This window comes from Xiphophorus couchianus, chromosome 7 (genome assembly GCF_001444195.1).
Source record: "Xiphophorus couchianus chromosome 7, X_couchianus-1.0, whole genome shotgun sequence".
In the NCBI taxonomy this organism is placed as follows: Eukaryota; Metazoa; Chordata; class Actinopteri; order Cyprinodontiformes; family Poeciliidae; genus Xiphophorus; species Xiphophorus couchianus.
The window spans coordinates 23,308,446-23,596,803 of NC_040234.1; the positions used below are offsets into that span (position 1 = coordinate 23,308,446).

General features: G+C 38.3%; 1 protein-coding gene and 1 long non-coding RNA gene across 4 annotated transcripts; both read left to right on the plus strand.

The window, feature by feature from the left end:
* The first annotated feature begins 5,863 nt into the window (after nt 1-5,863).
* Nucleotides 5,864-14,023, plus strand: LOC114148626 (uncharacterized). Its single transcript, XR_003596312.1, has 4 exons — nt 5,864-5,989; nt 12,767-12,881; nt 13,574-13,731; nt 13,818-14,023. It is a non-coding gene; the product is annotated as an uncharacterized LOC114148626 (long non-coding RNA).
* Nucleotides 14,024-61,336: 47,313 nt separating this feature from the next.
* cntn6 (contactin 6) lies at nt 61,337-208,710 on the plus strand. Of its 3 annotated transcripts, XM_028024161.1 has the most exons (25): nt 61,337-61,455; nt 111,181-111,315; nt 122,312-122,380; nt 133,704-133,839; nt 141,768-141,891; nt 146,663-146,838; nt 150,105-150,200; nt 155,291-155,494; nt 155,987-156,089; nt 156,279-156,463; nt 162,466-162,608; nt 162,713-162,842; nt 163,094-163,244; nt 169,783-169,910; nt 170,475-170,647; nt 178,406-178,523; nt 183,004-183,162; nt 184,610-184,759; nt 185,968-186,038; nt 186,977-187,211; nt 187,328-187,443; nt 192,087-192,264; nt 199,455-199,567; nt 202,146-202,314; nt 203,941-208,710. In XM_028024161.1, exons 4-25 carry the CDS (start codon nt 133,779-133,781, stop codon nt 204,042-204,044), a joined length of 3,087 nt encoding a protein of 1,028 aa, XP_027879962.1. In that variant the 5' UTR covers nt 61,337-61,455; nt 111,181-111,315; nt 122,312-122,380; nt 133,704-133,778; the 3' UTR covers nt 204,045-208,710. The 3 variants fall into 3 exon arrangements, with proteins under 3 accessions (XP_027879962.1, XP_027879964.1, XP_027879963.1); XM_028024163.1 differs by lacking the exon at nt 111,181-111,315; XM_028024162.1 differs by lacking the exon at nt 61,337-61,455 and having other exon boundaries at nt 110,937-111,315.
* The last annotated feature ends 79,648 nt before the right edge of the window (nt 208,711-288,358 follow it).

Here is a 288,358-nt window from a genome sequence, read left to right on the forward strand (position 1 = left end):
CCGGGGGTGAAGCCTCAGTTTGAGTCGAGCGTCACGTTTGATCACTTTGGCTGCAGGAGAGAAAATCAAAGCAGCAGGCAAGAGGCAGAGGCTGGATGAAGGAGCAAGAGCTGTACTCATGTCTGAAGGTTGATATTAGGGAGCGGAGAGTGTCAATGTAATGGTTCTGACCACATGGGCCACACCTGCTTCAAATACTGCCAGCCTCTCCTCATTCAACCCTGAGGTGTCGGCAGGGCAACCGTGTTCTTTCTTATATGTATTCAGTAACATTAGGCAGTGCCATGCCTCTGTTACTGATCATATAAACATGCAAACAGCTGTTCAATACAACAAACACCAACAAGAAATACATTTTACACAATTTTTTGGGGGGTATTCCACTTTATCTCAGTGCCCCATACTAGATGTGACGGCCCTGCTGTGTGGCAATGTGGCCGGTAAATCATTTGTCAATTCAGGTCCTTGATTGTGGGAGGTGCCTCTGATTACGTGGCCACCTGGATTGTATTTAAGGAGTGCCGTTCCACTCATGAGAAGAAGCAGGCGCAGACGGCAAGAACCAGGCCCAGAGAAGATCCAGGGCCCAGCCGAGTCCCAGGCCCAGTCGGATCCTGAGGCGGCGCCAGCAGATCGCTTGACACGTTGTGGGAGTTGGGAGCAGAGACCTGTGGGGGCCAACTGGGTCCATGACTGGGGGAGGACCAGGCTGAGGGAGCACGTGCTGGAAGCACATCTTGGGCTGCCGCTCATTATTCCCTAGACAGTAACTTTGAATAAATGCCTCTGAAGGGCTAAAACTGTTTCTGGTTGCCATGTCCTCCCTATTTTTTGTTGCGGCCATCTGAGCCGGGCTATAACATAGATAATAGCTGTATACAGATTAAACATATATTTTTTGTCATTATTTTGGCACTCCCTTTATAGTTGGTCCCATATGCGGCGCACTAGGTTTCTATATTTAAAAACGGTTTATGAAAACAGTTGTTAAATACAGAAACTGTCCACCAGAAACCGTTTTTCTGCCTTCGCCCCTCCAGCACTCCACCAGGCAACATGCTGGATTTCTGTAAGACATTTTTCTGCCTTTGATTTGGTGCACAGATTTCTGTATTTAGTGGCTATATTTCAATGATAATTAAGTACAGAAAATGCTAGTGCGGCGCCCCTGTGCACTGGGGTTCTGTAATGATCAGCTGTATAATACAAAAGATGCCGACTGGAAATAATTTTTCCACAATCATTTAGGCACCCCCTCTAGAGTGGCACCCATTTGCATCACATACAGTGCATCACCAGTTTTTGTGCCACTAGGTGTCACTAATGGACCCTCTGGAAGACATTCTGAATTACTGGTGGTGTTTCTATACATACAGTCAGAGCTGGCATTGCCACTTCCTGCACCTAATTGTTCAACTCAACAGTTTGCAGCTTTCTAGAATAAAATTGAATCTCCTCACACAGGGGAAAATGTGAGGAAACTGCAACATGCCGACAGTTTTACTCATTTCCTGTGCAGCGCTGAAGAGATTCTTCTGATTTGGAAAGCATCATTGTTCAGATATCACTTAGCCAGATCTGCTAAATCTCTGATCACATTTAACAAACAATACTCCATCTGGAAGACCAACAGGACAAAAGAGTGTTCTTTGTATTCAGCATTGGGCCTCCATGGGCCAGATGTTAGAAAGTAGCAATAAGTCTATGGTAATCTCTGCTGCAGAGGACGCTGAGGCTGCTTTGGATTCATATCAGTTACTGGCTGGCAGAATGCTGCAGTGATACTTAGAGAGGAAAGGCCAAAATTACCTCAGGAAGTTCTAAACCTGCAACTTTTTTTTTCAAATTACCTTATTCACTGTTTACAGTTGAACCCATAAGTTTACATACACCAACTGGACTTATACTTTTCAGTGTGCTGTGTTTAGTAAAAGTAACAAAAAAGGCAGTAAAGTAAAAAAGTTTTAGATAAGTCACGTATGCATTTGGTTCCAGATTCACAAACAGAAAGTTTTTTTTTACCAACCTGACCTAAAAATCCAATATGGCTGCCTTGCATAACGAAAATCCTCTCTAAGCACTTTTACCTCCATAAATCCTTCACACACATTATGACAGAACGGCTTATTTACGTGGGATTTTGATTTCATTTCTTATGTAAAGAAAACATCACAATTGCAAAATGATGTTTTTTCAACATTAGTAGAATATCTATAAAGATTTGTAATGGGGAAGCAGCTTGTGATGCTTGTCTTGTCCACTTGTCAAAAGAAACGGGCAAATATTGGGATCAGACATCCTCAACTCACTGAACCAGCGCAGCCTTGATTCAACATGCTGTTGAATCAAGGCGGCGCACTGAGGGCTCTAACACTCCACCACGTCTCTGGATTTGTATTTAGCGCAGAGAAAAGCCTGAGTGTGACAGGGGTGAGCCACCAGGTCCCTATTTTGGTACTTGCAGCAAATCACAGGGTCACTCAGTTAAATAAAAGATGTTATTCGGACGACACCTCTGGTTGCGTTAGAGGTGAAAGGCATAAAAGTACAGCAGCATAGACTTAAGCAGTCCTATATTCTTCAAAGCTTCCATATCATGTCACGACCCCCTCAGTCCATTACAATAGCAATTTCAACAACTCTGGAAAAGAAAAAAAAAAAAGCTCCATTGTGTGTGTCTGTACTGCTAATGGAATTCTCAGCAGGGAATAGAAGGCTAGCCTCTTTCTTTGGGTATCACCATTTGTTGAGTGATGAATAGAGCAGAGAGAGGGTCAATGACTTCAAGCACAAGGTGGACTTCCAAGAGCCTCTCTGACGTGAGAGAGCCTTTTCCCCCAGACAAAGCACTCCAGCAGCGTTTCATCAAAATCAGAGGTATAAATAATACAACACTCAAATGAACGTCAGAATTGCCTTGAAGGTCCTGTACTAGACCCGGGTTAAAAAAAATACCTGCATTCAGTAAAAAAAAAAAGGAGTCTTTTCTTCTGCTATATAAATTTCTTCTAATGTTCCACCCAGCAGAGCTGCAAGGGAAGCAAAGAAAACAGATCAAGTGTTCGCTCAGAGTAGGGATGATGCAACCGCCGTGCCGCTGAGTTTACCCCGGTTAGAACCACGGGTTTTTCCTACATTCAAGCAGGACCATGAATAAATCATTTCTAAATGTTTTCCACATAATGGGACACTTCAGTCCGTATGGTTCAGTTGGAAAATACATAAATCTGTTGGAAAGAAATAAAAGAGTTGGATGTAAGAGTCCATATTCTGCCTTCTCTGGAGCAAACGGCACGTTTTCTACTCCAGTCTTGGACTAACTGACTCATTTCAAAACATTCATGTTCCTCGTGTGAAGACATCTTCATGGATTTGGATTTACGCCTAAAACTGCAATTTCTAACCATTAATAATTTCCTCCACGTCTACAACAAATTAAGTTCCTTCTAAAACAAAGTGATGCCAGATCGAATTAAGAATAAAAACACTTTTAAACTTCACATCATGTTAAATTTCCTCATAAAAACATATCTGGAGTGTTGCCTTGATTCTTTCATGCATGTTTGATAAATCCTTTAATCACCATGGCAATCATTCAGCTATGGAAAAATGCCTTGATGGACCTAGCTCCGCCTTTAAGGACAAAGCTCCTCCTCCTGCTCACAGAGCAGCTCTCCTCTGTGGCTCCCACACCAAACTATTGATGGAATAGTTGCACTAAATATCCAAACATGACTCCAGAACAAGCAGTAGTCTTTTAGGAGTTTTTCTTTAGTGCGTCATCAGGTTGGAAGCCATGTACCTTTTCAGAATCAGTTTTATAGGTTAAGATTTTGTGGCCCAAACAAGAACTTTGACTTTGATCTGAAGCGCTCACAGCGTACTGATATTAGATATAAACTAGAGAACATTTTCCACAAATATCGGCATCACTGAAGATATTGTCTCCAGCCACTTCACTGCAAAGACTATTGCATCTTTTTGTTGTTTTAAAACCTAAAAATAGAAATAAAATATTGATTGTTCAAACACAAACAAATTTTCTATAGTAGAAAAATTTTGACATTTTTGAAATCCAGAGTTTGTAGGTTTAAATGTCCCTATATTCAACATTTTGTTTTTGATTTCAATGTGACATAATTGGAAAGCTTAAAATCTACACTTTTACAATCTGTAAATAACTCAAACCCCAACAAGTCGGTTTCTTCTTATTTTGACCAGTCACGTTTATCACAAATTATAAGCATTTTTTTTTTCTTTTTCAAAAGATCATGTAAAATTAGCGACTGAGTTATCTTCTATATTTCTGGATTATCAGATTCACCAGATGATAAAAATGAATTTTTAAACAACTGGTTAGGATTGTTGCAGCTTTTTGTTTGCCCCAATTCTTTCCTGAAAAATGCGTTTCTGTGGCTGAATTTTTATGAAATGATTCATCTTTGACCAACCCTGCAGTTGGAAGAACTGTATTGCTTTAGAACCTGTTGGTTATAAAGCAAAACAACAAGCTACTTATTAACCCACTCTGTTTATCAGAAAGCTTTTCATCTGAGAGCGAAGCAGCAGATGTCTGATTCATGCTGACAGGTAATGAGGAAATCCTGCAGAAGTTACTGCTGAGCGTTTTGCTCCGGGAAGCGCAGATCCACTCAGATTTGAGGCTGAGCTCCCAGTGCCAGCTCAGCTCTGCAACTCTTTCTTCAAAATGCACAGGCGTCAGGGACCGATCCAAACATATCACACTAGCGCTGCAAATGAATTGGTTCCCCCCCAGAGCCCCCAGCTCCCAGAAGCTGTCAGCAACTCACATTGTATGAGAGCTTCATTCATCAACACGTTTTTCCTTCAAGCAGTGACTGTCTGGAGGTAAGAAGGCAAAAGAGGGGGGTGGGGGGGTAAAGAAGCAAACCCAAACAAAAAATCTGTTAGGATGTGTTAAAGGGACAGTATCATGTGTTTGCAGGCACATAGTGCCATTTTCAAATAACTGTTACCTTCAGCTGTTATAGAAAAAAAACTATATCAAGAGAGTGAGTTAAATGAAATGTAACTTAATAATTAGATTAAATTGGGTTCTGTCTCTTTAAGAACTTCTGCTCTTTCTGAAACGCCGCCTTCAGGGAGTCATCACAACATAGCTCCTCTATGAACCCTTTAACAACGTTTTTACCAGCGTTGCTCTGAGACGCAGCTCCTATAATGAGCTCAGCAGATGCTCAGTTCCGGGTGTTTGCTAATTATCAGAGGCAGAAGGTCTGCGACTTAGAGGAGGAGCTTCGTCCTTGAAGGCGGAGCCAGGTCCACCAGGCATATTTCACAGCTGATTGGTTGCCATGGAGATTCAATGGCTTCTCAAACATGCATGAAGGAATCAAAGTAACACACGTTTTTGATGAGGGAACAATATAACATAATCTAAAGATAAGATCATTGTTTTGTAAGAACGGTGTGGCCAGGACTCCTGCAGCCATGTCTGAATGACATACACTTTGTTGTGCATAAATTTACAATATAATGTACATTTATCAGTACTACAATATCACAACGAACAGTTTGGTCTTCAACAATTATTTGCTCATTATTAAATAACATGCAGTCAGGCTCTCTGTTACTAATCCGATGACTCCCCCAAAATGAATTCCATATATCGCTCTGAGTCAGAAAACCAAACCTACAGGGCAGATTATCTGCAGCCCATTGGCTGATTTGGGTGATTGACACATCCAAAAACCAATAGAATCAAGGGGATTACAAAATCCTATAGCAACATCATTCACCAATCACAACGAGCAAAAATGTATTTGCGTAAATGAGGGGGAGCCCCAGCGGCGAGCAAGAGCCCTTGGAGTTTATTGGCGGTATCCAGGGAGACAGAAAAGTTGAAAAATAGTGAGGAATCACATCAGAGTGACACAAGGACAATGGATTACAGGATCTGAGAGGAAATATTTACTCTAACATGGATTATAACCGTGACACAGCAAAGGTAGAACTGAATTGATGTTTTTAACTTGGTGAAATTAGCTGTGTGTTGTTTTTGTCTTCTTTGGCTGCTGGTTCAGTGAGTTTTGCACGTGGCATGTTGATTCTGGTATTGTTGGAAACAGCAGAGTTTGGGTTTTAATATGACTGATAGTTTGTGTGTGTTGGACCGCTGTGTGTCTACTAGGTGTAAATCATTAGCGTCTAATTATGTTTTTTTCATAAAGCTGATTAGTGTTGGAGCTGGATGTTGTTGAGGTAGAAAATATTGGTATTATTTAGATAAGCCTTTGCCCATACATACATATGCAATATGCCTATATTGGTTATTGTATAGCATGTGCTTAGATTGATCTTGTTAGCAGAAGTGCTGCAGGAGCTAAATTTGGAGCTGCTAGCTTCCCTGTGGACACTGGGGAACAGATCTAGCAAGACCAAAGGTGGAGGTGTATGTTTCTACATCAGCAATGGCTGGTGCAACGATGTGACTGATCTAATAACATTGTTCTCCTGCTCTGGAATATCTCTGGAAGTTTCTGTGTGGAGAGAACTTTTCTGGACTCCTTAGTCATAACATCTTGTAGCATTGGTTCCTCTCAGGGCAGTGTACTTTCACCTCAGCTGTTCTCCATGTAAACCAGCTGCTGCACACAGCCACTTCATCCACCTGCTACTCTGCACATGCATAAATATTTTTCTTTTTCATATTCATATTTTATTTTATTATTTCTTTATTTGATTTTGCATCATTACCTCATAACCATGTCCTAGCCTGTGAGCGTGTTTACTGACAGAAGCAATAAAGTGACTCTGATTCTGATGGATGTCTTTAAAGCAGGCATGTCCAAAGTCCGGCCCGAGGGCCAATCACGGCCCGAGGTCAGATTTCATACGGCCCGCAGCTTCGGTCTTATAATGTATTATTTATGGCCCGCCTGCACTGTCAAACAGAATAAATAAATCATAAAACTTGAAACTGTAATTCCTCCTTTCACCAAATGGTGGCAGCACCACTTTAATACTATCAACCCTTCTCCGCTCATTTCTGCCACTGCAAAGAAAACAAGTTTACAGTGAGGGCCGCCGCTTTCAAGAGAGATGGGAATTACAATACTTCTTTTCTGAAAATCAAGCCAATTGTGCTTGTCTAATTTGTGAGATTGTTGCCTTGTTTAAGGATTTCAACGTAAAGAGACACTACCTAACATGCTACGTACAACAAGCTAACAGGAAGTGACCGTGCTGAAAAAGTGAAGCAGCTCCAAGCTGCACTGGCATCACAACAGCGATTCTTCACGCGGGCCTGTGAGTCAAAAGAAAATACCACCAAAGCAAGCTACGAAGTTAATGTTAATAGCTAAACATGGCAAACCTTTTACTGAAGATACATTTATCAAAGACTGTGTTATGAAAATGGTGGAGAACATTTTGCCCTGAGAAGAAGCAAGAATTTGCGAATGTTTGCCTGGCAGTAACAGTGTGGCACTGAGAGTTGAGGACATAAAACTGAGTGTTTTGAACGGTAACGTCTGTCACTATCAGCAGTGAAGAGCGAAACGAACATTTATGCACCTGGATTTATGGCACTTATTTTTATTAAACTTTTGAGTAAGATTTGGTTATGAACCTGTAGATGTGACAAACTATTACTTTCTGAAAGATATAGTAAATGACGAGCAAAATTCACTTGTTTTAAGATTTAATAATAACAGACAACTTTGCATTACTTATAACTCCTGTTTAAAATGTTCTTGAGGCAAAGATATTTTTAAACTCATGTAAATTTAAGGTATTTCATACAGTTTGTTCAATGTTATCTGACTCTCCAGATATGAAAGAAAGGCAGAATTTGGGTTTTTAGAGTTGTTCTCATTTGCCTGAGTGGCTTATATTTGGTTATTTTGTCATTTGAAAAATAAAGATAATTGTGACAATGAAAATTGTTTTATAACAGTGTGTATTTGCATGAAACGTTTGTAGTTAAAAAATGTCCGAACAAACTATTGGCCCCCGGGCATCTTCACTTGATCAAATCTGGCCCGCTTTGCAAAAAGTTTGGACACCCCTGCTTTAAAGAAATTTCTGATAACAAGTCAGCTTTTCAAAAAGACAAGAAGGTTAGGATTTGTTACATTAAAGACATATTCCACAGAACATATTCCATAATCTGTTCCATACAATTAGAACACTTCTTCAGGACATATTGTCTGAGAAAGCAGCTTTTCAGATCTCATCTCACTGTTGTTGTATATAAGCTTTTTTTTCGTCATTTCATTAACTTTGCATATTTAGAGAGTAGCACATAAAGTCCACCTCCTCAGATTCCCAGCATTTAATGTGAGGCTCTTGAACCCAGACTAACCTGCATCTCTGCTTGAGAAGCAGAAGTGAGGATAATGATGATTGCTCAGCAGTGTCAGCCGTCTGAACCTGGCACTCTGTGATTAGCAATCCAAACGTTAGCGTAGCGCTTTCTTTCCGGGTGAGGTGGTGATTTAGCGGAGGCGTGTGGGAAAGCCTGCAAGGATTCAGTGGCGGCACTACAACTGAGGGGCCAGGGGCCGGACTGACGTATCTAGCACAGACACACTGACTGAGAGCCTGGCTGGCTGCTTTGTGGTAATGTAGGCTACAGCGGGGTAGAGGGGAAGCATGGCAGGGAGCAAAGGTATCAGCAGACAGATGGGCCTTTGTTTCTCTCTGGACCCATCCCAGCAGCACCGGGTCAGATGAAGCATGGGCCTCGTTCTAACCAGGTGCGCTCTACCTTTCCTCCCTCTCTGCTCTGCCGTCTCTTCTTCTGCTCTGCTTAAATCACCCATTAGGAGGAAAACCTTTCCTTCCTTTAAAGGGCCAGTATCATGTAAAATCTAATTTTTTGAGTTCTGTACTGTGTTATGATGATTCTCCTCAGAGCTGAGGATGCTGTTTCTAAGCATCCACCTCACAGAGCAGCTTTTCCCACCACTCCCCCACTCAGCTCCTTCAGACTAGCCAGCAGCAATTAGCAAACACCCGGTGGAGCTGCTGAGCTCATTGTAGGAGCTACTACTCAATGCAATGCTGGTAAAAATGTTGCTAAAGGGTTAATAGAGGAGCCATGTTGTGATGACTTTTTAAAATAATCATAGAATCTTCTATTCAGCAATCCATGTCTCTATTTGCCTGTATTATAAATATTATTACATAGTATTTTGATGTTATAAAAAATCACAGTTTTTTTGGCCACTAGGCTCGATGAGGGCCAGTACTGCCTCCTAGCACAGAGAGCAGGATGCTAGTAGGTATTAAAAACATCTCCAAAGCTCACGGTAAGAACTTCCTCAAGGAGAGACATCTTGGGGTCATTTAGTCTTAGAGAGTAGCGGATAAAGTCCACCTCCTCAGATGTTATGTGGAAGCAATGCACAAAACTAAAAACAAACCAAAAACTTTCTGTCTGTCCTGTCAGAAAAACCACTAAGACTTTAATTTTTTCAGCAACAAACACTCCAGGTGCCTTTGTTGCGAATCCATCATAAAGTTGTCAAAATTCAAAGAGATTTTAAACAGAAGCTGCTCTGCCAGAAAAGTGCAAACTAGTTAGACTGTTCAGCAGAATAACAATCCGAATCAACGTAACAGTTGTCCTGTTGTTAAAAGACAGCAGGGTTGTCAATTATTCAATTAAAAAATTTTTATTTATCCGAAAAGGACATAAAATCTTGTTGGAACCCACCGTCCCAGTGTTGTGGCTGCCTGGTGACGCTGTGGGCAGGAAGGATCTCCAGTATTGCAACACGTCTGAATTCTGTGACTAAACGGTAAAAAAAAATCACCTCAACCAGTAAACTCCTCAAAGAACAAAATCCCAGCTAACTCAACAGAGCTACTGTCAATATGTTGCCACTATGAGCAGGGCAATATTAGCTGTATTATAACTAAATTATTATAAGTGCCAGTGGTGATTTTGAGCCAAACAATTACTAAAAACAAGGGTGGAATTTTTAATGACTTAAGATGAATTTATTTATTTTTTTAGTGCATATCTTTATTTATGGGGAAAAGGTTGCAAGGCTAGATTAATTAATATTGACAAACGCAAAAAATCTCAGTCAGGATATTCCTGAGTTTAACGCCTCACAGCAGGAAGTGGTAAACTTGTGTGTTCATGCAGTTTCTGTGTTTCTTGTATCACTGAAAGGCTTTGAAAGTGATTTTTTTTTTTTCCTGTTAGGGCTTAGGGTAGTTTGGGTCGGGACTCACATTTTAATACACAGACTCACTGGTGAAAATCTTTTCGGGGCATTAGCCGTTTAATCTACAGGCCATCTGGGGAAGTGTAACATCAGACTTTGTGCGGTTTTGATGGATACTCGGGCAGCTCTCCCTCCCTCCACAAATGACGTTTTTATTGCGGCGCCGCGACGGATATGGGGAGGAGATGCACGGCCTAATGATCATCACCTGCTTCGATTTTCAGAACGGGGGCAAAAGCAGGAGGATGGAAACGCGGCGCGATGCATCAAACCAGAAGGCAAAGCGGGATGGGAAGTGATGTTCGGCTGAATGGAGCTAATTGTGTGCAACACTCCGGTGCTGAAACAAGTTATTAATCCAGCTTCCTCAGCCATGTGTGTGGTAGTGGGACCAACAGCTGATTCTGTCCACACTGGAGGAACACAGCATATACACGCAGTCAGACTAGTCTGCTAAATATTCAGTTCTTCTACAAGAAATGATTATTTATAGCAATAAGTACCAAGGATTAACAAAAGATAACTGTATTATAACTGAGAAAAAAGTGAGGACACGCCTCTGCTTCTGGAGTTCTTTCTTGCTTGTTTCAAGTCACACTGCATCTGAGTTGCTGCGTTTCTGTTACAAATGTACAGAAAACTTTGTCAATATTCTGAAATAAAACACAATTTTGCCTTTGTGCTGTTTCCATTAAATAAGAAATGAAATTAAAGTCACAAATGAATAAGTTTCATGTGTTTCTTCTTCTTCATAGTTTCTGCTAGTAGTAACATCCTGTTGTTGATCATGTGACTCATGATGTAAAAAGTGTTTCCATTGCAGTTTTGTAAAACTCACTAATTTTGATACGGCTGAGAAACCACCTCATCCTAGCGCAAAAACTTATCATCAAAAAGTTTTTTTGAAATTGACATGTTTCCATTAACCAAATGTACTTTAAAAATTCCAGTTTGTGCCATTATATTATTTTGCTAATGGAAGTACAGACAGAGATCAAGATATGGACTTTGTCTTTCCCAAGAACTTTCCATTTCTTAAATCTTAGCCGGTATATAAACATTTAGTTTATATATTTCACTCTAAAGGATATGTTCTTTCAGGAATTAGAACAAGCTTAGAATCCAGAGGATTTGATCAACATTATCAGAACAAGAATCCAGAGAAACCCCGACTAGTTTATAAATTACGGACTACTTATTCTTAAACATGGGGAACTTATATGTAGTTTTATGCTTTTCTTCTTTTGCTCTTTCCTTTGGTTTATTTTGTCTGTATTTCCTTCTAATTCATGTAAAGCACTTTGAACTGCTGTGTTGCTGAAAATGTGCTATATAAATAAAATGATCTTCACTTACCTAAAGGTAATGCCATGAATTTACTTTGGTAAAAGTTAGTCTTCCTTAAAAATTATTACTTGAGTAAAAATCTTAATGTATCCAATATTTATTGTACTAAAAGGTCAAAAGTAAATTTCCCATATAAAATCTACCTAAAGTAAAAGTATTAAATACAAGAAAACAGAATTTCTAAGATAACATTTATTTTGTGCGATATCAATGACAAAAACTTGAGTTGCATAAATTCAGTCGGGCTCTTCTTGGACTGATGATAAATGTTGCGGTGGCTCTCTACCTGCTGAGGCTGGAGAGGAGAGAGAGTTCAGCTTCAAAAGAAGCCTGAACACCACCAGGAAGGATTTCACTAAGTCCATGTTATCAGCTGAACAGACCGAGTATCCATCTCATCCTTCAGACGACTGCAGAGCAGAGAAGAAGTGACATCATCATCATCATCATCATCAGATGAACTGGATTGGTTGGATGCTCACTGTAGAACAGACTCTTCCATGTGTGTCTGTTGTAGTCAATTCCTGAAATATTGAGGAAAATACATGTTAAATAAACAAATGATAGTCTTTAGTGCAGTTCATCAGAATGGAGTTTGTCATTTAAAAGTGTTTAGTCCAGTGTTGCATCTACAAACCAGTGTGATGCAAAAACAGTGGTTCCATTTCAGTTTTGCGAAACACAAATTTCTATAGGTTTGAAAAACCACCACATCCTAACGCAAAAAAACCCTGAGCTTTTTTGTGCATTAAGCAAATGTATTTTTGCAACTCCAATTGTTATGGTCAATGGAGACGCAGCTACAGACGTCACATTACAGTAGAATGTAATCTCTGATTTTAGTCTTTACTGCGCTCCGTTCTCTGGGCTCACAGCTGCTTCTCAACTCCTAAACCAGCCAGGATTTATATCAGCTGCAGGTTTTCCTGCGCAGACTGCAGGGAGGAGACATCAGATGTTTGTGTGTCAGGGATTTGGCTCACACTTTAGCAGCAATTACAGCAGGATGAGCTTTGAATGCACTTCTGCTTTGAGGCAATCAGAGTCTATGAGGTATAGTAGTCACAGCAGGCAGAGCCCCCGTTCCTTTGAGCTTTAGAAGTAAAACCAAGAGTGGAGAGCATTAATAGATGTAATGAGTAAGTGTCCATATTTCAGTTATGTTTACCACAATGTGTCTATGCGATTGGCCATAGGCTCCTGACTGGTGATATCTGGTTGCCTGAACTTCCTTTGTCTGGGCTGTGGCACCGTTCCACCTGATACAACATGCTCCACTGGCAGACACATCAAAACCCAAATGCTCTCTTGGTGAGTAAAGGATCCACTGCTTCCAAGTCTTTCTCTGTTTCTGCCAGGCAAGCCGGCATATGGGTCAGGACCACAGCTTGGAGAACATTGTTCAAAACCACAAATATTCAATGGTAATTTGTAATATTGTATTAAGATTATATTATATGCTGATATTTTCTAAAAAATCAAAGCAGAAAGCAATTTAGCTTTTTTCTTTTATTAAATAGAAAACATAAGTTTGTCATACGTTGCTTTCTTATCCAAACCCTTGGCTTTCAGACTGAGTTACAAGAAATGTACAGAAGCTATTTACAAAGTAAACATGAAGTCAATAAACTGTCATAAAGTGAACTGTGATGTACAGAGACAGTCATGACCAGTGGGGGGCACACTTCCATTAACAGTGGAGCTAATTGTTGGTTTAGCGCATTTGCTAAAACAATTAGCTTCCCCTAGTTTAAATTTCCAGATCAGGTCCATTTTCGTGTAGTGCACCAAATTGGATAATGCTTATCCATTTTTTAATTTTGGTTTAATAAACGAAAAATGGAAAAGCTAGTGTTTTTTCTTTATGTACACAGACCCTACATATAGGAACAATCAAACCAGGCTATCTGAGCCAGATTTGGACTTTACATTGACATGTATTTTTCCATAATTTATTCCACTTTTTTTGGACTTTGGAGTTTGCTACTATGTTATTTTTGCAGAGAATGAACAAGAATCAGTTTGAAGTTGAAGATCAACGTCTAAAAACATTACACTGTTTTAAGAGGAGTCACAGTGTTCCAGGGGAGAGATTTCCAGGAATGATGGCCTCGTTGAGATTGATCTCCTCTACATGAGAGGAGATGAAAGAAGCTAACAGGTGATGCTTATCTGATGTTGCAGCGGATTATCTGATTTCATTGTCTAACTGACCGGAATCCGGCTGCATCTGTTTTGCTTCTGCAGAGCTCACATATCTTCACTTGATCTCTGTCTCTAAATCAATTTGAAGCTATGTGTTTATTCCTGTGTCTTGAGGATGTTGATGGAACGGTACACTCCAGCCTGAGCTCAGACAGAGTAGCTGTCACTGAAAGCACTATATGTGAAATATTGTAAATTCTTTGATAAAATCTATTTTTTTGTTCTAATAACAATTGGTGATTTGTTTTAGTGAAATAAAACCATCTAAAAAGGACAAAGTTCCATCTCATTGGTAAGGTAATGATGTGTGCATGGGTCAGGCCACAAATGGAGATAATGATGGTAGTCATTTACCATATTTACTGGATTACCATCTGCGATTTTATGGCTGATTTAAAGCCACTTTATCCACTCTGTTGTAACACGGTTTTCATAATCAAATGTACATCAGGCGTTCTTTGATCATTATTGCTGAAGCAGCAAGGAGCAGTTTGGTTCAGTTCAGAAAAAGTATTTAATCACATCACAATCCAGATGATTCATATTTACATTCAGCATCTTCCTGTTCTCAGCTCAGATTCTAAGTGAGTTATTGGCCTGAGAGATAATGGATTAAAAGTTGAGCACATCCTTCCATCCTAACTGAATTACACAGAAATTGCTATAGGTGTTAGTGAACTTCTACTGTTACTGTATGCACTGCAAAATATTTTTGATCTGTTTTTAATTTAATAAATGTAATTTCAATACATTTGATTGTTGATAATTATTAAATATAGTGTCATTCCATTTCCACATACTGATCTGATATATTTAATTAGACAAAAGAATTAAATTCAATAAAATTATTTCAATTTGGTGCACAATGCCCTGTTTATTAAAATTGTTGCTTTTATATTAAGGGCTATCTACTATGTGTCTATCTAGCTATCTAGTAACTGGATAGATGAACACAGCTGTATGACTACAACATAACTTATATTAAGCTGGCAAGCTTATGTGTAAACTGCAACATACGTCTCACCCATACCTCTTATTCTCAGCCTCTCTCTGCCCAGACAAATTAGTTTTATTAAAGAAAGCTGGTTAATGATACAGAAACATTGTTTTCCAAAGGACGGTCTGTGATCGGTTTTTCCAAACAGTGGGAGTTTAACCATCTGTTGTTTTTTTTTGTTTTGTTTTGGAAGACGGGCTGCGCTAACTTTGATGCTAGCCTTGCGAAATACTGAGATTTACTGGGTAAACATGTATTATAGTAAAACTGCATCCCATGTCCAGGGAAAAATCTCATTCCAGGCTCTTATTTGGAGTGAGTGGCAGCCTGACGTTAGTACTGTTAGCAGCCAGTCACAGTTTTGCTTGCAGGTGGAAATGCCATGTCTCTGTTATTTAGCTCAGCCAAAAATAACATTAGCTGTTGGGTTTCCTCAGCTCACCACTGACCAGTCTTCGCTGTCATGTTTGTTGTTTCTTTGTTCAGCTTACTAAGTTTATTTCTCTAAATAAACTTAGAACTTAACAAGAAAAAGAAACACAAAACTTTTACAAACAATTGAGTTTTTAAAAAACAGTCATCACTGGTAGTGATGACTGTGACATCATGGCATGAGCAGAAAAAAACAGTTATTCTGCGGTGGCACAGTTGAACAACAGTTCATGAAGAGGAACCTCTTTTTTTCTGCATAATCAGGCACCTATGGTTCAACAACAAATCCAAATCGTGTTGGTGGAAAAGGCTTTTGTGGGGATTGTCTTTGACAGGCTCTGCTGGAGCGAGGCACAGAGCGTCCCGATCTGTGATCGTCAGCCCCTCACCAGCTTCTTGTCGCTGGGCTGTAGGACTGAGCGCTGCAGGAGGTCCATTTACCTCACAGCCATCAGAAAACACAACTCCAACTGTCAGTAACTAATGACCTCTTTGATTAGACTGTACTATCTCTGGTACGTTGCACAGTTTGGCTAACTGCATAATGAAATACATTACACTTTGCTTTCTTGTTTTATTCTATATTTTTTTTACTGCATTTTATGTGATTTTGATTTACAGAATCACACTTCAAAAAAATTTTTATAGCTTATTTCACACTTAGCCTCTGTAACATATAAAGGTGTTTGAAACATGTGAACAGATGGCATACTAACCCCAAATCTATTCCTACTGCGCATTTTATTGAGCTGTATATGGCAGATAGAGGTATTCTTGAGTTTTCATGTTTAAAAGTTGCTTTTTCCTGTCAGGAGAAGGAAAGCATTTAATTTCTCAGAGCAGATATTTTCCTTGACTTTAAAGTGTTCGATACATGAAGTATTAAGTATATTTAAAGTTTTCTGCTATGATTTGTTTGTAACCTTCACTTTCCTGTGTGTTCTATTGGAGTTTCTCTGCCCCTGAAGGGCTTAGTTAGCCCACTTTGACCCACCTCCTTCTGTTGACTTGTGAAATGTGTCTCACTCCCTTCTGAGGAAATGGCTCCCGATATGTCCAGTGCACAAACAGGCTGCAGTGTATATGAACCATCTGTCAAGCAGCAACAGATTTCTGATTTCTCAGAGGATGAGGAGCTCAAAAAGAAAAATGCAAACTGAGAATCCCTCAAATGGAACCACTTGAACTGCAGGAGGCAGTGTGTGTGGAACTGAGAATTTATTCTGATGGTTGTAAACTAGAGATTTATGTAGGATTATTTCATTTTTGGTCTGTATATCTCAATTTTTAGTCACTGTTGAAAACATGGACTCTTTATATGCTCCTTTGGCAGAACAATCCTGTCCATTTTCTACATTTCAGTTTCACTATTCTTTAGAAGTGAAAACTAGTTTGAAGAAAAAGAATGAAGACTTTTCTTCAGCTTGCTACCTGACATTAACGTCCTTTCTCTTGCTGCCATGGTAACCTGCTGTAAGCAATCCCACAACAAGGCTACTTGCCAGTTCTCGGTAACACCACGGCATGTGGCCAACTTTACACCTTCCTGTTGTCAAATTTTGAGCAGTGTGTACTGCAGCTGCCTTTTTAAAAATTAAAACATTAATAAGAGGAAACAGATGGTCGTAAAAACTGATTACCCAGGAGGCATAAAAAAAAAAAAGCAAAAGTCAGAGTCAGCTGCAACTGTTTACTACAAGATAAAGAATTTCTTCTAAAAGATAGGATTCTATTTCCCATCCTCAGAGGTACAGGAGCTTAGTGGGACAATTCTGAAATCTAACAGTGATGTAAGGTTAAGTTAAAGGTCATGCAAACCTTTTAGGAACATTTAAAATATTCAGTTTTTCCCAAATTGATCAAATAAAGAACTGCTTTCGATTGGAGTCCTGGTAGATGGAGGACATAACCTACCATGGCAAATGTATTTTACACCTACCAAAAATCAGATTGGAAACTCTGAAAGGAGTTAACACGAACGCTAATTTGTGTTAAATTGCTAATTTTGCTAATTGGCTAATGATAGAATGTCCATTGTGCATTTATATCAGAAAATAGTTCAAATGCAAAATTATGTTTTTTCTACATTAGTGAAATATTGACAAAGTTTTGTGTACATTTGTCATGGAAACGCAGCTACTCGGATGCAGTGAGGTGACTTGAAACAGGAAAGAAAGAAAGAACTCCAGTAGTGATCATGTTGTTGATCAAGATGTTACTACTGGCAGAAAACACAAAGACGAAAACAGGAGGTGGTAGGACCACCATGAGCACGGGATGTTTTTTAATGACTCATCTCATGAACGAGCTTGATCATTCAAGTGAGTGAACGGTCAAGCTTTCTTATTGTTCACGTGTGATTTTATTTGCGCTTTGTTTCATGGAAACACCACAATTGCAAAATTGTTTTTTATTGACATTAGTGGAATAGCGACAAATTTTTGTGCATAGTTGTAATTTATTTTGCAGCAGCTTTTTCTCTTTCTACAGCTTTAACTTTTTAAAAGACATTTTATTTGAGTCCATAAGTTGAAAAAGAAACACACAAGGAGATAATTAACTGTTTCACAACTCACCGAATGCTGAATCTAAATAAGTAATACCAAGCTTTTACCCACAGTGCATAAACATTTCTTTCCCAGAATGTATATAGGCAACATTTTAACTCCAACCAGCACATATTCATCTCATCTTTAATATATATTTTGTGCCTCCGTATTACTTGCCTGCATATGGAAAGCTGGCTCAGCTATGTGGGGCATTTCACATTCCTCATTTAAAAGATAAAAGACACTCAGAGTGGGATAACACAACAGCTTTATTCAGTTCTGCCAATTTGAGTCAAAAGTCTTTCATCAGCTCTCTGCTTGATGAATGAGAGAGCCGGCTGGGCTGTGAGCCGTACTGTACGCCGATGCACCAATACTGTGACAAATGACTGTGGGTCTGGTGACTACAAACACAGTAAACAGAGCCGCAGCCTCCACCGCTTTACACGGCCCATCTTTCCACGCTCCAACTCGTTCATCTCCTTCACAGCTTGATAGTGCTGTGTAGAATGGGGATAGCATCATAGTTAATGCTGCTCACATGAAGGCACAACTCTTTTCTGCTTTTTCCCCCTTTTTCTCAGAAATGTGGGAAGGAATTGTGTGGATACAACCATCTCTGGAAAAAAATACACATGAATCTGGAGGTTATGGGTTGGAGGAATACTGAAGGTAGAACTCCCTCTAACCTGAAGTAATGAGAGCATGAGGTCAACTAGTAGCATCAGCTAGTGGTAGCATGTGAGGCAGATTATGGGTTTGGAGAAACAGCCAAGAGAATATAAAATTTGGATTTATGTGATGTATTGTTGTATGTCTTTTCATGATGGCTATGTTGTAAAAAATGTAGATTGTAGATAAATCCACAAATCATTTGGAACTCCTTCAGCTATATTTTTCCAATCTCTCTCGGGCTTCGAAATGGAGAAAAGGCCTGACTACATTCAAAACTCTCCTCACAGCTCTGTCTGGGCTTTCTCCTATTGACTTGAATTCAACCAGTAAAATTTCAACTGGCCAATAAGCAAACAGAAGCTGTGAATGCTGATGATGATTTTCAAGGCTCAATGCAGGAAAAAAGAGGGAGGGTCAGACAGCAGGAAAATGAAGAATAGGCGCAAATTCAAACTGAAAGACTCTCTAGCCTCACATGCATCATCCAATCGGCGCGTCCCGCTCATCACCGCCAACCTATCAACGCTGGACCAAGCCACGTCACGGCCAATCACAGACCAAGCCCCAGTGGATAAGGACCTCTATTCATGGCATCTTCCGCTTTCCAGCTGCACTCAACCCTCCTCCACCCCTTCTCCACCTCCACTCTCCTGGCTCACCAGGCACAAATCACCCACCGACCTCCACCACCTGTGTCGGGTCCTGGGGGATGACATTCCTAACCTACATCGGGAATGCTCATCCGAGCTTATTGTAATTCACAGCTCGATGTCCTCAGCCAGGGCCCGAGCGCCAAAGAACTTTAATATATGTATGTCAATAAACCCTTTTAATCGCTGTCTTTCTCCGTCTGAGTCTCTCCAGATTGAAAGCAGCGCACAACTACCAACACTCACCCTGAAGAGCATGATGGTCAGAAAGCTAAAAAATAATTTAAGTCAACAAGCTAGCGGTGTAAGACGCTGGTTCTGCTCTCACTGTTGGATCGCCGCTACTGGTAGTAATATTTCACAGACGTAGCGCCGCTCAACTTCCACCAGACAGTGAACTCTCACACCGAACAGCTGCTTAGAGTTGCAGCTTATAACTTAAAGAAGGAAAAAAAAGATTTTACATATGTATTAAAACTTTCACTGTTCTAACATAAGACAGACAATCTCTGAATAAAAATCTTTCTCTTCTGCCTCCTCCCTGTGTTTTGCAGAATTATTCAGTTCAGTCAGAAACAGCCAATCAGCTAACCATGCTCTGAGGAAGTTTTGATTCAGAAACTTAGGATTGTTCACTTTAATGCAACCTGCATTGGACTTTGAATGAATGTTTCCTGTTTTACTTTAAGTTATTTGATATAGGCAATGTTGTGAGATTTTTTTGGCTCATGTATAAGTTATGGTACAGAGATCCTTACTGTTAAATATTGTTTTACTGATTGCAGGTTTTTCAGTTGTCCTTTTGACTGAATAGCTGCTGTATTGTGCCTGCAAATATTTTTGCATGCTTATGTCTAAATTAGATGAATTTATTTATTTATTTATTTATTTTATTTTATTTTATTTTATTTTATTTTATTTATTTAATTTTGCCAGATCACATAGTAGCATTTATACCTAAAGCGAAAAATTAACAGCCAATCCAGGTGATCAGCAGTGATCGGTGATTGGAATTGGCAGCAAAAACCTGATCGGAGCATCCCAAGTAAATATGCTTACGTTCCCATAGTGATGATGGTGTGATTATTGTTGATGTGTTCAGGAGTAAAACGACTTCCAGAGGCAATTAGGAAAATTTAAAACGGCAAGAAAGTCAATTTCAAAATGACTCAACATAAAGGGCATTGAACATTTACTTTATAGTCTTCTGGTTCTTTGGTTCTCTGCTATGATTTTTTTTCTTGTACTTTTCTTAAGAACAGAAAGAATAACTTTACAAATAAATTGACTGCATGTTGCTAAGCAACAAGTTTTCGTTGTCTGTTTTAGTCTGAAGCAAAGCATTTAATTCAAAGCACACAGAGAAATGTGGGGAAGTGTTTTGTTTCCACCAGCACAGTCGCTCCAAATCAAACTCCTGCCAGGAGCCTTAAGTCAACTCAGCTGGGCGCAGCGCAGAGCGCAGAGCGCACCAAACCCATTTCACAAGCTAGCACCAAGATGGTGAGCCGTGATTCCAGTTCAGGCTCCCGCTCGATGGGTGAGCCAGGCCGAGTTTCCATCCGTCTCAGTGCGCTGAACCCGTGTGTTAGGAACAAAGGTCTTATATTATTCATCATTCTGCTTTTATTTCACTCCCACCAGGCTTTAAAGCAGGACACGGCCTCCGTTGTGAGCGCCATTCAAAACACATTTCATGAAACCTAATGACATTAAAAGTAGCTACAGGAATAACATAATAATGAGCATAATTTCATCATCGCCTCATGATAAAGTGTGAAAAGGTAATACTAGTATAAAATGCTTTTAAAGGGATGTACTTATCTAATAATCACTGCTGGCTGGTTCGGTAGAATAAGGTTAATTATATGGTCACTTGGGGTTCTGGATACAGAAAAATAAGCCAATTTAAAGAGCTTGATGGACAAGTTTGAGGTACTGGAAACTTATGTGACTTTTAACAAGCTTGGATGTTGAACATTTTGATTCTAGTGATTGTTTTGGGGGGCTACTTCAGAAATCCTGATGTGTGTTTTTTGGTTTTATACACTCCAAAAACACAAATCTTATTTGGAAATATGAAACATTATAGTTGCAATGGTTTCTCACATTCTGACCACAAGTACACTTGACTTTTCTGTCATATCCCAACTTATCATAATACAAATTGAGAACTGAAAGGTTTGTCAGATTTCTTACAAATAAAAATCAAAAAAGGGATTTTGTGCATTTGTATTTAAACCCCTAAGGCAACATTTTATGGTACAGTCTTGGTGCCAAAATTAAGACCATTAAGGCTGAAGTTGGCTTCTGATTGCAGTTTCTGATTTGGCAAATGGCTACAGGGCAATTCCACCCAGTTTTTCACTACCTGGGGCCTGTTTCATTTGCTCTTATTTAAAAACTTTAATACTTGTGGTTCAAATATGGACTAGATTATTCTACACTTAAAGCAGATTTTTTAAACATAGTTTGTGAAACTTTTATTTGATTTGTAAAAGTTCAATACAAGGCCATGTTTGTGCATTCACAACTCCTAGGATTTACAAATGTGTGAATAAAGGTAGCGGCAAAGCCCTGGGAGAAAGAACAATGGTTACAAATATCAATTTAACACCAAGTTTTCTCCAATTATCCTCTTCAGAGATATTTCTGAGGGAAAGACTCACCTTTGTAGCCATTGCATATTAATTCTTCCCATTTTGATGGGGTCCGGCTGAGTACAAACAATTCTAAGTCTCTCTCTAGCAGCTAGAGGCAGTGCCTGATCTGAACTTTTTCTTCTTTCCTTGTCACAACTGTTTACTTATCAGCAAAGTTCATTTGTGAGTGTTTATGTTTGATTAGTCTGTCTAAAGCCTGAGAATTTATTAATAGTGTAGAAGAGCCATCACTTCAGGATAATTACAATGTGAATCAGTAAGAAAAAGTAGATAAATAAAACCCACTGAGCCAATATAGTAAAATACTTTAGCAGCTCCTTGTGGTAAGATTGGCTTTGTGAGGTGAAATATATGAATAAAATGATGGACAAGTATATTTATAGACTCCTTTCTTTGTACTGGGATATAATTTCAACTTTCCACACTGACACATTTCTTGGCATCTTACTAGAATATCTGTAGCATTTCTTGGTTAAAATACACTGAGGCTTCTACAAAAGTTAAAAGTCAAACTTCTGCATTTCCATTAACCATATAAATGCACAACTTGACATTTCGAAAATAAATTTGCTTAATGGAAACACGGCCATTTTGTAAAAGCTCTTGCATTTCAATAAGTTTTGGCGCTCAATTGCAGTGGTTATTTCGGCCGGATCAAAATTGGTTTATTTTACAAAACTGCCATGGAAACACATTTTTCAAATCACGAGTCACATGATCAACAACTGGATGTTACTACAGGTGCAAAGCATAAATATTAAAGGAAGTAGCTGCAGGATGTGTGAACAAACTGATTTTAACTGTTTATTTAATGGAAACTCCACAATTGCAAAATCTTGTTTTTTACATAAGCGTAATATTGTGGACATTTGTAATGGAAATGCAGATAGTGACTTTATGTTTTTCACCCAACAGACTGACCATGCAAGGTTGTATTTCCAGAGGAATATAGCTATAAAACAGATCTAAACTACAAAGCAAATTTAATCTAAAGCAATAATTAATCCAAATATGAATCTATTATAATGGTAAATATTCTGAACCTGCATTGTTGAGGTATAAACTGTGCAAAGTCAGATTTTTTACTTTACACCAGAAAATATAACAAACGAATTCATACATTTTAAAGTTTCTCTGAGGTCACTCTTGTGTTTTTTCTGTTAGTGAAGAGTAAGGTTCCTTTTCAAACTTTGACATTTTCACTGTTGTGCTCTTATTTTTCTTTAAGAAAATCACACAAAGATTTAAGATAAAATTTGTAGCAACAGACATAGAGTTATTATTTCAGATGCATTAATGCCATATGTTTAAATCAAAGAGGAAACTGAAAGTGGCAGGATGTCTTCACTCAGCGCAGCTGCTGCTCTTCTGTTACTCAGTTGTGTCTTCAAAACAAAGTATGTATTTACTACAGATGAAACTGCCAAAAAATATTTTCATATGCCAATGAATAGTCACAATATGTAGTAAAATACTACTTTTATTTAGTTTTTGATACATGATTTTATTTTTTTATTTGGAAATAATTTTTCTTTTGTTATCAACATAAAATAGTTTTTGTTGTTTTTCTGCAAAACTGTGAAACATTCCTGATGAAGCTTGTATGTCAGATTAGAAGCACCTTTTGAAATTAACTTTGAGCAGTTAGTAAATGTGATTTTCATTAAACTCACATTCCAACATTAAAATTCTTTTTTATAAGTCTGATGTAATATTCTAATTTTAAATGTCATGTTTTCAGTTCCATGTAAATGGAAAATCCTTATCAGGAATAAAGGCTTTCATACATTAATCTCTGTGTAGTTAATCTGTATGTGTTTCATGTCAGGTCCCTGTATGACCGGTGTCAGAGTCTGGTCCACATTGCCGGCAGTAAGTCTGGCTTGTTTCCGGTGAGCGATTCCCAGCAGAGTGTGAAGCGGCCGGGATGAGGATCAATGTCTCCAAATCCGAGGCCAGGGTCTTGAGCCAGAAAAGGGTAGATTGCCTTCTCCAGGTTGTGGAGGATGTCCTTTCCCAAGTGTATTCCCAAGTGTTTAAGTATCTCAGGATTTTGTTCACGAATGAGGGGAAAAATGGAGTGGGAGATCAACAGATGGAATGACGCAGCATCTGCAGTGAAGCAGGTCTGTCGTGGTGAAGAGAGAGCTGAGTCAAAAAGCGAAGTTCACAATTTACCGGTCGATCTACTTTCCTGCCCTCATCTACGATCATGAGCTTTGGGTCATGACCAAAAGAACGAGGTCATGCATACAAGCGGCCGAAATGACTTTTCTCCGTAGAGATAAGGTGAGAAGCTCAGTCAACCAGGAGGGACTCAGAGTAGAGCCGCTGCTCCTTCACGTCGAGAGGAGCCAGTTGAGGAGGCTGGGGCATCTGGTCAGGATGCCTCCTGGACGCCTCCTTGAAGATGTGTTCAGGGCACTTCCCCTGGGAGGAGGCCCCGGAGTAGACCCAGGAGGGCCTGTTTCTCAGCTGGCCTGGGAACACTTTGGGGTTCTCCAGGGTGACCTGGCCGACATGGGGGATCTTGCATTAGTGACATCACGCTGCAAGAGGTCCATAAGGTATAATAATTATATCCCTGACTCTTGAATGGTTTTGCATTCTAAGTGGTTATAAGCTTCTCATTCACAGAAATTTTATTGGCAGCTTGTGGCCCAACATTTGACCTCACAAAAGATGATTAGCTAAACTGGTTGTTACTTTTATCCAACACAATTCAAGGCCTTTTTATGATGAAATATACATCCACAATGTCTTCATGCCTTTCAAAGCACCAAGGACGCCATTGTGCCAGCGGAAATTCTAGTCAATCAATGCTTTAGAGTGAGCATGTTGACTTTTTCTACAGCAAGATGGCTCAGCTTACCCAGTGTCATTTTTCATTTTTCTTATCTTCTGCACCTTGAAGGTTGCCTCAGAGGAAAAGTCTCTGGTGTTGCACTCCAAGAATGCTTCAGTGGTCTCCAGAGGGGGGGAAAATGCCTTCGTTTAGTACTGAACAGTCCAGTAACCATGTCTTTGAGCTGTGTCTGAGACCATTGCCTCCTCTCTGAAATTTCCAATTGCGGGTTTCAGCAGTGTGGAAATGTTCCCCGTATCTCTGTGGATATCAATGCTATTCCAAGACACTGTCTAGGCTTTGAATTGCTTGCCCACAATTGTGAAAAAAAAAGTAGAATTTCCCCAGCTTATGTTGACAGTTGCTTTGAGGCAATAGGGGAAAAAATTAGGAAGAATGAGATTTTCCACGGCTGTTCGGCATTTTTTTATGCAGCTCACTCTGGAGGAATGGGAGATGCCTTATTTGCTTTGGGGTGGGATTTAGCTTTTGCAGACAATTTTCACACTTTTGAGTTCTGTGCATCTAAGTAAGCCTTAACCACTTGATAAAAGCAAAGAAAGCAATTCCTACTGTCATCCTTAAAATAGGATTTGAGATATCAGTGCAGCTATTTTTCATCCACTGTTTCCTAACGTGCAAAATATCTAACACACCATGTTTTACAGCAGCATGTTTTCATAAACCCATGAGGCTTCAGTCATATAAAAGCTGTTAGTTTTGTCATACCACTCTGACAGATCCAGTAAAGAGTGGATGTATAGTGTCTCATTATTTTGAGATACTATCTCATTATATTGAGATAATTTATTTTTATTTTTTTAACAGAGTGGCAGAAACGGGCTTCCATAATTTTGTTTTTATTCATCAATTGAAAATTGAGATGACAAATATAGATTCTTATCACGATACCAAATTTTTCATGCTAAATGATAAACAATATGATAAATGCTGGAGCCTACAGTAAACCTGACCCTGCATCTCATTTTGTCAAGCGTGTAAATGGACAGTAGCAATTTGAGCCAATGCGGACGGAAGGCAAGACATTGACTGGTAATTATGAACAAAAAAAAATAAAAAATGACTGTGACGGGGTTCTATTATGATTTAGTCAAAAAAAAAAGACTGTTCCAAGTCAGAGATCGTTTAAGAGGATTTATTCAGCTCTCACAAAGATGGCAGGTGCAGATCACACAAAAAGGACATCCAGAGCAGGTTAAATAATCATTAGTACCTTCACTTGCAATAGTCCATCACCTCCAGCGTGACTTCCTCAGGAGTCTAACCACAGACTGCCTCCTGTGGAGCAGAGCCCTGCTTTTAAAGCCACAGGCTCCGCCCACAGACAATCCAAACTAGCAAAAATACTAATTATTTCCAACTCAAATCAGAAGTTTGATTCTGATTTGAGTCAAACTTCAAATCAGTTTGAAGTTTGTAAAGTATACGAAATAATAATAATAGAAAAAATAAATAAATAAACTTGTAAACAAAATACAATACTCAATTTAATAGACAACACCCAGTGCGCTCTGATGACATCACCTCCTCATGTGACTCCCTCCCGGCACGCCACAATCCGGAAACACCCTACTTGAAAACAAAACCGGGAAAACGTATTAATGCTAAAAATAGGTTAGAATGAATGTTTAACTGAAGCAGGAACACCGCGTGTGCACCCACGATGAACCACCCCAGTCCAAGCTGCAACAAAAGTAAGTTAGTGATTATGTATGCGTTTGTCGGCGTGTGTGCGCGGTTGTGCGGGCATGCTAACACGGACTCTAAGTGACGGCTCCTTCTTCTTCTTCTTCTTGTTTTTTTTTTATGGCGGTTGGCAAACAACTTTTAGGTGCATTACCGCCACCTTCTAGACTGGAGTATGGATCAGATGTAAAATCACTATAATCTTCCCATAATACCTGTTCTCCTTGAAAATTAAAAATACTATTAAAAACTACGTCCCCCGATGATCTTTGAAGCAAACTTCTAATATCTAATTTATTTTTATTCCTATTTAAATTTCTAATTAACCCCTCCCTTTCTCGATCATACTTACTACATTCTAAAAAAAAATGTTGTATTGTTTCTAATTTCCCACAATAACTACAGAAACCTGTATCATGTTTATTAATTATTTTAAGAGTACTGTTTAAACCTGTATGTCCAAACCTTACTCTAGATATAATATCTTCTTCTTTTTTATTCCTGCTACATTTCCTAAATTCTCCAACTTTTCTTTGGATGCTATAATAAAATCTGGCATTGCTTCCTTTATCCCACTGTTCCTGCCATTTATCCTTAATATACATTTTACTAATATTTTTAACCTCATTTTTACTCATTTTAATATTTAAATCAACAATACACTTTTTTGCTGCATTCTTAGCAAAACTATCTGCCAGCTCATTCCCTATTACTCCAATGTGAGCAGGAACCCAAACTAATTTGACCAGAGATCCATAACTTTTAATCCTAAACATTAAATGATTAATATCAACTATCATATCTTGCCTTGATTCTGAATTTTGTTCTACAATACTTACTAATGCACTACTTGAATCTGAACAGATTACAACCGCTCTCTCTCTTGTTTCCTCAACCCATTCTAGAGCCATTAAAATAGCCATTAGTTCACCTGTGTATACTGTCAATTTGTCTCATAATATCTAATTCCGGAATTATAAAAGCTATTCCTATATTATTATTTGACATTTTAGAAGCATCTGTATATATTTGTATATATTCTGCATATTCATTTCCAATATAATTTTCCACCTCTTTCTTTTCTAATTGTTTTCCTTTTTCCAGTAAGCTTAAATCAACTTCCGCTATCTCAATTATCCATGGTGGGATAACAGGAATAACAATCACAGGACTAATTAAACTATGATTTATTCCTATATCTCTTATTTCATTTTTTATAAACCATCCAAAACTATTTATTTGCTTTTTTTCTTTTTCTTGACAAGGTTGTAACATAATATATGGAGGATAACTTTCTTTATGTCCTTTAATATTTGCCCAGTAAGTTATTGCTAATTGTTTCCTTCTGAGCTCCAACGGCATCTCACCCATCTCAACTTGTAGAGCTGAAATTGGGGTACTTTTCATCGCTCCACAACAAAGTCTTAATGCTTGATATTGTATTCTATCTATGGTTTTTAGTAAACCATTTGAAGCTGAATGATATAAAATACATCCATAATCAAAAACTGACCTGATTAGACCAGTGTAAATTGTTTTTAAAGCTTTCCTATCAGCTCCCCATTCTTTTCCTCTTAAACACCTCATTATATTTAAGATTTTTTTACTTTTTCCAATTTTTTTATTAACATGAGTCTTCCATGTAAGTTTTTTATCAAACCAGAATCCTAAATATTTTATTTGATCTATCCTTTCAATAACATTCTCATATAATTTCAGATTTGTAATAATATTTAACTTTCTATTTGTAAAAACAACAACTTTAGATTTAGATATTGAGATTCTAAATCCCCATTCTAAAGCCCAAGCTTCTACACTATGTAATGCCTCTTGTAGTTTCCTATTTACAAATTCAATATTTCTTCCCCTCTTCCAGATAAGGCCATCATCTGCAAATAATGAAACACCAAAAGATTTATCTATATTAATAAAAATATCATTAATCATTATAATAAATAGCATAGGACTTATTATACTACCTTGGGGAGTGCCATTTTCAATTTGATGCCTTGAACTTAAATCGCCACCTACCTTTACTTTTATATTTCTTTCCGTTAAAAAATTTTTAATCCATCTATATATTCTAAGTGACGGCTCCTCCGTCACAATGACCAAGAGAATGTTGTAGAAAAACACGCAAGACCGTAATGGATTGTTTCTCTGTCTTGTGCTTAAACCGTGTGTTTCAGCTAAACGTGACCAATTATAATCACTGCAAAACAAAAGACGTATATGTGCTTGTAAGATTTGGCTGTTTCTTTCTACAATAAAGTTTTGTGAATATATATATATATATATATACAGTACAGACCAAACGTTTGGACACACCTTTCTAATTCAATGGGTTTTCTTTATTTTCATGACTATTTATGTCAAGTTTGACACCTATTAAAGACAAATTGAACAAACACAGAAAAGACAAGAGAGTTAGATTCTTTTTGATCTCGCGAGGAGAACGGACAGAGATGTGTTTACAGTTACAAATCTCCAACCGCTCTGAAACACATTTGCCCACTCCTCTCTTTTTATTACTTTCGGAGTCCCTATCACAGAGAACACTGCAACTCTAAGGGGGTGGGGACAAAACACTTCATTACTTAGTTGCAGTGCTAATGACAATCACTAACTGAACACATGTTATCTTGCATTAAGACACAGAGTAAAAACAGAATAAGTCATACATCTTCAAGGCGACGGTTCTACAGCTATCTAATAGTTCAAAGGAAGAAGAAGTTCCTGCTGAGTAATAAACCCTGTGAGCACGGTTGTCACTGCTTCTCTTCAGGGAGGCCCTCTTGTAAAAAGGAAATAAAGTAAATCAAACAATACAGAAACATTCTTTATGCTGAAGGAAAAGAAAACAATAAAGGCATATAAGACGGAACATCATATAAGTTATATATATTGTTATAAATGAAACAACAAATATTTGATAATATATATACATTTCACCTAACAATTTATAAGGCAAGAAATCCCACTTATTAACCTGACAGGGCAGGTTGACCTATGAAGTGAAAACCATTTCAGGTGACGACCTGTTGAAGCTCATCAAGAAAATGCAGAGTGTGTGCAAAGCAGTAATCACAGGAAAAGGTTGAAACTTTGAAGAAACTAGAATATAAGGGGTATTTTCAGTTGTTTTACACTTTTTTGTTTAGTGCATATTTCCACATGTGTTATTCATAGTTTTGATGCCTTCAGTGTGAATCTACAATGTCAATAGTCATGAAAATAAAGGAAACTCATTGAATTAAAAGGTGTGTCCAAACTTTTGGTCTGTTCTGTATATATATATATATATATATGTATGCCTCCTGGACGCCTCCTTGATGATGTGTTCAGGGCACTGAACACATCATCAGTGTGTGTTCAGTGCCCTGAACGCCCCAATATATATCCCCAATATACTGGGGATATATATATATATATATATGTATGTATAAAGCCTCCCAGGAGGCTGGAGAATGTGAACTGGCTTTGCTGTTGCCTAGCAACATTGCATAGTTAGATTATTCGACTGATGGAATCTGATGATGTCACAGTGTTATCATGTCATAAGGGACATCATATCCTTGAATATCCTGCATCTGAATCAAACTTGCAGATCTCAAGCAGCAGAACGGACGTTGGTTTTTCCCTATTGGATTTAACTTTGCATTTTTTCGTAGCTTTTCTGATCGATCAGTTGGACAGTCAAAATGTCGTCATCTGATACTGATTCATTAACAGAGCACCAAATTAAACGAATGACCAGAGATGAATTGGTCATCGTGCTTGTGGATTGGTTGCAAAGATTAAAAGAGAGATCTGCGATACTTATTAAGGAGAACACACTGCAGGAGGACTTGGAAAAAGCTAATGAACAAATTGAGCTTCTAAATGAGAACATTGATTCACTCAACAAAGAGCTAAACACATCTATCAAGAAAAACAATGACCTGGAAAATCAGGTGATCCCAAAGTTAAAACAAGAGATAGAGAACCAGAGATCCCACAGGAATCAATTGTGGTCTGAGGTAATAAGCTACCAAGGTAAAGTCAAAGATCTTCAAACCTCTTTGAAAAACCTTGAGAGGGAATCAAAACTGCAAGTTGAGAAGACATTGGATGAAAAAAAACAAGTGATGTTGCAAATTACAGCATTCACAGTCAAGGGTGAAAAGCATGAAAGTGAAGTGGAGAAACTTCAGCACGAATTGTCCAGAAAGAAAAACGACATTGGTATGAAGAACATTGAAATTATGAAAGAGAAGGAAAAGTCCAAAGTTCTTGAGGCCACAATAAAAGCTCTGGAAAAGAAGCTAATGGAGGCAGAGAAGGAAAATAAAAATCTTGTAAAAAATCTTTTAAAAACTCCAAGGGAGGAAGCTATAGAGAAAACTAAGATAGCGTTTGAAGTACTGATGGATAACCAGGCATTAGTCAAGGAAAAGCAGAAGAGCAGGGCATTACAAGAATGTTTGACAAGAAAAGATCGCCAGCTGCATAAACTCCTGGAGGAACAAGGTAAGTGCCCCCCCAGGTTCCCACATCCAAAGAGAGAGGCTGAGGTGGTAAAAAAAAGTGTTGAACCCAAAGCATCTGATTTTAGAGAGCAGAAGAGACCACATACATCTTTCAATTTTCAGACAGAGGCACGAACCAAAAACAGGCCCAAGGATCAAGATCACATTAAAGAAGAAACCGACCAAGAGGCCAGAAAAGTGTCCACCAGTGAGAGAAGAGAATACGAGGATTTGAAGGAATCCACAATTAGCGAAATGGCTAGGGCAAAAAATAATATTGCTGTGGTACGACCTAAAATTGAAAGCAAAACTAACGACATAACTAAACGACGAATTGAATATCTACCATTTATTAATTCATCAACCCACCAGCCACCCAAAACAAAATCGGTTCAAAATCAAAGAACTTTGCGCCTGAGTGAAGGCAAGTTATTGCCAGATTTTAAAGACCTCCTGACAACACCAGGAAAGATAAAGCTGCTAAAGCCAACACCCCCTCAACAAAGGAAGCCTGAAATGCCACAATTTACACCAGCAGGCAGGAACCTCAGGGAAAACAGAGGTGAGAAAAAATAGCAAAAATGGTCGCCTAAAGAAGTGATTAGTTTAATTGGTCTTTTTCAAATTTACCTTTGTCTCTCACTGTTGGAGAAACTCTTTAAATGGACACCGTCTTTAAACTCAATACATAGGTTTTCTCCGGGTGCTCCGGTTTTTCTTATCTTAGGGGAAAAAAGTGATTAGGCTAATTGGTGTCTTTTTAATTTACCTTGGTTTCTCGCTCACTGACTGTTAGAGATACAAAGAATATGAACTTATTAACTTATGCGATCTGAAGCGGAAGGAGATGGATGGATGGACAGTTCGTAAACGCCTCTTGTATTAACTAATAATGTTTGCTTCGACTTATTTATTCTTGCAGTTTGGTCATAACCATAATTTTCTTTTAATCTAATCAACTTTAGATTAACTCATTAATTAATAACTTGCATCCCTACCTGTACTGAACATTGTGTTTCTTTCTACCATACACTCTTTAAATGGGATGCATAGGTTTTCTCCGGGTACTCCGGTTTTCCTACCATTCTGGAGGAAAAACTCGAATGGTAGCCTAAAGAAGTGATCAGTTTAATTGGTGTCTTTTAAATTTACCTTTGTCTCTCACTCACTGACTGTTGGAGACATACTTTATGGACACACTCCTTAAACTCAATACATAGGTTTTCTCCGGGTACTCCGGTTTTTCCTATCTTTGGGGAAAAAAGTGATTAGGTTAATTTTTCTCTTAATTTTACCTCTGTGTCTCACTCACTGACTGTTAGAGATACAAAGAATATGAACTTATCTAGTTCAGATTCTTAATGGTGACAATCTAAAGGTAGAAGCGAAGCTGAAAACGGAAGCAGCAAAACAGCAGTTTTGCCCACCTGTCAGGCATGGCGAATACTTTTCGACTTGACGCTTTAAAGCTGAAGCTGAATGTAGAAACAAAACTGAAGCTACAGGATTTCTTCAACTCCTTTAATCAGTTTATTTTCAAACTACTTGTTGGATATTTTTCTGTTCCAGACGACTCAGAAAGTCTTGGATGTTTTATTTTTTTTTTTTAGCTTGAAGAACTACAAAAAATGAATTTATTATTATTATTTGCAATCAGTTCCCTTTAATATTATTTTTAATTTTGCAAAACAGTCAATTTCTACAAAAACTGTCTAAAGTTATATAATGAGAAAACAAATAATTTGTTGCAGCTTTAAAGAGATACCAGCTGACTTGGTGTCTGTAAACTAGAGGTGGGCGACATGAAATTTTATTGTGATATTTTGTACTATCATGATAGCACTGAAAATTAGGATTCAAAAACTATTTGTTTGGTAACTGTTTGACTGTGACTGCATGGCACAGCATTCATAGTGCCACAAATATTGTTGGTGAAAAACATTAGCATTTGAAACAGGCTTCCTTCAGGACACCACTTAGTTAAAGAAAAGTGATTTATTTCACTAACCACGTTTAATAATTTTTTGAATTTACTGATATTTAAAGAAACAGAACATGGTAAAAAAAAATCATAAAATACTGTCAGTTTTGTATGGAAGCCCGTTTCTGCCACTCTGTTAAAAAAATAAAAATAAATTATCTCATTACAATGAGATACTATCTCAAAATAATGAGATACTATCTTAAAAATAATGAGATAGTATCTCAATATTTTGAGATAGTATTTCATTATTTTCCATAATTTATTTATTTTTCTCCCATTTCACCAGAAAGGATCCATAAAATACACTTATCTTGATCCAGCTGAAAGATCAGCTCATCTTAGTGCAAATACGTTTTATAAAACAAACATGATTTTTTTTTTATTTTTAGAAATTGGCATGTTTCTATAAAGCAAACTTATTTTTGTCATTTCAATTTGCACAATGTTATGGTCAATGGAAATGCAGCTAATGCTGCTGACAGGCTCTAACTGACAGCTTCCTGGAGACACAGGAACTAAGGAAATTGAAAGATGCCAACAAAATTAAAAGCCCACTGAAAGGAAACCGTAGTGTTTCTGTGTAGTGAACATCTCTTGATGTTGACAGGAGGAATACCGACTATTGGTAGAGAAGAACAAGGAGGGCTGACACAAAGACCCAAGTTTCAGGTTAATTTGTTGCTTTTATTTAACAGCAGTATGAGTGAGATGAAGAAATGGACTCTGATGAACTAATTCATCCTGTCAGATAGCGTTCTGACAGAGGAAGCCTTCTTCTGTCGGAGGAAGACCATTATCAGTGGTCAGTGTATTTTCATTGACCATGTAATTGCACAAATTGACATTTCAAAACTAAATTTCAGTAATGGAAAAACACCGCTTTTGAAAACAAAGCAATAATTTTTTGCTAAAATGTTTTGGCATGGAGAAGAGTTGTTTTTTTTTTCCTGTATTGGAATTGGTTTATTTTACAAAAACACAATAGTTAGCACTTTTAACTCACCATGAGTCATGTGATTAATAACCGAATGTTGGCACAAACCATGAAGAAGACGACAGGAAGCAGCTGTAGGATCATCTTATTTAATGACTTATTGCTCAAACAAACTTTAGACGTGATTTTAATTGCACTTTTTATTTAATGGAAACAACACAATTTTTGTTGTTTTTCAAACACAACGTTAGACCATATTGGGACAGATCCATTTAATCTCTTATATAATACAGTCACAAATTCTTCCAAAGACACTAACCATCTAATGTTGGCTTATGCATAGTTTTCACAGCAGTTGCAGTGATGTCAATTTATTAAGTCTTGTGTTCAAATTAACATTCTTTACTCAATGTGGAAACAGCTCAGCTGCCAAATTACAAATTATAGTTTTTAGAAAGCTAAACAAATTCAGGCAATAAGGAGTGAATGCAAAGGAGATGGTCAATGTGTTTTATCTGCTATGGTTAGGTACAATAAAAGTAGTAGTTCAAGAAACTGCTGTCTAAGTTTAAGGCTACTAAATGGTATTGAAGAAGACAACTTAAAATCCAGATTACTGAACAAGTAATGATTGAGTTCATTTTCAATATTTAGAAAATTGTGTATGATTTGGTGGTGCACTGTTCAAGATTTTGCTGACTATATGTTGACTATATGACCAAATCTTGGGTCAAAAAGTGAATGCTGAATATCATCAGCATTGGCTTGCGTGAGGTACTTGGCAGGTAAAATGCTAATGTCTTAAGGAAGTGTGAAATAAAGTCAGTAACTCACCCATTAAATTTAACATTATTAGAAAGCAGAATCTTAAATAATTTTACGTTAAAAGGGAGATAGAAAAAAAATCAAAACTACTATGGTCTCCTGGCAAATGTGAAAAACAGACATTCACATCTTGAGGCAGAGTATGATGAAACAAAACCATACTTGACATGAGGTGAACACAGAAAAACAACCCCTGACAAGGGGGCCATCGTAGGAGAAAATGGACTGCACTGAACTCTGATAACAAGAAGCCATGAAGCAGAACCAGAAGCCTCACTTCTTTGTCCAAGTGCAGCTGTTAAGATAAACAGGCTCTTATCTGAACACCTCCATCCTCTAATCCAACTGTAAACAAATGGTCTATTTAAATATTTTTTATTGGTTCATACCCCAATAATATCCTGATTTGAGTTGAAATACTTTATTTCATTGTATATACAGTATACAGTATGTGTGTGTGTGTGTGTATATTTTCTTCTAAACAGTATGAAAATACAATTCAAAAAGATTTGGTTTTCTAATAAAGTTCCCCTTCCACAAACATCCACAAATTGCATGTACATATGGAACATAATATAGTTTAAAACATCAGCACACTAGAATTTACATAACATTTCATTTGTTGCCATTAAAACGCAACGGTGAACACTGAAAATGTCACCTAATACTACAGTACTGTTGAGTACCTAATTTACATCACCTGTTTCTATGTCTGTGATTAGGTTGGAGACATGTAGTTGGATTCAAGGTCAAGCTGCTCAAAAAAATATATATTATATGGCATTAGCCCTGCAACTTAGAGATGCTGGATTCACACACTCCAACTCAAAATTCTTGCAGATTTTTTTTTTTTTTTTTTTTTTAGAATTAATCTACATAATATCACCTGTTGTGGAAAAAAAATATTTTACCAAGCCCTGTCAGGTGAAATCAGTCAATCAGGTTTATTCATATATTGTGCACAATACAGAGAGCTTGTCGGACAATCAATAATGAAGCAGGTCTGGGTGAAAAGCTCTGCCAGGCAGAGACAACACATGAGTTTTATACCATGGATAAGGAATTCAAAACAAGGGGAGAGACAGGCTGGTTCTGATGAGGCTGTAGAAAACAACTCCCAACCTTGTACATGTAACTTGAATAGTTCTTTTGGTGAGAGTTCACAAGCATTTAATGTAACATGATCAGCAGATGTTAACTTGTAGTAATTTTCCACCACACACCTTATATGTCATAACCATTTCACCATGGTAGTCCAGCTGAATGCAAATGTCTGACAGTCACTTTACAACTTTCAATTCAAGGGTGTTTTCACACCTGATAGTCTGGTTGGTAGACTCAGTCTGATTGGGGCTTGCAACATCTGTTACATTTTCAGCTGGTGTGGTTCTTGTTCACACTGCTGTGTCAATCGAACCAAACCTTTTGAAAAACCTGTTTACCTTCTTGCCTGTTGTAGCGCTGCACCAAGAACCACTGAAGGAAACAAGATGAAAACCTCAGAAGACATGATAACAACTTACTCCTTCACAAAATGTGAACAAAAATGGAGTAGTCAAATTTTAGCGGTTGGAGGATTTCTCTACCTGGATTGGAGTTTTGCAGGATATTATATTTATTCCTTCCTCTAGATGGCACTTTCAAATTACATCTGATGTTAAAGCCTTCAAACATTATCAATGTTATTTAGAAGAATAAAGCATCTCTCTCTTCATGCCTTTTGAGTCACACCAGGCAGACACAGCGGCAGCCACAATGATTAACACTTTCAGTTAGTCATGCAGCCGTGGGGAAAAAAGTGTAAACTAAGCCATAAGTAGCAAGCATTTCTGTAAACACTTAAAGGATCGTTAGCTCCTTCATTACACATCTCATAATATAGTCAAAGCATAGTTGCTTCTAGCTTAATTAGCATGATTGAGCTTGTTATGCGTGTGGACATTGTTGTGCTGCAAGTCTTCGCAAGAAAACCCAATAAACTTTGCAGTCATTTCAACCAATAACTTCTCATTTTAAAAGTGTGAGCCTGCGGCTGTAGAATAACCCTTATTATGGACAAACGAGGCCACAATCACCGTCCCGCTGCCGTTCATCCATCAAGCAGCATGGGAGTTTACATTTAGAGCGCAACAAGAAACCTAGCCAAGATAAGTCGTCTCCGTTGGAGACGGCATGATCACTTCTGTGATTTGTGGCCACCATCTTTCCTGCTCTTCTCCCCTCCGCTTTGTCCAGGGCCCTGGAGTTTAGTGGAGGAAGTTAAAGGTGCTGACAGCAAGAGCAGGAAGCCAATTTTCCATGGTGGGAATTAATGAGAAATGCATTAGTAATAGGATCACAACGAGGCCTTGGAGAAAGTCCCAAACTGATAAGACAATTATTCTAAGCACCACAAGTCAAATATTCCTCCAACTTCTTATTTATAGTGCTCACAGAAAGTTACCCTACAATTTAACATTCCAACACTGTCATGAGACGCTTCAAACGTGTTAATTTGTAGATGTGGTTGAAAAGTTGTCTTTAAACTTAAAATTTCCATTTGGTTTTAAATTGGCTTAAATTTTAAACTTTTAAATCTGTCAGACCCTTTCTTACTTCTATATTGTATTTTTTCTTCATGTGCTTGACATATCAAGTTAACTTTATGTTTTTTGTACCAACCTACTGAGTGTTGTGGTGAAAAAGTCATAATTGTGACTTTTTTTAAATAAGAAAAATCAGAATTCTGACTTTAATCTTAAAATTCTAATTCTGTGTTAATTTATTCAAAATAAATAACCAATAATAACAAAAACAGGAATCAGCTTCTCATTTTTCTTCCAGATTATGCTTCACTTTGTGTCGATATAACACCTAAAATCCTTCTTAGGTTTATGTCAGCCATGTTGTTTATTCAAATCACACAACAGCTACTTCCTTGTAGGACTTGCAAACCTGTGTCCACAGTTCTTCCTGCTCTGTTTCTTGGATTTTATTGCAAGAAAACCCAATAAATGTTGCAATCATTTCAAACATCATCTTCTCATTTTAAAAGTGTGATCCAAACTGAAAGCCTGTCTCAAATTTATTCTTAAACGGACGGAGTGTGTATGAGGCCTGATGCCTCATACACACTCTGTGATTCTCTGTTCACTAGAGGTGGTCAGATCAATCCAAAAATACTGATAATATTGATACCAAATCACCAACAGATTGATACTAACATGATAAGATCAATACTTTAGCTTTTTTGAAATTTTATTTTATTTTATTTTTGTATTGTGATTTCTAAATTCTATCTCAAAGATTTTGTTTTAAATTGCACTTATATGGTCATTTCTTATGCAGTTTATTTAGGAAAACTAAATTTCTACTGTTACTGTTTATCATTTTAAAGAAGTATTGTGTAGATGCATATAAACTTTGTCCAAATTCTGTCCAAGGTTTTAGCAAATTATTTCAAAGAAAAAAACCCACAAAAAACAAAAGACAAACGTTTGATTATATATCAAACTTAAATATTGGCAATATCAGCCCTGAATTTACTTGGTATTTGATTGATACCAAAAAGTACAATATTTCACACCTCTACTGAACAACAATGCATCGAACTGACTCACCTTGAAAGTTGAAGAGCAGAAAATATTACAAGAAATCCTCCCACAGATAATATCAATGTGAAAACAGCTCCTCTCCACCCAGATTATGTATCATCATACATGAGGACACACCATGTGATGAATGAATGTGTGTAGAGATGGTGGCCATGACCTTTACATATTGCATCATCAATGCATTAATAATGCACCGTGCAGCTCTCTGCTCAGCACCACTACCATGTTTCATACTGAGAGTCGCACAACAGCAGCCGTTCATTCTCCCACATTGGCTCACCAGCTTTGTCTGTCAACCAGCCCTTAAGGGCCTGTTTAAAAATTAATGAGCGCTGCTTAGACTGTAAATAACTGCTGGTAATGCACCGTGGGTTATTTGAAATGTAAAACCTACATTCATGCTTTGATTATCTATGTATCTGCCCTGAGCGAGGAGACGGTGTTCTTGCAGCCTCGTTGGCGACTCCTTCACCAGCCTGCTGAACGCTTCCCAACGAAGTTGGGCAAAGTGGGGGGCATGCAGGGAAGGGGGGCAGTGCACCAGCATTTTTAGGGTGCTTTAAATGATATGCAACAATGCTGAAGAAGGTAATTACATTTTGAGACCCTGAGGAAAATGTCTTGTTGTAATTTCTTCAAATGAATTAGTGTTTTTTATTATTACTTTTATTATTATTATTATTATTATTTCACAGCAAAACACCACAGACTGCTAATACTTTTTTTGATTCCTTCATATTTTGTTTTATGTTAAAAAAAACCTTATCCTGCTTTCTCAGTAAGCAACTTCCAGCTGCCGGCAGACAAACAGCCCTGGAACTCGGCCATCAGTCAACATGTCAGCCCTCATTAGTTTTCTCCTGGATGTACCCTTAAACAAGCCCAACCTTGTGTCTTTATAATTGTGTGCCCATAGTTACAGATAGCAGGCTTCAGCACAGTGAATAATTAATTGGGGTAAATTGCACAACTGTAATTTGGGTTCCTCCCTAAGCAGTCACAGTCATCTGTATTCTACGTAAGACTGGAAGTCTATTTTCTGCCCCATATCAATTTTTCATATGCAGTCATTTGTCCTCGGGGGACGAATAGTGTCTCAGCTCTGGGTACTGAGTTCTCACCCGTCCCCGCGGCATTCCGCTGACATTTCCTGGACTCCTGAACGGCGTTGTATTTATTCTCATTTAAAATTTCTGTCCTAATTTTATAGTACACATATCCCTGTTGCTCTGAACATCAGGGATATACTGTATATGCTGCGAGTTCACAAAACTACTACCCAAAGTTTTCTTGGAACAGCATGACAATTATTTTTTTTTCTTCCACCCAAGTCGATTACATCCAGTCGCTACGTTTAACCGGCGGCCATAATGACCCCATCCCAGACTACAAGAGAATGAATTTCAGTGGCACCTGATTATCAGCTTGCTTAATGAGTCCGGCCTCTGCCTTCCACCCCTTCACTGTTCAGGAAGAGAAAAACAAAAAACAAAAAAAATCGGAGAGCCTCACTCCAGATGGTCATGCCCTTTAGAAGTCTCTCTCTTCTCTGTAATGGAGCAGGTTGGCTCCAGCTCCCTGGGCTGAGTGCTGGGATGAGTCCAGGCTGCTGCTCTTAATGAGCCTCGGCGTTCCCTCCTCTGTCATGCTGGGGTTTTACGATCGTCACAGGCGCTACTTCTGTTTTATCTGCTCCTGTGTGCCCGCCTGTAATCAGATGGGGGAGTTAAGAAGCAGGTCAGGCACCTGACACCCACCTGCCTGCATGTTACATGGTTGACATGCTAACCTAGTTGTGATCATGGCAGTTATTAAAGGGGCCGTATTATGTGTTTTCCAGGCACATGGTGCCATTTTACAGCATAATCAAGTAACTGTTACCTTCAGTTATAAAAATCAAACAGTCAGGTTTATTTGTATGGACCATCTCAGCAACAAAGTCCCAACACTAACTAAGCACGTTGTCTCCTGACACTCAGTTAGGATGTATGTTGTATGTTCATGATTGATATGATTATTTTTCTACTTAATGTTCAGCAGTGATAGCATTCAGAGTCTTTCTTTACAAAAGCTTTATGTTCAGTAGTTTGGAGCACAGCTGCTGTCAACAGTATCACTATATTTCACACTGACCACTTAAAATGAAGACAAGGACAGCAGTTTTGGTGGAGAAGCTGATGTTAAAATTCTTTTGAGCACAATCTTTCTTTCATTTTTCTCAAGTATCCATCCATCCATTTGCTATGCTTGCTTCGTTCTTAGCTTGGCTCTCTCTCAGGGTCATGGCAGGGCTGGAGCTTATTGTAAACGGTCGAAGGGCAATTGGTGCATTACACCCTCAGCAGGCTGCCAGGCAATCACAGGACCCACACAGAGACAAACAACCATGCTCCATGCACTTACAACAAACTAAGGCTAGTTTGTTACCCTAACAGGACCATTATTACACAGGGTGAAAAAAACAGAGTACCGTGAACAGGCAAACGTCACAGAAGACGGCTCCATTAAAGGGGCAATGTTGCCTAAGATTGACTTTTGTTTAGCTTTACATCATGTTATTTTGTTAGTCCCTCATCAAAAACATATCTGGAGTGTTGCTTTGATTTTTTCATGCATGTTTGAGAAATCCTTTTATTCTGGGTGCAGAAAGCGAGTGGTGTAACCAAGTGCTTACTTGATTGTGCTATAGAATGGCACTATATCACTGGAACATGCATAATGCTGCACCTTTAAGACAACATTAATTTGGGCTGGTTGCTGGAAACATTATATTTCAACATTTTTCCAGTTTATGGTCCTAAGATTGTCAGAATCTGTGTTTGTTTCTCTGCAAGTCTGAGTCTCTCCTGATTGGTTCCCTGCTGGGAGTAGCCTGGAGCAGAGCTGCACACCTGCAGCTCGTTGGGCCATGCTCTCCATTGAATGATTACTCACACAGGGAAGTCTCCAGCATCCTTGTACCGCTCTTTAGAAAGGCTGGACTTTTTTGTGAGATACCTACATTTTGAGCTGTACAGCTTGTTGCTCTGTTCCACTCATTCACTCCTTTCCTCAGGTTCTTTAGTGACCTCACTTGTTTATAAGTCAGAAGCAGAATCGTAAGATCACCTGCAGCTCCATGCCTCACCTGCCTACCCACTCACTCCAGCTCTCAGTTCAGCCTCCAGACCAGAGACTTGACTCAGACTCATTAGATGTTTTGGCCTGGAACCTATTTGCCCCATCCTCCGTCTGAGAAGCCTCCCAGGAACCATAAGCCCATTTAACCTGCCTCATCAAACTAACAACCATCCGCACCTTGCTCTGTAACCTCTGTAAACAAATTTTTAACTTTGTTTCCCATGTCTGAGTCTACATGTGGGTCAGAAGTCTCCGTCCGAACATGACAATGGAGTTCATCAACATTTGTTTTATGCAAATATCACGGATGAATGCAGATCCAAAACAAGACCTCTGCTTGGATCATAAACAAACCCATTTTGTCACATGATGATCACAGGAAGCTGTCATGGCAATGCAGTGTTGCATTGAGGTTACAGATTGGGTTGCACTGTGCCAGCCATGGAGAGAACATCAGTGTTTATAACCGAGGGACAAACTTTTACAAACTATCACTATTGCAGAGTTTGGACTACATTTTGGTTGGGAGTATTTGCTGGACACCTCATCCACACAGTCACTCCAGGTAGAGAGTGAGGCCAGACTCAGGAGGACAGCTACCTTAACTTTAATAAAGGTCAAAGCATTTAGTTTGTCTCAGTCTGTGGCTGCACATTAATATGGACAGCCTGATCTTTATTTCTCTGTTTTCTGTTTGATTCTTTCTGTTTCTTCATAACAAACTCAGACAGGTATTAATGTAACAGAAGGATAACTGCAGCCAACTGCTCAATGTATATCTTCCTAAAGACCACTTCAACTGCTTAACAAGATGCCTGACATAAAAACACCAAGAGCAGCATTGAACAAAACAAACAAGGAAATTTACAACAGTCATCACAGAGATGAGGGACCTGCTAAACAATTGGCGATGAAGTTGTTCCTTCTAATCTTAAGGATTTTGCTGGTCTGTTGTTTAATGTTGGATGCAGAGAATCTGCTTCAGTTCTTCAGAGGTAACAGCAAAAAAAAGAAAATGTTTCTCCTTCTGCCCAGAGACGCCCTACGTATCCTCCAGGGCTCATCGAGTCGGTCAAAATGGCAGAAATACGGGCACAAGGCTCACGTTTCATAAAAGAGAGAACAAAGCGATATTCATCACCTGTGAGTCTGAAGCAGCAGTCTGTACACTTCCTCTGAGACTGGAGGTTTATATTGTGCACCAAATAACCAGTGCTTTGTCTAACACACAAATCAAATTTCACAGAATGCTCAGAATATAAAATAGGGGAATTGAAAGAAAATAATTTGTCCATATTTTAGTGTTCATGGCAGATAGCACAATAATATACCATAAATACAGGTATGTTATACAGAGCATTGCCAAACAAATAAGAAATAACTCTTTTCGTGAGAAAGAAAAAAACATCAAGAGTATTTAAAGAGAAACAACATAAAACATCAGTCTCAACACTGACCCTCAAATTTCTTCAGAACTTTTTAGACAATGTTCTGGTGCCTCTGCAAGTCTTCAAACTCTTTGACCTTTTTCCATTATGTCACACTATAACCACCAACTTGCTTGTGATTTATTGAGTTTTTAGACAGACACAAAGTTGTGCATAATTGTGAGTTGGAAGCCAAAAGAAACTTTAAATTTATTTTTTTTATAGATAAAATTTGAAAAGTGTAGAGTGGTTATTAGTATTCTCTGTATACCTACTTTTTGCTCTGCAAGTCTGTTTTGGTATTCACCCTCCATGTTTGTAAATTTAAAAACTGCAGATATCTTAGGATATGTTCACAAAGCAGGTCTTCATACTAAATTCTGAAATGTTTAACTTCTTTTTGTTCATTCTTCTGAAGGATGTGACTGCAGTCAGACTTCTGTGAACAGTTTAAAACCTGCATGTGCAGAAGAAGTTTGTAAATGTCACACAGCAGCGTTCTGTTTTTGGGAGTAATAATGGATGTTTCCATCAGTCTACCACCAATGACCAATGGAACGGCCTTCTATAGAGAAGCCTGTTTGGATACACAGAGTGATGGGATTACTGACACAGATTTCTTTCATAATTTTTTAACTATTATTTTCAGTCACTGTTTACATCCTTACTAGCCACGTCTGGCTTGTGCTGTTGCTGAATTATGTTGCATGTTTCATCTCATTGACATAAAGCCCTGATTAAATGAGACATGACCATTAAGACTCCAGTTTTGGAAAAAAAAAAATGGATGTTTCCAATTTAGCACCACCTACGGAGTGGCAGCCTGGCCAAAGTCTTCTTATGCAATTCTGCTTTATTCTCATCTCGACTCAGTGCTGTCTGAGATTCCTCCCATTAACCTCACTTTCTCCAATATAATTTCAGCGAACAAAAAGATAAGTTGTATATGATGACATTGATTATCGGTGCTGTTCTGGAATTGTAGTTTTAGGATTGTTTAGTTATAGTTGAATGGCAGTGGAAAAAGTGAATGAAGTCGTTCAGGCTTCCAAATATTGAATTAAAATTAATAATGTTGTTCGACACTATTTCTGAATTCACTGTAGGGACGGTTGTTTACAGCACAGGGCAATTTCCAGTAAGTTTCATAGCATGGAACTATTGTATCACATACGTTACAGTTAAATGTTAGTGATTGGGTAAAGTTTTAAAAAGCAGAGTCTGTGCTTCCACACTCTGTACGAAGCAAAGCATAGAACAAAAGGCTGGTTTTTACCAGGTGAGGGACGTTCAGACTGCCATGAATAAGTCATGTATGAGTGGCATTTGGGTAAAAAAAATGAAAATATATTTGGGTCTTAATTGCCTGCTGTGTGAATGTAGCCTTAAATCTTCTTTGGTTTAATCTAGCACACATTTCTGTTTGTACATTTATATTTCTAGTACAGGTGTACTAGAATAGACAAACAAGTTTCTCTATTTCTGAAATCTGAATAAACTTGACACAATTGAGAAATTTATTCCAAATCGTTCAGCTGCTCCTGAGCAGGATTTGGTTTTGTCATCCCCGTGCCCAGAGGCAGATTCTTCTGTTAGTCACCAGGTCAGACATATGTGAGCCAAAATCGCATGGCTGCTCCTCTCCTGCACACACAAAGATCTCCCCAAGGAGACAATTAGAGAGGGAGACCTGTGCTGCCAAATAAAATCTGAGACGTTATGAGACAGAAGTGTGACTTAAGGCTACAGCAGCAGCGACCACCAACACGCTATGGAGCGACTCTCTGATTAAAGCTCAAACAACAGGGATAATATGACAGAAGTCAGCGGGGTTTCACATTAACAGAAACATGTTTTCGTTTATTGTCGCAGGGTTGCTAAGGTAGTTGTGAAATTGTGTTTAATTGTGGTGCTCTGCAGCTGAGGTTGGGAACATCTTGAATCCGTGTGAAGAATTTGATGCATATCTCCACAGATTCTGTCTATGAGACAAAGAGAACCTTTTTTTCCTCTGGTTCCTTGTGAAGCAATTTGTCAAAGTGCTGGATAGATTACACAGCTTGGCTGTCACTTATTACAGACAGGTCAGATCTTGATTAAAAGGTCTGGATATAAAAAGAAGCTCTGATTTGTCTCTTCCCTCTGAAATGTTACTCACATCCAGTGTGGGAGGCAGGGCTGTGACTCATTACAGAACCAGTGGCAAGAAAACATGCAATCACTACTTTAATGAAGAAGTTCATTAAAATGTTTTACTCTGATTAAAAGTACTATAAAGCCTGAACATTTTTACATTAAACTACATATTCAAACGTTCAATAAAATTTCTCTAATTAATGCAGCTGCTGCATATAGAATCATCTAACTGCAGGAAAGATAAAAAAAGTTTCTCCCCATGTCCCATAGGGAGAAACATCCAATAAGTAAAGTAGTAGTCTTGAGCTGTAGGAGGACCTGGTCAGACCTCACTGAACCGCTGAAGGATGACATACCAAACTTTAAGAAGGTAAAGTTATGCTGTAAAATAATGTTAAACAGTTGTTTGTTTTATTGGTTAAATTTTGTACAAGGGGATGATTTTTTTCTCTTGAAATGACATTAGCCTTTCACCTGCTACATAGTTTGCATAAGCTAGTGTTAGCTACTTTAAGCATTCAGACATTGACCACAGTTCAAACAGTGGTGCATTTTAAGGGATATTTTTTGGTTTTCCTATTCAACTGTCTGTAAAAAAAAAACAACATATGTGAGAAATGATTACTGGATCAAACCTGTAATCATACAGCTAGCTAGCGACATACTAGCTAGACTATATGTCTAGCTCGACATACAGTAGACCACCATATATTAAATGTTAAAAAACATTTAATATATGAACTGATTTTCCATAATTTAGCTTATGTATATAATGTACAGCGTTTTTGGTCACCAACTGCATGTGTAACGTGCTTTGTGTGCTGAGGAGTGATCAAAAACGGCAGAGAACAGATTTGAGGTGAGGTAGGCAGTTCTCTTGCCTCATGGCAGGGGGCGCTCATGATCCCAGACATTGTGACTCCACTACTGCAGAGTAAGAGACAGTAACAATGAGCTAGCCATACAGTAAAGTCAAGTACAGCGATATATTTATAGTCTTCTCCTCTTACCACAGCAATCACTTATTAATAATTGAAAAATTAACATTAAGCCTAAAACCATACTACTGCAACAGACTGAATGTTCTGCTCTTTGTGTGGGGAATATTTCAGTCTTTTTTTAGGGGCGTTGTTGTCAGTTGCGATGGCAATGAGTCTGTGTGTAGCCTGGCCAATGCAGAGAATGAGAATGACGTGGTTTTGAGTTTGTTATGGAGCACAGCATGAAATTAATAATACTAAAATTTCCAATTTTCATTGAGTTAATGGAGTTATTCTATCGCAGCAGCGCGGCTATGGATGACATGTAAAATAATAGTCTTTTTGCCCTCCAGCGCAAAATTTCCTTATGTAAACAATAACATGCAGGTGGTCAACATTTGTATATCTGATTATGATAAAGTCAGTGCCTCAGCAGCTTTGCACCTCACCGCACGTCACTGATATTAAGGTATATTTTTTGTTTGAACTTTTAATATAGACAGACATAAGTGTTTATGGCGACTCTCAAGTATTCGCAGATTTCAGCTCTTTGTAGGTGGTTCTGGTCCCTAATCTCTGTGAATATCAGAGGCCCACTACTTCTATAATTCTAGACTTTTCCAAGATTGGGGGGGTTTGAAACCCCCGATCCCTCCTGGATTTACGCCTATGATGGAAATATAGATGTATGAAATGGAGAATATGAAACATCTGCGACGTGAAAATGCCAGTACAATATTACTGAATTTCTAAAATAACACCAGGATAATCATTCATTTTAAAAATCCTCTAAGGTTTATTTCTTTTTAGTTTGATTTACTAACACAATATCTCACTGTTAAGAAAAATTATCTGAACTTTTCCATTTCACTGCCACCATGTTAAAAATTTCAGAACATTTGTGTTATTTTTAAATCAAAAAATATTTTTCCCTGACATGAACCACCCTATTGGGTTGAATGTGACCTCTATGAAGGTGGCAAATCACTTTCTGGGTTAAAAAAGCCATTAAGACCAGTGGCAGCTATGTCTGTAACAATTACCCTTGTGTTGTTTTCCAATGTCACATATTTTCCTGCTGTTAATAAATTGCTTCATCCAAAACCTGCTCTTGAAAGTTCGGAAATGTTTAAAATGTTTCTAACTTTTGAAGGGCATCAACTCTCTTTTGTTCACAGGACAAAATGAATTGATGGACATTTTAACAGTTCTCAAATCAGATGAAAATGGGACCAATCAAGGATTAAAACGGCGTAAACCGTAATTATACACTGACTGGAGCGTATGCAGCGAGGTTGGAGGTGAGTCTGCTCTTCACAGATTTTGTTTTCATCACACATAATTGAATAAATTATATGTTACTTTGTTGTGTGGCTCTTTGTGATGGGCCAGTAACAAACGCCATGATGTGCTCTTGCATTCTGACTCAGACATGTGAAAATGGCTGAAGGCATGAGGTTCTGCCTCTCATGTTCTACATTGAACCCTTTTTTGATTGAGAATGATTATGCAAATGGTAAGTGAGTGCCAAACGGCTGCTGTCTCATTTTCTCTGCACAGTCGGACCAGATGTGTTCGGAATCAGGGACAAAAACGTCGACTGTATCAGGACAGCAGTCAGCCCAATACGTTACAGTACGTTTCTGTCAGTTCTGACAGAGACACTGTTCACACAAGACTCAAGCAGGTCATATATTTTGCCAAGGACAAACGAGAAATCCCACAACCGCTGAAATTTTTGTTACACTTCGTGAGGAAGGACATTTTGCTCAGTGTCTTCTTCTGAGGTTTTTGTGTTGTTCCTTCAGTTGTTCTAGGTGCAGTGCCACCACAGGCGAGGAGGTGAACAGGTTTTTAAAGGTGTTTGGATAGTTTGACATGGTGGCAGCTGAAAATGTTGCAAATTTTGACTCCAATCAAACAGAGTTTACTGGACTATCAGGTGGGAAAACGCCCATAGTGTATCATGTTAAATCCTCATAAAACACATCGTAATTAATTGATGGTTGTAACATTAGAAAATGTGAAAACACTTTCACATGAAGGCAAGTGATAGTTTGTACATTATGTATGATGATTGTTGTTTTGAACCATGGAATAAATCTGGAGTGTCTGGAGAAAAGCCTCTCATGTTCAGGGAAACCAGAAGCGGGTTCTGCCTTTTTCCTCCTTCCTTTGCTGTCCTTCAAAGCAAACTGAATTTGATTACCTCCACGCTTTACACTCATAGATTCTGAGGAAGTCCACAAAATTGTTTAATTGCATTAAAAAATATTCTACAGTGAAACATAAGCCAGCAAGTGAATCCCTTCCAAGAAAGCTAACCAGAAACCCTCCAGGTCAAGTAAACCCCAGCTTCACTATAAATAGCATTCTCTGAATGCCTTTTAACAAAGCTCATTTAGTTCTAGGAGACACGAGAGAGATTCTGGGAATACTGTCTCATTACGTTATATATGGCCGGGCATTAGACTGCCTTCCTGTTGTCAGCGCCCATGTATAAATGTGACATTTCACCTCGGTTTCATGTTGAAAATCTGTTTTCATGTGGAAGCTGGCATTGCTAAACTGCTAGCTTGTTGTTGGGTGTGCTTCATATAGCTGGAGCAATCTGCTGGCCAGGTGCCCTTCACTGCAACCTGGATCCATTATCACCAGTGGTCTCCTTACAGCACATTCATTGTGAACTAAATTCAAACCTCTTATGGTCTTTCCTTTCTCACCTAATGTGTGTTTACCTACCAGGTAATATAGAAATATACCTCATTAACACTTTTTCCTTGGTCTTGGAGGAAGTCTTTGCTCCTTGAAACAAGGTGGCCTTTTGCCACTGGATTTTCCATGAGGATGAAGGTTGAGGCAGAGCAAGATGGAAGCAGCAACGGTTTATTCTTCATACACCGCATCAAGAACAAAACCACAGGTGCAATTGCAGCCTTAAATAGTCCCAGTTGTGAAGGACCAAACCACCTTAAATTCAGAGGGGATGTAAATTTACCAATTTCTACCTATGTAAATAAAATACCTTTTACCAAATACATGCTAGCAGCGTTGCTGATTCATGGTCATTCTGCTGCAAAACTTACTGCATGTGTTCCTGCAGCTGCTCCTGATTAAATTCATAATTGCGCAGATCTCTGATAGCAGACAGCATGTCTGCTGTCCACAGCTAAACTATGATGTCTTTTGGAGTTTGCTGTGAGGTAATCATGAGCCAATCAACAAATGCAGTCAGCTGTCCATCAAATGGTTTCAGTACCGTACCTGGGTCAGTGTGGCTAGTACTGCACCTGTAGTAGGTATGAAAATCTGAGCCAGCCAGGCAGAGCCCACTGGATCTGCTGATGGAAAATGAATCTGTCTGGGACCGAAGTGGATAGTGGAAAAGAACCTCAAGTGACAAAATGAACTAGATCCAACTAGCTCATATTATCCAGGACTTTTTTGAATTATGACTTTTTGACAGATGAGTTTAAAACAAAACTCCAGGAAAATGATCTTTATTCCAACTGTGAAGCATGGAGGTTATTGTGTTCAGTTTAATCCAATTCAAATTAAAAAGCTAGATCTTGAACAATTTTATAGTTTATTCAGCAATGGAAGCTGACAATATTGTCACAAGACCATAACCCAAAGGAAGCTTAAAAAAAAAAAAAGCATTATAACTAATAGCAGTGACCTTTGGTGGAGCATTGACTATAACTTCTGGAGAGCAGTCTGGATGTGTAGTCAGAGCTCAGAGTGGTGGGATGTGATGTGTTTCACTGACACAGGCTTCATTCAGAAATTCAGAATTCAGCCATTCAATCCTTTGGATCCTAAATGGTTGGCCCAACCTGAAACAAAACAATTGTATGCTTCCAGGCTTTAAAACGCTTTCATCTGACTCGTCGTATAAGGTGGGGTCTACAGTGCCAGATAGTTAGTTGTGTCGATCGCCTCAACGATGGTATCTACCCATCGTTGAGGCCTCAACATTCTATGGCAAGTCTTTTTTACTGAGACAATATGGATCTTGTCCTAAATATACACATATTTTTTCAGGATATCTCATCTGTGCCAGTCCATTTAGGGCATTAGCTACTCGTGATCCATTTGCTCTGTTAGAACCAGAGAAATCCACTTCCTGAGCTCCATCTGAATTTTGCGCATCACCCGGGTGACGTGTCTGAAACTCAGCAGTATAGCCTAGCATAGAGTATTTCAGCAAATAGTGAATAAGAGTAACTATTACATGATAGAATGTCCTAATCTTTGAACAAAAAAAAACTTTAGATATCTTAAAATGTACAGATTATTTAATGAAGTGTATAATTCATATTTTTAAAAGTTATTTATTATTAAGTTGCAAAATAAATACATTTTACCATGGTGCACAAACATTTTATATTCACTGTAATGATAATAATTATAGCATAATTAAATATTTCAAATTAGATTATAAACCAGAACTAAATACACTAAATCTTGAAAAACAAAGATAAAGAGGAATCAAGTTAAACAATAAGACTGTATACAACACAGCCAGAATCAGAACTTGTGTTTTTTTCTAATAAATTCTGCCTCATAAGTATCTTCTAATGAGAATCTCTCTGCTGGTAACCCTCAGCTCTCCTTCAGAGCCACCAGGAAAGAGGGCAGAAATAGTGCCAGTTGGAGGCCAGATTTTTAATTAGCTGCTCAGCTGAAGGAAATCAAACAGCATGTTAGCATGTGTGACTCTTGAGCCCTGCTAGATTTGAGTGTGTCCTTACGGTCAACGCCACCAACTGCAGTGGACAGGTTTCCGAGCGGCGGGCTCCATAGCAGAGCTGTGTCTATCACACACAGACACAGCTCAGCTGGCTGTTCACTGGACCTATTCCACCTTTTCCTCATATGACAATAACTTTTGTTTTAACAGTTAGAAAACATTAAGATTATTCTAGAATACAGCTTAAACCATGCTTTGTCAAGGTAAACCATACACAACTGTTCTACTTTTTCCGCATTTTTAGATGTTCCAATAGTAAATTTTAAAGGGATCCATGATTAGTTGTAACAATACACTTTATGTGAGAAATATCGCATATAGATATAGAAACAATACAGTATTAATACTGTAGGCTGTTTAGTTTTTATACATTTTAGTAAAATGTCACACAAAAGTCACCATATTCATGCTGCAGTGCATTCTGGGTAAATGAAATCTACTACTCTAGCTCAGTCCAGCCAAAACAGTGATAAGTAACGTCTTTAAGCCTTGAACCTGAGCACGCTGAAATCGATGGGAATGTAGAAATCACAAGAGGTGATGAAGATGAGGAGGATCAAACAGAGGAAGAGTTGGCCGTAGGAGCTGGTGTTTTGCTGCTAATGTTGCTGCTGCGTTCAGCTTCATAAATTACACAATGAATGACACGTATCTCTGCTTGAACTGTATGATCTGGTGTTTATAGCAGCTGTTTAGGGTCCAGTCTTGGTCAGGTGTTGGTCATGGTTTCATATTCAGTACTGGTGTTCTAGCTCTGTTAGCATTTAAAAGAACTCCCAGCGCTGCTTGTCTGATATTTCTCCCAGCGTCTGTAGCTCTGTGTCGGTAACAGCTGTTTAGGGCCCGGTCTTCGTTCACCTGCTAGAGCCTTCGTCAGTTTTGTTCATATAAATGACACAATGTCCTCTGGAGAGAAATGTTGAGGACCCAAATGTAGGTCCTTTGAAAGTTGTGTTTGGCTCTCTCCCAGTGCGCTCTTCTTTTTTTCATGTGGGTAGCAATTCAGATTCACCTCACTTTTTGTTTTAGTACAGCCAACAGCAACACAGTGTGGCACGCAATATGATAAACAACAACTCTGGTAAAGTTATCTTTCCTGTATTTACTCTGTAGATTCCACTACAGAATCGAACATACAGTGTCATCAACCTATCAGTTGAAAAAATGGCAACCTCCATGGGTGAAAAATATAACAAAAGATATAAATTTTTGAAGTGACTGTGAGTTTTGGAGTGTTTGTTCCAACTGTGTTGGAACAAACACAGTTGGAGAGTTTTGGAGTTTTGTGAGTTTCTTAGTTAGTAGAAAAATGACAACATATTTAGGCCAACATGTTCAACTAATCTTGAATCCCTTTAGTGTATTTTACTGCCATTGTATGTGATAGATTAACACAGTGAAGTGAATATTCACTTCCATGCTGCCTTTTCATCACTGTTCAATGTGATTACAACTGATTGTGGGGTATGTCTCTAACAGCTTGACATGTAAGCATTGCTGTTTTTTACCAATTTGTCTTTTCGAAATAGCTCACAGTGGATACAGATCATCTGGGACCAGCAATTTTAGTAGTTATGTTTTCATCTGATTGTATTGTGAATTTTAAGCAAACTTTTCAAATGTCAGAAAAAAAGAAAATGCGAATTAGGTGTGTTTACGTCTACTGGTGCAAATCAACCAGGCTACACAAAGCGTAATTTCGTCAATTGTTGACATTACATATGGCTGTAAGAAACAGGAAGCGGAGGTTCCCCACTAACATGAACCACACACAAAAATGGAGAGAGGTTTTCAGGAGTGTGTTGCTATCAGGCAAGTTGTAATAATTCTGTCATATCATCTAGTTCTGATAATGTTAAATGCTGTCCAGAGACCTGCAGAAAGAAATGCAATTCTAATGATTCTAACAGTGGAAACATGTCAGATAAATGTTCTTCCATCAGAACTGTTAAACACAACTCGAACGTAAAATGTTTTCTGTGAAATTGAGTAAGTTATTTTGAAATTTGCCATTTCCATTTCTAATGCAATACTTCAAAATATGGATGGAAATAGTCTACAATCTAATTTCTGCTTGGTGTTCTGAAGAAAAAAACAGGTACTGTACTGCCTGTACCTCACAGGTTGTGGTGAGAAACAGATGTTAAAACTGGAAGTGCATGTTTTCATCAACAGTCTCTGTCAGAGCTTGAAAGTCGACTGAATCCGTGTTGTGTTACACAGCTCTTCCAACATATGCCTAGGTTGTTCAATATCAGGAAGTTCATAATGTAACACTTGGCGTCCCCCCGGATTACCCCACAATTACATGAAATGAATACTTTAATTATGCAGACGCTTCTGATAACAACACATTTGCCCTTGGTGTAGTTTGTGTTCCTGGATCGAAAGCACATTCTCCACAGATCATGAAACTGTGATCTCCCCTCGCCTCTTCCTTTCTGTTCCAGGGGGATGGAGCTTCACTAGGGAGTTGACTGTATTGATAATGATGTGCACACTGCAGGCGTAGCTTCCTGTGGGATTTGTACTCACCTGAATGGCCCCTGGAGTTATTAACTTTAACGATAATGACTCCTCTGTCTTTCGTTGCTGACCTGGGTCTCCAGAAGGAGGTCAGAGAGAAGAATCCCTCCTTCTCGTGTCCTCTTTACCAGTCCAAGCAAAGAACTTATAAAAATGTATTACTTTTTTTTATTGTTATCTTGTCTTGTTTGAACAAGCACATTCTTTTTACTAGAAAATTAAAGTTGGAAGGAAAACAGACCAACTACATTTTAGAAACCAGCTTCAACTTGCTTGTTATTCAAAAGCAGCTTATTTTCTGGTAAAGTCTTAGCAGCTGTTTACCACCAAGGACAGATGTTTTTCATGTTTATCATTCCTTTATTTAACCAGGTAAACCCCGTTGAGATCTAGATCTCATTTTCAAGAGGGACCTGGGTTTATGGAAAGTAAAGCTTAAAATATTTGTCAGAGCTAATGCAGTGGATGGGTGTCGCCATGTTGAAATTCAGACTTCTTAATGACTAGAATGCAAATATTTCTTAACAAAATAAAGATCTTGTTTTTCTAAACTTTTCAGTTTTGAGATTATGCCACAAGAATAAAAGATGGGTTTATTTTGGGTCTTTTTGAACCTCTTTTTATCAGGATGCTCAGAAATTAATCCTCATCTGTCACTGCTTAGTTTCCCCACACACCGACACTGTTTCTCCTCTAGAGAAGTCCTCAGAACTGGTAAATTCTAAGAAAGATGATTCTTACAATGTAATCAGAGAAGAGTACTTCATTAAAAGTGGATAAAACATCCCATCAGGGCTCTGGCTTTGAAAACATCTCCTTATAGACACGACATGATCTGGTTTTGCAGAATTCCAGTGATTGGAGAATCTTCCAATGTCGTAATTACCTTGTGCTTTTCTGCTAATTTTCATTATGAAAACCTCCGGGATGCTTTCTAATAGCAGGCCATCAATTTTCCCTTGACGATCAAAACTCCTCTTGACATCTGGAATCAGTGTTCAGAGAAACCAATCCTAGTCGTCATGTTGCTGCACATGCAAACTCCAATCCCCCTCTGCCCAATGTCTACTTGGATAATTCATCCAAAATCAACAACGTGGTACAAAATATCAAAATAAACTTATATAAATAATTTAAATAGCCATACTAAAGCTGAAATCCTGGTCAAAATTTTAAAAAATAGCCACAGAGATTTGCTCACATTGGTATATACAATTAAGGACAAATTTGAGACTTCATAATTAGGCAATTTCCCAGAGCCTAACTAAGAATCCCCTGTTAGCAGTGTGTCTGAGGGCCATATTTTTCTCTTTTTTTTATCTCAGTCTAACTTGTTTATTTTCACTTGCTTTTTCTCTGTGCTTCACATGCCCAAATTTTGCCAGAATGTTCTCCTTTCTCACACTGTGAGAGTCGTGTTTTTTTATTTCTCCAGTGCATTTAAACATAATTCAGCCTGATTTGCTATGTCAGAAACTCCACAAGACACAGGAGGTCTCAGCAATCGCAGGATTAATGATCACCTGACCAACAGAGAAATCCAAACCATTTCTGGCACAACTTTGACTTCCATTGTGCAAGAGCAAAAAAATCTGCTAACGTGATGACTCCAGTGTCACTTGAAGTTCTAGGAAACAACTGTTTTGTAGGCTACAAGCTGAAATGTGTTGGTCTCGGAATAAAGTTGTTTCTTAGCACTTCAGGTGTTGCTGGAGTCGTCACCTTATCTGACAAACAGACCACAGTTTGCGAGACTGAAGGGCTGTGTGTCTAATCGGATGGTTAGCAAGAAAGGAGCACCACAGGGCACTGTACTCTCACCATTCCGTTTCACTCTCTACACTTCAGACTTCCAGCCCAAATCTGACTTCTGTCATCTCCAGAAATGCTCAGATGACTCTGTAGTTGTCGATGTATCAGAGATGGACAAGAGCCTGAGTACAGAGAGCTGGTGGAGCGCTTTGTGTCATGGTGTGGGAACAATCATCTCATTTTAAATGTGAACCAAACAAAGTAGATGGTTGTTGATTTCAGGAGAAACAGGATTAGATTAAACACTATTGTGTTCATGGGAGAAGAAGTGGAGGTGGTGCAAGAATATAAATATCTCCAGGCTGGACGAGAGACTGTTAACAGTGAAGCCCAGGGCACCATACCTGCAAGAACCACAACTATGTCCACATCTAATGCCTACAAAGTTAGGCATAGTGAAAGTAATTCAGCATGTCTTCTACCTCTTTTCTTAGATGTTTAACAAAAAGTTGTGCAAAGTATTATTTTTTTCATTGGTTTGAGATTTAGGAAAAAAAACACTTGGGTCTCTTTTCCACTAAACTGCCTCTATCCACTTCGGTCCCAGACAGATTCATTTTCCATCAGCAGATCCTGGCTGGCTCAGATTTTCATATCTACTACAGTACTAGCCACACTGAGCCAGGTCTGGTACTGAAACCATTTGATTGACAACTGACCACATTTGTTGATTGGCTCGTGATTACCTCACAGCAAACTCCAACAACATCATAGTTTAGTTGTGGACGGCAGACATGCTGTCTGCTATCAGAGATCTGCCCAGTTATGAATTTAATCAGGAGCAGCTGCAGGAACACATGAAGCAGAATGGCCGCGAATTAGCAACGCTGCCAGCGATGGACTGGTGACCTGTCCAGGCCTGATCCCTGCCTCTCGCCCATTGACCGCTGGAGATAGTCACAAGCCTCCCTCGTGATCTCACTATGGATGAGCGTGCAATGGATGGATGGATAGCAGCACTGCTAGCAGCTCATTTCTCTTAAGAATGGGCAGCAATGAAGAGAGAAACAGTGAAGCTGCGATTGGTCATCTTTCTGTCAGAGTTCTAGTTCTGATCTGACAGTGTGAAACACCAGAACTACATAATATTAACTTGTGATGTGAATTTTATTTTTCCTTTGGATTAAAAAAAAAATAAAGGCAATGCATAGCTATTGGATTACAATATTGGATCTCATCGCTGGATCTTTTGAAATGATCAACTATGCAAACCATCTTCCATCTCCCAAAGCCTCAACCTAGATTCCTTCAGTGTCAATGTTAGGGAGAGAAAGATTATATAAAAATGATTTATTTCTTTTATTTGATTATGTCTGCTACTGAATTAAGCCATTACTGACTCTTGCAAATTACTAATTATAGAAGCATATAATTTTTTTTTTTAGTCATTTTAGACATTCAATTATTGTGTCACTATAATCTCAAGTGTTTCAATAGTTTTTCAATAGTAGTAAAATAGTCTTTGCTAATTTACAGTAAGCCTTTATAGATTACCTTAGCTCAAGTTAAACAACATCCCTGGTACTTCTGATAAAGTTGCCTAGTAACTGAGCCAACTTTATCAGAAGCTTCATTTGGCTGGCTTTATAACTATTAACTAGAAATAAGCTTGATGTGTACCTTCCATACCTACTGAGAGCATTTTACATTTCTTTACACTTCCTAATAATGGATGCCCTTTTGTTTAACGCCATTACTCTTAGGATTTCACAAGCAGCTTTTTTATGGGTGAAATCAGTTCAACTCCTAAGTTGGAAAAATACTTGTTGCAAGGCTTTGAACAAATTGAAAATGTAATAATAAAAGAAAAACATCGTGGAGAAAAAAAACAATTTCCTTGCTGCAGCTGCACAAAGGTCCTCCTGCAGAGCTCCTTCCACAAAGAACATTATTCATCAGTCATTGAAGTAAACAAGAACAGCTTTTTTTGTTTCCAGCGCTGAAGCCACCCGCACAGAGTTATGACTCTGTTTGGTCATGCTTTTCTTACAATTCTGTGCAATGACTTCATGACCTTCTTTAAAAATGTAAAAAGACACCATTGTAAAAACAGGATCCTCACAGCAGCCTCACTGCTCTGCCTTCTGTAAAGACTTGTACAGCAGCTGGGACCTTGTTCTTTGTGCTTTCATATCCTTGTGTTTATCTCTCTAAGTGGACTTTAGACTAGGCTCATTTTAACCATCAACTCGTTCAGTCCTTATCAAACTGGAACTGGATGCTTCTGAGAAATGAAGGATCAATGTATCTGCATTTACAGGTATTATGTGTATACTTCTAAAACGGCTCTATATTAAAAAAACTCCACCAGGATTTAAAAGGTGTCATTGAACTCATTTTTACTTCTAAAATGATATGATGGTTTTCCCTGGTTCTGTGACTTTCATGCCTCGTTCTAAGGGTTTCGTTATCCTGATCTAAACTGCATTATTTGCTGCTATTTCAACTGTTAACGTATTGTTATTTTTGTCTCCATTGAAGCTACATCTGGTCTAGCATTCTGTTTAGCTGTGGCACCTTCCTACAGGAAGGCATTGGAGCTAAACGTTCTCCCTCTCCTGCTATTTTACTTTTCATGAACATAGAAATGACTCCTACATCAGTTCTTCTGTTTCTTTTGTGTGTATCTGCTCTGTCTTCTCAAACCACCAATCTTTCAATCAATGTCCCAGCTGTTATTAATGAAAGGCAACTCTAAACAGATGGGATATTTCTAAATTTAAAGGCACTCAATGTTTTGACTGTTTTGCAGTTTGCTGGAAGTTTCTTCTGCATTTGTGGAACATAGAAGCTGAATGCTGCTTCTCCATGTTTGGATGCAGAGCAGACCAGAACCAAAAGACCTGGGAGGTCTGGAAGGTTGATACAACAACAGCAGATCTTTAATGTATTCTTCCTGGTTTTAGTGGGAACATGAGCAGCAGTATTGTGGATCAGCTGCCACTGTCTGACCTGTGAAGACACTGTTGCAGTAATCTATACAACTAAAGTAGTGAGTTTCTCTACATCTTGTTAATTCTGGAAATGTTCTTCAGGTGATAAAAGGCTGACTTTGTTACTGTCTTTATGTGACTCTGAAGTCTTACGTCTGCATTCAGATTCCAGGCCTAATCTCTAGTTTCCATCTGTAATAACTGAAGATGTGTGCTGATGGTAGATCGTTCCTCTTTAGGTCCAAAGATAACACCATCAGTTTTGTTTCTGGAGAAAGTTATAGCACCTCCCCACATTCCACACCTCCATTCCATTATAGTTCTTTGATGGGTTCAGAGTCACCTGGTGATATCATAATGTAGAGCTGTGTATCATCTGCATAGTTATGGTTACTCTACAGATCCCTTGATATAATCTAAGGTAATGGGAGCTTGTAGATATTGAACAGAGGGGGCCCCAGGATTGAACCCTGGGGTACCCCACACGTGACTTCTGTCTGCTTCGATGAGAAGTCCAGTCCAGCTCTCTATTAGCTTTGGTAATATATCACAGTCAACAGTGTTCAATACTAAGCAGATGTCCAACAAAATCAACACTCTGGTTCTTCCACAGTGTTTCTGTATGTACCCTGCATTGAACACTTTGGGGTTTGTTCGAAGCTGTGAACCAACAATGATCTTCCTGCATGAAACATGTACTGTTAACTGAGCTTGCAATTCCCTTCAGAGTACCTGTCCAATAGGAAGTAAGAAAATAATAGTACTAGTAATAGTGCTTTTGCTTTTTACAACCCTTTATTTTGTAAAGAGAACATTTTCTAAATATAAACCTGTTCTCAATATTCATTTACATATGGACGTAAATGCCTCCTAAATCTATTTCTTGTAAATAGTCTTCTTTTTTGTTATGTTCCCTAAGGCCAAAGGCATAAAGGTTTAAGAAGTAATTATTAGCGTTCACAAAAAAACATTCTAAAGTTTATTAGAATGAAGTTGTCTGAAAGTTGAAAAGATCTGCTTTGGTCTCGGTCCCTCTTAAGCTAGCTCTTAGCTTTAGCCTGTGAGACACACTCATTTGGATTGGTACTAAATGAAGATGTAAATAAAATATTACTGCTTACCTTTCAACTGAAACTTAAATACTGAACTGTTCTTTTATCCCACAACAAATTCCATGTCACGATGATTCCGACTGGTGCTAAAAACAAGGCTACACTTGGTCTCCCTCTAGTTTGCCCCATTATATTCCTGGATGTAGCTGGATGACCCAGTCTGTCTCTGCAAACCTCACCAGGTCCTTCAAAATATGAAGATAATAGACTTCTTTGGGAACTGGGAAGAACAATAGAATCTAAAAGCTCCTCCCTATAAACCAAACCCTTTTAACCAAGCTCTATTAACCTCACCATAGCATATTACCCAAACAGAGCACTATGCTCTGAGAACGCAGCCTTACTTGCACTTCCTGGAGTTTCTAAAAGTAGAAGCTTACTCTCCTGTGAAAACCACTTCCAGTTCGGGTTCAGGAGGCTGACGGCCTCTCTGCTTTTAAGATTAAGTCTGAAGCCTTCACTTTGAGCTTCTGGTGTGGGCTCTGGGGACCCTGAAGCATGTATTAGACCCTCACTGCAGGTGGGAGACCTGGTATATGATGCACCAAACTCATCCTCTCTTCTCTCTGTGAGTTTGTGTCATTATAACATCTCATTAACTTTGTGTCTCCTGTTGTTCTATGTGCTTTTTGTCTCCATATACCATGATGGTGTCATCTCCTGCTTCAGTCTGAGAGGTTTCAAATGCTCTGGTAGTTGTTTCGTCAAAATAAGAAATTATAAAATGGCATCTTTGTTTCTGTTTTTTTTGATATTGCTTAACGTTTTTATTTAATTTTCAATTCAATTCAAAAACATTTTATGCTTTGGATTTGGGGTTTGATTCATCTCAAGGTCATTTTAATCCAATCAAACATGCCTTCCAATTAAACCCAGTTATCAAATATTACAGTAAAGTTCTGTTTATTATTCAAATTGGTTCAAAATGTTTTCTATTTAGGGAAAGGTCAGGTAGGCTGCACAGTGGCACAGTTGGTAGCACTGTTGCCTTGCAGTATGAAGGTCTTGGGTTCGATTCTCGGCCCGGGGTCTTTCTGGATGGAATTTGCATGTTCTCCCTGTGCATGTGTGAGTTGTTTGTTCTGTCTGTTTCTGTGTTGCCCTGTGACAGACTGGTGACCTGTCCAGAGTGACCCCGCCTCTCGCCTGGAATGTTAGCTGGAGATAGACACCAGCACCCCACTGGGGCCTTGGGTGTACAGAAAATGGATGGATGGAAAGGTCAGGTATTATTTAAGGTTTAAAATGTTAATCAGCTGCAATGACATTCTCCCTACATTTGCAAGTTTCTTTGTAAAGATACTTTATTTTTGCAAAGTGGTAGTTTACCTGTACAAACAATATTTTTAATAAAGTGAGAAAGTCCTATTTTGATGGGGAAAGAGAGCTGCAAATCATCTCAAATCTGAAATATAATAGTCATTATTTAATAGGAAATTAAGCAAAAAAGCCCCTTTAAATCATGTTTTAGAACAAAATATTTTTTCTGTTATCTTTGTATGGATTTTTGTGTGTGTCTATTCTCAACAACGAGAACAAAATAAAAAAATGTAAAAACCTGCTTTATGTTTACTGCCAAAGTCTGCAAAAGTCACTAGACGTTTGTGGTCTGATTTACTATAAATTTAGATCAAAAGTAGCAAGACATGGTTAACTAAACAATGAATACTTTGTACTGTACCTTTGATTCCCTCCCCACCTCCGTTTGTGTTGTCAGTATTTCTTCTGAAAGTGAAACTTTAACCAACTGCATTTCCTTTACAAATGTGTTCAAAACTTTGTTGATATTCCGCTGAAGTAATAAAAAAACCCCACACAATTTCGCAATTGCCGTGTTTCCATTTAACAAGAAATGCAATTAAAATCAAAGTTGCAATATCATAAAAAAAGGCTGCGCATTTATCCTCTTATCATTTCCTGTCGCCTTCGTCATTTCCGCCAGTGGTAACAAAGTTGTTGATCATACACTCGGATGTTGCGAAGTAAACTGATGTTGATACAGCAGAAAACTCGCCTCACCCTAGCGCCAAAACTTAATATTGAAAAACGTCAGTCTTCTTTTTTTCCCCCCAATTGAACTGTTTCCATTAAGCAAATTTATTTTTGAAATGTTACTTTAACTTGTGTGGATTGGACTGTTTGGGTTGATTTGGCACTGGAAAGTGAAACTCCACCCTAATCTAATTTTTTAAAATCATAATAACCTTATATCACGCAGGAACTGAGCTCATGTTTGCTCTCTTTTATGAATTGCGTCTCAGATTCACATCAGATTAAACTTTAAGCCCACCCTTTACTAATCCACGGAGACACAGCTGATTGCACGAAACAGCTGGCAATAGTTTGATAAGAGGGGAGTGGTCTGAATCTGCCTGTCCTTTCTCGGTGTGAAAAAAAAAAGGCATTGGCACTTTTGTAGTTCACTGTCGGGACGTCTTGCGGTCCTCTCTCAGCCACTGTGCAGACTGCGCGGCTCGGCGCACATAGTCGCTGCGGTGTCTCTCTCCTCTCCGGAACAGGTAAGACATCCGTCTAACTTGACTGTAGCGGTCCAGTTACAGGCGAACCGTTCGGCAGTTTTAGTGTGACATCCTGGATGCTACCTGCTCTTGATAAGCGGCTGTGTTGCTGCTCTCTGGTGCTTTGGTCCATTTTGTTGCTTCTGGCTGCTGTTTTAAAAACATCTGATCTGATTCGGCAGCAGGGCTGGATAACATCAGCATCCTGAGCGCGTCCCTCTCGGCTGGAGGGGAAAATGGGCTTTTACATTCGGTTGTCCACGTTGAGCTTCACTATATTGTCTTGGTGGACAGTTGTGAAGATGTGCTGGTGGAGCGGACAGATGCTTGGCAACGAAGGCTCACGATGTGAATCGTTTCTTAAAGAAAGCAATAATATCCCGCTTCATTTTACCTTTGGGTTGATTTGGAATAGAGTTATAGTTCCAGGTGTTGAAAAGAGAGATTTTCTTTTACTTTGGTTCTTCTGTCGGGTGCCCAGACCCTGAAACGTGACAGAAAGCTCTCACCTAGTGTTTCTTTTTTCTCTCTCTGCTGCTTTTTCTGCTATTAAACAATAGAGCTGGAGGGCAAATTACCAAGACACCCCCATTCATCCCACCCAGACAGGTAATAAATATGTCATTAGTAGGTTTCCTTCAAATGAAGTCCCCTCAAACGGAGTTCAGTAATCACACTTCTCTGTCACTGACTCCACAGAAATGATGATTAATTTGACATTTTGTGGTTTATTTTTTTAAAGCTCGTCAAGCAATTGAGCCCCGGTGATTACTCTGAGGGGGGGCCATCGAAAGGGGCCCATCTTGTCCTCATCAGATAATAACATTAGCAGGTGAAGACAGGAGTAATCCCCCTATATCATTTAAAAACACAGAGAGGACAATGCAGCACAGAAACAACACAAATGAAAATGGTAAAAAAAAAAAAAAAATTATGTATTTATTTTTGATTAAATTGAAAATTAACATTTCCCATCATTTTTATCTAATGCCAGCATGGGATTTGATGCATGTTTTTATTTTAATAAAGATAGTATCAGTGGTGCCTTTTGTGGGTTGAGCCTGCAGTCCTAATAAGACTGATGTGTGGAGCTTCTTCAGTTTCCATGCCATGACATTATTTTTTCGTGGTTGTAAAAATTTCAACCACGAAATTTTTAAGACAGAGACAGAAACTGTCTGTCTTAATAGCAAACAGAAAAGTGTAGTCACGTCTTATCTACCAGCTGATTAGGAGGGGACAGCAACAGGTGGAGGAGGGGTACCACTGTTATCTCATGCTTATTAAAGCTGGAGGAGTCCCAGCTGACTCTGGCATCTCACTGGAAGGACGTAATGCCATGGAAACGGGGTGAAATTTGTTTTTGCCTTTTTAATCCAAAACCTTGTCACACCTTGATGCTGATATCTGGTCCACTCCTGGTTAAAACTACCCAACTTCTGACTCAAACATAAACCTACAACTCAGAATAAAGCAGTTTTGTGGGTGGAGGTGGGCAAATCCATTCAAAATATCAGTAATATCAAGACCAAGTTGGTATCGGAACTGGGTCGATACTAGCATGGTACTGGGGAATCAGATTCCCTCCTGACATTTTATTTTTGTATCATAGTTCCTCAATTATACGTGAAAAATGATTTAGTTTTGATGTGCTCTCAAATGACTCTTTTTTGGTGCTTTTTTTATATTAAAAAATGCACACATTTGTTTAGCTTTTCTTTTTTCTGTTAAGTTAATATGTTATTGGAGTATTTTTAGTCTCAGAACTGAGACAGAACATTGTCTCAGTTCTGTCCTTAGTTTTAACAAATTAATTCAAAGGAAAAACCACAAATTCTATTCAAATTCTATTAAGTATGGATGATACAGGCTTTGCATTTACTTAGTATTGGATCAGTACCAAAACATGCAGTATTGCACATTTCTGTTTGTGGGTAACAAACAGTCCAGGTGGGTTTCAGTAGCAGGTTTTAGGTGTATTCTGAGGAAAAGCTGCGTCTTTGAGGAGAAGATCACATTTTCTAGTGTACTGAATTCAGCTGGTGTACGTGTTCGTGCGCACCTCAACACATTCTCTTGTTGTTTTTGAGTCATCACCTTGTTCTGCTGGGGTTCTCTGGGTTTTTGCTCACTAGTGGCAGTCTGAGCAGGAAGGTAGCTTCTGGCTGAGGGCTAATCTTCACAGGGGTGATAGAGATAACAGTGATGAATGGAGCGGTCGGGGTGGTTTAACACCCACAGCCGACTGTTGTCTGCCGGGGTCAGGCTGTGTGATACTGGAATGCTGCGTGAGCCAGCTCCTCACATGTCTGCGATTTGGCAGTTCTTCCAGCTTCAGGTGGATGATAGTGGGCCGGTCTCTGTGTTTATTCAGGGTGCAGAATCGTTGATAAATGCTGCTTTGCTGTTCAGGCATCTGTCTGTCGCACCAAATAAAAAATATTCTCTTGGCTAAAGGTCAGATTAGCAGTTCGCTCGTGCTGTGACATGATTTTGTTGCTTTTTACTGATGGCTCTCTTTGTGTTTAACTGATAACCAGGCTTGTCACCATAACAAATTTTGCTGGACAATAAATTGTCCCAGAAGTTATTGTGATAAATGCTAATATTGTTGTTTTGAGACTGTTTTTGAGTAATACACTGTGTTCCAAATTATTATGCAGTGATATTTTCTCAGATTTTCTTAAATGGTCAATGCAAATGATGGTCAGTATAATTTTCAAGTCATGAACTATTACAGCATAAATCTAATTTTCCTAAACAAAGCTCCCCATGAGAACGGTGTTTTTTTTCAAAAATAATAAACTCAAAATGCGCTGTTCCAAATTATTATGCACAGCAGATTTTCTAAACATTTTATGGATTATAAAAACTGCAAACAGTCGTTCTTTGAATGTGCAGCATTAAGTGTTCACATGTACTAAAATCAAAAGGTATTTCAATCAAAAACATCTTAACAGACCGAGTTCCATGTTAACATAGAACCTCTTTGATATCACAGCACAATTCTTGATCCATTGAACTTGTGAGTTTGTGGAAAGTTTCTGCTTGAATTTCTTTGCAGGATGTCAGAAAACCTTCCTAGAGCTGCTGTTTTGATATGAACTGCATTCCATCCTCAGATCTTCTGCTTGAGGAAACTCCAAAGGTTCTCAATAGGGTTGAGGTCAGAGGTCAGAGGAGGATGGTGACCATGAGTTTCTCCCCTTTGATGCCCATAGCAGCCAATGACACAGTGGTATTCCTTGCAGCATGAGATGGTGCATTGTCATGCATGAAGATGATTTTGCTACAGAAGGTACGGCTCTTCTTTTTGAACCATGAAAGAAGGTGATCAGTCAGAAAGTCCAGATACTTTGCTGAGGTCATTTTCACACCTTAATGGACCCTGAAGAGCCCAACCAGCTCTCTCTCTCTCTCTCTCTCTCTCTCTCGTGTTGGGATGCGGTGGCCATCCAACACCAATCCACTACTGCGTCCATCTGGACCATCCAGGGTTGCACAGCAGTCATCAGTGAACAAGTGTGTTTGACGCTGCAAGCCTCTGGAGGATCCTCCACCTTGAGGTTCCAGAGGCACCAACAGCTACAAATAACTGTTTGCTGCTTTGTAAAGGCATTTTAACAGCTGCTCTCTTAATCCAGTGAATTTGTCTAACAGAAACCTTCCTCATTTTGCCTTTATCTGTACAAACCCATCTTTGTTCTGAATCAGACACAAATCTCTTCACAGTACGATAACGCTTCAGTTTTCCTTAAATATTTAATGTTTTCATATCTTGTCATACGGCACTACACTATCTGATGATTTTCGTCAGCAGAGAGATCCTTTCTCTTTCCCATATTGCTTGAAACCTGTGGCCTGTTTAATAATGTGGAACATCCTTCTTAAGTAGATTTCCTTTAATTGAGCTTACCAGACAAACTAATCAAGCAGCTCTCTGAAATTAGTTATAGTGATTCAAAGAGCCCTGACACACAATACCACCTATAAATTTAATAGCACAACAAAAAATGTCATCTTCATGACACTTAAATCCAATTTGCATAATAATTTGGAACACTGTGTATAATAGCAATATAATGCAGAAACATATTATCAAGGATCAATCAACCTTAAATTCTAATGAACATTTAACACTAGAACTGGAAGACATGTTGAATATCTAAAATAAATAAACCAAGCAACAGAAACAACAAATGAAATGAATGATGAAGTGTGTAAACAACATTGTCTTTCAAAAAAGTCCTAGATGAGACGAAAGAACCAGACTGAAGACTTTAATCATCCAGTTTAGATGAAAAGAGAAAACGGTAAATCATGGAAATTGAGTTCGTTTTAATTTATAATGCAATTAATTGATTGACTGTGAATGGTATGATTACCTTTATTTTGAAAGGCTAAATTAGTCCTCTTGCTGATGTTGCTTCAACAGGAACTTAACTCGTTCTGTTATCGTGTCTATAAAACAGTGTTGTTTGTGTTCCTTAATGCAATTCACTGAGGCACTAAGTTGTTCTTTCATTGCTTTGACTGGCACAATAAAGACAAATATATTAGTTGGGAATAGCTATTTATCTTGTGCTAAATTGTTAGTGATATTTCCATGCTACACCCTGCATTATAAGGATAGCAAATTACTCTTGTAAAGAATTGCTTTAGTCCAGCAAGACACTCCATTTCTGAAATCTATAGTTTTCGACCAGTTTTGCCGACTAAACGCTTTGCATGAAAAGGACACTGAAACGGAGTTCATGGTTTATAGATGAGTTCATTTTTGAGTTTACACATTTTACGCCTGGACACAAACACACACCATTTACTACATTTGTGCTTTTGGTATAATATAGCTTAACGGATCAAGTGTTTTTCGCTCAAAGAAAAGCAACTTATCACTACAATCCATCACCTTCTCTGTAGTTTTTTTCTGTGGTCTAAAAGACGATTATACGATTGTCTTGTAGACTTGGTTGTTGGAGGAACTTAAAAAAAATAATAAGTGAATAATAAATATGCATTTTTTTTAGAAACTGTTTTCTTTCTTTTTAAGAATGATGTTTATTTATGGAAGATTCTTCACAAACTCATACCAACATTTAAAAAAAAAAAGTTTAGCAGGCAGCTAAACTATATCAGTCAAGTCAATCAAGTTTATCTGTATGGCACATTTCAGCAGCAAGGCATGTCAAAGTGCTTTATGTCATAAAAACAAAAGTATAAAGTCACGAAACACACAGTCAACAGTTGAAGCATTACATTGCAGAATGCTGATTAATTTTTCATTCATAATGTTTCAAAAGCAATTCAACATATGCAAAATATTAGTTTGTTCTCCTAGTGCCTAGCTAGCTTGAGTGGAAGGCATAGCTAGCTTGAATGATTAAGCGACAGCTAGCAATGTAGCAGAGATAGCATCTCGCTACTTATTTGTGAATCTTTTGAAGTTGGAGTAGTGTTTTTAAAATTTTTATTTTCCGTAACCACTCCCTGTCCTTCGGTCTACATGTTAACAACTTCAGCAAGTACAATGACAAGTCACATATAGAGGATAAAAAATTGCACACTTTAATTCAAATGAAAGAACTGAAGTGCAAAAAATTCATATTTAATTTAATTGTATTTTTTTATGTTCACCTTTTTTAAGGGTTTATAGTTGGTGTTTAGGTATCGTAAATGATGTATTGTAACACATAATTACTAACTCATACTTTCAAATTTTCTGTCAGCTTTAAACATGTTTTTAACTCAAACTCTTTTTTCCCCCTTTCTATCTACAATGACCCTAATATGGCTGTAAAGGCCAACTGAATGTTACTTTGTTTCCTGTAACTGCTGTAAGTTCCATGCTTTTATTTTGGTAACGGTCTGTATAGCGTATCTATACAGACCGTTACCTTCCGGTAATGGTTGAAGTTTAGGTATTTTAATTTTGTGACTGCTTAATTAATTATTCATGAAAGGAATTATATCAATGTAACAAGCTATGCTTCATTAACAGTAAAAACAATTGTGATTTTTATTTCTCTTGTTTATCTTGGTTGTTGATGCCAACGATTGCTTTAATAAATCATTTTACCAACACTTCCTGTCTTCTAAGTTGACTAAATGCTACACTGCCACTGAACATAAGCAAACTACTCAAAAAATTCTGGGAGTTTTAAGTAATGCTTTTTGAGTATTTCACTCCATACCATGATTGAACTTTAGACTAGCATCTCTCAGAGAATTTGCCATTGACTTCTCATTTTTTCATTCATAAATCTTCAGACAAGTTTAGGATTGGAGCCGATTTTTTTTTCTTTAGGAAACTTTGTGAAAGAGGCAGAGTTGTCAGAAATAACGGTGCGTTGTAGCAGTAAAAAGTCATTCTTAAAAGTGCAGGTTGGGTTGTTGCCAGTAGCACGAACTACACAGCAAGGAATGACCTAGTCAAAGTAGGGTCCTCGCAGGCAACGGATTCAAAGTTAATTTCTTTGAGAAAAAAGCTCGCTATCAAAGATAACTGTGATGTTTGATGCTGTCATTTTATTTAATTGTCATGGATTTAAGATGAATTCAGAGAGAAATGTGACTATTGGCTGATGTCTGTGATGAGTGGATTGCACTGGAAACATCAAAGCAGTTTTCTAAAGAAATCCTCTACTTGAAAAAGGTTGAATGGAGGTCAGCTTGCACCAGGCACTGAATGAGTGAGCCTGCTAATGGTGCAAAAGAGCAATCTAATAAAAACGGAACATTACACAGTCTATTTTTCTTTTTGATGAAAATAATTTGAACCTTAGAGAATATTTGTGAAAAAAATATCCAGTGGAGCGGTACGGGCAGATCCAAAGAGAAGGGCCAGGTCAGCTGGATGGAGCGGTGACCTTCACTCTCTGACGGAGACTGACAAAAGCTTGATGGAGGCTGTGCAGCTCGAATCACGGTGAATTATTCCTGACATGCTGCTTGTAGAATGCCTTAAACCACAGATACAACGCAGAGTTGAAATTAGTGCAGCGACTCAACCAACATCGTTTCTTCTTTCTTCTCTCCAGCAAAAGCCTTTCCTCTCGGTCCTCTGAGCTTCGCGGCTGCAGCCACCTGTTTGGCAAAGGAAGTACAGTAAACTGCTCACACCTCAGTTTGATTTGTTTTGATTTGCAATTTGCTTTTCCCAGCAGATTTGCTGCCTTTTGTGTGATCTGTCTTTGTCTAATGCTCGGTGGCAGACGAGGACTGGCTTATGAATAAATCAGAGCCCCTACTTTCTGTGCTTTGATGGATGGGGAACAGGATTGCCATACTGTGCTATACTGAGCAGCGGGTTACTTTCATCTTTTTTCTTTTTTTTTTTTTCTGGCCCTTTTGTGTCTAAAAATAGTCCAACTGCAAGAAAGCATAGTATATAAACTTCTGGAGACCTAAATCCATTTTAATAAATAGTTCCTTGTTATGATTTCTAGGAAACATTAATCCTCTTAAGACATTAGTGTCTTGCAGGATATTATGTCTTAATATAGGGGAGCAGAGTGGACAAAATACTAGTTGTTTTCTTTTTTTTTGCTCTTGTAGATTCATGCAGATTCTCTCCTCTTTTGAGTTCAGTTGGGTTTAGCTAGAAACTGCATGATGGTTGAAATGTTGTGCAAATCTGCTGTATTTTATCTGATTCATTTTGAGTTGAGGTTCAGCTCTGCAGAAACACTTAAATGGAGTCAGATTCTGATCTAATGTTGTACTGGACAGATCCCGCTGGGATGAAACGACTTACTTTCAGATCAGACTCACTAGGTGAGATTTTGTTAACAAGATAAGTTGAGCTACTTGAACATAGCCCAGAAACAGAAGTTTGCCTCCTATTGCTGCTGTTAGGACAGTTATTTTGCTGAAACTAGCTTGCATGTTAATTTTTGTACCACTAGATTTGAATGTTCCTATATTTAAAACTGTACCCTTCTCACACTCTATCTCCCACTATGTCCGCCACTGTTACAAGAAATCTCCTGTTTGGCTGAAATGAATCTTGGCATAATCAGGTGAACTGTGAATCAGCAGACGTCCATCATATCTGGCCGAATAAAGACGTGTTGTGGGTCACATTTGGAGGAGGCGTTGAATTCAGGTGATCTTTGTCTCATTGCTGTGATTTAATCGCTCTTCGAATCAGGGAGCCCCTGAATTTTGAAACACCCCAGGTTTGGCTTCAGTCAAACCAAAATGCTTACCGCTCCATACATGTTAAAACAATCTAATCAAATTTTACTTGAATAGCACATTTCAGGTACAAGGCAGTTCAAAGCCCTTTACAACATAAAACATAAGAATAACAATTGAAACATTACGTTTTACCAAGTGTTATCATAGATGTAAATCCCGGGGGGGATCTGGTGGGTCCGGACCCCCCCAATCTTGGAAAAGTCTAAAATTGCATTGCCCCCCCTTAAAGAAAATCATTGAAGAAATGTTTGCTTTTAAACAAGATCAATATGAAAAGGCAAAAGAAACAAAGAATGAAATAAATCTACCATTGATCTAAGAAAAAAATTAAGAATTAATTTTTAGGTCCCCCTACCATTATTAGAACAATGGTTCAGTCCAAAGTGTAGGAGGAGCAACAGCAGCTGAACGGCACAGGCTGGTCAGAGCCACTGAAGTGAGGAGCTAGCTATTAGCTGTTAGCTGTGGCTCTGCAGCACAAATTAAAACCCCTCCAGTAACTAAATATTTAAAGCAAAAGACATGTAAGTCTTTTATTTACATTCACGGCTTAATAGAGTGAAACACATTAACAATAAAAATCAGACTGTAGTTCATTATTTCATTACTTTGGCTGAAACGTGTTATGCCTTGGAAATCAAACTTGTACGTGAATTAGGAGAGTTTTAATTTGAAGGGAGGTGCTGAGCAAGTGTCCAGAGCTGAGAACAGATAGAAAAAACAGAAAGCTGCCTTTATTTCTCACCATCTTCAATGTAGAGCCTTTTAAACCACAAAATAAAATCTGAATATTTTTCTATATAAACCCTGGTGCTTTAAGTGTTTAAATTATGATACTCCCCAGATATTCATTTTTATCTACTTATTATTGGTTCTCAGCCATCCAGGATATGCAAAACTAAAATCTTAACAAGTTGTAATTTAAATAGTCCATATTTTGTATCAAGAACCATTACAATAAATCCATGTTTATGGAGAATTTTGTTAAGTGGAGCTGCTCATTAAAACTTGTTTTTATTTAGAACCTTGCATTTTTGTAAAGGTGTCATATTAGATCTGAACAAAACTCGTATAGAAGCAAAATTTTAATTTTAGTTTTACTTCTCAACAGTTTGCCTACGGAGAATAAAACACGTTTGATGTGCATTACTAGTCATTTTTGGCCCTGCAGCTTGAATGTGATTTAAAAACTTTCTAAACCACATTTTACGTTACAAAAATGTTGACCAAGTTCGGGAATGGAACTTTGCTGGTCTCCCTCCCCCCCTTCCAAAATGCTCTTAAGACATTTTCCTGTTTATTGTCCCCCAATAATGAGATGGGATTTACGCCCTTAGTTGTCATTCCCCAGAGTTAGTGTTTCATTTATTTTGGTCCAAAAATAGATCTAAACAGCTGGGTTTTTACTCTAGAGTTAAAGGAACTCAGTGTTTCAGCTGTTTTGCAGTTTTCTGGACGTTTGGTCCAGATTTGTGGTGCATAGAAGCTGAATGCTGCTCCTCCATATTTGGTTCTGGTTCTGTGGCTGCAGAGCAGAACCAGAAGACCTGAGAGGTCTGGATGGTTGATACAACAACCGCCTACTGTTTTAGCTGAGTCTGAATTTCTACTTATCTCTTTAGTTGTGACTAGACTAAAATTAAAATGTCAAAAAATGTATACATTTTTTTTGGGAATTCATGAAAAGACTGATTTTCATTTTAAACGAGTGACTGTTACTTCTAACCTTTTTTATTTATTTTTTGTTGATGTATCAAGATCTAAATAATAATAAAATATGCCTTAGACAATACAGACATATTCCTTAAATTGGAATGTGTTCCAATGAAGCTCACTTGTCAGACTAAGAATATGTTTTCAAAATCTTTTAGCACATATCATTTTTAAGCCTACAACTTCTGTTTTTAAAAACTGTTTTTTATTGGCTATATGTAATATTCAAATTTTAATTATCCTGTTTTTATTAGCTTTAAGTAGAAAACAATCATAATTAGCACAACGTCTGTGTAATTTATGTTTCACTTTGTGATAAAGTTCTTGAAATAAATAGATTTGTCAATTATCCAGTTTATTGAATGAGTCTGGATTATTCTATCTGTAATATTTAACAGTAGCACTTCCATAATTGTTCTGTATTTCTTTTAATTGAAAGCATTTCAGTCAAGTTTTATATTTCTTACTTTTGTGATATTACTGTGATATCTCCACACAGACCTTGTGACCCAAATTGGGTCATTGAGTTGCGCGAGGATTTTAAACACTGACCACACATTTATTTTGAAAAATGGGAAATTGGGAAAAAGTGAACTACTTGTTGGTTGGTTGATAACACCTTGACTTGCTAATACACCTCAGCTTCCCCTTGCAAATGGTGGCTCATTGCAGCCAAGGACGTACAAATCCTGTTCTTTCTTAAAAAGAGCTTCGTGCTGCAGAGCAGAGTTATGGATTTATCTATCTGGAATAGGAAGCTGTCCGTCTGTGTTGGGAGTTAATATTTCATCCTTCACCTTCAAACCACTTTGGTCTCAATACTTGCAGCGAATGCTGTGGATCATGAGTCACTGACTCTACATCAACGACTACTGTCGGAAATGCTAAATAAACGTCTGTGTTTGGCTGTTGGGCTCGAAGACAATATGATTTTTGTTTTGCTTGTTTTTTCAGGGAAGATTGAGTAGAGAGAGGAAATACTGTAATTTAACATCTATTTCTTTCTACATGATTCTGATATTAGCAAGCAAAAGGTTAAATATTTCATCAATACTGAAATGGGTCAAACTAGAAAATGCTTACAGGGGCAGTTAGAGATTGGCATGTATTGTATTATGTATCACGAAAGACTTATTGCGATAAGAATACTTATTTGTTTTCTTGATAAATTACAATTGATGGTACTGAATAATAAAACAAACTTTATAGACACTGTTCTTGCAAATGTCATTTTAACTATTTTTTCCACTGTGTTCACGAGAGCATCAATAAATATCAGTAAAGGTAAATTCAAAAATTTGATTGAATGTAGTTGGTAGCTGCGTTTTCATTACAAATATGTGCTAAACTGTCAATATTCCTTTGTAGAAAAAATACAGTTTTGCAATTGAGGTGTTTTGATATCAGAAACACAAATACAATCGCATTTGTTTGCATGACAAGTCATTAAAAAACGTTCCATACCACCATCCTCCTACCACTTCCTGTCGTCTTTTTTCTCAATCTTAACATCTGGTTGTTGATCAGCTGACTTGTGTAATCAGGGTTTTTCCATTTCAGTTTTGCAAAATATACTTATTATGATACGCCTGAAAAACTGCCTCATCCTATTGCAATAACTTTTTTTTGACAAGTTTTTTTCGAAATTGCCGCGTCTCCATTAATCAAATTTAATTTCATAATTCCAATTTGCACAACTACATGGTCAATGGAAACCCAGGTACTGTGTGCATGTTAGTGTTATAAACCACACTTCTTTGAGTAATGGGGTCCTGAAGAATTTGTATTTGGCACCATAAATGCTGTGCCATGCAGTCACAGCCATGCAATTACCAAAAAGAACCAAGTTCTTTTTTTTTATTATTCACAATTTATTTATTTTTTTTGGTTTTTACTATAGTACCACAAAATAAAATTCTGATCTGAACTCATTCTACAGCTACCAGGCTGGTAGGCTGTGATTTGGCAGTATTCATTACCTTTACATGTATTTATGTAGATAAACTTATTTTGAGCAGTGATGTGTTCTGTAAGCTTTAGTTTTTCTCTTATTCACAGCAGCTCAAATAGGTTAGTTGAATTCTTTTCCCTCTGGCAGGCCCATCCATCAAATCCTGTCATAAGCCCCTATCTGATGATGACAAACTATGAATTTGAAATGATTCATGACTGTGTTCTTCTTTGTGCTTGAGGCATGCAGCATACCTTTTTGTTCAATATACATGTACTCAGCACTCTGGCTTCCCTTCAGTGGATAACATTGGTTTTGATCAAGTTTGACATTCAGAAAATGATAGTGATACCTTCTGACAGTCGCCTTGCTTTGTGTGCGTCTCCTCAAGAGCAGATAATAATCTTGTATGTAAGCACACTAGGTTGAAATAGAAGATGCATGGAATTGTCCTGATACAATTGCATAATTTATGCACGCTTGCATCCAAAAACAGTTAAGCATCAAGGAATAATGGTCTATAATTCAGTACACATGCAGACCACACTAATTCAGAACGGGCACTAGAGGGCGCACATCGTGGCATGACAATCTGGGTGACAGTTTCTCAGGGAGTTATCAGATCAAGAATGGTAAAGGGTGTGTTCACACCAGCCCTGTTTAGTTCACTTTATTTGAATTCTAGTTCATCTGCCTAGAAAGTCCAGTTTTGGTATTGAGGTGGCACAGGGGTTTTGCACGGCCCACATGTGGAGGCCTTGGGCCTCAACGCGGCTGTCGCAGGTTTGATTCCCGGCCTGGTGACCTTTGCCGCACTTCTTCCCCCTTCTCTCACTGCCCACTTTCCTGTCAATTCACTATCAGGTGAAGGCCACCAGAGCCAATAAACCTTAAAAAAATAAATAAATAAAGTCCAGTTTGTTTGGGGAGGTGTGAATGTGTAATCAAACTCTGATGCAGACCAAAAAGACTTTGGTCCATTTCAAAACCTAGATCTTTGTTGAAATAGATTTAGCCAACAGATGGAATGGTGAATGTCTTCTTGACTGGTGTTCTCCTTGACCTTACAACAGAGAAAATATTGTTCAACAATCAGTCACCGAAGAGCAGACTGGAAAAGATTGAAGTTAGCATCTAATCAAAACTTTTAATTTGGCAGTTTAGTGAGAGACTATCCTGGTAAAAAAACAGCCCTTTGTTCTACGCTTTGCTTTGTACAGAGGATCTGGATGCTCTGCTATTGAGGATCGATTGCTTCCTAGAGGCGTGGACTGTTAAAGTTTTATACGATTGGATCTAATTTTATCCAAAGGCTAATATTTGGCTGTGACGTATGAAATGCGCCAGCTCAGTTAAGCTTTCCAGTAATTGCATGTGCTATAAACAACCCTGTGGAGTCTTCAAGATCTTGTCCAGCAATAAAATGTCAAAACAGTCTTGGAAGCGTCGCCAACACAGAGGAGACGGCTTTGTTCACTTCCTCCACTGCTGTTGCCTAACTACAACCCTATATAGCACAGATGTCAAACTCTGGTCCTCAAAGGCCGGTGTCCTGCAACTTTTAGATGTGCCTCTGCTGCATCACACCTGAATAGAATAATTAGGTCATTAAGGCTCTGGAGAACTGATCTACACAAGGAGAAGGTCATTAAGTCATTTCATTCCAGTGTTTTGCACCTGTGGCACATTTAAAACTGCAGGACAGCGGCCTTGAGGACTGGAGTTTGACACCCCTGCTATATACAGTAGGTAGACTAAAATTCTAAAACAGTGCAGAAAATCAATGTCATCATTCACAACTGTTTCTGTTTTCTGATTGGCCCAGTTGAAATTCAGCTGAAGACATCAAGAAAATCACACATGAATAAGTTTGATAAGTCGTTAAACATCCCAAGCCGTTGTCCTCCTACCACTTTCTCTTCTTTGTCTTTCTTGCCAGTAGTAATTGTAGAAATCAAGCTCAATGGGAGAATTTCCAGACACGTCACTGAAGGGAGATGAGAATTGAGTGAAATTGTGTATAAAAGCGATAACGGCTAGTGAGAAACATGACGTCAACCTAACAGCATAATTGTTATTAGGTTTTTAAAATGGGACTTAGGCAATTATGCTATTAGGCTGACGATGAGCTAAATCAAGAAATAGAAGTCAGATACTGACTTCAGTATCATAATGGTAACAGTTGTTATGCCTTTCAGACCTTGTTATGGGAGGTTTGAAATTTTAATACAAGTTTCTTTCAAACGTCTTTTTTATTTTAATTATTTCAAATGTCTGAATACAGGTACCATGGGATGTAGTGATGTTTTACTTCCCAATCTGATATATTTAACTCGCTAATTCAAGTCTGTGCCAAAATCAACCTTTTGACCTCCTAGTTTGCACAAATTTGTCTGACCGAGTTCTAAAAGACATGCAAATTGGATCATTCCTACTGTCAGTATTTATTTAACACCTTCAGTGCTGCCTTTTACTGTTGAGTTCCTTCATCTCAGCAGGTAGTTATGGAGTCTTAATCTGCTATGATGTAACACCACACCGGTGCTGAATATGATGTCAGAACCTGCTCTGGACTGTTCCGCAAGAGCAATCTAAATTAGAGCAGGGGCCCCGGAGTTTGACGGGAAGATTGAGAATCTCCTAATGATGTCTGCATCTACTGTGCAGCAGGTTATTTCTGCAAATGGTGCCGTAATGTACCTTTAAACTTTGTGAACATCTGCTTTGCGAGGAGCTGCTCACATGCTGAACGAGTATCCTTGCTTTTGCCCGTCGAGCATCTTTTGAATTCATGCAAGGCCACATGGAGAAACGAATGACAGGCGAGGCGGTAATGAGAGCTTCCTCGCTATTAAGCAGCATTTCCAACATCCCTCTCTTGTAATCTACAGAGCAGCATAAATGGCGACACCTTGGCAGTCCCGCAGCATGATTAATGCGCTTCACACTAAATGGATTTTGCAATGAACCCGTCGTGTGATGAGCTGCTTACTCTCAGAATAAACTGGTACCTTGACACTGTGGCTCTCGCTGGGCTTTTATGTGAATATTTGCATGTCAAGTGGCCGCTGCGGACTGGTTCGTGGAGATATTTTGTAACGAGGGTGAGTCACACGTCACAAATCCAGGCATCTGATTTGACAAGGGCCTCGTGGTGGACTCCGGTCGGTGCTGATCAACGGCCTGCCTGCCCCTCAGTAAAGCTTCTGTCCCTGCAGTCTGTCGGTTTGGTCTCCTGTGGCTCTCAGACTGTTAGGCCTGTGGCCTGGATCGGACTCCCACTTGACTTACCAGGCAGTGCTCCACCAGCTCAACTCTCAGTATGGCTCCTCAGTGCGTCACGCAGCGACTTGAAAAATGTATTAATAGTGCTTGAACATTTTCACATTTTGTAATGAAACAACCAGAAATTTGACATAATAGTACAGCACAAAGTAGTGCATCAGTTTAAAGTGAAAGGAGAGATTCTTATAATTCTTTTACAATTTAAAAAAAAGTTACTTTCATAAGTCTGACTATTATAAAAATGTTCAGATTTTTGAAGTTCAGTATTTTAGGCTTTTCCAGGTAAAAACCAGGTAATCGTTGAAGAAAACCTGCTTAGAGGCAGCAAAAGACTTTAGATTGGGGCAGATGGTCGCTTTGTTAGGAGAAGCATACGCCCAGAGCTATCTGTGTTATGGTTGTAGGCAACACTAAGTGAAAAGTTAGTTGCGCTAACTACACCAACATGGTGTAGTGCTTTTAGCCATCTTGGTGTAGATGGTTAAAAATCATTTACACATTTAGCTACAGATAAATGTTAACTTCAGCTTTAGCAAAGTTAACATTTAGCATTAACTTTTAACATTTCAAAAGTTAATATTTTGAAAAATTACAACCTTAGAACTACAACACGTATGTATTGCGTTGTAATTTACATGTTCTGTAATGCTCTTGGATACTGTATTTATGTCTCTATTTTTGTTCTCTTTTTCCATGTTTTATTTTGTTTGTTTCATGTTTGAAATAGTTATTGTTAAGGAAATATGGCTATTTTTGATTGTTTAATATAGTTAAGCTAATGCCATGTGCGTTTAAGTAGATCAACATTCCTATTTGGACAAAGGATAAGCTGATGCAAGGTAAAAGATCAGAGATACCCATTCTCCTGGCAAGGCTGTAACTTAGAGCAGCCATAAAACACTATGCTCTTGAAAGGCTTTAAATTAGTAGGCCATAAAGAATATCTTCCCCGGCTCACAGGTCAAAGGTCGGGGGTTTCCCAGGAGCTCAGAGTTGCATCTGGAGTGGATCACAGCTTAGGAATCTTGGAAACACTTAGGTTTAATTTCTGATACACCTTTTTAATATTGGTAGCAATAGTGTGTTAGATTAAAGTATATTACCCAAGCTACAAGTACTAATCTAGTAAATGGAATGTATTTGAAAATGTACTAACTATGACAATATCGGAATCAAAAGAGAATGGTTTGAATGTTATGTTTTACAGGTTGGAAAAGACTTCTATCTCATTATTGTTTGTGATAAGGCAAAGATTCAAATCTTTGGAGAAGCTGACTGTAGAGGAGCAAGATAGGTTTTGTGAAAATAACTTATAACTTTAATAACTAAAATGACTCTTGATATTTGTCATTAAAACTCAGGGGAAGGTCTAAGTTTTTTCCAAGGTAGCTCTTGGTTGGTCAAAACAGGGGTACGCCCTATTTGCATATATTAACAAAGAGAAACGCCTTCACTAGAAAAGGGAATGCGCAACAATAAAAATTCAGACAGCTGCCCTGTTTTGCTTTTAAGCAACAGCTGTCTCCAAAGGCGCCTTTGTTCTTTTCTTTTAATTCTTTGGTCTCAGGTAAAGAATGTACTTCTTTGTACTCTGAAGTTTCTTGTTAAATTCAAGTGTTTTCTATTGAATTAAACTCTGTATCTCTGTGACGTCATCGCGCCTCGCCGTCTGCATTCCAGCCGTGACGGCATCCGCTCGGGACCCGGGCTAACAGGAGGAAAAGAGAGCCATGCTGTTTCCAAAATTTAAGCTAACCTAATAAATTTCCTCCTTAATATTATGGTGGTTAAAAAAGAGGGAGGAGATAGAACTGCTGCATAAACAATCTTTACGCACTTTAAAATAAGATCATGAATATAACTGTCAAACTACTACAAGAATTCTTAAGTCCGTAAATAAAATTTCAACACAGTTGAACTTTACGCAACTTAAAGTTTATAAAACAGCCAGATAAAATAGCCCTTTAAAATTAATTTAGGGGAAGCTACACTATATAAACATTTCTAAAGTTAGCAAAAATTAGGTCCCATTCAAAGTTCAGACTTTAAATGTAACTGAAAATTCTTTGCAAGACTAAAAAAATACTCTTGATTCAATCAAACTTTGCTTGACCTATTTTGGAATAAATCATTGATTAGAAAATAATTTTTTCCATGTGCAAAACTGATAGACACACAGCAATAGATTTGCAAAAATGGTTCTACAAAGTGTTACCGCAGATGGAGGTAACACAACACAATGTTGCTGTTGTGTTGTGGCTTTTGCATTTTGTTGACCCTTCTGGGCTGCCATAGAATATAAATGTATGCTATATTTCTTTTTCATTTCATTAGTAAAAACCTCATAGAATCTGTGTTGCTCAGATAATCTCACATTGAACTTTTCGATTGTGACGAGTCAAAATGTGAAACAGTTCAAGTGGGTGCTTACAGTTTTGCGAGGTGCTGCATTTCCTTTGCAAGGTGACAAATGGTTCCTGACATCTGTGTTTACACTAGACCTTTAAGCTCTCTTTTTCTATTATATGCACATACTGAGGTGTGATAGAGTAAAACCTTATCTTCATGGCCACATTGCAGCCTCATTTTTCTTATTGTATATGTTTGTTTTTGTCCTGGAAATAGATTTTTTTTAAAAAAAACCTTCCTTGGACAAAAATAAAAAGAGCTCTTTGTCCTAATATCAGGACTGCACAAAAAAACTGTCTGCAGAGTGTAATGGATAAAGACCCTGGATATTCTTCAGCCTTCACCGGTCGCAGTGCGTCGTTATTTCATCACAGCAGGAGCACTTCTTTTTTTTTCTACGTTTGCGTCAGAGCAAAGTTTTATTTAACTGAAACGGCCTACGTTCTACTAATCAAAAAAATGTCCTGAAGATGTAAGGGATTATTGCGCATGTACAGTGCTGCTGACACACCTTTATCAACAAATGGAGATTAGCCAAACAATAACTGGAACTCAGCTGTAGCAATTTGTGGTTAAAATGAAGCCCCAAGTGGGTAAGCATGAAAGAAAAAAAAAAATCATTAGACCTCTTACAGGAATGCTCTTGCTGGATTCCAGCTGTAAGGCTTTGATTGGATTAAATGCGAGTTTCCTGTCAGGTGCAATTGTCAGCTGGGATGGGCAGTCTGTGGTAGTCTGTGGGGGGAGGGGCTGGCGCAATGAGTGAAGACGCAGCGGAGGATGGATGGCCCTGGAGCACAGGGTTCAGGAGGAATGTGCCCACCGTGCCATTAGGGGGGGATGATTCATTTTCAGCATCACTTCACAGAGGATGATGTCATTACTCTGGAGCAGCTGACTGTCCGAGCAATAAGAACTCCGCCTCACCCCGGGAGGCGTGGCCTGCTACGTGTTGCGTGGGCCTTCTGGGATTTGCTAAGCACTTCTGGATGGATGCAAACTACATTTCGTTGCTTTGTGCCTGTGACATGTGCAATGACAATAAAGTTCAATTCTATTCTGCTCTATTTAGAAAGTCTAACAATGAAGAAGGGAGGGAATCCAAATGTCTTCACTGTTTGTTCAGATAATTTTGTGGTGAAGCAAAAAACAAAATGTCTCAATCAGGATTTGATTAAATGTTTAATTACAGTCCCTGCAATTAACTCAGTCACAATTAATGATATTTTAATAAAAAACCATCGACAAAAGAAACATGTTTTTTGTTTTGTTTTTCTTAATTCCTCTTATTTTTGCGGATGTTGCTTGTGCAGCAGATTTACGGGCATACTTGAAACGTGCCAATAGAAAGGTTCCACCCACATGGCAGTATTGGGTTGTGGTGCTGGTTGGTTTACCAGTCCATCCAGTATACTGAATGTAATTTGCCACCCAGTCTGAATTTTCCATATGCTGCCACACCGCGGCATCGCTGAGAAAACGGCTTTAATGCTTCATCATGCAGCATTTTATATAATACTGGTCACTGCTGGAAGCTGGAGAGCGCTGCGTGGAATGGCACCACCAATGGACACATACACACACACACACGCACCTGCTCAGCTGTTATGCTACCTGCTCAGCCAGGTAGCATAACAGTCTGTTAACTAACAGCTAATCACGTTGGAATAAAGAATAGAAAAGAGATAACAGACAGAGAAAGTGAGACAGGAGATGTAAAAGAAAAACTGAAAACAGACTGAAAATACTTTAGCCACATTGCTACATTCATGAGTAATGTTCATAAAGTTTGTATTTGCCATGTTCACATCAAAGGATATTCTTCCTATTAGTTTAAATGTGGATTGTTTTTTTTTCTAATTGAGAAAATCAGAAGCAGTTCTCTAAAGCACAAATTAGAAATATTTATTTGTCATGTTTTGTGTGACATTTTAATACTTTATTACCTTGGCTTCAAGGATGACATGTGTCTTGCAATAGTTAAATACTTGCTAGACTTTAATATTTAAGCACTAAGTATTATAGGTCAAATTGTAGAGTTTGTAGAACAATCTTAAAATGTTTTGATAAGAAAACAGTGTTAAAATGTGCATATCTTTTAATTTTAAAATGTTGCATTTTCCACAATAAAACAATTTACATTCTACATCTTTCTAATATTTCATACTACATCATTCATATATTGTGTAATTTTTGGAAACAATTATTATTTTTTTGTACAACTTTATAGTCAAGTCGCCCACCAGAACCAGCACTACTTGGTTCTGTTTCTATTTTCATCAGCTTCCAAAGAAAGGAATCCTCAATAATTCAAGACCTTTTTACTCTTTCCCATCTTGCTAACTTGAATAAATACATTCTTCAGTAAGTTAAATAAGTGATAGACAATACATTTTGTATAGTAGAGCTTTGAAGAAAAGTCACTTAACCTTCCACAGCCGTTAGTCATTTCATTTTAACGATGTTAGGACTTTTCATCCTCGGCTTGAACTATATTTGTTTCTGATATGCTTCAGCATTTATGATGAGAGCTTCAGTATGATCACATGTGAGGCAGACAAACAGGTAAATATGTGTAGTAAAGGGCAGTTGGCATGGCAACGATGTCGGTGTGTGATCACACGTTGAAATGTTTAACAGTTTCAACTCTCACTGTATCTGGGTGTGTCATGTCACCAGACTGTCAGTTGTTAGAGATGTATTATGATTATTATTATTATTATTATTAGCAATGCAAAACATTACTCCCATAAATGCTGTTTCAATTTATCTACCCACATTTTCTCACTGTAATCAAGTAGATATACAGTGGTAATAAAAAGTATTCAACCCCTGGATGGTTTACACGTTTTATTGCTTTTACAAATAAATCAACACAACCTGACTTTTGTTACTAAGAAAATGTTAGAGTAGAAACCCTTTGATGTCAACTGAAATATAATTTCTACAACATGACTATCAAAAAAACAAAGTGATTGTATAAATGTTCACATTTTTTAAAGCTGCAGTAGGCATCTTTTTATTTAAAAAAAATACAGTCATTATGTCTTGGCAATTGGCTGAGGCAGATAATCTGTGGAAAAAAATATCCAGCTCCAGGTCAAAAACGACCAATCAGAGCCAGGAGGCGGGTCTTATCGGTGCCTAAATCCTTCGTTTCTGCACAGGCTCAAGGTTAGCAGCTGTGCTAGAGGCGGAGCAACAAGCTAACATTACAGGAAAACTATTTATCCACCGTCACCAGTGGCTATGCTAACTAGCTTTAGCATTATTGGCAAGCTTTGGTGTAAGCAGCTAGATGTAGCCTAGTACAGAGCGACGGGGAGGGGCTGAGCAGCATTATGTACCCTCCTCATGGCTTGGATTAGTTTTTCTGACCAAGCACTGGTCTTTACAGAACCCCCCCACACAGAAATGTAGAAATTGTGGCAAATTTCTTAAAAAAGAAAAACTGAAACATCACGTTTATACGTATTCAGACCCTTTACTCAGTATTGAGTAAATGCATTCTTTTGTGCTAGTACAGCCAGGAGTCTCCTTTACCATTCTTCCTTCAGATCCTCTTCAGTTTTGTCAGGTTGGATGGTGAACGTTGGTGGAGCCAGTCTCAGGTCTCTCCAGAGATGCTCGGCTGGGTTCAGGTCTGGGCTCTGGCTGGACCAGTCAAGAATGGTCACAGAGTTGTTCAGAAGCCACTCCTTTGTTATTTTATCTGTGTGCTTTGGGTCTTCGTCTTGCTGGAAGGTGAACCTTCGGTCCATTTGAGGTCCCGAACTCTCTGGAAGAGGTTTTCCTTCAGGATCTCTCTGTACTTGGCCACATTCATCTTTCCCTCAGTTTCAACCAGTCGTCCTTGTCCCTTCAGCTGAAAAACACCCTCATACCATGATGCTGCCACCACCATGTTTCACTGTTGGGATTGGATTGAGCAGGTGATGAGCAGTGCCTGGTTTTCTCCACTCATAGTATTAGAATTAACACCAAAATGTTCAATCTTTGTCTCATCACACCAGAGAATCTTATTTCTCAGTCTGGGGTCTTTCATGTTTTTTTCAAACTCTATGCAGGTTTTTATAGGTCTGGCACTAAGAATAGTGGGAAAAAAAATTAGAAAAATATTTGTCATGATTTTTTTCTTTGCATCTAATAAAAGAAAAAAAAAATTCAACCACAAGTTTGTTTAAGAAGGCAACACCCCCCGTGGCCATAGACTTTTAAAGGTAAGAAAAAAACAAAAATGGGTAAGACTTAGAAATTGTCTTCAATTTTTTAAAATTGTTTTTCCCTTTGCCTTTCAGGTCTTAGCGGTGTGTTTAGAATAATCCCAGTTAGTGCCTGTTTACTCTGTGTTAATAAGTTCCATAAATTGATCACATGATATTTATCCAGGGTACATAAAACTGTTTGCTGTGTGAGCAGAGGGAGGGCTGCAGGTTGGATCAGCTCAGCAGCAGAAGGTGTCGACATTAATGCATGTGTGACCTGATAAGGATGACATGCTCTCTGCTGACATCCCTTTGATGTCTATGAAGTGGCGTGAACTGCAGCCGAAATACTGATTATAGGAATAGTTCATCTTTTTTTTAATTATTATCTCTGTATACAGACGAGTCTGTTTCTGACGGCAGACTCTGGAGTTAACTTCAAAGTGAAACTCAGTGGTAGTTTGTGGTCGTCAGGACAGCAAACGTAAAGGCAAAGATACTGAATGATGAACTTCAGTCATTGTTAATTAACATTGTGTCATTAAATGTCAATGATAGCATTATATAAAAAAGAATTGAGCTTTACGTCATGTTATTTCTTCAGAAACAAATCTGCAGTTTTGCCTTGATTCTTTCACGCATGTTTGAGAAACACTTTCAACTCCATGGCAACCATTCAGCTGTGCAAAATACCTTGGTGGCCTTCAATGACACAGCTCCTGCTCAGAGCTGCAAGTTTCCACCTCACAAAGCAACACTCTGCTGTGTCTCCTCCACTCAGCTCCTTCAGACTAGCCAGCAGCAATTAGCAAACACCTGGTGAAACTGACCATCTACTGAGCTCATTGTAGGAGATACTTCTCAGAGCAATACTGGTAAAAATGTTAAAAGGTTAATAGAGGAGCCATGTTGTGACGACTTCCTGAAGGAGGAGTTCAGAAAAAGCGGGAGGTTTTAAAGAGACAGAGGCCCAATTTCAAGGTGTTAAATTACAGAGTCAATTTTCTTTTAAGTCATTTTTGATACATATATAGCATTTTTATAACTGAAGGTAACAGTTACTTGATTGTGCTGTAAAATGCCAGTATGTGCATAGAAAATACATAATGCTGCCCCTTTAATGAATCAAGCGAGAATATTTAAATATACCGATATCAGCCATAAGAAGCTGCCTTATTCTTTTGTACAGTTTTTATGTTGTAGGAACACTCCAGAGCATCCATCTTGTTGTCTCTGTGTAGCTTTAGCTGGATGCTATGGGTCATTATGTTGCTGGATAGCAAATGTTCTCTGAAGAAGTAGGTTTCTTGCAGATATTGTCCTGATGAATTTCTCTATATTTCGCTGCTCATTTTGCTTCTGCTCTCTGCAGCTCCTGCCCGCATAGCGGAGCCTGCTCTGAATGCTACAGCTAGTTAGCATGACAGACGGATTACGGTGGTTAAACGGTGTTCCTGTAACAGTAAGTTGTTTCTCCACCGCTACACTGCAAAAACAAAATCTTACTAAGTAATTTTAGTCTAGTTTCTAGTGCAAATATGTTAGCACACTTGAAATGACACAATACTAACAAGCAACCTTTCAGCAAGATAAGAGCTTGTTTTAAATCAGTAATCTCTTAATATTGATGAAGAAAGTACTAGTTCCACTGGCAAATTATTTCACTTGTAGAAAAAAATATTGGCAGACCAACATTATTTGGTAAGATTTTGTATTTTTGCAGTATAGCAGCTTGAGCAACGCTAAAACCTACTCACTAGTTGTTTCTGACTCAAACCACGCTGTCACGACACAGTAACAGCTTAGACACATGGAAACATGTTTATAAAAGTTCCATGCTGCATAGTATGTTTGAAACTGCCCCCGTTTATCAGCCTATGATGGTAAAAGTTGTTTGTACTGTTTACTCAGTTCTAAGAATCTCCGTTTCAGCTGTTAGAAGCCACAGATCCTTGAATGTTTAAATTTCCTTGTCATTTTTCAACTAATCCTTTTGTCTATTATGACTCGTCCATAGGAGGAAAATGTTTTTTAAAATTGCTATTACGGTGGACATCCATCATCTTTAAATCTCCTGCTGCGGAGCGTGTTTTTGCAAACGGCTTATGGTGGCATTGGGTCATTTTGAATTTCTAATTCCTCTGTCAAAACAGCTTATGAATACTTATGCAATGTTACACACTCAGCTTTAACCGACGCTTCACTACAAATATATGCTGACAAAGTCAAATAGTTGAGTGCAAAGTGCATGTTTCATAACGAAGTTGGCTGGCTTCGTATTAGGCTGGATGTGCTGGTTAAAGGATGAGGTGGGATGAGATGAAATGAGAAAATATAGTGAGCCTTCCTGTAGCATTGGTGGATTTTCCAGATCTTCAACAAACTCCGATTTCAGTGAGCTACATGGAAGGCAGCCAGTAATTCACAATGTTTGCACTGGGCCTCTTCTCAGCACCTAGAAAGAAGGAATAATAAAAAATAAAATAAATTTGCACTCACATTATCTGCTGGAATATCAAACTTAGAGCAATCTCACTCTAATCTCCCCCCAATATTCCCGCTTCCTGTTGTTTCTGGATGTTGGTGCTTTTCTTCTGTTCCGTTAAAGATAGTCTGACGAGTTCACTCTGACAATATTCAGTGTTAAACCAAGAGCAATCAGCCTGTCTGGCTTTTTTTTAAATTCTGAAAAACATTAATTTTAGTTGCTGCGCCTGATAAATGTTGTGCCATTTGTTTGTTTTTTTTTGTTGTTTTTTTTTAACATTTTACCTTTCAGACATCTCACCCAGCCTGCCGGCTGGAACATTGTGTTTTTGTTTTGCTGTTTGGTGGATTCAACCTCCAGAGTGGCATGGGGAATTTAGAGGTGCATTGGGAGGGGGGCTATGCTGGACGTGTTCCAGCGTGGCAGCTTGATGGTTGGAGTTCGGTTGGTGGTTGTGATTCTGCCAGAGGACGCAGCAGGAGGAAGGCTCTGTTAAAGCGGGCGGTCGGAGCGCAAACTCTAAATCACTACACAGATCAAGCTTCCTCAACCCTCACATGAATTCACTGATTCTGGCATTGAAAGCTAGGATAGCGTGTCCAGAGCAGGATTTCATGCAACATTTGGGGTTTCTGTAATTATGTTCACCAATAAGTTTCGGTCCACAAAGCTATGGCTACATCAGATACACCAAACATGCACCCTAAGTGTGACGTGCACCCAGAAGGCTCCATTTGTTAAAACCACAGGACGAATTAAGTTTAATTCTTTGCAGCAGCGGAGCCACGCCTGCATTGGTTGTAGCGCACTGTGCATGTTACGGTCTAATTAACTTCTGCACCTTTATTTATTTATTTTCTCAAGATAAACTGGCAGCTCCTCTGTTTAAACTATAAATGGATTAGCACAACATTGCATTCTCTTTAGTTTTTTTGTGGCTGCTCATCCTCCCTCCCCTCTCTCTGTGCTATGCTGTAGCTAGCGCAGCCTATTGTGAATGCTCAGTCTAGGTAGCATATGACAGCAGATAAACATTTTTCCTGTAATCATTTGTTTTTCCACTATTAACACACTTGGCAGTGAGTGAATGAGGTTGATTGGGGGTGATAAGACCCTCGTCTTGGTTCTGATTGGTTGTTTTGGCCAGAACGTTGCATTTCTTTAGCCAGTAATAGCAGTTCAGGGAGGAAGTGGAGGACATTGATTGTTTTCACAGATTATCTATCTCATAACAAACTGGCACAACATAGTGACAGCTTTAACAAATATGGAGAAAACATTTTTTTTTATTAAAGTTATATACTGCAGCTTGAATAAAATTCAACTAGCATTTTTTTGAGAAGTCTGGATTGCTTCATGTATATTTTTGCATGTTGCCTGTGACTGTTGCTCCTGGGGAGAGACATGTCAGTAATCTAAAACTAATAGAAAAAATTTAAGCAACCTACTTGCATACTGTATGTGGACTGTTGCATGTAAAATTCATGAGCAGTAAATATTGTGCTAGTTATCAGTATTGGACCAAAGGAAGCAAGGCAGCTGCAAGCCTTTAAAATTGTGACGCTTTTGATGGGTCAGATAGACTCACAAAACTGTAACAGCAGCTGCGTGGGGAGGGGCCCAATTGAATATGTGTGTGTGGGTATGCGTGTGTGGGGGGGGGGGGGTGTACGTGCATGTGTGTGTGCGTTTGTTTCTAATACCTTGTGGGGACCATTTTCCTGACATATACTACGTTGTGTCAGGAACGTAGTATATGCTTCTTGTGGGGACCAAAGCCTGGTCCCCACAAGGGGAAACGCTGTTTTTGGGTAAGGGGTCAGATTTAGGACTAAGGTGTCAATCGAGTTTTGGTTAGGGTTAGGTATGTAATGGTTAAGGTTAGGGTAAGGGTAAGGTTTAGGCTGTAGAAATGAATGGAAAGTCCCCGCAAAGATGGGTGCGCAAGGGTGTGTATATATATATAATTTTTGCAACCAAAAAAAATTTTTTTTTATGTTTTACTCATTAAAATCTATGTAAATAATTAATTTAATTTAATGGGTTAAATCCTAATATGTTCTAAAGATAAATAAGCAAAATCACAGTCTAATATCTCTCATCAAGCCGCCTCAGTTCATTGGCAGGCTGCCTGATCCGTGTGGGCAGTGACAGCAGATGAAACTTTGTGCTGGGGCCTATCAGAGGGACATGGCCTACGTGAGCTGGATGCGCCTCCACGGCCTGGCCCTCCATTAATCACATTCAGATCAGCCTCCTCTCTGCTCCCACTTCTCACCAGCCTTATCTTAATGTGGACAGATGAAGCCACGCAGTGTTGTCTGTCACCTCTCTGGTTTCTGGATTTCCACTCCCATCGCTCACCAGAGACCATGACACATTTCTTGACGACGGGAAGCTGTGATGACGGTTGATACGCACTTCATCCAATTAATGCAGCGGCCTTACAGTATTTACATAAGAGGCCAAGTTATCACACTCTATGCTTTGCTTTGTTTGAACTGACACATTTACAGAACCAAGGAGTTGCACTTAGCTAAAATCAAATAAATCCTTGTTTTCACTTTTGCCTTTTTTTAAACTTTCCAGCATCAGGTTTTGAAGTGACAAACCATTTTTTTATAGATCTATCTCAAATGTACAGCTGTTCAAGGAACTCTTTAATTCCACCAAGAGCAAAGGGAGATCTACGCATGTTTGGAAAGATAAGAATTTCATTATGCTCTGGAGCAGTATGAATATCGAATGGGAATTTGTCTCCAACGGCTTGTCTGCGTCTGCATCGCAATGATATTCTGAGCGGCGCCGTCGATTTTGGAGCAGCTGTTTGCCCTGTTTGTTCTGTGACAGAAACTGTCTGTTTTGGTGGTTGTTCAAACCGCAGTCTGACCTCTGGCGCTTTGCAGAACCGATCCTGTATGGGAAAGGCGGCTGCATCAAAACCACTCTGGAAGTGAGTTTATTATGTGGTTTTAATGTAGCATGACTGCGTACAGTCTCAGCCCATTAGCAGCCGTAATCTGACACTGTGTACTGATAAATCTTCTTGTTTTTATTTCAGAGAATCATTTATATTCCTTTTTTACGATGTAGACAATGATGCATTACGTGTCACGTCTTGATAAATGATTATAAATTCTAGCCGACTGATAGAATCATACTCCCCGACACTCACGCTGAAATTTCATTAATTATGTTTGTATCCAGACTATAATACTGTCATTGTTTTGGCTCCAAGTATAAATATGATTTGATTAAGCTGTTTGTTTGTGCAGTAAGTGCTAATTTGTATAATATCATGCAAAGTTTGATGCTGTAATTACTGACCAGCCAGATAAAACTGCTTCTCACCTTGCAAGCTTGAGAAAAAGACAACAACAAAAAAACGTTTCTGTGAGGAGGTTTTTTTTTTCTGTTCTTTTGCTGATATTACTGTAGCAACAAAAGATGCACTGACCACAGGTTTATGGCTACATTCTGATGTCAAGCTTTTGAAAATCTTTGACCATTTGATAATAATAATTTAAAATCCATTATATGTTATTGCAATAAACAACACAAAGAATCAAAAAATTAGCCCATCAGTATTTTGAATAACATACACCGGTAATGGTGTAATTTTTAATAAGTACATTTAAAAATGGAAAGTATTGTGCACAGCTGGATTCATAAAGTATCAAAAGTTTCACTGTAAACGTTGGTATGTGTAGAATATGCATCGCCTCAGTAACCACTTCAACACTGAAAAGTATTGCTTTCCCTGCAACCTGTCAACACTTAGATACAATCCACTGAGTGACACGGAAGAAAATATTTTTGAGTTTTTGATAATCCAGGAAAGCATCCCCACAGCATGATGGCACCACCACCATATTTTTAATTAGAAAATGTCAGATTTCCAGCTTTATCAGCCTTTCTCAGTGCATCTTTGTTTTCAACCCAGGAAACAGACTTCAGAAATACTCTGCAGCAAAGTCTAACAATAATTGGTGTGTCCTCTGGGTTAATGTGAGGAATTTTGAAAACCTTTAATGAGAAAGCCACCGGCTGATGTTGGCCTCTTCTCTAACTAAACATTGTTATTGTTTTGCTGTTAAACTCTAAAGCTGCACAAAGCAACTATTCCTCACGCTTTTTTTCATTTTCCTTTAGCAGCTTTTAAAATGTTCCAAAAGGAGGAAAATGGAAATTTTATGTGGCTGAAATCCTCTAAGGTGTTGTCAGAAAACTGCACACAGTGCATTTATTTTCTCAGGCGGCTCTGTGATGCTTTACGGGAAGGAGAAGCAGAAGATGTTAATGAGTTCAGCTTCCTCTGGACGCTGCTCCTGTGTACTGCTGCAGTGGGTGTGTAATTTTGCTTTGCCTTTCATTTGACTGTTATGTGGAAGAAGAATGAATACCTAAAGGGCTGAGTAAAAAGCAAATGCTTTTACTGTATATTTCTACCAGGAGCATAGACTCTGTACACCTAGAACTTTATCCCATTTTGTCTCTTTACAAACTCAACCAACATTATATTTTATTGGGACTTTATGTGCACGACTAACACAAAGTAGCTTGTAATTGTAAAGTAGAATGGTTACATAAAAAAAATAATTTTGCTTTCATTCAGCCCCATATACTCTTGATATCCCTGAATAAAATCCAGTCCCATTGACCACCTTCTGAAGACACCGAATTAGACCAAAAATGGAGCTGCTTTGTGAAGGCTTGTTAATGAACAATCACAACGACCAAAGAACAGAGCAGATCAGAGAGAAAGATGTGGAGAGGCAGAGTCATGGTTAGGTTATAAATCAATATCCAAAAGGTTTGAACATTTCATGAAGCACTCTTCAGGCCATCGTCCTGATATGGAGCGTGGCTCTACAGCAAACCTTCCAAGACATGGCTGTCCACCTAAACTGGCCAAACAAGGAGGAGAATCATAAAACAGGGAAACAAAGAGGCCAATGTAACTTTGGAGAAGGAAGAAATCACTGCAAAAACACAAATTCTTATCCAATTATTTGGACTAGTTTCTACTGCAAACATTGTAGTACACTTGAAATAAGACAAGTAGCTTTTCAGCAAAATACAGGTGTTTGTTTAAAGTAATTAATCTCTTATATTGATGAAAAACTACTATTTCTATTGGAAGATTATTTTACTTATAGCACTGAAAATATGTCTTATTATAAATGAAATAATCTGCTTGTGGGGATCCATTTATCAGAACTTCTGCCACTGAAAAAACGTCCTCTTTGTTCCAACGTTTAGGTAACGGACAACGTCTTCGCTGGTTCCACCCGCCACCGAATCTTTGTCTTCATGTATTTTCCACAAGTCCAGTGGATCAGTGTAGACCAGTTAATAAGAGGTAGTTCCATCGTGAATGTGGTACTTTTCCTCTTCAGCAACGTTAGAAGTTGATTGAAATTAGCCAATATTGTAAAAGTTGAAAAAATGTTTTCCTAAGTTATAATTCAGAGGATATTTAATCCATATAGTTCCTCCAGTCTTACAGTAATGGTTTTCCTCACAAGGCAGTTGTGGTCGACATTTGGTATGCTAACCCACCTAGCACTGCTTGCGCTGGTCCTCAGTTTCAACAACCTTTAAAAGTCATTCAAACAGCACTTTGTTGAGATTGTTACGTGTCTCAAGACAGTTTAAGATTTGAAAAGTTTCTCTTAAGATAAACTTGTGGAAACTTAATTTTTAAGCCAAATCTGGTAGTTCTAGTTTTTTTTCTTCTTCTAAAAGTAAAAAGCAACTTTAATGCATTATCACCACCTTGTGGTAGTAATGGTATATTACATGCACTGGAAATGAATCACTACACTTCAGGTCTCAAACAAATATTAAATATTTGAATTTGAACTTTATGATCATTCAAAGATTAAATATTACATGCCCCCTTTTTATAGAACACTAAAGCAGTTCTTTTTCCTCCAGCATGGCAAGTATTTCAACATTCCAGGTTTCTGTGAAGTGTGTCTGTTAGCCAGCTTCCCATAATCATAGCTTTAAGATTGAAAATTGAATTCCCCAATCGACGATATGAAATGATGAATTAGAAGGTTGTGTCTAACTTATTTGCTGGCGAAGTTCAGAAAATATGTTTTCCTTCTTTATCTGCTGTTATTCAGAAACGACAGAGTGGATTTTGGCCTTGCATGTAAATATATATATATATATTAAAAAAATCAGAACATCTTGTTTCTTTGTTTACCCCTTGAGTTTGAAACATTGCCAGACTCCTGCTTTAATAGGTTCAGTATGTTTCAGACCCACTGCCATTCATTTGGTTCTCCGTACAGAAGGAGAATCTGTATGTAGACATTCAGGGGCTTTGTGTAACCTTGTGCAGAAGAACACGACTCACTGCGGCCCTGATGTAAACATGTTGCACGTTAGTTTGCATACTGCTTGTCTTCGCTAAATCAACGGGTGATGTCCAACATTGCAGAGTGAAAATCTTTTTGGAATCTCCAGGAATTTTTTCAAAGGATGGATTGTATGGAGTGTTTAACTGAAGCAGAGAAGTATTGTCAGCAGTGTGGTCATGTCTGTCTGTAGAGCTCTTTTTCAGCTTGTTGGGCCTTTTTAATTCACTAGCTGAGATGCTGCCACTCCAGAAGGTGATTTACATGGACTATCAGAGCTTTCAACTGGTCCTAAAGAAAAAAAATCACAAGTTGAAATAATCAGAAAATGAGTTTTTGTTGTGTGCCAAGTGAAGAGTATCTGTACCTGCCTACATCCTGTGGAAGTGGCCCACATGAGTGGTACCTATTACATCTATAGCTTGTGAGACTCATGCAAATACTTCCTAAAACACTGGGACTTAAATGGGGATCCAACTCTTTATTCTAAAGAATCAGATGCATTGACAGGTCATGCTGACGTGTTACTTTAAGTAGATATACAAAAAACGGATAAAACAAACAAATTATTGTGTTGAAAATATTACAACAATAATTTCCAACAATTGTTAGGGATAAAAGAAAAATTCTCTATCAACTGCTTATAACCCAAAATAAAAATCTACACATGAGAGATACACAGCGGCACACGAAAATGATTATGAAGTAGGCATTTCATCATAGCCATCTCTTGGCCGTGTTTATAGAGGACTGATCTAACCTTTGGACGTGAGCCGTCATCCCGACTACCATCACACTGTCTGATCATTTAAAGATGGTGTCCCGGGGTTACAAGACATTCAGTTTAAACAAGCTGCCTTGTGAGCAAAGGTCACCAGTACCTCAGTTCTACCAAATCCAATTAGATGACTGGTAAAGCAATTGAATTTTAAACAAGCAGGACGTGCCTTCCAACTCCCTAATGCAAGAGCAAATAGCATTCCTTTGATAGACCAGGGGGCTTAGAAAGGAGGTAAGAGTGAGGGGGAGAGTGTAGTGATGTGACTTGGTTAGAAGAACTTCATGTTCAGAGATGATTCTTACTTGAAAGACGGCAGACAATCAATCAAACGTCGGGTTTCCTCAGAAAAATTCCTAAGCCCGGTGGTCGGGGCGCCGAGGCGATCCATTACTGGGTAATTATATGTTACGGGAAAACATCGCCAGTGAAGTACTATTTAAACCCACAACTAGTCTTAAAAACATCAAATCAAAAAATACAATTAAAATTGATATCAATTATTTGCACTTCTGTTTAATCCAAATTAAGTCGGCGGCCTCTGGGAGATTCAGGGGCCCCATAAATGCTAATATATTAACACAAACCATACATAAATGTAACATTTGTTTCAGATTATCAATGCTACTAAATTTGATTTAGTGGTTTCAGCATACATATATTAAAAGATTTTAAATTGTTTAACATTTAAATGTAAGATTTTAAGGAGCTGGCAAGTTTACTTTGTAAAAGTTCAGAGAACAATATTCATAGTTAGATTGTTTTGTTACCATAGCAGCAACCTGATGCTGTGAATTTAACCTTTGAGTTTGAGCTCTGTTTGCCCACAAATACAAATTAACTCCCCGTCTCCCAGATTAAATCTACACAGAAGCTGGTAGAGGTGCAGATGTTTTTAGCAGCAAGAGGGGCCCCAAAATCAAATTTTGCTCAAGGCCTCATACAGCCTTGGACCAGTCCTGCATGATGCGTTAAATCCGCTGCACTGAGCACGATGCACAACAAATGGGAGATTTAATTAAATGCTGCTAATGTGGCTCTAGAAGCTCTTCCATTTTATGTCTGAGTTTTTAATGAGTCACAGAAACCGTTCTGGTTGCTGGAGTTTATGGGACGAGTTTTTCCGACAGCCGCTTGGTTTAACTCTAAGTAGACAAAGCATTTGATATGGTGTGTTGCATTGTGTAACCTGAAAAATTATGCTAATAATGATAATAAAATAATATAAAACCAATGTGATGAGGCGGGCACGAAAGCTCCTCACCCACTGAACCTGCATGATGAGTGGTTCATGCCAGCTTTGAATGCATGAACTATAAACATATCTTTTAGGAATAAATGTGCTCCTTTAATGAAACGCTCTGATCAACAGAGATGCTTGCAATCCAACTTTAAGAAAAAGAAATTGAGCGATTTATTTTTTTCTCCTAAAAACATAAACAAGCGACGCTTAGACTGGCGGTGGGGCTAGTAAAGCATGGCAGGCTGCCAGGCTTATTATACATGGGGGGAAACCCTGAAATCAGTACAAGAATTACATTAATCAAGACTGATTAAAAAATTAAATGGTTTGATTGTTTTTTTTTATGTCATCTCCATGTGGCTGGGAAAGAGAAGTCCAATCAGTTGTTTCAAAACAATCTTGCAGGAAATGATGCAATTGTATAATTTGTTTTTTTTTTATAGTAGCAGAATATCAACACAGTTTTGTGCACATTTTTAATTGTAACTCAGCTGTTGACTACTAGAATTTTACAATTGCTTTTGATATTTGTGCTTATGTATGATGCTAAATGTAATTTGGTTTATTTACTCAATATATCAGTCATGGACTATAACTTAATATCATGTTAGACTGGTGTTTCTTGAACTTGTTAAGGCCGAGGTCCACTTTACCCATTAACACCTGGTGGAACGCACATCTGCTGAGCTCATTAATGTTAAAGAGTTAATAGAGGAGCCATATTGTGATGACTTCCTCAAGCCAGAGTTTAAGAAAGTGCAGGAGTTTTTAAAGAGACACAGACCCAATTTGATGAATCACAAAGTCCAACTTTAAGTAATATTTGATATATTCAGCATTTTTACAACAACTGAAGGTAACATAGTTACTTGATGGTGCTTAAAAATGACATTATATGCCTGGAAAACAGATATTCCTGCCCCTTTAACATGTGTATCGTCAAATTGCAGGAATAGCTTCAGCTTCTTGAAATTAGATGTGAGATTTTACCCAGCAGGGTACTTCTCCAACAGACTGCAACAAAGGGGAACATTTCCCAAATAATGCTCAAAGAATGATACAGTCGTGAATCAACGTTGTGAAGCAGCTCCTCTTTCACTCCTTTACTGATGCCTGGCAACAGAGCGAGATTGACGTTCCAGGGTTTTTTTTTGCCAAAAAATGCTTTGATTCTTGTTCTGTGCCAGGCAGTTTCACTCCAATAAGTCCTGCTGCCAAACTAATTGGGCTTGGTGTGACACCTCAAGTTGTTCGGCCGGCTCTGACAGGCGAGAGAAAACAGTCGCTGGTGCAGCTGCATGTGCTTTAATAAAAACATGTGTAGGCTGGCATCATGCGCTGTCACACTCAGACTGAAACATAGACTCACCAGTGTTCTGTCTTTGACAGGAAGCAGCTGACAATCTTTAATTGTTTTATTTCCAAACATTTCATTAAAAAAACAACAAATTTGTAACTGATTTTTGTATGAAGGACTTAAATGTTTAACTGCTCAGCAAAAACACAAGAGCAGCAGAAAAGACTACGTGCGAATTAAGGTATTAAGGAAATACTCAGCCTTCGAAGTGCAGCTTCCCATTGGAGCTGCAGCTTCTAAGCTTCCACCTCAGCAGACCCCCCCCCCCCCCCCCCCTTCCCCGACTCAGCTCCTTCAGACTAGCCAGCAATAATTAGCAAACACCCAGTGGAACTTCTGAGCTCATTATAGGAACTATTTAGAGTAATGCTGGTAAAAATGTTGTTAAAGGGTTAATGGAGGAACCATGTTGTGATGACTTCCTGGAGGCGGAGTTTCAGAAAGAGGCCAAATTGCAAGGCTTTAAATTACAATGTCAAATTTCTCTTAAGTCATATTTGATATACATATAGCATTTTTATAATAACTGAAGTTAGCATAGTTACTTAATTAAGCTCTAAATGCGCTATGTGGCTGGAAAATGCTGCCTCCTAAAGTCCAGATTGGTTTTGTAAACTGGTGGGTTTTGTTTCTCCTGCTCTGACCCCTCCCCACCTCCTTCACTCCTATAACTCTGACTGGCTCAACCCGCTCTTTCAGCGCCACAGACCCTCACACCGTGAATCATATCTGGTTTTCTGAGCTGTGAGATTGATCTCAGACTGTGAAAAGGGAAACCTGCCAGCTTTACATAATTGGATTTCAAAAGATTGCTTCTCTGTTTGAGGCTTGCATCAATTTCTCTACCTATTAGAGGGAGCGAGCTAAATCTTATTGTCATTTCAATTGTCTTTTATCGAAGTTTTGCATTAAAGATGCACATCCTATATGTCATATTACAGCTCCCCCCCAACTGGTGTGCAGCTGCAGGCAGATGTTGAGTTAATGTCTGTTAAAAGAAGCGGATGTTTTTATTGTTGGGGGTTTTGGAGGCAAATTCTGAAGAGATTGGCAGGGAAACCGGTGTGTAGCCATGAGATCACAGAAACAAACCCCGAACAATGCCTCAGCAGCGCTTGGCTTCTCTGCTACTTGGAGAGCTGCAGATCATTCCTCGCCTCCGTTCAGCTCTCAGCTCGTGGTGGGCCGTGGCAGGGTGCAAACACCAACTATTGCATGTTAATATCCATGCTGCTACGCTTTCTAATCGGCAGCAGTGGCTGTGTGGTCGTGTCTCCTGATGAGTGGCTTAGCAAACCGCCCTGCTCCACCCCCGACACCCTCCATCATTTCTTCACCGTCTGCGTCTTCATATTACCGAATGCTAAATGTTTGTTCGCATGCAGAGTGGAAGTTCAGCGTTTAATTGGCTACTGAGATTGATTTGGATGGCGTGCATTAGAGAACACAAGTCGGGGCAGCGGAGTGCTTGTGATGTTCTGCTGTCATGATCACTGCAAGCAGCTGGAAAGGAATTTCTGTCAATGAGTCATATTTTCATTAAGCTATCTCAGGGTGTTTTAACACCTGATAGTCACGTGATCAAAGGAGTGTAATTTGATATGCTAAAAGCTGCTAGACTCAATTTAGTGGGAACTGTTTATTTTTGCTGCCCATGTCGTCCATATCAGAAACGGCCAGTGTGTCTCATAATAAATGACTTTATTGTCATTTATTGGAGCTGGGAGTAGATGGAACGAACCCCAGAGACGCACATTTCCTGTAATATTTCAGCCAGCTGTTCTGGTCAGTCCTGCTGCAGTCAAAGAGATGGGCATCTAATTTCCCTTCGTTTAATTATCAGATTTTTTTCTGCAGGCTGGTGATCTGCATTTGCATAATGTGATGCACTGCTATGACATGTTTGACTGATCTAATAAATCCATATCAGCTTGAAGATGCTGTGCTGTAGAAAGAGGTTTTGGGTTTTGGGTGTTCGGGGACGGCCACATTGATTTCAAAACCCTCCACAGAGCCAGATGAAAATGTACATCTTTACTTAACATGGTAACACATTTGTGTGTTTCTTTGTTTATCTGCTGTGAATTCTATCAAGAGTAACAACATAACTAAACTAATTGCAATACTACACAGCAGCTAACCCAAAACAACTGCGATGGACTGGCGATCTGTCCAAGGTGACCCCGCCTCTCTCCAGAAATGTCTCATTGGAGATGGACACCATCACCCCTCCCATCCATCCATGTAAAAAACTGGATGGATGGATGGATGGATGGGTATGTAGGATCTTTGCAGCAGACAGTTCCTTCTTGTTCATTTATCTGTTGGTTGAGCAGCAAAGCGGCTTGATAAACTTGACTGGCAGCCAAACAGAATCATCAGCAAGGCAAATAATATTTCAATAAATTACGTTAACCTAAATGATATGCTAACAATTGAAAAACTGATTAGATTTTACTACAAAAAACAACAACCATTTAACGTTTTCTGATTACAAACTTTACAGAATTCAATATTTTTATTTTTGCATGTTTTCCCCTCATCTTTCTTCCAACTATTTGAGGCCTCACTGGTGTCACTGGAACTCCCCACTTTGAAAGACACTGTTATAATAAACCCACAGCACACTGTTCTGTCCCTTCAGTAGTGATTCTAGTTAGCTTGATTCATGCAACATGTCTTTACCAATACTGAACCGGAAAATTCACTTAGTTTCTTACCAAGTATTTCTGGTCTAGTTTCTATTACAATTATCTTAATATACTTGCAATAAGGCAAAATTGATTTTCCTGTAACTTTTCAATAAGCTATAGGAGCTTGATTTAAGTCAATATTAATGAAAAGTAACAGATGAACTGGCAGGTTATTTAACTTACAATATGAGAAAAATGTATTGCTATATGTGAAATAATCTGTCAGTGGAACTAGTTCTTTTTAATCACTATTAAGGAATTAATTACTTGAAACAAGCTCCTATATCTTGCTGAAGAGTTACTTGTAAGTTAGTTTTGTCTTGTTTCAACTGTACTAAAATATTTGTGCAAGAAGCTACATCAAAAATACTTTAAGATTTAACATTTTTGCATTGTGTATTTCACCATCACATCAGAATGCAAATGTTTACTTTTTATGTCTTTTATTTTTTATGGACAACCAAAGACAATGTCTGACCCTGTAAAGTTTCTGACCCATCTGATGATGTAATTGAGCAGCCCTGTTTTAAACCTGACCAGTGGGCCGTTTTGTGACACTTGAGCACTTAGAAAATGAAGAAAGCAAATCCAAAATCAGAGCAAAACTCATTTTGCAACTTTGAAACAGTGATGTCATCTTAGAAGCCGAACACCTTCCCTCACTAATGAACTAATGACAGTGAGGACATGTAATACTATCTGTGGGACACTAGCTTACAGTAATGTGTACCATAACTTATCCCTTGCATTATAGATTTAGCTTCCTAATACCTTTGACTTTGTGCTCAGGTTATAGCAGCTGAAGTGAAGCTGATTGTTGATTTCAGTGCTGGAGCTCCTGCTGCGTTGCTGGAAACCCTGTGTGAGATCAAGCTTTAGCTTTTGAGCCCTGCATCCCCCGGCCCTGTTTTCACTCTCATATTATCGGTCTCTGAAATGCAAAACAGCCTATGAAACATTTTTCAAGTTTTCACTGCACTTTAAATTGCTACTTTGAAAAAATAAAAACATAAAATATATATATTTATTTATTCAGGGCTAACTTATTGTTAGGCAGACACGAAGAAACATGTATATATCAGCTTCTGCATTTCTGCTTTACTTCTATTTAATATTCAACAACTGCTTTGCTAACTCTGTCAAAATGATGCAACTTTTATATTAGCTTGTCAGCCATTCAGCCTGCTGTGCAGTTTGCAATAAAATTATATATATACAGTATATATATATATATACATATACACCCAAAAGAGAGAGTTTCTCCTTTTGCCTTGACACTGTGCATATTTCATTCGCTTCCACCTACTCTTTACTCTGACACAGAGAGAGACTTGGCTGGAGGACACAGCTGGCTCATTCGCTGCTCCGGTGCTTTGAAACCACTCGATGCCTTGGAGAAGCATGTGGCCTGCGTGACCTGACATCACCCTTTTGTGTTGACCCGGTTGTAAAAGCAAACAGCAGTACAGAAGTTCTGGAATTAGCATGTTTCACTGTGCCAAGAAAAAAAATATGGCCTCAGTCCACGGCCCCGGGCCCTTACTCACCTCCGCTCATTTGCATCTTTTTCTACCAGGTTTACAAAACACGGTTGATGTGAAGTAACCCATGGTTTGACACATGCAAATATAATCACAGGATTTTGTTTTCTTACGGTTAGCAGGACACAAATCCATCCAGTTTTAAGATGCTCTAGCTGGAGAGTAAAATACTTTAAGTAAAGCGTCTTGTTTAGGCTAGTGACCTGTTTACCACCTCCTCTTGGAAAACACAATATTGGTCAAATTAGAACTTTTGTTGTTTAGTTTCATAAGACTTCACAAAGTGCCTCCAACTTTTGACTTGAGAGGAAAAATTATTTTCTAACTGTGATTATAGTAGATATTAAGGATGCAATGATCCACTTTTTTTACTTCTGATATTGATACAGATTTCTGAGGTTTAGTGTTGGCTGATACCGATTTGCTTCAGAAAAAAAAAAACATGCTGAATTGACTTAAGACATTTTTTAAAAAACACAGACATAAACTTACTGTATTACAGATTTACTTTAAACTTTGAACCAGGGCGTGCCGTGGTGGCATATGGGATAGTGCGACCCATGTTTGGAGGCCTTGAGTCCTCGACTCGGCCGTCGCGGGTTCGACTCCCGGACCCAACGATATTTGCCGCATGTCTTCCTCCCTCTCCTTCCCCCTTTCCTGTCAGCCTGCTGTCATATAAGGGACACTAGAGCCCACAAAAGAAAAAAAGAAACAAAACTTTGAACCAGTACAGCACATTTAAATAGTTTCATAAGCTTGGTCAAACATGGAAATACAACTTAAATTTATTCAGTCAGTATAATTAGTTGAATAACAACCAATGCAACATAAATAATAAACAGAAACTAAGACAACATGTCGACTATCTTAGTCAAACATGTAAAAATAAACTGCAACAAACCTTTCAAAAGGTCCAAAAAGTGTAATTAGGAATTATTAATATAAAGTAAAATAAGTAAAGTATGATGTCATTCAGAGCACAACACATAGAATTACAGTGAATAGATCAGGTATTATTTGAGCTTTTAGATGATCTTTTTCTGACCAGAGCCCTTCTCTCCACAGGTTTAGTATATTAACCTACATGATTAATTCTTAATATCTGTTTTCTTTCATGACCTTTATCACTAAGTGAAACTCATTATATAGATTATTTACGAACAGATGGATGTTTGAAAGTCTGAATTTATGTTAATTAAGAAAGCTAAGAAAAACATGACACTTAAAATTAGAATATTATATCAAATAAAAAAAAACACATTTTTAATACAGGAATATAGCCTTAGTGAAAAGTATGTTTAGTGCTTATTTTAGGATGTTATTTTCAAAAGGTACATATCAGAACACATATTCTAATTAACTGAATATGATTGTCTTTCACTACATCATGTTGTACATAATTTGTATAATATCCAAATTGTACTCTGAACTTTGTGGTTGTGATTGGACAACCACAAAGGGGTTTGAATACTTTAAGAATAATACTTTAAGCTCTTTTCCCAAAAAAAAAGTTGAAGACGTTTTTGGGAGAGAGTATTAATATGTGGTAAAGTAAATATATTAAACTAAAACATCAAATTGACCAGCATTAGTCTGTTTGAACTGCAAAAAGTTTAGATTTCCTTAAACATTTCATTCAAGCTACATTATATATAAATTCAGTTTCCTCAGTAGTGATGTGCTTTAGTTGATTATTAATATGCAGATCAAATTGGTGTTTCAGTCTGTAAGAAACTGAAACTAAACTGTAGTGTAGTTTCCTCCACTTTGGACTTTTCTATATCCATAAAATGTTTTGTTTTTCTTTTGGTTGCCTGGTTTTTGTTGTTTGAATATCTTTAACTCTTTTAATAGTGCCGCTGTGAAAACTGAAATGCAGTAAGATGTCATTTGTAAAAGCTGTTTAAAACACATCTATTCTCACAGTTATGACTCAAACTATTTAAGGAAGTATTTTCTTTCCTTTTTTTTGCACTTTGAAAAAATGCAAATAAGTCATTCACACAATGTTCGTCTGTTAGTATCAGCAGAGTTTGAATTATTTCATTCTCACACAGCTTGAGTTCTGCTTTTCTACACAACCCAGTCTCATTTTGACAATGTTCAGACAATAGAAAAGAATAAAATAGAATAGAATAGAAATATTTGTTATTGTCCCATAGAGGGGAACTTCAGGTGTACCAGCATCTTGTCAAAAGTAACTGGAAGCATGCATATTGAAACTAAGGCAATAAAAATAAGATGAGGACAAATTTACTACATAAGGAAAATGATACAGTACAGTTAACAAAATCTGTCTTCCCAAGACAGTCTTGTGAAGAGGATGGTCAGAGTTGTCCATAATTTTCTTGATCATATGAAGAATCCTTCTTTGCATGATCATCTCCAGAGGCTCCACAGTCGTATAAAGAACTGATCCAGTCTTCTTTATCAGGCTGTTGAACCTTTTTATGTTCCTGCTTCTGGTGCTGCTGCCCAGCAGATGACAGCAGAAGAGACGACGCTCTCAACAACAGACTTAGAAGATCTGCAGCATCTTGGTGCAAACCTTGAAGGATCTCGGCTTCCTCAAGAAGTCCAGTCTGCTCTGTCCCTTCTTATGGACGATTCACTGCTGCGTCTCTAGTCCATTATGTTGAAATATATATATATACATACACTGCTCAAAAAAATAAAGGGAACACTTAAACAGGTGTTTAACACTTAAAGTGTTCCCTTTATTTTTTTGAGCAGTATATATATATATAATTGCAAGAAGCCATTTGTCAGTGTAACGCTGGTAAAATCATTGTTAAAAAGTTAACAGAGGAACCATGTTGTGATGTCGTATTACTTTAACTGTTGGAAAATAACATCAGCTGATAAACATTAAATTTACATAAATAAGTTAATAATATTTTATATTTCCCCAACAGTGGCAGCAGCCAACAACAGGAAGAGATTAGCCTATTATGTGTACTATAAAAACTATTAAAAAATAGAAATTGTATTTCCATGTTTAATAGCATTTAGCTTATATTATTGTCAATGTTATATATGTATGTAAATATGTGTACATCATGTTACCTTTTTACTCTAGGGAGCCCCCTGGTGGTATGGAGGCCCAGATTAACTCACATTTGCCTTGGACAATGAACCATATGGTACATTTTATGAATGTTTTTTTGAGTTCCTCTTCCTAATGAGGTTCCTTGTGTTTCGTTTTTACAACATGGGAACTTTTTGCATTGCGTCTGAGCTGCATTGCCATTTTATTAGTATATTCTAAAAAGCTGAAAGGGTAATTCTTTATTATAATGGAGATGATTATTGTGTTTTCTCTTCTGTTCTTTGAAGGACTATTATTATTTTTGCACCATTAACTGGGATCAGAATTAATGACACATTTGGCTGAAAACCCTGAATTTATTACCATTAATTGAGGTAAGACGATTAACCCAACAGGAAGGCTCAGCGGATGATAAACGAGTTGGAACCTCTCAACACCGAGCCACCTGCAGTCAGAAGTGCTCTTAGTTGTTAATGATCACCAACGGCAATTTTGCCATCAATTAAAGTGACAAGGGTATCTCCACGGGAAGTCTCTCCTTCGCTGCGCTCGAGCGGTGACAGGGTTGTGAACATGAACCGTGTAGAATGCTGACTGCAGCAACACGGTTTTCCTGCGTGTTCCAGATAAACTGCTGCTGCAAGGCGCGGGGCTTGTCCGGTGCGATAGCAACAAGAGGAATGTGTGGAGGCCAGCAGAGTGAGAGGGCTGGCAGTGGATGCTGGGACGGCCCTGAGCTTTAAACTTTAAAACTGACAGATGAAGTCAGATTAAAGGGGCAGTTTTATGTGTTTTCTAGGCAGAAAGTATAATTTTATATCACAATCAAGTGATTATGTTACCTTCCTTTGAGAAAAAAATGTTATATCAAATATGACTTGGTAGGTTAACACCTTGAGATTGAGTCTCTGTCTCCTTAAGAAACTCTTGCTCTTTCTGAAGCTCCGCCTTCAGGAAGTCATCACAACATGGCTCCTCTATTAACCCTTTAACAACGATTTTACCAGCGTTGCTCTGAGCAGTAGCTCCTATAATGAGCTCAGCAGATCTATCAGGTGTTTGCTAATTGGTGCTGGCTAGTCTGAAGGAGCTGAGTGGGGGAGGGCTGCTCTGTGAGGAGGAAGCTCAGAAATGTTGAAACTGCAGCTCAAAGGAGGAGCTTTGCCTTTGAGGCAGAGCTAAGCCCATCCAGGAATTTTGTACAGTTGAATGGTTGCCATGGAGATTAAAGGATTTCCCAAACATGCTTTAAAGAATCAAGGCAACACTGCATGTGTGTTTTTGATGAGGGGATAACATTTTAACATCATGTGAAGCTCAACAAAGTAAAGTTTTGAAGACAAAAAGGATTTTCACAAATTCTGAAAAGTTCACAAATCTGTTAGAAAGTAGGCAAATGGCCGACAGGTCTTGTTTATAACAAGCTGGTGTAATTTGACTAATGGTGCACATTCAATTGATAATAATGGCAGGAGAACCAAAAGCCCTTTTTGTTGACTCCCCTCAGGTTATCAGAACTAGAAATACTTTCTTTTGTGAGTTGGTTATGAAGAAGCACTTTTCAAAATGCTAATCAGCCTGTGGATCTCACACTTGTCACACTTGTCAAAATGCAACAGTAGCGATGAAAACAATTGATAATAAGAATAATACGAGACAAGTCTTTTACATTTTCATGAAATTTAGAGAAAGGAGCATGAAGGTGTTCCTGTAGTAACATGGTTTACAACAACAATGCTGGGCTATTAGTTGGGAAGGGACTGAAACAAGGAATGTTACTGGGTAAACACAAAGCACTTGATTTATATATGTACACACGTGGAAGTTGTGAAATCACTTTGCTTTAGTTTGTTTCTGTGATGCATGTCTCAAAGCTTTTCTTCAGCCATGATAAGAAAATGAGGAAAAGGCTCTTCATGGGTTCATGCACCACAGTTTTATTTTATAAATTTTCTCATTTCAATAATTGCTATAGAAGTGTTGCTTTCACACATGTTGAATTCTAATTTGACTGGGTGAGGCTTCCCACATAAGTTACCATGGTGATGGACCTAGTTGAGATGAAGGGACCTGGCTTTGTGATACAAAAAAAAGCTTCAACTAAAAAGAAAAATCTTAAATCTCAATAAGGAACTAATCAGAGTTTTTGTTAGAGTCCTGCTGTAAGTCTGTGCTGTTATAGATGAGAGCAGATGATTCTTTTTACTGCAGTATTTTGTGGTACTAACGTGATCACAATAAAAAATACTGCTCTTGAAAAATATCCACATTTAACATAATCTTCTTCAGAACTCCACTCACATAAAGGTAACATTAAACTGCACACAGTAACTGCAGTCAATCAAATTTTTGAATTTACTGATATTTATTTGGCTTCATAAAACATACAGTGGAGAAAATGGTAAAAATACCACTTCTAATAATACTGCCAGATTAGTTATTTATTTGATATCATTAACTGAAATATATTGAGATGACAAATCAGAATTCTTATCATGAAGGGAGGTTTGTTAAAAAAAATGATAAACAATACGATAAATGATAAACAATACGATAAATCTTCATCCCTACAGTAAAGGTGATTTAAACTTTTTACTCTTTAACCTGTAATTATTCTGATTAGCAACTCACTGTTGCTTTATTTTTAAAGCAAATATTTTAAAAAATTCAATTGTTTACATGTCAAAGTTAGCCCTTTAGCTTTTTGATGTTGTTTTTAGCAGTTTTTAAAATGGAATATTCTCAGTGTTCAGCCTGAAGGCCAGAGTCTTTTTAGAACGCGTTTGATCCATTATGTGTAACCACAGTTGGCCTAATTGATTCAAAATAGCCCCTCTTTTAAAAGAACACTGCTTCTTATGTAGTGTAAGGGTGTTTACATTAATGGGCTTTGTACACAGCGGTCTAAGTGCCTGCCCTAGGAGAGGATTAGCACAGCCCTCATCTCCCCGCTACAACACAGAGGGATACACTACATGACTATCCAGCAAAGTTCAACCAAGTTGTGCAAGGCTTTCAGGAAAATATGGCTCTTAGACTCAGAAACATCCATTTTCAGAGTGTCTTCTGATATCCATGAATAATGGCAGCAGAGGCCCACCAGGGCTACTGTTACTTAGCGGTAGCCTCATGTATAATGGATGATGAAATGTGTTGCATCGCTTCAGCAACCTTTGCGCTCTTGTTCCGCCGCCTGGCAATCCTGATGTTTGTAACACAGATGTCTGCTGCTGTGTGAGGCTGGTTGAATTTTTCCTGCTTTTCTCTGGTGTGGCCCTCAGTGGACTGGAGAGAGGTTTTCTTTTGTTGCTTAAAGGGGCAGTACCATGGGTTTTCCCGGCTGTTTTATTGCACAATTAAGTAACTATGTTACATTCAGCGGCTTAAAAAATGCTAAATATAAAATATGACTTCAATGAAATCTGACTTCATAGTTTAATTCTTTGAAATTGGGCCTCTGTCTCTTTAAAACCTCCTGCTCTTTCTGACACTCTGCTTCAGGAAGTCATTACAACGTGGCCCCTCTATTAACCCTTAAAAAGGATTTCTCAAACATGCCTGAAAGACTCAAAGCAACACTCTAGGTATGTTTTTGATGAGGGAATAACATTATAGTATATTGCTCTTTAAGTTTTAGTTTGTATGATTGGTTTTGAACTGAGGTGGGTAAAGTTCCCAAAAAAATTGTACTCAAGAGTAACACTACTTCAACATCTCTACTAAAATAAAAGTAAAAAAGTATCAGGTAAAGTACTGACTAACTGATCAAAACATTAATCATTTAATCATTCATCTAAACCTATGTGAAAATTATGATATTTTAAAGACCAAAATAAAAATTATTCACATGAATATAAAATAATAATAATGTTTCCAAATCAATTTCTGTCATTGTAAAATGTATTAAGTATAGATGCACTGATCCACTTTTTCCACATACAATACACATATCTGAGGTTTAATATCAGCCAATAGCGATCCAAAACAAACAAAAAAAAAACATGCTGAATGGACATTAAATGTTTATTTTTTTAAACAGACATAAATGTAGTAAAAAATGTACTGAATTACAAATGTATTTGATACGTATTTGCACCAGTACAGCATTTTTAAATACACCAACATCTTCACAAGCTGGGTCAAACATGGAAAAACAACTTGAACTTGTTCAGTGAGAGCAATAAGGAGAATAACAGAAGATGTAAAACAGATAATAAAGAAACTGAAACCAATCAAATGAACTGCAACAAACCTTTGAGATTCTTCAGGAAGTGCAATCATGAACTCTAAATATAATGATAATGGACTGAACTTCTGTAGCTCTTTTCCAGTCATTATGACCACTCAAATCACTTCATACTAGAGCCGCATTCACCCATTTGCACTCACAAATTTATATACCGATCGGTAGGCAATTTGGAGTTAAGTGCCTTGCCCAGAGGCACATAGACATGTGGCAGTAGGAAACATTAATTGAACCTACAACCTTCTGATTGCAAGACAAGAAGTCTACCCACAGAGTCACATAATGTAAAATAAATAACTCATGACATCACTCGGAGCACAAAGCATAGAATTAGATTAATGATTTGGCACATTGTCACCAATACTAGATCTAGATTTTTTTTTCAATATTGGGGAATACAGCATAGCAAAAACACTCCTTAAAGTACATTTACTTTTCAAAATGTTACTCAAATGAATATAACTAGTTATACCCCTCCCTCCTTTACCCCCCAAAGTGACTCTATAGAGTCACCTAATAGAGTAACAACAATATCTCGGTAATGGCTATCTTCTGAAATGCGTTGGAAAGTGTCGGCTTAAGGAATATTGTGTAAATCCGCAAAGTCTGTTTGTATCAAGCAGTGCAGAAAAACATTTCACTTTACTTGACTTTTTGGCTTTCTGGGACATCATTGTTAGTCGGCCCGGCACCAGAAAACTGTCTGTCAAGCTGCCAGTTCATCCATTTCTTTGGCACAGAATTATGTGGCCCACATGCAGTCATGTTCCCCAGCTAATGAAGTCAACCGATTACGTCTCCGGCACCATGAAGGTGGCAGCTCTGCTGTTTAGCTGCAGGGCTCAGAAACTGTTGGATGCATTTCCATGAAGTTTTTGGCAAAGTGCGTGTTAATAATTGGTGACCCCCTGAGAAATTAGTCAAGTTCCAGGGAAAGGTTTGACATTTTAATGAAGACCTCTCACAAACCTGAAAATCTAACGATGTTTCAGTTTAAATACTTTTACAAAGTACAACCTCTAATAATTATTATGTGAAAAAAGAAGATGACCAGACTTCTAGAAGAAGTCAAATTTAAACAAAGTATAATTATGCAAGTATTCTGTGATACATGTATAATAGTTTGAGAAGGTTTGGTAAGTTGGGTCAAGCTGTGATCAAAGCATCTCATTTATGTTTTTCACAAAGCCGTTGTTAGTATGTTTAGCAGTTTTTAAAAATAGAAATACTTTATTGAGTCCATTTTCAAATCATTTTAAAATGTGTGGTATAGACAAAAGAAGTTTAAACATTTTCATTAACAAGTCATTGAAGAAATCTGGAAGATTCTTTTAGAGTTGGACTAGATTTTGATGCAGTGGCTGCCAAAGAACTTTAAGCATTTTAAAAACAATTCAACTTTTTAACTTTTTCAACAAGCCAGTTCCAAACCAGGTTCAGTAACTAGCAGAATGCTAATCTGTGCTGACCAGGCCTTGCAGTCAAACATAGACCGGCCCAGTCGCTCCATGTTTGACTTAACACAACAGGGTTGGAACAGGGATTTGACCCAGCACACTGATTGTGTTTTTAACCTGAAAATTGTTTAAGATGATCAATGATTAGGCCAGTGGTTCTTAACCTGGGTTCGGTCGAACCCCAGGGGTTCGATGAGTCGGTCTCAGGGGTTCGGCGGAGCCTCTGCCGCGGAGGTAAAGACACACTTGTGTAAAGTCGTGATGACACGCCCCACTTGACCATCACTTGCTGCAGAGGATCATGTTACATTGCTCAGCCAATCAGTGCTGCGGGGAATTTAGTGCACGCAGTATCAGCGGCTGTCGTAGTTGTACGTAGCGTGGTTTCTTTCTTAATATTTTTATCCACACTAAATATGTCGAGCAAAAAAAGAAGAAAATGAACAGACTTTGCTCTGAAGATGCACTTGCCAAGGTGAAGCCATGCCTCTCTGAACTGGTCTCCCAAAAACAACAGCAGGAGTCTCACTGATTTGCAGATATGACATTTGTACAATACTTTATTCTGGCCCCAAAAAAGTATTTTGTGGATTCAAAACGACAAAAAACAAATTAAATTTAAAATTAAAAAAATGAAGTTATTAAAAAAATTTTAACTCTTTGAAAAAAAATCCAAATTTATTTTTAATTAGTAAAAAAATATTTTGGGGGCTGAAATTCTTTCATGGGGCTAAAATATTTTTTGGGGACCAGAATAAAGTAACACTGTAACTTGCTGTGAGTTCATGGTTTTGTTCTTTGAGCAAAGTGGCGTTCATGCACGGCTCATTTTGTGCACCAGCAAAAAAACATATACCTACAGTATGTCTTGAATTAGGAAAAAATATATATTTTATTTATCACTAAAGAAGGGTTCGGTGAATACGCATATGAAACTGATGGGTTCGGTACCTCAAAAAAGGTTAAGAACCACTGGATTAGGCCAACAAAGTGTTAATAGAACGGAATAGCCCATAACCTGCAGAGTTAAACAAGTAATATTTAGGATAAATGTATGTATGAGTTACTTAGGTCCAAATGTGAGAAAATGAAAGACATTTTTAGGAAAATCAGAACTTGTCACTTTTTGATGTTCTTCTGGCAACATCAATAGTGTGTGTGTATTAAAATCAAGGGAGTAGAATTCAGTGTCTGATTACATCAAGACAGAGTGTTTCTGTTTCTATTTTTGATCAGTATTTGCCCGATACTAAAACTCACATGTCGGTCTCAGTATTGGCATCCCGAGGAAAATGGATCTTCATCAATATCTAAACAAAGCATTTACATGTTAATATACATGGTTTGTGTAACCAGCCGTACTCGACTCGTGGGGAAATTTTTCAACATCCCAAAAAAATTGTGGCAACCTGGCTTACCTGTCGTCCAAATAGTTTGCAACAATGTCAAATATGCAGAAATGGAATGCAAAGGCATTAATTGTGTATGACATTGTGTTTTACCATGTAATTCAAATGTAGGGTAGAAACAGGAGTTTGATGAGGTATAAGTCATTAACTAATACAGCATTCACATTTTTGTATGGTGGCAGAAGCCAGAGAACCTTGAAATCTTGGACTTTCTTACTGAGAGTTAACAACTGAAGAAGAGTGTAGCCTTAGGAAGCATTAAAGTTTGTTTCTGTTTTAAAAGTTATTAAATTGAAGCAAAAACTCCAAATTTTCTGTAACAGAATTCAGATTAAACATATTACATAATAATATATTGCCTCTGTGTGACATCTTCATGACCAGGTTTTGGTCAAAGTGTGACTACTGATCATAGCTAGTGCTAGCTTGCGATGCTTGTTTATCAATTAAACAAGTAATTAGCAACTATCTGACATTAAAATCATTAGATTATTACCATCTTACTACTTTTTTGTTTATTTTGTGGAAGTTAGATTAAGTCAGATTAGCTTGTTGTATAAATAAAAATGGTGGTCTATAAAGACTGAAGAGGCTCCTTCTTCTAGGGTTTTCTCTTCTCTAACTGAACTAATTGGACCACAGTTTTTGAACCAATGTTTGCACCGAGTAATTGAGTTTCTATGGAGAGACCAACTGCCATTTTCTTGTTGGTAGAACTAAAGCTAAGGAGTTTAATGAAGAATTATCATAATTAAGTCGTCTGTTGGCATACTGATTTGGTGTATTTTTGTGTGTTCTTCAGTTCTCATTTCCTCTTGTTATGTACACCTTTTAAATGTGTAATCTCAACCTGCTGAAACAAGAAGGAGGCGTGCAAACACTCGCTGTGGTAGAAGCGAATGTGTCAACGTGTGCTTGAATAAGCAAAACATGCAGAGGTTTCCAAAATAAATATATGCCTGTGGATGCCTCTAATTATTTTCTACTGAATAAAACTATCTGTGAATGTTCTGATCTCACAGTTGTTTTGGTTTTGGCACGCACAAGAATAAATTCCTATATTTTAATGACAACTCCTTCGATGGAGTCAAGTAGCTTGACTTTAGACTAGTCACCCATAAGTGCAAAGGCACATTCATGCAACCTTCAGCAAACTCAACTCAAGATCAGCAAAAACTCTGACACCAGTTAGCACTAACTCCAATTTTAAACCAATTGACACGTTGTTGGCGATATCCAATAATGAGCATGGTTGTCTGAGCATACAACATCTATTTCTGGTGTGGAAAATATTTCATTACCCTCACAGTGGCCATTCTTTCCCTCAGCCACCTACTTGAAATGGAGCCTGAGACCTGGCAGTAATGGATGTCTTGTCTCTTGGGTGGATCTGCCAGCACTGAGACCTGGGGAGGGCCAAATTAATTGAAACCACTGGAGTGCACCAGAGGGCAAAAGTAAAGGTGAGTTTTGGAGATACTCTTGCTTGTGCTAAAAATTTAGGATAGAATAACCATACACACACGCACACACACCCACACACACACATTTATATATATATATATATATATATATATATATGCAGAAAATATTTGCTAAAAGAAAATATTAATCATAGTAACAATAAATTAGCGCTGTATCAGTTTTATTCTACATCTCACCGGCTCTGTCATGAGAATTGGAATGTCAGAAATTGAAATAAATAATCCAACATTGAGGTCAGGAATGTTGCTTATAAATGTTCGTATGGATTGACTGAGCTTGGTGAAGCCTGGGAGTTTTCTGAAAGATTGAATTAAAAAATTGCAGAATCCTGGGAGACTGACAGTAACTCTCTGTACATTAATTTATGTTTCCTGAAAACCAGAAATAAAGTCAAGCTGTGTCAGATTACATTATACTTGTTGGGCTACCACATGCTTAAATCGTTAAAAAAGAAACTGAAGTTTCATTTGAACTGGAGAAGTTTATAATCAGTTCTTACCAACTTCAGAAGAATTTTTTTTTGCAATTTCACAGCTGGCTTGTTACTTTTCTCTTGTTTTCAGGCAGACAAATACAAGGACGTCATGTTGGAGGATTTGTGAGGTGTGTGTTGTGTGTACTGGTGGAGAGCAGTGTTAAATAGGAGGATTGCTATCTATTGATGTTGACCGTCTCTTGGACTCTTAAACCGATCGTCCTTTGTTGTTAAGAAGCTTTGAAGACCTCCTCATCCTTACAAATTGAATTTGGGCTTCAAGCGTTTGCTGCCGGTTGATCTCCTTTAACAAGCAGATAGGACCAGGTGCAGCTCCCTGAGACAAGGCCATTATTAAAGACTACTGAAACACACCCATATAAAAAGGCCTGCACTTTAAATTTCCATACGACCCGGCACACGCTTCAGTCTTTAGGCGTTTTCACAAAATAATTTATGAATTGAGCCACAGAGTCTTGACCATATCTGCATTCAGTCAGGTGACAAGAGTTGTGATTGACTCAGCCACCATGCTACCTTATTGGGCATTAAAGAGGTAGTATCATGTGGTTTCCAGCCGTATACTGCCATTTTGTAATATAATCCAATACTTTTACCTTCAGTTGTTATAAAAATGATACATATACCGAATATGACGTAAAAGAAATGTTCTGTCTGAATTTAACACCTTGAAATTGGGCTTCTGTCTCTTTAAGAAACTCCTGTTTTTCTTAAGCGCCACCTTCAAAAAACATTGCATTGCTTGTGACAGCTGTCCCGACTGTCACACACAGACACTATTGGTAATGGTTTTTTGTTTTCCCTTAATATTACTTTATATATTGATTAGTGAGTAGTTTAGATTTTTATCTTTAAATTTGTTTTCATTAGTCTGACTCTTTAGTTAACTATTTGTTGTGCACCCATTTAGTTAACTTTATGTGTCAGTTCTTTGTATATTTTGTTAAATACAACAAATTAATTATTTTTCTTTTGAGTTACCAGTTTCCTCTGGACCTGTGGCTGAAAATCAGAGATGAGCTCCAGCTGATTGGTGTCCATATATGGTTGTCAAACTTCCTCAGCGGACCATTCCATTTGTTCACCAGAGGAGGGGAAAATTTGTTCTCTAGTTTAATTTTACCATTTATTTAATGTTTCTTCTTTTGGAAAGTTAGTTAAATTCTGATATTTATTTCATTTATAGATTTAGTAATATTCTGACCAATATTTGTTAGGTTTTTGTGTGTTTAATTACCCCCTAGTGTGTGTTAATGGTCTGATCAGCCCCTATTTAAGTTCCCCTCATGTGTTGTTTGTTAGGTCAGTTTGTGCTTGAGTTTGTTCTGTTACCACCTGAGTTGCACTTGGTTATGTTGACCTCAGTTTGGGCCCAATTTATCATTTTTGGATTCTTTTTGTTAATAAATTAAGATTATATTTTGAATTTTCATCAACGTCTCTCTGGCTGGTTTATGCAAAACCTTCACATTGCTCCTCTATTAACCCTTTAACAATGTCTTTACCAGCGTTGCTCTGAGAAGTGGCTCCTATAATGAGCTCAGCTGATGTGCAGTTCCACCAGGTGTTTGCTAATTACTGCTGGCTAGTCTGAAGGAGCCTAGTGGAGGAGTCACAAGGGAGGGCTGCTCTGTGAGGGGGAAGCTTGGAAATTGAAGCACAGAGGAAAAGCTAGGTCCATCCAGGCCCCAGCCTTCATGCTGGAGAATGAATGATTTCTCCAGCATTCATGAAAGAATCAAGGCAACACTCCAGATCAGTTTCTGATGAGGGAATGACGTTATAACATGATGTAAAGCTAAAATAAATCACTGTTATGTAATGGTGTCCATTGAGAAATGGTATATAAATTTGATAAGTCAATTCTTTACTGAATATCATCGCCTCTTTCAGCTCATGAAAAGATCAAACACTTGATTCTTGCTGAAGCAAATTTGTGCACTTTATGAGGGCAGCTTTGAATCATCTCTGCAAAACACTTCAACTTATTTTTCAACCGTACACATATTTAAAAAAAAAAAAAGGAGACCATAATATATAGAGTCAAAACTAGACCGGGATGTTCTGCACTCATTTTAGCTTCTTTAAAACTGACATTGTGATTTGTGAAACCTGTAGTCTGATTGTTAAAACCAGATTTCTTTGTTCTTGTCTTATTATTTCTGACCTGATAGAAATCATCTCATCCTGTGAGCTGGTTGCACTCTTAGCCTCCTCCTACTAACTGTGTAGTGGGTAGAGACCTTATTTCTGTAGTACCTGTGGAATCCTTCACTGCAAGGCTTCAGAAGCAAACCTTTGTTCACTCTCTGGTGATTGTAGGTGTTTTAGAGCAAACAGGCAGCTGTGAAGTTGATTCATTTGATGACAATACTCAGTCAAAGCCTTGCCAGAAAAAACAGTCGCCTCACACGCCCCCGTCTTACCTAAAATTAGTCATTTGTCGTATGACCTACTGGAGGAAGGATGATAAAGTCCCTCTCCATTGTCTGAAATACCACAGCTGTCTCACACATTACTCAGGTGACTGACAGCTGCAATTGCCCAGCCAAGCAGGAAGCCAGGCAGGTGTTGACAGAAGCCTGAGTAGCTGTGATGATACTGCAGGGTGTGAAGATGTTGGTGTTACAGCATCAACGCTTTATGATTGACTCCAGGTTTTTTTTTTCTGCATTAAAGTCTTATGGTGTTTTTTCTTCATGTGGCATAGAAAGCCTCCTTTACACTTAATTTAAAAATACATTTTTAACAGAAGGCAGCCTCAGTCCTTCCATTTCACAAGAAAAAAAAGCGCAGTCTTTAAATTCTTAACATTGTTTGTGGAAGAAGTAAATTTGATTAGTTTCAACCCCTTAACTGTTGCCCTGAAAATGTTTACATCTCATCCATGGAGTGAAAGAGGAATCCTCATGACAGGTCACTGATATAAAACATATTGTTATGATTAATTCAGTTTTCTGTTGTGCTTTTAGTAGAATATTGTAGTTTGATTTTATTGGATGTTGAGTTTAAATGATTATTAATACAGAGCTATTAGCCAATTTTATTTTAACAGGTTAACTGTTAAATGTGTTTATTTTAGACTTGCAGTAAAAAAAAAAAATTATGAAGAATTCAATTTGCTAAATATTTTAATTGTTGAAAGCAAGGTCAAAAAAATGAAGACGTTGGAAAAAAGTTGCATTTATTTTTGTATGTATTGCGCATTCAGACAATAACTATAACTGATGGAAACACCTGATTCGCATTTTCATTTGTTTTCTTTTTTTTGCAACAATTTAAAAGTTTGCTTAAAATTTCCACAATTGAATAGCTACTCTTAATGGAACATGTAATTCTGCTCTCTAGCTAAATATTCTGAAGAATAAAGTAGCTTATCACTCTATGTGCTGCATTACAATGATTTTTACATGAGAAACATGTTTAGGGTCATTTTTCTTTTGTTTCATAATTGTGCATGAATACGAAAATCTAAATATGCAAATATACAAATGCAGACGTGGGAGAGCACAAGAAACAGAATGTGCATATCTGTATAAATGTAAATGGTGGGCTTCAGTACTTTGCCAAATGTGATTCTGCACTTCATTTTTTTTGTATCATTTTTCCTCCCTGGACACCAAGACCTCTGATTTGATTGAGAGCCGTCTGTGATGGTGGAAAGACAATTACTTAATAACCTTAAGAAATGTGAGCTGGGACTTGGAAAATAGGGTGCACAAAACCCCATGGTCGTTAAAATGTTTGCATTTGTATCTAAATAAGAAAATCTAGTTTATTGTTAAAATTGAAATCTGAAATTTTGAGGAGTATCTATACTTTTGAAACACTCTGGGGATTAAATTTAGTCTTTTACACACATTTTTTCCATTTATTGGTTAACCAACATTATTTAATGTGGGTGTTTTGTTTTCCTTTGGGCACTTCAACTTTGAATAAAACATCTTTTTATTCAGCTTGACAGCTCTCACAAATAACAGAGCTGTAGTTAATTTACTGTAGGTTTTAGTAAAATGTCTCATTCAGTCCATGTCCATTTTAGAAGGTTTCTGCTGATGAATGACTCTCATTTTATCTGCTTCTTTGTGTCAATTGACAAATGACACTTTTCATTGTCTGTGCGACAAATTGGCAACAGATCTCAGAGAGGCAAAACGCTTCACTTCCAATGGAATAAATCTGGTGGAAGGAAAAGACCTGATGCAATGCAGAGGAATTCTTAGACGGCCTGAAATTTAAAACCATGAATTATTCTTTTTTTTTTGGCACTTTAATGAAACTGAAAAAGGGTTTCCCTATCATTCATAATCTGCACAGCCGGTGTAATGCGACTCTTTTGCTGTGGGCACTTTCAGTCGTTGGGTTTCTGTGACACCTGAACACATGGATGAGGGAGGGGTGTGGATACATTCTTGATGCCATGAGGAAGACGGGAGATCAATCTGCAACTTTTTCCAACACCTCTGGTACTTCTTCTCGGGATGAAAAGTGCACATTCAGAATGACAGTCCTGAAGCTATGGTTCGCTAATGGTGAGATCCTTTATTCAAGCTCCATGCAACAATCTGGCCTGAGGAGGCCGAGCAAAGCGAACCCCTCCTGTTGCTTTTACTGAAAATGGGGACCGCCAGTTGAGACTCCCCAGGTCCTGTCATTTCGGAAACGAGTCAGGCAAAACGGGGCTAAAACATTCAACGCCTTTGGCTTCTTGGTGTAAATGGACACGTCTTGTTGCTCCTGAGAGAAATGTTTTTGTGATCATTGAGATTTTGCCGGGCTGCACAGTGGCGCAGTTGGTAGCACTGTTGCCTTGCAGCAAGAGGGTCCTGGGTTCGATTCCCGGCCGGGGTCTTTCTGCATGGAGTTTGCATGTTCTCCCTGTGCATGCGTGGGTTCTCTCCGGGTACTCCGGCTTCCTCCCACGGTCCAAAAACATGACTGTCAGGTCAATTGGTTTCTCTAAATTCTCCCTAGGTGTGTGTGTGTGTGTGCATGGTTGTTTGTCCTGTATGTCTCTGTGTTGCCCTGCGACAGACTGGCGACCTGTCCAGGGTGTACCCCGCCTCTCGCCCGGAACGTAGCTGGAGATGGGCACCAGCAACCCTCCCGACCCCATTAGGGACAAGGGTGAACAGAAAATGGATGGATGGATGGATGAGATTTTGCCTCCCATTTTCTAAATGTCTTGGTTTGGTTCAGTTTCTTCTCAAAGAGACCTTTATTTCTTTCATGCAAGGCCGTGTTTTTTTTTTGTTTTGTTTTGTTTTATACTTGTTAACCTATAAAATGCCAGTTATGATTTCACTCAGTGGATTTTGTTTTGGCTGTACCCCCTGTAGTATTATTACCCTAGAATGGATTAAGGGAGATTGTATTTGAGCATGTTTGATTTCAGTCTCATCTGGTAAAACTAATCATAGTTTCTGTTTTTGTGTCAAGTTGACATTAGAAGGACTAGTGGTACAACAGGACATCATGCCACCAGATCTCACTATAACAGTCAACAATAATAACTCTAATTACTCTACTGTTGATGTTTGTATTTGATTTTGTCTGCATCAAGAGGCACAGATAGAAAGGTGCAGTATTATTTTCCAGGTACACAGAGCCATTTTATAGCGTAATCAAGTAACTCTGTTACCATCAGTTATTCAGAAATCACAATATCGAGTAATATCAAATAAGCTAATGCATTTTTCTAACAAGGAAAAAGATTATGCATGTTTTTGTGAATAAAAATCCAAATGATTTGGTGTATTTTTGAATTGAGTCCCTATTAATGTAATACCAGTAAATAAGATCCAGTGCAGCCAATAACCTTTAGAAGTCTTAAAGGGTATTATGTGTTTTACAGTCACATAGTATCATTTTATAGCATATAATCAACTACCTGTTACCTTCAGCTGTTATAAAAATGCCTTGTATCAAATATGACTTAGAAGAAATGTGACTTTGGAATTTGAAATTGAACCTGTGTCTCTTTAAAAACTCCTGCTCCTACCATAGGAGATTAAAGGATTTCTTAGACATGCATGAAAGAATCAAGGCAACACTCCAGGTGTGTTTTTGATTGGGGAATCCCATTGCAATATGATGAAAAGCTCAAAAAAGTGGATTTTAGATAATACTGCCCCTTTATAGGTTGACATGTTGCTGTGTACATGTTTACAACTCAAATTCTGAGCAAAGGGAATGAGTCGTTTTCTATTATCTTGTTGGTGAGGCGACAGAGTGGCGACCTGTCCAGGGTGACCCCGCCTCTCGCCCGAAACATTCGCACCAGCACCTCCTGACCCCACTAGGGACAAGGGTGTACATAAAATGGATGGCTGGATCTTGTTGGCATTAGCTGACGAGGACAATATTAACACTAAGATTTTTTATTATTTTTTTTTTTTAAAGTGACTGGCGAAAATTTCAAGTCACTTTTTTCTGCAGTAAATGAGGAGTTTTGGAGACATTAACAGCATATTACATGTTTTCATCATTAATAGTTAGCATTAGTTTCATAGTCAGAGGTTACTATAAAGCTAGAAGGCTTTTAGTCAAGCTAGTTCTCAACATATGGTAACTAAGAAAGATTTGAAGAAGCCTTTTACTACTTTAAAATATATTTATTTTCTGGTAACATTTTCACTTCCTGCTAGAAAAAAAAGGAGCAGTGATAGAGTGACAAACAATATTCAAGCAATTTGTAAGCACTGTGAGAATACTGTGACTAGCTAATTATTATTAATTGCTAACCGCTAATACAAACACATGGAGTATAGCTTTTTATCTAAGAAAATCTATACGAATGATTCCCATCAGGTTTTGTTTTTTTTACCCCTCCTCCAGGGGGTCTTTTTGTGGGCTCTAGTGTCCTTTATATGACAGTAGGCTGACAGGAAATGGGGAAGGAGAGGGGAGAAGACATGCGGCAAATATCGTCGGGTCCGGGAGTCGAACCCGTGACGGCCGCGTCGAGGACTGAAGGCCTCCAAATACGGGTCGTGCTAACCGCTACGCCACCACGGCACGCCCTCCCATCAGGTTTTTGAGCATAAGTTGAAACAAAGATTGGTGCCTTGACTTTACTCAACAGTAAATGATATTAATAATGAAGAGAACATCAACGTAGTTACACAGGAATGTTTTTTATAGCACACGTGCTAATATAGAGAAATACAGAAAAAAGACTGATGCCTCAGTTTTTACTTTTTTTTTTACGTTCATAATTTTCCTTTTAGCTTAACTAAAAGATTATGCTTATGTCTTTTTAAATCCCCTTATGACTCCAAGTATTAAATATGATTCCAGTATGTAGAGTACAGTACATAGATTTTTATCTGAACTGTGAGGCTGTCGAATCCACCATGTTCCACTTCCATGACAGATAAAATCTCTAGAGGATAAAACAGCAACTGTACTCTGTTTAGCCCTCTTGGTATCTGCTAAAATCTGGATCTCATGCATTCTTGCAACCTGAATGAACAGCAGACATGTCTCAGTATGTCTAAAAAGCACAGTTTTATTTAATAGAGGAGCCATGTTGTGATAACTTCCTGCGGTCCAATTACAAAGGGTTAAACTAGGAAGTAAAATTTATTTTTCTTCATATTTGATAGATGTAGCATTTTATATCAGCTGAAGTTAATATAGCTAATTGATTGTGCTATAAAATGGAACTATGTGCCTGGAAAACATAATACTGACACTTTAATACTTTCAGTTTCTGGGCTTCTAGCTGCTATTTGGCATATAGTTTCCAGTCTTTAGAATTTAGTCCAGCTAACATATAAGTAACAAAAAAGACAAACAATATTAAGGTTTTACAATTACAGCATTAGCTTTTTGTAAGCAATAGGAGAATTCCATAAAATTTAGCCAAATAGCCTTGATGTGTCAAATTAATTCCCTTCAAAAATGAGTGCATCAGCAGTTAAAATGGCATTTCAGAAAAGCTTTTTCCAATGAATTCTGTGTTTAATTCCAACATATTTCATCTGGCTATATTTCCTCTCCCTAGACAAACACCAAATAGAAGCTGTTTCTTGTTATAGTCAAGTACAGTTCATGTTTAACACTAGCAGTCTGCTTTCCCTTTTCACAAAGAAAATCAGTTTTAGTGTGTCACGTTTTATTTATTTATTTTTTCATGTTCTCTGTGTTCAGAGCTTTTATTCACTCACACAACCACTCCTGTCTTTTGTGATAGCATTAATTGAGTCTGTGTTGCAGAAAACCAAATTAGAATGAGTGTATAGCCTCTGGTATGTAGGTGCAGAAATCCAGGTTATTATGATTAGTTTTCTTCTGTGTTTGGAATTACTTGAGTTATTAGAGTTATTTATACCCTCAGAGTACTCTGCATGTCAAGACAATAACATCTCTCTCTAAAGCACACTTTTTGTTTTGCTGATTATTTTGGTATTTTTTTATTCAAAAGCGCACATTCATCATTTTGTTCATTTTCTCTGGCCTATCCAAGGTCAGGCCCTGAAGGTGTTAGGCCCAGAAGAGAAACCCAGACATTTTTCTCTTCAGAAAATCTTTACCTCCCAAGGCATTTTCAGACCAAGCTCATGTAAAGTCCCTCTGAGTTCAGGGTCTGGCCCAGGTTCTTCCACCAGTGGGACCAGAAATTACAGGTGTCCAGGAAGCATTTCAGTCAGGTGGCTGAAGCACATTTACAAAATGGAGAAATATGATTTGCTTTGTGTCCCATGTGGCAATTCAAACCCAACAGAAGGATGTTCCATACCTGCTTTGACATCTGCTAATTTGAAGTAATTCTCTTTATTCTACCCATAGTCTGAACTAAGATAATGGGAACAGTAATGCAAAGTTCTCAGATATAAATTGAAAAGACAGCATTTACAATATTTATTGTCTTCAAAATCTGATGTTTACATACAGAGTGATTACTGTCTTTTTAAACAATGGGGGGAAAGTCTAGATGATATCAAGGATTTGGAAACTTCTGATAGGTAAACTGACACACTTAGGTTAACTGGAGGCTCTCCTGTAGGTATGTTTTACGGCTGCACCAGTAACACACTGCTTTCTGGTTAGACATGGTGGGAAATCAACCAAGATATCAGGAAGACAAAAAGCATGTGTGATTTTATTCTGTGTATGTTAACTTCTGACATTATAGACATAATAAGGGCATGAATTGACCAGTAGCTCCCACAGTTCTCCATCATAACCAAACATAACCAAGTACAAGCCCTGTGTTCTTTCAAAGGTTATGTTTTCATGAGACCACTGTCTGGAAACTGTCAGTATTTTCAAATGCTGTATGGAGAAAAGCTCCATGTTTGGATGATAAGACACCTTGAATCAGCTGTAGTTCTCATGCCAGGCCACAACATGGCACTGTGATTTTAGCATGTTGTTAAAATAGGCATGCCCTTTTGCTTCTTAGTTTCCATCTCATTTGCAAACCACCAGCCCGTCTCTGATATGATGTTCTGTATCAGAAGTTGTGTTAAACTGGACAGGTCAGGTAGCACAACACAGTAAAATGCTATCCGCCATTGTTTTTGTAATTTGCTTGTACAAATCCTGCAGCCATGTGTTCTGCGCATGTACTCTTTCACACTTGCAGTGTACTCCGAACCTTCGTTCCCGAAAACTTCCACTCTGAGACCTGGTTTGAAAAGGTTCTGGTGTGAGAGGCGCTGATCACTGGAGACATGTAAACAAAAGGCTGGATCAGAACAAAAGTGTTACTGGTTTATGTGTAAATGGGTCTTTAGTCTTTGACTAAGGTTTCACTTTGCTGACACAAGGTGTCATTAGGGCACACTTTGCTTTTTCTTGATGACTTCCATCCTGGTTAGTGTCATTCACCTGCTATTTACATAGTTAACAATGTTCTCCTGACCACTGCATCAGCACCTAACTTCCTGAAGATTCCCCTTACAGATACCATTTCTCCAGCCTGCTAGAGCTATCACCCGATTTCTTATGAACGCTGTTAATTTGACTTTCTACTTTTGAAGGCCATGGTTCCTGACCAAACAGTCAAGATTCAGATGACATTCATCTCACCCACCTTGTTCAAATGAGACCCTCCTCAGCTTTGCTCTACAAACCGATTTTCCTACAAATGAAGAACTCAAGAAAAATTCCAGATGACTTGGGTCAGACCAACTTCATAGATGGGCTGCAACACTTTGATTACACTAGTTCAGTGGTGTGACTGTAGTCCGTTCTAAACCACACTGAAGGGGCGTGCATGCCGTAGCGCCTGCAGGCTTATAATACACTAAGGGAAACCCTGAGAGAACTTCTTGCCATGAGAAACCTTCTCTGTGCTGAAAACCCAAACCTAGCACCTAGAATAACCCAGATATGAGCTGCTATAAGGAGCACTTGCGCTACTGGCTGCATTCTTCCTTTTATCAGGCAGCTGAACTCAAGTTTTAAGATGTATCAAGCTTTCTTTTCCTCACTAATTTCTCAATATTTTCTCCCTCTTTCTCTTCTAGCTTGCCAAAGTAGTAACTGTGTCTTGGCTCTGAAGGGAGGAGCGAGAAGGCGCAGACCCCACTTACTCTGTGAGTACTCAATCAGTGAGAAACATGCTTGTTGTTGGCCTTTGTGATTTATTGCCTGTTATGAATGACCGCGACCAGCAGCTGTTTCTCCAGGTAGGGGGCCGTGACAGCACATGGTTTCTTGGGAATGTGTGTCTGAACAGATGTCTGTGGTCTCTTCTGTGTATTCCAAACTTATTGTTTCTGAATTTATTCTGTCATGTATAAATTAAATTAAAACTCAGTATTTTCTCCATTTTTCAGTTTTTATGTTTTTTCAGTTTGTTCCATATTTATGGTGCATGGAAGCTGAATGCTGTCTCTCCATGCTTGGTTCTGGTTTTAAGGCTAAAGCATTATTTGCATGCTTACGCTGATATAGTCCCAATAACATTCAAATCATTTCCAAGCTTTTTGTAGAATATATTCCCACTCAGGGGAAAAACATTTTTATGAAGTGGAGCTGAACTGAGACATCTGAGAACTAATCCCTGAGAAACTGATTACTAACTGAGGTTGCTTATCTCCTCTTTCTAAAGGATTTCTGAGTATTTTGTGAGTAAAATGTGTTTGTCTGTTTTGAGAAGCAGTTTTGTTAAAGAAGTCAGTAATTAACTGTCCTAAGCTCTTATGGTTTTTCTCTGTAGTATTCTCATACACAACATGTGACAGTTTAGCACCTAAGCTGCAGCATCTTTTGCCCCCCGGGGACTGACAGGATCTCAAATGAACTGTAATCCTAGATCAGGAACCTTTTTGGTTTTTTGCTGGATATTTATTACTTAGTTTTATAAATAAACAAAGATAAAGCTGGATGGTTTCCTGGCTCCTGGAAGTATATTCAAGAAAGGCACCGTCATGCTGATGTCTTTATGGAGCCCTGCGCATTCAGAAAGTGCCTGCTCTCCAAAACGGGCAGGAGGGAGAGAGGGGTCTTAATTAATACTCAGAAGGCTGCAGAGAGATCATTTATATAGTCACATGTTTAACCAATTACTCAGAGTGTAATGAAGTGGAACATGGCTCAACAGAGATCCCAGGACACCCTACAGTTCCCCTTTTTCTTCTTGTGCTAATTTGGCTGCTCCACAATGGAAAACTAATCTGCTCGAAACGTTAAAGCAGGAATCTCTTTCCTTTGGATACCTGCGTTTATCTGGGTCAGAATCCAACAGTGGTTTAGGAATTTCAACGCTGATATCTCAGCATCGCCAGCTAGTCGGAGAAACGGAGGGGGAGCACATTATGTGCACTGTAAAAAAACAGTAAAAAAAAATATTTTTGTCCACCTTCTTGTGCAAATATTATGATACATTTCAAACAAGACAAAAGTGATTTACAAGTAACTTTTCAGCAGGTGATGTGAGCTTGTGTTAAGTCAATTACTCCTTAATATTGAGCAATTAAAAAGCAGATTTTTGTTCACTTATAACAAAACATTTTTTACATGTCACAAGTGGAAACATTCTGCCAGAGTTTTTTTGTTAACAATATTAAAGCTGCATTTAAATTTTTCAGTTTTTTACATATTTGTTGAAAGTGTCACAATCTTGACGGTACGGTATAAGACGGACAATCTGTGAAAAATCAGTATCTTCAGGCTTCTCCCAATGCTCCCAACAACCAACCAGAGCCAGGGGGCGGGTCTTAGCGCTGTCAGTCATAAAACTGATCTGCAGACGGCGGCGTGAATTTGTTTACTTCTGTAAACAACGTGCTGTTGTGTGTCGTCAAGGTTTTGTTTCTGCGCATGCAGGTAACTTTGTGGATGTAAACTGTTCACACAGAAGTCTGATTGCAGAGGTTCATCATGTGTAGTATCAACAAACGACCATGCCAAAAAAAATGTAATTTCATTAAAAAAGTCTGAATTGAGCGTCAAGACCTGCTGTGAGAACATAGCCTGTGAAAGATATTCAATTTCATGAAAGTATGACTTATTAAAGTAAATAAGTCGTACTTTAATGACTTATTTTGTTGTGTGGAATGTAAGAAAAGGCATGATCAATTGGTTTTACTCAAGCAGAGAACAATTGTCAACATTAGGAATGAGAACAAGTGGTCCATTTATTATTAACCAATGGGTCTGGGTATAGGACACAAACCCTGCTGGGTGGAAAGGCTACGGCCGAGTTCTTCCATCAGTGCGCTTCTGTCTGAGATTTTACATGCAGCCCCATATAATCTGATGCTCGTTTTTTGTCTGATATCAGATCAATTTCCAATATTAATATCGGATTTATATGTCATGCTGAAACGTTACCTATAAGATAATTTTTTCTTATTCCAAGTGTAGTAAGATATTTGACAGCAAAAATTGGTTTGTGTTTTTTCAGTGCATGCCTGAGTGTTATTCATTGTGACAAAGAGTGTCCCTTCCAGGCACCATTAGCCATTTCCCTTCCAACACCTCGAACTGAGCATCGGCGTGCAAAAATGAATTACCGTTGTTTCTTTTTAAGAGTATGTAAATTAATCACATGCAACTCCTTTAGGTTTCTGGACCATAGCCACAAAAAAAAAAACATGCACCCTCTGGATTCTGAGGATCCATAGATCATAGTAACAGAGTTGTTGTGTCCCTCACTTAAACATCTCCAGGAACTGTCGCCTCAGCGTTCCCAGCTGCTGTGTTTGGGGTACGTGCCTTTAGGAGCCCAGCCTGACTTTGAATACAAATCAAAGCAGAGCCACATTTGTGTGGAAGTGGACAAAATAAAGTTGATTAGCTGGAAAGCGAGAGTGGACAGCTGACTGCGGCGAACACAAATGAACATCGATCACTGGGCAGAGCAGGTCTGCTAATGACTTAAAACGCTGCAGGGGCTTGTTAGTCAACCTCTGTGATAGGCATTAATGCTTCCCGTAGCCTCGCAATGCACTAAATGCTAACAATGTCATCATTCTTAATTGAGCAAGCCACTATTGGCAAATAATGGGCTTCTGATTTGCACAGGATGGATGGATTATGGAGCATCGTGAGGAAAGTGCTGCTCTGAAGGTGATGGTGAAGGAGAGCTTTGGATGCACTGAGTGCTCTCAACATGCTCCACTCTTTAAAGCGCTCAGTTTTTACATCCCAATCAATCAGCAGTCAGCACTTTATACTTTACACATCAACAGCTAGAAATGATTTTTAAACCAACATTACCACCAAAGTATTCAGACCCATTTAATGTGTCGGCCACTTTGTCTTAAATTACAACCACAAACGTCACTTAATTAAGAAATTATGCAATAGACCCAAATAAAATACTGAATTTAAATGTAGAAAAAGATTATTAAAAAAGGACTTCAACAGGGAGCTTGTTGGACTCTTGATTTGCTACATACATGTACAGATGCTGCTCGTTTATTTTGAGATACTGTTTTTTGTTTCTATTTTGGTTTATTAATTTTATTATTTTGTTTTTAATTTCTCTGACTTTGGTTAGTTTTAACCCCAAATTGGGCTTATAATTGTATATTACTGTGATGTAGTAATTATAAAAGAAGCTTATGCAAACTGGTACATGACTTTATTTTCAAAGTGGAAAAGCTCAATAAAAATATTTTGGTAAGAAACCAAAAAGGGACCTTAATATATACATTTCTATTAATTCATTCCATAGATTTTTTTGATTTGCATTTTTTACATAAAGTCCCGAGATGGAACTTTCTGGTACTCCCGTAAACCTGATGCACAAGCGACATCTGCAAACAACAACAATGGACAACAAAACTGATTTTCATGGCGCGTTGGGGGTTAATTTTTGCTTCAAAAAATGACCTGATTGGACGCTGGAAAAGACTGTTGTGTTTAAATTTTTCTAAAAGGAGTTCATCTACCAGCAAAGTTATTCAAGCCTAAAACTTTTCAGGACAAGAATCCAGAGAAACCCCCCGACTAGTTTATAAATCACGGACTATTTATTCTTAAACATGGGGAACTAGTGTGTAGTTTTATACTTTTTTTCTTTTGCTTTTTTCCTTTGGTTTGTTATTTTGTTGTATTACCTTCTAATTCATGTAAAACACTTTGAACTTCCTTGTTGCTGAAAAGGTGCTTTATAAATAAAATGACCGTACTTTACCTTGCCTTAAAATAGCATCTCAATGCTAAACATGTAGCAGCAGCACAGAGTCCAAATTTCTAAAGAAGTTCCATGAATGATGATGCACCAAAATGAAGGTTAAATAGCAGATTAAAAACAATAAATATCTTTGTTGTTTAGGTCATATGTTCATTAATTCAGTAATTTAGCAGCAAAACATATTCTTGAATTAAACATGTTTTTTTTAATCTATTGCAAAATGTGATTTATTAAAAATAATTAATAAAGACTCTGCAAATAACCTGAATAAAAATTTTAATAAAGTCCCACCGCTAATAACAATCTGCTTTCATTCTTTTGTAAAACCATGCTTTGCTGCATTTGCAACAGGAAGTCTTCCTCTAATATCTCTACCAACTTTGTACATCAAGTACATCCCTTCTTCTTTACAGAAAAGTTCAATCTTAGTTCATTTCCATGAAGAGTTCAAATGCGTGTTCACATGTTCCCAAACGATCCGGACTGTCTAGGCAAACAAACCAGATCCTTAGTCACATGTGAAACAGGAAAATTCCATCATGTTGTAACATGTGAAACGAGGTGTAGCATGCTTTCCTACATAGTGATAATAATAAACTTTATTTAAAAAATTACAATGTACAACTCAAATATAAAATATGTCTAGTACCAAAACATAGCATAAGCTAATTAGCATCTGCAGGCCCATGACAGCTTCCAAGAGTGAATATACAATAAAAAGATAAAACAGAAAACATAGACGTGTAGAGTATTTTGGAATTGCATGATTTTTTTTCTTCTAAAGTCAGGTTCTTCATGTTGCTGTAGTTATTTTTGTCGTTTCCTATCATGACGTGGAACATGTGACCCTATTTTTTCTATGTCATGCCACGTGGGGAGAAACTTGTATGAAATGTGATTTTTTTTTTTTTTTTTTCCCCACCTATAAGGCTGGTGCCAGCTCCTTACAAATTGAACCGTTTCCATTCCCATCACTGATCTGCGTTTGGGCCAGATTCCACATGAATCAGACGATTCCATCTGGGCGCTTCACATTTCTGTCACTGAGCGTAAACTCGACTTGTTTCAGCTCCTCTCCTCACATGCTGCTCAGTAAGTGCACCTGATTTTTAAAACTGATTGATTTTGGCTTTATCTACAGGTGGTTTAACAGCACATTAATTCCTAAAATGAATTTTTAGAACATATCTGAAAAAATAAGTTAAATATTACGGTGATTTAGAATTTCACAATAGTTCAATATATTAGCCTTTCATCTAACTCTATCAACACTCACACTTCTGTTAGATTCATTTGGAATCTGCTATCCTGGTTCCTTTCATCGAAACAGAATTACTTTAAAATCCAAAATCAGGCCGATATGGCTGCAAATAGAGAATTTTTCACATCTTGGATCTTAAAGCAGAAAGAATACTTATGCTGTTTGATGGATACATTTTCTTCCCTTTTTTTTTCCAGAACAGCAAAATATATCAACCGAGCCAGACTCATAGGCACAGGCATCAACCAAAACTCCCATTATTGACCCGTGCTTCTGTGTTTGATTGAGACCTATGACAGGGCAGAAGGCAGTGATGACAAACAAAAAGTCAGAAGGTTAAAAAAGTGGAAACCAAATCAATAATGATGGCTGACAAGATGTGGCTTGCATGATCTGCACTGAGCTCTCAGAATAAATAATGCGGCGCGTTGTAAATCTACTGCTCTTCGCTTGAAAAATTATTTTATTTTTGCTCCCCTCTTCAGTCACGAATACTGATTTCTCTGTTCTTGTTACAGACATCTGTCTGAGCCAGTTTACTCTGGGAACTGAAATTAGAAGATACAAACACAAGCAAAACTAAAAAACACCACTTTACACACTAGATTGTTAAAAGACATTGGATCATTTGGCTTGGCGTCCCATTCTTTACTCCTTAACAAGCAGTGGAACGCTGTGTCCCGTTTTTACTTACTTACAGACCCAAATCCTAGACTGGCTGTTCAGACAGTCTAAGGTGTGGGAGGGGGGGTGTTCTAGGAATTTTTCATCATTCTTCTGAGACAACATTTGTGAGGTCAGACACTAATGTTGGATGAGAAGTCCTGGTTTGCAGTCTCCACTCTAATTCATCCCAAAGTAGGGATGCACAGAGAAATTAGTCACTGTAATGGAAAAATGTATAATGTCTTCCTCACCCCTCTTCTGCTTTGGGTTATTTGCACAGTCTTATAATATGATTGGTCAACCTGCTTTCACACAGGCCTCTACAGTGCTATGTAACAACAGGTCAGAGGGCCATGATCCTGGAGACTGTTACTTCCCCAACCTAGAACCTATCTGCCCCTTTCAGCGTTAAAGAACAACCCCCTTTCCTTAACAGTAGACAAATGGCAAGACCATCTGTGTTGGGCTCCACAGAATCCCTGGTACATAACCATCAAGGATTCACACCTATAGTCCAATCAAGTCTCTCTACTCTGACCAGAACCTATAAAAGGAAGCCAAATCCACTGTTAGTCAGAGCAGACTTGACATACTCCTTTGACTCTGTATTTCTGTTCTCACTTTGCAACGTTTTATAAAATTTCTTATTTCTTCTCATCCAGACTCTTGTTACAGTATCTTTTTCCACAACACCGCCCAATAAATCTGACCCAATTTCCTAATTGTGTGAGCTCGATGATCGGCTGATACTTTGAAGCTGATTTTATCAACCTCAGCAAAGGTCTGACAACCAGCCAATGTCCTCTCCTGTGACAGAGGTTTGACTGACGGAGCAGCCCACCAGGTCATGTCTGCATGTTTGCAGTTAACAATACTCACCCCACTGTTGCCAACTCAGCGACTTTTTTGCTATATTTAGCAAAACATTTCAGCCGGAAAAAAATTGGTATTAGGCAAAATCGGAATTGGCAGATCAAGCTCTTTCTGAGTAGTGCATGTTGGGATCTGGAAGGTTCTGCTGTCTATGGATGTGATACATTACATCAGCCATAACATTGTCATCACTCTTATTATTTAATATTATAGTCGGTTGATCGCTAAAAAAACAAAAGCATAATAAAATTCAAACCAAATCTCAATTTCAATACTCTGTGATTGGTCAAATATGTTACCCCTGAATGACTCAGATAGTAGGTCTAGCTATCACTTTCACTTTCAGTTTTAAGCGTCATTCATCCTGAGGCAGCAAGCAACGCTATCATTGGGTGATCACTGCCATATATCAGTATCCATCAGTTATGTACTATAATACTGTATAATTGAAAATGGAAACCCTTGGAGAGGAAGGTATTGGTGCATTAGATACATGTGACAAATATTTGTTCATTTGAATCATAAAATGTGATTAATGTTAATAATTCACATATTTTTTAGATGGTGGTAGGAACAAATGCTTATGCATACAAATGTAGGTTATGAGATTTCTCTGATGGTAATTAAAGTGCATGCTATCATTTTGAAAATAACATGTTTGCTATGTAGTCAGACCTGCTGATTCGGCTGTCGTCGTTAGCAACAGTTCTTGTAAACGCTCAGTAATCAGCATGAATGTCCATGCTCCAGTTTAACATAATAACTCAGATTCTAAGACTCACTGCAGTCATCATCCTTAAAATTAAGTTTGACTCCCTTGGGTCATTATTAACTTTGCAATGTTGAAAATGTTTTATACTGTTTAATCTGCTCTCCTCTAATTAGTCTTTAAAACGTGCCAAAGAACTAGTCTTCATTTTTTAAGTTTCTGTATTATTTTGTAATCATTTGGCAGCTTTTCTGTTATAGAAACTCGTGTAGACTTCTGATGCCTAATTTTGCAAATGTTTCACTTTGTCATTCTGAAATAAATAGCTGTTTATTCTCCACTCATTAGTTTGAATCCACCATCTCCCAGAGAAAGTATTTAGTCACTGACTATATCTGATTGGTTTGTGGGAGGAACAAAAGCTAAGTTGTACATTCCTACGCAGGATTCATAACATATAAATAATTCAACACACTTCTTGGAGTTGGGTCCATAGTTTACCTGATGCAAAGCTTTTGTTTCAATAATAAGCGTATTGATTTGAGAAGCTTTTAAAAAAATGTACTCAAAAGTTTGGCATACAGTGTTGTAAATATAATCACAGCCCTTAAACGTTTTTACATTTTGGTATGTTGCAGCCACAACCTTCAAAGGATTTTACAGGAATTTTATAAGATGCACCAAAATCATGTCTGTTTATCTTTGGTGGATAATTTCCAATCTCTATTTTCTGTGAATGTTTGACCTGTTGATGCCAATAAGGCAATCCAGAATCTTCTGTAGGAGAGAATTTGCAACAATTCTGCTGTTCATTCCAAGAGCAATCATTAATCACAATAACATGGACACTTTAAAGTGGAAGAAAAATGGGAGATGGCTTTCAATTTTTTTTGACCAAAAAATTATATATATATATATATATATATATATGTATATTCACCTCCTCTGCAACAACTTGGTTCATGTCTATCAGTATGAATTAACATTTAACTCATTCGTCAAAAACCTCCTCATGAAGAGGAAAAAACTAGATGTAAGTCACTCTGGACTATGAGTCAGGTCCAGCCAAACTATGAAAAAAGTTTGACTTATACTATGTAAAATACTGTATTTACATTTATATTGTTCTTCACTAAATAACTAACAAGACTGTCGAATGGGTGAAAACTCCTGGAATACGTCCTTCCCACTGTATGTAAGGCCAAAGACCATGCCTTTTATCCTCTTTTTTTATTATTCCTTGCCATGTAATAAAACAGCAAGTACAGATTATTTATTTAAATTTTATGTTTTTCCCCTCAGGACACTTATAAAATTGCTGGTTAAGTTCAAATCCATTTGCAGTAAGTGCAACCCAGTTCATTCTGTTTCACATCATTTCAGTCAAAATTCAACAAAGCCACCTTAAATCCAATTCTAAGGATGCATTATAATGCCTCATCTCTTGTCCACCTTATGATTTCATAGACTATTGTGTCTCATCTGGGAATGCACTGATGTGAAAATTTTGGGCAATATCTGATATTAATATTGCTGTTATGGCTGATAACCAATATTTACTGATATTGCATATATTTCATCACGGTTTTGACACCTTTGAAAAAATAAAAAAATTACGTTCCGCCTGCACATTATGGATGTGACCACCTCGATGGAAACTTCTAGCAGTGAAACTCTGACAGCAGGTGAGATGAACTCGGAGGAGCTGAAGAAGGTTCACAACCCAGGCTGAATTTACAAGAAGCTTTGGTTGCTTATGTTGGAGTGAAAGAGTTCACTTTCTGGATGAAGTGCCATTTATGCCAACTGAAGATAACAGAAGTATTCAAAAACTCCCTATCCAACTTAAAGAACCATATTGAGGTACGTTTACATTATTTAAATAGTATAATTTATATTAATTCAATCAAGCCACAATCTAAGTCAGTGTTATTTAACATTTAAAATAAAGTAATAAAATTAATGATTGTTTAGGTATTTAGAAGCTTGCTAACTTTGTGCTCGCTAACTATTCTGATTAGCTTGCATGTTTAAGCCAGCGTGTTTGCCCAGTGTGTTCAATGATTTAAATCTACATCAAACATATTAAACATAATATGGTAAATTACTTTTTCTGGCATTATTTAACTGGTGGTGGCAGAATATTTCCTCCTTTAAGCCCATAGAGAAAATACTTTTGGTTAGTCATTTGGCCAATTAGTGGCAAGTTGCAGTGTTAGTTTTAACTTAAATCCTGTCATAAATTTAAGATAATTCATATCATAAAAAGCATTGTGTTTGGTTATTATGTGCTTGAGTACCTAAATACTTTATAAATAATTCAGTATTTCATTGGGCTGTTTCAAATTTTAACTCTTGAAATTCAAAGGAACTAGCTTAAATTATTTTCAAGATACAGTGCATATCTGATTTATTATTATATTTTTACTAGCAGTGAGTGTATGAACTCCCTATTCAAATATTTGACATGGAATGAACCTAAAGGGCCGGGTTCTTCAATTCCAGGCCTCCAGGTCCATTGTGCTGGAACCCGTAGATGTGCACCTGGTCCAACACACTTTAATCAAACATTTGAATTCTCCAGTGTCTTGCTAATTCTCCAATTATTTTAATAAGGTGTTTTGGACCAAGGACACATGTGTAAGTTGCAGGACACCAGCAATCAAGGCCTGGATTTGAGGACCCCTGCTTTGTAATATCGACAATTATGCATGGGTAGAGAATAAAATCAAGATATCAGACCTTTGATTAAAACTTAAATGTTAGGTCATATCATATTAAAGACTTGCCTCAGTTTATTTAACATGTATTTTTCTCAATATTTCAGGAATTGACTACAACAGACACACATGGAAGAGTCTGTTCTACAGTGAGCATCCAACCAATCCAGTTCATCTGATGATGATGATGATGATGTCACTTCTTCTCTGCTCTGCAGTCGTCTGAAGGATGAGATGGATACTCGGTCTGTTCAGCTGATAACATGGACTTAGTGAAATCCTTCCTGGTGGTGTTCAGGCTTCTTTTGAAGCTGAACTCTCTCTCCTCTCCAGCCTCAGCAGGTAGAGAGCCACCGCAACATTTATCATCAGTCCAAGAAGAGCCCGACTGAATTTATGCAACTCAAGTTTTTGTCATTGATATCGCACAAAATAAATGTTATCTTAGAAATTCTGTTTTCTTGTATTGAATACTTTTACTTTAGGTACATTTTATATGGGAAATTTACTTTTGACCTTTTAGTACAATAAATATTGGATACATTAAGATTTTTACTCAAGTAATAATTTTTATAGGAGACTTTGACTTTTACCAAGGTAATTTTATGGTAAGATACTGGTACTTTCAGTGAAGTATCACTTTGAGCTACTTTATATAACACTGAGTCTAATCGCTACTAATCACTGTCTTCTATGATCTGACCAGCCAATAGTTTTCAGAGATTAAACACTTCCTGCAGCAGGATCTTGCTAATCTGTTGCTGCTTCTGCTTTTTTTTGTCCTCAACTTGCTCTTTGGAGATAGAGAAGCTGCAGTATGCACCACATATCAGCTCCCACAGTATCAGCTGCTAGCTCAGTGCACAGCATGAGATTCTGGCCTGGGTTATTTGGTTGAATGAATTATTAATAGCGCACCGATTTTTCACAGCTTACTGCCTTTTACACATTCTCTTTTTTTCCCTGAAGTCACAGATTCTGATTGCATCTCGTAATCTTCACAGAGCTCATGTGGTCTCTTTTCCTCTTTCTTTTTTCACAGTTCCAAACAAAGGGAGTGTTTGCCCAGGAAGTGTTCTTCACTGTCTGTCAGAACAGGAATCTTTCACCTTGGAAAATGAAGATGTTGTTGCCATGGGAACTCTTAGTCCTTCTGTCACTCAAAGAGTGCCTTGCCGGTAAGATGCCAAGACAAGTCTCCTTTCATGACATGGATGATATGCATACGTCTTTCAGAGAGAGAGAGACGGAGTTTGCCTTCTTTTCCCTCAGCTGTGTCTGGTTTATCATTTCTTAAGGAGAGCTGATAGTGAACTCAAATAGAAGCATTCTTTTCTATTTGCTTTTATATCTGTGCAGATCCTACACCTACTTTGAGGGGAGGAAGCGCAAAACATCTCAGATGGGATTAAAATTTAGCTTTGGTAGCGTATCATTTCGGAACCAGTGCAGTGCATTCTGGGTGTAGGAAAGTTTTCAAATTCAGCTCTCCTGTGGAGGTGTTGGGTTTCTTTAGCACTCAGTGCCAGTCAAAGGTTTATATGTCACATATGTACCACTCACCAAAATGTTAGGGTTGTTTGATTTTCAGGGGTCACTTCAGGACAAACCCCAAACCTTTACAGCTGAAGATAATGTAATCTTTTCTAAATTTTTGAATATATGTCCAACTGTTGAATGCTTAAATACTTTTTGCACAACTTGCTGTTCTCTTACAAGGAGTTTAAAGGGGCAGTATTAAGTTAACTCGACTTTTGTGAGCTTTACATCATGTCATAATGTTATTTCTTCATCAGAAACATATCTGGAGTGTTACCTTGATTCTTTCATGTTTGCTTGAAAAATTCTTTAATCTCCATGGCAACCATTCAGCTGTGCAAAACGCCTAGGTGAACCTGGCTCAGTCTTCAAGGTGAAGCTCCTCCTCAGAGCTGCAGTTTACAAGCTTCTGAGCTTTCACCTCACAGAGCAGCACTCTCCTGAAGTCACCCCACTCAGCTCCATCAGACTAGCCAGCAGCAATTAGCAAACACCTGTGGAACTGCATTCAGATGACTGCAGTTCAGCAAACTGTCAATTGAAATCACCTGGGCTGAAGCAAGGAAACGCATAAAACATGCAGGGCAGTGTGCCTTTAGGGCCAGGTTTGAGAAACACGCCTGACCACACAACCAGGCCCAAGGAGCATTTATGCTGGACGAGGGACCAGTGGAGACCAGTGGGGACCAGTGGAGACCAGTGGGGACCAGTGGGGACCAGTGGAGACCAGTGGGGACCAGTGGGGACCAGTGGAGACCAGTGGGGACCAGTGGAGACCAGTGGGGACCAGTGGAGACCAGTGGGGACCAGTGGGGACCAGTGGAGACCAGTGGGGACCAGTGGAGACCAATGGAGACCAGTGGAGACCAGTGGGGACCAGTGGGGACCAGTGGGGACCAGTGGGGACCAGTGGAGACCAGTGGAGACCAGTGGAGACCAGTGGGGACCAGTGGGCACTGAGTGCTGATGAAAGTCTAGTGACATTGCGTAGAAATGATGGCCACCAAAGATGTTGCAGATGCTTTTCGTATCAGCCACTGTTGTCACCAGATGAACCTTTGGTGGTGGGAGTGTTACAATATTGACAAGTGTATCTAGTCAATACAGTACTGCCCTACACTTTGAGTGATACAGTGACAAGCCCCTGCTACTTCATTGATATCAGGAATCCAGTCATTTTGTCCCTGTGTGAACAACACAGACCTAATATCTCCTTCATCATTAGGAAACGAGGGAACGTCTCCAGACGTGTTGGCAGCTTTCCTCCTTTTTACACACTTTCACAGAAGTACACTTGTACTACAAACAAATCCACTCACTCAGTTTAACACATGTATTTATTTGGAAAATGCAGGAGATGCTGTAAATCTACCTCTGAGAGACAAGGAGACCAGCATCAGACTTTAGTTTCCCAAATACCTGCATGAGTTACTGTTAAGGCTTTCCACTCCCTCTAAGAGCTCTCTGGTGTAACGTGGAGATTTACAACCAGCAGCCAGATTTGAGGGATATAATGTGTACTCAGATCAAGCCGACCGTTTACAAGTCATCACGCAAATATACACTGAAATTCATACAGCATATGGAGCCGGCTCTATTGCTTTGTTATTTATGCCTCTGTTTCAATTGATTTAGCATCCTATCTCAAGTCAGCACTTCCACCAGGGTGTATCATGAAGTGTATAGATGCAGAGCAGTGAGAGCAGAGGCCAGTGCTCTTCATCATATTCTGCAAGTAGTGTTGTGTTCAATGATAGCAGTGTATTTAAAAAAAGTGAGTCAAGCTCAATATCCTTATAACAGCTTTTATTTCAATATAAAGGGATGCGTTGGGAACTATAGAACATTCAATTCCAAAGTGAAAAACATGGCAGAAGCATAATCACATTTGTTATTTTGCGCTATGAAAAAAAGGAATATTAGGATGGTTTGAGAAATGGCAGCATCCACATTTTTCTCTGTAAAACCAAACATTTACTGCACACTCTGAAAAACCATGAAGATTTTTGCTTTCCTGTGAATCACTGAACTGTTATTTAGTTGCGTAAATTACAAAAAATCCAATCCCACCTCAACTGCATGACATCGATCTTGTTGGTCTGGAATCATGATCCAGATTATCTACTAATGGGCTTTGGCTAGCTTGTTGCAACATCACCGTGAAGACATTTCCTCTTTAGAAAAATAACAGCATGATATGTTTGGCATCATGTTGTCAGATTAATATCAGATAAACTATTTTAATGTAGTTAATCTGTTTTCCTTGGTCCGTCATCTCTTTCTGGTTTTGGTTTTGAAACAGTTAAAGTCATTTTAACTAAAACACCTGGACATTTTCTGGAAAACTTTATATCTACACGCCATATTAAATAATTTGCTCATACTCAGGTGTGAGTGTGTGCATGAATGACTGTAGTGTGAAACACTTTGGGGTCTTCTGGACTTGATAAGGCAATATACAAGTACAGAGACAATCACCATTTTGCCAATTAATGGAAATACCGCAATTGCAAAATTGTGTCCTTCAACGTTAGCAGAATACCTTCAAAGATTTGCGTACATTTATAGTGAATCCACAGCTTATGATGGGTCTGTTGGTATTCTCTTACTCAGTTATATAAGGTAATAGATTATGTACTATGTCAAAATGTTACCAAAAACAAACGATCTAGTTAGTGCACACAATGCCTTTGAGTTTCCTTTTACATAAATTCTCATGAAACGTAATTAGGTGTAATGTGTTGTGGATGTACACTCACTTGGAGCAGTGGTCAGTCGGGTCGGAGTGTTTACGGAGCGGGGTTGTTCTCAGGCAGATAAACGAAGCTTCCAATGTTTTCCCCTGGAGAAATAACCCAGCTTTTGAAGGTTCATTAATTTGTTTAATTTAAAGGACATTCCAAGCAGGGCAGAATCTGAAACGCCTCCCTCGGAGACGAGAAAGAGGGGAAACAAGGCCCTTACCTGAGGCAAAGACTCCCACTCTCATTAGGATGATCATAATGATGACAATGTGGGAGGGAACACTCTTTGTCCTAGTCAAGGTTAGAGACGTGTATCGGGAAAAGGAGAAAAAAAAATAGAAAAACATCTCATCTTTCATCGTCTCAAGTGAACAAAGAGAAAATTAACATTTTTTTCCCAGGCAGCAGGGTTGTGCAGCTTGGCTCATGACACGCCGTGTCTGAGGAAATGGAGACTGTGCACCAGTGCGTGGCTGCATGAGAGTGCATCTGCTAAAAAAAAAAAGTTTCACGGGAGTAATTAGTGCACCATCGGTTAATTACTCCTGTGTATTGATAGTTTGGCAGACACAACCAAAACAATGAGCTTTACAGAGAACACACACACACAGACACACACACCCCAACTACATGTACATAGACAGCAGATCTGCTCTAATTAGATTAAAACCGTTCGAGAAGCCCAACTCTGAATATCCAAGCTCTTATGTAAACATCTTCTGAAAACTATCCTCCTGAAATAATAAAAAAAAGATGAATCGGAGCATAAATCAGTGAAGGCTGCGTCACTTAGTAATATTTTAGATCATTAAAAAGATTGTATTGATTGAACTTACTCTGGTTTTATTTTCTCTGTCTCCACTTACAATTCCTTGCAAAAAAATCTTGAACTTTCTTCCTCATTTTGACACTTTGCAACCACAAATTGCAATTTATGCTTCTGTGATTTAATGTAGTACACCAACACAAAATTATTTATCAGTAGCAATCTGAAAATTCTTTACTTTCATATCCCCAAAACATTTCCACACTTTTAATAGCTGAGCTCATTTTAGCTATGCATTTCAGCATTTTACTATCTTAGAAAAGATTTAGTTCAGTTATCTTCTCCTAAATTGATTACTCCAGATAAATTCTAAAGCTTGGCCATCTACTTACTTGGCCATCCTATAAATTTCAAGTTGAGTGAAGTTTGACATCTTGACTATTGAGATTTCTTCAAGTAGTGAGCTGTTTATATTCGTGCTGTTATTTTGAAGTGGGTGAATACACTATTTCTGTTTCCTCTCCTCATGTTCTCCACCCGTGTTGTGGTGCAGCAAATGGCATTTCTTCTGTACCCAGAATGACTCGCTGTTCTAAAGTAAACAGTTTAAATTCTTCTGATGTCGTCTGTGTTTCCTAACCAAAGTTAATTAGTCAAAATCAGCAAGAGACTTAGCAAAACTCAATAACTATAAAACTAAACACCAGAGTGAGAGAATCAAAGAATCACTTTCTGAAGTACAAACAGTACAAGTAGGAGTGCAATAGCAAATTTGATCCTGTTGGGGGCAGTGTACTATGTTGTCAAATTGTCATTGACGCATGGTGCGAATCAATATGGATGAATTTAACGCTTTAGTTCTAGCTTTTGCTAAATACCATGTTCAGACAGCATGTTAGGGGAGTTAATGTTTATGGATAGTGCTTTAGGTTTAATGCAGCTAACATTTTACTTAGCATTGCCCACCACTGATGAAAAGCTAGACAGACTACAAATGTCTATTAACTTTGGACTGTAGATTTTAGAAATGTCCTTCATCAGGTTTCACTCCAAGTCCCAAATAACAGTGAAAGTAAAACTCCTTCCTGCGGCTCTGTGCCTTCTTTCTCGGTTGTTACATATTTCAGTTTCCTTGGGAAAGTCTCGGAAGGCATTCTCACCTACATTTGAAGTTTACTGTCTGCTTGCTGTCTTTTTGAGGTCTGTTAACAGATGTTTTCCCATGTTTAAGACTGGGCTTTAGCAGTGCTGAAGGACAGGGAGATATTTTCCCTGAAGCTGCCGCAGAGTTTTCTTGGCTCTGTGTTTCACCGTTCAGCTGGAAGTTGAACATTTGCTCCAGTCTCAGGTGGATTTAATGCTACGGCAGGTTTGGTTTAAGGACCTCCCCTGTATTCGGCGGCAGTCAGTCCATCTGTCCCTCTCTCCCCCCACCATGAGTTGGTCTTGAAGCAGTCCCTGTCGATTCAACCTTATTTCATTTCAGAGTGCTTTAATATTAGAACATTGTGCACGTGGGACCATTCAGAGTATAAAAATAAATAAATAAAAGGTTGACCACAGAGATATTGTGGGAAACCTCTGAGACATTTTTTGATTTTGTTGATTGGTTTTGTCCCTCACAACTATTGTTGTTTTTCTATCCTCTGTGAGTTATTAAATCTCCAAACACAATTTTTTTTGTCTTCATATCTTATTTGCAATAGCTGGGCTCTTGGTAACATCTGTAAAATCGAAAGTTGTATTAATGACACCTGACTCCTATATAGAGTTTCACAACAAAGAACATTAGTACTTTTAAGCTGCTACCGCGACAACAGCACTTAAATAGTTCATTGAGATGAGATGGGGCCATCACAATACCTTCTTTCTTAGTTATTCTACAGTAGATTTGCTGCTGTGTTTTAGGGTCATTGGCCTTTCTCAGCTGTTGGACAGATGATCTGAAATTTGTATCTAGGATAATATAGAATGAAGCTTTATTGTCACTCAATGGGGCCATTCAGGTGTACCAGCAGCCACTGCATGCAAATTCACACTGACAGAAATGTAAAAATGGAGAAAAAGAAAAGAGACTGTGCAGTGAGGGCAAATTTATAATATAAGTAAAAGAAAAGCAGCACCGTTTTAGCTGTGTTTATCAAGAGGCAGTTCTGATGGCACCAGTCCACAAAGTCTGGAGTCAACTATCTGTACTCTGAATCATCTCCAACTGTAATGAGGTCGACTATGTCAGAGTGACAACAGAACGTCTGAAGATAGCAGTGTGGGAGTTGGAAGAGAAGTCTGCAATTTAGAGAGTGAAAAGGAAAGGTGTCAGTACAGATCCCTGCGGGACTCCCGTCCTGCAGGAGACACAGCCACATGTCCTCACATACTGCCGGCACCCAGTGGGGTAGTCTGGTCATGATCTACACTTTACCAACCCTTTTGTTCTGTAGAGTATCCCCAAACAGATTTATTTGAGTTCAGTTTAGTCTTATCTGTCCAGAGAACTGTTGAAAGTCACTCAGACATAACTTTGCAAACTTTGCTGCTATACATTTCCAGTAAGTCTTTCTCTAGGCAACTCCTCCAAGAAAGACGTACTTGTTGATTCTTTTTTTAAACGATACTGTCATGAACTTTAACATTCAACATGCTAACTAAGGCCTGCAAATGTAGAGACTGAGCTCTTGGGTTTTTGTCACTTCTTATAAAAATTCATGTTCTGACCTTGAGGTCAATTTGCGCTGATGACCACTGTGAGGAAGAAATGTGACTGTCTGAGAATGTTGTCCACTTGTGAATGTACTGTAATGTTAAATACTGGATTTCAGGGGGTTTGGAAATGGTGTGATGACATTTCTCAGATACTCAGAGTCGCTTCTCTGGCGTTCACTGTGGGAAAATAAACAATGTGGGTTTTTTTAGAAACAGTAGGGTAATTAGAATTTTAAAAATTGTTAAAGAGAAGACCGTTCCTATTACAACATGGAATCTAAAATCCTGGAATTGAAATTAGGATGTGGAAGACATCAGACAACAATTGTATTACTTTCTTGGCCAACCTATAAATGGCCAAGTTGATTAAAATTGTTAATGAAATTCATTACAGCATCTGTCATGAATTAATCATAATCAATTACATCTTAATTAAAAACCATACATTAACAAAGCAACATTTTTTATTCAAAAAACATTTTTGCTGCTAAATTATTGTATAAATAGACATAGTGTCACTGATAGGCTAACTCCTTTTAACACAATGTAGACTCAGAAATATTCTTTTCCAGCATCCAATTGGATTGTTTTTTGAAACAGAATTGAATTCCTAGTGGGCCAAGAGATGCAGCTTTGTCTATTTGTCTATTGCTGTCATTTGTGGACGTCACTTGTGCGTCAGATTTACAAGAGTTCCAGAAACACGCAAATACAAAGGTTCCGCCTGGTAACCTTGTATGTGTAAAAAACAAAACAAAGAAAATAATTGCATAAAAATGTTAAATGATTAAACCATTTTCATTAATTAATCAAAATTAACGTCTTAGAGTCCAATTAATATGCTTATTTTCCTAGAGGTATTGTTTTGAAAGATAATTATCAGTAAAACTATGTAGTTTTTTTTCCCCTTAAGAAACTGTTTAAACTTTAAATTTTCTTCATTTTTATCTTTGGTTTAAAGTAATGCACTCTGAATCACGACAGCACAGAGTCTACTCAACATAAGCGTTCATATTATTAGAGAGTTTATTGGTATAAAACATTCTGAGCACAAATGGAGCATAATAAGTAGGTTCCATCAGCTGCAGACTGTGCAGAATGGGCCCAGAGACCAATGTGATGCAGGGTTATCATTTGTTAATTGCTCTCTCATCGCATTGTGACATCTGCATCGTGACATGATGGTTTATTAAATGCACAATGTACTCAGAGAGCCACCTTGGCAGCTAATTATAATAGGTGTGGAATTTACATACAGCTTGCAGAGTGCTGAGTGATTCCTCTTTGCATTAATATGGTGTCACTTCATGGTACAGCTAATGTTTTATTTATTCTTTTTTTATTTATGACGCAGACAACGCCCGCCACGGTCCTGTCTTCACCCAGGAGCCCAGTGACAGTATTTTCCCTATGAGCTCCGGTGACAAGCTGGTGTTCATTAACTGCAAAGCGAAGGGTAACCCACCTCCACACTATAGGTACGTACTTTGTTGTAGCTGCAGGTTAATGTGGCTTTCACAATGAAAAGTAGTGTTTCATTAGAAAAAGAAAAAAACGTATAATTTTCCATCCATCCATCCATCTTCTTCCGCTTATCCGAGGTCGGGTCGCAGGGGTAGCAGCTTCAGAAGGGAGGCCCAGACTTCCCTCTCCCCAGCCACTTCTTCCAGCTCTTCCGGGGGAATCCCGAGGCATTCCCAGGCCAGCCGAGAGACATAGTCTCTCCAGCGTGTCCTGGGTCTTCCCCGGGGCCTCCTCCCGGTGGGACGTGCCCGGAACACCTCACCAGGGAGGCCTCCAGGAGGCATCCTGACCAGATGCCCAAGCCACCTCAACTGGCTCCTCTCGATGTGAAGGAGCAGCGGCTCTACTCTGAGTCCCTCCCGGATGACTGAGCTTCTCACCCTATCTCTAAGGGAGAGCCCAGCCACCCTACGGAGAAAACCCATTTCGGCCGCTTGTATCCGCGATCTCGTTCTTTCGGTCATGACCCAAAGCTCATGACCATAGATGAGGGTGGGAACGTAGATCGACCGGTAAATCGAGAGCTTCGCTTTTTGGCTCAGCTCTCTCTTCACCACGACGGACCGGTACAGCGCCCGCTTGACAGCAGACGCTGCGCCAATCCGCCTGTCGATCTCCCGCTCCCTTCTTCCCCCATTCGTGAACAAGATCCCGAGATACTTAAACTCCTCCACTTGGGGCAGGACACCCCCCCTGACCCGGAGAAGGCACTCTACCCTTTTCCGGCTCAAGACCATGGCCTCGGATTTGGAGGCACTGATCCCCATCCCGGCCGCTTCACACTCGGCTGCGAACCGCTCCAGCGAGAGCTGCAGATCACGATCTGATGAAGCCAAAAGGACCACATCATCTGCGAAAAGCAGAGATGAGATCCTAAGGCCACCAAATCGGATCCCCTAAACACCTTGGCTGCGCCTAGAAATTCTGTCCATGAAAGTGATGAACAGAATCGGTGACAAAGGGCAGCCCTGGCGGAGTCCAACTCTCACCGGAAACGAGCCCGACTTACTGCCTGCAATGCGGACCAGACTCTGACACCGGTCATACAGGGACCTGACAGCCCGTATCAAAGGGCTCGGTACCCCATACTCCCGGAGAACCCCCCACAGGGCTCCCCGAGGGACACGGTCGAATGCCTTCTCCAAGTCCACAAAACACATGTAGACTGGTTGGGCGAACTCCCATGCACCCTCCAGGACCCTGCTGAGGGTGTAGAGCTGCTCCAGTGTTCCACGACCAGGACGAAAACCACACTGCTCTTCCTGAATCCGAGGTTCGACTATCCGGCGGACCCTCCTCTCCAGGACCCCTGAATAGATCTTGCCAGGGAGGCTTAAGAGTGTGACCCCTCTATAATTGGAGCACACCCTCCGGTCCCCCTTTTTGAACAGGGGGACCACCACCCCAGTCTGCCAATCCAGGGGAACTGCCCCCGATGTCCATGCGATATTGCAGAGTCGCGTCAACCAACACAACCCTACAACATTCAGAGCCTTAAGGAACTCCGGGCGGATCTCATCCACCCCCGGGGCCTTGCCACCGAGGAGCTTTTTAACCACCTCAGCGACCTCGCCCCCAGAGATTGGAGAGCCCAACCCAGAGTCCCCAGGCTCCGCTTCCTCAGTGGAAGGCATGTTGGTGGGATTGAGGAGGTCTTCGAAGTACTCTGCCCACCGGCCCACAACGTCCCCAGTAGAGGTCAGCAGCACACCATCCCCACTATAAACAGTGTTGGTGCTGCACCGCTTCCCCCCCCTGAGACGCCGGATGGTGGACCAGAATCGCCTCGAAGCCGTGCGGAAGTCTTTCTCCATGGCCTCTCCAAACTCCTCCCACGCCCGAGTTTTTGCCTCAGCAACCGCCCGAGCCGCATGCCGCTTCGCCCGCCGGTACCCATCAGCTGCTTCCGGAGTCCCACAGGCCAAAAAGGCCCGATAGGACTCCTTCTTCAGCCTGACGGCATCCCTCACCGAAGGTGTCCACCAACGGGTTCGAGGGTTGCCGCCGCGACAGGCACCGACAACCTTGCGGCCACAGCTCCGATCGGCCGCCTCGACAATGGAGGCACGGAACACGGTCCACTCAGACTCCATGTCCCCCACCTCCCCCGGGACGTGTTCGAAGTTTTGCCGGAGATGGGAGTTAAAGCTCCGTCTCACAGGGGATTCCGCCAGACGTTCCCAGCAGACCCTCACAACACGTTTGGGCCTGCCAGGTCTGACCGGCTTTCACCCCCACCACCGGAGCCAACTCACCACCAGGTAGTGGTCAGTGGACAGCTCCACACCTCTCTTCACCCGAGTGTCCAAGACATACGGCCGCAGATCTGATGAAACGATGACAAAGTCGATCATCGAACTGCGGCCTAGGGTGTCCTGGTGCCAAGTGCACATATGGACACCCTTATGCTTGAACATGGTGTTCGTTATGGACAATCCATGGCAAGCACAGAAGTCCAGCAACAGAACACCGCTCGAGTTCAGGTCGGGCGGGCCGTTCCTCCCAACCACGCCCCTCCAGGTCTCACTGTCGTTGCCCACGTGAGCGTTGAAGTCCCCCAGCAGAACAAGGGAGTCCCCAGGAGGAGCACTCTCCAGTACCCCCTCTAAGGACTCCAAAAAGGGTGGGTAATCTGAACTGTCGTTCGGCCCGTAAGCACAAACGACAGTCAGAACCCGTCCCCCCACCCGTAGGCGGAGGGATGCTACCCTCTCGTACACCGGGGTAAACCCCAACGTACAGGCGCCGAGATGGGGAGCAACAAGTATGCCCACTCCTGCCCGACGTCTCTCTCCCTGGGCAACTCCAGAGTGGAAGTATGTCCAGCCCCTCTCAAGGAGACTGGTTCCAGAACCAGAGCCATGTGTCGAGGTGAGACCGACTATTTCTAGCCGGAACCTCTCGACCTCACGCACTAGCTCCGGCTCCTTCCCCACCAGAGAGGTGACATTCCACGTCCCAAGAGCCAGTTTCTGCAACCGAGGATCGGACCGCCAGGGTCCCCTCCCTTGGCCGCCACCCATCACACAGTGCACCCGACCCCTTTGGCCCCTCCCACGGGTGGTGGGCCCATGGGAGGGGGGGCCCATGTTTCCTCTTCGGGCTGAGCCCGGCCGGGCTCCATGGGTAAAAGCCCGGCCACCAGACGCTCGCCATCGTGCCCCCCCTCCAGGCCTGGCTCCAGAGTGGGGCCCCGGTGACCCGCGTCCGGGCGAGGGAACACCAAGTCCAATGTTTTTACTCATCATTGGGGTCTTCGGGCTGCACTTTGTCTGGTCGCTCACCTAGGACCTGTCTGCCTTGGGTGACCCTACCAGGGGCATAAAGCCCCAGACAGCATAGCTCCTAGGATCATTGGGGCACTCAAACCCCTCCACCACGATAAGGTGGCAGCCCATGGAGGAGCGTATAATTTTATCACTACTATATGTGTTTTGGGATATTTTTTTTGGCCTATTTTTAAGGAACGGTTTCTAGGCACAGTGTGAGTGTCATAGAATATAATGATTTTCCAGCATTAACACAAAATATTTACATAAAGATTTGGAATTATGACATACTTATTTAGTTGTAATTCAAAAAGGCAACAATTATTTCTATTGTTGCTGTTTCTACTGAAATATTGAAGTATAGACATAAGCAGCTGTCACACTTCATAGATTTCCATTAGAAATGGAGAAGATAAGCATAAACATCCATATCTGCGTTCGTAATGGTAATTTTTAAATATGTCAGTATCAGTCTAAGTGAAATTTTAATAACTAATATCCACCATTTTTTTCATTAACAGTTCTAAGCCTTTCATTCATGAAGTCTGTCAGTTTCTTGATCTGTTGACGATCAACGTTTTGTGCAGCAGCAACCACAGGGTTCCTGACAGCTTCACGTTTGATTCTTCTCAAATCTTTGGCAGTTAATTTATTTCTTTTTGTCTCAACATATTTCTTGCGACCCTGTTGACTATTTGCAGCAAAACATTTGATGGTTCTGTGATCACACCCCAATATCTTAGCAATTTTCAAGTGCTGTATTCCTCTGAAAGACTTTTCAGGGTCTCTTAAATCTCTTTTTTTGGCCAATTTTGCCTTAGGAAAAGAAGCTGCCTAATAATTCTGCACACCTTGATATAGGATGTTGATCTCATAGTCCCCACCCTCCCACCAGCAGATAGGTTTATATTCAATAAGCATCCAAGTTTATACAACTTGGAGTTGGAAAATATGCATAAAAATGAGGATATGATCAAAACTAAAACTTGTCTGATAATTGTTCACACAGTGTGTAGCATTTTTATAGTAGCTGGTAAAGTTACTTGATTATACTATAGCATGTCACTATGTGACTGGAAAACACATAATGCTGCCCCTTTAATAGACATGTTGCCCATTGCTTACCAACTCATCCTAAAAACACCAATTCATTAATAATTCATATAAAACAGTATTAGTTTCCACACAAAGATGTTTTTGCAGCAAAAAACTTGAACTAAATAGCTAAATTTGCAGTAGCGCTCTATCAGCCATCTGACCGTCAGTCACCCTAATCCTATCAACATCTGGAGACAACTCTGCCATGTCTTTCAAAATCATGTTAGTAGTTTTGAAATTTTTTGAAAATCTGGGTATATCTTGATACAACTAACAGGCCCCATTCATATTCATGATAAAGGCTGATCATCGGTTTTCTAACGTGTAAACCAATGATGTGGCACATCTGATTTCACAGGTGGAAAGTGGATGGGAGGGACATAGACTCTGGTTCGGACCAGAGCTACAGCCTTGTTGAAGGGAACCTGCTGATCAATAATCCTCATTTTATCAATCACGGAGGCGTCTATCAGTGCATCACCACCAACGCGTTTGGAACCATCGTCAGCAGGGAGGCAAAAGTCCAGTTTGCATGTGAGTATTTTTCCTGAACCAATTTTCTTTTCTTTTTTTTTTTTTTTTTTTACTAGTTTTTCAGTTGGTTGTTATCAATGTGATGAGCGTATTGGTAAGAATTATCCCGGAAATACAAAAAAATATATAAATAAATCAAAAATGCTCAGCATAGGTACCCAGGAAGACAAACACCTCCAATGATAGACTAACATGCCAAAAGCTGAGATGCACCATTTTAGTAATAAAATAATAAGCTTAGCATAATAAATTAGAACCAGCTCTTTAATTTCCATTTGCATGACTAAGCATTTTTCTCTTTTCTCTTGTCTCGTTCTACCAAAAGTCTTTTTTCAAAGGACACTTTTGTTTACAGATACTTAATGATTCATTTTATTTGTTGTTTCTGTCGCTTGGTTTATTTATTTTGCACTTCCAGCGTTAAATGTTCTTTTAAAGTTTATTGATCTTGAGAATGTGTTCTAGCCGTTTTATGCCATTACCATCATATAACTTGAAAATGTCCTCAAACCATCAATGTTATCATTTATCAGAATAACTTCTGAGACAATTTATTTTCCAGTAGAATTTGTCATCATGGCCGGCCTAACTGTTGGGCCTTCTGCCTCCTACAGAACCAGCAGTTAGCGTGTTACCACGGCTACATTGACTTTTTAAAAATTGTTCTGTATTTTGTCACTTTAAAATCAGAAAATGTAATGAATTTTAATAGGCTGGATTTTATGTGATTAACTCTCTGGCTAGCTTGTTACCACGGCTACATTGACTTTGTAAAATGACTGAAACCATGAAGTGAAAGGAAATGATCAGGTGGAACTCAGGCTTTTCGCAATTTTGCTGATTTCTGTGGAACTCCGAATTATTATCCTCATCTAGAAGTATTTTTCTTCCTGTTCAGTACTGCTGTGGTTCTATTGCTGTGCTAGAACCAATACACAGAGTAAACAGAGATACAAACTAGTTCTGTGTGGATCAATAAGCGACTGTAAAGGCAAACCCATGTTATTTACTGACTGCTTTTGGCTTTATAGGAAATACTTCGTTTTGCAGTTTCCTGTAAAGCAAAAGTCTCCTTTAATAATGTCGATCCTGGTATGTTTCCAGCAGTCTGTTTGTGGAACGGATTCATCTGGAACAGAAGCTGGAAGTTCACGTTTGATTCTTTATCCTCTATCAGAAAGGAAAAAGCTAATAAACTCTTATCTTGACTTCCAGGAAATTTGCCACTGCTGCTTATTGTTTCTTGAAGGAAGGACAATAATGACGTTTGTGATCCTTCACTTTTTATCTCATGTCAACATCAGATAACATTCAGCATCAAAATGACTTTATATATTTATATATCTATATATCCCCGAAGGATAAAATACTGTTGTAGCTGAAGGTTTTTCTGATGCAGATTGTGACTTTAGTGCTTTTATATTTTTGACATGTTATATAGTTCACCCCACTGAATGTTTTACACTTTTTATCACGTTTTATCACAAATCAGTCACAAAATTTGGCTTTTTTTGACAAAATAATGTACAAAAAGGCACCTTTTAATGTCCAAATGACAATGAAGTAAAAAGTAATCATATAAAATAAGTGATTGCACAAATATTCACCTCTTTGAGGCAGTATGTTGGAGATTCACCTCTGGCTGCACTCTTCCTCACAAATTCTTTAAAGCATAAAGAAACAACATTTTTCAGTGTACAAGGGATAAACTAATTAGGATAATTTGGGTTTTAAATCCAAACACAAATATAAAAGTGGCTGTAGTTCAGTAGTCAGATAACAGTTCAATTCTTTTCTCCTTTTTTATTCTATCGATGGGGAAAACATTTATCAAAAGGCCCAGTCAAATCAACAATACATAGAAAAAGCAAACAAATAAATAAAATAATCACTGTCAAACTGAGATTTATGCTGCTTTGTTGATGCAAATCTTTGTTGAATCACCATACATTTCTTCTCTAAATGGGGAATAAACTCATTTAGACTCATTTACTTCCTCACAGTTGTGTGTAATAGGAGATGGAAGGACTTGCCTTCATTTCAGGAGGAGTTTTAATTAGCTGAGCTCTGATTTGACACACGCTGATATTTGCGTGACCTCTCCAGAGACCAGTTGGTATTTTGTAGGATTGATATGTCTTCCTGCTATTTATTCTGTCGTGCTGCAGACAGCGGTGTTTAATTAAAGGTGGAAGCCTGACTGCAGCGTCCTTGGCCCGATCTCCTTCAAACTGGTGTTGGTGTCTTCCTGTAGGGGGGGATGCTGTTGTCCCACCATTTCTGAATTTCTTCCCTGTATCTGCTGAAGGCAAGTGAGAGTTGGTAGTGATCCACAGCTTTCTCCCTGACCTGTCTGCTGTAGAAACACAGCATGGAATACGCTCCATTAGTTTGGTCTATAACGTTCTCTGACAAACCCTTAAAGCTCCAGAGCAGCTCCAGTTACACTGTCAAACATTAACAGCAATTATTTTGGTTATTTAGCTAGCTAAATATTTAGTTACCCATCTAAATATGTAACTCCAAACTAAACATTTAGTTTGAAAGCTAGATATTTTTGTTTGAAGCTAAATATATCTGTTAGCAAGATAAGAATTTAGTTGGTGAGCTAAATTGAGTTACCAAGCTAAATATTGGAATATTGATCAGATGCACAAGAATCTGATCTGTGTTGTTCCGACTGTCGTGAAAAGATCAGTGACAGGCCGCATTAAGTCGAAATCAAATTCAAATCCCAGACTAAAAAATAACACAATTTTTTTTTTTTGTCTGGCACTAAATATTTAGCCTGAAGCTAAATAAATACTTAACTTTCTAACTAAATATTTACTTTGTAAAGTAAATGTTCAGCTTAACTTAAAATTTTGCTTGATGACTAAATATTTAGTGTGAAACTGACATTTATAAATGACCATAGTAAAAATCAGACTCCTTTTTTTCCCTTCTGACAGGCTGAATAACATCAATTATTGCTCCAGGTTTTTGACTGTATAACTTTAGAAACATCACCACATGGTGATGTAATTATGTGGGCGACTTCTGAATGTGAATATATGCTTTTCATATTTTTATGAGCAAAACAACTTCAACACCATGTATCCTTTTCTGTCCACTTCACTCCACTTTGTGTCAACTACTGGCAGTGACTTATTGATGTGCATAATATGAGCAGGCTTGAATATTTTTGCAGGGCACTGTATGCTGTATGCTCAGGTGTGCTTTGGAAATAACCTGATGATGATTTTATCTTTTTTCATCCCCAACAGTTCTGCAGAACTTCAGCCAAAAGCTGAGGAACACGGTGACGGTGAGAGAGGGTCAAGCCGTGGTTCTCCTCTGTGGCCCGCCGCCCCATTACGGAGGTACTGAACTCCCGACTATTACTCTCCTCAATTGTCTTCCAGCTTCACACTGCTGCTCGCCTTAGTGTTCCTCAGTCTGCTGCTTATTGTCCTCCAGCAATAATGTCGGGATTCTTTTTTTTTATTTGCTTTGGAACCCGGCCCACGGGCGTTTGGCACTGCCTGAGTTCTCTTGGTATCTAACCTGCCGCTGCGCCTTGCCCAGACCCCTCTGCCTTCCTGCATCTGTAGTTCACAGCCTTCCACTTCTTAACCTCGAACTCCCTTTTCCTGCCCATATGATCTGTGGACGTCCTGTCATCTAGAAAGCCTCTGCTGCTCTGCCTCATCCAGCTGTCATGTATGTTGTGGGTTTTTTTGCGAGCAGGTTATCTGCTGGGTAATACCAGCGCCTGGTGGCGGGAGCATTCATCCCAGTGGCTCAGCTGTGTGTCGGCTCATGCATCTGGGTGCTGCTGATTAGCGGGCCCTCAAAGGGGTTGGCACTCCTGCAGCTATTCGGAGCCCGGCGGCGCAATTTCACGCCTCCTCAGCAACCTTCTCTCCCGCTCTCTTTCCTTTTCTTTTTTTTTTTTGAGGTTTTGAACCATTAAAAAACCATTTAATTCAGGATCACAGTAAACATTTTCCTCACCAAATCTGACATGACATTTATGTAGCAGATTAGAGATGATCTAGCAGATGAAACAATTAATACATTTTTTAAATAATCGATTAACTAGAATAATCACAATCAATAAATAATTGATTAATTGCAATTAATCGATTCTTAAAATAATTGTCAACTACTGTAGTGATCGATTCATTGTTAACTGGAGTATACACTCAAATAAAGGCCATTTGCTGATAAAAAGCAAACCTATTCAAAGCAGTAATTCATCCAAAACTGTACAAAAATAATAGATTTGGCATTTAACATGACATCTTTGTCTGTAAATATGTTTTAGTCAAAACTCTTCTGAAGTGGCATCGGTTTTAGCTTCACCTGGTTCAGATTTACTTTATGAATGTTACGTTATTTTATTTTAGGCAATAAAATGCTTAGTGTTTAAAAAGGGAATTGAATTATCCGCTCTCTGTTTCAAGCCAGTCCTGCGGCCGTGTGAAATTCCACACATTAGCAGTTTTTTTGCCCTCTGATTCCTTCCTTCCACCCCTTCGCCCTTTGAATACCCCCACCTCTTTAGTTTTCACCCTTAAAAGGATCATAGTCACACACTTGATGGGATTTTCACTGAGTGATAATTCTAGCTTGAGGTGTTTCAGCACCGGAATGTGTTCCCGCATTGTTTTTGGTGACATCACAGCTGCCTCGACGCACGTCGAAGCGATTCTCGAGGAAATTTACAATTCGCCTTATTAAAGGAGGATTCATGTGAAGCTTATCTGAACAATCAATACCTAAGTGGCCTTAAAGGAGCGGCGCTGAGAGCTGAACTCTGTCGGAGGACGTGGGATTATGGGCCTGGAAGTCCTCTGTTGCTGTGGGACTGCGGCTCTTAAACAGAGTCGGTCTCTGATAGTCCCTAATCATGAAAGGTCTGGCAGTTCATGCCCCGACTTTCCTTGTAATGATTTCGAATCACAGTTTTTTCCCCTCAAGGAAGTGAATGGAACTTTTTAGCAGCTGCCAAGTGAGACAGACTGAGAGCTGAATGCTATTTTGTGATAAGGCAGGGTTGCAGAAATGGCTAAATACCTTCGACTCCCTGCAGACTTAAACTCACTTCTTCCTTTTCTCTGTTGAAGTATTTGACTGCACACCTCGACTCTAACGTGCTCATCTCTTCTTTCCTTTCTTCATTTCAACATGTGTGATGTTTGGGATAAAAGTGGGAATGCTTTTTACCAAAGAATTCACTCAACTTTCTAATATTTTGTCCCAACATGATAATTGAATTAATGTAATTTTAGATTTTCTAGCAGAAAGGAGTGCATTCTTTATAGTAAATTTAAAAATATTATCTCTGGTATAGGGCATCTGATTTCTGATGTTAGACTACGTTTATACAGACCCTCTGTCTGGAACCGGTCAGATTTTTCAGATGTTGATTTGGGAAAATGTTCCACATTTGGCTGGAACCACCAAGGCATGTCTAATCCGTTGTAGTTAAGCCTGTTGCAATAAGCAATTAATCAGTTAATCACACAATGAATTAAAATGAGCTCAATAATTTCCATTCTGATTATGACTATTTTTGAAAGAGGCATCATGATACACTTTATTTACGGTTTTGCTTGCAAGTGGTTTTTATTTTCTTTCTATTCATTGTTTTTGGTTGTATTTTTATTTTGGATACTTAAAATATGTTCCAGTTCCAGTGTGTTCTTTACAAAATGAAAGGTTATTGGTGTTTGAGAGGACAAACTTGCATTATTCTTCCATTATCAATATATCACTTGAAAATGGTCTATAAAAACAATGTTATCATATATCGCAATATTTACTGGAGCAATTTATTGTGAAGTCCAACAGCACAGAAGATGTAGAAAACGCTGGGACAGAATAATCAAAATACAAACTATTAATCCCAAAACATCCCAGAACCATGACGATGAACAATGAAAAACTTTGAGACAAAATCTCTTTTTCAAGTGAAACCTGGCCAAGAGGCGCCCCGGAGTACAGCAAGGAAAACAATAAAAAGTACATACAATTAAAATATCATAAAAGTATAAGTCAAACTGGTCTATGACAGACTTTGAGGTTTACTAGAGAACATTATCAAACATTGAATGAAGCACTTGAATATTTTTATATGAATATTTTTACATTTTAACTAGCATTTTTAATAATAATAAAAAAGAAAGCACAATTTCAAGTTTAAGTCCAGTGTTCTTGTGCTATTAATTCTGTCATTTATTGTCGCAGGTCAGATATATTGTATTTTGGTCTTTCTGTGGTATTTTTACCTTATTATGAATGACTTCTTATGCCCTTTAATATCTAGTCTGAAATATATAATCTCCTCTCTTCTGTTATTAAAAACCTGTGGGTATTATCTTTACCTAAACAAGCTTAAAGCTGTCTGAGAATATAAAGCCACCTCTTTGGCAGCTCACAGTTGGAATAGCAGATATTTTATAGGACTCAGTGGACATTGTCATGCTGCCCTGTCGTGGTTTTTACCAAGGTGCTGGTACTCTTCACTTGGTCCAGAGTTTGGCGTCTTAGCTATTGAGAAACGATGGCTTCCTGGAGATGTAGACTCTGAAGTTTTAAATGTTACCCACTTGCCAACGTTTGTTAATCTTTATTGGGGCCTGCCCATAGCAATGCATAGGGAGGCTAGAGGCTTGAAACGCAATGCAATAGCCCTCGACGCGCCTCCACATAGACTTTGAATGCAAACCAGCTGCGCCTGATGCTCAAAACGCATTTGGTGTGAATGCACATTATATGTCCAGTGTCACATTAGGTCAGTGCTTCTCAATTCCAGTCCTTAAACCCCCTGGTCTGCATGTTTTAGATGTGTCTCTGTTTCAGAACAGCTGTTCCAGAACAGCATGACCTCTTCTGCAGTCATCAAGTACTGCAGAAGCCTGTTAATCACCCACAGATTCAATCCAGGTGTGTGGCAGAAGGGGAACACCTAAAACATGCAGGGCAGGGGGGCCTGAGGACCAGAATGGAGAAACACTGTATTAGTTCCATCATATTAGGACCAAAGCCTGGTCCTAATATGATGGACTCATTGTTTTGGGTCAGGGGTAACGTTTAGAGGTAAGATGCTAATTAAGTTTTAGATAGGGTTAGGGTTAGGAATAGGCTAGTATTGTGTAGAGTTATTGAAAATGTGTGAATTAGGCAAAATCGCAGCTACTAAAATGAAGGAAATCAATGCTAATATGGGTCGAAATAGTACAAACCTGTACAGCATTTTGTTTTCTAAATCATTATAAACAATGATGATATAATATTAGGGTGTTTTTCTGCCAATTGTGTAGCTGCAGTACACTAGTAGTCTAATGTGCTGAGACACATTCAACGCATTAGAAACCAATCAGAACCAAAGGTTTGCCTTTTGGTTCTGATTGGATGTTTCTGGATAGTAGCAGAGCTAGATGCATTTTCACAGATTCTCTGTTTCATATTCTACTGTCAGACACTTTTAACAAATATTCATCCATCATCTAACACACTTATCCTTGCGCACACCCCTTCACACCTTAGGACAATTTAGAGAGATCAATTAATCAAGCAATTAATGCCGAGTGTTAGCAAAACCTAGGTTTGGATAGTGACCTAGGTTAGTGCCACCTGGGTGTGGGTCGGCGTAAAGGCCGAGCCGGGCATAGATTGGCCTTCACGCCAACGCCAACATGAAGCCCCTTCATGCAACCAGTGGAGGTTGGTCGCATGGACATATGTCTTTCCTCGGACTTCCATGTTTGTGTGGAGGTTTGGCTTTGCGTGGACTCCTCTGATTGCAACCTGGGTGTGGGTCGGTTCAAACGCTGAGCTAGGCTATGCATGGAGACCCCTGGTTGATTGGAGGTCTGTCTTTCGTTAGACCTCCATGATAGATTGGAGGTCTGTCTTTCCTCGTACCTCACTGATTGATTGGAGGTCTCCACATGCTACTGACAGCATTTTGGCTAATGTTAGCAGTTTGGCTCATTTTAACTTGTACAATAATTTCAACATACTGAATGGCATAAGTCCATGTTACTCAACATGTTTGTCAATCTCCACATGCTATTGAGTACATTGTAGCTTACTTTAGCATTGATGCTAATTTGTAGCACCAGAACGCCCACGAAGTGTGCCAACCGACAGGCACACTTTGGCAGGCCCCGTTTAAATTTCTTCAGAAATTTTCTAGTTGATTATTTGGAAGTGTAACTAACACGGACTGTGCGGCTTCCTTCAATTCCTCCACTGCCATTGCTAAAACTACATGCAGACCGCAGTTCTGAAGCAGAAAATTGAAGTCGTTCACAATTTATTTTTCTGTTTCGGCCTCATGGAAAATTTACCAGTGAAATTCAAGCAAAGCTGAGAAAGCCCAAATTGTGTATGCAAGATTTGTTTTTGTTTTTGATTGCTCTCTTCGTCACTTTAATGTTCTTCTTTTCATTGTCTACAGAAATCAAGTATTCCTGGGTTTTCAATGGCAACCGCAGCTTCCTCCAGCAGGATGCCCGCCGTTTCATCTCCCAGCGGACGGGCAACTTGTACGTCGCCAAAGTGGAGGCCACGGACGCCGGGAACTACACGTGTGTAGTGAGAAATATGATGACCAATGCCACGGTGTTCAGCTCTCCAACCCCGGTGGTGGTGCGGGGTGATGGTAAGCGCCGACGCTGCGCCATCCGGTTACTCGGCCTGCTGAACCGACGCACGGAGGAGATAAATGTCTGGAACGTGATGCTATTTTTCTCTTCAGCTTTTAGCGGGGTGTTAACACATCCGAAACATCTCGGAGGGTGGCGGGGTTATGTGTGCGGGACATACTCTGTCTAAACATATTTACATAACCAGGCCACATGCACAGTAAACAGCCTGACACCAATACAAATATTCACAACCCAGCCGTGGGCTTCTTGCTTCCTCTGCAGCCTGTATGCAATACAAATTCATCCGTCCATTAACATGTTGTATTCTAACCACGCCTCCAAACAGCTGCAGTGCAAAAACACAAAATCTTCCCATGTTTTTTTGTTTGGTTTCTACTGCAAAAAAATTATTACACTAGAAATAAGACAAAACTAACTTACAAACTTTTGTAAGAACTTCAGGGACGTATCGTGTTCTGACTCATGTCCTTCTGTCCCTCTGGTAGTGGTGATGGGTGAATACGAGCCCAAGATCGAGGTTCAGTTTCCTGACACCCTTTACGTTTCCAAAGGATCGTCAGTGAAGCTGGAATGCTTCGCCCTAGGAAAGTAAGTGTCACACACACACACACACACACACACGCCCGCACACACACACCACAGGAGACGGCTTTGAAGGAGCAGAAAGCAAACATACGCTGTGACTTCAGCTTTTGTGGTCAGCGTGACCTTACATGTGAGGGCGTTTGCGTGTGTGTGTGTGTGTGCGTGTGTGTGTGTGTGTTTTCACCTCGGCAGCCCCGTGCCATCCATCTCCTGGAGGAGAGCCGATGGAAACCCACTCCCTGGGAAGATTAAGATCAACCACTCCACCGGAGATCTGGAAATTCCATATTTTCGCCCAGAGGATGCCGGTGTGTACGAGTGTGTTGCTGAGAACAGCAGAGGGAAGAATGTTGCCAGAGGGCAGCTGATATTCCAGAGTAAGAAAGATGGAAGTTGTTCACATTTTGTTTGTCACATTCCAACTTTCTTTTCATCTCTATTTAAAATCCCCACACTTTGTAGGACTAATAATAACTGGATGTATTTTGAGGACCGTCTTCTTTAACTCACAAAATTCTTAACCAATAGAATTTTTCTATCGGTTAAGTGTGTCTGCACAGCCCATTTCGGCAGCAACAGTTCAAAGGGCTTTACATCATAAAAATACAAAAATAAGAAGTCATAAAAACATCACACAAGCACCAATTTAGGAACATTTTGTCAAGTGTCATCATCAAAATTATCGATACACATCAAATATGTTGGAGAATGTTGATACATTTCAAAATAAACTAAATATTGTTAATTGTTTTGGTATAATTGTATATAATTTCCTAGAATAATTAAATATATTATTATATGAATTATACGAATTACTAAAAAATGTTTGGCCATTGTATGTGGTGTACCACGGGGCTCTGTGTTGGAACCAAATCTGGTCACATCAGAAATTATTATAAAATATTTTTGCATAATTACATTCTCACTAAATTTGAGTGGAGCCATATCATGACATTTGTAAAACAAAAAAGTGCAGTTCTGATCAAATTTTGAGGCGTTAACATGGAAGGACTACATGATGTTTTATTCCTGGATGAAACGGTCTATGACATCTCCTATCAGTCATACTTGAACAAACTGCATAGTTTATTTTCAAAGCTATATACCTAATATATTAAAAATAATTATGTGCTGTTCTTTGACATCACTCTATTTCTCTTGCTAGAAATTCTTTTTATTATTTATTTATTTGTATTATTATTTGTCCCTTTGGGATTAATAAAGTATTTTTGAATTTGAATTGTAAAGTATTTCTGTGAAGTACACTATTTCTACAGATAAACAGCATCCAGACCACATGGATTTTTTCAACATCCAGTTGTTGTGGAAAATTATACAACAGTTTAATGTTAGAAAACAATGGTACTAGAATTAATAAGGGAGTTACACAGTTTGTATAATTTATTGTAATGTAATGTGCAATACTACAAAATCATTACCTAGGTTATTGCTTGGGTAGGATTAAATAGGTGTAATTTTTTTTTATCATACTTTTTATTGAGCATAGACATCTGTTGAATAGAGGTGTCTCATTTCTATTTAATTTGATCTCATATTGATTTCTATTTACATATCTAAAATAAAACAATCATTCTCTCCAGATAAACGTTAATGCTCATAAACTGGAATTTCTCTCATAAAGTATAAAGTACTTGCATTTAAACTTTTAAGTTCTGCTTTACTCAGAGTGTTGAGCTCCTTGTTCATGCCCTGTCATTATATGCCAACTCTAGCATACCCCTGAGGCAGAGCTGCCAGTGACTACAGTAAAACCTCTGCTAACGGTCCCAACAGCGCCAGCGGCTCTGGTCTGCAATCAGTCAAAGACAACTCCTGTAATTCTTTCCTTTTATTGGATGCTATTCTGTGTCTGTTAAGTCATTAAAGTCAGTCTATACAGTAGACGCTAGCAAAGGAGCCATAGAGTGAAGCTCTATTTCGCAGTGGATAAGTATTATCTGGAGATCTCATGTCATAAATAAGTTTCTCCCCAACGTCTGCTTTCTGTGTGATGCAAGCGCACTGGATAACTGGAGCCTGAGATTTTGCTGAAATTTACAAACGTTTCCCGGATACGATGTTGGCGCGTTTTTTTGCGTCGACTCCAGGAATGACGTGAGTTAGCGTTAAAAGTACTTTTCAGTCTAAGGCCACAGCTTGGTGCTGGGCAACATGCCTGCGCGCGCTAATACCTCAGAGCAACTTAGAGAAAACAATGGAAGAAAACTGGAGTACCTTGAGAGAATCAACGCATGTACAGGGAGAACATGTGAATTCTGTTACGCAATTCCGCCAGATTCTCATCTCCCTTAAGTGTTCCATCTGAGATTTCTCCCATTGATTCTGATTTATCCGGTTGAAGAAGGAGTTCTGAATGATGACGTTGACTTTCTGAGCTGTTTTAGAATTGTAGTCCGCCCATGTTGGGTTGTAGTCTCAGCAATGGCAGCAGAGGAAGTCAACAAAGTTGTTCAGTCTTGTTTGGCCACTCTTCCAAATATTGAGTAATTATAGTAAGAGGACTATAAAAGACCTTTTACTGCTGACAAAGATGCAGTGGTCACACTCTGCATGGGGTTGCTTGATAAAACTTACCAATTTCTGGTAAGTTTTATCAAGATAGTGCCTTACATACATCACGGCTAAAAGTTAGTGATTGGATAAATCACTAACATCCAAGCAATCATTTCTCAATAGCTGAGTGTTTAGCCCCCATGTAAGAAGCAAGGCTTGTTTTTACCAGGCTGGCAAAGCCCAGGACATTCTTTTTCCAGGTCAACTGTGCAAACCCAGCGCCGCCCATCTCATGTTTCATTTCTACACTGATTTGAACTTTCTTTGTAGACAGTAGAAGCACATTTCCTCTTAAGCTATTTTTTGATTTAAACAATTGTGTTTGGGAAGTAAAAAAAACTAATGAAAGCATCATATCGATACATCTTCATATGAACACATTATGTTTTCCTAACTGTATTTGGATTCAACCACATTAATGGCAAAACTGAAGAACAAAAACAAAGATTCGGAAATGACAGTCTTTGGATGAAGTTTTTATGAATTAATTGCGAGTCTAAAATGAGATGAGATCTAAAATGTATTTGAATGTTCCAAGTAGTTTAAAAATTTGAATACTGATTCAAAGTTGCAATTTTGGACTTGGAAGTTTGGAATCAAAGATAAATGATCAAAGGCAATTGTACATTAATGAAGCTCAGTGTCTTAAAAAAATATTTTTTTGAAGAGATGCACAAATCAGAAGTTTGTGGCCAATCTCTAATCTCTGGTATTTGTAGAATTTTGATCTCCTTATGCTGATTTGAGTCTATTCCAATTTTTCATTAAAGCACTACAATTAATATTCCCCTTTAGCCTTCCTGCTCTGTCATTGATAACACAAACTGAGGCGACATTCCACTGTGTGAGGACAGTTGCTAGACTGAACTATTATTCTCACACTCAAACTTCTCCTCACCCAAACAGGATTGGTCAGAATATTTTAGGGAATTTCTCCTTATTTAGTGGTGGAAAATTAAGGCTCACAAATTTCAAAAGGGGTTAAAATGAGGAAACAAAGTACAATTAATTAACTGTATAGCAGAACTACAACTTATAAACTATTGTTAGAAAAAGACTTTGTCAAGAAAATCCGAGCTCATCCCACTTCCCCATGCTGGAGATTTTAGTTTAACAGTAATAATAAATAAAGTTATCTTTAAAATGAATCACTCAAGTGACATCAAGGCCCAACAGTAGACTTAAGTGTCAATAAAATAAATCTAGTTGTGTGTGTTGTTTTTGTCTCATGCAAACTTTGCTTTAATTCTACTTTTTTCTATCTAATCATAAGAAATCATAGTCAGTCAGAGAGATTCATTAAACAGGAAAAGCAGGTTTCCTGGAAAAAGAGGAAGTAAGTTTCCAGCCTGCAGATTTATAAAAATAGCTGAGACTATTCCTTATTTTAAAAATTAAATCTAAACATTTTGAGTAATTTGATAAGATTCAAAGTAAAATACTTATATTAATATTGGTTTACTTGTAATAATACTTATATTTGTGGGAACACTTACAAGAAAAACAAGTAACTGTAACTTTAGTAGTAAATAATTAGAATCATGTATTATTCTTGGTTTCTTTTCAGAAAAACATCTGTAATAACTCACATTAAGATCATAATAAGAGTAACTAATAAGTTATGGTTATAAAATCATAAATGAATGATAGATCAGAGAAGCTGAAGAAAATAAATGTGATATAAGTTATGGTTATAAAATTATAAATGAATGCTAAATCAGAGAAGCTAAAGAAAATAAATGTGATATAAATGTGATTTTGACATTGAACTTGAAATGGTGTAAAAAGGTGTAACTGCAATTAAACATCACTGATATGTTGGAGGTAGAGAGTAGGTGAAAGGTTGTGCAGGCAATGGACACAGGAGGTTGAGCAACCCTGAGACATTAGCACAGACATCAGGACATAATGTCTGTAAGACAGTGACGGATATGAGATCATCTGTCTAAGCAGACAGATAAACCCTATATAAGGTGGGTGCAAAAGAGGAACCGTTCGTTGGATCCTCCGGGCAGCTTCGAGCCAAGATCGAGATGGACAAAGAACTCTGCAGCTGAAGAAGAGCCGGGGCCACGGAGCCGGAGACTGTCCTGCACATGGAGACCAACCCATCTGGCCCACAATCTGTTGCTTCGAATCGCACTTCTCTCATCGGCTGGGTTCAGACCCCAAAGACAAAGATGAAGACAAAGACAAGGAAGAAGAACTGGTGCCTTTTTTCCTGCCAGCACCAAGTCCTGTGTGACCTCAGCATCCATGCGGAGAGGAGGCTCATCAGACCTGCGGAGATCCTGGCCTTCGCCGATCAACATCTTCCTCCTGCTGCCACACCTTCTTCGTCGTCGTGCCAGGTCTGGGGTTCGAGGCGCCAAACTCCGTCCGTCTCGCTCTAAGGTCCCTTTTTTAGTTCTCAGTATCAGCAGTAGGGAAAGATAGACTAGATGATTGATTTTACTTATTTGATTATTTCTGCTACTGAATTAAGCTGTACTGACCCTTGCAAAAATGCCTTACTAATAAAATATTTAGCATAAAGAAAATCTAAAAGATGTTGTGGACATTCAGTTAATGAGTCACCTTAAAGTTCTTTGATGGTTGTAAAATAGCTGTGATGTTTGATTCTGGAGAGGAAAAAGTGGAAAATGTTTTTAGGTTGCTGGTAGCCCATATGTAAAACAACATCCTTGGGACTCGACCGAGTCACTAAAACCTACCTGGTTCAATAACAAATGCAAGTTGCAAAATAGAGAACGAGCGACCGTTAACAGGTGTGCTCTGTGAAACTAGTTGGCTGTAGGCTGCTCAGTCTGGCTAATTCACAGGGGGAAGAAGGGTGGGACACCTGGATGTAGGCCGTCAGAATCCAGGCGAATCGTTTCTCGAAACCAGCTTAAACAGAGTTTACTTCAGTTCTGGACAGGGTAAATCCCAGCAGATTTAGGAAACTCAACGGACCCGTTAGACGGAGAGCTGGTAGCACATCTCCCCTCTCAGAAGAGGAAGTACGAGAGTGAGAGAGTAGAGACAGAAAGGAGGGGGGGGGGGGGTGTTGCGCAACAACAACTTGCTCACATGCTGTACTTGTTTGATGCAATGTTTTTATGCAAATCTATAAAAACATTTTTTTAAAAGTCAGACTATACAGAGGAAACTGACCCATATAATCATCACAGCTTTTGTTTTCCAGAGAAAGATTCATTAGTAGGAGCAGAATTTTTTCTACATGACTTTAAAGAGTTATTTTAGATCAACAGTCATTGAGTCAAGATTATGATTGAGTCGATCATAAAGTGTGTGTGAACATTTGCTCTGAAACTCATATTTGTTTTTTATTACAGTATATGCTTATTGTATTTTAATTACTGTAATCACTGTCTCTTAATTCTTGCTGGACTTATGCTCTACACTCCAGCGACTGTGGCTAAAAATTAGCCTGTTTGGCTAAGCTGGTATATTTACACAAATGTTTTTTATTGTGTGCCGTCTTTATATTACATTTTATATTTTAAACAAATTAACCATTTTTGAAGGAGAACAAATGTAACAGACTGAAAATTTCTCATGCTTTTCTTATAATTGTTCCAGTATTAATAACGGCATATTAATTATTTGCAACGTTTTGTTTTCTGTCTGCTACAGTAAAGTAATTTCTGTGATTCATCCTGCTTTGCTCTCTCTCAACCACCATCAATACGTTATTTTCAAAACAACATTATTGTTTATCACAATATCTAATAGGACAATTTATTGTTAGCAAAATTTGTTATTGTGACAGGTCTCGTCTCATCACCTGTTTTCTCCTCAGATGTTGAACATCTTCAGTGGACCCAGATACTGAAAGATGCACATATGGCCATTGATGCCAACCTGCAGTGGGAATGTAAAGCCATTGGTAAACCTAAACCTAGATATCGATGGTTAAAGAATGGTCAACCACTAACAACAAAGGTAAGACACAAAGCAGAAAGTAATAGCATCTTCTTATAAAAGATTCAGTTTTTCTTGCTGAAAAAAATGTGTCACAGCTGCAACTCCTGATGTGTTTTTTTCAGGAGAGAGTTCACGTTGAAGCTGGCAGACTGACCATATCCACGATCCGTTTGTCAGACTCAGGGATGTATCAGTGTGTGGCAGAGAATGAATATGGATCACTGTATGCCAGCGCTGAGCTCAAGGTTGTAGGTAGGTTTCATTCACTGTGACCAACCAGGATTGACAATAGAACGACGACAAAAAAAGAATAAATAAGCTCTTCACAGAGGCCTGACCTTTGCTTCCAAAAATATATATAATCAATTCAAACAAGCAGCCAATCTGGTGGTAAAATGAAATGTCTATAATTGCCAGTGACACACTTGACATTTTGGCTGACGGCCGGTCGTTGTCCCTCTACAAACCGAAACAAATGGCTTCAATGTGGGTCTCTTCCTCAGCTTCGCCGCCGGACTTTACCCAGCGGCCCGTGAAAAAATCCACGGTGATCCATAGAGGAGGAGAGGTGGTGTTAGAGTGCCGGCCCAACGCTTCCCCCAGGGCCACCATCTCCTGGTGGAGAGGGGGCGAGCTCCTGAGGACCGGCAAGAGGTAGGTTAACATCAGCAATGAGCACTGACATGTTTCATCATTTAGACCCATTTTTATATAGATCTCTCCACAAGGGCAGTCTATGAATATCAAAAAGGGGGAGAAAAGACTTATGGATGTTTTCCTCTACCTTGGCTTGCAGTGAGTGTTGGTTTGAAGGTGTTTTCACACCCGGTAGTCTGGGACCAAAGTTGTATAATTTGTTACATTTTCAGTTGGTGAGGTTCACTTTCACACTGCACTGCACTGTGTGAAATAACCAAACCTTTTGAAAAATCTGTTCCCCTCCTCTCCTGTGGTGGCGCTGCACCAAGAACCGCTGAAAATAAATTATACAAAAAACTCCAAAGAAGTCATGAGCACAACTTCCTTGCTTTAATGTTCTGCATCAGAGTTTGATTATGCGACTTGGCAGAAAAAAACTGGTATATGATGAATAGTTAGACGAAAGCAAACACCATGTGCAAAAACAATTGCATACAATTGTCCTGATTTTTCTACTAATATTAACTTTTGGTTTCATGAATGGATCAGCGTGTCGGAGTTGGGCTTTTTCATTAGGGCCATTAAATATTTTGATCGTGCAACAAAGAAAGATGCCACAGAATTCATCAAAGTCAAACTGTTTGATTTAGCAAAGGAACAAAGACTGCCTTTTTCCTTGCCGTCGATTGATAATTCACTGAGCAATATGAAGAGCCATGGAATCAGCAGAAATCAGTGCTAATCATGAGGCAAGTGAGAAGCTTGAAAAACAAATCAGTACGAAATTTTCCCATAACCATTTTCACCTTCAAATATGCAAATTTAAAATCACCTTTTGCCTTCAGTAAAAATCTTCATGAGTAGAAGAAAATGTTATCAAGTTGTCCTCAAAAATCTGAACAATAATGCTTCAAAAAATTTATGAACTGGAGAGAAAAACAAAAGACAAACACTGACAAACACTGTCACTTAGAACTATTGTGTGAGAGGCGGAGTTTCAGAAAGAGCAGGAGTTTTTATAGTGAAAGAGGCCCTATTTCAAAGCATAAACTACAAAGTTGTATATTTTCTTACATAATTACGTAATTTATTTTAAGTCGTATTTGATAAATACAGCATTTTTATAACACAGCTTTATGTGGCTGGAAAATACATGTCCCTATAAAAGCAGGGCTGAGTCTGAAAAAGTTTGAGAAGTTCTGTTCTGTGGTATACTAACGAACATTTTCTGAGATTTGCCCATTTATTTAAAGTAAACTTTTACAGTTTTGGCCTTTGTGTTTTGCTTTGGATTGATGAAAATGATCTGTGGGGCCAAATTCTCATTGATGGTGAGCCATTCTTGTCTCATTCGAGTCAGACACAGAAACTGACCACATATTGGGTCAACGAGTTTCCTGACTATGGGTCCACAGTTTTATTTATTCATGCTGGACAACGACACAAATCATTTTGCAGAGGTTGTGGGATGATGATGGTCTTGGATGATTCTTTAATATCCTCCTTGAGCAGGACTGATCCAACTCATTAATCTAAAACAATCTGAATACTCATGAAAAAAAACTGTATGAAAACAAAAATTGGTTTCACTGACAAAACCTTTGGTTATTACTGTATTCTAGACTTCACATTATCCCACTAATCAGCATAAAATTGACAGAGTGAGAGTTGTGGTATTTAGAAATATTACTAAGAAAGGTATTGAAACTCCAAGAAGACCTGTCCATCAATAGCCAAAGGCCATAGAAAATTAAAGAAAACAAGGGCCAATGGGAAGGACTCCTGGTTCCAAACTGGAGCGTTTTATTTACAGAATCCCAGCATACAACCGCAATGTTAGGAATGATATTAAAGTGAGATAGTTGTTACACCACTAGGCCCATTAGAGCCTTCTTTCTTGCAGCTCAATATTGGCTAAAGCAGCTTCTGAAGAATTCATGCTAAAAAAAAAAAGTAATTTAAGCAGACTGATGAAAACCAGTCATAGCTCTTACAAACGTATTTGAAAAGTGATTTTCTTTCACCTTGCGGCCATTAGGAGTCCTCAAAAATCAAATCCCTAGCAAACTGCCCAATTCTTTTTTTTACCCAGAATGTGACCAAAGCAGCCCTTGTCTGATTCTGAAGTTATTTCTCCTAAGGTTCCCTGGAACAGAGCGCTAGTTCCTATAGCTTATTGATAAATCTTCCTAGTTTAGACACTATAGCCTGAAGTAGAGCCTGACTCTGAGAAGCAGTCATTTGTTTTTTGTGTTTCTTACCAAGATTGTACCTGCTTCAATTTAACACTCAGGACAGAATTTTACAAGTTAAGCACCAGTTTTTGTTTTTGCAACAGTTTTACACCAGAATCACAAAACAGGTTGCATGTAATGGACGCAGAAGCAAGGCCGCAGAACAAGTCAAAAAAAAAAGCAAGATATTTACACCTGGTTTTGCACTAAAACTTGTCTGCTACTAGCACTGTAGATGCACTGCAAGAACACAAAGGCTTACCAAGTATTTTGGTCTAGTACATAGGGCAAATATTTTAACACTCTTGAAAGAAGACAAAATCAACTTGCATGTAACTTTTCACCAAGATTAAGCAACTTATTTTAAGTCAATAGTTTATTAATATTGATGAAAAAGTATTCGCTCCACTGGGAAAAAATGTGTTGTTTCAAGTGAAATAATCTGTCAGTGGAACTAGTAATAGTTTTGGCAATTTTAAGGAATGATTAATTTGATATATCTTGCTGGAAGTTGCATATCAATTATTTTTGTCTTATTTCAGGTTCAATGTTTTGCACTAGATGTTTGCACTAGAAACTAAACCAAAAATACTTTTTTTGTTTGTTTGTTTTTGGGGTTTTTTGCAGTGTGAAAATATTGAAAGAGATGGAGAAAACTTTTACATTGTTTATTTTCAGTAAAGAAATTTGGTATGGTATGGTTGAGGTATGACGAGGCACTCCGCAACGCTGTAGGAACAATAACTGATATTCAGAATAATGTTTCCAAGTGATGTTGAATTGTTTTAATGCAGGACTTTAGGATAAAAAGACTGCTGTAATGGTTCATTCACCCATCTGATTGATTTAGAGGTCAAAGCACTTGATTGAAAGTAGAAAAGTATCAAACTGCAATATTTGTACCTGTAGTCTATATATATATATATATATATATATATATATATATATATATATATATATATATATATATATATATATAAATCTAATTCCCTTCTCACCCACCGCGGGTGGTTCTTATCCTCTGAGCTCGGGTCCTCTACCAGAGGCCTGGGAGCTTGAGGGTTCTGCGCAGTATCTTGGCTGTGCCAAGGACTGCACATTTCTGGACTGAGATGTCTGATGTTGTTCCTGGGATCTGTTTTAGCCATTGGTCCAGTTTGGGGGTGACTGCCCCGAGGGCCCCGATGACCACAGGCACCACTGTGGTCTTCACCTTCCAGGCCCTCTCCAGTTCCTCCCTGAGGCCCTGGTATTTCTCTAGTTTCTCGTGCTCCTTTTTCCTGATGTTGCAGTCGCTTGGTATTGCTACATCTACCACAACGGCTTTCCTCTGTTGTTTATCCACTATGACAATGTCTGGTTGGTTCGCCATTACCATTTTGTCTGTCTGGATCTGGAAGTCCCACAGAATCTTAGCTCTGGCGTTCTCCGCCACTTTTGGGGGTGTTTCCCACTTTGATCTCGGGGTTTTCAGTCCATATTCTGCACAGATGTTTCTGTACACTATGCCTGCAACTTGGTTATGTCGTTCCATGTACGCTTTATATATTTATATATATATATATATATATATATATATATATATATATATATATATATATATATATATACACTATAGTGTATATATACAGTATATATAGTGTACAAATTGTACAAATGATGTATAATTACTACATTTTCACTGGAAGGTTTGGTTTGTGGCTGACTCTGTCAAAATCCCCTCATTTCCCAGGCAATCTGGATGACAACAAAGAGGCTCTTATTTTGATGTAACAAAGGAAGTAGTTCCTGAGTGTTAAACTACAGTATTTAGGACAAAGAAATGATGACAGAGTGGCAGGATTAGCTTTTGCATGGATAGCTGTTAGCTGTTAACAAGACTAATGTGAACTTAGCTTTCATAGGGTTTGAACCTGTTCTATTTCTAGAACAAAATCTAAGTCACTATGAGATCAAAGCCAGGTTGGATGATTCTACACTGATTTTAAATTGTTTGAAACAGTTTTGGGTTTGAAAAATCTTAATTTGTTGGTTAACATAAAAGGGGTTTCTTAATTATCATGTTTCTAAAAATATTATCATTATTATCAATTCATCTCATTTATGTGAATGCAGGATGGTCCATAGTCTCCTCATTAGTGGGATGTAATGTTACAGTATGACCAGATTCTGCCCTAAATACATACCTGATGCATCATTTGTATGTGGGCAAGTGCAGAGGAAGCAGAACTTATTTATCATTTCACAGTTTTAAGCATTACCTAGTTTCATTACTAAGGGACCTGTGTATGATAAGATCTGAATACTAAAGTCCAGAAGGTTCACAACAATATGGACTATAGTGCAGGGCATTCTGGGTAAGTAGAACCAAAACAAAAGTGAGTGCTAGCGCTAGCTGGAGAAATAGCTTGTGGTTGTTGGCCAAAAACAAAGGAGAAATTCTACAACCTCTAAAATCTGAGGTTTTTATGTTGTTTTCCTAAGTGGTTCTTGGTACAGCGCCCCCATAGGAGAGGAGGGGAACATGTTTTCCAAAGTGTTTGGTTGGTTTGACTCAGTAGAGAGAGAGAGAACCACAGCAGCCGGAAATGGAACAAAAGTTGCACTTTTGGTCCCTAATCAAACATCCGAAGCATATACCTCAGTGTTCAGATTACAGCAAGATCAGATTCATCAATTGGTTTTCCTTACGGACAGAAAGTGTAATCTAGATTGTTTGGTCATTAAGTAGTAAAAACTCTTTTATTTAAACATCTAATATGAATAAGAGACGTAAACCTGATTAGGGACTTTCATTGAGTTAATGATGATTAATCCTGTTTTGAGTTGAAAGAATGGCTCATTTCTCTGATCTGAGCAGCTCTTTGGTTGCAATCAATTGTCTTATTGCAGGCAAAAGCAAAAACATTGTAGAAAAAATAGATAGGCAAAGATGAAAAGATGGAAAAATAATCAGTCTGATCCGAGCTTTTGTTTGATTTGTCTGGTTACATAATAAACTCCTTTATATTTGAACATCATGTAATCTATTTTATGAGTCAGATGAAAAGTGAAGTCTATTACCATTGTTTTTATGTCTGTCTTGCTTTGGGCTCTCCATCGGATCGATGCAGCCATATTCCCACAGACGTCCTGCCTGAACACGTGACCTCTCAGATGGTGTATTTATCATATTTGTCATGCTTTCATCTTGGAGAAAAAAAGGGGGAGAAAAATTACCCGACTATTAAATAGCCTGTGCGTTTGCAGAGGCTGGAACGGAATCGGTCTCCAGCGCAGACAGTTTTGCACGTCGCTCTTTGTTCTGCACCTCATTGCCCCTCAGGTCATGTTCTCAGCGCGCCTCCATCACTCACAGTTTGATATTTTTGTCAATAAATCAGCACAAAGCACAGCGTGTCAGACATGCTCTTTGGGTTTAAGCTCGGCCCAAGTGAATACATATTTATTCCTGTGAGCTGCTATGAAATCGTTTGATTCCTGAGTCGAATGTTTGTCATATTTCTGTCTGATCATGTGAATTGACAGTGCCTTACTTATGCATAATGTTTTACATGTTTTCTGACTTAGAACTAAAATGGCCATTGTAGTTCAAAATGTTTTGATTCTTTCTTGTAATTCTTTTCATGTCATACAAATCAGTTGCAGTGACAGAGAAAACTTTGCCCCCTAACAAATTTCTTCTTTTTTGTGACACTTAAATACTCCAGATCAGATAGAGGTGACCTGAGAAAATTCAAAAAGCAATTTTTTAAATGATGAGTTCACTGACCAGGGGAACAAGCCCATCCAAAACCAAGCTGGTCTTATTAGAAGTCATCATTTCTCCCATTGGTAACTCTGGAAATGATTGTCAATAATCATAAGTTTTGGAGTAATTTCCCCAGCCACAGCCTGACCTGAACTCACTTAACTAGAACTTGACTGGCAACATGAAGTAGACTGAAAGCTCTAAAAAAAAACTAAAAAGAAACTATCATACTTCAATCTAAAGAAATTCAAAAACAGATGAAAACCAAAGTTTGTATCATCTGCATATCTGGAACGACTTTCAAAGCCATTTCTAAGGTTTTAAAGAATCCAGGACTAAGATAACTGAAGCAAAATGACAGATTTCTGCAATATAATACAAAATAACTGGGTTCAAAAGTCTAGGGAAATATGGAATAAAATCATTTTAGAACCATTGATTAGTTCACCTGATAACAAAAAGCTAAACTATAATGCAAAAGCCAAATCTATTATAACCCCGATATGTGTTCACCTTAATGAAGAGAATAAATAATTGTGTATTTTTCATGTCTTCCTGCTGTCTTCAGACAGATGATCCTGGAGGACGGCACGCTGCGCATCGCCAACATCTCCAAGGCGGACGAGGGCAGCTACACATGTGTGGCCAGAAACCATTTTGGAGCATCCAGCAGCACAGGGGCTCTGGTAGTGAAAGGTATTTCCATGCTCTTTTCTCTTGTTCCTCTTTTTCTTTAAGCCGTGAGTTTAAATTATGTTAGTGGGGGGAGGAAGCACCTCAAGCATGACTCTGATAATGAAATATAAAGGCGCTTTATGTTCCCGCCCGCTTGTGACAGACGTATAAGTCATCCACGGGTTTGTCAGCTCTGAGTTATTGCTCATGTAGCGGAGTGGGACAAACCTCCGCTGCTGCTGTGATCGGAGAATATTTTTACTCATTCAAAAAGAGCTCCTGTCGCATTGTTAGAGTTTTTTTTAAATAGAATGATTATAAAATGGGAGTCTTCTCATTTTTTTTCTAGTTGACGTTGTAATAGCTGTGTGCTTAATTATTCATGCCGAATTATAGGAGGCATTTGCTTCCTAAGTGAAGTTATTTAAGGTCACTTAATTACACTGATGGACCACAATCTGTCTCTCTATTCGGGCCAAATTAAGCTTTATTACCTTGTTCACTCGGCCAGATTTTATAGGGATACTTTCCACTAGCACACGCACAGTAACAAATGATCTTTCTTTATCTGCCGCTCTGCCACAGAGCCCACCAGGATCGTGGTACCGCCTCTAAGCTCGGACGCCAGCGTGGGACAGAGCCTGGTCCTGCCCTGCCAGGTGTCCAGCGACTCGTCCCTCAGTCCCGTCTTCAAGTGGTTCTTCAACGGCAAGGCCATCGACTACAGCCGGCAGGAGCACTTTGAGATGATTGGTGGGGTACGTTCACCATCCTGATTAACATGTCGCGTTTAGAAATTCATCTTCACAACTTTCTGGTGTTTGTTTCAAACTGAGCTCACACTCATGTTTACGTTTTCATACAGATCACTTCCAGTACCGATATCTGAGGGTTAGCATCGAGTGATACTGACCCGACCAGTAAAGCAGAGAAGAACTGACTAAAACTAGGACTAACATTATTATATCGCCAAAGACACATGATCAATATCAATAGATTAGATGGGCATCTGACAGAATATTCAATAACAAATATATAGAATATTCATTGAACTCTGATCCAGAACCACATAGCATTCTGGGAGATGTAAGCAGAGGAAAGGCTTTAGCTGCTCAATTAGCCTGTCACAATAATCAATAAATCAATTAATTAATTAATAACATAATAAATTAAAATGAGCTCAATAATTTTATTTACATGATTTATTGTTTTTCTTTCTTCTCTTTTTCTACCAAAAACTGAATGATAAAAGTCTTAAATCTGATTCTGTGGTCTCAACTTTTTGGAAGTATAATTTTCTTTACAGGCACTCCATAATTAATTTCATTTCTTGTTTTGTTTATTTATTTATTTTGGATATTTAAAATGTCTACCAGTTCCAGTGTTAGATGTTCATTAGAATTTAAAGTTGATTGATCTCTGAGAACATGTTCTTCCATTATTATGCCATTACCAATATATTTTCTTGAAGATGGTCTCAAAACAACAACAATAATGTTATTGTTTATCACAATAACGTCTGGGACAATTTATCATCCAGTAAATTTTGTTATGGTGACAGGCCAACCTAAGCAAGGGTGGTAGCATCAACTCACTCACTCTTTGGTTACCTAGCAACAAACAGTTGTGTAACTTGTGCAACAGCAGGTATCTCATAATGTGATGTTGTTTTTACATCACACTTGGATTATCAGGCAGTTAACTGGATAAATCTAAATGGATCCCCAAAAGAGAACAAAACGTGTTTTGCTTTACATAATTAAAGCATGACCTAATGAAACATAAAATGTAAAAAAAGAGCTTAAAAAATCAAAATTGGACTTATTGTGGTCTATGGACTGAAGTGTCCAGTAGATTTAAAGGTAAAGAAGAGCTCCATAGACCTGCCTGTCAGCTGCGCTCTCTGATGAAGTGAAAAGCTGAGAGCAAACCTGCTGGAGTTTGGAACATCACACAGCAGAGATATAAACCTGCTTCTTACGTTCCCCATGTTCCTGTTCAGCACTCCACTCTCCCACATTGTTGTTTTGCTTATGGATCTCACATTGCCCATTCCATTCAGAGAGAGACATGTTTTCAAATTCTCACCTCCACATTTCTTACTTTAGTCCTTACACTGATGACATATATACGCTTTCAACCATCTGGGAGTTTTAGTGTTATTTTGGGAATTACTCAGACTTGGTGAAGCACTGCGAGTAAAACCTGCATGTAGTGGAAAAGCGTCCACACTACTCTGATAGGAAGTGTCTGGAGGACTAAATCAGACGTTTTTATATACATATGTGTGGGTGTGTGTATATAGTAATATATCTACTTTTAAAGAGATTTTACTAGAAGTTGGTTTGGGTTTATTTAAAATGTAATGGTCACAGAGAGTAAAGACGGGGAAAAAAGAAAACAAAGAGAGGAGAGAAGAAGGACGAGTGTGGGATGAAAAGTTGAGAGAATGATATAAGAACAGAGGAAAAGAAGAAGAATAGAGGGAATACAAGAAAACACTAGCTGTGTTTCCATCAACCATAGGACTGTGCAATAGGCGATCACAACAATACATTTGCTCAATAGAAACACATCCATTTCGAAACAATGTTTTTCAATAAAAAGTTTTTCCACTGGGATGAGGTGGTCTTTCAGCCGTATCAAAATTGATTCATTTCGCAAAACTGAAAAACTTCTTTAGTCATGTGACATGAGTCACATGATCAACAGCCAGATGTTACTACTGGAGAAATCGGCAAACACAACAATGAGAAGTAGCAGGAGAATGATGGTTTGTTTTGTTGCAGCTGTCACATCATCACAGTTCATAAAAAGCTGTCATTCCAACATGTTAAATCTATAACTCTTCTGTAAAATCGATGTCTACAATTTCCCGTAGACCGTACATAGCCGCTTCCAAGTAGGCGGAGCTTGTTGCTCCAAAACGCAGACGTGTCCTCTGATTGGCTGAGAGATGATGAGCACTACTAACTTGACTGAGCTCTAATTTTTTTTCACATGTAACTCTTTATATCCCTCGCTGCCATAATTTTGAATGACTTATTGCCTAAACAAGCGCATTCATGTGGGATTGTAATTTCATTTCTTAGTTATTGGAAAGATGGCAATTCAATAATTGTGTTTTTTTTTCTATTTACATTAGCAGAGCATAGACGAGGATTTGTGCGTATTTGTAGTGCAAGTGCAGCTTCCACTACACCTCATTTTTCTCTTCCAGTTCATCTTGTTTTTCCTGGTTCTAAATTTTAAGTCTGCCCTATATGATTATCTGTCATACATTCATAATGAGCTTGAGTGTTTCATATTTTACAATGTTGGTCAAAAGTTGAGTCAGGAAAAAAAAAACATTTTAATTGAAACATATTTACTTATTTGTGGGAACCTGCAAAAACAATCATTTAACGTATCGAAAATAATTACATTTATTGTCATTATGAGTGTATAAAAACGAATGAGTGGCACTGGTTCCAATCTGAAATAAAGTCAGTTTAACCTGTATTGTCTGAGACAGCACGGCTTTTCAAGTAGAATGTGGATAAACAGACTTAAAGCTTGACACCTGTAGCTACACGGACAGAGCTGCTGCCTTGTGGTGTTCTCTTGTCACACAGCAGTTTCCTCTGTTGGAAATTATTTTTTTTTCTACTTTAGACAATAGTTGTCATCTTTCCTGTTATCACTATAAAAAAATAAAAGGTAAACTCAGATATTAAGGCTCATAAAGGTTTGTGCTTGTTACCTTATCAGAATCGACAGAGCCGTCTTGTTGACACACCACTTCACGCCACAGACAAACACATAAACAACTCGCTCATGTTCAACACTGATATTTACACCAGTGAGCAGCTGCAGTCCACAACACAAAAGCCACGTACTGTTTTAATTGTTCCAATCGCTGTCTCAACTCCACATGGACTCCAGGTAGATGGAATTTTACATCAGTGTGACTGGAAAATATCCTCAGAACGTTTTTATTCCCCCTAACTGTCATCATTTGTCTTTTGAACAAACAGAAGCGAAGGAGAATCTGTGTGTGTGTTGTGTGTGTGTCCTGGACATCTGCTCCTACTCAAGTAAAACACCTGGACTCGGAATAAAAATGACAAAGAAAGAAATGCTGGATGTTAGCTTTGACGCTAACTTGACTATGAACTTTAGCAGCATTGACTTGAAACAGTGTTCTCAGGAGCGTCTGCAGAACATTATTTAATCAGTCAGCAGGTGAGACTGGAAAGACCCACAGCGTAGAAGAGTTCCTGCTAGCAAATAAAACCAACCACAACACTGAAATACCAACGCCTCACCTCTACGCAGTGTTAGTGTTGACAATAGCAACAGTGAAATTCAGAGGAAGAAAATCCAAAACATAGCTAAAGAGATGCAAAGCCGATGGTTCCTTCAAAACTACACCAGCTCAGGTTTTTTATTCAATTAATTTATATTTTTTTCAGTCATAACTTTTGATGGAAAAAATGGCTATGGAGGCTGAACTTAAAATTCCAAAACTGCATCAAAATAAACCACAAAACCTATGGATTAGAACAAAGCAGAGATTGTCTAATGCAGAGAATTCTTGCTTTATAAAATTTTATTTATTTATTTATTTATATATTTGAAAATGTGACTTTTTTTGGAAGAAAACGAGAATTCTCATTGTAATCCAGAAGTTCTGGTTTATTATCATGCAAGTTTAAGTTGAGCCACCATAGCTATTTTAAGAACGGAGGTGTTGCAACGACTCACCCAAAGTCCAGATTTCAGTCTCCCTGTCAACTTTAATGAATAAAATAAAATACTGCTATGAATCAAAGTGAGGCAAAATCGAAGAACTCTGGGAGCATATCAGCATAAATATTGGAAATAACATGAATGTCTCTGAAACCTGGTCAATAGAATTTTTTTCCTGGAACCGGCATTAAAACTGTATTAACATAAATATGATCTTTCTTCATTTTTAGTTGAACAAAAAGCAATAAAAGCTGCTGGCAACTTCCAAAGGCTCTTGGATGTCTGTCAGAAAATAGAAACAGATGCTGTTTTCTTTTTCACACACCTTCAGGTCATGATAAAGCTTCCCAGATTTAAGAGACTTTACCTGATCAAAGATGCCCTGCTGTTGGTTTGAGCTTACCTTTATTGTAGAACAGAAGGTGAATATTGTTTTTCTAATTATGGAACTTAAATGGTGCAGGGAGGAACGCGTGTGAACAGCTTTCAGTGTTTTATTCTGAGCCAGGCTTCCAGGCGCACACGTTTAATTCACCTGCTGCATGTCTCCATATCAAACTAATCTCATTTCCTCACAGTACAAGCAGAAACTTCTATGTATTTTATTGAGATATTTTGTACTAGCCCAACATAGACTAGTGCATTATTCTAACATGGAAGGAAATGATACATGGTGTTTTGTAATGAATAAAAATCCGAATGATGTGGTGTGTATTTGTATTTAGTCCCTATTAATTTAATACCACTAAATAAGATCCAGCATAACCAATAACCTTTACGGTCACATAATATAATTTTATAGCAAAATCAAGTAACTATTACCTTCAGTTGTTATATAAATGCTATATAAATCAAATCTGACTTAAAAGAAGTTTGACATCATAATTGAATACCTTGAAATTGGACCTGTGTTTGTTTAAAAACTCCTGCTGTTTCTGAAAAGCCACCTTCAGGAAGTCATCACACCATGGCTCCTCTGGTAACACTTTAATGACGTTTTTACCTTCCCACTTCAATAATGGGAGAAGAAATGGAGGTGGTTGAGTAATATAAATACCGCTGTGTTCATTTGGACAACAGACTGGAGACGCAGCAGTGAAGCGTCCATAAGAAGGGACAGAGCAGACTGGACTTCTTGAGGAAGCCAAGATCCTTCAAGGTTTGCACCAAGATGCTGCAGATCTTCTAAGTCTGTTGTTGAGAGCGTCGTCTCTTCTGCTGTCATCTGCTGGGCAGCAGCACCAGAAGCAGGAACATAAAAAGGTTCAACAGCCTGATAAAGAAGACTGGATCAGTTCTTTATACGACTGTGGAGCCTCTGGAGATGATCATGCAAAGAAGGATTCTTCATATGATTAAGAAAATTATGGACAACTCTGACCATCCTCTTCACAAGACTGTCTTGAGAAGACAGAGCATCTTCAGTCAGAGGCTTCCTCGGATTCAGTGCAGTACAATACATCTCTGCAGGAGATCTTTCCTGCCAACAGTCATCACCATCTTCAATAACTCATTGAAGAATCTAATTTAATAACTTACAACAACATTTAATTTCCCTTTGGGATTAATATCGTATTTTTGAATTTGAATCGAGTTAAATTGCTCTGAGTAGTAGTTCCTATAATGAGCTCAGCAGAATAACAGTTTCACCACATGTTTGCTAATTGCTTCTGGCTAGTCTGAAGGAGCTGAGAGGTGGAGGAGGGTTGCTCTGTGAGGCAGCCAGGTGGTTGAAAGTGAACCAACCAGGTGTTTTGCAGAGCTGAATGGATTCCAGGATTTCTAAAACATGCATGAAAGAATCAAAGCAACACTCCAGATATGTTTTTGGTGAGGGAATAACATTATAATGTGATGTCAGCTGAGACATGGAAGCTGGTCAGTGCAAATAAAGAGGGCTTTCTGCACTGATGTGGGTACATTTCCAAGAAAAGTTCAATTTAACCAGGCACTTTGAAGAAGTTCTCCACCAGTATAAAGAGGAACTTTGTGAAAGATTTGGTCTGATTGAGCGCTGTGTTCCTTCTGTCTATGAAAACGACAGACACAGCAAAACACTGTAAGCTGTAAATAACACTAAGATAGCAAAAAACTACCTTAGACTTAACTGAACTTTATAACGCCCTGGCCTTTGTCTTGATAGTGGTATCATCATGGCTTCTGCATATGTTAGCACTATGTGCTAGCATTTAGCTCCTTGAGTATATATTTGCATTATTGCATAAATAGTTCAGCATTGGTTTTGTCATTTTTGTCTTGGGGAACACGTGATCCAAATACATTCAGTCATGTTTCTGCGTCATTAGATGATCATATCTCTATTGCCAAACTATAAAATGGCCTAGTGGAATTCAGTGGAGAGAATCACTCTATGACCTCGAGTTAGGGGTGGGGTGTTAAGTGCCTCATTTGCATTTAAAGAGACACCACCAAAACTAGCTGTACATCAGAACAGGGATATACTGTAAGTGGGGCCTGCGGAGCAACAACAACAAGGAATTCAGACCAAAACATTGCAGTTCCACTTTATGTAGACCACAACTGAATGATTTAAATGGGAAAAGGGAGGATTCAAAAACATGACATGTCCACTTTAAACAGAACTAACACCAGGGAACATGTATCTGTAAGCTTGAACTGAAGTCAAATTCTAAAAATGCAGCAGCAGCTCCTGTCCTTTCTCAAACATTATTCCAATCCTGAAGTTGATCTCACCATGTGAGTTTATAAAAAGCGAACCATTCGACTTCCTGCTGAGTAAATTTTCCTCATTTAAAGGTTTAGACAGCAGAGAGGATCATCGGGGCCTCCCTTCCCTCCATTCAGGACATTTCATCCCAGCGCTGCGTGTCCCGATGCTGAAACATCGTCAGTGACCCCTCACACCCCCACCATGGACTGTTCTCCATGCTGCCCTCTGGAAAGAGGTTCCGCAGCATCCGGTGCAGGTCCACCAGGTTCTGAAACAGCTTTTTCCCACTTGCCATCAGACTCCTGAACTCTTAACTGGACTGCACTCAAAAACTGGTCTCCACTTCATACCTTGCACATGTACATAGCTAAGTAACTTCCTTTTTACTGTCAGTCCTGCACTTTATATTTTATATTCATATTTATATTCATATTTTATACTGTATTTGATTTTATTCTGGAGTAACCTCACAACATTGGAACCTCAAAACATTGTCCTGAGCCGTATGCAACGAAATTTCGTTCTGTATACAGCCTGTGCATGCAAAATGACAATAAAGTCAGTCTAAGTCTAAGTCTCACTCTAAGTCTAAGTTTAGGGTGGCTCTGTTGAACCCACCAGGTCCAATGAGATTCAGCTACAATGCTCATATTTTCCACAGATGTTTCATGTGTTTTGAAGGGAAAGAAATTATAATGCTAGTCTTTGAGTGAACAGCAAAAATGTGCAAAGAAAACAAAAATCTTGTCCTGCTCATTCATCTGAGCTGTCAGGGTGAGCGTTAACACGGCAGCAGCTGACCCAAAGAAAACAAGCTGTTCAGAACAAACGTTGCTTTCTTTAATGCTTTCATTTCCACATAAATCTGAATCAGTTTCTCTTTTTTTTCCAGTGGTCAACACGGTCATGTCTTTGAAGCTTTCTTCTGGAGTATTGACTAAGAAAAGAACCTCTTGTGTTCCTGAGGATTTGCAAAAGCTCTTTTCTTTCTTTGTCTTTTTTCTAAGCAAACCTCATTTCTTTTGTGTGTTTTTGTTCCTTTTATTTTTTGCTTCACCTTAAGGCTTTCATACTTCTTTGTCTTTCTCGTCAGGGATTTGCAGGCGACCTGATGGTGAGGAACATCCAGCTGAGGCACTCTGGAAAGTATGTGTGTATGGTACACACTGACGTGGACACGGTGTCGGCAGCGGCAGATCTAATTGTTAGAGGTACGTCTGCTCCTCCTTTGTGACAATGCTTATCGTTATAAAGCATTCTCTCTGGTGATTTGTCATGGTTTTGCTGTTCTGAGAAGTCTATGTTAGCATGCGGGTGGGGGTGGGCGTGTATATGTGTGTGTGCATTTTACTATTAGGATACAGGTGTCTTAAAAGCTCTCAGATCAGATTATAAGGCTATAATTTAACACTTTTTAGTTGACGATAATGGGATTTTTGTAAAAAGACAATAACAAAACAAAACTATTAAAGTGTGCTGAGTGGTGTACTACTTTGCGTTTCTCCATTCCTGCGACATACAGATTTTTAAATGAGAAACCATAGACAGGATTTTCAGTTCAGTTACTCCCATTGAAGACTGGCCCTTCCACCACCCTTTGTCATTCAGCTGCCTGTAACGGCCAAATGAGGGTAATTCCTCAGAAATGTTACCCTCACTAAAAAAAACCCCCAAAAAAAACATACGGTTTACTGCAGTGTCACAAATAACAGACATCAAGGAATGGCTACGAATGCATCCCTGCTCCTTTTGGTACATTCTCACCAGCCCTGTTTAGTCACTTTTATCAAATTCCAGTCTGTTTGCCTAGAAAGTCCGGTTCAGTTGGAGAGGTGTGAATATGTAATCAAACTCTGGTTTGATGCTAAAAACTTCAGTCTTGGTCCGCTTAAAGTAAACTCTGGTGTGGTTCGAATGCATATGTGAACGGCAAGCAGACCAGAGACCGCTCCAAAAGCAGGAAGTGCAGTGAATTCTGGGTAAATACAACCAAAACAATTGTACATGCTAGTACTAGCAGGAGGAATGACTGCTGGCATTTTACCAAAGACAAAATCGTTCAACTGCAAAACTCTGACGCCACTCCATTTTTGTTTACATTTCATGAAGAAGAAAGTTGAGGTCAGTGTCTTCTTCAGAGGTTTTTGTGGTGTTTCCTTCAGTGGTTCTTGTTGCACTGCCCCCACAGTCAAGAAAGGGAACAGGTTTTCAAAGGGTTTGGTTGGTTTGACACAGTGTAGTGTGAAAGTGAACCAGAGCATCTGAAAATGTTGCAAACGTTGAAATTTTGGTCCCCAATTACACCGGGGTCTAAAGGTGTGAAAACTCTGTTAGACCTCATCACACCAGTTCAAGACTGATTCTGATATTAAATTTCATACATCTGAACTCTGATTACAAACATCTGAAGGCAACTGTTTTTATTTAGGGGTTGCAGAGGAAAGGTTCTAATTACCAATGCAGTCTACACCTTCCTGATTTGCATAAATAAAATAGTGTGTCATGACGAATGCATCATGTTCCTTCCACTTTACAATGATTCTCTCTGTTCCTTTGGTCTTCTGCATAAGATACAAACCGCAAAAGTTTAAGGAGTGTGAATACTTTTGCAAGGCACTGTGTGCTGCCAGGGGTTCCAGCTGAACATGTGCTCATATTCTGTTGAAAGATTAAAATTAGTTTTTGGATTTATAGGTCTAAGTGGAAAAACACATATCAGTGGTCCAAATCCCAGTATGTTTGATCTCATATCGAAGTCATTAAATAAAAACACCTTTTCATTCCAAATAGTCTACAATAATGCGATTTTTGAAAATGATCCGCAACTTCACGAGTCTAGAATAGGTACTCAGGGATTTATAAGCAGAATTCTTTTCATTTTCTTTTTGTGAAGTTAATTATAACACATTTTCGAACCAAATAATTTTTTAATTGCTGTTTAATATTTGCTTTTAATAAACTTCAATAATATCTAGGGAGGAAGATGATAAAACAGACTGATATGGTGAATTAAAAGTATCACAGAAGTACAAACTAACTATGAGACAAATAACTCAATTTTAACTTCATGTAGCAAGTATATACTCATGTCATTTCTGTTATCTCTGCCTTGCTTTTGAATTATTGACTATGAATAAATTTGTGCTTGTAAAAAATATTCACCCCTTTGATATTTTACCATTTTTGTTGTATTTACATATCCATCATAATCAACAAAATTTTGCTTTTGACTTTTTTTGACAAAAATAATGTAATTGTGAAAACTGATTCATGAGTTTCATGAATTCAAGAAGCAAATTTCTTTTCAGTTAAATTCACATGTGACTAACTAGAAGTGGATTACTATGTCAAACTCTTCTAAAAACGGTTCCCCTCCTCACCTGTGGTGGCGCTGCACCAAGAACCACTGAAGACACTTAGTGCAACTTCTTTCCTTGCAAAATATAAACAAAAATGGAGTGGCACCAGATTTTAGTGGTTGTAGGATTTCTCTTTGGACTTAGCAAAAGACCACGAGCCATTTTTCCTGCTAGCGCTAGGCTAGCACGTTTGTTTTGGTTGCATTTACCCAGATTGACCTGAGCTTTAGTCTGCTTCCTGCTCTTGAAGCGGTCTCTGGTGTGCTTGTGGTCACAGATGCATTTGAACCATGCCAGAGTTCACTTCCACTGAACAGAGACCAAGGTTCTTAGGCAAAGTGTAGTTAGTTCTTTTGGTCCATATCAGTTTGGTTACGCCTTCATGACTCTCCAAACAAACTGAAATTTCTAGGCAAACAAACTGGAGTTGGATAAAGCGGGCTAAGCAGGGCCGATATGAATGCACTCTTAGAATCTAAAGCTAGAAAGGGTGAGGTCATGAGTAACACATACACAGGGAGATTTACAGCGCTAAGACCCTCCTGCTGGTTCTGATTGGTTGTTTCTAGTTTGCCCTGGGAGAAGGTGGAGGAGCTCCGTTTTTTCACACATTATCTGCCTCGTTCCACACTGTAGCTACTGTTCAAGAAATATGGACAAAATATATACAGTACAGACCTTTTAATTCAATGAGTTTCCTTTATTTTCATGACTATTGACATTGTAGATTCACACTGAAGGCATCAAAACTATAAATAACACATGTGGAAATATGCACTAAACAAAAAAGTGTAAAACAACTGAAAATAGCCCTTATATTCTAGTTTCTTCAAAGTAGCAACCTTTTGCTGTGATTACTGCTTTGTACACACTCTGCATTTTCTTGATGAGCTTCAACAGGTCGTCACCTGAAATGGTTTTCACTTCATAGGTCAACCTGCCCTGTCAGGTTAATAAGTGGGATTTATTGCCTTATAAATAGTCATGAAAATAAAGAAAACCCATTGAATTAGAAAGGTGTGTCCAAACTTTTGGACTGTACTGTATATACTGTATATATATATATATATATATATATATATATATATATATATATATATATATATATATATATATATATATACTTTTTTTTTTTATTACATATTGCAGATTAAAGGAAGCTTTAAAATACATTGTGCATCATGTTCCATCAATCACAGTCATTCTGCAGTGGTCGGCACAATGAGAACTATCATTATTCAACTGTCTCATTTTTATATATATATATATATATATATATATATATATATATATATATATACTTTTTTTTTTATTACATATTGCAGATTAAAGGAAGCTTTAAAATACATTGTGGTTAAAAAGAAATCTAAATCTTTTAGAGTACAGCAGAAAAAATGAGACAGTTGAATAATGATAGTTCTCATTGTGCCGACCACTGCAGAATGACTGTGATTGATACTCTTAGCAGGTAACTGGGATTGGATATATTTGAAGAACTATTACATGTTTGGGAGAAGGGACGAAGATTTTTTTAGCAATAAAAGGCAGGCTCTGTTTTCTGTGTGTTTTAAAGTCTTTGAAGGTTTCATTGGAAACATTCTTCCTTTCACAGGATATAAGAATAAAGTCTTCATTTTTGACTGAAGGAGTAATTAAAGAATGTTATTTGATTACAAAGTAAGTTAAAATAGCCCAGCCATAGCAGGTTGTATCATTTTTACCATCATGCCTCCAGTTTATTCCTTGAGCCTCAGACTCTCTGCTCTCCCCTGAGCCTCCAGTGCTGCTCAGTCTATCTCTCTCTGTCTGTTTGTGTGTCGTGGGTGTGGCACATCTTTCACTCTCCTCACTCTCTGGCTGCTCATCAGCCTGCACACCAGCAATCCGTCTCCCTCTCAGCCCCGCAGTATATCAAACCCGGTTCTTCAACCTTTCATCGCTAGCTCGTTCTTCCAGCCAGTGCGGATCATTGCTCGCCACCCGCTCTCACGCTCGTCTCCACACCTGCCAGTCAGTCATCCAGCCACGCACACATCCCGCTCTGCTCTGTTTCACCAGCCCAGCACACTCCTCCAATCCCTGGTGATAAAATAAAACACAATAACATCTCTTGTTCTCTCCAGCCATCTGCGTTCAGTATTTTGCTGTTGTTCGTGTCACAATCTGATGAACTTTAATATTCGCCATTGATGAGACTGCTTCTCTCAATAGAGCGAGGTTATGAATCACTTAACAGTAATGGCAGAGTTCCAGAGTGCAAAACACAAAAGCTAACCTGAAATTATTATTTATTTTTTCCACATTGGCTTTTCTGTGTTTCTGATCGTTGCAGGACCTCCTGGTGCCCCTCAGGGTCTGCTAGTGACGGCCATTACTGACGCTACAGCGCAGCTGTCCTGGAGCTCTGGACCAGACAACCACAGTCCCATCACCATGTACATGGTTCAAGCTCGGACCCCCTTCTCTATTGGCTGGCAGACAGTGAAGACAGGTAAATCGCTCAGTATTAAAAACATTAATATTAGTGGTGGGGCTCAATTAATTGAATTAATTGCATCAGCTGTAATTTATTAATTGCATTTTAATTGAAAAGCATATGTCGACAAAAGTAACATTGTCGATTCAAAAATTATTTTTGCTTCTGAACTTTTGAATAAATAGACAAAAACGCTCAAGAAAAAAGATATTTGTTTTTAACCTGTTATATAGCTTCTTCAACCATCAGATAGGTGCAACATGATATTATACACATTAAGTGCTTCAGGAACTCCTTGATGCATGTATAGATGCATAATTAGCATTGAGATAGATGCTATTTTTAGCTTGAATAGCTTCACTGGTAAGATAAACTCAGTTGAACACAAATTGAACACAACAATATTCCAGTAATAGGTCCATAACAATGGCTTAGTCGTCCATCGCTGTTGTTTGCAGATGTTGTTTGTGCAAAAAAAACAACAACAAGTATTTGTGTTAAACTCTTTAACACATTAAAGTTATATACATAGAATTGTAGCTGGGATGCTAGCTACTTAGCTGGCCAACAAACTTCAGTTTGAATCAGGAATAGTTTTTAGGTGGATTTGTTAGGTTGTGTATTTATGGTGAGTCTTACCAACAGGAGATATTTTTCCATTAATAAAAACCTGCTGTACCTTGACACATTAATGTGGCCAAGCTAGTTCCATGAGAGCAACATCGAGCCATGTGTTTACATTTCAGAATGTGGTTTAAAGTAAGAGTAGCCTTTAGATTATAGCAAAATTTCAGTTTAACGTCAGGATGTGGGTCTTTAAGGCTTATAGACTAGGAGTCCAGAAAACTGTAATGTGTGTGTGTGTTTTTTTTGTTTTTTTTATCGTAGCAGCAAAACAAAAAAACAACAAAAACTCCCAACTTCTCTAAGTGTGTTAAACTGTCATCATTGCCACCATCTTTGCTTTGGGTTGGAGTGCTTGGGACAGTTTCTTCATCAACTCATTTTATGTTGAGGCACTTAAAAAGATTTATGTCTTTATCTAAATGACATTTCTAATTGCCCGTTGAAGGTCTAGATGATCTAAACATTGCACCACAGATTGGAGAATTAAAATAACAATATTTTTGGAGTTCTTGAGATGACAGTTACATCCACTAACGACAGAAAAAATAATTAGATTCTTTAAATATATTTAATCTTAAGTACTTCCACTGAACAACTCAAAGTGTTGGAAGACGTTTAACTCCATTCTGTCAGTCATATTAATTAAATTGACCACAACAGGCTTTTGATTCTGTTTAGTTAAATGCAGTGACACTCTGTAAATGGAAAAGTTTTACATTATGAACAACTGTCAGCTTTTCAGTCTGTATTCTTTTTTTATTATTATTTTAATATAGCTGTTTCAAATATTTATTTAAAAAGAAACACCTATAAATTCTTAATTCTTTCATTCTAGTTCCTGATTCTGTGCCTGGACAGATGATGCACGCAACTGTGAAAGATTTGAGCCCCTGGGTGGAATATGAATTCAGGGTGGTCGCAATCAACAGTGTTGGTGTTGGAGAACCCAGCATGCCGTCAAAACAGATCCGAACCAAAGCAGCAGGTACTCTGTTGGCTTGTTATGTCTCTTCATAGAAAATTAAGCAGCCTCCATGTGGAAAATTACCTGTTTGATTTAGCTTTGCATCTCATTGCGTTCTTTGCGCTAATCTATTGTTCATGTTATTGTTTATGTCAGCTCTTTGTTTCACTCAGAAAATGAAAATGAGGCGACATGAAATTCCTCTTAATTACCGTAAGCAGCCCAGACGAATGTAGAACTAAGCATTCTGGAACGTGTAGTGTTAATTGTTTTAGTGGCAGACAGAACTGTGACATCCACCATGAGGAAGCAACACAAAGAACTCCTGTTTGATGTAAGAGAATTTTATCCACCTGGTTGGATCAAAGAGGAACAAGTTTCCTGCTGGAAGCTACATATTCAGCATCCAACTAAATCTAGACTTTTCAACTCTGTTTTTGCAGTTTGGGTCACATAAATGTTCCAGATCATCAAACAAATGTTGCATCAGACAAAGATTAAAACCAGTTCATTCATGATTTAACAAGATGGGCATTTACAGTTTCACAAAGGACCAGGTTGGTTCAGGAAGCTGTTTTATCATAATAAACAAAATCATCATCTGAAGCCTGTATTCTGTATTTACTCATATTATCTTTGTCTAATATTTAAATTGATTTGCTGCTTTGAAACTATTAACAATTGCTGCATTTTCATTATAGTTGTGCGCAAAACTGTTTTGTCCTGCTAATGTAGAAACAAAACATAATTTTGCCATTGCGGTGTTACATTTAAATAAGAGATAACTAACCTATTCACATGTGAATAAGTTAGTCATTAAAAGCATGCCACACCATTATTCTCCTACCACTTCCTGTCATCTTCTTTGTGGTTTCTGCCAGTAGTAACATCCAGTTGTTGATCATGTGACTCGTGTGATGCAAAAACAAAAGTTCCCTTTGGAGTTTTGCAAAGGACACCAATATCAATACAGCAAAAAAAAAAAAAACACCTCATCCTAGAGCAAAAACTTTTGATCAAAAAACTTATATTTTCAAAAATAGCTGTTTTTCCATTAAGTGAATTTATTTTTGTAATTCCAATTTGCACAATTATATGGTTGATGGAAATGCAGCTAACAATAGCAAACCACTTTTTCCCCAGCTCTGTAATTAATCTGTCTGTTCTTCTAAAGGAAAATCCAGCACCTGTCCCTGTTGATGATTATGTTTCCTTTTTTTCCTGTTCAGCTCCCAAGGTTGCACCGGTTAATGTGAGTGGCGGCGGGGGAGCTCGAGGAGAGCTTGTCATTACGTGGGAGGTGAGTGGATGATTTTTGACCGAGCGTTCGCTGTGGCAGAGTGTCCTCCCTTTGATGGGAGATGAACTCTGGCAGAGTTCCTGTTCCTGCGGAGGACCAGCTGTGGGTGCGACTGCATTTTAATTAAAAGCAGAGCCTTTTCTGATTTGCTGCCTGCTGACTCCCTGTGTCACGTAAATCTAAATGAGGATGGCGAGCCTGAGCCAGTTACAGCGTGTAAATCTGAGCTTTGGTGACGACTTTACATTTTGTGGATCATTCAGACCCTTAAAAAGTATTTATACCCCTTAAAGGTTGCGGCAGTATATATAAAGACAACAGCAACTTACAGTTGAATGAAGTTCAGCATCTGTCATTCTTCAAGTAATTAGACATTTATATTTATTCTCCTTTTCAAAGTTGGTGAAAACTGTTTACGCAACATTTCCTTTTCCTCTTATGTTCTCCATCCAATATCTGCAACGGAGTTAGTAAAACTCAACAATAGTAAAGATGAAACCATGAGTGGTTTTATCTGTTCCAGTGGAAAGGTCTGCTCCAAAGATTCACTTCCGGTGAACCATGCAGGAAGATGTGCAATAATAAATCAGACACTGTTGAGGGGAGTATGCTGTATTGTAACATCTGTTGTGTTGTTGACATTGATAAGTTAAGCCTTGTGGATACAACTCATTCTCTGGGTATTCAAGGATCATGTAGCATTTCTGTGCCTACTTTGTGGTCACATAAATCCAAATGAAAAGTAAAAATGACACAAAGTTTTTGTGGTTTTAATTTGGCAAGTTGTTACAAATGTTTGAATGGTTTGGATGTTTCTCCAAGGTTGTGTTGGCAAAAGTTATTGTAGACATTGTGAATGTTGCGGACCAAGCTCTCTAATTCAGTATACACTCAGTTGCTTTGATCATAGGTGTTTATTTCTATTCTTGTTCCCTCAGCCGGTTCCAGAGGAACAGCAGAGCGGAGAGGAATTTGGCTATCTCGTGGCTTTCCGCCCGCTCGGCAGCAGCACCTGGATCAAGACGGTGCTGGCCTCGGCCGACGTGTCCAGATACGTGTACAGGAATGACAGCGTCGCGCCACTGTCCCGTTTCGAAGCCACTGTGGGTGTGTTCAACAGTGTGGGCGAGGGGCCGTTCAGTCGGATCGTAGAAGTGCTCTCTGCAGAGGAAGGTGAGGCATTCGCTCTGGGAACAGGAAGAATACACAATGAGGACGGAGATTCCAGAAGGGGTGTGGATGTGCTATTAACCGAGGTGATGAATAATTCATATGTCTGTCCTCCACAGAGCCTTCCGCCGCTCCATCGAGAGTATGGGCTCATTCCTTATCTGCCTCTGAGATTGAGGTGTACTGGGAACCAGTTCCTTCCAGGTCCAGCACTGAGAACATCATAGGGTACGAGGTATGAAGCAGAACAAGGACTATTCAGAGCCAATCCCACAAAGACTGACCGTGTAATAAGTTTCCATAATTTGAGCATATCTGTGGAAGTCAGGGATGTCCAAAGTGTGGCCCCTCAACTGCAGTTCAAGACTGATAAAAATTTGGACATATGGTTGATGCAGATGGAGACTTTTTATTTATAATCAAGGTAAAATTATTACCAACACAATTTTCGTACAATGGAAGAAGTACAACACAAAGTATTTGTCTTTTTTACAGCTAAGCTTTTATAATAAGTGGAACCACACTTACCCAGACTTTTACTGATGGACCAAAGTCAGCTTTTATTTAATTTACTAAACTTAGCAAAACATTAGCAAATAGTTTTGATAGAGAGTAATAAATCTTGATCTTATAACATAACAAGATAATACATTTCTCCAATCAAAGCCAAAAAGAATTGAAAACTGGGCGCATTTCATTTAATACAGAAAAAGAAAATCTGCATTTACGGTTTATATCTATGATGAATATTTTTCTAGAAGATAAATTATCCCAGAAATCATTGAGATAAACAATAATATTGTCATTCTGATAGGACTAATAGACTGATAATGGCCTAATAATGCAAGTTTGCCCTCTGAAAGATTATTAAACTTTAATTTTGTACAGAACACTCCAAACTGGAACTGGAAGACGTTTTAAATGAACTAAAACACAACAACCAAAAACAATAAATAAAAAGGAAATAAAAACCACAAACAACTAAAACCAAAAACACAATGGATTATGAAGTCTTAAACAAAATTGCCCTTCAAAAAATATTAATCATAGAAATTATTGAGATCATTTTAATTTATCATGCAAATAATTATTTTGTGACTATTGCAAGAGATTTAAGGATGAAACACATACTTTTCTTAGAAAACAAAACTTTGCTTGATTTTTGGATTTTTGTAGACTGGAGGTCTACAAAAATTGTTAAAAAGGAAATAAATAGAGGAAAGTGTGAACATCATATATCATTCCCATCAACAACAGCCTCTCTGCTGAGGTGTAGCCGGGGGAAAACTGAGATAAAAATACCGTTTACTGCTGGAACCCAGATATCTTACTTTTGAGGCTATGCCCAGGTGGCCTGGCCTGTGCAGAGACGCATGGAGCCAACTACATCGTTATCCACATCTACTGTTGTAGGATGAGAGCAGAGGAGGCTTAAAACGGGAATTTCAATCAGTATATTTACTGCAATGACTTTCAAGTTTTTACAAACATTTTTTTTGTTTATTCATGATTAAGCTTTTGTAGGTTCCATTAAAGTGAATACACTCGTGAAAAAATAATGTCAGATATTGCAGTAGCTCCAGTTTTTCTCTATTTTGTAGTAATTCACGCAAATCAACAGATCCCTGCATTTTTGGCGCTAACGCATAGTTTTGAGTTTGCTGCAATTTGCAAAAACGATAAAACATATTGGGTGGTGCTAACACCCACCTGCAGGTGGCAGTATTTCTTATTTCTACTCCACTTCTCACTCAGCCTTACTTGATATCAAGTTATATTCAGCGATCAATATGGCAAAACGTTGCATTTACTGTCATACATAAGCACAAGTATCACAAAGTTCTTTGCAAATATTTATGAAGTAGCATCACAAGATCAGTGATTTTGATTGCAAAAACATCACAAAAACATTCATGAAATCTTAGAGGGCCTGATGTTAATATAGTCCTCAGCAAAAGTAATCATACCCTGTGAGATTTTTCCTATTAAGACATGTTAAAAGCACAAACTTCAAGGTGTTTTATTGGGAATTTTGTCATAAAACATGAAGTAGTGCATAAATGGCAGGAACAGGTTTTGCAAAAATAAAAATACAACATGTATTTCTATTTTGATGAATTTTCTAGATGTACTAAAGACTTAGCTTTTCTGTATTTAGCTACATCCATCTTTCCTGAAAGATGATCGCCTTCCCTGCCTTTGTTGACAAAGACGGCCTGAGAACAGGATGTTGTAATTGTATAATTAGGATGATAATTTGCATCATTACTTTTCCACAAACAGGAGATTTGGTCTGACTTAACTTTAGACGGTGAGGAAAACATATGAATGTGGGTTTCTTTTTGGTATATGTAAACTTCTGGTTTCAACTGTGCATTCTCAATAAAACCCATGATGTTTGTGGCTTTAAAGTGACAAAATGTGACAATGTCCAAAGGGTGTGAATACTTTTGCAAGGCTGACTGGGCACCTTTCACAAGACTCCTTCCTGGAGTCCTTGAAAATAATTGAAATGGAAACTTTGTAAGCTGAGGAAAGTACAGGAATAACCTCCATCTGAGGCTCTGGGAGCTGCTCCTGAATCTCCCAGAAGAGGCTGAACACGGAGAGTGAGACCTGAGCGCTTCACCCATTCATTATGTCCTGTCCAAACACTTTACCAGAACTCACAGCCTGACGTACCTATTCTGTATCAGAGGCTTGTAGCGAAGAGGAAGAGAAAAATGGATGCCTGGTTTGGTTGTTTTTTAGAGTCATTGTTTTCATCGTTTTAAATTTTTACTCGTTCATCTCTTTACAAAATACATAATGTGAAACCGGGAACAAGTAAGAAATACAACAGTAGATGCTGAATGGATCAGCACCGTAACAATAGGAGTATAGTAGGTTAGGGGTCAACACCTGTGGGACCAGCATGGGTGAGCTGTTGGTGCCAGAATGACCAACACAACCACACTGGCTGATATGAAATAGATGCTTGTTGAAGAATGGTGTGGCATAACGCAGGAGTGAGTGAACAACATTAGAAGCCAGATTGATGTGGTTGAGTTATAGTAGAGAATCCATGGGGTATTGTTGAAAGAAAGATCAGAGAAACCAGAACAGAAAACACAAAAAATCTTAATACAGTACTTAATACAGTACTGCTTTGGTGCACTAATTAATGCCAAAGAAACCCCAACGGTTAATCTAAAGTAAATGGACATACTCTTATTATTTCCGCATTTCTGTATAAAAACATCTTTAGTATTATTTGTCTTACAAAACATTATCAGTCTTACAAAACATTCTGAATTTCTGGGAAACAGAATCTTGGGCTTTCATTAACTGTCTCTAACCATAAAAAGCAGTTATATTTATTAACCTTATATTTTTAAGGTCCGTCTGTAGGTTTGCTATTAACTGAACTTGTAAATCACAGGCAGACATCTATAGGTTTAATTACAGCAACCATAAAATGATGTGGTCCACTTACAAAGGACAATATCTGTCAGATCCAAATAAGGGAATGTTGATAAAAAGAAAACTCCAGAACAATTTGTTAGTCAAATGTGATATTTCACATTTGACATGTATACAGTTTCACATTTCACATGTATATAGTTTTATGGTGCCATATTATAATACATCTTCCTTGTAAAGTTTTCTTTAGAATCCCCCATGTGTTTCTGAGTAATAAATGTTCTCATAAGGAGAAAAGTAAGAAGAGTGCTCACTGGTTTTTCTGTGTTACCAATGAGGAACCATACAGCCATTTAACATATTCTTGTTGGAAAGGGATTTTTGTCACGCTGGTCCAGACAGTATGGTTACATAATGTTACATCATTATTACTATGTGGAAGGGCATTTCTGCTCCCCAGGATGTGGCCCCATAAGCTGTTTATGTTAAAAAATTGTTTTAACTGACTTTTCTCCTTTCAAAAACAAAGAAAAGGCTATAGTATTTGCAGTTAACTTGGTTTAATATTTTAAAGATATGTATGGTTTATGTCTTAAATGTTCAGTATTTGGCCGTTAGACTTGGTATAACACAGAAAATACCTTGTTGAGCACATCAAAATAAAGTAAGACTGCTTTGGACTTTATTCAATATGTAAAGAACTACACACTCAAATATTGAACCTAATTCACCAAAAAATACCCTCCACTGTACTGTACCTCTAATATCTCACAATAACATTTAAGTATGCAGCAAGAAATGTTTAAAAATCTTGTGAAGAATTAATTCTTCCATATGGACGTTTAAAATCTTAGCAGAGGAGCAAAAACTGACCCGCTCTCTTTAGCCTTTTCAGTTATTTTCCAAAGAGTCTGGAAAAGCAGCTATAATTGAAGTGCAGTGGGGAAAGAAACACCCTAGATGAATCTGTTATCAGCAACTCCAGCCCTGCTGCTAATCTGCCTTTCCTGAGCAAGATGTCTGAGAACCTGCGTGCCTCTACCTGAATAAGTACCTGCTCTCATGCCATCTGTTTGACATTTCCTGTCTGCTCCCCCTATCTGGTGTTGAGGTCATAAATGATCTCCCTATAGATACCGATTCTGACACGCTCCTAATCCTCATACTCATGTTGTTCGCCTTATTACTGATTGCTTTAAGATTAAATATCATTTAGGAATTTGAAAATATGACTTGGACTGCGTGAGGACTTGTGCTGCTACCATCCAGCGCTGATGTTTTTCCTTATTTTAAGAATCTGATACTGCTTTGCAATAAGAATGATAGTTTATGCATCTGATCTTAGAGGCAAAACATATTTTTACATTGTTCCCATAATAGTTTTCTACTATAGTTAGCCTTTTATCCAATAAAACATTTGAAAAGGATTCAGGAGGTGTGTAAGGATGTGTAATAACTGTGAATACTTTGATTCAGGTTCTCTTTTGGGAGGGAAGCTCTGAGCAGCGTGAAGACAGGGTGAGGGTTACCGACAGCTCGGCGCTGCTCTCCGGTTTAAAGAGCAGCACGGTCTACCTGATCTCAGTGAGGGCCCAGAACAGTGCCGGATTTGGACCCTCTAGCCCCTCCATCAGCGTCGCCACCAAGAAACCACGTGAGTGCACATCGAACACCAGACAGGAATCCATCATCTTCTCTTATTTGCTTGCAACATTGTTTTCTGATCTTTACTTTTTCATTTATGACCAAACAGTTAAAATCCCATCTGTCTGTAGAATCAACACATTACTGCAGGCTTCATGGAAGGTAGCTAAAGTATACTATCTACCAGGTATCCAACATGCTATCTACTAGGCAGCTAATGTGATGGTGAACTAGCTAACAACTTGTCAGACTTCCAGTGGTATTTTTAAAAGAACTTGTATTCAGTGCACAAGGTATGTTTATTTTAGAACTATAAAACCTTAAGGAAAAAAAACCAGCAGGCTTTTTCAAGTAACAAAAACTTTTAAAAGGGCAGTAAAGTTCAGGCTGACTTATGCTTGTGGTTCATAGTTGCGATCCCTTTTTTCTTTTATCCTTTTTTTTTATTCCAGCTGAAATTTCAGAAAAAGGTCATATTTGTTCATGATTTGCAGAAATGAAATGGCTTCTTTGCCAAGAGATTTTCTGCTGCTCATGCTAACCTGTGCCCAAGGCTGAAGCCACTTCCAGTTGGTATCTGAGAATCAGAAGTGGAGCACACAGGAGAGGAACAAGCTGCTGGGGGTGATGTGCTGACAGGAAAGGGGGAAGGAGAGGGGAAGACATGCGGCAAATATCGTCGGGTCCGGGAGTCGAACCCGCGATGGCCGCGTCAAGGACTCAATGCCTCCAAACGTGGGTCTCACTATCCCCTATGCCACCACGGCATGCCCACATTAATCACATTTTAATCGAAAACAATATATCAACAAAGTAAGCAACATTCTCAATTGAAAAACTGTTTTTGTTGCTAAATTATTGAATAAGTAGATGTATGAGTTCCACGACAGACATGTATTGTTTTTAATCAGTTATTTACTGTAGATTATTCAGCCATCAGATTTTTCTAAGTGTTATTATACCCATTCAGCTTTGAACTGTTTCAGGAACAATTGACCTTTCATGGAACATTTTTGAAAAAATCCTTCCTAAATAATATGGTCTGTGGATGCTGACGTTAGCATGAGATGCTATATTAGGCTTCAATAGCTTCACTGATAGGCTAACTCCTTTTAAAACAATTTGAACACAACAATGGTCTTTTCCAGCATCCAATCAGATCATTTTTAAGCAAAGTGGTCCAAGTGAAGTGATTTTGTCTTCTATTGCTGTGGTTTGCAGCTGCTGCTTGTGCGTCAGGTAAAACGGTGTACCAGAAACGCATGAATACAAAGGTTTCACTCAGAAATATTGTCTGTAAAAAAAATTAATAAAATAAAGTGATGAATTTTTAACATGTTACAATCCATATTAATAAATCAGTCCAGAATGTGACTTCAGCCTAAAATGTTCTCAGAGGCTTTTACTGCATCTGGAAACAGGTTGGATGGGCTGGATCAACAACTCTGATTTATGTGCTGTCTGCTGCATCACTTACAGGAAGTTTCAAAAGTCTGTATACTTATTAGAGCAGACACCAGAAAAAACCTTCAGAACTTTAATGTAGCTTTTGGAATATCTTTCAAAACCAGGAAGCCTACCAGATGTAGCCTGATGGGTGTAGCGTTAATTATGGTTCTTCAAAAGTGAAAGCTTCTGTGGTGAAAACAACTATTGATTTGATCAATTTACAGCCTTACAAAAACAACTGCATATGACAAGATGCTCTCAGAACATTGCATTAAATCTTGAGATGCATTTTTGCACTCAAGGATGATTGTAAATTTTCTACTAAATGTGCATTTGATCATTTTCTTCAGTGGTTTTCTGAAAGATTACAGGCTGATAGATGTGGGAAATGGAAAACCAGTTAATTGAAACAGAGGAAACGTAGATACATGTTATGAGTTTTTAGACTGTTAGACAATTTTGGCAAAATGTAGGACATCAATAAAGAAAAAATACTATAATCAGCAGTGGTCTGACAGCTGTTACTACTTCAGACTTTCTTTCTATTATGTAATGTTCTTTTATACCTACCAAGTGGTTAACTTTAACCACTTGGTTAAAGTTAATTTGTATAATTAGAGCTTTATATAAAGGAACAGAGCTTTATATAAGCAATATTCTCAATTGAAAAAGTGTTTTTACTGATTTTTTACTGATTTTTTTTCATTCCTTTGTATTTGACTCAATTTTTATTTTGGTAATATTAAAAAGACTCAAGGAACCACGGTCTTAATGTTAACAGGACCAGTGTGGAAGCTGCTGTTTTTCTTTTTCAAGCCATTCTGTTGCAGATTTGTTGGCGAGGGATCAGGTGAACTGAACCCATGAAAATATTTCTATCTCTGTTGATAGAAAAGCATAAAGGTCTTCTCGCCTTTCTACTTTCAAGGCAGACAGAACATGAGAGAAGCTGGACCAGAATAAAAAAAGGGTTGGGTTAATAATTCTATTCTTCTGTTGTCTTTGAAAATGGACATGTTTCAAAATAAAGGAGGATTTTCTGAATATCTGTGGCATCTGAGGGGAAATGAGCAAAAATCTGAGGTCAGGTCAAAAGTTTTAAATGTATGAAAAGATACGTGTATACACCTTCTTTTTGTGTCTGACATCTTAATATTTTACATCAAAGACATTTTATTTTGAAAGGTATGCAGAGAGAATATTAAAAAAAACAGTTTTTAAATGATGAATTCATTAGTTAAAGGTAAAAGCTAAGCTGATAGGGCTTTATGAGGACATGGACCTTAACCCTTAAGTTTTTTGCGCTCGTCTTCGTGGCCAACCGAAGACGAGTGAAGTTGTAAAGGGAAGATGGAAACACATTTGCCAAATAAGATCTGATGTTCTGAACTTTCCTGTTCATCAGTGGTTCTGCGCCTTACCTGAGAAAGTCCAAAGCTCCAGTATGGAGAGGAGAACTCTCTCCATTTTTTCTGATTGCAGCCTCTCCATCTGGATTGTTACAGCCATGTGTATCTGACAAAATTATGTTTTGTGTGGCCTGGTTGATTTTGCTCCAAACCAGTAGATGAAAACACTCCTATTTTGCATTTTTCTTTTTTATGAAACTCTTTTTGGATCAGCTGTCCTTCATGTTTTCTCTTCATCTCAGCAGACAAACACAGGACTGATTAGTGCCTGACGCGTATAAAACTCAAATCACCACTGGATATTTCCATGTTCCAAACCAATGCTGAGCAAAAACAGAGCAAAGGTCCTTGTCACATCTGTCAAAATACATGTTGAGGATCCCTAGGTATTGTTGGAAAATATTCTGTGGACGGAAGAAACGTCCACAAAATTGAATTTGTTGGTATGTGTGTGTTGTGTTAGCATTGATAGCATTTGTTGCCACCAAGTATGACGAAACCGTTGTTATGATTGAGAGGCAGTTATCTGAAATCATACTGATTTCAGATAACTAAATCATATTACCATTGAAAACCTGCATTTTGTAATTACACACCATATGTGTCTGATATTAATATCTATTGGATGAATTTAAACATTTATGTGTGACATAAGAGCTAAATCATCAAAAAAAAATAAATTGCTTTAGTCATAAGACGTTGGAGTGAGGTTTAGAAACATGGGGAGTTTCTAGTGTTTCCACTAGTGTTGAAAAAACACAATTTTCCATTTGCAGTGTTTCCATTCAATAAGAAATCCAGTTAAAATTGCATGTGATTAAGTTCATTTATGCAATAAGTCATTAAAAAACCTGCAGGACCATCATCCTCCAACCACTTCCTGTTGTCTTCGTCTTTTCCTCCAGCGGTAACAACCAGATGTTGATCCCATGACTCATGCAATTTACAAAGTACATTAATCTTGATATAGCCAAGAAACCACCTCAACTAAGCACCAAAACGTTTTTTTATGAAAAAACCTGAATTTTTTCAAAGGTGCTGTGTTTCCATTAAGCAATTTTTTTTTTTTTTTTTTGCAATTCCGATTTGTGCAATTATATGGTCAATGGAAACGCAGCTATTGAGTTGATCATGGAAAAAAATATTCCAGAGTCAAAGGTGAGGCCATCTGTTCAATTGAGAGGAAACCAACCACAGATTGGCCGAATAACAGAAATGAAGATATTGCAAAGTTCAGAACCAAACCTGAGTGCAGCCCTATTAGATTACCTTAATGTTATAAAAAAAAATGATGGGATAAAACAAAAAGTGATAAAACAATGATGGGAAATCTAATACAGAAAACAACTAATTCATGTTGATGCTGCTAGGAAACGTGAAGCTACAAGCCAATGAAACATGGGGTGCACTCATTTTTTAAGTGACTGAGCACACAGATAGGGCTGATATGATTCTGGGTTGAATGAGGACAAAAGAGGACTCTTTCCACTCCTACCACTTGTTTTATCAAAGCAGCTGTAACATTGGAAGGCGAGATCTCAAAGGCGAATAAAGTAAAGCTTCATCTTTTTCTCTGTGCAGCACTATAAATGCTTTACTCCTGAGTCCTTTCTATGGCTGTAATTCCAGAGAGCAGCTATACTTATTCAAGTTTTCAATGAGAGCTTACAAAACTTCCCAAGGTCCTGCTGTTTTTCCACCGCAGAATAATTCCTACATTTTTAGCTCTGAAACGGGTCTGTGTTTCTGATGCTCTTTTTAATTTCGCTTCTTGAATATTTAGACATTAAGCTGGCATTTAAAACATCACAGATCAACATACAAATGCAAAAGAATTTTTATAGCCGTTTCACATTTTGTCACATTACAACCACAAATTCTGTATTTACTGGGATTTTATGTGACAGACCAACAGAAAGTAGTAAATCTAAAAAAGATTGACAATAACAAATCAGAAATGGTGTGTGCATATACATCCCCCCTTTTCTCCAATACCATTCAACAGGTGACTTCTCTTGAGAAGTCACTCAATTCTTCTCAAGATGGATGAGAGGAATTAGTTAGAACTAGAATTAGATCACATTTACTAATAGTTAGTAAATGTGTGTAGTTTTGGGTGTTTTCACTCCTGATAGTGTAAAAACTTATTTGGTAGATTTGGTTCACTTGGGGAACAAAACTACAACATGTTACATTTTCAATGTAAACCCTTTGAGCTAACTCTTTACACCCTGTGGGGGCGCTGTACCAATAACCACAGAAGGAAGAGACACCAAAACATCTGAAGAATAAACTGAGCTCAACTTCCTTTTCACCAAATGTGAACAAAATTGAGTTGCGTCAGATGTTACAAGTTGTTGAATTTCTCTTTTCTGACCACAAGTTACCTCCTGCTAGCGCTAGACGCACGTTTGTTTTGGTTAGATTTTCTCAGGATTCCCTTCACTACAGTCCGCTTCCTGCTTTTGGAGCGGTCGCAGGGTCACTTAGTGTTCACATGCGTTGGAAGCCATGTGAGTTCACTTCAACCGAGGTTGTAAATGGACCAAAGTTTGCCTTTTTGGTCTGCATCAGAGTTCCACTGCATATTCACACCTCCCCAGACCAACCAGATATTCTAGTCAAACAAACAAGACTTTGATTAAAGCGGACTAAATGGGGCTGGCGTGAATTCCCCCAATCTACCTAGTTGCACAGATTTGTTAGGGTGAATTCACACCAGCCCTGTTTAGTAGCTTTAATCTAACTCTCAATTCCCGTGGCTAGAAAATCCAGTTTGTTTGGGGAAGTGTGAATGCACAATGGAACTCTGATGTGGATCATAAAAAGCTAACTCTGGGGCGCCCAGACTTCTCTGGTGTGGTTTGAATAAGGGGTGATCTGATTGCAGCTTTCTGGACGATTTCTTATTATTCATCTTTGAAAAGTCTGACCTGCCAATTCTGATTTTGGCCAATATCAATTTTTGTGTCTGGATTGTTGCTAAATATGGCAAGAAAGTTCATGAGTTGGAAACAGTGGGGTGACTATTGTAAAAGTGCAGACATGACTTGGTGGGTGGGGCTATCAGTTAACCCTCTCACAGGAAGAGGACAGTGGCTGATATTTAGACTTCACATGTAAGTATTAGCTGATCACGGATCTCCCAAAATGAAGGAATTTGATGCCGATTAATCAGCTGACTGATAAATCTGTCACTCCTACGTAGAATGCATATGTGAAGATTCCAAAAGCAGAAAATGAACTAAAGCACAGGGCATTCTGGGTAAATCCAGGTAAAACAACCACAGGCCTAGCACTTGCATGAGAAATGTCTCGTGGTCTTTAGCCAAAGACAAAAGAGATATCCTACAACCGCTAAAATCTGACGCCACTCAGTTTTTGTTTACACGTAAAGAATGAAGTTGGCTCAGTGTCTTCTTCAGAGGTTTTGTGTCGTCTCCTTCAGTGATTATTGGTGCAGCGCCTCCACAGGGGAGGAGGGGAACAGGTTTTCCAAAGGGTTTGTTTTCTTCGTTTGACGCAGTGGAGTCTGAAAGTGAACCGCAGCAGCTGGAAATGTAATAAATTTTGCAATTTTGGTCCCTAATCTAACTGAGTCTACAAATATAAAGCATTTGAGCCGCATTGTGTTTACTGTTTTCTGCTCCAGTGGTCCCCAACCTCCTGATTTTGGATTGGGCATATTCAACACACCACCATGTTACACACCGCACACTGCAGGACGTTGTAAGATTGTCGTAAAGGGAAAATCGGGGCAAAAAACAAACAACAAAAAAAGGCTTATCTGACCGTTTTTTACAGTGTAGGTCATAAAAACACCCTTGAAAAGCAGAAGCTAATGGTACCTCTGGAGGAATTGCACAGCTCCACTGCTCATGTGGCAAATTTATTTTAAACCAATCTGACCTTTGTGAGAAATTAGCAAGAAGAAAACCATTGTTGAAAGAAAACCGAGAGGTCCCATTTGCAGTTTACCAAGTTTGAGTGCTATGGATTCTCTGTAAAGAATGGATAATTCCACAGATTTAAACAATACTGACAGAAGCTGAGCACTACTGAAGTGCTTAATTGAAAAATGAGCCTATAAAGACACGATTGCTGCTTCAGGGTGGGCTTTTAATGTTAGCCCTTTTACTCAGTGGTTTCACAAATGAACAAAACCGATGGAGAAAAGCACGAGTCTACTGTTTTACTACAGTAAAAAAAAACAGCTAAAATCTGATTTAATGCACTCTGTGATTAAAAGATGGCCTACCACAGAGGCAGAAAACACCATGGATAACATCGCTTTAGTCATTCATCCATCAACATTGTCCGTTATAATTTGCATATCTTGCAGCACCAAGCCAGCCTCCAGGGGCCATTGAGTGGAACCTGACCAACTCAAAGATCTTTCTGAAGTGGCAGCAGGTCAAGGCGTCGCTGAATGAATCCGAGGTGACGGGATACAAGGTGAGTTTTTACAGAGAAACAGGAGAAGTGCGGAAACAAACGTGGCCTCGGCAGCTGTCATCTCAACAAATGGTTTTCTCATTGCGGAGGAGAAACGAACCTCAGCAACCTCGGTGCTACAATATGGATTGGCCCTGTCTGGCCCCTTCAAAATTAAAAGATCTGTCCCTGATGATAAAACGAAGGGCGTCAGGCTGCAGAGAGAATTCAGCTTCTTCTAACTAATACAGCACTGAATCACATTTGATCCACTTTGCATACTTTGTGTGGACGACAACACAGTTTTTGATTATTCTTTTCACAATATATATTTCTTCTCCCGAGATATGCAGCCCCGGTCATTTAAAGATAAGCCTCCTGTGGAGCTGTGGTATAAGGAAGCACATATGCTGTAGATATGCCTCGTTTATTAAAAATGCCTAACGCAAATCCCTGTATTTCTAATATGTTTTCATATTTTCCAAACTATGCATCCAATTTTCCGTCTTCATGTTTCCTTTAAGGGTCAACACAGGACACTTTTATAACAAAGACACAGCGTGACTAAATGTCTTAAAATAATGCCAAAGGTCCTGTTTCATGTCTTCGTCTTATTCAGTGTTGACTCACTAGAACAAATTATGTCCTCAAAAGACATTTTGAAATCTTAAAAGGCTAAAAGAAATTAACATTTGACCACTGTGACATTTCTTACTTGAGAGTAGCCATATTTGGGTCATTTTACAACTCATATCTGGGTCATATGGATCAACCCAGCACTGGACTAGTTTAACAAAATAGGGTTGGATTATGTTTTTGATGGAATGTATTGGATTAGGATTTCTCAAAAAATAAGTCAAAGTGACTTAACATATTAATTGTAACAAAAAGGGTGATGAAAAGACTTTTTCTCTCATGTAAATTTCAACAATTAATATGTTGTTAAGTTTACATACAGCTCACAATACCCAGATCTCTGGTTACATGACTATGTTTTTTGGGAAACTCAGACTCTGTAAATATTTTATTTGTTAGGATCTCATAAATCTCACTTGTGAAACCAGAAGTCCATAAACTGATGGTTTCATGTTTATTTAATCTCTTACTAATGCAAACCAAATTGAAACCTTTTGTGTTTTCACAAATCGGATATTGCTTAATCTCAAACTGTGTTTTAAAAGAAAGATATCATCATTTAAATTCAGTCCAAAATCATTCAAATTGATTTTAATTATTTTAAAAATCATAAAAGTAAATTCCTTTATTTCTGGACTAGTAGTGAGCTGTAAAGCAGATGCTAACTTTATTGTCATTAGCAACTAATAGTTAGCTGGTCATTTACAAGCTGAAGTCAATTATATAAAAGTCGGATAAAAGGTGACATGATCGTTCTGACTGCAGACGCTTTGAAAACTATTTAATATGATTTAGTACAACATATGGGAGTGGTACAAATTAGATTTTTGGGGGGCTGAAAAGATCGGAATTAGGCCTGCCATGAAAACACAAGATATGGATCCCACATAGGTTAAAAAAAAATCTGGGTTAAGATCGTATTTGCCTGCTGTGTGATCGTAGCCTAAGTCTCAAGCATGGACACATCAGTGTGTCAAGCTGGCAGCACATACCTTAATATCTGACAACCAGTGTTTTACCACAGATTACCAGATTTTAAACTAACAGGTTTACAAGACAGAATAAACTTTGACAAGGGTTTAACCGTAGTCCTGCCATGTTTTGGCATTTATTATTAGTGTAATCTTGTGGCATTAGAACTCATTACCCCCTAACGTAACTGCCTGTTAGTGTAGAGTTTCTGGGTAATTCTTTGGTCAAAAAGTGAATCCAACTTAGCCATCACTAGCTTGAAGAAGCTAATTAGCAGATGAAAGGGTAATATTAGCTCAAGTGAACTAGCCCTAGCCTTGGTCACTGGTGTAAAATTTTGTCATCAACACAACTAACTGACATTAACCATGTCAGCATCATTTGATTTCTTATTTCAGCATATGAAAGAAGACTGGTTGTTTTATTATAGAGTGATGAGTCTCCTCTTAGACTCGTGTCTAATCCAACACACTGGGTCATAATTACTGAGCCAAAGTAAAAACTGTTTAAAATTGCCTGGCTCTCTGTTTGAACAGAACAAATCCAGCATTTTTGTTTTGTTCCGTTTTTTATATACATCCTTGCAGGGCTGGCCCAAAGTTGTGTGAGATGAGCAGAAATGAATAGAATTACTTGAGTTCTCTCTTCCTGTTGAAAACTTAACAGCACTTCAATACGGATTCAGTTTAATGAGGCCAGGTTTAACTGTATAAACTTCATATTGTAACTACGGTAACAACAAGCATAAAATAAAGGTTGAAGTAAACTTGCCAATTTCTTTAGACTTTTAATTTAAAAATGTAAACAATAAAAAAATAATCTAGACTAAAATCAAAATCTTCTTATTCTCAAAAAACAAATATAAAAATTGTAACTCTGGTTTTATGGAAAGCTCTGGATGGCTAAGCAGTGGCCTAGTCATTTCTTCCCCTGCACCAGACGATCATATAAAGATTTTTTTTTTTTATTGATTACCAATGTTGTCCTTCAGGTTGTGTATCGCCAGAGCTGGCATGGCAGGACTACGGTACTGCAAACCAATAAGACCAGCATTGAGCTGCGGGTTCCTTACGGGGAGGACCACGTCATCGAGATCACAGCGCTGACTGAGGGGGGCCATGGCACCAGCAGCGGTCCCATTCACATACCAAAGATGTCCAGTAAGTTTCAAACACTTTGCTCTCTAGAAAGGATCAGAGGCAGAAATAGACAGAGGAGTGGTGGGAATGAGGCACACTGTGGAACCAAACCCCAGAGTGATGCTGTAGTGCATCAGACTGCACTACAAAACTCCAAAATCAGTGTTTGATGAAACCAGAAATAAAATTCTAGCAGTATTTAAAAACTGTCACTGTCTGTATTTAGTATGATCTGAGTTGGCTTAAAACAGTGGAGAAACATGAATAAAGCTTCAGTAGGTAACTTTTATAAACCATATGGTTTTTTTTACATATTTGTTATTACTATTTTGTGAGTTTAACATAATACAGATAATTATGAAAAAATCAAGCACCTCTGCTGTCTCCTTGTAGCCTTACTGCCATCTGCAGAAATACACCACTTGATCTGAAACAACTAATCAGAGCCAGGAGGAGGGTTTCACCGCTGTCAATCAAACTCATATACACGCTGCCCAGACCTCAAAGTAGAAAATGTTTTGCATTTTGCCAAAACTCAGATTAATGGGTCAAATTGTTCAAACAGATCATTGCAACAATAGTTATAATAAAAATACAAGTTTAACTTCAACCACTTTTTTAGCAGTTAATATCTACATGATGACATAGGAAGTCAATAGAGACTCTGGAATCAGAAAAAACAGTAGACCTCCAGTTTCCAACAGTTGGTCTCTAATTCCTGTTCATCACATTCTTCATCATCAGAATTATTACAGTCCTCTTAAGAAACCTCACCATAACAGCAGCAGCTGTAATCTGTTGTAATTAGAAAATTATTATCTACAATGTTTAAGGTGCAGTGTAAAATAAGCAGTGGGTTACACCAATCACCCACTAGTTAACTGACACAAACCTGCAGCATGAGAGTACGACGTCTTCCATGGTTTAGAAATATTCCACCAGAGAGGCGATATGGAGTTGGAAAATTGAAGTTTTATGATATTTTGTGGTAAAGTTGTGATAACAATAAAAGTGACTATAAGATCTATTTATTGGTTCTTTTTTAGGTTACCGTATGAACAATAATAGCCTCACAAACACAAATACTACTTTTAAAAACTATTCCCATGTATAACACGCTTCTTTGGGATTCTAGTCACATTAAGAAGTAATAAGCCAAAGCTCACAGTAACTGCATTTAATCTATATTGAATCATGTTTTCAAATGTGACATGTATTGATAATCTCTTTGAAAATAGTAATACTAACAATCCCAACAACATAGACCATTTTTAACATAATTAGAATTTCCTGTGACAACTGTCAATCAAAATTCTTCCCATATAATAAATGATAAACAATATGATAAATGTGTACCTATTCTCACACTAAACGGTTTTTGCTTCAACGCACACATTTGTAGGATTTTTTTGTGTATAAAAACATATGATAAGCAATTTGATGATAAAACAATCTTCCAATAACAACCAGCTTCAAACTTAACAGGTTTTCTAACGCCTGGCTCTGTGCTCCTCAGTTTAAATATAAAATTCGCAGTAGACTTAAGTGAAGTAATACAGTAATATATGAGGATATTCTGTTTTTGTCTTCTTTTTTTTTAAGTGAAGCCATTTTATCTTACTAACATTTTTTTTCTTTTCTTCTTAGGTCTGAACTCAAAAGGATGTGTGGCTAGAATTCCAGTGAAGATTTACTGTTTCATCCCCTTTGGACTTCATTTATTAATCCATCTACTGATGCTATTATGCTGAAAGTAAACGCAGTGTATAGTTTTCCTCCAGCATTTGACATTTGTCGAACAAACGCTGGCAACTGTACAATTTTTCAGCCTCTGGTTTCCAAGGAACAGGAGCGGAGAGATGGAACCTTGGTGAAAAGTTGTCAAATGCCCACAAAGTGCTGCTCTCAGACAACGGCACAAAACATCTCCTGCTGGGCTGCAACACTGCACAATGCATAAATTTGTCAAAGCTGAAATGCAGACCTTCTCTCCTTTCACTGACAAATGAATTTGAGCACAGCTTCATGTCCCTTTTTTATTTGTGTGTGTGTGCTTATTTTGCATTAATGTTAATGTCCAGTTTCAGTTTGTTTTGATGTGAAACCTCTTACCTTGGTGCAAAAATTTCTCTCTCAACCAGCAGGTTTGAAAGAAAAGTGTCCTGTCATCCTCTTTGCTTTGTTTCCTGAAGACAAGCAGTTAAGCCTTGACTTTTTTACTTTGGTATGAAAGAAAAACCCTTGAAGAAATTGTAAATATTTGTTACCATGTCTGTAGCCACCTTGAGCTAACGAAAATACACTTTTATGATACAGGTTAGAAATCTCCCAAGATAAGAAGAAGAAGACATCTGGCTCTCTAACCTGTATCTATTGCAGGCTATAGTAGATCAACAATAAGCGTCATTAGCTTAGCAGCTTGAAACAGAAGTTCTCAAAATGTTCAACTTCCAACCCAAAGGAAAATAACTGCACAGAGCTGAGAATCCATCTACTGCAGGTTGAATACAAAACAAGCTATTGTGCTTGGTCAGCTTATTATTGTTTGTCACATTGTGCTGTTAGTTTTCCATGCCCCAGAGTTGCTGTTGACACCAAACTTAAACTGTGCTGCGAAGTGACTTGCAGCATTTCAGTTTAAGTCATCAGCTGTAGCTAATTATCTAGATTGTTGAGTAAACCCCCATCGTAGTGGATGAAGACCCCTCTATGCTCTCTGTGAAGTACATGAACAAAAAGTCCATATGTTCCACTGATCACCGTCAGCTGATGACACGGAAAATCTTTTTATCAAACTATTGTAAAATATTATAAATACAGAGCAACTACTTTTCCATCTCCTCCCTCCCCCTTTAAAAAACAATGACAGAAATGTCTTTGACATCATGACATGTAAATTTGCCTATTAAATCATAGCCTAAAAACTCAAAACTTCCTTTGGTCAACGTGTTGCACAATATGGGAGTGTGTGCGCTTCTCTACAGCTAGGAACAGTTTCCATAGGGAACCCAGCACACAGTGCTCTCCTTTCCCAAGGTGCCTGATCAAGGCTCTATTGATTAGTGCAGAGACTGAAAAATATGAATTCCAGCTGCTGAATGAGAACAACAGTGAGTGGCTCAAGTGAAGAGCTAAAACTTAGCACGACGTACTTCAGACTTAAATGCTCTCCAGCCATCTTGCAGTTGAGGGTGTAGCCAGGGCTTTAACCAGGTGTGAGGGGGTTTTATGTGACTTAGCCTGACTGTTAAGATTCTATTGCTAAATCTGGCAGTTTTTACCTCCCGTCTTCTGAATCTGACAGATAATACCAACACTTTTTTTTTTCTACATGTGATACTTGAGACAAAATCAATGAATGCATCTCACCCAGTAACTTTGTTCCAGCTCAGCCCTGCTGTTGCTGTTGGCGCTTTATTGGGGCAATCGGTTCCTTATAACGCAGCACTGTGATGAGCAGATGCATCGTTAAAGTAATTAATAACAGGTTTGCTGTTCCCTCTGCAATTAGTTAAAGTCTCTGCTGTGAGCAGAGCTGCTCAGTAACCACAAGCTCAAACTTATAAACATAATTATATTAGACCAGCTAATGGCTAATGTTGGCCCAAGCAGTGGTGTTTAGCTAAAGAGACGAGCCAGTTAGGAGTTTTCTGTTTCTTCTGTTTAATTCATTCCTCTAATGCCTGTGTGACAAAACATGTTTTTATCGAAGTTCATTCAGTTGCTGTGGATTATTGTTCATCTATGTTGAAGACTGTTGCCAGCTGAAATAGATATCTTCATCCTATCAATGGTACTGCTGAATTCCTCAAAGCAGACAAAAGAAAAGCTGCTTCTTTTCTTCTCTTGATGTTATGCAAGAAAACACGGAGTGACCTTGTGATGCTTTAACATGTGTGCAGACACTCTGAGTTGCATTTTTATCCGAGTTTCTGTCAGAAATCCATTAAATCGCTCTGCCTTAGCAAGTTCATATGATGTTTATGTCAAATGTTGGAAAAGATTCACTTTAAATGTTGATGCGTCCAAACTGTTTGCTGGTACTGTGTATCAAAGCGGTGAAGTCGTCCTGCATCAAAACCATTGTGCTTATAATGTAAAGAGATGGATTTATAATGATAGGACAAAATGAGGAATGTTATTGTATTATTTTAATTGTTTTTGTTATTTTGCGGGAAGAAAGGATGAGTTGAAGGGAAAAAACCTGACAACTTTAAGAAGTACCATAGGATATTATGAGATGTAAAGTTTCTAAAGCAGATTTCACATTAAGAGCCGAATATGTTGGAAAAATTAGTGTCGGTGTGTGAAGCACTCTCCGTTCTGTAGCCGCAACAGAAAACAGATTTGTTTTGAAAAGGTATTCATATCCTTCAGTTTGTCCAAAATTTGTCATGTGTGAAAGGGCAGCACAAAGTAGTGCAAGTGATACAATATGAATACGAATCTGTTTTATACAGTTATAAATAAGTTTTCTTTTTTTTTTTTTTACAAATGTGAATCTGAAAAGTGTGGTGTGCACTTATATACCGACCCCTGGACCCATTATTAATAGAACCACCTTCCATCCATATACAGATGCTGGTCTTCCAGTCTCTGGCTGCTTAATTTCCCTTTTCCCTGTTCTTCCTTATAGAAGCTGAAGTTGCAGAAGGGAAGCAGAACATCTGTGAGCATCAGGTTTTAGTTTTGCTAGCTCTAGGTTTAGCTTTATGTCTCTACCGGTAGAGTTGAAAGTGTGACCTCGGGGCCATTTGAAAGCCTCTGATTTTATGTGACCTTCAACCACCATTCAACTGTAGCACAGCTCTGGTTTGCTAACTCAAGTACTTGATGCAAGAATACATTTACAAAAATATTTTAACTGATATAAAGCCTTTTAAAATTCCTAAAATTGATCATTTAAGGTGCAACACAAAGAATTAATCGTCTTGCAACCTTATTTTTATGTTTGCTTTGATTAAATTTGATGTTAGATATGACCACAGTGACATTTACTGGGATGCAGACATGGAGGCACACACTTATTGAGCTCAGCTAAATGAAACAATAATGAGCCGTAGTTGGTTTTTGTTGCTGAAAATACAAACACAAAATAAAACCTGGACAAAATGAATCAACCTGAAGAAATTATTATTGATTGATTTAAGTCTCACAAAACAGCTGCATTCAGGTGGTTCTCAACTAGACAGAACTTTTACTTATGAGCATCAGAGGTCTGAATACACGGGCAATCCACACTTTTTAGATAAAAAATTATAATTCTGAGCACAATTTGCTGCTCACATAAAATTACAATATTAATTTATTATTTTTTCTTACAGAATCGTACATTGAAGCTTGTGGTCATAAAGCATCAAAACATTAAAAAGTAGTTAGATGTGAATATGTCTGCAAATGCCTGATTAACTGTTTTGGTAGGAAGGTAAATTATGCTTTTGTCCCTCAGTTTGCAAAAGTACAAGTTTTCAATTTAACAACATTAAAACTAAAAAAGTTGTTTTGTTTTTCATCGTTCTGCATCAAGCAGCAGTTTTCAAACTGTTGCATATCTTTGATTGTGGTACATCAGGCTTATGACACATTTACACTTTGCATCCTGAATATTTTTTGGTTTATGAACCTCCTGTACCTGCACATGGGACAAGCATGAGGAGGCAAACATTTCTTACTCTCTGCTGTTACACTCCAGTAAATATTAGTAGATTCTGTTATGGTGCAACATCCAAAAACAGAAAATCTGAAGCTTTTTAGTACAGTAGAAAAAATACTCAATTATATTCAATTCCTTCATAGACACAATAAATACCTTTTTAAAATAGATCAAATATACAAGTCGGTTACAGAAACATTGCTACTGCTGAACTCCAGTTTTAAATTTCCAGTCATATGTTGAAAAGAACAGAAAAAGGCTAATTATACCAATGAAATCTCATGAAAACATCTTTAATATTGACCTTTTTATTTAAACTTGTGTCTCTGTCAGTATTAACAGTATTTAACTTATTTATTAAATAATAAATTTAATAAATAAATTATTACGTTGTCTAAAAATATAATTCACACAATTTTAATTTAACAGAAATTTAGGTAGAGTTAGGGTGAAATGCTCTCCATGTTTGTGCACATAGGGCTTACTTTATAGTTGAAATAATACATAGTTACTATTTTAAAATTGCCTTTTAAAATATTGAGTTAAGATCTTCCTTTTAATTTTGTTCTTGTATTATTTGTGTATTTATTTCTTTTAATATAAGTGTAAATTATTGCACTAGTGTTTCTATTTTTAAATGTATCATTAACTTATCGTTGCGCTCTATTGCTGATCATTTAAGTGATGTAATACTATTGTATTAAACAGATATCTCTGTGAGATACTGAGGAACGATTCAATAAAGTTTCACATTGAAACCTTTTCATCAGTTTCTGTCTTGATTTGTTTTTTGCCTGGTCTGACCCATACACCTCACCTTGAGACGGACTTTATTTATACGTTTTAATTAGTCTGAGGAGAGTTCTACTGTAGCGCAGAGAGAAGTAGCGAGGCGCTCCACATGTGCTGAGTAAGTATCCTGCAGGACTGCAGAGGAAAAACGATAGAGTTAAGCTTCCCTCGGGACAAACAAACACAAAACAAAATATCATTCTGCAGCAGTTGCCTTGGCAAAGAGATTATCTTTTTATTCTGAATGGCTTTCACAGCCTTCTGTTCAGCAGATGAATGCTTGTTGAGAGAAACAACTTAACAGAATGCAAACCAGGCTGGTTCTCATAAAGAAATCCATAAAACTAACTTGAAGGTTAGATTAAATGTATCTTAATTTTAATGTACAATTATTGATAAAATGCTTGGGTTCAATTATTTTCTTGAGGTTTATAGTTCACATTCTCTAAAGTATATTTTTTAAACAAACCCATTTTGTTCTCTCTTTACATTTATCCAGGAAGTTGTAATCACAACATTTTCTGCTAGTGATTAGGCTGACTATGATTAGCTAATGAAGCTAATCTCATCATTTTGTTCATTCAAAACCTGTGACATGTCAACTCATTTACTGACGGAGGATTAACAGTTCAGTGTATGACTGACAGCAGCAGAGTTTCCATTACAAATGTGTGCAAAACTTTCTCAATACTCTGTTAATGTTGAAGAAACACAGTTCCACAGTTGTGATGCTAAATAAGAAATTAAATTAAAATCACACGTGAATAGGTTTGTTCATGAATACCTTCATTCTCTGACCACTTTCTGACTTCCTCATGGTTTCCACCAGTAGTAACAGCCAATTGATGATCATGTGACTCGTGTGATGCAAAAAAAGTATTTTTATTACAGTTTTTCAAGATTCACAAATTTTGAGATGGCTGAAAAACCACCTCACTCTAGCACAAAAACATTTAATCAAAAAGCACTTATTTCCCCCCAAAATGTGTGTTTTTCCATTAAGCACGTTTATTTTCGTAATTCTATGGTGAATGGAAACACAAATACTGTGAGGCAGATATTCAAACAGCCCCTGCTATACCTTTGCTATATAAGGAAGCCATTTTGAATATTAACATCAGGGTTGGTGAGGAATCTCCGTTTCACAGGGCTAATTTCTGTACTGACACAGCTGTTTAATAATAAATGATAAATAATTTCCTGTTTGTCTGAACTTAAGTATCATCTTGCTCCTTAGCTACTTACAATCAGATACATATTAGCTGATTGTAAGTAATCAACTAATAGTGGGCTGTCTGTACCAGCAGGGCTTTCTCTGCTAGCCCTAGAAAATTGAAAATGTTTTAATCACATTTAATTTTATCTACAATTTAATTTTTATTATACAAACGAGTTGCTTATTGGTATTATTGAGGTTTCACTTTAATTTCCTACTTTAAAAATTGCCTTAAACGCATCTGGCGAGCAGTTCTGCCTCAGGACCTGCTGTACTTATCCAGCTACTAGTGATGTGTCGGTCGCGAACGATCCAGCTCTAAGAGCCGGCTCTTTGAAGTGAACGATTGGAACCGGTTCCACAATGGGAGCCGTTTTAGGATCCTATTTGGGAGCTGGGTTTTCTTCTACAGTATATCGCTGTCTCTCCGCCTCCCTGTCGTTGTGCTTGTGCTCTGCAAGTGCCAGAGCCGATAGTTTTTCCCCACATCGTTTTTTTTTTTGTCCTGCGTTGCCTCGCTGTCTCTCCGCCCCTTCTCCCTCTCCTTGCGCGTTTTGCTCTTCTGCCAGTGCTAGAGCGGAGCTGAGTGAAGTTGGCCCCCCCACCTTCTTCAAATTAGACAAAATTGGTGTCAATCAACTCGGCTACGTTTGTGCTGGTTTGTGCAGCAAAGATTTTAATTTGTGCTGCTATCATTTTAAAGATATTAAGAAATGTTTTAGAGGTCATCAAAGGTCAACCAGCCCTCTTAATATCTTTAAAATGATAGCTGCACAAATGAAAATCTTTGCTGCACAATCCAACACAAATGTAGCCGAGTTGATTGACACCCATTTCGTCTGATTTGAAGAAGGTGGGGGGGCTGGTTGACCTTTTGACCTTTACCCTTTCCTTAATATCTTCAAAACCGAAGCAGCACAAACAAAACTTTTTGCTGCACAAACCAGCACAAACGTAGCCGAGTTGATTGACACCAATTTTGTCTAATTTGAAGAAGGTGGGGGGGCCAACTTCACTCAGGTCTAGAGCGGAGAGTTTTTTCCCTCGGTCGGTCCACTGCCCTCATGTCAAGCGTGTGCTCCACACATCTGACCAATCACACATAGTTTCAATTAATAATGTGGCGGGAAAACACTGAAAAAAAAGTTTATCTCCACTTTCTTTGTGGAAACGGCAGGCAATTGGCCAAGCTGTATAGCGTTCGTCGGCAGGTGTTTATGTACAGACACTCACTCAGCGTCAAGAAGCACAGAAAGAAGGGGAGTCAGTGTGGGAACTGAATAGGTGAAAATAAATGAGTGACAGAAAACGGAGCAAGATTTGGACTCATTTTAATGCTACATCAAGCTCCAGGGCAGAGTGCAGACTGTGCAAAGTCAGCATTTCCTATCTGCAGGCTCGACAAACAACCTGCACAGGACATGCGGACATCACACGCATCGGTATTGCTATAGCATTGTTATGCGGCATTTTTACTCATCATAAGTGCTTAACAATGTTAATAATGAAACAAAATATTATAAAATTAGGTTTAAGCTATTAATTAATTAATAATGTCAAAAATATACATGGGGAGCCGTTTGGGAGTCGAAAGAGCCGGCTCTCCACAGTAAGAAGAGCCATTAGAGCCGCATCTCGAAAAGGAGCCGAAAATCCCATCACTACCAGCTACCCCTTCGTGAAAAATGCCATGCAGGCCTCAGTTGGCATGACTGACAGAATTATCAGCCAATCAAAACTGACATACAATGAGGGTGCGTCCCACAGCCCCAGCTCTAAGTAAAGAGCTTCCTCTACGTTCCCCGTAACTGTGGTGAACTTGGTATTTATAAAATGGCAGCCGCATCCGCTTCTAATAGTTGACCAAGTTGCTGACTTATCAGAATCGCCTTTTTCAAGACGTCTTTTAACGGATAAAAAATAAATAATTAATAATGGAAACTCCACACCGAACCTGGATTCACAAACACAGACCAGTAAAATCTTTGTAGGGCATTTTAAAGACTGTATCTATTAGCGCTACGAGTGGCTAACAGCTAGCACTGAGCACATCAACCTGTGGATTTTATTTACAAGTAATGGGTGAGTGTTACTTTTCTATTACATTCTTATACAGACTTTACTTAATATTTTTTTTAACTGTTCACATGTGCTATTTGAGCACTATAGATTGATGTTGAGTTTAACTGGGGAAGATAGAAATGTTTTGCTAAATTGCTGGCTGTTCAATTATGTGTGCTGTTGCTTGTGTATTTTGTTATAATATACATTGATATATATGTATTGTTGCTTTACGTGGCATATTTTCATTTATTTGCATAGTATTGGCTGCCTGTGGCTTGGTGTGGTACATAGTTATTTGCATGCACATAGGCCTGTCGCGATAAACGATAAATCAATCAATGTACGATAAATTAAAACTATCGACGTCATTTTAATTATCGGCATTATCGTCTCTTCCAGCCTTTTTCTCTTTCTGTTAATGACACTGAATGAAAAAAGGCTAAACTCCGGTGCTCTCCACTGACCCTCCCTTCCTCATTTCCTTAGTGCAAAGCCCAGCGCACACTACACGATCTTAGAGCTGTCGGCCGATTGTCGGCCCATTTTCAAAACCTGACAGACAACACATTACCCACAGAAATCCTTGGTATAATGGTTCTATCGGTTCGGTCCTGCCCTGTGGTGTCCAACAATGTGCACAAAATAATGGCTACAAGTTCAGTGAACTAATTTTAAAACCAGGCATTAATTAATGCTTTACTACAATCTACCTGCAATGCATGTGGCTAGTGTCAGTTCTGACTGAATGAAAATCATTAGAACCTATTGAAAAGTTACTGGGTTTATCAACTACGGTAGCAATTTCGCTCCAACTCCTCCTCTTGTCATTTCTATATTCTTTGCATGTTGAATAAACATTAATGTTGTTTCCACATATCATCTCCAATGTCCGCTGGACTTCGGGTTGCAGTGTCAGCTGTTTGGGATTCCTCTCTGTAATTTCCCCTCAGAAAACACTGAGGAGAATCCAGCTTTCTGATTGGCTACCTGTCACATTCAACAGGCTGCGTTAACGATCCCAGTCGGGGAAAACCCCTGATTTGGATCAGAGCGCCACGAAGATCTACCATAACACACCACACAATCTTAGAAAGACCAACGTTTTAAGATTGTCTAAAGGGGAAAAATAGGAGCAAAAAATCATGTAGTGTGAACTATTGCATCAGGTAGTGGATGTGCCCATCTTCTCTATTTAAATTTAATTATTACTGAAGGGCAACATAGTATACAGACTTCATAATCTGCCCTCTTTTGATTGAATGCAGTATTTATTTCCACTTTGGCTTTATGTTGTTTAGTTTTTTTTTCAAGTGCGTTTTATGTTAATGGAGACTGAGAATCCATTTTATTCTTGTTTTTGGTTGTTTTGTTTATGTTGTTTATCAGTTCCAGTGTTAAATATTCTTTTGAAAATAAAGTGTATCTATCTTTGGCAGGAAATCACATGCATTATTGTGTCATTTCCATTAAATCAGTGTAAAAAAGTCTTCAAACAATATTATCGTTTTTCGCAATAATTTTTGAGACAATTAATCGCTCAGCAAAATTTGCTATCATGACAGGCCTACATGCACATAAGTATGCATGCAAAGTTATGCATGCATAACTTTGCATGCATAACTTTGCATAACGTATTGTTCAGGTACCTGTGCTTACCTGAACAATACGCACAAGGTGTGTATTGTTCAGGTACAGTTGACATCTATTCAAGGTCCTGACTGAAACCCCACAGCACGCCACTGCATATTATTTATTAGCCTCTGATCAAAGAGATTTTGTTTAAAAACTTGTAATTTAACCGTGATTGTCCGCTTTTATACAACATTGTGCTTTAAATTCTTAGCTTCCTGTCAAAAAAGTGAAAAGTGACATGATGATTAGAATGACCAATCACAATTAGTGGCTTGAAAATTTTTCTTTGAGTCCAGATGGTTTTGCCCCATTTAGAATAAAATGGGAAAAACATTTTTCTATGAATGGCATGTAAAAGAATCAACTTTTGCGTTGTGTGCATGTGCAAAATTATTGTAATAGACTTCACTATCAGACACACAGTGTTGCTCATAAAAGCTGACATATATGCAAATATAATTTCATTTTTTTTTTCTGTCAGAGAGGATGAAAGATAACATAAGAACTTTTTGTTTCATCCATAGTTAAAACACAAAATGGCAAATAGAATGAAACACATGAAACATTGTCTTATAATATCTGCCCTACATGCAACCAAGAAGCAGGAGCTGGAGCTCCCTCGTGTCCAGAGGACTGCACCAGCAGTCACGATTCAGTTCTAATAAAGTCAGCATCGTGTCAGCTGACAGAAACCCTGGAGAGAACAGGATTAGTCACAACAGGGAAACTACCGCATTACAGACAAAACGCAGGTATTTCAACATGATATCTGCACTGAGGTACCATCTTCCATGATACACTGATCAGGCACAACATTATGACTATAGATTTATATTAATAAATCTCATTCATATTTACCTGTGTGATTTTTGTTCCCTACTGTTGATCGATGCAACAACATACGGGCTGTCCCTCATTAATGTGCAGTCATGGTAGCAGAAGAGTCTGTGACAATAGCTGTCTATGTATCACAAGTTAGCACCTTCCTAACTGGTTATAATCACATTATTTTGTTTTGGTATAGAGTTTGGGGTGAATAAAAACAAGCTAACCGAAACCCAGAATGAGAACGTCTCAAAGGTCGCAGATCTATCTTCTTTACAATTGCAATGAATTTTGTTCTTACGTTCTACAAGTGTGACTATCTTTTACGGTTTCTGTAAAATCCTTCTTCAAAAAATGGAGTTTCTCAAGAGTCTGAAAGAGTTCAGACTCTGAGATCCTCCATTGTTTTCCACTTTTGAAATAATTTACTGGAATGTTATCTGGGGTTGTGAGATTTATTTGTTGTGCCACTAGCTGTGATTATTATTATTTATATATAGGATGCTTCCCTTGTGTATAAAGTTAAAGTTGCATTTAGATCCTAGTGATCCTAGTCTTGTTAATGTGATCGGTTACACACATTTACAACATGCACTGTTTGCCCAAAGACATTCACTACTCATGAGGTCAGATTGTGCAGTGTTTGATAGTGTAGGGCAGAGACTCTGGGCTGTTCATAGGGCAAAACCGGGCAAATAATCAGCTGATCTGAGTCTTGATCATTATATAAGGGCCAGCAATTAATTTCTATAAGACAAAATGTCTGGGTTTATTTTAGTCCATCAGAGCCAGAACTTCAAAGTTCTCCATTGCTGAGTATCGTTGCAAACTTCACCCGAGAGTTGACCACTCTGCTGCTGCTCACGGCCTATAATAGCGAGGAACCATATAATGGAGAAGCTCAGTTCTACCTGGGGTAGAACTGAACAGCACATTAACCAGTTAATGTGTGCCTGGAACAGCACCAAACGTCAGAGTTGTTGTGGGTGATGATGAAGGCCAAAGCGCTTTGTTTGCTGATTTGTTCTGAGTCTCTGCTGAGAAGGATGGGTTGTGTTGAAAATCCTTCTGTCTTCAGATTTGCTACGCTGTTTGTCAACCAGCTGCTGTGGTCATGTGATCTGTGGAGGTTTTGATGCAACTAGCAAGTTGGAATCTGAAGTTCATGGTTGAAAATCAGTTTTGATGTGAAAGAAAGATGGCTGCCAAGGCTTTGGCAAATACAGTTAAAAGGCTGCAGGAAATTATTCATCTTAGGCTTAGTAAATATCACTATAATCGACCTTGATAACATACAACATAGATTATAACTCTACATATAGAGTTATAATCTATTATGACAAATAGTATTGTAAAGATGCTTTTGGTTAAAATGAGGTCTTCCAAAGAAAAGGAAAACCTCAGTATTTAAATCACAGAATACCTTTTTTTTCATCTGCTTAATTCATCTACTACAGTTATCAATGAAAACAACTTTTATTTGCGTTCAACAACAATTTAAACATGAGAACCGATTATTTTTGCACTGAAGTAACACGCAGCCTCATGCAATTTAATTTCTTCCACACAACAGTTAATGGAGAGATCTGCTGAAGCTGCAGGTCAGAGGTCACCAAGGTAATGTTCGCACTGTTTGATTTGTAGAATATAACCTTCTCAAACTGAAGTTAGTTGGGCTCTCCACATGGTTCTGTACAACCAGTTTTTATCTTTGTCTGACTCATTTATAGAAAATTAGAAAATCTTAAAGGAAACTTTACATGGTGAGTAGTTTGTCCAGCAGGGGGCGTCGGCTGAGCTGGTGCTGCAAATAACTCCATGTTTTTCTTCTAGAGGTGATCCAGTGGGTCCTGTCTCTCAGTGTTTTTCAGATCCCTGGGTGGTAGTGGTTTCTTCCAGTCTTCCCAGCTGGTGGTCTGTGTTCAGTGATTAAACAGAGCAGCTCTGCATCAGAGCTCCCTCTTGTGGCAGAAAACTGAGTGGCCACACATAATAGCTGTTCTATTTCAATGTTGCACATTTGTCGATGAGGTGCTGTGTATTGTGTCTGGCACTCTGTCACTTTAACAAAGCCAAAACATTTGAAGGGTCCTTCCATTTCTTGTGTGAGCTCCCTCCTGTGGCAGAATTGAAAATTCCAACACAATGTCGAGGTGGAGAGTTTCATGTTGCAGTTTTATAGCTGGTCAATGTTCAAGTTATTGAAATTTGCCTGCCTGTTATTCTTGAAAGTACCCATAAAAACTGACTGGAATAGGGCTGCAGCTGGCATGACTTCAATGCTTAAAATGGCTCTTTGTGTTTGTGGATGTGTTGTTGTTTTTGTTTTTTTATCTCCTTATAGTTTAATTCTAATTGAATAAAGTGTGGTTTTTGTTCAAGTCATTTTTGCTTTGGTTTTCACCATAAGCTCTCCTTGTGATGCGCTTCTAAATTGTACTGGAACCTTCCACAAAACTGAGTGTCTATTTGTACATTTTAAGCACATTTGAAAATGTATATTTCTTGGTAATTTCTGGAATTCATTTTCCTATTCTTCTCTTAGACTTACAGTATTACTCTGTCAAAGTGCTGCCCAATCTCCTTTGACTTAAGCTGCCTGTTCTGCTGGTGAAAAATTCAGCTTTAAATATGTTAAGCAACTGGAAGAACTGGAGCTTGACTCGCAGCTTGTGGCTAATCCTTTATTCATGGAAATCTCCTGAGAATGGCAGCATTCAAAGGCTGCTTCCCTCCCTTTCTCCTGGGCTGTGCACATTTTGCAGCAGCATCCTCTGCTCATTATTATCAACACACAGCGCCTCCTGTGGGTCAGTTGCCAGGAACTGCTCGGGTCGCCTGATTAGCATGGGGTGAGCTGACATTTGCTGAACCCAGCACTCTTTATTTTTAGGGTTTCATCCTCATCCCAAACACATGCTGCCAGCAGAAGTCAAATGTATCTTGGATTGTTGTGCAGCGGGTTGGCGGGCAGCCTTTGCTCCCCGGTCCATGATTTGTTTTTCACATTGAAAGCAAGTTGGAGGTGGGGAGGAGCTGACAATAATTTTTTTAGGTGTTTTTTGTCGAGATGCGAGCTGGGAGACGTGTCAGAAAAGTGACACTGTGTGGACCTGAGCTGAGAACCGAAGTAAGGATAAAGTGGCGTGATGGACAGAAGATTGGCTGGGAATTAAAAGACCTGGAGCCCTCTCGGAGCGCCACGGGACACATGACAGGCAGCCTGCAGAGCTCTTCTCCGGGGCTCACAGAGAAAAAGCCATCTGTGTCTGGGAGAGAGCTGTAGAAGGCTCAGACTGACAAATGCTGCGCTCATTACTTTCATTCTTCACCGTGCTCTCCGGGAGCAGACGTTTCTTTACATACCTACACTGGTATCCAGTTCTGCTGCTGTTGTCAAAAAATAATCCCCAATCTAGAAGAATATCAGCGAAGTAAAAGCTAATTCAGCAAGACGCAGGGAACACAATAAAGTTGTACTTGTTAGTCTACCTGATAAACAAGCTAGCAGCTAGCTAGACTGCTACAGAAGTGGACTTCTACCTTGTTGAAATAACTTTAAAAATGTGTAGATGCTCAAGTGAACTGAGCAACATAGATCTCCAAAGGGTTAGACCGAAATCGAACTGTCGAATTGTGATCATGTAGTTTTTTTTTCACATGCGCTCATTAATCATAAAAGTCCACAAGACGCAATGATGCGAACTCCTGTAAACCCCTCCAGCTGCAGTAGACGTCATGGTGTGTTATCATATGTGGCTGATGGCGCTACAATAAACAAAGCCAAAATGGCATAGAGGAACGACTACTTCAAGTTCCAAGGCAGACAAAATGATTGTCGAGCTCCAAAATTTCATTTAATTTTCTATGTTATCAAAAGGAAAGACAGGAAGGTGGGGGAAGTTGGTTTTTTAGTGCAACAATTTGCACTTCCTCATGGCCTCGGACAGCTGCTCATCAAAACTGTCCATCCTGCTCTCTGACTGAAACACCAGCATAAACAAACACACTCAAGAAATTCACACCAATCGCTCTGTAGACAAGTTGCATGTTATTGTTTACATCAAGAAATTTTTTGCATACGCACAACCATGGAGGCCAAAAAAGACAATTCTTTTACTCTCTGCTGCAGTAAAACATTCCCATTAACAAAATGAAATCCTGAGATGCAGGTGTTATTAATTTAGTGCAGTGCGACACAGCAAAACGAAAAATAACACACAAAAACAGCTGAATTTCTTTTTTCTCACTGTTTTGGGTAGGTTACCCACAGATATATTACCATAATAACTGACTGCCAACAGCTCCACTAGTCATCAGGATTTAATACCAAAAAACACTTTCCACACAAAGAACAGAGCATTCAGTCCATTACAGTGTTATGATTTTAGGGTTGTTTATTTTCTGATTATTAATAAGTGATTGAACACAGCAGTGGTTGATCATCTAATTTAAACACCTGCTCTACTGATGATCTGTCAGAGTTGGTGTTTGGGTCGCCTTTTTTTTCCACTGTACTGAAACACTGAATTTCGCAGCATGTTTATGTGAACTGTCAAAGTCGAGCTAGCATAACTGAGCTACTTCTCTCTCCTTCCCTTGTTTGTTAAACAAAACTTTTCCCTGACCTGTGAAGTGTGATACTCTTGACTTTTATCTAGTTGTTGTAATGTTGACAATTAGTAGCAAAGCACGGCATCCATTTTCCTTTTATATATCACACATATATTTAAGACTTAGCTTTGACAACTAGAAAGCTAAAACCAATGGTAGTTATTGTCAACAAGCAGTTCTTTGGATTTTACACAGCTGACAACAAAATATCGCCATTTTCGTCACGCAACTGCAACAATCATAACTGATTCCCGCAGTTTGACTCAACCATGCAGAGACCTTTAACCACTGTAATGCTTACAATCAAAGTGCAATGGTACATGGTATTCTTACTGGAAATTTGAATGGGCCTTGTTCACCTTGCACTTATACCAAACAATGCAGAGTATTTATGAGTCATACTCTACATGTCAACTCTATAGATGCAGCATTGAGAACATAGATAAACTGGAGCGGGAGGATTTTGTGCTATCATTACAGTCTGCCGTTTCTCTATTGTGACAAATAGTAACAATAGAGAGAGGAAGTTGAATCAAACAAATGCTTAATGCCAGCAAATGTGTCTTTAAAATAAGGCTACAATGGATTACTTTCCAAATGTCATTATTTACACCAAAGACCATGGTTGATAATCTTCCAATTTAAAACCAGTACTGCAATGCAGTATTTATTTGGTGGAAATTTCCGATGAGTACAGCAGAGTAAATTAATAAAACAATGTTCTCTTTTTTTCGTAGATATTTTATATATCTGTGGAAACTTCCTTGTTATGTTTAATGAGTTTTATTTTGTACTTTTTGTCTTATGGGAAATGACTGTAGATTTCAAGTAAATTAATTTGATCTTGTTTTGTAAAAGTATGTTTTTCTTTATTTTATAACCTAAAAATAGAAATTAAATTGCTGCTTCTTGATTTAGTCATAAAACAAACAATTTTTCTATGTTGGGTATTTAGAACAAACAGATACATTGTGCTTTTTCAAAGGGTGGTGCTGCTTTATTGGCTCTGGGCAAAATTTATCGGGCAAAACACAAGACAGTGGTAAAGTTGCTGACCCCTGCTTTTGGCTACTTCATTTCTTAGTTTAAGGAATAAAAAAAAAAACAGATTGCTTTGGTCCAAACACAAGCAAATGTTCGTCCAGGAGGAATGCTCCATGTCAGCAGCTGTGTTTCCGTTGGCCATATAATTGTGCAAATTAGAATTCGGAAAATAAATTTGCTTAATGGAAACAAAATTACATTTTTCAATTAAAGATTTTTGCGCTACTATGAGGTGGTTTTTCAGCTGTATTGAAATTAGTGTATTTTCGCATCACACAAGTCACATAGTCAACAACTACCAGTGGAAATGACAAACAAGATGACAGGAAGTGGCAGGATGATGACATGGCAAGTTTTTAATTACTATTTATCGCATGAACAAACTTATTCACATGATTGGAATTACTGTGACTGCAAAATTTATAAGGTAAGCTAAGTTTCCACAATTCTTTGCTTTATTTTTTTTCTTTATTTGTTGGGAAGGCAATTTAGAAAAAGGATTTCCTGTGTTCTAGAGGAAAATACAGGCACCAGATAAAGAAACAACACTGTACTGTAGTAAGGAGGTGGAATTGATATATTGACTGATATCTGTAGAGAAACCTCAATTCAAGCTATAAATAAAGGGCAGGTGGAATCATGAATGTGTTGAAAAGCAGTTGAAGTGTGACATCTTTGTTTACTGTCACTTCTCAACACAAGCATTTTCAATGAGACTGTCGGTTCACATTGGTCTCAGGTAGTGGTTACATCCAGGAATAGATGTGAAACAAGCAGAAAACATAGGTGGAAGCAGCAAAATGTGAGCAAAGCACTTAAGACGTGGCCTTTGATGGTGGCTTATTTTACACTGAATGCTGCTGCTAACCACTCTACTCCTGTGATTACATACTCTTTCTCTCTCCTGCTGTCATATCAAGCAGCATGGTTTCTCCAAAGTACAGAGAATCCCGGTGAGTATATTCTCTACCCAGAGTGCTGATTACCTGCGGAGCTGTAATAGAAAGAAATGATCTTGTATGTCTGACGGGTTTTTACTTTTGTTGCTTTGAACGTTTTGGTGTTTTTCACGTAGTGGTAGGAGGCGGCGGGTTCGGCGCTGTTTCTTGTCATTCACAGTACAACAATAACATCTTCATATCTGTCATGGCCTGTCAAGCGACCTCTAACATTTCAGCCCGTTAATGCATGTACGCCATTAACCTTGGACTTCCTCTGGGACCTGGATGCTGCTGCACTCATTTCTCTGCTGTAAATTATTGATCAGAGAAACATGAGTTTATTTCCTGTCATATATTGCCTGCTTGTCGTCTTGCTCGTGTCGGCGCTTTTATAGCACCACGCATCCACTCTAATAGTGATTTTTAAAATTATTTATTTATTTTTTTGTTCAACTAACATGCTTAAGATAATCTGAAATTTAGAAAATATACTGCAGGATTTATTTATTCACTATGACTGCTGGCAAAGATTATAGACAGGTTGTATTTTTAAGAATTAATTTTACGACTGAACAATCACAGAGATCTCAATCAAGCCAAAGTGATAATATGCATCAAACCTGAATATTTAAGAAAGGTTTTTTTGTTGTTGTTTTTACCAGGATATATTCATGAGCACCATTATAATTACTATTATTGGTGTCTTGAATTAATATTTAACTAAATAAAATATAACATTCCTATCTGAACTATTTTTATGCTATATTGAGGATAATGAGCAAACTTGTCAAAATTTCACATTTAATATTTTTTAATGGGCAGTGGTATGTATTTTCCAGTCACATGGTACCCATTTTAAAGCACAACCTTCAGTTGTTATAAAAATGCTACAAATCAAATATGACTTAAAAGAAATTGTATTTAATAATTTAACGTCTAGAAATTGTGACTGTCTCTTTAAGAAACTCCTGCTCTTTCTGAAACTCTGCCTTCAGGAAGTCATCACAACATGGCTCTTTGTCCATCCTGGAGCTTTGAACAGCTGAATGGTTGCCATGGGAAATTAAAGGATTTCTCAAACATGCATGAAAGAATTATGGTAACACTCCAGATATGTTTATGATGAGGGAAAAAAATTAGAATATGATGTAAAAGTAACACTGTCATGATGGTGCTGTTAGAGGAAACGACATTTCTTGAAGCAACATAAACAGTACTGGGTCTGTTATGTTTATGTTCTGTTTATCTTTTTGAGAGAGTTTGGAAAAAATATTTTTAGCATACAAAGTGAAACAAGCTATTCCCATCCTAAACAGTTGATGGCAGCAATCACATATCCAGAGACAGTATATATTTATAAAAAACGTCAAGAAAATAATTTCTTTTGTAAATGATTTGGAAAATACGGATTTGTGTGCCTCTGGCGCCAAATAGTTGTCAGCCACCTGAATAACCAGCCCAACCTGGCTGCGCCCAATAAAAATTTTCTGGCACTGCCCCGTGGGTACGAAATAATCAAAAATAAGAAAATTAAATAAAGAACATTTTTCTGTACTTTGAGAAACCTTCTACCAAAAAAAAGGAAAGGAAGTCGGAATGCTTCCACACATACATATCAAAAAGTTAGTGTTCTGAAGATAAGAAGGAAAACCAGAAATAAGTGGAATTTACGCAGATGATGCACGTTAAGCTAACGTAAGGCATTGTATGCTCAGATGAAAGAACAAACGCCAGCTTTGGAATAAATATGAAAGGCTAGATTTAGTTACACCTTCTGATGCTACATTCGATTAAAAACAAACTAAAGATAACCCATAGAAAGCTCAAAGAAAAATAAATGAAAAGAGTTATCTGATTTTCATGCCAGCATCGCGTTTCATCAGGAGCAGCAGGTGACTGGAAAGGTTGTGAGAGAAAGAAATCATCTGCCAGGACACCTTGCAACTAATTACATCCATTGGCTACAAGTCAGTGAAATAATTGGCTGTGCAAAAGCTTCCCGGACTGGCTGAGTCCTGATGAAACAGCCTTTTAATCTCTGCAAGGAAAAGCACCGGATGCGTGGACTCTCTGACGGTCACTTTACATCTGACTGATCCAGGTTTGAAGACAAATGATCCAGTTTCAGAATGTCATTCAGAGCCCACTGAGGAAACATCAGGAGGTAAGAAAGTACCAGATTATGTTGCTTTGACAATCTGTTTCTGGAATTGTAGTTTGTTTTGATGTCTTTCCCAGCTATCGTAAAAATCACTTTGTGAGATTGTTGAGAAAGCTAAAGCCCAGCCATGTCTCTAACTAGCAAGCTGTCTGCTGAATGTTATGTCTGAAAAAGCACCGAGTGAGACTGCTGAGTCAGGAGAATACAGGAACTCTGGAGAATCTGTTAAACCTCAATGAAATGCTTAAAAATATTAGACTGGTGGCTCTGTCTTTCCAAAAATGTTTATCTAAATTTAATTGTGATAATAAGAACAATTTAAAAAGTTGCATTTTGAAATTAGACCAGCTGAGGCCTATGAGGGGGAGGCAAACAGACGAGTTGGCATTATTGTTGACTGGGATTTACTTATCAATTGGATGCAAAGTAAATACAGAGCTAGTCTCATCAATACTGATTCCAATACTTTGATCTGAAAATGTAATAATCTAATAGTTTGACTTGAGTAAATTAACCATGATTACCATAAAAAACAAGAAAAATATTTTAGACAAATAAGTATTATTAACTAACTGAATAAAAGATCTAGCTGTATAGAAACAAAATAATCATCTTCTACTGAACACAGTTGTGTGTTAGGATAACTGAGTCTGTAACATTGAATCTAAATAAGAATACCATTTGCCCTTTAATAGCTAACACAAAAGTTTTTATTTTATAGTATAAAATAACCCTTGTATATATTTTATATTATAGTCAGGGAAGTCATCACAACATAGCTCCTTTATTAACCCTTTAACAACGTTTTTACCAGAGTTTCACTGAAAAGCAGCTCCTATAATGAGCTCCCCAAGGTGTAAAGCTCAAATAAGTATACATAATACGGCCCCTTTAATTTATGATGAAGATTATCAGTACAATCCTGATTTTGGGGATTTCCCCCATATTTTTTTTTCTTAACTTTTTTAATTCCAGTTTATGCACCAGCATGGAGTCTGTAAGAAATTTGAGGCAGAAGATAAGCTGCAAACAAAAGTATCGATCTTATCTTGCTAGTATCGATCCAATACCAGCACTCTCCTTGGTATCAATAGAATCAGTATTTAGATTTAAACCACCATATTACCGTGAAGATAGATAAAATATTACACCAGTTTTCAGGTTTTTTTAAATTTACTTTAGAAAGCTGTGTGGCATTTAAAAAATCTGTAGTTTAATGTATTTCTCAGTTCAATTAGTTATTTTCAACTCAGATAAGAACACATTATTTTCAGATGAGGACAAAATGGTGATGAGCTACTAATAGAATCACAGCATGAAAGTAATGACAGCCTTGAATGTGGGTGGAGGACAAATATGGACGTTGACTAAAAGAAAATGGATTTTCTAACAGTAACATGTCTTATTCTCTCAACTGGATTAAAATTTTACATATCTGTAATCAACTGTTTAACTTTCTCTCCCCCACTGAAATAGTTTCTTTATACCTGAGTTTTAAAAAAATTATCTGGCAAGACTCCTTGAGTGCTAAACGTCCTTTTGGTTTAATTTAGAATAATGATTCAGTAACTTGCGTCATTGGGAGTACTTATTTCAAAATTGAAATATAATCATGGCTAAACTGTTTTGTTTTCTACTTTGGAAAAAAACCAAGTCTGTGCACAGGACAGAAAAAATTGAGCATCGTGTGAACCTGAAGGTAATGTCGCAAAGTAAAAGGTTGTTTTATTTTCTTCCTACTATGTCTTCATCACATGAAAAGTGTGTTTATTTGAATAGAACATCTCAGCAACAAGGCACTTTACATGTTAACATAAAACAAGTAAGCAAAAACAGTTATATTGTATGGAAGTGTACTGTGGTCATGGAGGAAAATGTTTGAGAACTATCATGTTATAATGTGATAATATATTACACAAAGATGATGAAATCCCATATATAATAATTCTATTGTACAAATGTGATAATTATATTGAATACAGTAGCAGCTGCAGCACTGTAACTTTTCCTTTGAGTGAACTTTTTTAAATTATAACTAATTGAGTTTTTATTATTTTAACCTTTACTATTAACAAAATTGTGGGAAAAAATAAAAATGGTCCTCTGTTCAAAACAGTTTGTATGTAGCTCACATCTGTGTACATCTGTAGAACGCATGTCGGCCCGAAACCTAAACGTTATTGGTCAGTTTACTTTTATTTATTTGGCAGCTTGGCGCTCTTTTTGTAAGCTAACTATGACTAAACTGTGAAGCTAGCTAAAACTGAATAACTTGACCAACTCCTGCTAGCCACAGTACTAGCCTTCTTTAGCATACTACTGCCACCTGCTGTCTGGATGAAAATGTCACGTTTATACAATCAGGTGGCATGTAGGATAGGAGCATGAATCTAAACATCTAACTGCTTGAGGAATTCTCAACAGTCGCTATCCAAAACTTCAACACAGATGTAGAATTTTATCCAACTGAAAGCTTACAGAATAGCCAAGTAAATTATCACTTTGGAATTTATCTGGAAAAATCAATCAGAGAAGGTAAATGTCTAAGCAAAGTTAGCAAAGACGCTAAGTGAAAAAAGTAGCTGAACTAGCTGTTTAGCTGATATGTGGCCTTTGACCAATTTGTTTTAAGGATTGTAGAAAATAACTATTTTAGTTTGAGGCATTCTCGTTTTTCTGTCCATATTTGTCTCAAATTTCAACCATTTAACTTCTGGATAGTCGTGACATTCTTTACTCAACAGTTCAAAGAAGTTCAAAAGAATAGTTTAACTTTCCCACATTAGGTTTTTTTTTTCCTGGTCCATGGAATATTGCTTGTTGTTTTGACTTTTTTTGCTGCTGTGAATTATTCTGCTGGTTAGAAAATTACACATTCTTTTTAAGTTCTTGTTTTTCTGTGAACCTGAAGCCTTTCAGGAATAGAAAATAGATTTTTTTTTCACCATGCTGTTTTTCTTTTCAGCTTCTCTGACTTTCGTGCAGAGTCACAGAGAAGCAGTGCCTCTGCAACTCTAATTAACCAGCTGCAGGGAAACTGATTTAACGGAAGTATAAATGAGTCATTTTTATTATTTGGAGCGCTGGTGTTCTTTAGATTTTACCTCAAATTTAGTCTGCTGAGTAGGAGGTTAGAGAATGAGAATAAAGATGTGTTCAGGTGACAGTGAGGGATTAAACATGCATCCCTCTCTGTGACAGGGCTACACCGATACCTCCTCTGTACCGTTATCAATACAAACTCTTGATTCTTCATCTGTCGGCGGAGCGGCTATGCTGCCTTAATCATCCCATCCCAGCTTCTACAGCACTCTTTTAATTACCAGTCTGAGAATTGACGTTTGCACTCTCTGTGAAGCATTTTGTCTTGAAAGATGCAATTACTGAGACAAGCAATGCCTTCAGCATCATTAGGATTCATAGATGTAGCAGGGACAATATACTTGTTGGCTATATCACCAGTTACTTGCATTTGCTAAGTGTGAAAAGAGGAACTTCAATAATTTCCCTGCTGGGATGAATAAAGTAATTCTATTCTATATGGGGGGAATATTGAGCTGTAAACAAGACTAAACTTACACATATAGAGTGAGGAAAAAAAATTCCTGTTTGACTGTAACTAGTGTCATTCTGACTGGCTTCTTCTGCCTTTCAGCTCTGATGTTTGATTTGTATTTCCTCTGGAGTAATCAAAGAGTTCCACAAACTATATTCATCTACTTTGAAGATATTTCTGAATGGAAGGAGTGGGAAGAGGAGAGCACACAGCAACAGTTTGTATATAGACCTTCGTATGTTAATGCCATAGGTCACACACAGATTTTTTGCCCTTATGTGACCTGTATCTTATCTTTTTTTGACGGTCTGAACAACACAGATCTTATTTTGACAAATGTGACCCAGGCCAGTTGGAAGTGTGGTCCAAACCCAATATCTGATCTTTTCCAATATGACCTTTGTCTGTATGGCCAGCTCGCATTCATCCAACCTGTACATCATTGATACTTGACAAACATCACTATTCTGAATCCTGCAACATCCATGGTGGATGATAATGTGGATGATGTGCTTGTCCAGTCGGACAAGAATTTTAAAAATCGTAAGATATGTTTCATCCATGTTTACTTTTTAAACACTGAGCACATTCACTACATGATGTTACTGCAGCTTCTACTAAGCATGCAGGGCACTTTTAGGTTGTTTGCAGTTCACACATGGACATGTGAACAGCCACAAAAAAAAATTCTGATTCATCAAAAATTTGGACTTGAGCATTAAGGTCTGCACTGTGAACGTAGACTAACGTGGGGCATCAGGTCCCTGTACAACCGGTGTCAGAGCTTGGACTGCATTGCCGGCAGTCAGTCTCCAACAAGGTTGCCCTTTTGTCACGTATTCTGTTCACAACCCTTATGGACAGACATTCTTGGCACAGCCAAGGTGTTGAGGCAATCTGGTTTGGAAGTCTCAACATTGGGTCTCTGCTTCTTGCAGATGATGTGGCTCTGTTAATTTCATCAGACCATAAACTAAAGTTTTTACAATAGCAGTCATAGCCAACTGCAAAACATCCAGGATGAAAATCAGCACCTCCAAATTTGAGGCTATTGTCTTGAGCCTTTCAGGGACCAGATCCCCGGTCGGTGGTGAAGAGAGCTGAGCTGGAAGGTGAAGTTCTTAATTTTTCATGTTGATATATAATTCTTACCCTCATCTAAGCTCAAGACGTCTGGGTAGTGATTGAAAGAACAAAGTAGTGGACACAAGCAGTCTAAATAAGTTTCTTTCACAGTGTCTTGGCTCATCATTCTTTTTGAGACCAAGATCTACTTTTTCTCTCACCAGCCGGTTGAGATCTACCTCATGACACGAAGACATAAAAATTGTAAATTAAACTCTATTGACTTATTTTATATGCGAATACACATCAGCAGAAATAATAAAGTGATAGAAAACCTAATACAGTATATTTCTTCCTCAGTGAGATTCTCCTACCGTTTTACACTCTCTTTTTGTCGTTAAGCACAGCCGTTGCCGTGGCAACCGCCTGCGCCCCGCAAGCGGAGCAGCGATTACGTTAAAAACATAACATTCAGTCCGTTACGATGTCAAGTTTCCAGACTTGATATTTATTTCTCGATTATTGGTTGATTAGCTAATTTAAACTCCTGCTCTGCTAGTCAGTCTGTCTTTGTCGCCTTTTTTTTTGTTAATGGAGCTGAAACGCACTGAATTGCGCAACACCTTGTTGAAACAATAATTACTGAGAATAAATTTTAACAGGTTTTGTTGATTAAATATATATATATATATATATATATATATATATATACAGTACAGACCAAATGTTTGGACACACCTTTCTAATTCAATGGGTTTTCTTTATTTTCATGACTATTTATAAGGCAATAAATCCCACTTATTAACCTGACAGGGCAGGTTGACCTATGAAGTGAAAACCATTTCAGGTGACGACCTGTTGAAGCTCATCAAGAAAATGCAGAGTGTGTACAAAGCAGTAATCACAGCAAAAGGTTGAAACTTTGAAGAAACTAGAATATAAGGGCTATTTTCAGTTGTTTTACACTTTTTGTTTAGTGCATATTTCCACATGTTATTCATAGTTTTGATGCCTTCAGTGTGAATCTACAATGTCAATAGTCATGAAAATAAAGGAAACTCATTGAATTAAAAGGTGTGTCCAAACCTTTGGTCTGTACGCTTTAGATAGATAGATAGATAGATAGATAGATAGATAGATAGATAGATAGATAGATAGATAGATAGATAGATAGATAGATAGATAGATAGATAGATAGCATTTATTGTCATTGAACAGAATTCAACGAAATTTCCATTGCAGCTCCCGTGCAAAAGGTCAAATATATACAGTATAAATAAGCAAACACACAATAATAATAATAACAATATATAAAACTAAATTAACTAAAGGCACTCAACCACACCAAAGAAGTAGCAGCAGGTCCAATTATGGCAAAGTACAGATGATGTGACAGTGCAAAGTGCAGAACAGTGTGGCTGTGTGGGGGTGGGGGATATGTATGTGTGACTGCGAGGTTATGATATGTGTGGGAGGGGGGGGCGGCAGGGAGTAATGGCTCTGACGGCTGTGGGGAAGAAACTGTTTCTCAGTCTGTTTGTTGTAGTCCATATATTCCTGTACCGCTTGCCTGATGGCAGCGGCACAAACAGTCTGTGGCCCGGGTGGCTGGAATCCATAGCTATGGATCCAGCTCTCTTCTTGACCCGGTCTGTGTAAATGGAGTCCAGGTCTGGGAGGGGGCATCCCACAATGCCTTGTGCTGTTCTCACCACCCGTGTCAGTTGTTTCCTCTCCAATGCTGTGCAGCTACCATACCACACAGTCATGTTGAGGCAGAGGATGCTCTCGATCATCGCCCTGTAAAAGTTCACGAGCAGCCGTGAGGAAAGTCCAGCCCGTCTCAGTTTCCTGAGGAAGAAGAGCCTTTGTTGTGCTTTCTTCACCAGGTGGGAGGTGTTTGTATTCCAGGAGAGGTCAGAAGTGATGTGGAGGCCCAAGAACTTGATGTTGTTAAAGCTGAAGCTGAATGTAGAAACAAAACTGAAGCTACAGGATTTCTTCAACTCCTTTAATCAGTTTATTTTCAAACTACTTGTTGGATATTTTTCTGTTCCAGACGACTCAGAAAGTCTTGGATGGTTTTTGTTTGTTTTTTAGCTTGAACAACTACAGAAAAACGATTTTTTTTTTGCAATCAGTTCCCTTTAATATTATTTTTAATTTTGCAAAACAGTCCATTTCTACAAAAACTGTCTAAAGTTATATAATGAGAAAACAAATCATTTGTTGCAGCTTTAAAGAGATACCAGCTGACTTGGTGTCTGTAAACTAGAGGTGGGCGACATGAAATTTTATTGTGATATTTTGTACTATCATGATAGCACTGAAAATTAGGATTCAAAAACTATTTGTTTGGTAACTGTTTGACTGTGACTGCATGGCACAGCATTCATAGTGCCACAAATATTGTTGGTGAAAAACATTAGCATTTGAAACAGGCTTCCTTCAGGACACCACTTAGTTAAAGAAAAGTGATTTATTTCACTAACCACGTTTAATAATTTTTTGAATAAACAGAACATGGTAAAAAAAAATAAATCTGAAAATACTGTCAGTTTTGTATGGAAGCCCATTTCCGCCGCTCTGTTAAAAAAAATAAAATAAATTATCTCATTTAATGAGATACTATCTAAAAATAACGAGATAGTATCTTAAAAATAATGAGATACTATCTTAAAAATAATGAGATATTATCATTATTTTTGAGATAGTATCTCATTATTTTAAGATAGTATTTAGTAAATACGGTACACGTTGTTTTTTTTCTAAACTTGGCTGGTTCTTGTAGGAAGGCAAATAGCCTATTTTTTCTGGACTTTGCTTCCTCATTTTTCATTGAAGTTTCTTTGTTCAGGCCCACAATACAGTTAGCATAGCACACACACACACAGCTACCCGGGACATGGGCAGCTATCTGACCAAACTAGGGAGAATGTTTTGGAACTGCTCCACATTAAAAAAAAGAATAAAAGTGCAAATTTTCAAGTTGTTACTATCAAAGGTGGAGGATTAAAGACCAACTGTGGTTACTAAACAAAGTTCTTTTGTTCATGATATTTATTACTAAAGAAGAACACAAGTGCAGAACCCTTGGGAAGACATCAAAGAGCCCTCATGATGGGCTCGACACACGGAGAACGACAGCATCGACATACATTTTTCAGTTTTCTTGTCTTATCTTATCACATTGACAGACATCAAAGGTTTTGTTTCACATTTATTCTAGCTCCATTAGCTTATGATTGGAACAGAGGGAAAAAAGCACTCAAATATCCTTTTAATGAGGGAAACACTCATTAAAACCAGGTTTTAATTATTACAAATATTCACTTCCTTTAGTATTTGTGGCATCATCAAAGTCACCTAAAACGAGCAGTTAAATTATTAAACGGCTGGAAGAGGAGGATTTTTTGTGTCAACGTCTCTGTTGAAGGTAATTGTATTCCCAGGTCTCCACTTAAAAGTTGCACCAACCATCTGGTGAACATAAACAAGCGTAATATCTGTCCCTCTCATCAGGGAGCTTGTAGCTCTTAGCTGTGTTCATTAGCCCCAAATGAACTTTGAAGGTGAATGGGAATGCCGAGCAAGACTCTCTAACACACTGTGATTTGTGTGTTACTGCAGTCACAATAATTATTGCCGAATTAAATAATTGTTTTGTTTTTTTTCTAATTATAAACTGTGAACCCACAGTTAAAACCGCAGGCTGTCCGTCACTCCTTGGAGAAAATTGAGTAATTGAGCATAGCTCGCTACAAATTAATGACATACTGTTTGCAGCTTAGCAACTTGTTACCGGCAAACAAGTATTCTTCTACACATTGTGTTTATGCATATTTATAATTCCGTGAAATTATCCCATATTTCTGACTTCTGTGCTCAGTCCCTGAGGAAAATTGACTCATTTGGAGAATTTATCCTCTCATCCTGCGGGTGAATTGTCTAAAGAAAATTTATGAAAAAATACATGTTCCAGAGGAGTGACCTCAATTAGTGTCATCCTTTCGGGCTGAATAATGGCTGACTTTGTCTGGGTGTCGACATCCAAACAGGTGATGTGTGTCCTTTCTTTCCTTTTCTTTCTTCCTCTGCTGCAGTGGGACTGTCATTTCAGGTTTTTTATTCTAAGGATGTTTGTCTCCAGCTGTGTTTGAATATTTTCTGCCTCAACCAGAGCGCCAACCACTGATTAGCCTTGAAAGCTGAACAAAAATGATTCTCAGCTGACAAATGAGCTGCTGCCCTTGAATCGCAAAATGTTTGAATGAGGTCCTGTTGAGGGATTTTTAAGGTACTGCAGCATCTTTATAATGATGATGCAGTAATTCACCAAGAAAACTGATGTTTTCTAAGCGTTGGGTTCCTTCCATTTTGCTCTGCAAAAACAGGCACCAACAATAATTGTTTACTTCTCCAAGAAGCTTATTTCTCCTTTTCCAGATAGTGTTTTGCTTTGAACAAAACTTTCAAAGAAACATATATTTAGTAAATTAAAGGAGTAGGGGATGTCTGAATTTAGGATGTCTGAAGTGAAGTTTTGTTAAAAAAAGGGATAAGCAGTTAATATCAGAGAACAACTCTCTTGTCATGGTTTACGCAAATGTGTTTTATGACCCTTTAAAGTTTTTAACATTTTTACTGGTAATTTATGGGGATGCACCAATATAAAAATCTGGATCAAAGTTGATCAATTCAACTGATCCAAAGGCAGGAAGCAGACTATAGTGCAGAGCATTGTGGGTAAATATAACCAAAACTATTATGCGAGTCTAGTGCTAGCATTAGCAATGGCTTGTAGTTTTTTTTCTTTTTTTTTACCAGACAAAAGAGAAACTACAACTGCCAAATTCTAATGGATTTCGTTTTTGTTTACATTTTGTGCAGAAGGAAATAGGGCTGTTGTAAAATATTTTAGTAATCGAGTAATCTATCGATTATTCTTATGATTAATCGAGTAATCGGATAAAAAAAAGATACAAGAAAACATTGGTACATCTAACATAACAGCAGCATTACTATCACATCACCGTCAGTCCAATTTTTCACATTTTAGCTTCCCTAACAATAACTTTTTTGTAGTTTAGAAAATTATTAAATAATAGGTTAATTATTGTATTCCCAGGTCTCCACTTAAAAGTTGCACCAACCATCTGGTGAACATAAACAAGCATAATATCTGTCCTTCTCACCAGGGAGCTTGTAGCTTTTAGCTGTGTTCATTAGCCCCAAATGAACTTAACTTGGTTAACTTGCCAAGTTAACATGAAGAAAAGTTGTACAAAAATCTGAAATTATATTCAGTGTAATAATAAAGAGGCAGGCTCACAAATACGCTTATAAAAAATGTCTATACTCCAGCTTTTGGTTTATGTATTTATCTTCATTGAGTTTAACAGATTAATTCTCACCTTGCCCAAACACTTATAGCTTTTGTGTTCATGTTAGCGACGGGATTTAACCCCTCGGTTCGTCACACACAGAAACTCGTCTACCAGCTACGTGCCGCCATGATGAGCTCCGCCACCCATTTGTTGAGACCAGGATGATATGAAATACATTTTCCTGTTCGTCCGTAAAGCTACACTCACGTTAATTATCTTATGCTCAGCCGCCCGCAGTGTTCAGTCTATCCGCTCACCTGTATAAATACATCTGCAGCTCTCTTCCCCACCGTTCGCTCTGAACCAGCCACCAGGCAGCAGCTCCAGGAGGAGAAAGGCTGCCGTACTCCAGGCATCACGCCATTATCATGAATCAATAAAATCTTCCCAAGCTGAACTTGAAAACTGGACGTTATGCTGCTAACACTTAGCTTTCGTTAACAACTCAGATGGAAGTGAGAGCGCTGTGCAACGCAAGTAATAACCCGGCTGGAACACGGTGCATTAAATAATAAAATATAACTTAACGAAACTTCAAGGCAGATAAATTTTCCTCAAGGAATTTTAATAATCCAGGTATTCGAATCACTCGAGGAATCGTTTCAGCCCTAGAAGGAAGTTCTGCTCAATTTGTTCTTCAGTGGTTTTTGGTGCACTGCCCCCACAGCTAGGGAGACTTTATTTGGGAAATATTTATTGTAGATGTAAAAACAAAATACAGTAATAATACTGTAGGTTATTTAGTTTTTATAAATTTTAATAAAATATTTTCACAGGAATGTCGCCATGTTGTTCACGCTGCAATGCATTCTGGGTAAATGACGTGTAATGGTCCAATATTTAGGCCAACATGTTCAACTAGTCCTGGGTCCTTTCTTCTCTTGTTTTCAGTGGCTTTAGACACAGTATTTGTTGGTTTGTTGTCGTTTCTGTTTTTATTTTACTACAGTCTTTGTAGGATGTTTTATTCTGGCTTTAATGTATTTTTTTACTTATTATTTCTAAGTATGTCTTGGTTTGATCCATTTTGGTACTGTACATCACTTAAGCTCTTTTTTTCAAATACACTTTATAAATAAAGTTGAAAAGTTTGACCTTTTTCTGACTAGCTGTTAGCGTTACTGTCACTGATACTGGATTTTTGCTATACGGAGAAGCCTAGAGAGTAAACCACAAGCTGTGATTTTCCAGGTGAGGAGGCTGTTTTCCCTTCCACACAACAGGGTGGCACTTGTTGACATGCCCATCCCAGCGCCGGGATGGTGTGTAAGATTCATGAGCTTTTTGTGGTTCATTAAAGATGGAAATGCAGCAAGGCCTCCACCAGCCTTTTGATTGACAGATGTTCCTCTGAGGCATCAGTCTCCTGAGATCCTCCGCTCAGTGGTCAGGAGAGCCCCGCTAGCTTGACTTGATGATGATAGATGAGGCCCTGCTGCACCCGCCAACCCCACACATCAGACATAAAGAAATGTGACACTGAGAAATAGCTTGACTGAAAAGTTTCATCTGATCAAATAGTCGTGGTTTAGTCTCATTTTCTCTCTCGTGGCGAAAACGGAGACTTGTATGACTGGGCTTCCTGATGTCACTGTAGGGACAAAATTGTGAAACAAAATGTTGCAGTGACTTCAGTATCATCACACTACTCTGAAAAAAGTTTTATTAAAAATTTTAAAATTTCAGGAACGTCAGTCACCTAGAAATTGAAATCTCAATGCCTGAAGAGATGAGTAAAACTTCCCTTTAGGTCTTATTGGGAAGTTAATGCAGTTAGGTCTCTTCTCGACAACCATTCACCTTTTTCCCCCAATAGTTTGAAGCTCTCAGCAGCCTCTATTGCTCATTTCCACCTGGGAGGCTGAAATAATAATACATTACTCTCTGTAGATGTTTCTAATACCAACACAACCGGAGCCAAGTCGCTGGGTAACCGTTAAAAGCATCTCAGACTTGACTATGTTCCTCCAGGCTGTGAGAGGAGTAAGTGCTGCTGAGGCATCACTGAGCAAATACATCGCAGTCTGAGCAATTTTACTCAAAGATACACTCCATGCTCCACTGGCAGTGCAACAATATTCATTGTGGATTTCTAAGAAAAGACAATAGAAGATGTCCTGTTTATTATGACAGTTTTTCCAACTGTAGCTCTCCGGTAATTGTGCTATGCTATACTATCCCCTGTAATTATTCTTTGCTTTATAAATAAAGACTTAACAATTCACACTTAAATAACATTTAAAAGACCCAGTTTAGTTTTTATCCACATTTTCCATGTTACAGCCACAGGTGTCAATCTGTTTCCTTAGACTGGATACAGAGCATCTATAAATAGCAATACTTGTGTTAGGCCACAGAATGTCAATTGTGTTACAGGTCAAACCAAAAGTTTACATACATAGAATAAAAATACACAAGCACCATTTTTTCCTCTCTTTCTAATGAGAATGTTTATCACATCAAAAACCATCACATCACTCAGGAAGGAGACGGTTTATGTGTTCTAGAGCAGTGGTCCCCAACCACCGGTCCGCGGACCAATTGGTACCGGGCCGCGCAAGAAATAATGAACTACTTCCGGATCTTTTATTTTGAAAATCCTAAACCAGATTTTACCGGTTACGTCTTACGCGTCAAAATTGAGCCAACTTGCAGCAGAATGAGTAACAAAACAACATCGGAGTTTCGCTATTTCGCAGTCCACCTTTCACGGTCTCGCTGCTTCACGGATTTGCATCGTGCATTGTGTTCTGCATTCTGATTGGCTAAACAGTCTCTCTGCTTCTTCTCTACCTGTGTGTCAACAACGTTGCGGTTTAATATGTACACATACGTAAAACAGCTTGCCAAATTTAACATAATCGATGGTGGCATGTCGGTTTATAGGAATCTTTTTGCCCAGAAGAAAAAAGAGCGACAACAACTACCCATAACTATGTTCTTCTCTCGAAAAAACACACCTGCACCGCGGGCTTTAGAAGAAAAAAATTCTACAGAGCGGAGTCAGGCTGCAGCGGCTCAGTCAAAAGAGCAGTGAAATACACGTGAGTCACTATTTGTGCTACTGTACTTTGTTTTGTTTTTTTTCATAATCATTTTTTATTTTCTCCCGTTCCAATCCAATGACTCAGGTCGCGGTGGGGCGGCGCTGATCTCCGCAATTCGGGCACAGGAATCCGCTTTCAGTTCATATTAAAATTATTATTTTACAGTACAGTAGTTATTTGTAAAAAAAAATAAAAATGTTTATACAGTACTTTTTATTTGTTAAACAAATGTTTGGGCCTGTAAAAAGGTTTTGTTCTTTGGTTTCAATGTATTATGGAGTATTTTATTGTATAATAATTGTAAAAAAATACAGGTACCTACTTCGCGGATTTCGCCTATCGCGGGTTATTTTTGGAACGTAACCCCTGCAAAAAATGAGGGGGTTAGCCTTAACCCACCCCCTGGTCCACAACAAAATTGCGAAGGGCTGACCGGTCCGCGCGACTAAAAAGGTTGGGGACCACTGTTCTAGAGAATATGTTTTGGTCCAAAATGTGCAAATCAACCTCTGAACAAAAGCCAAGGACTTTTTGTGTAGTGTGAGGCCTTATACAAATGTAGTCAAGTCTTCATAAAAATGAATATCTTCGCCACAAAATTTAATAAAAACAATATCATACGCATGAAATTGGTTTCAGAAAAGTTTTCATCCACATGAACTTGCACAAATAGAAAGTTTAAAAAAACCAAGATGATGTCGAATGGGTATTATATGAATATAACTATGTCACAGGCTGTTATGCGCAGGGCCCTAAATCTCTGTTTTCACATGTATGCGCGCAATCACAAAACCAGTGTTTTTTCAAATGTCCACTTTGGTCAGAGTTTTTAGTAAGTAATTGTTTTTGGTGGGGATGGTGTGCTGCTGACCCACCAGCCCACTCGAGACGTTGTGGGCCGGTGGGCAGAGTACTTCAAAGCCCTCCTCAATCCCACCAACATGCCTTCCATTGAGGAAACTGAGCCTGGGGACTCTGGGTTGGGCTCTCCAATCTCTGGGGACGAGGTCGCCGAGGTGGTTAAAAAGCTCCTCGGTGGCAAGGTGAGATCCGCCCAGAGTTCCTTAAGGCTCTCGATGTTGTAGGGTTGTGTTGGCTGACACGACTCTGCAATATTGCATGGACATCGGGGACAGTTCCCCTGGATTGGCAGACTGGGGTGGTGGTCCCCCTGTTCAAAAAGGGGTGCCGGAGGATGTGCTCCAATTACAGAGGGGTCACACTCTTAAGCCTCCCTGGCAAGGTCTATTCAGGGGTCCCGGAGAGGAGGGTCCGTTGGATAGTCAAACCTCGGATTCAGGAAGAGCATTGTAGTATCCGTCCTGGTCGTGGAACACTGGACCAGCTCTACACCCTCAGCAGGGTCCTGGAAGGTTCATGGGAGTTCGCCCAACCAGTCTACATGTGTTTTGTGGACTTGGAGAAGGCGTTCAATCGTGTCCCTTGGGGAGCCCTGTGGGGGGTTCTCCGGGAGAACCGGGCCCTTTGATACGGACTGTTAGGTCCCTGTATGACCGGTGTCAGAGTCTGGTCCGCATTGCCAGCAGTAAGTCGGGCTCGTTTCCGGTGAAAGTTGGACTCCGCCAGGGCTGCCCTTTGTCACAATTCTGTTCATTACTTTCATGGTTCCATGGACAGAATTTCTAGGCGCAGTCAAGGTGTTGAGGGGATCCGTTTTGGGGGCCTTAGGCTCGCATTTCTGCTTTTTGCGGATGATGTTGTCCTATTGGCTTCATCAGGTCATCATCTGCAGCTCTCACTGGAGCGGTTCGCAGCCGTCTTAAGATGCCCTCTTTAGCGCAAAACTTTTAGTAGATGTCTTAGATCAGACCAAAGTTGTGCTTGTTGGGCTTCGTACAGGAGAAAAACTATGGCCTAGTCCACACATAACCAGATATCTGGGAAAATTAATACATTTTTATGCATTTTGACCTTTCTTCTGTACAAAAACTCAGTTTTATATTACAAAAACAATCCATCCATCCATCCATCCATCCATCCATCCATTTTCTTCTGCTTTATCCGGGGTCGGGTCACGGGGGTGGCAGCTTCAGAAGGGAGGCCCAGACTTCCCTCTCCCCAGCCACTTCCTCTCCAGTAAAATACTTTGGTTTAAGCCCTGAAATACAAAATAGCTTCACGAGGCAGTACCACTGCTGCTGGAATTGTCTCTAGTTTCCATCTGAATGTTTTCAGGTTAGATAAAATATATGTGCAGCTACACCTAGCGTTAATCAAAGAGGTTTCAGTTCATTCATCTTCTCTTTGTCTTTGATGGCAAAACCTTGATGACAAGTGGCTGACAGCTTCCCTACAGTATTTTTTTTTAAAAAGCTGTGACATTCTGCACTATAATCAGTGTCATTCAGTCTGACATGTATCTGGTCGTTGTGTCAACATTAAATAAATAATTTTTGTGCCCATAAACTCTTGGAGCAAAATTCAATGGGTTAAATGTTTCTGGTCTTTCTACCTTTTCGTCACCTCTTGCCTATATAAGTTTGGTGCATCCGTGTCTCAGCAGCCCAGCTGGGGCTGAGAGGAAAAGGTCACTTCAGTTTTAGATTAGCAGGATTAGCGAGGCACCTTCGGGTTTAACCCTGGGTTTTATCGTCATGGTTAGGTCTCTTATTGCCAAGCTGCATGTTGTGCTTGAAAGCCTGACAGACTCAGATTTGACTTGGAGAAATGACATCTGCCCACCAAGCATGATAAACACCCTGAGCACAGCTTTTCCACTGGAAGAAAAAGTGGCAGCGTCATGCTGTGGAGATACTCTTCTGCAGCGGGAGCTGAGGAACTGGTCAGAGGTGATGGGAGATAGATGGAGTTAAACACAGGGTCATCCTGGAGGAAAACTGTTAGAGGCTGCCAAACACTTAAAGGGGCAGTATCATGTAAAATCGATTTTGTTTTTTAGTTTTCCATTATGTTGAGCCATGAGATAACTTTTTGGTGCATCCTATATTATCAAAACAGTACTGTTTACACCCATTCTGATTATTTGAAGGAACCCACAATATCCTGAAATATAAGCAGATATATAAATCAGCAACCAAACTACAGTTGCCTTAATACAGTGATCCTAAATATGAAAAGTACCCCACTCTCCCCTACAGACATTAAAGTGTCTAAATAAACTTCAGAGAAATAAGAGAGAATTTTTCATAGTATTTTCCTCAAATATCAATATCCCATAAAAGAAAATGGATCCATTTATTTTATTACAAAATTGTTGTCGTTCCTTATCACAAAATCTAAAAACAGATATAAAATGAGGGGACTTTAATTTTCTTTAATAGATATTTATCAAAAATAATAATCTTTTTTTTAAAAAAAGATTATGTAATATTTGCGGCTCTGAACAAGTTTTTATTTAGCTGGACCGAGGACAAAATGGCTTTTTCAATTCTAAAGGTTGTAGACTCCTGGTCTAGTCAAAGTTCAGACCTAAATCAAATTAAGAATACATGTCAAGATTTGAAAAAACATTGCTTAATCTGTCAGTCTGTCACCTAAAATGTTTTCTACATCTTGGGAAAACCCAGCACTTTTCCTCCTTTTAAAGTTTTGTCATACTTGAGATTAAAAAACGTCATTTCTATCACAAGCTGACTCTGTAACATCTTGTTCCTGTTTTTTTCCAGCTTGCTGGATTAATCACATTTCAATACGTGGGCGCTGACAGGGAAGGTTCTCACTGCAGACTGACATTTTGACGTGTTCCTTCACAAAGAACATTTGCAGTCTATCAGATGACATTTAGATATCAGAATGGCAAAGATGAGGACTTCTGGGACAGTTATTGTAAAAATGGAACAGTTCGAGTCGACGAGGACGTTTCATATCTTCCTCCTTGGCTCTATTTTGACTTTTTATTCATGCATAAAGTGTTTCACTCTAAAACCTAAAACCGACCTCATTGTTAGAGCAGAAAAGTAATTAATATGTAGCCCACCAGAACAGGACCACCCAAGCTGTGGAGGGATCCGTCTGTGTTATATCCCAACTGTCCATTTTCTAAAACCTGCTGATGAGGCAGTTTTTCTTTGAACATCTTAGACCTCTCAAGTGCTCTAAAGCTGCGTTCATGTAATATAAAGAAGTCTGTTAGAGTGGAGCGCACTCTGGGAATATCTGTCTGTATCAACAGCTTATCATGCTGTACATACTACAGCCATTCTGGTACTGCTGGAGATTTTTTTTCTGTGGCATTTTGTGTTTCCTTTTTTATCTGTTCACATTTATTCGGTTTTTACACCTGTGTCACTCAGTAAATGGTAAAAGTGCAGACGCATGAGTAATACTCTGAAAGTGCAACAAAAAAAGGTCAGAAAGAGACACTCCTTCCTTCTTCCTGGGCTTTTACTCTGACTGTTACTGGTGAGAACCACACAACTGCCAAGTCATATGAATTTCTGGACTATAGCTTCATTATTCACATTGCGAGAAGGCTTGGTCAGGGCGATGATCTATGGTAGCTGGAACCTTAGGATGTTTTCACACCTGATGGTACAGTAGACGAGGTTTGATTGGTGCCCAAAGTTGCAACATTCAGCTGCTGTATTTCTCCTTTACACTGCACTGTCAAACAGACCAAACCTTTTGAAAAACCTGCATCCCTCCTCACCAGTAGTGGCACTGCAGCAAGAACCACTGACGGAAGCAACAAGAAACATTTGAAGAAGACAAGTGTGCAACTCTTCACGAAATACAAACAGAAATGGAGTGGCTTTATATTTGAGTGGTTGTAGGATTTCTCTTTTCTATTTAGTAAAAGACTATGAACCATTTCACTCTGTAGCGCTAGACTCACCTGTTTCTTTTGGTTGTATTTACCCAGAGTGCCCTGCGGTGTAGTTCGGACTTTCTAGGCCGGGGGTCGGCAACCCATTTGAGAATGGAAAAAGATGGGGTGGGAAATATATATTTTTGTTTTAATATGGTTTCTGTAGGAGGACAAACATGACACAATCATTCTTAATGTTTTCCAATGCTATAAAAATGTGTAGAATAAATATTAAATTTCAACATTTCTGTCAACGAAGATTTGCGTCATAACTGTGACACATTTCTTTCAGCTGGGCGGGGTGCCAGGCTGGTGGCTGCTGTAAACAAACTGACTGGTATGTGGTGGGCCATGGAGAGCAAAGGGGAAAATAGCCGAGGAGAGATTCTACAATTCTTGGACCAAATCATTTGCATTCATTGCCAGTGAGGAAGGATTACCTGAATGTTTGCTATGTAGCGAGAAGTTGTCGAATAACAAAAATAGTACCGTACTTTCTCTAAGCTGCACCTACAAATTTTTTTTTGAAAAAAGCTGGAAACGTCCATATATAAGCCGCATGGTTCAAAATTTTGGGAAAAAGTAGCGACTTATAGTCTGAAAAATCCGGTAATGTGGAAAGACATTTCCAGGGAAGGCGCTACATTAGCTACTGCATCAAGATTAAAGTTACATCTTACAAGCTCGATGTTGAGAAACTGTCCATTGATGTCCGTAAACAGAAGTCACATGAAACACGTAAGAACACAATCCTGCCATAGGCAAATATATTTAGTAACAAAGTGGGTGTTTTTATAAATTGATTAGTGATTTTTGTCAGTATATATTTAGAATGACACTTAGCAATATTTTGTTGCTCAGGTCTGAGGATGGTTGCGTGTCAAAAGAGAAGAGCTATGTTTTACCATTGCACTGACTTGCTTGGCATTTGCACAGAAATCAAACTTAAACTGTATTAATTAAATTTGATATACTTTACCTTTTCAAAAATCTGCTGTTTTATTTTATAAATGCAGGTTTCATTTTATTGCACTCCGTTTGTTGCCCAGATAAGGGGCATGTTATGCACCTTCCGTTTTGTTTTTTCGGTCACACACGTTACGGTGATTATTTACAAAGAGTGATCATCGTTATGCAAACTGCATTTGAGAGCAGATTTTCTGAGTTTCAAAAGAAAAAAATATGACCCTTCCCCTGTGGATCTTAATAAAAATGACATCAAAAATCTGATATTGCATTTCTTTAATTTTATCAATGCAACGAAACATAATACATTAATATTGTAACGGAAGGTAAACTTAAAGCATCATCGTACAACAGAGTCACGTGGTGCATCTTTCCGTCCAGAACGCACTGCAGGGAAAATAAACATTGAATTATAAATACTAATTATGTATACACTTATTCATTTTGATAGAAGGCTAATATAAACACTTAAAGCCTGTTTTGCCTTCATTATAACCCTTATATAAGGCTTTTAATTTTTTGCGGCTCCAGACAGATTTGTTTTCTGTTTTTCTGGTCCCATATATCTCTTTCAACATTTTGGGTTGCCAACTCCTGTTCTAGGCCAACGAACTAGAGTTGGATTAAAGACTAAGCAGCGCAGATGTGAACGTAACTTTAATCTGTGGTGCCAATATGACAGTGGCAAGAAACGTTTTGGTTAGTGCATCTGAACCACCTGAAATGAACCTTTGGCAAACATTTGGTTACTTTCATCAGTGATTTTGAAAAAGGCCAGCATCATACTTTCAAACTAAAGTAAAATATTTTTTGTCCCAAATTTTTCCTCATTTCCACGATCTAGAAAATCTAAAGACAATAAATAAGATTGTCGATGTTAACTTCTTCAATGCTGCTAAGACGGTCTCCACTATGCACATTTTTACATATTTTGGTGTATTTGGTGTTTGAACTAGTAAAATAGCCAGTCATGAAAATGTTTAGAGGGAATCTCAAGTGTTCACAGTGTTTACTAGGTAGGTGCATTAACTTAGGACACTAACTTAGCACAGCCATGAAAGCCACTCTATATTTGGGGTGTTGTAACTGTAGAGCCTCCACATTGCTCTTAACAGTGTTACCATCCAGTATGATTCCTGCAGTATAATCAACAATAAGGCAACAAAAGCAAAACTTTGACAAAAAAAAGTTGGCATGGCGACTTGTTTGTTCTTTCAACAAATCTTGATGTCTCTTGTCATGACAGTTTTTTCTCGCTTTCAGTGGTTGGAGCAGAAATGGTTATCAGCAACAAAAATGTACCCACATATATTCTATTTCTGTTTACTTACAGAAATAGACAACACATGTTTTTCCTGTGGTGTATGATTGGTCATAGCTGGGCTACACAGCGAGTAAATGCATGTCAGAATGCATTTACTCAGAATTATTATGTCCACAATTGTAGGAACCTAAAGAAGAAACTAATTGTGGTTCAATGGGGTTTTTTGTGCATTAGAAAAGATTGGTGGAATCGGCAGAATTAGAAACAACTTACTTAATTTCAGAAAAAAAATGTTGTATGCTTTTTCAAAAATGAGTGATTATGATAAGAAGGAAGTTTGCCATGTTTTCCCATCAACTGGTGGGACTATGGCTTATCAGATGCATGAAACTTGGAAAATGCTAGTTGATATTGGGAAGATTACTAAGGTTTGGGATCTATGCTAGTTTACAACCTCTACTTCCTGTTTATTAGACCCATAGGTAACATCAATGTTTGACGACGTTATGCTGTGCAAAGCCTGGTTGATTCACTCCAAACCAGTAGATGGAAACACGCCTAAATCACGTTTTCCTGTTTTTGTGTGACATTTGAAACATTTGCCTGGCAATTAGATGGGAACATAACTACTGTGACTCAGTTCACTTTCTTTTTGTTACAATCAGTCAATAAATTTTGTTTATTTATAAGTGTTAATACTTCACACTTTTTTTTCTGATCAAGCTGTGACGTGTGCTGCCCCTCCAAAAGTATCAGAACCAGCGCCGGCTCCAGACGAGTTCAGCAGGGGCATCGGCTTATTTTGGGGGGAAAAATGAATCTACGTAGCAATAATAATTACTCAAGTAAAAGAAAAAGGTACAGTGCAGTAAAACTACTCTTATAAGTACTTTTTTTTTTCTAAAAAAGTTACTCAAGTGAATGCAACAAGTACTACCCACTTGTGAACATGGACAACAACATTCCCTGTAATTGTTAACAAGCTTAAGGTGCTGTATTGGTATTAGCTAGTCATCATTTAGCTAACATTACCTGCATCCAACAGCTCAACTCAGTCAGTTAGTTTGGGAAAAAACTTTGCAAAGTTCTCTGCGTTTTGCTGGATTGCTGCCATGATTCTAACGGAAGCCTGTGAAGCTCTGCACATCAACAGCAGGTCTCCTTCACTGCCACACAGGTGTAAACCCAGCATCTTAGCACTCATGTTGCGTTTAAAGGCGGCTCGGAAAAGGAGGTTACGATGTGTTAACGTATTTAAAAAAAGTGACAGATATGGGAAGGGCAGAAGCCCCTACTGTATCAAATCGATATAGGAATAACAGAGAGTTGGCCACTCTGAGGTAAAAACAACAAACAGCTTCCAGTCCAGAGGGGGCACAGCTGAATCTGTCAGCAGGCCATGTGCACCGATGCCACCGGGCCTGATCAGAACTAGAACCAGAAGCCCTAGTACAACTGGATCAGTCAGTGATTTTGTCTAATCTTTGTTAAAAGTTCCAGCAAAGTTTGGTTTGTTTTCCTTCTCTCAGGCATTATTAAGCCAGTATTAGCTGATTACAAATTCAAAGACAGGAACTATCAAGACCTTCACTGAACTGACTGAGAATCAAGAGCCCTCCTACTTCAGGAGACCTCCAGGCAGATCCAACCACTGTTGGAGCAGAAAAGCCAAATCTCTGCCAGCGATGAAATGACTTAGTTAATAGAGACCGGAACAGGGATACCAGCTGGTTCCAAAAGGATGTACAGATTACTCTCACCCACAATGAGGTGAGAATAATTTTGATGCTGATGTTTTGTTTTTTTTTATGATTTTTTTTACATAATTCTGGTGTCTGTAATTGTCAGACTTTCTAGGTCTTAGTTTTTGAATGATTTCTTTCAGAACCTTTATGAAGCAAATGTTCTTAGAGTTAATTGCAGTAAAATAAATCCAAATTATGTGTGAAATCCTCTCTAAGTCAAGAGATACTGACAGAAAAAGGTAAACCCTTACAGGCAAATAATTGAGCTTAACATTCATTCACAGTTCCCTTTGGAATTCCTCTCCATGCTCAGATTTCTTTCCTTTTTTCATTTAGTTAATTTTCTAAAACACAACATTTACTAGTAAATCAACTCTCACTTCTGTAATTAGCACGTTCAGTTTAAATTATAGTGTGTTGGTTCGGTTGAAAAGAGCCAGATCACTGAGCTCTGATGTGATTTATACTTAATTGTAAATCAATGTTAATGGGCCAAATTAAATCTTGAGTTGTTTTTAAATTATGTCCCAAATAAAGACAAAAAGAACCCCAAAAACATTTGGATAAAAAAACATTTGCCAAAAAACTTTGAGTTGGAAATTGACAAAAAAGTAACATTTATTTTTACAAATCAGTTTTTACTTCAACTTTAAAGGGGACTTTTTGTCTAAAAAGTCACATTTTATTGAAAGTGATTGATTTGTAAAAGAAATTAAAGGGTAAAACATTCAAGGTGGTCAGTACTTTAGATGTACTGTATGGCTTTATTAATATTGTCTGTTGAACAAACTGAATAAAACGGTAAGAGAAAACAATTAGATGCCAGGGCCAATGCTAACGTGTAGCTAGTTTTTAACCAATGAGCTTGTCCTATTAAAGAAATAAATAAATATTGACGGGCAATAATTTTAACCTTTTAATAATATTTAACCCTTAATCAAAGAGGTTTGCTTTAAATGTAATGTTCAGTGAAAAATAAATTCTTAAAAGCACTGCTTTATTTTTGTTAGCATATCATGATTACACACATTAAATAGAATCTACACGTGAATTATTTTTATAGAATATGAACTTTGTCAAAGTAAAGTCCTGTCAAACTAAATTGTGCTTGAGGTCGTTTCAGCGTCTTGAAGATTTTATTTAATTTTTTAAAAACACCCTTTAGGTTGTTTAGCAACAATGCTAAAGCTAAACGCTGACTTTCTTAACCTTGATGTCGTTGTTGCCAATGAAGGACACATCTTAGCTGGGATTGATAGTTGGCAGCTTAAATCCCATCATACTAGCAGAAAACATCATATCACCCATCATATTAGCAGAAAAATGAGAAGTACCTTCAAAAATGGGATATTTACAGCTTCTGGTAAGATCACAAATATTACAGTAAAGTAGCTTGGCGGCTAATTGTATGTAGCAATCTGATGTAACATTGCTGTGTGATGTTTTTTTTTTAATGTTTAATAGTCACAGGTCTTAAGACGTGTGAGTTTTGCGTGATGATGTTGATGTAACTGTTGTACAGTTACATCTGTCTCAAACATGCACCAAAGTGAAACAGAATTAAGTCCATGGTTTCATTCCCATTCATTACAATCAGATGAGGAATCAAGACTTATGTAAAATTTGAATATATAACTGGTGTGCTCTTAAAAAGTTAGAGCTTGGAAAACATAATACCAAATCAAATTATGTTTATATATTTATGTATTTATGTATGAGATTAGGGTGAAGCTTATTCAACGTCTCATGGGTTTATATGAATAAGTTGGATAGATATTTTACTTATTCTAAACAGATGACTTATGAGCCAACCTTTCCTTTAATACCAAACTCATTCTACATGCAAAACTATCAAGGGAAGAAACTGAAATGATACCCAGCTTCCAACTCGACAAATATCACCAAGGGCATCAGTAACATTTTGCTGCTTTAAGACTTTTCCACACACACAGGGGCGATGAGAACAAAACAATTCCAGGAGAAAAGGAGAATACAGTAATAAAAAAATAAATCAAACCCAAATCCATGCAAATGAGTCTGAGATCCCCTGTGACGACCACTTCACCTCAGCTCCGTTCATCTGCAGCCTGACACACTCACAAGGCCGATGTGATTCTTCTGAGTAAAGAGAAACGGCAAAATTAATAGGAGATGCATTCCACTGCCCTTATTATGTCATCAAACCTCCATAGTCTGCATGCTCCTCTGGCGTTCACCGGGGCGTCTCAATCTGATGTAGGGGGGGATTTTCGCCTTGTGTTCCCAACAGAAGGAACCATCGCTTTGCTTTGTGAGTAACATGCCGTATTGTCAGACTTACAACCTGGGGAGTCATCATCATGTCCTCGCCGTCTGCTGGATGAGAGGCCAACGCCACACAGCAGAGGGGGCTCGGGTGAGGGTGGGGGTAGTTTCAGGGATGCGGCTCTCAGAAGAAACACACACTTCAGGAACAACAGCGTGAATGTAGCGAGGCGTTTTTTGATTCAGCTCAACACCTCACAGGTTGTAACTCGGTGTTTGCTGAGGCATGTGGTTCTCTCTGCTCTGCTCCGTGATTGCATTAAGTGCTGACACGGGCCGTGTTTACCCCCGTTACCTACCAGGAAGTCTTACAGGTGGGGCGGTCTGCAGGGACACCGGGTGGGGATGGTGTGATTTAAAAAAAAAAAAAAAAAGCCGGTCTAAATGTAAGAACAGGCCACGGAGGTTTCTAAATAAAATTGACAGCAGACCGCATTGCTGAGCCATGACTTGAATGTTTAAAGGGCGGCTTGTGTTTTTGTGAGGAGCGAGGGAAATCTCTGGCTGGCAAAGCAGAGCGAAACACAACTCGCTCCTCACCAGGTATAAATATGAAGCAGACGGATCCCTTCAGAAGGGACTCACTCTGAGGATGTTACGGTTTGAGTCAAAATTGTGGCAAAAGCAGAAAAGGGGGGGAGCGTGTGTTCACACGCGCCATTGTGGTGGGAAACATGCTGATCTTCAGGATTTATTTTTTTGCTATCTTAGACCGTAACATGAAATCAGCTGAAAAAAAAGGGAAATTCTCTGCGGAGCGAAGCGACTGCTGAGAGTCAGAATAAGAAATTGCATATAAATCAAAGCGTAATGAACCCTCAGCCACAGCATATTAAAAAAAAAAAAAAAAAAAGAAAAACTCTTTTCATCCCTCAGTTCTCTTTGAGCCGAGACAGATCGCCTTAATTCAAATAAGAAGAACTGCGACGTCAAAAAACTTTTGATGCACGGTGTTGGATAATCTCAAATTACTCATGGAAATCAATACTTATCAAGTCCTGTTATTCTGCGTGAAATGTTGGTGTGTGTGTGTGTGTGTGTGTGTGTGTGTGTGTGTGTGTGTGTGTGTGTCTTTTGTTAAACGGAAAGTGAACCTGCTGAGTCACATCTCATTTAGCCCAGTCTGTCATTTCGAATCCTGTCTAAATGACAGACTGGGCTGATTCTCTTCATGAGCATCAGCGCCTGGGGTCACTGTGAACATAACACCGTTGGTACAGTTTGAGTTTTTTACATTTATAGCCTGGATTTAAGAGGTTTTTTTTGTTTGTTTCTGCATAGATGATATTGTGAAAGCAGTAAAGTCTTCTGCCTTGGTAATGTGCTTTGCCGAGACAACAAGGAGTCTGTAAAATTGTTGTGTAACCACAGTAAATAAGGAAAACTATCATTTTAATGTGTTTTCAGAAGAAATCCATCTGAATTAATAAATCATTAGCATTAGATACTGATAAAGCATTCAGGTCATTATTTTGTTTTTCTTACAACTTCTTAGGAGCCAGAAGTTAAAACGTGTTGTAGAGATTCTAATAAATATTGCGCATTCATTACAATAGGTTATTATAACTCATTAATTATTTAAAAAATCCCCAAAAGACAATGTCACACTGAATAGTTTGCATGGTGTCACTGCCCAGAGTGAAGTAATTTTCTTTTATAAAGACTAACTTTCTCCATTACTCTCAACTCCAAGCTAGACTGAGATCTACAGCTGCCCACCAGGACTAGCGTTCTAGACAAAAGGTTTAAAGGTCAGAGGAGACCTATAAACCAGAGGAGAGCTGATTGGTCATAGTAGGAGGAGTAAAGAACATTTCACCAGCTGTCAGGCATGGTGGTGGAAGAATCATGCTGTGTGGGGGACTTTTGAGCAGAACTAATGCACTTTATTGTATGCAGAAGCAGTTAAAACAACAGGAATCGTTATCACAACTGTTCCCCTCCTCGCCTGTGGTGCACCCAGTACTGAAGAAAACAACATAAAAACCACAGAAGAAGACACTGAGCGCAACTTCCTTCTTCACAAAATGTGAACAAAAATGGAGTGGCTTCAGATTTCAGCAGTTGTAGGATTTCTTTTTTGTCTTTGGTAAAAGATCACCAGCTTCTCCTCCCGTTAGTTTCTCACATTTGTTCTGGTTGTATTTACCCAGAATGCCCTACGCTGTAGTTCACTTCCTGCTTTTGGAGCGGTCTCCAATCAGCTTGGTCGAAGTAGAACCACAGTAGAGTTGGTGTCTTTGGACCACTAAGAGTTTGGTTGTGCATTCATTCACACCTCACAGGTTGTAGCTTGTGTTGCTTTCTTTATCTTTATCTTATCATAGGTGTGTGGCTAAGGTTACATTTAGGACTACAGTGCAATAAAAGTGCATTATATATTTTTGATGTCAATTTGATATGTTAACTTTGCTAATTTTGGTGTAACTTTTCTGGGTATTAAACTTGATACTTGCTTTTTTTTTTACCTCAACTGTTCTATTTCTGTTTTAGCATACAATTAGACACAAATTTAAATATATTCTTGGACTTACTTCAATTTCATTCAATCCAGAAGTTTATTTCTGACTGGAAATAAGATAAAGGGAGAATAAGCAATGTAGAAGGAATGTTAGTTTAGTTATTAAATGTAGTCTTTCACAAAAAAAATCACATTACAAAAAGAAATGCCTTCTTTCCATATGTTTTCATTCATGTTGTGTTGATGAATGTTTTTGGATGAGCTCCAAGTCACCCTAAGCTTTCGTTCTGCCCACAAGATCATTATCAAATAGGGCAGGGCAAATTCACTTCCTCTCAGAAGAGACATATAGGTAAAATAAAGACAACTTAAAACCTAAATGTACCAGAGGGTATAAATGTTTTTGAATACAAGTGTATTCAGAAAGAAAAGACAGGAAATGCTATAATATCAAGAATTTAAATATTTAAGTGAACTCTTGCCTGTTTCTACCCATTCATTCCAAAGACACAGCAGTATTACTCATAAAGACCTATATATCAATTCAATTCCTAGGAAACAAGAGGTCAGAACAGTCTTACTGTTAGAATTCTCTGTCCTTTCTTTCTCTTTGTTTCCATCTGATGATTAGTACATAGTGTCTCAGCCCACTTTTTACACTGCCAGCCAGAGGGATACGCTCTAATAATTCCTCAGCAGGAAATGGGTGACTCTCTGTTTGGGGGGGAAATAAAAAAAGTCTGCTTTTCGTCTCAGCGTGCCTTTCTGTTTTCACAAAGGGACAGGCTAATTTGGAGAATATGAGCGGAGTTCATCCACTTTGAGATTTTGCTCCAAGGCAACTGGAAGGCTAGAAAGGACTGCCGCAACCTTGGGTCATTTATTTGATTGACACAATGCAGTAACAAATAACGGTTGCTATTTCAAGAAAAATGAAATTTCATCCGTGCCGGCAAGTTTGAGAACAAGGATTTAGGGGACATAAGTGGCGGAAGAAAGCACTTCTGTTAAACAGAGTCAATAACTTGCACAAGTACTATATAGCACCTTGGGGTAATATCACCCCAGATGAAAAAACATAAGTGGGAATTTATTGAATATCTGTCACTAGCTCCGATTTCTATGGCGAGCATAAATAGAAAGACCATTAAAAAACATCAAAAGCCCGAAACAGACCGCTTGCTACAAATCCAGGAAAAACATGAAAGCAGCTGTTTTAATGAATTCAACCTTAATGACAGAAGAATAATCGGCATGTCATCCACAAAGCAGCGGCGTTTTGACAGACACCCAGCGTCTCCGGGGACCTGATTAGGTGAGAGTTGAGCCGAGTGTCTCACCTGGTTCCCTGTCGAAGGGACATTTACAGTAGCTATAATGAATAAAGCTGGATGGGGGGAGGGGGTGTTTGAATGTCACCCATACCCCACCAGAAGCATCGTCCAATTTGGCACTGTGTAATAATTATGTCAGTGAGGAGCCATGAGCCATGGTGGCTTATCAAACGGAAAACAGCAGTTTATTATAAATGTTTGTGATACGAAGAGAAGAAAATGGCAAAGCAAATCCTTTCATTGCTGATAGAAGTCAAATTTGATATCTTCTAACTGAAGATGCGGTGCTTATCTATCAGAACTCATTAATAATACCACTCTGTTGTACTTGTGATCAGATGCAGCTAACCTGAGCAGGTCCCCTAAACACACACACACCCACACACACCCCAAATGAAACGGAATAATGTGAATGGTTTCTTTCCTACGAGTTACAGACTCAAAGAGTCAAATTTTATGTGACTTTACATATACAGTTAATTTGCTCTTAGCAATGGAAAAGCATATAGACCCATTCAATAAATTAGAAGCTCTGGAGCAGGACAGGAGTATGGGAGGGGCCGGCCCATGATGTCACCGATTGCCTTGCTGGGTTCTACCAATTAGAGGGTTTTCTTTGAATATTGATCTGTTTGTTTTTCTTTAAAGTAACTTTTTGAGTTATCTTACAGGGTTTATTTGCAGACTATTTCATTATGTAGATGAGTTTGTAAATTAGATTAATAATTGTATTTTTGTTTCTGTTTAGACTTTGTTTTTTTTTGTTTGTTTTTCTTTACCTGTTTAATTGTGGCTTGGTCCACTCATGTGCAGGTGTGTTGCCAATTGGCTATAAAAAGAGTGATTTGGGAAGCTCAAGAGAGAAAAGGTGGTTGTCAGAGCGTTAAGAAGCAAACAAAAGTTAATCAGAAGACTCTGGAAACTGGTGGCTGGTGCTGTTTGTTTTTGTTCACCTGTGGCTCCTTGACCACACTATTTTACATACTGAAAAGTCTATTTATTTTAGGAACCTTCTCATAAAGTGAAACACATTATGTAGATTAATTATACATAGTTGAATGTTTGAGTTTATTTGTACAGCACATTTCAGCAACATGGCAGAGCTTCACATTGTGAAATCATAAAACCCCATAATGAACACATCAGATAGTCTACAGTTATTAAAACCAATTACAGACATGATATTTTGTCAAATCATCAATACACATCAAATATGTTTCATTTATTATGCTTCAAAACAGAATAGACAGATGGCTTTTTGATTTAAAGGAACTCGGTGTTTCAGCTGTTTTGCATTTCTCTAGAAGTTTCTTCCAGATTTGAGATACATAGAAGCTGAATGCTGCTTGTCCTTCTACTTGAAAGAATCTATTTCTATTGATTAAGATATTTTTCTGCTTATTGTAATAAAAACATGACATTTTGTTTAGAATTAGAATATTACTGACTAATAATGAAACACTTTTTTTAAAAACACAAATGTGGCTTAATGAAAAGTATGCTCAAAACCTGCTGGAAGGTTTTTTACTTGTGGTCTGCCAAACGAGACTCATTGGGACGAATATTCTAATTTATTGAATATGACTGCATGTTATCATGAAGTGCAAAATTCAGAAAATAAACCCCCACAAACACACAGGTATGCATTATTTCCAATAAAGAGCCACCTCTGTGGCTTCTTATTTGCTTTCGTTGACAGGAAGGTGCCTACTGACAGCACAGTGAGGATCTGGCCCGTCACCTCAGGCCAGTCTCACAACCACTTTCCTTTCCAGTCTGTGTCTCAGTGCAACATTGACCCAGTAATGGCTTTCCCTCTTCCATTCAGCATGAAGGAAGGCCCTGTTAACAACATGACAAACCTGTCGGCCTTGTTAGTATTTTTTTTCCATCGTCTCAGAATATTTCACAATTAGAGAGTGTGCGGCAGTTTGTGGATTCTATGGTGAATAGAAATATGGTTCCTGGAACATTTCTTTGTGTGTTGGAGTGAATGCGATAGATCCGCTGAAGCTTGTGAGGTGCAGTGTATGTGAAGAAGTGCCTGGATGAGGTTGTTTGATCTGTTGCACAGGGAAGCAGTGGGCCAGCGGGAGACGTGGCACCGCCTCCCTCTGTAAATCTCTTGTTCATGCCGGATGGCGGGTCAGCATGATGTATTGCCTGGCCGGCTCACAGAGAGCTCAGCCAAGACCACAAGAGAGTTACTGGACCAGCATCCCGTAAATGAAAAATAAGATAACCGATATAAACTCTCCACGGGGTGAAATGCCACACAACCATGTTACAGACATCTGGTAATGTTTTGATTTGATCATATGACACACACGGTTATTAAAAATATATTTTTTGTTTGACTTATTTACCTCTGTAAATATAGCAAATGTTTTCATAACCGGTAAACTTTCTCATTGTCACATTGAAACCGAAAATCTAAACTGAATATAAATGAGAGACCAAAACAAAGTTATGCATAATTGTTTGAAATGTAATAACTGTGTCAAGAGTTTGTATTTAACCCTAAGTCAGAAGTTGCAGCTTTAAAAGAGCAGTAGTATGCATTTTATAAACTTTCCTTTATAACTCACTCAAGTAACCATGTTAACTTTTGTTGTTATAAAATTATATATGTATACATGCTATTTCTTACATGTTAGCTAAGCTTAGCATTGATGCTAATTTTTAGCATCAGAAAGCTGGGTTCCAACGGACAGGCACACTTTGGCAGGTCAAGTTTAAATTTCTTCAGAAAGAAAATGCGGTATTCCAACCTTTGGTTGATGACTGCTGTATTGACTTCAATTTTCCTAAATAAAAATCTTGAATCGAAAATGGAAAATATTTTTTCTAATAATTTTCTTGCTTTATTTTTAGGTATTAATGAAATTATATGAATTACTATAATAGACATTTTTACTGTCAACTCTACTAGTATGAGAACATCTTATGAATAACAACTGCAATATCTGGAGATATAATAGTTTTTCAGCCTATCACACTATGTTATGTTTGTGTGGTTAAACACCTACTAATAAGCCATTTTCTGATTAGCTGTAAAAATAATAAAACAAACAGGGATTAAGCAATCATTTGATGACCTCTATTACAACATAAGACAATCTTTTGACACAGTTGACAGAGAAATAGAATGCTGGTCAGAATTGGAGCAGAAAATGCTAACTCTAACTGAAATGATAATTTTTTTATTTTCTGAATTGCAGTTTTTGTTAGATAGGCTTTTCCCACTGGAATGAAATGCATGTAGACTGAGGTTACACCTGGGAGTGTTTTAAATCCTCCCACAGGGTGCCAGATTGTTAAGTCTTCAAACTACTGCACTCAAACTCAACCCCTAATATCTTATTTCTCTACAGAGGATAAATAAGTACATTTAATTACTCATGACTTTAGTTTTTAGTGAGCATAATGTTGCACAGGGGGCCAGAGTTTGGCATTCCAAATATCATGTCAAAGCTCTTCAGCAGAAATTGGCTGCCTTGTACTCGATTTGTCTGTCAGACTTTATAAAAACCTTTTTCTGGTGTAGACATGGAAATAAATACGATTATCAGGAGACACAAACCTGGACAGTTTTTGGCCGGGCTGAAATAGCTAGAAGCTATTTGGATTTAGTTGTTTTCCCCCGACACTGCATGAGTCACGAGTGTGATGGTTTACATACAAATACATCTAAAAATATTTGATTATAAAAAAGTTCTATATTTGTTGTCACTCATATCAGAAAGTGAAACTAGTACATCACAGATTCATCACGTTGAGTAAATATTTCAAACCTTTATTTTTTTCCATCATTTTGATGGTTATGAGATGCAGACAACAAAAACACCAGGTCCTTGTCAGCACTGCTCATGGGCGTGGCGCTTCCATGGCAACACATGACCAGGTGACCTCAGAGAGAAGAAAGATTGATTGAAACAAAATATTAAATAAAGCAAGTTACTTCCTCCAAACAAAAACAATACATTTACCAGATAAATTAGAATATAGAAAGTACAAAAAAGCAGCACCTGTTAGGGAGGGGGTAAGCCCCTCACATGCTGTCTTGGTCCACTCCTTGTGAAGTTTCCCCAAATTCATTCAAGAATTTTGGGAAATAAGTGCCTGTTGTTGGTGCATCTTTTTCTACCACAGCTTTTCCTTCCACTAAACGTTCTATGAATATAGCAGTCTTTCCCATTATTGAGTAGCTTACTGACCCAGACTGAGAGACTGTTTAAAGGCTCATAAAACATTTGGAGGTGTTTGGAGTTAGTAAGCTTATTAATGTGTGACACCATGAGTTTGCAATTTTTTAACTTTTTTACTATATTCAGATTCAAACTGAATTTAAAATGTTCATAATCTGAAAGCCATTCATCACAGCTACAAAAAAGAAATGCTTGAAATGTGTTATTTAAAGGGGCAGTATTATGTATTTCCAAGGGACATAGTTCCATTTTATAGCACAAGTAACTATGTTAGCTATAGTTATAAAATGCTATATAAATCAAATATGATTCAAATAAAATTTGACTTCATAATTTAATGTCTTGAAATTGGGTTTCTGTCTCTTTAAGAACTCCTGCTCTTTCTGGAAAGCATTGCCACATGGCTCCTCTATTAACTCTTAAACAACGTTTTTACCTGGAGCACTGAGAAGTAGCAAAGATAATGAGCTAAGTTGATCCAAAGTTCCACCAGGTGTTTGCTAACTGGCTAGTCTGAAGGAGCTGAGAGGAGGAGTTGTGGGGAGGCCAGCTATATGAGGTGGAAGCTTGGAAACTTCAGCTCTGAGGAGGTGCTTTGTCCTCGAAGGCGGGGCTAAGTCCACCCAGGCATTTTGCACAGCTGTATGGTTGCCGGGGAGATTAAAGGATTTCTCAAACACTCCACTCTCCTTATGTTTTTGATGACTGAATAACAAGATATACAGCTCAAAAAGTTGATTTGACATGATACTGCCCCTTTAATGTGTAATAAATCAATCTATATAAAATAAAATTTTTGAAAGAATGTAAGTATAACTATACTTATTCACAATAATCCCATTTTTTAGATGTACTTGTAAAAGCCACTTAATGATGTCAGAGCTCTAAAAACGATTTGCAGTCAAACATCTCGGTCAGACCTCGGTACCATGTAATAGGTGTCACTTTTTTTAACGACTTAGGCTCAATTAAAATCCCGCTCACTAGCAGCTAGGTTCTGGTTTAGCTAGTATATGTCAGGTGTTGGGAGTGTCAAAGCTTTCACAAATGCCTGCTGTGAAAACATTCATCAGAGTTGTTTAGACAAGATATATTTTCACATTTGACTCCAGTGTGAACAGAGATAAAACTTTAAATGAAGTCGTACCACAAGGAAAACAACACACACTACAAGGTAAAACTGCTGAGCTAAAGGGAAGCCAGAGCTAGCCAACGGACAGAGCGTCTTCCTGTCAACATGTTAGATAACAATCCATCTCAATGTAGATAATTCAGCATACAAGGAAGGCAGTAAAAGAGATTTCCTGTTTACTGTATCGCTGGGGTGAAAAATAGGCTTACCTTGCCTGTCATTTCAGACACAACGTGCTGGTGTTAAAATATTGAAACACAAAATGTATTAGCAAGCGTGGCTTATTCAGAATGACCCTACCTTGATCTGACAACATGATTATGCTACACAATGCAGAATAGATGACAAAGTAAGTAATAAGATGCAGGCTTCAGACGTATAAGCACTTCCATGGTTGTCTGCACTAACCCACTCCCTAAATGAAACATTGTTACTTTAAACGTATGAGACAGCGGTGTCAAATCTCAGTATTACTCCACAAACGCTTCAGCATGTACAGATGCTTGTAAAACTATTAGTATTGCTTAAACCTTATCCCAGTTCCAATACAAGTTACAATTGTGAGGCAGAAGAAAAATGGTATATGGGCTTCAGCTTGATTTGTACAAATAAAAAGCTGAAAAGTGGCCATTTGTTTGTCTCTCTGCACTTTGACCCCATAAATCATTTCCCAGTGAGACAGAATCCCCTGAGAAGTCACCTAGTTAGTGAATAGTCCAATTGTGTGCCATTTTATCTCAGTATAAATACAGCTGCTCTGTCTTAGTAGCAAAAAGCATCATTAAGACCAAGGAAAACATCAGCCAGACCAGACAAAAAGCTGCAGAGAAGTTTAAAGCAGGGTTAAGATATTAAACAATATCTGACAGGCCAGGCGAGGAAAATAATAGAAGGACTCGGGATGCTAATAGTAGCTCTGTAGAAGCTGCAGAAATCCACAGCTCAGATCGAAATATCCATGACTAGTTGTCTTGCTTTTCACAAATCGAGGTAGTGGCAAAATGAAAACCAGAAGCCCCAGTTTATAACAACTAAATGGGCACACCTCCGCTAATTTGCTAATGGTGAAGTTAATTTTTTGTAGCATTTTTTCTAACTTTAAAAACCCTTAGCACAATTTGCTTCCCCTAATTTTCCAGATAAGTTCTAAAACACCAATTTACTTGGCTGTTGTCTAAGGTTTTAGTTAAACCAAATTGGACAAATGTGTTGAAGCTTTGGCCATTGAGTGACTGGCCACGGTCCGGTGTTGGCAGCATCATGCTGTTGGTTTGCTTTTTCTCCAGCTGTGTTGGCCTACCACATAAAATCCCAATAACATAAACAGAGGTTTGCGCTTCAATAAGAAATTATACAAAAATTTAAAGAGGATTTTTTTTTTTCATTTCTAAATGGAAAAAAACTATTTTTGTTGTTGCCAGTGGATACACTGGCACAAGTGTATACAATGCTCTGTACAGCACTGTCGCTGGTCCAAATCTCTGGTTTTCCCTTCTGAGATAGAATTTGGGCCTTCTGTCCATGTGTGGGTTTCGTCCAGAAATTCAGCTGATCTACCATGTAGCCCAGGGGTCTCAAACTCCAGTCTTCGAGGGCCGCAGTCCTGCAACTTTTAGATGTGCCTCTGCTGCACCACCTGAACAGAATAATTAGGTCATTAGCAAGGCTCTGGAGAAATGATCTACACAAGGAGGAAGTAATTAAGCCATTTCATTCCAGTATTTTGTCCCTGTGGCACATCTAAAAACTGTAGGACAGCGGCCCTTGAGGACTGGAGTTTGAGACCCCTGATTGTAGCCACTTTCAAAGCTGTTAAAATTCTCCTTCAATCTTGACAGAATGAAACAGGTACAGGTTTATAAAATTAGTGAATCAATGTAATATCCAGAGAGGGAAATTTTAACACATGGAATAATTTGTTAATTTACGCCACACTGAGTCGTGCTACTAAATATACTTGACGTTGTGCTAATTTTGGCATTGAGGTTCTTTTGGCTCTCGTGTGGTCAAGACCTCTTGAAGGGCCACATAATGAAATCTCGTGGGCAGAATTTTACAGCTGACTGAACAACAAAGGAACAAAGCAGTTTCTGCCCTCAGGCTTAGTAAATGTAGATAGAGGAAGAAATATATAATAGGGCTATTGTGGACTGACAACAGCCATTTGCCACACCATGTACATGGACTGTAGCAGGATTGAAATGTTTGCAATGTATTCTCAGTGTTTTCTTGTTTATTCCAATAGTCAAATGAAAGTATTAATAAGTTAAACTGGGTGGAACTACCTATCCACCCAGTTTCAACATGCAAACTCCAAGCAGAAATAAAAATTCGGACCACATGCTTCAGACCAGAAAGATAGAAACCAAGAATGTGAATTTTAAAATACTGTTTGTAAATCACTGAATGACTTGATACGAGAATACCTGGGATGGAATGTTTTTAATGACCTTTTCAATGACTTATCACATAAGTGAACCACATAGTGGTTTTAATTCATTTCTTGTTTAATGGAAACACCACAATTACAAAGTTATGTTTGACATTGTCAAAATATTGACAACGTTTTGTGAACATTTGTAATGGAAACACAGATACTGTCATCTTTTATATCAAGACATGACCTGTTTAGAGATGCCTTGATTAATGACGTCTCATCTGGAACACTGACCAATTTATTTGATGTATATTTGATAGGGTTTGTTCTAGATGAGCTTTGTGATAGCATTTGACAAAATATGTTTGTTGCCATTTCATAATTGATTACTGTATAGTGCTTTTATCTTGAAAAGAACTTTGGGCTTCCATGTGGCTGAAATGTGCCACAAAAATAAACTGGAGTAGCACTGATTTTGACTTTAATGTAGTGTATTTCTTAAAACTCTGTAGCTGAGTTCAGTTCTGTTTAAATCTGGGGAAGAAAAATCAGAATATTCCTACATAAAAGCTTAAAGAAAGTACTTGTGTTTTATCTTCAAAAGAAACATGTTCTATTCACATCACCAACATGACTTTAAGCCATTAATGTATTGGAAATAAAATTTAAAAAAAACTGTGACTGTAACAAAAAAACTTCAAATGCCCTTGTGCGTTATTCACTTACCTGAGGAGCTATTTTAAGCCGTCTCCTCTTCAGAAAAGTGTTTAGTTATTTCCACACCTGACAGCGTTGAGCGTTCATGTTTAATAAAGGTTCTGGTCTGTTTTTAGACATCAAACCGCTGAGGCCTCATCAGTGCCTTCTTTGTGCTTTAGGAAACCGACTTGTCTGCAAATGACAAAGATCTTTTTTTCTCACATTTGCACCTTTCTCTTCATTTCTATTTCTGTGGCAGTGTTTGTTTGTTTGGAAATATTCTGTTTAGAACAGATTTCAGACCGATGTGCCATTTTCTTTCTTTCTTTTTCTATTTTTGCTTCTTTAAAAGTTTTTTTTCTGAATTAGAGGATGGCTCCATCCACTAATTCTGTCTGCATCATGCATGTGAAACTTGGAGCTCATGCACACAGATGTGAACACCTGGGTTAGCAACGCAATGCAAAGTTGAAAAGCATTAAACAGTTGTTGCTGTCTGCTGTTTGACCTTTTGCTGTCGGTCGTTGCTCCCAGGGTGTCGGGCTAATGACGCGGCGCTGTGAGCCGGCTGGCCAGGAGAGAGGCTTTTGGGTCACAATAGATAGTTTGATTAAACTGCATTATGTAATAACACATTAAAATGTTCAGATTAATTATATGTATTAATGTTAAGATAATTACTGAATGCGACATGACTTCCTACAACACACTTATATTAGGTACTGTACATATAGGAGGTGATCAGTTTTTAATGTTCCCTTTAAGCAGATTGCAGAATTGCCATTACATTTACTGTAACAGATAAATATAAAAAACTTCAGCTTCACCTTTAAAAACCTATTTTTCTGTTTTGCTCTTAGGACTCAAATCTAACAATCAATAAAGTGTTTCTTTTGTTCACAGAGACAATTAGTGACTTGTTAAAGTGTGTTTTTGCTGTGGTGAGGATTTGTTAAGTATTTGAAAGAGCTCTCTGCAGGATTTGCCTCTGAGTTGTTGATTGTGTCCTGAACCACAGCATGTGCTCAGCTGTCTGGAAGAAGGGTGATTATCTGGTGGAAAATGTTTTGGAGAAAGCCACAGCTGCCAACTGAAGACATGTTCTCTCAGTCAGCGTTTGTAACTTTGGAGGCTTGTCACCTCTCGTCTTCCTCCCCCAGCCTCTACGCTGTCACCTGAACTGTCTAATAAAGCACAGCATTTATCAAAATAACCTTTCAAAAAGCAAATTTCTCCTGAATGCTCGGAGCGCTCTTGGGGCGGTTAGCTCCTCTGGGAGGACATTTTTGTGTTTCTGCTTGTGCTTTTCTGATATATATATATATTTTTAAAAAAATCAACATATGTCTTCAGGAAAAGAAAATACATTAAGGTCTGTTTATCCAGCAATATACCTTATATAAAGAACTGATAAAATGCATAGTAAACAGAAAACTCCGCTTTGATAATGAGTGTACAGGAATACACTAAGCTGCTGCAGCAGCATTTCACCTTGGGATATTGACCTTCAATAATTTTATTTTTGCCATTAAAGTAAACATATATGAAAGCTAAAATGTGATCATGATGTTTACAGTGTAAATCCAAATGCTTTTTTGTAAGTAGGTTTCAGGTTGAAATCCTTGCTGCTTTTCACCTGTCCTTCCTTATACAGTCAAAACCTAACAGTTTAATTTGTGTTATGTAACCATAAGAGAAAAAATGCAGGTCAATTTTTCAGCCATATATTCACCTAGTCAGTTAAGTTGTAAAGTAAAAGTTTAGCTTGTATGAATGAAACATTTCAATCTGACCTGCTAACTGACCCGTACCAGAGAGCCCTCTGGCCCGCAGCATCACCAAACTCAGCCTCTCTTTGAAGACACTTGAGAGACAATAGTCAAAAGATTTTATTTGAATTTGCAAGATAGAAATATAAAAAGAAAACATTACTCTGCTGTGTCAAAAAAAAAAGAAGTAATTTATGCGTTGTCTTTGTCTTATGTTGCTTTCTGATAATGGATGTTTCATATAAAATGAGCAAAAACCTACTGTAGACCCTCAATGACCTTTTAGGGATCTGTTACAACACATTGGAAAAATGTCGCCTGGTTCAAAGAGTTTTGATTTCAGCTGTGACATTTAGAGAGTATTGACAGAATTAGGTTAGATTCAGTTGGTCTCATATTGTATCAGATTCTGGGGATAGGGTAATGGGATGTACATATATTTTTTTGCCACTCATTGGTTCCCTCAGTATCAAATTTTCATATAACGGTGAGCTTCCTGTACTCGATTAGCCTCCACAGGCTGCAGACATTTCACCATCATGTCTCTAGCGACCAAAATATACAGAAGTGTTTCAGACGAACCGATGCCACAAATCAGTAAGGGAGGTCTGAGGGTAAAATGGAGGTCCAACCCAATTCTAGCAAGCTATACCAAATGAATTGGCCACTGAATATACATTATATGTGGAATAAATCATATATACTACATTTAGAAGGTTATAAACATACATCCTTTCAGCAAAATGACATAGAATCTACCAAAAGAGGACAAAAATCCATCTATAATTAAGTGTCAGAACTTCGTAGCTTGTAACCTTTTAGAATAGCGTGAGGCATGTTGCTGTTTTGTGCGTGGGCTTTCCTTTTCAATGAAATTTGCCTTTGGAGTTTTACACATTAAATTTGGCCATAAAAGTCATAGTAAAGGCCAGTGGGAGCTTTTGGAGAAAGTTAAAAAACCCTCTGAGGATTTAGTGCTGCGCAGTTAGAGAAAATATGGTGCTGTAAATGCCTGTCAGACTGATTATAAACCACCATGGCTTCACAGATCATTGCTGTTAGCATTAAAATAAAGTTCCACCATTCAAAGGTTAACTGGAACATGAAAGGCAAAGTCACATATATCTCCAGATATCTGCACACACTGTGAAAATACAGATTTCAGTTTGTGCTGGACTTTGACTTTACAACCTTTCCTGGAAAAATACTTTGACTGTAGAAGAGTAATGTTCTGTGGTACAGCCTCTTGCCCAGAGAGGCATACATTTTTGATTTAGAAGTTATTGAGCCAGAATTTCTATATTATTGAGTAGTTTGGGGCAGCCTAACATTTCTTTACTTTCTACAGCTCAGAAGACGTTTCCTCCCTGTGATCTCAGACAGGACAATTTGAATCTTTGCTGAACTCTCAGCTGAGAGCCAGTGTTGAGTTTTCCTGATGATTAAAGGCTGAGAACAATCCGATGGTGAATGTGAAAAGGGATTTTACTCCTGAGCTGCTTCTGCCTTCTAGCTGTAGCCTCGTTTTACCAAGACGTTCAGTGGCATCAGTGTGTAATTATGCGTCTCTGTCCAACATAACACTGAGAACATTCAGTTCAGCAAATGTGTTGCTAATACTACACCTAATCGAAGGCAGTGTTCACATACGGTCAGTAAATAAAGACTTTGTCTGCGTGACATTTCAAACATTCCAATATTATGCAGTTCAGCAGAGAACAGATTGATTTCGATGTGGCAAGTGAACAAGTCAATTCCATTAGCTCCTCATACAGAAGAATCCATAGCAGACTCTGACTCCTGCTTAAAGACATGATGTGCTTTAAACTGTTTCTGGGGGAAATCCACTGATGTTTGCTACATGGACATGAATTTACTTGATCATCTTCTGCAGGACCACAAAGCTAGCGATCTGACATTCGCTGCATTTCCATTGACTGTATAAGTGAGCAATTTGACATTTCAAAAATAAATTTGCTTAGTGGAAACGCGTCAATTTAGAGAAAAATTGACGCCAGAAATATTTGCCTGAGTTTTGGTGCTCGGATGAGGGGGTTTTCTTTGGCCAATTATTCTCTCCATTAAATATGAATTTCATTAAAATTACATGTTGATGGGTTTGTTCACATAAATCATAAAAAAAAAACATGTCATTAAAAAGTCATTAAAAAAACACGCTGCGTGTTACAACTACTTCCTGTCTTCTTCTTCTTCGTTGTTTGTGTCACTGGCAACAGCTGGTTGTTGATCATGTGACTCGTGTGATGAGAATAAAGTATTTCTGTTGGTGTTTTGCAAAATAAATCAATTCCCATTCAGCCAGAAAATGGGCAAAATGGGATCCAGAGGAGAGGTTCAAAGACTAAAGGACTCACAAGATGAAGGACAGATTTACGTCCTTCATAAACTAAGATAAACAAAACAAAATAAATGTACTGATGACCCCCAAGACTTTCCAAAAAAATGTATGGACATAATTTAAGATGTGCATACCATTACACAAGCTATAAAACCAATAGCTTGTGTAATGGTATATCAGAAAAGAAGCAGCAACCAGACATAGTGGCAGAGTGATGTTCTGGTTCAGAAGGAGGACCAGGCCTCCAGACCAGCAGCTTTTAACCTAAAGATCAAGGTCACTTTGGTTCCACTTCTGATTGACTGTATACAAAACAAAACAAACAAAAAAAAAACTAATTGAAGGTTTTGGAGTGACCTAATTAAAGTGCAGACTCAAATCTGACTAAAATGCTAAACAGACCATTCATGCTTGGACGCCCTCCAGTGTGGCTGAGTCAAAACAATTGTGTAAAAAGCAGTGAGCCAAATGTTCTCCACCATGTAAAGAGCTCATCGCAGTTATCACACAATCTGCCACTTGTTGCTCGATAAGTGGAACAACCAGTTATGGAGATCAGCTGGAAATTGCTTTTTATTATTATTATTATTATTTACAGAGTACCAAGTTGCTTTGAATTCCCTTTTTCTCTCAGCAAATAAAATTGTTTGAGATGTGCATTTTGTATCTTAATTACATTATTTTGATATAAAAATGGGCATTAACGTGAATGTGACAGAAAAGCCAAATTATAAAAAATTATGTGTGGCCAAAAACTTTTTCACAGCTCTGTATATGTCATAAAAACTCGTGAAATTAGACCGCTTCTGTCACATTTAATATTCAAGCTTTCAACATCATCTAATCTTTGTGCTTTGGAAACTTACAAACTGTCCCAGGATGCACTGTTCCTGACAAAACCCTTATTTAGTCAGGAAAAGCACTGGAGAACAGGAGAACAGGTTGTGTGATTCATCCTTTTCTTAAACAAAGTTTAATCTAGTTGCAGTTATGAGGTGTTGCTTGGTTTTTGTTTCTTGTATTGCTGAGTTTCACACAGATTCACACACAAGCTCACCCTTTACTGCTTCTGCAAGTGAGACAGATAACAGGCAAAAGGGGAGGAGTGCAGCAGATGATATTTAAACATTTAGCCCAGATTTAATTATTTAGTTAGCAATCTAAATGTTTAGCAAATTTTGCATAGTGCCATCTGTATTGTTGACTCTGCCTTCATCTGAAGTAAATTGACTCAAAAACAAAATGATTAGTAAAGTCTAATAGATGTAATAAATATTCAACTTCTCAGAACAATTTAGCATATTGGTGGGATATTTAAGATTGAAAGATTGGGATAGAGATTTCATCTTTATTTCCAGAATAAAATCAATTACATCATCCTGGATTCTTAAAATGAATAATAAATATAAATCTGCTGGTCTTTTGAATACTGTATTTTCCAGACAATAAAGCGCACCATACTATAAGCTGCACCTACAATGTTTTTGAAAAAAAACTGGAAACATATTGTACATATATAAGCCGCTGGTATATATTAAGAACTCACCCCTCTGTCTCCAACGCCGAACCATGGTTTCATTCACGTCGAGTTTACGTGCTGCAGCTCTATTTCGCTCTTGTACTGCTAGATTGATAGCCTTCGACTTAAAAGTGGCATCATATGAGTTTGAAAACATTTCTCCGCCATGCCTGCTGCTAGCAAGTGCTTGTTCTAAATGAAAATTAGCAATTTCTTCTTTGATTTCTAATTTTGACTTCCAATGATTCACTTTCTGCTAAAGAGCTTCCCCTGGCGGTTGAAGAAAAATCCACAGAAAAGCTGCACCGGGCTATAAGCAGCAAGGTTCAAAGCGTAGGAAAAAAGTAGCTTCTTATAGTCCGAAAAATACATTAGTTTCTTTTGAAAGAAATTCGATCTCCTTCAAAAAGCTGAAAATCCAATCCACTGAAGTTCTTTGAGAGTCTATTTCAGCTTCACGGCTTCAAATTAAGGAGTCTATTTGTTGCAAAAAGGATTTCTGAATCTTTTTGTCTAAAATATCCCTCAGGCTTTTGTTTGTTTCGTGTTTTCATGTTCTTTTCCTGTCCTCCTTCCTGAACTGAATTATGCCTGTTTATAAATGTCGAAAGGTGTTCTGGGATAAGTGCATTGAATTTGATTTAGTTCTCTATTTTTTAACATCCTTTTTTATGTATCAAACGTCTTTACGGTGAACATTTACATCTACAATATTTACCTAAGCCACTTCATTAGAATGACATTTTATTCCTCCTAAAAAGTTCCCTCCGTCCTTATTATGCTGCCTCAGTCATCTTCTCCCATTATAGACTCGCATAAAGTCTACATGGAGTTAAAAGACCAGAGTAGTGAAAGTAAAACTTTTTCCATGCAAACCAGTTCCCATTAGACTCTCTGAGATATGGAATGAAATTTCTCATTAACACTTTTCTCCTGGAGGGATTTTCTGCCTGAGCCTGCAGGGAAGTAACAAAAACATTCAGAGTTGAAGGTGCCTGAGGGGGGGGCGAGATCCACTGTTACACAAGCAATATAAGTTTGAAGCTTTAAAGTGTCAAGTGGTTGAACAGGTGCATGCCAAACCCTGAGGGGCCGAACGTTTCCCAAGGGCCCGACTATTTAATCTGTGTCCCAGGAAGTTGGCAATTAGCCTTGGAGCTGGATTTTATGGGATTAGATTATGTTGTACACTTAAATATTATGAGGCACCAAAGAAACATTTTGCAAAGAGGTGGATCATTTTACACTTTGCACTGCTCTGTGTATCAGATGTGTTTAACCTGCAGCAGAAGCTGTAATATTGGTGGGGGGAGCAATGCTTGTTTGTGTAAAGTTGAAGCTTATGTAAAACATGCTTTTTATTACAAAAGAAATATATATATTATAGAATATATATTCTTATTATACATTCTATAATATATGTACACACACACACACGCACACACGTGTGTGTGTGTAAGAATGATTATATAAATTTAACAAACTAAAATTTCTATGGGTTAAGAATAGGCTGGCTGTCATGATGAGAAATTTTTCTGGATGATAAGTTGTCCCTGAAATTATTGCGATAAACGATAATGCTGTTTTGAGGTCATTTTTAAATACTATAACTATAATGAAAAAATTCAAATTTGCCCTCTGAAAGACCGATAAACTTAATTCTGTAAAGAACATTTAACACTGGACCTGGAAGATATTTTAAATGGCCAAAATAAAACACAACATAAAAATGGGTTATGAAGCTAGTGGCCACCAGAGGGTGACCAGCCTGGCCATGCTAGTTGCCAGTTTATCCAAGGTTAATGCCAGCAGATACAATGCTATTGCTAGCTTATCTGTGCTAATAGAGAGCAGAGGAAGAAGACGACACAGTGGGTGAGCAGCCTCGTCATGCTAATCGTTAGCCTCTCCAAAGCTAACGCTAGTGAGTGGCCTCTTCATTTGCCAGCACTGGACACTCAGTTACTGATCCCAGTCTCTGAGTTACCAGCGCCGGCTAATCATTAATGAGATCAGTAGCTCCAGAATACATACAGACTGCTGCAACGAGGAAGTAGCCACTGCTGGGTGGAAAATAGTCTTAATTTTGGTCCATTTTACAATAAGGTGATTACAAGCAGCTCCAGCTCAGCCATACTGAGTTCTGGTCCTTTATACTTTATACATTGTGTATTCCACAGTGATGCATATAATGAGATCTGACCTTCATGTACAGCTCATCTTGCTGTCATTATTGGCTTTTATAGCATATTTTAATTGAAAATCAGGACAGTTTCTAATAAGTGAGGCTAAGCCTGGACCAGAGAGTCACCGCACAGAGCAGAGGACTGCAACTTTCTGTCCTTGATAGGTATCAGACAATGAAAAACCACCGGGTGACTGAAAGTGCTTATGAATGTTTTTTTTCCAGTTTGTGCTTCCATTATCCATTTGACGCTCTTCAGGCCAACATACAAAGGAAACAAAAATCAATACACTTGAGGAGTGGTTGGAGGGCCTTTATCTTTTGCGGCGGATGATTTGGCTATGTGAATTATTCATCAGCAGAAAGCTATTGCCCTGTGCTGGTGAGCACAGCGGATAGAAATAACAGCTTTTCCTTATCACTCTTAATCTTAGGAGCTGAAGTAATGCAATTCTCAACATTTAGCACTTAATGGTGTGTCAGAGAGGCAACATGATCTAAGACCATTAGGGCTATTTTGTGCTGAGGTTCAAAACAGGCTTTTTTTGCTCTTATCTCCACTGCTGAGCTCTCTGAGGAAACAGGAAACCATGAAAGGTGTGAGCAAAGTCAAGTTTTAGGATACAATCAACCCGTTCTCTGGGAGGATGTCTTTGATATTTTCCCTTCACTCCGGTGGCTGGCCTTGCGTAGCACGCTGAAGAACTACAGATGAGCTCCAATATCTCACCTCTTAAGAAATTGATTTATTGAAGATTAACAGAACTGAAGTTATTTCACTTTGTGTCTCTATAAAAAAACTAAATTCATACATCTGGGCTTGGCACAGTCACTAATTTTGCTAGATGAATAATTGTCCCAGTATTTATTGGGATACATGATATTGTTGTTTTGAGACTGTTTTCAAGTAACGTATAGTAGTAATAAATAAACTTTAATATTGTAAAGAACTCTTAACACTGAAACTAGAAGATATTTAAAATATGCAAAATAAAACACAACACCCAAAAACAATAAATAAAACCAAAATTAAAAAAAACCCATTTACAACCAAAACCTGAAGTAAAGTGTACTATAATATCTTTGAGCAAAATTGCCCTTAAAAATATTAATCATCATAATGGGAATTATTTAGCTCACTTGATTTATCTATGTGATTAATTGATTATTGTGGCTAACATTAATTAGCTGATAATTCTTCTCAACAGTAGGGGACAGTTCTGTTATTGGTGTGTATGGGCTGGTATATATCTTATTTGTATTAAATATTGTAAACACAGGCTAGAAGTTCTCCAGTTTATTGTAGCAAGGCAGTTTTAGAACAAAAACAGATAAATGTAGGAAGGACCAAAAAGCAGCAGTTACTTCAGCTGTTACACTGCAAAGAATCAGTTTTATTATTCTACAGGATATGAGATGCTTTAGGTAAGTAATGTTTCATTATTCGCTCTTTAAAAACACAGTTTGATCTCAAATTTGATCACTGCCACTTAAATTACCTCTTCTCCTGAAATGTCACCACATTGATCACATATTGTTACCTAAGCTGCAGTATGCAGACAATGATGAAGATTCCCCCACATTGGCTTGCTAGATACTGCAGTAGCTAACATGGTAATGGATTTTTTTGGTGTTATAGCTAAAAATTATATGTAAGAAAAATATACAGTACAGACCAAAAGTTTGGACACACCTGTCTAATTCAATGGGTTTTCTTTATTTTCATGACTATTTATAAGGCGGGGCTGCAGCTGCACAGTTGGTAGAACTGTTGCCTTGCAGCAAGAAGGTCCTGGGTTTGATTCCCGGCCGGGGTCTTTCTGCATGGAGTTTGCATGTTCTCCCTGTGCATGCATGGGTTCTCTCCGGGTGCTCCGGCTTCCTCCCACAGTCCAAAAACATGACTGTCAGGTTAATTAGACTCTCTAAATTCTCCCTAGGTGTGAGTGTGTGTGTGTGCATGGTTGTTTGTCCTGTATGTCTCTGTGTTGCCCTGCGACAGACTGGCGACCTGTCCAGGGTGACACCGCCTCTCGCCCGTAACGTAGCTGGAGATAGACACCAGCAACCCTCCCGACCCCATTGGGGACAAGGGTGAACAGACAATGGATGGATGGATGGATTTATAAGGCAATAAATCCCACTTATTAACCTGACAGGGCAGGTTGACCTATGAAGTGAAAACCATTTCAGGTGACGACCTGTTGAAGCTCATCAAGAAAATGCAGAGTGTGTGCAAAGCAGTAATCACAGGAAAAGGTTGATACTTTGAAGAAACTAGAATATAAGGGGTATTTTCAGTTGTTTTACACTTTTTTGTTTAGTGCATATTTCCACATGTGTTATTCATAGTTTTGATGCCTTCAGTGTGAATCTACAATGTCAATAGTCATGAAAATAAAGAAAACTCATTGAATTAAAAGGTGTGTCCAAACTTTTGGTCTGTACTGTATATTTCTAAACATACATGACAAGGTAAGATTCCAAGGGGTTTCTATATTTGTAAAAGTATTTTTTGTAAAAATGTAAAAGTGTTCATGTCAGCCGGACCCAAATCAGAGCTTCCTATCCTGAAAATTAGCAACAGTGCTAAGGTTAGCCTTAATTCTGTTGGTAGCATGTGTACTTACATTGCCTTACTCAAATCAATATGCTAAATGTGGCTAATAATATGAATCATCATAATGAAAATTATTGAGCAAAAAATAGCTCAAATCCTTATTTTAGCTATAGGGCTAACGCTACTTTGAAGGCGTTAGCCTTACAGCTTCTAGTATACATTCTGTATGCCTTAATGCTAGTCATTATAGCTTATGCATGTTGACAATACCAGTAAGATATGGGTTATCTAGTTGTAGTATCAAAACAGTGTATAAGCTCAAATTAGAAAAAAGATATTTGCAGGTGTAGATTTGAGTTTGCCTCTAACCTTTCCAGTGAGCTGTGAGGTGATGTTATTTCTATAATCATATAAATTGACAGAAATTTTTTTTATTACTTCAACAAACAAAAATATGCATTCAAAATAGAATGTCTGTGTGTGCAGTCCATGTATTTAGTGCTATCTGCTTTGTGAATTGAGTGCAGAATTGAAGCAAACAGTGGGAGCAAAAAAGCAAACAAAAACGACAGGAGATTACAAATCTTCATGAATTTCCAGAAACGTTAATTCTGCAAAATGAGGACAATGTAAGTCCGACTCAACTCAAATAAGTTCTAACCACAAGACATCAGCAGTTCTGACCATATTTCATTCCAAAGTCAGATTTTAAATAGAAAGCAACACGGTCACTCCCTTATTTGGTTGATACATAAGTATTGTTGATGGTTACTGATGTGACCTCATGGTGGTCCTGTTACAGGGAACATCTGGTTAACAAAATCTAAGCTCAAAATACATGACGATTTCAGATCATATCTTTGAAACATTAATTTTTTTTTAATTGATTGTTGCGTTCAGAAATGCATGTGTGTCTTACAGACAAAAATGTCAAACCGAAACTTCTCACTTTACAATTGTGCAAGTTAAGGACTGATGTGGAGGCACTTCATTGTTAAAGCGAACAGCTGGAATACAAAGCGTGATTGTCAGTGTTTGACACAAAGATAACAAGTGGAGGCTGCTGTTCTCTCTCTGCTCTGATTTGCTCTGATTTGTTTAGACTGATTGTTTATCTGAGAAAAGTAATGGTTGTTGTGTACCTGAGGACTTCACAGCAGGGGAAGACCAGTCCAGTCCTCAAGTGTCCTAAACTCGCAAGACACTCGAAATCCTTGAGAATTGGACTTGTTTTCCCCTAAAGTCCTCTGGTACACAACCACCATGACTTTTACCAGCAAATTACATAACCAGCAGACCTACTCACATTACTGTGACAGAATACATTTTTTGTGTATTTGTTCTTTTTCAAGTAGTTTTTATTTAACTGTATTTTTGTTTTTACCTTACCACAGCTTGCTAGCATGGGCCACAAGTTTAAGCTTCCAGGTTGCAATTTTTGATCACATTGGAAACTACTGAAAAAAAATACACTGAAAAAAAAACAGGAAACACAACAAGTTCCATGTTCATGTTTATAGTACAACCTGTCACACTGCTGCAGTTAAACTAAATACATGTTCAGAAGTGATTGGACTTGGTCCAGTTACTGCGTCTACTTGAATAGAAAATGTTTCACCAATTTGAATAACTGAACTGAACTTGAAGGCTAAAGATGTAGTTCACTAACTAAATATTTAGCTACCTCAAAGCCAGCTATGTTTAGTTAACCAATGAAATATTTAGCTCCAAAGAAGATCTTCCGTTAGCAAGTTAAATAAGTTAACAAGCTAAATGCTTAGTTTACCAGCTAAATACTTGGCTCCAAATATTTAGTTAGCAAGTTAAATGTTTAGTTTATCAACTAAATATTAGAACCAAACAATAATTATTTTGTTAGCAAGCCAACTATTTAGGTAGAAGTTAAATATTTATGTAGCAAGCTAATTACCACAGCTTTGTGAATTCACCTCTTTGGGTATCATTTAGTCCCATAAGATTTTCTTTTGCCCTGATATGAAATGTTCTAAATACTCCTTGAGATAAAAATGTGTACATGAGGCTGTGGAATAAAATAATTATTCAGTGTGCCTACTTTTATTAGAAGTTTATTTAATATTAATCTTACAATGTTTAATCAGTTTGTATAGAGTTATTGATCCTTTTTTTAGCCTTCACAGTTTGCCTCAGCGTGTCAGAAGCTTAGCAACAAGTGATAAGTAAATAGTTTTCATACCTTGCGGAGTGACAGACCAGACCGACGGCGGAGCGATTATTATTAGGCACAGAATATTCTGTCTGAAACCCATTTTTAACTGAAAGTTGCATTTTTCTCTGTGTGTGTATTAATCTGATTAGCTCCTTGGGAATGTTGGTGATGACACTCTGTCTGTGGGAGAAGGACAATATACAGTATATATAGAGAGGTGATTCCTTTGTCTAGTCAGATCTCTTCGGAGTTCTCCATCTGCACAGATGTGAAATAAAGCTGTGTTTGTTCTTTCTCTTTAACATGGTTTGGACTTTAATTTTTCTTGCTCCACAAGGCATTCAAGGACAGTAGTGGAAATCTTTTTGAAATTGTGAATTTATGTCCGATAACTGGGTGCAAATTAGTGAGGAGTTAAGAATTTAATTTCTTTTTCTCTTTGTCTGGATATCACATCATGTGAAACTACAAATAATCTATATAAATCTTTGTACACCACAGACAAGAATACAGTCCAATACTAAATGGTTTCCGGGCCCTAAGGCAGCGGTGCATTAAAGACAGACTGTGTTCCCTGGTGGAAAATCCTTGGAAACCTCTGAATGATCCAGGAACACTTCAGAGAGCACAGTTCATAGCAGCATCCATAAAAAGTGCAAATCTGTTCTGCAGTAAAAAAAAAAATACAACCAGCCAAGAACCCTAGTAGAATAAAACGTGAAGCTGCAACTGTCCTGTGTTCTGTTGAGTCCAACATCATGTTGACATGCTGGTGGTTGGGAAGGCTGTGATTTAGAAGATGGCACAGCACAGCATGGGGTTGAAGCCCATTTCAGGAGGACAGAGATGATGAGACCATAACAGTATACTCAGAATAAACACGACCAATCACAGAACATTTCAGACAGAATCTTGTGTATTTGAGCATGAAGATGGTAAATATTACAGGCCAGTATTAAAACAGTATGACTGGCTGGTAAATCAGGACTTTTAACCAACAGTAGAGAAAGGGAAGTCCACATTAAGCCTCTTTAAATATCAGTCCTTATAATGAAAACCTCTGATACTGTATATTGTATCAGTATCAGAAATGAAAAAAGTGGATCGGTGCATTCCTAATTAAAAATTCTTTTATTGATCCCTTTCATCCAGCTTTGGCTAACAAACAGTGAAATTCAAAACAAACATCCACATTCAAACTTTTTCAGTGTGAATTGATTTCTCTCTCCGTCGCCAACCCACAGCAGCACAGTACAAACAGACCCTCGTGTTTACAGTTCAGAGATAATAGCAGTCTGGCAACGCTGTCATGATGGAATTACGTGCTCATCTGCAGGCACGGTCACTGAGGTGTTTTGAAATGATCGGACAATTACTGTCTGAATGCATTACGCTGAGGAGAATGACACATCCATGCGTATGTACAGTCAGTTTTGGTGAAACAGCACTTGTCATGTAATCAATATCACATCTGAGAGGGGTAAGCCATGCTCTGCGTGACTGAGCTGGTCTTGATCCTGATTCTAACTAGACTCCACGTTGTCACGCGTCTCCTTGGCGATAGGCGAGTACCCTCCACCTACCCTTGTTAGCATGTCCTCCAGCAGCTCGGCGGGGCGGGCTGACACCGGGGAACGGCTCACAGAGCTCCACCTGTTAGGAAAGGCCTGATGAGGTGTGATGTGCTACAGTGAGCAGGGAAATGAGGATCAGCGCGCCGCTTGTGGGTGACATACACTGTTCTTCTGCAGCCACTTCTTCACGCTCTCATTCAGGACATGATCCTCCAACAGGCAGTGAAGAATCTGTCTGGAACATGTTGCCTTATATTGTCTTTATCTCTTGGTTTCAAAGCATCAAAACTCAAATCAGGCCAATGTTTACCTGGAAAAGAGCCTGTGAAAAAATTACACACATTTATCGTTAACACATCATGCTAATATTGTAAACTTGAGTGTATTCTGTTGGGATGTTGTGTAACAAAAAGTAGCACATAATTGTAATGTTGACAAAAAACTCTCTTTTTCTGAAAGTGGGGTACATTTGATTCAGTCAATCAAAGTTAGCATGCTGTTAGCAAAGTCAGCTAAATCCATTATTATTATCCAAACCATGAGTTTGATGACTTAGTGTCTTTCTGTATGTATATTACTGTATATATTTGTGCATCTATATATATTTTTGTTTTTACATGTTTTACTTCTAATATGCATTTTTTTATAATATTTGGCTCGAAAGAAAGCAATAGCAAAGCAAAGCTAAGGATTTTTTCCACATGTGTCTTCACACATCAGCAGACTGAATTAGTTATCTAAATAGCTAATCAATCAATCAATCAATAAATTTATTAATCAAGTTTATTTGTTGAGCACCTCTCAGCAGAAATGCATTTTGAGGTGATTCACATAATAAAAACATAAAATTACAAAGTTATAAAGAAAACACCATAAAGTAAATAATTGAAAAAAACATTTGGATGAATGTCATTATCAAAATCATACACATCAAATATGTTGGTCAATGTTTTATTTATTATGCTTCAAAAGCAGCTCTACACATGTTTTTAGTTTAGATTCAAATTACGGTAACTGTTATGCAGTTTTCTGGAAGTTTGTTCCAGGTTTGTGGTGCATAGATTCTGAAAGCTGCTTCTCCTCGTTTGGTTCTGGTTCTGGGGATGCAGAGCAGAACCAGAACCAGAAGACCTGAGAGTTCTGGAAGGTTGATACAACAGCAGATCTTTAATGTATTGTGGTGCTGAGCCGTTCAGTGATTTGTAAACTAACAACAGTATTTGAAAGCCTATTCTCTAAATGTAAAGACTGGGCTGGTGTTCTGGTTTCAGTCAGAAGACCAGCAGCAGCGTTCTGGATGATCTGATAGATTTTAGGCAGACCTGAGAAAATGCCATTGCAGTAATCAATGTGACTAAAGATAAAAGCATGGATGAGTTCCTCTAGATCTCGTGAGACATTAGTCCTGTAATCCTGGAGATGTTCTTCAGGTGATAGAAGGCCGACTTTGTAACTGTCTTTATGTGACTCTGAAGGTTCAGGTTGTAAGTTCCTGTAAGTTCACTACATCACTACTCCTAGGTTTCATCCTGATATCTAGTTTCTAGCTCCAATAACTGAAGCTGTGCATTGACTAGATCATTCCGTTATTATATTAAGATAATAACTTCTGTTTTGTTTCTGTTCAGCTGGAGAAGATTTTGTCAAATCCAAACATTTATCTGTTCAGTGACTGGATGGGTTCAGATTCACCTGGTGACATTGTAATGTAGAGCTGTGTATCATCCACGTAGTTATGGTAACTAAACTTATTTCCTGTTATAATCTGAGCTAATGGGAGCATATAGATATTGAATAAGAGGGGTCCTAGGAGGGAGCCTTGGGGAACCACACATGTGACCTTTGACCTCTTTGAAGAGAAGTTTCCTGTTGAAACAAAGAAATCCCTGTTCTTTCTTTATGTAAGATTGTAACCAGTTGAGGACTGAACCAGATTCTGACCCGACTCTCCAGTCGTTTCAGTAACATGTCAAGGTAAACACTGAGGTCCAACAGGACCAGCACTGGGTTCTGCCTCAGTCTGTGGTTATATGGATGTCATTGAACACTTTGACCAGGGCAGTCTGAGTACTCTGGTAACCATGGAAACCATACTGGAAAGACATCAAAGCGATTGCTTATCGTTAGAAAGCTACCGACCGGTTGAAACAGCTTTTTCAATAATTTTGTTGATGAATCGCAGGTTGAAGATTATCCTGTAGTTCTGCAGTAGTGCTTTGTCCAGATTGTTATTTTTTATCAGTAGTTTGATAACTGCTGTTTTTAAAGCCCGGAGGGGAAACGCCTGATGGGAGCAATAAGTTTATTATTTGAATCAGATTAGATGCAATGACAAGCAGAACTTTAACCTCAGTCAAATTGGATTAATAGAATATCTGGAAAATAATTTTCAAGTCTTACTGGAGATTATCAGCTGGAAACCAAACTTCTCTTGTTTCAGGTCAGTTAAAATCATCAAAATTAGTTATATTTGCTAAATGCTACCACAATTATCAACAATCTGAATGCTTATCCCCACCAGTGTTTGTTAAAAGCTAATGAAAGATTATGTGGAATTACACAAGCGATTTTATTCACCAAACTGAGTTTTATGTAAAACAATTTATTTTTGTACTTTGTTAAGTAACAGCAACATTTAGCATTCTTTTTTTCAATACATACTGTTCGTAATATGTGCTTTAGAATGTCGGACTTCTGGTCATACCTTGAACTAAATCATTCCTTCTTGATTTTCTTGTGCTGTCCCAGAGGTTAATACAGTTTGCTGTTTCCTTTTGGGTTCATAGATGACAGTGGGAAAAAAACAGCATGGAGTTCAAAAGCTTGACAGAAGATGCTGACCGTGTTAAGTAGTAACATACAACAAAGCCCCACATGGAACTGTTACCAGATTTAAAAGTGCAGTATAAAATGTTGACAGATTAGATTTTTACAGTGTAAAAATTTTTCAATCTGCAACATTCACAACTGTGAGTACTCTGTAAGCTAAACACAAACGCGTAAAGCGTGCTATACTACTACTTATGCCTGGTTCACATGGCAAATTCTTTTAATTGTTGGACAACGTTCCAAACATAAAAGAGCAAGTTTCACTCACTAACATTCACATGTTAGACAGGAAACCTAACAAAGCCTCTCCAGACCAAACGTGAGTTCAGACTAAGCAAACATAGTCGATTGGGAAGAAGCAATGGCAATACTTTGTTGACTATTTAACAGACAAAACCGATACGCAGACGTCTTCAATGTCCACCAGACTTTCTGGTAGTTGTTTTGTCTTCTGAGGGCTCTGGATTCCCCTCCGTGTTTCTGTCACCTCGTCACATTCAAATAAAAAAGGTTCCTGTCACATTCAACAGGTTGTGTTTTTGTTTAATCTTGAGGAACTCCACATATCAGATATCGGACCAAGATGATCCAACATGCTGAATATCCCAGATTTTAGGTTGGAGCTGTCCCAACATCCTTCCTAGCTCCTTCAACATCTGGTTGGTGCAGAGGGTGAAATAAGTTGAGTTGTTTTGAACATGTCTGAATCCATTTGTGACAAACATCAATAAAAGCAGACAATCTATTTAACAATGCTTAATGGTGTAACAATCTTATGAAGTTGTATGGGTAAAGCTCATGTAAAGTGGGTTGAAGTCACATTTGTGATGTAAATTAACAGTATATAAATAAAACCAGTTGAAGTGAAAATAGAAAACAAACGTTGATTTAAACTCGGTGGGTTTAATCGATGGGTAATGATTTCTCTTCAAACTGTTTCACTGTTTATGTTTCACCAGGATTATTCTGCCTAAATCATCAAGTTTCCTGTAACACTGCAAATTGTTTACTGCTCACTTTAGGTGTCTTTGAAGCAGCAGGTGTCATTTCTGCTCCAAATTCATTCAAAAATAAAAAAGTCAATCTCATGTGCAATTTCCAAGTAAGCAAATTTCTGCTCAGCAAAAAAATGTTTACTGTGAATATTTCCACAGGCCAGTGACAAACTAATTTGCTGTGGATCTTTAAGTATTTTTCCACTCGGAGCTCTCTCTTGTGTTTAAGTGTCTGCCAAGGAAAGCTTCGATGCAAGGGAGGGAAAAAGCTCAGTATTGGTCACAGGAGGGCATGTCATCCTATAAAACAAGCAGGTTCCTAATGATTTTTTCAGGAACTAATTTTCTGCTTTGTGGCACAGCCCATAAAACAAGGTTATTCTCCCCCATCGAGGGATGAATAGAGATTTAACTGTCCTTTCCTTCATTGTCTCCCACCAACATTCAAACATTGCTTAAGCTTCAAACTAAAGGTTCTCCCTGTTGGTTTTGTTGCAATTTTTAGTGTGCAAAAGGCTTATTCTGAATATTTACAATGACGGCCTATTATTATTCTTTCATCCTAAACAGTTGCTCCTCGTGTGTCCTACTTGTGTGTCACCTTCCTGCAGATTACATGCAATGTCTTTTTTTTTTTTTTTACAAAGCAGTCAAAGTGAATTGCAGCAGCAAAGGAAATCAGCTTTGGCAGTAGTGCTGAATTTGGCTTTAAAATGCTGAGCCCTCGCTAATGTAGGAGTCAACCCAAGAGCTTTACTGCTTACACCTGCTAGGATTCCTCTAACGCTGATCCGGACCTCGAAGACGAGCACGCGCAACATGATTTTAAATGTACAAAGCCCTGCAAAAGTATTAACAACCTTTTCATATTTTCCAACTGTAAACTTTTAAACATGGGGATGGCAGTGTCATGCTGTGAAGGTGAATTTCTTCAGGGACACTACTAGGAAGAGTCGATGAGAAAATGAATGGAGCTGAATGAAGGGCAAATCCAGACGATAGCAGAAAGTCTGGCTATGGTCAGATCAGAAAGAAGCAGCAGTGATGTACATTTCAGCTTTAAGTTATATGATAACAGTTAATCATGTTAATCATGCTGTGGGGATGATTTACTTTATAAGGAGCAGAAACGATAAATGAGTGAAATACAGGTAATCCTGGATGTAAACATTCTATACTTGACTGCTACCACCTTTTTCTGATCAGTGCATTTGTTTAACAAATCAGATATAGACATGGTTTTGTAAAAAAGAAGGAAGAAAATGCAGAGGTGTATCATTTTAGTGTAAATCAATACTTCTCAAATACTGGGGCTTGGTGAGGTGTGGGGGGAGGAGAAGTTTAGGAGGACTGTCTTTATTCATGCTTGACTGGAACAAGCCTTCGGTCACTAGGCGGCAGCAATGTTCAAATTAGTCAACAGGCTGTGTGTTCAAGGCAGTAGAAGAAGTCGCCTACAAAAAGCTGAGGATTCAAGCGCGGATACTTTGAAATATTTACCACCGTGGAGGAATGATGACGTTTGTGACAGTGAAACGGTGGCAAAGGTCAGTAAAGCAGGTATGGTGAATTTTAAGGGCCAGACCAAGAGATTTTTCTTAAAAAAATACAAGTCATAATGTTACAAGAACAAAACCATGAGCATATACAGTATTTACTCATGGCAGAATAAAGCCGCAGTATTCACGGAAGAAAGTTGTGAAATTACGAGTAAAACGTCATTTTAATAATTATAATAATTAATAATAAAAAGCTAGAGTTATCAAGATGAGACGTGACCAGCTGAGCTGGTCTGTTTCTTTCTTTGAATTAAACCGTTGTTTAAACAATCATTTTAAAGTCTTGCAGCTGATCATTTGATTATGATGTGTTAAAAGATTAAGTGTATTCTTATTTGTAAAATCAGTACCAACTATATCTTCTTAAGATTCTCAGCGTTCTTCATTTTAGCGCAGTGTGATGTAGTTATAAAATTACCAAAACCAGAAAACCTTTTAACTGGCCCTTCTCCGTCATAAGCCAGTGACTGTAGCTATTTACTGTGAATTCAAAATGTCATTCACTTTTCATCTCTGCTGACAAACTGAGATGAAAAATATTTTGTTACAAATTTTGCAAAATTGTTTTTTAGAAGGGTGGGAGTTAAGGGAATACTGGTGTAAATCATTAAGTTTGTCATCATCCGGGATTAACTTTATTCCTAAATCTCATCTCTAACGGGGAAAAGCAGACCAACCACTTCAGTCCAACAAGGAACAGAATCTACAGATGGAGAGGAGAGGATGGACATGTGAGAGAAGGTAAGACGCTTGAGTGAAAAGAGAGAATACAAACAAGAGGGTTTGCCTTTAATTTTTTTATTTGTCATGTGCAATCCAGGCAGTAGAAGGAGTGAATATTAACTTTGGTAAGACAAAAGGTGACTAAAAATACTAACATACTCTATATAAATCTGTTTTGTATATCAAATTTAACTGAAGGGCAGTAAATGGAGGCACACATAGTGAAGGAGGTTAACCACTGACAGAGACTGCGTGAATCAAATGCAGGAATTTATTAGTGCAACAGTTTTGGTGGAAAAGAAAACATTGGGCAACATGAAAAATTCTGTTGACATTCTTTGTAATCCACAGTGAGGCTGGAAGCTGCACAATTACACAATAATACACAATTTAAAAATACACAATTTAGCTATTGTGGTGTTTCTATCAAATAAGAAATGAGTCATTAAATGGATCATCTTCCATTAGATATATTAATATTTCAGCCACGACATTAGTAGTCATAGTTACCCATCAGAAAACGTTGGTGTTTTATTGAAGCGTTGGAACAACAAACTTCTTATACTTGTATGTGATATTTTAGGGAAATTGTAGTCTGCGATGTTACAGAAGAGCAATACTTTTCAACGACAAACTCAACTTTTGATTAACTTTACGATGCCATAAGCCAGTTACACATTGTCCACTGACCCTGTGTGTGCTTTTATGAGGTTTATTTTTTGTGTAGTTTTGGGAACCAACAGTCTGATGGGACAACTTCCCTGCTGCCTGAATGTTACATTTGTCGCATTCCTCCTGAGCATTATGCTAACACTGCAGTAACGTTAAACTAGCGTGTTTTCATTGAGCAAATTTATTTTCGTAATTTTATGGTCAGTGGAAATGCAGCTATTAACACAGAAAAAAGTCGCTAGAGGGCTCTGACAAGTAAATGTAGCAACTTTCAGACCTCTCTGGCCACACGTTACATCTAGTAATGTAATGTTAAAACATGTTTTAGGGGTGTGAATACTTTTTCCAGGCACTGTATCTAGAAGGACATGTTTTTATAGAACAGGGATTCACAAATCATGATTGTGTGTCCAGACCACTCAATTAACTCAATGCGGATGTAGCTTCATAAAAAAGACATAGAGGCTCTGGCGATCTTCAGATTCTCTCAGAACACCAGTCAGAGAAGCTGGCCTGAGGGGCGTTTACAACATTCACTCAAACTATTACCTTGCTGATGAATGGCTGCGGCACCATGACTTAATTATAATTACACAGGAAATGCTGTCCATCCCTAATAATGACCCTGATGGTCATCGATAAAAAGGCCTGATAAACGCAGACTTCCTGAGCACAGCTGGATAAATACAGCCTCAGTAATGAGACCCAAGCTGCCGAGGATGACAGCTCTGCTCTATATCATATGCTGCTCTGGTGCTGTGCAGTGGCAGCAAGGAGAACAGTGTGTGTATGTCTCGCTGTGTGTGTGTGGGGGTTGCGTTCATACTATAGAGAGGTTTTGAAACCTCAGAGTGGGTCCTCTCATTCACAGCTGGCTTTCAGACACAATTTCAGAGACGGTGATGAGAAAGTCTCTAGGAGTCACCTGGTCCTGTTAGCGTCACAATCTGACGACTGAAAGAGATCATAAGATTTTGAAGAAAAGAAAAGTTAAACAACTGTCAAGATGATCTAATGAACTAAAAATATCAGACTAAAGTCTTTTCTGTTGTATAAACCAGTTACCTGTCAAAGTTAAGCCATCTTTTGCTCTCTGCTAAGGTGTTAACACATTGACAGATGTATAACTGACAAAATACAGTTTACTGTTTGGTGTAACACATTATAAATTTGAATATCAGAAACACTTTTGAAAAAGTATTGAACACATGGGATCAGTGTTTGAGTAGTTTTCATCTTTATGGACTTGCATAAATCTTGATCGTTGTTTAAACATGCCAAACCCACAGGGGGCAGTGTAGCACAAAACTGAAACTTGTCAGCCAATCAGATTGCATCAAAACAAGCATGACTTCCTGTTAGGAATTAAACATGGGCCAGGAGGTTAACTTGAAAGCTTGGTGCTTTGGAACTACTTTTAAATGATGTGTTAGAAAATAAAATGATTAAAACACAAGACGATGTCGATAGGGAATCATCTCAAAGCCAGTATGTGAATATATTGGCGCATCATTTGTCGCAGACTGTGTGGAACTCTAATTTTTCATTTTTCCATAGACACACACAAACACTAATGCAGAGGTTTCTCAAAATTCTACTTGGGTTGGAGTTTTATAAGTAATTGTTCTTAGTTATTATAGAGTTTTTGTGTGAATGAAATGTCAAAACGCTGAAAAATGTATTTGTTGTCCCAGATATCCGGCCATGTGTGGCCTGAGACAACAGAAAGATATATTACAGAGGAACCAACATCAACTTCTTAAGCAATTCCAGCTAAAGAAGCTTGAATCAGAAGGGGCCAGCTGTCCCATGTGTGTCAATTAGGGTTGATCAACCAGTTCTCCAAAGCTTCTTCACTGGATCACCTTTGATAGATAAAAAACCAGGGACAACCCACAATGCTGCAGTGTTGAAGACGCTGTGACCCAGTCATTTAGCCGTCACAGTTTGGTCCTTTTCAAACTCACTCAACCCCTTAGCTTTCCCATTTCTCCTGCTTCAAACACATCACCTTTGAGTTAAAAATGTTTACTGGAACATGAAAAGTGCAGCAGTGGAACAGTTGAAAATGTAGTTTTCTTGCAATTGGAAGATTGAATTTGATTCTAGCCACCTCCCCAGGGACTGCTATGTCAAAGTATCCTTTCTCAAGATATTGTAAATGGTTCGTGTTTAACAGTGAATGTCACTTGCAGGGTAAAACAATTTTTTTGTGGTAAAAATGGCCAAATAAAATGCTGTGCAGGATGATGATGCAAAGTTGGGCCAAGTGAAATCTTGAACCTCTGTAGCAAAAAAACCTAAACTTGCTTCATCTTAATGTTCTTATTAAGAATATATACTGAAAGATAGTGACGTTTTTGTCTTCCAACCAAAGAACTGCATTGGGTGATTCCAGTAGCTCCACCCTAACAGTACTGTACCATTGTCCAATGGACTTACTACTGAAGGGTCCTCAGGAATGTTGTGGTACAAAAGAACCAGCGTACCAAACTGCACGACTCTTGCCGTGCCACTTGGTGGAAACGAGGCAAAAGTCCAACTCCCCATACAGTGAAGTCTCCTTGTACAGGTTAGCCACAAATTAGTTGTTTTTATTTAACTGAAAAGAAATGACATAATCATCTCTCAAAATATGATTTAGCTTAGTAAACAAGTATAGAACAAAATCTAAAAAATTATCTACTTAAGTCACATTTTATTAAAAAATTGTGTGCTAAAATTATTTACACAATTCTTTAAAAAAAAGTAAAGAGATTTTAATGGTATTGCAGTCCACTCATGCCTGTTTGTGGTTTAGTATTTGTGTATTTTTCTGTGGAACGTGACTCAAAATTATATGCAGACAATCCATCTTTTTACAGGTTTTTATCCTGGGAAGCCATGTCCAGTGCTAGTTGATGATTAGCTAGTTTGTCCTGAGCTTGATGTATTTTCCTTGGTGGACTACAGATGTTAGCTTCTGCGATAGTGCAAATCCCTTTGTATTCCTCTGTCACCAGGGGGTCATGAGGCTGAATGGGCCATCACAGCCAAATCATTATGCAAATTTTGACTTTTTAAGGCCAAATGTCTTACATGTTTGATCAGCTGACATAATACCTACTTAAGGCTAAATATAGCTCGGATGTTATTATGATTTTCCATCTCTCTTTATGAAACAATACAATGTTCTTTACTGCTGCTTTGTTTTACATGTACAATTTACATTATATTAAGTAAAATAGGGCCTACCCATTTGACCTCACCCAACAAAAAGACTTGTTGCAGTAAAGCCATTAAACCTGTGTGGAACATGCTAAGCTACAGAACACTATTGCTAAGATAACACATGATTATCTTAGTGATTTTGGCATTCTTAGACCCTGAGTTGTGTGTTCTTGGTCACTGAACTACAAGAGTGGTGGTGTTTTTTTTTTCTCTTTAAGTTGATGCAAGCACAGGGTGTGATTAGGTGACTTTTCTTCTTCTGCTGCACAATCTTTCTCTTGCTAAACTCCTTTTGTAGGTCAGTTTTCTATACCCCTTTTACATAGTCTCTAATTAGCACTGCTCCTGCACTTTAATTGATTTTTTAAAGCAGTATATCATCTCAAATCCCTCTCAATATAATTAAGGCTTATGTCGGGATAATGCAAAAACGGTGGATCAGAGGTTGAATGACTTGCATAGGGGAGAAAATGATTTCAGTATTGAGCGTGAAGTCGTGTCTGACTAAAAGAAAACTCTGAGGGGCATAAAAGCAGCTTGACAGGAACAGATAGATGTATTTTGTTCTCAGCTGGCATTGATTATAAATGTAATATTTTTTTCTTAAGGTTTATGACAACTGAGTGTGCACTACCTAGGATATCAGCACACACATAACTGTAAAAAAAGTAATTATACTTAAAAAATGTGAAATTATAGTTGAAATGTGCATCTAAGACACCACAGCATGTAGGTTAGTTGTGTCAAAACTTTTTTTCCTGCGGGCCAAAATGTCATCAATGGTCAAAGTTTTTTTTTTAATTTAACAAAAAAGTAAGATCAAAATAAACATAAGGTGACTTTTCTTTACATCTTTGCAAATTAAGCATGAAAACGTTTGAAGAAATAAATGTGTAAATCATTGTAGATCCAAAACTTTAAAAATGTTTCCCCTTTTTAGAAACTATTTTGGCCTCAATTGAGGAAAGGAAAAGAAGAAAGAGAAATGTGTCTGTCCTCAGCATAAAAACAGAATTTGATTCACTCTGCCTTTAAAAAGGCTTGCTGTATTTTGGAAACTTTAATCAAAGAAGCCAGAATCTGCATTTACGTAGGACACTAGATAAATGTGGTCTTATTTAATATGAAATTAAAGAAAATGCAAACACAAATATTTTTTCATGTACCTAACATTTTCCATTGCAAAAAACATTTTATTTCTATTTCAAAATTTGCCCCAATTAAAAATAAAAAGTCTCGGGGCGTGCTGTGGTGGCTCAGGGGGTTAGCACGCCCCACGTTTGGAGGCCATAGTCCTTGTCGTGGGTTCGACTCCCGGTCCCGACAACCTTTACCGCATGTCTTCCCTCCTTCCTGTCTGCCTACTGTGGAAAAAATACGAGCCACTAGCGCCGCAAAAACTCTTCGGAGAAAAAAAAAAACAGTCTTCAAATTTATATTGTTCTTAAATTGTGGTGACAAAGAAAATCAGGCCGTGGGCCACAAATGATCTCCAGACCACATTTTGGACACATCTGCTGTAAGACAAGAGAGGAAACACTGAAATGCATTTACTACAATGATCAACTGCATCACTTTTGTTTGGCAGAAAAAATAACATCTCTTGCATAATTACTTGAATCCCATTAAACTTCTCAGGTTGCTTCAGCCAAGAACCTCAGTATATTTCATTCTGATTTTATGTGATAACGTAACACAAAGTAGAGCACAATGTGATGAGGAAGAAAAGTAACAACTTCCTTCATTTTTTACTTAAGATTTTAAATTGTGCCATGCATTTCCACCCTGGGGTAGCAGTGTATTCAAGATGATACAATGTTTTAGTTTTCTGCCACACAAAAAGTGTCTGACCACAACACCTTCTTCCACCAGCTCATGTCTTGAGACTTTTCATACTTTTCTTCTTGCCACACTTCCATAATGGCCAGATTGTAACCATGAGGCATTTGATTACGGTGGGTTTTATTTACTGCTATTAAAGTTAAGAGAGTTTCTTTTTCCCTGTGCTTCATAATTAAGAGCTACTACTTAATTGTCTTTTACTACTCTGGTAACAACCAGCACCTTGTTCTATGGATCGCTTCCTACAGATGGTCTGGACTCTCAACAATTGAGAACAATTGCTTCCTGCATGTGTGGACTTGAATTTTACCCAATTGCTAACATTCAGTCATGATACATGTAATATGCTAGTTTGACTATGAAACTTACCTGAAATTGCCTGAAAGAACTACCTAAGAACTTCTGGCTGTGGGAATGCGGCCGTGTTATTTACCGAGGGAGTTTACGTCCGCCATTTTGATCGCTGTTTACATTCCCCCATCAGCTGATGCAGCGGTGGCCGGTGACGTCATCAGCTCTGACACAGCCAAACTCCAGACTAAACACCCGGACGTTGTTATTGTGTCTTGTCTCTTGTCTTGTCTTGTCTTGTCTCTATGCTGTAACTGCGAAGTAATTTCCCTGCTGGGATGAATAAAGTACTTCTATTCTATTCTATTCTATAACTGAACAAGGTGGCTCTTGATGTTTATTCAATATTTGGAAGCTTAGCCAACATGGACTGAACTAATTTGTTCACTTCCTCCACTATGCCATCGCCAAAACTACAGGCAATTCTAAAACAGCAAAGAAAATCAACATCGTTCACAACGTCTCCTTCTGTTTGCTAATCAGCCCAGTTGAAGATCAACCAGAGAAATCCAACTCAATGGGAGAAAACCTAGACAGAGCAATAAAAGGAGATGACAATCAATCAGAATTGTGTAGGGAGGCAGACAGACTGCCTCCCTACAATGTGAAATCAAGACAGACTTGCCTTTCACATAAAACCCCAACACAAACACCGGTTTGTGGTTGTAACATGACAAAATCTGAAATCCTTCAAGTAGTATGCATTTTTTTCAGATTGCACAATACCTTGTCAAGAAAATCTGAGCTCATCCCACTTCCCCATGCTGGAGATTTTAGTTTAACAGTAATAATAAATAAAGTTATCTTTAAAATGAATCACTTAAGTGACATCTAGGCCCAACAGTAGACTTAGGTGTCAATAAAATAAATCTGGTTGTGTGTGTTGTTTTTGTCTCATGCAAACTTTGCTTTAATTCTACTTTTTTCTATCTAATCATAAGAAATCATAGTCAGTCAGAGAGAGTCATTAAACAGGAAAAGCAGGTTTCCTGGAAAAAGAGGAAGTTTCCAGCCTGCAGATTTATAAAAATAGCTGAGACTATTCCTTGTTTTAAAGAATGAAATCTAAACATTTTGAGTAATTTGATAAGATTCAAAGTAAAATACTTATATTAATATTGGTTTACTTGTAATAATACTTAGTTACATTTGTGAGAACACTTACAAGAAAAACAAGTAACTGTAACTTTGGTATCAAATAATTAGAATCATGGATTATTCTTGGTTTCTTTTCAGAAAAACATCTGCAATAACTCACATTAAGAGTTATTAATGTGAGTATTAATAAGTTGAGGATAGTTAATAAGTTATGGTTATAAAATCATAAATGAATGCTAAATCAGAGAAGCTAAAGAAAATAAATGTGAGATAAATGTGATTTTGACATTGAACTTGACATGGTGTAAAAAGGTGTAACTGCAATTAAACATCACTGATATGTTGGAGGTAGATGGTAGGTGAAAGGTGAAACGTTTCAGAGAAAATGTCGTGCAGGCAATGGACACAGGAGGTTGAGCAACCCTGAGACATTAGCACAGACATCAGGACATAATGTCTGTAAGACAGTGATGGATATGAGATCATCTGTCTAAGCAGACAGCCAATGAAAACGCACCAAAAGGTGGATAAACCCTATAAAAGGTGGGTGCAAAAGAGGAACTGTTCGTTGGATCCTCCGGGCAGCTTCGAGCCAAGATCGAGATGGACAAAGAACTCTGCAGCTGAAGAAGAGCCGGGGCCACGGAGCCGAAGACTGTCCTGCACATGGAGACCAACCCGTCAGCCCTGCAACCTGTGGCTTCGAATCGCACTTCTCTCATCGGCTGGGTTCAGACCCCAAAGACAAAGATGAAGACAAAGACAAAGAAGAAGAACTGGTGCCTTTTTTCCTGCCAGCACCAAGTCCTGTGTGACCTCACCATCCATGCGGAGAAGAAGCTCATCAGACCTACAGAGATCCCTGCCTTCGCCGATCAACATCTTCCTCCTGCTGCAACACCTTCTTCATCATCAGGCCAGGTCTGGGGTTCGAAACGCCAAACTCCGTCCGTCTCTCTCAAAGGTTCCCTTTTTTAGTTCTCAGTGTCAGCAGTAGGGAAAGATAGACTAGATGATTGATTTTACTTATTTGATTATTTCTGCTACTGAATTAAGCTGTACTGACCCTTGCAAAAATGCCTTACTAATAAAATATTTAGCATAAAGAAAATCTAAAAGATGTTGTGGACATTCAGTTAATGAGTCACCTTAAAGTTCTTTAATGGTTGTAAAATAGCTGTGATGTTTGATTCTGGAGAGGAAAAAGTGGAAAATGTTTTTAGGTTGCTGGTAGCCCATATGTAAAACAACATCCTTGGGACTCGCCCGAGTCACTAAAACCTACCTGGTTCAATAACAAATGCAAGTTGTAAAATAGAGAACGAGCGACCGTTAACAGGTGTGCTCTGTGAAACT

Excerpts from the sequence above, each read along its gene's own strand:
- cntn6 (XM_028024161.1), top strand. The coding sequence starts at position 133,779 with ATGAAGATGTTGTTGCCATGGGAACTCTTAGTCCTTCTGTCACTCAAA. Across the intron at positions 169,911-170,474 it reads AGGGGCTCTGGTAGTGAAAG|AGCCCACCAGGATCGTGGTA; the intron begins GTATTTCCATGC and ends GCTCTGCCACAG. Across the intron at positions 202,315-203,940 it reads TCACATACCAAAGATGTCCA|GTCTGAACTCAAAAGGATGT; the intron begins GTAAGTTTCAAA and ends TTTTCTTCTTAG.